This window comes from Lates calcarifer, linkage group LG4, assembly GCF_001640805.2.
Source record: "Lates calcarifer isolate ASB-BC8 linkage group LG4, TLL_Latcal_v3, whole genome shotgun sequence".
NCBI lineage: Eukaryota > Metazoa > Chordata > Actinopteri > Centropomidae > Lates > Lates calcarifer.
This window is the reverse complement of record NC_066836.1, coordinates 25,044,879-25,281,230: the sequence shown is the minus strand read 5'-3', so window position 1 is coordinate 25,281,230 and position 236,352 is coordinate 25,044,879. Positions and strand designations below refer to the sequence as shown.

Genomic DNA, 236,352 nt, shown 5'->3' with positions numbered 1-236,352 from the left:
TTTGCATTTCACACACACACACACACACGCACACACACACACATATACCATTCTATTAAAACTACAGGGATGCAGTATAGTAGACCCAGTGGAGAAGTAAGTATGGCTCTCGCATGTGTAGATGGTGTATATGGTCAAACTTTGCAGCTGTACACATAGAAAGGTTCATGTGGACCTTGTAGGCATGAACAGATAATAAAGCTCAACATTTAAGTAGAGTTAATATGTAACCATGGTTCTGTTTTATGTTCTAAGTCTGTATGACTACCTCATACTTATTTAGGCATTAGCATTAATGAAATGCATTTGCATTGTTCAAAACTCAGAGTTTCCCAAAGACCTTCAACCCCTTTGAGTCTCATTATCTTGAAATTGAGTTACTCCCATAGAATTCCTATATTCAGAACCTCTGTAACTAAGGGTCAGGTTATATTTGTTCAGAACTAAGACTGAAAAGCCATATATAATTTTATATAATTTCATTTTGTCTCACATCATTTCATATTGGCATGTATTATATATATATTATAGGGGCAACATATACCCTGTCAACGTATTTCTTTAGTTTCTTAGTTTAGTTATAATGCTAATGGTTCTAGTTATAATTGTCCAAACCTACTCAATCACTCCTTAGTGCTACAGTCACATAAGACCCTGAGGGATCCACTAACTGCTTATTGGTTCGTACATGTATATTCATGTACAAACATATAAAGAAAGAAGCTGCACACTTACCGTAGACTGCAAACACCTTGCCAGTGTTTGACAACACTTGTATATCTGTCACATAATGTGTGGGAGCTCTCTGAGAGAAAACAAACAGCATACAGGTGGATTCAAAGCTTTCAAGGGCTTCTTTATCTAGCACAAATGTTTGACTGCATTCAGCATGCTTATGTAACTTGGCCAGCCACCTCAAGGGCTCCAGTAGAAAGGCTAACAAGACTAATATACACCATATCTGTCAGTGATTGATGAGTTGTTCACACCAGGGACAGCCATTAACCCTCTGATGTTTGTCCACACTTTTAGGGAAAATATATCATCTGAACAAAAAAGACCTTCATAATCTGTTAGGGTAAGACTAATCACACTGGACACTTCTGAATGTGCCTCCAACTACTTCCAGTCATTTTAACTTATCTACTCACACCTGTAGGTGTTCAAAGCAAAGCTACCATCTGTTTTCATATCAGTTATAAAAATATCTTTATTGATACCCGTCATCTATTTGTAAAGCATGTCTGACCTGGCTGAAACTGAGGGTGTTTTCATATTAGGTATGAGGACTTTGTATTGTGCCTGAGTACCATCCACCCACTGGATATACACACTCCAATACAGTACAGTAAATGGTGATGTGCACCTTGTTGGTTTGTGATCTGCAAATAAACAAAGAAGAAGAAGAGTACGCTATACTGCACAGATAGGAGTCAATTTCACTTGTTTTCACATGTGATGTGAACCATACCTGAGATGTCAGGGCCAGCAAGGCTTTCTCTTTTCCCAATAACACTTTATGTATTAAATTGTTCCCAATAGTCTATTCTCTGCATCTCATAGCTTTCCTCCTGGTTTGTGCTGCTTCCAGTGCAGTCTGCTTATGTTGGAGCTTTTATCCAATCAGATTTCAGCCCCTGTGTTGCCAAGTTAAAGAAAATGTGCCATGGGCCCCTCAAGAATCAACAGTGCAGGCCACTGTAATGCAAAATAAATGATGATGATGTTACTTCACGGATCCTTTAACCAGATAATCATATTTTGAATTGGTGAGACCAGGGACCATCTAGTAGTTTTGGTGAGTAAAATACATTTTACCGATATTTTACTGTTTATGTCTTTGTCATTTTATTAGTTAATATTGATGATTCTGCTGGAAATGATGATATGGAACAGCTGTGGCTGCAGTGTTTAGAGACCTAATGAACTGTGTTAATTCTTAATTTTTAATAGAATTGCTTTGGTAACGGAATTTATTCTGGCTACATGACATGCCAAAGTTATTTTATACAGCGGCACCTGCGACCGCTGGTCCCCTGACGGGCACAGGGTACGAGGGCCCGTTCAATACTCCTGTTGTTGCTATTATATGTAAATATAAATATCTGCATGTAGGGTTAGGCCATGTTTCTGTATGCAAGCACCTGTTTTATTTATTTTGTAATACCTGTACTCTTATTTTGAAAATAAGCCACCTTCATTTCTCTCTTTCTCTCTTACTTGCATGTCATTAGTTTAGGAATTAGTTAAATGTACAATGTGCTAATATAGCTCTTGTGAGGTTTTGGTTTTTAGGGGGACACCAGATTTTGGCCCTTTGGGAGGAGTGATTCATAACCCTGGGTGGTTCTCTGGGGAGTGAGTGGGTTGATTGGGAACTTACAAGGTTAGGGTTAGAGGTTGATTTTCATTCTATGTAAAGCTTCTACAGACTAGACCTGCGGGTGAAATCTTGTCACAGCCTCTGATGCATTTCGTCCCAGTGGTCATCAATGGCACTGAGGAGCATTAACTTCATATTACCAGCTAAAAGTGCAATGTGTTAACCTAAAAAAATGTAGGGTGAAAAAAGGCAAGCAAACAGCCACCTGCTACAAGCTTTCTTCTATACTAGTGTGACTAACTTAGAGGATCTGGATGCAAACACCACACTAGAACTCTGAACACAGTGGTTTGGGGTCAGAGCCCTGTCAGGACCCTGTCAGGACGAAGAGGGGCCCTCTGGGTTCAAGTGAATCGTGAAAAGACCAAGTGACCAGAGACAATGGGGCTTAGTAACACATAGACGAACACAGTTTTGGACTAACTCCTTTCTATGTACCTCTTTTCATCTCAAACCTCTTTTACCCCAACACCAGGGTCAAGCATCAATGTGGAGGTTTAGTGCCTTGTCTGATGACCCATATCAAGACAGGTGGTTGTGATTGTCCAGTGAGCCAGTCAATCACTGATTGACATACAGGCCAATCACCACTCTGGTCTTTATCCAAGCCTAAATCAGAGATACCTGCAGAATGAGGACGGAGAGAGAGGGGACAGACAGGAACACCTAGCTAAGCCTATAGCAGGGCTCACCTGAGCCTCATCCAGGCCAATCAAAAAATGAGCTTTTAAGTCTAACTTTAAATGTGGTGCCTGCCTCCTGAATCTAAATTAGGAGCTGGTTCCACAGAAGAAGAGCCTGAAAAAAGAAAAGCCTTTATTTTGAAAGTGAAGTGATCTGTTGGTGTAATAGGGTACTGTGAGGTCTTCACGATAAAATGAAGCTTGGTCATTAAGGACTTTGAAAAAAGTTTTCAATTCTATTGGGATTTTACAGGGAGTCAATACAGAGTAAATACTTGTGCTTTTGAATCAACTGGAGGCTTTCACAGAGTTAGCATGTAGGACTACAGCTCTGCCTTCATGGTCTCAACCCTTGGCTTTGGCTGTCAGATAAAAACACAGCTGCTCTATCCAAAGTGTGATGACTGTCATCTCTCCTAAGTCAACCTAGTCCTCCCCAGAGAGTCTTCCAATTATCAACAAAGTCTGTATTGTGTGCTGGACACCACCTTGACAGCCTGCAGTTGAATGGTTGACATGTGGCTGTACATTTAGACAGCAGTTTTAAATACAATTTAATGTTGCAAGTCATAGCAAGTGGCCTGTTGATGACATTTCTATCCCTCACTCCTATGACGCCATTGAATTGTGCTGGTCTCCCTGCACGCTCCACCCAGATGCCACCACTCACCTGAACCAAATGGAATATTTCCAGGAGGTGAGAACACATCTCACACAGATACATTGCCTGTTCATATTTATATAAAAGGGAAACTCTGGAGAATGTATGTTCATATATAAACCTGGTTTTAGAGTCCTTAAAGGCTGCTGTTACCAGCTGGTGTGCTCATTTACAAATAATTTTCTTTTAATTTTTCCTTTTTCTTGTCCTTATTTTCAAAGACTAACTGTAGTACACTGTCAAGAAACCCAAGACAAGCAGGGCTGAGCTGTGGCTCTCTTGTTTTAAAATAAGACCAAGGGCCTGTACTATGAAGTGAGGTTGCTGGCTTATGGAGTTCTTTTTATACACACACACAAAATAACACACACAAACTAATCTATATTAACACAGACTCAATTGACTGACATCTTAATCACCGCTGTAGTACCATTTAACACTACTTTAGAGCAGAAGCTCCAGTTCTCTCCGTCTATGTTGAGCCCAATACCCTGTCACTGTGTTAAAAGTGGGAAAATACACTGTACAATGTAAAAAGTGTAAATTTATGCTTTGGCTGGCAATTTCATGTGTGTAGCTATGAAGATAGCTGAACTGATGGGACCAGCTGGACTGACTAGAAATGTATCTGTTCTGCGTGACATGTTGTGACAATACACAAACTGTGGTCTCACATTTGAAGGTTGGGAGCAGTACATCCACCACCCTGACCTCACCAACTGTTACTTTCTAAAGCTCTACATAAAGGACATATTACTTCCTGCGTTGGCAGTGAACATTGTCAAAAGGCATTTATTGTGACCTGCAGGACCCTCCATTATGAACATATAGGGCTGGCTCTGTATGAACATAGGGCACTGAGGGCTGAAAGAATATCCCTGGTGCTGTTCCTTGAGGTTTGAAGGGAAACCAGTAATAGGTTTTGTCCTTAGCCCTATCACCAATCAGCAGGACTCACTACTGGACAGGGGTTACTGAGAAGAGGAGGTTGAGATTGGAGGGTTTCCAGCAACAGTAAAGCTGATATGAAGAGTACAGTGTGTTTGTGCAAGCAAATTGCACTTACCCAAGATCCTGCAACTGTATATGTGCATGCATGACTGCCTATAAAATCATGGGAAACAAGCAATTCCAGAGCATATGGCAGGTTTTTAGAATAACTACAGATTAGTGAAAGTTCACCCTACCTCATGTCTCATTCTATATTTATACAGCCATCCATCAAGTACAATAGATGCCAACAGATTTGAGGCCAACAGGTGAGTGATGGAGAAACACTAAATGGCTTTATTGGATGTTATCAGCCTTTTCTATGGCAACATAGAGCTAGTTAATGATTCATATGCTTGTGCGTTGAGATGGCTGAAACACATGGTGAATGGATGAAGCTGTGTTGTAGCTTTGAACCTTTATGATGTGATATTGTTGGTTCCTGGCAAGCCAACAGCAAATACTGATAATGAGAAGGCCTTCTGCCAGAGCATTGACATGCTGCTTCTACTATTGTAATTTCAGTTTTTTCTTTTGCTCTCTTTCATTTTTTAAAAAATAGATTTTTTCAAAGAAAAAATACACTGATAGTAACAGGAAAAAGAGAGCAGTTGACTAGCTATTTCCATCACTGCAACTTTTCTGGTCAGTGACCTGCGTTTCAGGTGAAGAGTTCTCATAGAAGAATTAATTGGAGATCTGCTATGGTGTAATCTGTGAGTGTGGTGTACTTGTGTATTGTATTATCATGGAGGAAGAATGTTTGACACAGAAGTGATGACGAATTGTAAGACTCATGCACATGCATATATTTATGTGTGTGCTGCATGTATGCATACAAACATACAAACATTTCTACAATATTATTTCTGAAATGTTTTCCCGTTACAATATCTGCACATGGGAAGAACAGAATGATTAACATTAGGGAAAGCTTGTGGTTATATGGAAAGAAACTTAGTTTAAAGGAAAAGTTTATTAAAATGTATTAAAACAAGAGTGAAGTGCGAGTGAATTTTTCTTGTGGTTTATATCTATTTTTAATGAAGGATAATAACCTATTGCCATAATTCACTTTCAGTGTATGTCCCAAGTATGGTTAACCAGTAGTGCTTATTTCTAATTTTATTGCTGATTTTATCTTTATAGCTTTTATTGAAATTTTAGCTACTGTTCTGGGACATCTATAACGCCAGAGTTGGAGTAGATTTTACTTGCCTTCACATCCCCCATTCGCAAACACAAAAAGGCGCTGTTGAAAGACTAAAAGAGTCCACTTCAACACACAAGTGTCCTGACCTGACCTCTGTCTCTCACTAGGAGACTCTGTCCTCAGCACAAGTAAAACCTCAGCTTTGATGCACCAAAAATTATAATAATTAGGAAAAAACATGTCAATTGTTTAGTGGTGTAAAGTGATGATTGATAATTAGAGATCTCATTTTAGAACACCACATTTTTATTCAGCAATAAACTAAATGTTTAGCATTGAATGAAACATTAAAACATTTGAGGGAATCATTTTCAGTCAGTTTAATCTGTGTATCCAGTACACAGGTCCAGGATGTGAAAGTAGGAGGCAACCATTAGTGTAGCCCTGCCAAATGTCCAAAAAAAATATACCTCCCAATGATATATATATTTTATTGTGTTAACTAGCAACCACTGATGGTTAATAGTTAGCTGGGTTTAGCTTAGAATTATGACAAAGCTGGCAACCCATTGTACCAAATAGTTGTTGGTCAAGAAACAGTTTCAACTTTACTGCTTCGAAAGCCACAATGACCTTTTTCTATTTTATGTGTTATTATAAAGAGATTCAAGGTGTTAGGAGTATTTCTATTCTTTTTGATTGAGCTTGGCTAGCAGTCTCCATTTGCCTCCAGTGTTTGTAATAAATTTGCTAAACATTCAATTCAATTTTATTTATATAGCGCCATATCACAACAAAAGTCATCTCAAGGCACTTTTCATATAGAGCAGGTCTAGCCCATACTCTTTAGAATAGGTATTTACAGAGAGAGACCCAACAGTTCTCACATGAACAGCACTATGCTACAGGGGTGGGGGGTACACACAGCATAACACGGGTTCCATATAAAATGTAAGATGATGCCAATAATACACTAGTAGTAATGATAATAGCAATAATTAAAGTATTAACTGCTCATGTAGCACTAAACCTAATAGTAGTATAAGTAATTTCTAATATAGCAGCAGGTGTTGAGTGGAGTTGTAGGAGCAGCAGGAGACTTGTTATCACTGGTCAGACTCTACCTGCAGACATATCCTGGTCCTATCTCTGTGACTCTGGATAAGATTTCAAGCAGTTTTACACATGTTTGGATATTCATTTCCTCCAAATTTAACTACTGTTTGCCAGTGATTACTGCATTGTAAGCATCCATATCTGTATATGGCAGCTTGAATTTTAAAATCTCTGGTGTCCAGTGTCTGGTTGTTGAGCAGCTACCAGGAAAGCAGCTGAGATGCCAGAAAGTTGCCGGTTGAGATCATAAAATGGTCCAGCAGGTAAGCCCTTATAAAACTGTTGGTTCTGTGCTAAGCTAAGCTAACCAGCTGCTGGCGGTAGCTTCATATCTAATGGACAGAAATGACTTAAGTATTGATAAGCTCATCTAATTTTCCACCAGAAAGCAAATGCATATTTCCTAAAATGCTGAACTATTCCCATAAAGATCTCTCAGCCACCTCTTAGGGCAGAGTTCAGCAGTTATTTTTATACCCGATACATGTACATCAGAGCCCTATGAGATCAGATTTACTCCCACAGACCAAGATGGAAAATAGATATTACATTGAATTCCTAATTTAACAGGTCATGTGAGGAGACAATGGAGCTGAAAGTGAAAGTCAGGGCACCTCCAGGGCCTTACCCGGGCACTCCCTGACCCTATTTGTAAAACCGCTGTTTTAGAGTACCTCTTCAGAGGCACCTTTAAGAAAACCAAAACAAGGCTAACCATGAGAGTAGTCTATTAGGGGATAATAATAGCCATACTATAAAGAGAGGAAGTTGGTCGGTTGAATACAGAGAAAATATGAAGAGAGGAGAGGGCACTTTACCCTCACAGCTAGATGAATGGAAGTGGAATTCAAGAGTTAGCATACAACAACAATCAACACAATTTTAATAGGCAATTTAGGCATGGGTTACCAGTGAACATGATAAAAGACAGACTGGTTTAAGATGGTACTATTCTCACTGATAGAACGTCTGTATTTACAAAGTGATGGATGCATGGACTGTCACACAAATAGATGGAAGGACATGGGTGGACAGGCTGACTAACACATGGATAAATAGTAGGATGATTGTTAGTGGAGTTAATGGTATAGAGGCAGATGCTGGCAGACCCCCTTGCTATTGACCTCTTGCTAATAAAAATCGTCCCCCTTCAGGTGGGCAAGAAGTAATGGTTTTCCTTTTGAATGAGTGAGGTGCAACATTTATTAATGGCAGCAGAGTGACTAAGAGGTGGTTGCAGTGGATGAAGAACATACAAAGCTCACAACTGTCATCAGCATCCACAGACCTGTCTGTAGATAGGATAAGGAAACAAAAGTGCTTTGCTTGAGGTTAGGGAAAGTTAGAGAAAGAAAGATTTGATGTTTGCATACTTAAACAAGTGCTGTGAGTGCCTAAACATAACCATAAAAAAGTATAACTATGCTGTAGTCACTAAAAGTGGACATTGTACTGCAAGATTAGATAAAGAAAAAATAGAAAAATATTGATTATCTGTGAAAATCTTAATGAACACTGTATTTGTGACTTACCAAATACACAATCAACATTTCCTTATGTCAACAGAAAATGTTTATATAATGACACATAATGTGTCAGTTTTCCTTCAAAATGTATTTGCTGTTGCAAATTAGTTTCATATCAATAGAATTTCTAGGAGGCAGGGTTGCAGTGTGAAGCAAACGCTACAGCTAGAATAGAATATTCCTTTGTCTTTGAGTGTAACTAAAAAGACACTTTGCATAGCAATACTCATTGCATACCCATGAAGCACAGGTTAAACACAAACTGTGGCCTGAACAGACAATTATATTGATTAATTATTATTATTATTAATTAATTATTTCATGGAAATCCACTCATTAGCTGTTGAGATACTTTAATTCAATTTAGTCAAAATTGGTGGACCATCATCCATCCATCATTCTCATCCCTAGAGCCCTATCACTATCTTTTTGAAATTTCTGTGAACAGGTATGATAAGTACTACATCCAACAGTTTAACTGGCATAGAGTACCTCTGTTTATTAAATAGTAGCAATCACTTATTGTATAAGCAACTGCTTATACAACATTTTTCAGAGGACCTGTTTGGGTGACAACACCAAATTGCATTATGTCCATTTCTGACATAAGAAGGTTTCTGTTCTGCAAGGTGCAGAAAGACAAGCAGGTGCAGCCTTTTAGCTCTTGTCCATCTCTGCCTAGGTCTGCACACTGTATTGTGTTGAACCATTGTGTCCAGTCTTAATGATGGGCCCCTTTTGCCCCTATGCACAAACAGATACATGCATCTTCAATCTAGCCACTATATAACTTTTACAATGATGGCACTTAAAGACCTGTTCGATAATTCCTTCCCTGAGTTTAAATAGAAACCTGCTTTTTGAGCGTGCTTAAGTGGCACTTTCCTAAGAGTGTTAAGAGTAAACATGCACATCCCTCAAGATCTCTGTAATCACTAATCATTCTCTGGAGGACAATACAGATTTTAGTAATAGGTTCTATATTCAAATAAATGGTCAGTCTTTGCGGGGCCACAGAACAGGGCTTTGAGGCTACTAGAGCCCAAGGTGAATGGGAATATTGGTTTTTACCATAACAGGCTAAAGCACAAACATGTGATGATGATACATTATTGTGTCTTTGAACGTGCTATGGTAATCACAGTGAAGCAGGTGAGTAATATGGTATCATGGAGTGTAACTGTCTGACTTCACTTAAACATAATTATATGGACTACATTAGCCCACTATAGAAATCAAATACAGGTTTACGGTTTAAGAACAGATAAACAAAACTCATACAGAGATCAAAAAATATACATGACCATGAGAGTGATGAACCCACAGAGAATTATTACCTACTCTTCTGTTCCATTAATATGGTCTTTCTGTTCAGCTCTCATAGAGTCATATTTGGCTGCAGCTTTGTTAAAGCCACTGTACACTACTTGCATAGTGACATACAGTAGACACACACAGTTAGAGAGTAGCTGGTGAACATGGTGGAACATTTAGCAGTTGATGAGCCAGATATTTCCCTCAGGAGCTGGTGGTGACTGTGAACACAGCTAGAGTCACTATTTCTGTAAGCTGACCCACATCGACCTGTACATTTGTTACCATCTAATTAACACTCCACAACACTAGCTATGTAGGGAGATGATGCCCCCATTATCCCCCCTCAAAGCTCTGCTTGGTTGATTGTTCCACTTTGTCAGTGTACACAGGACCACACATTTGAATCACTCAACAACATGGGGCCAATGCACAGGACAATGCTGAAGTAGAGTAGGTATATGGTTGCCTTGTGTGTGTTCTTTGCACTTGTGCCCAAATGACTTAAATATGATAACATTTTATATAGAATATGTCTCCCACCAAAATGCCTGGTTTCTCTTGGTGGTGTCATCACTGTATTAAAACTGAATTAAAGCAATTAAACTGCCTTCTTCAGCAAAGAAAGGTTTTACATCTAGCACTAGCTGGATTATCACTCTCCTGATCAGATTTATACAAAATTACATTGTGGACACGTTAGACTATTAAAATTGGTATATGTTGTAGCTAGATACAGATTAAACTCCTATACTTCTGTGCTACTACAAAGTGAAGATTTGTTGCTGAATGTATATATGTGGGCACATACATAAAAGCAAATGAAAAAAAACTTTACAAAATCCTCAGATAGAAAGCATTTAACTGTTTTTTTTAAAGTTATTAATGCAGCTAACAGAGATGCAACAGATTTGCATTTTACTTCTTGAACATTTCTGCTTGTATTAGGTCATCTCTACTGTCTTTAGATTATTAGAACATTTATATAAATATATGTTCAGTATATTTATTGTGTCAAATAAGTTGGAAAAGATCATACAGGCATTTTGTTTTGGGTGAATACTTTCATTTCTAATCTGTCTGAAGGTAATATCTGACAGTTCATCTGACCTTAGACAGCTGAGTTCAGACTCTGGTAAAGAAACATGCCAGAGCCCAGTGTCAGTGTTAAAATGTCACCTTTGGGCCTTGTGACAGGAAGGTTAAAGTCTGCCTGTCTCTTAAATGCTTAATCAACAACACCTCGAAGCCTCTGATCACGGCATTAGTGCTATCACACAAAGAAAAAACACACAGGGGCTGCACACACATTCAGCTCCCACCACTATTGATTTTTAGTTAATGGACAACTGCTGGTTCAGCACAGAGTCAACAATGAAGTGCATTCATCAGGGTGCTCACACCAACACTTACCAAAATCAGGAATGAGGATGTACACTGGAGGATCTTAGAGCTGCAGAACAAGATTAAAGCATTAGCAATGCAAAACACATTGCTTAAAAAGTCATTCACTGTCATATTCGGCTAACTGCCTGTAGCCTGTATCTAGTATGGAGCGTTTTGTCATCAAACTGCGACACATCGTTATTTTCTGCTCTAAAACTCTAAATGAATAAGTTCCACTTGTTGACATTAGAATAGAGAGTATATTTAAGATGGGAAGTTAGGAAGCTTGTTCAATACACTTTTCCTATCTTAAATTAGGATATTAACCATATGTTGAACTGATGTTCATCTATAATTGCTTTTTTCCTAAATCAGGCCCTATCCCTAGTTACCATGGTTACCCAACAGTTAAGATAGAATCTGCACATTAGGACATTTTTATAATACAGTATCTGTTTGTGGTTAAGGAGAGGTCCTGGTCTGGTTTAATACAGAAAAAGTTCACAGCAACTTCAGACATTTAACTAAAATCATAACCTTTCACTAACATAAACCAATTAAGTGTTTTGTTGCCTAAACCACAGACTGAACTCTGGGTGCAAAACCCAAACTCTGGCATCACAGTCCTACACTTGGTTCTCCTACCATCCACCTCTCTGTGTGCAGTCCATACAGTAATGTGGCTTTTCATTTACACAAAAACTGTTGCCTCTGAGCATAATCCAGCTAGTGATTATGTTTGTCACCACAGTGTGACTGGAAAACAATGCTGTATTATATAAATGTAATTTCTTGGAGATAGAGTTGCTGTGATGGACACATCATCCTGTCATCCACCAAACCAATTTCCATACCCTTACTTTCTTACAGTACACAGTTTCTGCTGCTTCCACCCAAAATGTCAATCAAAAACCATTCCCATTTATACTTCAATGTTTGTTTGTTTGGATACTCCCAGGAGCTGAAAATTGTTAAAAAAAAAAAAAAAAAAAAGAGGAGAAAATTAAAATCCAACTCTTAGATGGAAATGCATGTTGAAAAAGTTCCTTAAACTAATCTGTAAATTCAGCTATACATTTCCCTTGTAAAACTCTATTGTCAAACTGATGCAAATTGAATTATATTTTCATTGATTCATTTATATGAATTGGCCTATTTAATGCTGAAAGTCATCATTCATTTGTGCATGCCTTTAATTTATTGTCTCAATCCCAACAATTTCTCTGACAAAAAGTAAGGATAATCAAAAATATTTATATACCACCAAAACAAAACAAAAACACATGAATTACAAACCATGTCCTGGCCCCAAAATACTGAAATACATATCTGTCATAAATTTCAAGAGAAACAAATTCACTTTGAGTGGTCAATATAAAAGCGCTATATAAGTACAGTCCATTTACTATAAAGCAGTCATCAATTGAGTGACACAACAACAGCAGCCAATCACAGATTATTTAAAAAGATCAACTTAGAAAGATGTACCAACCTGAAGGGTTAGCACAGGATGAAGGGGGATGTGACTAAACTGCACTTGAGAGCCACTGGTCAAACAATAGTCACTTGTAGTCAGAGTATTTATTTTATGGCAATATCCTGCACATAAAAAGCTGAGCTTCAGGCTTCAAGCCACAATTAGAAAAAAACTCCCAGGATGAATCCCCCTACAGATCAGGACAAAAAGATCATTAGTACGAACTAACAATTAGCATCAACAGTGGTAAAAAGGTGAGGACTGAAAAGAAGATCCAAATGACCCATCTCAAAACCATCCATTAAATGGTGCCCTCAATGAGGCTGACATGCAGCACAATACACTCAATGAACAGTTTATCAGGTCTACACAGTCTAATAAAACTGTCTTACAATTATTGGTTGATAAAACATTCATATGTTTCCTTGCATATGAAACATTTATAGCCATGTTTACATCCGTACATATCAATACATGTTGGATTATTGGATTTTTTAAAGCAACCAAGTTCTCCCACTCGCTGGTGGAAATTAAACCCTTGGTACCCACTAATCAAAAGATTACTCCATACCACTGCACATAGTCCAGCGTCCCATAGGGTACCTTTAATGATGCTGTCATTTGTTAGTTGGACTAAAAAACAGTTTCTTTGGAGAACACTAGCTGAGTGTTTTATCAGGTAGAAAAGCAGCATTTTGTGTGTTCTACAACCAATTACAGCCCAACCCAACCCAATCAAATCAAATCAAATCAAATCAAATCAAAACAAAATAACACAACACAACACAACACAACAAGCATGTTTTGTTTCTGGGACTGAGGTTCCAAATATTGCAGAGGGTGGCTGGGTGACTCTCTTTACATTTGGATCACAGAATTTGCAGGGAATGCATGTGACTTCTGTTACATTAGGACACAGAGTCAGTTAATGTAGAACTCAGTGAGTGTTATCAGTCAATGATTTGAAAATGTGGCAGCTGTAGGTTTGTAACTAAGTAGGCAGATGATGCTGTTCTCAGTCTATTGTCAGTGACAAACACCTACACATTTACTGTCTTGTTTCAATGCACAAACACATCAAGGACTGGACGAGCAGGAGGTCTGTCTTTCTTTCTTCGTCCATTTTACTCTGCTCTTTCTTCTCTGTCCTCTTAGACTGAGAGAGAGAACACAGGGTTTCACTCTGACAGGCTTGTTTCAGCCAGTCTAAAACACACAGTAGCAGAAAAACGCCCACTAACACTCCCAACCATGGCTAATGTGACAGCCCAGGCTGCTATTCATTCACTCACTCTCTCTCTCTCTCTCTCTCTCTCACTCTCCCTCACACACACACACACACACGAACACACACAGCCAACACCCCAGGGCACTCAAAGCCTTTTTAATACATGCTTTCACTCCAGTTGATAATGTGACAAGAAGGTGATGGGAATCCCTCCCACACCATAGCCTCTGCCTAGGATTATTCTCATCATTGGTTAGCCTACAGAGCACAGATATTCTGTAGCTGTGTTTATTTAACTGCAACTGCTTACTCTTGCATCATATTTGTGAGCTCTGCATACATGGTGGTATATCTTTATTGCCATAAAGACGATGAAATAAACATATGATATCATACCTAAACTTCTTTTTTTTTGGTACAGTATTTGCATTATCTTGTTTGAAATAAGCAAGTTAGGCATATTGTGGCTGATGAGTATGATTCAATTCAATTCAATTTTATTTTATTTACATAGTGCCAAATCACAACAAAAGTCATCTCAAGGCACAAAAAAGACTAAAGAGCAGGTCTAGACCATACTCTTTATAAGGTATTTACAGAGAGAGACCTAACAGTTCTCACCATGAGCAGCACTAGGCGACAATGGCAAGGAAAAACTTCCTTTTAAGAGGTAGAAACCTCGAGCAGAACCAGACTCAGGGTGGGTGGCCATCTGCCTCGACCGGTTGGGTTAAGAAATTATGATACTCCATTCCTCCTTCATATGTGCGTACAGAGCACAGTCACAGTGGTATATTCAATCTTCATGTAGAAAAGAAGCTTTTATACCAAATAAAACTATCATATTTTATATATAATATTTTAATACTAGTGAACACTGAAGGGATATGATTTAAAACTAACTCCCCAAAGTGTTATAAATGTTGTGAGGTAGATCTGTTAACCATTTTGGCAGTTGGTATACAAAAAAGCAATGTATTTTACTGTGTACAAAAATAAAGAAATACAGTCTACAGACACAACTGATTCTTTGGAACTTTATAGTGTCAACTTCAACTTTAAAAAAAAAACCTTGCCAGTAGTAAGTAAAAGTACTTTTACTTTTTCATAACTTTATTCTTTGTTTTCTGAGCTGTTGCGCCACTGAGTACAGTTTTTATCTTTTTTGTAGGGTTGATTGATGTAACAAATATGGCAATAGCCTGAATCAGTGACTCATAGAATATTTGGCTGCTTCACTTTGCAATCAATAGTTGCAATGAAACCAACAACCTCTGGCTTCATTCACTGTTAATATGTGTCTGCATATTCTATTGTACACAGCATACCGCTCGAGGGACAGAGGAAAATGTGTGTTTTTTTAATTTGAGTGAATTGGCTCTTTAAATGACTTGCCTTACAAAACACTTTGGATGCCTCTGAAAGCTCTACATCATGTCTGTGTGACAGTGCGCTGGCTGCCCTGGCAGACTGCTCCTGTCCTAATGGTCATTACAGCTCCATCTACAAGACTGCAGGCATATTGAAGCTTGGTAAATCAGATGTTCCGGGGTTGACCTCTACTGCCCTGACCTTCACCTGTTTCTCTGACCACAAGCTTTAAATCAGCCATCACACCCCATTCACAATGACCAAAGGTCCAGAAGAAAGGCCAGCATGCCCATTCACAATGCAGGACCATGGGCCATGAGAAAGGACAGCACTAGCCAGGTCAACCCAGGCTCTTTGTAATAGTTTTAGCTACTGGCACAGCAAGCACTTAAACCACATATACTGCTATTCACTGGGTGGAGCCTCAGAATGGTCGAAAAACACACAAAGGATTTAAAGAAACATACAAAGCAACGCCTCCTTAATCGGGATGTAGACTTAACATGTTGTGAATGACGTCTTTACTCATTCACATGTGATCTATTAATTTGTAGTCAAATACACAGCCATCTGTATGCTTTTTTTAAGACTAATTTTGCTGTATTCTTGCTCTTGGCAGAACATGAAAAACACACAGTGCCACCTGATTAAAATACCTAAAAAATAGGCATCAAACTGCAGCAGTGTTCACTGACTGCATGTACATTAAAATCAAGTGTAACATTGCACATACATCAAACACATACTGATTGTTTAGCCTGTCCAGTGTTACCAGTGGGTAACACTGGTTTCCAAACAGGGCATCAGAACTACAAGTTGATTAAAAAGAAAGATAATTTTAATTCAAAAACAAAACAAAAAGCGGCAAAAAACAACAACAAACAAAACAAAACAAAAAGCAACAAAAAAACAACAACAAACAAAACAAAACAAAACAAAAAAAAAAAAAAAAAAATTTATGTCACACAAAGTTATATTTCAAAAAAGATTGGGAACCATTACATTAAAATTAAGAGAATACCACCAGCAAAACAAAATTGTATTGTTAATGTCTTTACAACTTTTCATATTTTCACCACATAATTCTACAGCAGCCAAAACTGTAACTGTAAATAGGTCCGGGGTGGTTTATATTTGGTCCTCCAGTGCCAATACACGAGTGTGTCAATACTCAACAGCCGTAAATTTCAGTTGAATCAGTTAAATGTGGCTGTTGTGGCTCTGTGAGTCATGACAGCTTTGCATTTGCCCATTCTTTAGTAGAGATATGGGAAAATGAGGACTCACATATTGGTGCAATTCGTGCAATCCTACAGCTTTCCAAATAAATGTAATTTTTACATGAATCATTTCAAAAATTTGTCTCTAAGTCTGACTTACAGTAAAAACAGATTGTAGCCAGTTGGAACAGCCGTTAAGCTAACTAAGGGATCTATATACAGCTCAACTTGCTGGCTGACCCCCCATCATAACATTGCTTTGAGATGTCACACTCTATTTTGGGATATAGTTTTCACCTGGAGATAATTATCCAACACAACTGTAACCATTTCATTTCAGCCTCTATTATAATTTCACCTTATAGTGGGTCTAGGAATATAATTAGATGTTAGTTTTTATTACTGGTGGGACATGCATATTGTAATCGCTCACAGTGCTTTACATGATGTATTTGCTTCTCTTACCATTTGACAGCTGAGCATTCATGCAGTTGTCCCTTGTCTTTTCTTTGGTCAATTTTGGGGAGGTGAAATAAAATTCTCCAGGATGACAAGGTTGGTAAATGCCATAAGATCACTCCTTGTAGATACACTGCTGGAATTATTGTGATCCATGAATGCATATATTTCTGTCTGGAATCAAAATTTCCCTTAGCAGCAAAAGTTTTCTTTTTCAGTCGGCTGTGGAGTGCAGTGACTGCAGCATCACTTTTCTGAGGTATGTTGTCTTTCAGGATGGTCCTGTTGTCTTTCTGCCTGTTTGAGCAGATCCGTGTCTGTTTGCTCTGGTTTGGATAAATACAATCATCCACCACAGTGACTCTTTTTCATAATAGTCCATGGTATAATCTGTCATCGCATTTAACCTTTTCTTCAAAAGTATTCCTTGGTTTCTTTAGAAGACAGCATAACTGCAGAGAAAGTTAGCCTAACACATGTAAACACACTGAATATGTAGGTTCCAGGGTAAGATCAGCCAGCAAGTTGCCCTGGATAATGCATAGCATAATGGCCATTCCTAATGGCTTCAATCTGTGTTTACTGTGAAATGAATTACTGTTTGAAATTATTCATGTAAAAATCACATTTATTTGGGAAGCTTTAGGAGGCTCACAACAATAGACTATGTTTTACATAAGTCCTTGTTTACCTGTATCTTTACAATAGTCACATTTATGGGAAATATACCAGGTTGAAATATACTGCAACTATCTTGTGAATGTGATGAAATCGCTCACATATACACACAAACAATAGAAGACACTATCATATTTACCTCATGTAGAGTTGTGTGAGCATGCATCAGAATGAAGCATAAATATTCATTAATCTCTTTGTTGATGATGTGTCTCCTTATCCCACATCTGTGGTTCTACACATGATTGTGAATTGGTTTCTTCCACTTGGTTTTCATCATTTTGATACAAGCAGATCAAGGTTCACCAGGTGCAGGATCTACTCGTCTCATCTAGCTTTTCACTCAGCCAGTGAATATTCATACAACTGGGTCCATACTGATTCACTGAGACTTGAATTTGTCTTCTCAGGGGGAAACAAGTGCATTCACTGCAAATACACACACACACACACATGCACCAAAGTTTCTTCCTCTATCCTTACAAGGATTTGTTAAAGATAAAGCAGAGCACAGAAACTCTGTTGTGTTTTTATAGTGATTACACAATGGACCAGAGTTTAATAAAAAATTAAAAATGCACCCAAATCACAAATAGACCCATGCTCTCATTTAGTTTTAATGACATCCAGCTATGTAAATCAATTTAGATTTTTCTATGTTTCTGCTCTACTCCAGTGGAATTTCACTTAAGATGCCCATAGCATGAAATTATAATTTTCACAGTCGACATGCACCTTATTATGTAAATGTGCTGGTAATTTGATGTTCATCTCATGTCTAAATGTTTTCATACCTGCATGAATAACAATATAAACATCCAAGATGTAAAAGGGTATTATATGCAGTGAGAATCTCTGACACTCACAATATTCATTAATTAAGCTTTCAGTGGCACAGAAGGTTCTAAATGGAGATGTGGCCTGTGAGAGAATGTGAAACACAGCTTCTTAATGTCCATCAATCCAAACTCACTGCCAATCTCCAATGGCGGCCCCACTTTTCGTCACCCACCAGATGATTAGTGTTAGTAACACCTGTATTTTTCCTACTATGAAAAGTCAAGATATCTGCTGTGGAAAAGACCCATTCATTGGCCCAATGTATGCTCAGACTGATTAATACTGAGCATTGTCTAAACACATTTGAGGGCAGAAGTGTTTACAAGTGAGAGCAGTGACACTTAAAAGCAGGAGCCAACAGCCAAAAGGGGATATTGCTGTGTCATATTGTTGGAACCCTGAGTATGAGCAGTTGAGAGGGAACAATCATTCATGTTAGCCTCCAACATGAGATTAATTTATAATCCTTGTAATTCATACAAATCATTTATGAAATTCCCTGTTTTTGTTTCTCCTGGCAATGTTTCTGTACTGAGCTGCAGTGATGGGAGAGTAACACAAAGAAGGACTTTTGTAGTAAACTAGACTAACTTTGGAGGATACATGTCTACCCTAGACTGCTGAAGTCTAATATTAACTTCAGACAAACTAGTTTACACAGTAGAAAGACTGGATTTTGTCCCACATCGCTTATTTTAGAAAGTAGTTGTGAAGGGATTTCTTAATGGCACATATACTTTTAATCTTCATGTGCAACCCTGTATCCTAGAAATGAGGTTTATATATTATTAAATAGTCTAGTTTCATTGTGGTGCCAAACTGTAAACAAATCATATGACTGTCTTTTTAAAAAGTGTGAAATTGAGCTTTTATAACTTGGGTTTAAGAATTCAGTGCTTAGTTTGAAGCCAGTTATAATCAATACTGACATGACAGAAATCCTTTTTTCAAAAGCTAATCCTATTGTTAGAGCCTTAGTGCTATATTCCTCATATTAAATGTATCTATGCTGCCTGCCACCATTCAGACTTGGCAGTGTTTTCCTTGGGATTGTGATGAAGAGAGAAGAGCAAATATCACGGCTGTGTTTCCTCCTTAAGCCCCTGATGAGGAAGCTGAGACTCACACTCACATGAACAGCTGAGTTAACTGCAATAATCTGCTGGTCTGATATTGATTTAGTGATAATTGGTGTCTGGGCTGAATGAGCTTAGTTTACATGACTAGCACAGATAAGTTTGAAGGGGTGTTTAAGCAAGCCCCCCCAAATGTTCCCTGCCCCCAACAATATGGGAGCTCAGACCATAAACTGAGACTGCTACTGGATGCACAGAAGCCAACCTATTCATCTGAGCAGATTATGTTGTTGATGTTATGCTATGTGATGAGTGGGCATCAGAGGGAGCTGTGTGTGTCTTTTCTTATGTGTATATGTTATATACTGATTGACTTTCTTTGTTGTTGTTGCAGTCAGAAGAAATTTGTCTTTTATGTATGAGCATGCACTGAGATGTTTCTTAGTGCTCTGATTTGGCAGTAACTTTTAGGTCTTCTGTTAATCATAAAAGAGTGCCTCCCTCCAAATCCACATGCACTGAAAGACCTATCAATAGCTAAGCATACGTCCAACCATCTATCACTATGTCCATCCTGCCAGTGAACAGAGCTCTTTGACTCTCTCTGTGTGCATCGTCCATTCTGTGCTGAGGGCAGCAGTCAAGAAGAAGTCAACTGGGCCGACAGGGAGTGCGCTGGGCAGCAGTTGCCCTTGAAGAAGCAACCAATTTTCAGCCATTTACACACAGAATAATACAATGTGACCCTATGAACCAGCTGCCCACAACCATACCCTCCCCCTCCCTCCTACATATACCACCACAAGTTTTGGTAGCCTCATATTACCTCAGTCCATATATGCACACACAATCACACTCACCCACTATGACCCAACCATGTGATCCCAGGCCACCTTCAGCCAGATCCCAACCCACCCCATCCCCCTTGTCAGCTCACTGATCACTGCTGACACATCAGTAATTGAGCTGGGATAGATAAGGGCCAGCAGACAAGGCCTTGGGGTCCTGACACTGCTGAAAAGCCAAGAACAAACACTGTCACCATACAAGACCTGTGGGGCTCTGCTGCCTCTTGTTTTGCTGTTTCCCTTATTTCCCCTGTTACTCTGTCACTTGGTCCATCTGTTTAAACCCCATCAATACTCTGGTCTGAGTTGCAGTTGAGGTCAACATATAAAATTTCTCCAGTGATGGTATCCTGATGAGACATCCTATCTGCAGTGAAGCAGAGAAGGAAAAAAAGTTTCAAAGGTGATAATTTATCTACCAGTCTTACCTTTAATTAACCACAAACAAAAAGGAGAGGCATTAGTGTAGTTTTTGTAAGTGATACTTAAGTCTCAACTTTGTCATTTATCTTAAATTCTTATGTCTTCTAATCATTCTGTCTATATCCTTGATATTCACAACAACAGGTGTTCTTATCTTCCAAAAAGTTAGTGGAAAAGACAGACTGTAATGCCTATCTTGTAAATACAGTTATCATTCCCAGCTATGGCTGGTTGAACAAATCTGCTCAGTCACTGTTGATCTTTCTGACTCATCATTGCAGTAGTGTTCTTTCAGCTCCAGCGATTGACCAACCAGTGGGTAATGGGCAAGACAACAAGACAGGAATGAAATTTGAAGAAGTCTTTTATTATTTCTAACCATAAAAGTTAAATGAGTCCAGGAACAGTCACTCTAAAAGACTGAAGGAAACATGGCTGAAGGTGTGTGGCCTGGTGAGTGGCCGGGCCTCACGACCACCAGGCTGGATCCGGCTAGTCGGCTGGTGTGCTGACTCAGTGTGCTACACTCTGCTGCTGGCTCCCCGTACTGTGTACTGACACCTGCTGCACTCAGCTCCGTGTGGCGGCAAGGCACTGCTGCGACTTTTGCCGCCTTCCAGTCCAACCTGCCGTCCCAACCTTCTGCCACTGCCACAGAGGCGAACAAAGGGAGACTGAAGGAGAGTGTGGGTGGGGGTAGTTAAGATGGCTGAAAGTCACATCCAGCACACCTGTTTCCAATCAGCCCATCACCATGAAATCACTCCACAACACACCCTGCAAAGCCACACCCACACATACACCACAAATCCACCACTAGTGTCACACAAGATCCTATATTGATACAAGTCTACCCTGCTACACAGCTACCTGTTCTCTCAGGAAGAGGCTGATCAGCTCACACGTTCATTGTGTCTTTATTTCAGAATCAGAATCAGACTTTATTGCCAAGTAAGTTTGCACATACAAGGAATTTGTCTTGGTATATTGGTTATAGTAAAAGAAAAGACTATATTTACGAGGAACATAAATATACATAATTAAAAAAGTAAAGTGTAAAGTATAAAGTGTAAAGTGTAGAGTGCAAAAATGTTAGAAAGTGGCAGTGATTGTCCAGATGTACATTAATGTAACGCATAGATGTACGTTAATGTAACGTGTAGTGGGGGGTGGGGGGATTACAGTCTGTGGCAGTCTGTGTGTGTGTGTGTGTGTGTAGATCTTATTGAGGAGCCCAGTTGCAGAGGGGAAGAAACTCTTCTTGTGGCGTGAGGTCTTGGTTTTGGGAAACCGCAACCTCCTGCCAAAAGGGAGTGTCCTGAAGAGTTTGTGACCAGGATTGGAGGGATCGGCCATGATCTTTCCTGCCCACCTCAGGGTCCTGGAGGTGTACAGGTCCTGGAGAGAAGGCAGGTTGCACCGATCACCTTCTCAGCAGACCGGATGACACGCTGCAGTCTGCCTCTGTCCTTGGCAGTAGCAGCAGTGTACCAGATGGTGATGGAGGAGATGAGAATGGACTCAATGATGGAGGTGTATCATTGTCCTTGGCAGGTTGAACTTCTTCAGCTGCCACGGGAAGTACATCCTCTGCTGGGCCTTCTTGATCAGGGAGCTGATGTTTAGCTCCCACTTGGTCCTGGGTGATGAAGCAGGACTCCACCGTTCTGACTGGGGAGTCACACAGGATGATGGGGGAGGGTGAAGCTGTGTTCTTCCTGAAGTCTACAACTATCTCCACTGTCTTCACAGTGTTGAGCTCCAGGTTGTTCTCACTGCACCACATAACCAGCTGATCAATCTCCCTCCTGTAGGCGGACTCATCCCCACCAGAGATGAGCCCAATGAGGGTGGTGTCGTCAGCAAACTTCAGGAGTTTGACAGACTGGTGACTGGAGGTGCAGCTGTTGGTATACAGGGAGAAGAGTAGTGGGGAGAGAACACAGCCTTGAGGGGAACTGATGCTGATAGTCCGAGAGTCAGAGATGTGTTTTCCCAACTTCACATGCTGCCTCCCGTCCGACAGGAAGTCTGTGATCCACCTGCAGATGGAGTCAGGCACGCTCAGCTGGGAGAGCTTGTCCTCTAGCAGTGCTGGAATCATGGTGTTAAAGGCGGAGTTGAAGTCCACAAACAGGATCCTGGCGTAGGTTCCTGGAGAATCCAGGTGCTGCAGGAAGGAGTAGAGGACCATGTTGACTGCATCGTCTACAGACCTCTTGGCTCTGTAGGCAAACTGCAGGGGGTCCAGGAGTGGGTCGGTGATGGATTTGAGGTGGGACAGCACAAGGCGCTCAAATTACCACAGAGGTCAGGGTGACGGGTCTGTAGTCATTAAGTCCTGTGATCCTTGATTTTTTTGGGGACAGGGATGACAGTGGAGGCCTTGAAGCAGGCTGGCATATGGCATGTCTCCAGTGAGGTGTTAAAGACGTGAACACTGGAGACAGCTGATCAGCACAGTGCTTCAGGGTGGATGGAGAGACAGAGTCTGGCCCGGCTGCCTTGCGGGGTTTCTGTCTCTTAAAGAGTCTGCTGACATCTCTCTCCAGGATGGAGAGAGTTGTCGTAGTGGTGGGGGAGGAGGGGCCTCTAAGGTGTGAAGCTTTGGAGAGGCCCTGACCCCTGCTGTGCTGGGGGAGGGTGAGAGGCTGGTGTGGTGGGACTGGGAGATGGTGTCACGGGGGATGGTGTCAGGACTGTCGCACTGTCTTTCAAAGTGGCAGTAGAACTCATTCAGGCTGTTGGCCAGGCCTAAGTTGTTCATGGAGTGGGGGACTTTGGGCTTGCAGTTCGTGATCTGCCTGAGCCCTCTCCAGACAGAAGCAGAATCACCGGCTGAGAACTGGTGTTGTAGTTTCTCAGAGTACAGGCGTTTGGCTTCTTTCACTGCCTTGCTGAACCAGGCCAAACCACAAAAACAGCCAGACTACCATGGTGGCACTTACAAAGAAGTAAGTTAGTAACATTTAGAAGGCCTTAGATTGTTTGGACTCATTCCTACTGGTACTCTACAAACACAGAAGAGGAAAGCAAATGAACTCACAGGTGACAAATACAAAGCACAACCACAAATGTACACCACAAATGTGCACAAATGTAAAAGTATAGAAAGAAGAAAAGTACAAAATATACAAACAATAGGACAGAAAACAAAAACAATATATACCGCTCAACAACACTACATGCACCAGACTTCAAGCATCAGAACAATTACCAGAAAAGACTAAAATCTGATTCTTCATGTAGTACAAGTACAAGATAAATGATACACTACAAACATGGTAAATGTTTTGATGTCATACACTTTATTAGTTTTAAAGTCACTGCATTGCTTACATTCTTTTATGTTTAGCACAAAGGTTGCAAAAACCACATTTGTCTTCAATAGTTGATGGAGCCCAAGTTATTGTTATTACTACTACTACTACTAGTACTACTACTACTACTAATAATAATAACAATAATATAGGGGATAAGTTACATAATAAAATGGACCTATCTGGAGGAGATTCAAGACTTTTATGGACTTTGGGGAGCACAAGAGGTCTTGGGTAGTAATACACCCTGCCATCTTGGTTGTGGACACATACAATCAGTATCTCCTGTGTGTTGTCTAATGCATTACAGGACAGTTCATGATAATATTCTAAGTTATCCAATTGCTGTGGGGTTTCTTATATATATTATATATATTTCTTATATATATTTCTCTGTATCCATTACCACCACTGCTCCTCCTATGTCAGCTGGTTATATGATAACTGATTCATTCTTGACTCAGTGATGCACAGCCTGTTTTGGGGTGAGGGGTGTCTTGGATATATTCTTTACTATATTTTCTTGTTCTGATTTCTGAGGCTCCAAAGTATGATGACGGTGCTCCTTGGTACAGAACACCAAAGGTGAAAAAAGAGGGAAGTTAAAAAGCCTATATGATGGCTATTTCATGGTGCAATGCTTAAAAGTGTGGAATCAAATAAATATACTATTTTTATTCATTACTTTCAATGAAATCATTAATGAAATGCAATATACTGCTTATTGTTGCCATAGGTCAAAAAAGTAAGTTAGCTTCAATCTTTCATTTATAATTGTTTACAAAAAATGTAATACAGTTTGTCATTGGTGAAAAAATTTTCAATTATGAAAATAATAATGATCAACTGATAGAACTGATAGAGCTTGAGCTTGTTGTTGTTAAACTGTTGTTGTTGGTAAATAAGCAAAACAGTTTGAAGGCTCATGCAACCTCATATTATTTCACATTTTATAGACTGACTAATTAATTGGAATATTGAATAAACAGACTAATCAATTATGAAACTACTTCTGAGTCGTAGCAAATTAAACCAAAACATGTTATTGCTGCTCTGTGTTTTCCCATCAGCATTTAAGGTTCAAAAGCCAAAAAAAAAGTAAGGTTTTTTTTAAAAAAAGAGAGAGAACACGTTGTTAGCAGGACATACAAGCGTGATAAATTTCTGTTCGTCTTTTGTCAGTGAATACGTCTGGGCCCATATGCTGGACTACAAAGCTACGTGAAAGCAGCATTTAAAAAGCCAGGCCTACCACATTAAAGCCTATAACAATCTCTGTTCATGGTAAGTTATCACTCTCAATTAATCACCTCCCACAAAGGGATTTCTGATGTGTTCAAGCCCCCTGAAAGCTGCAGGTCAGGCTGAGGGCAGACTGACTCTCAGTTCCCCATTCTCCATCCCCTCGCTCTTCTTTCACTTTATCACATCTCTCAGCCGCTGCCAATTGAAGTGCCTTTACATTTTTCTTATTCCTCAAGCTTTCTGAAAGAATGAGAGAGTGAAGCATCAGACAATCCAAAATAAACACAGAGAGATAGATGTCATTGTGGAGATGTGGGGCTTTATGTGAAGCAAGAGCCTCTGTAATCTAACTGACTGACTAACTGACTGGCTGGCTGAGAGCCTTTCTGCCTGATTAAAACCCCTCCCTGGTCATTCCACTGTGTTCCACAGGCTGTGTTAGCCTATGAATAGTATTGTATTGTTAGGACTCTCCCCATTCCTGCACTACTGAATGGGTTTAACCACTGGTTTAGATTCAGTTACACGGTTTTGGTTGAAAGTGTCCCCCTCCCACCGCTTTGGACTCCATGGTTCCCTTGGCTGACCTGTTTAGAAGCTGCCGTGGAAATGTCATGTTGCCCCTCCCATGGGCTGGACCTGACATCCACTTTGATAGGTAACAAAAAATGACTTAGGATGGAAGTAACCAATGGCTCTTTTTTAAATGACAATGAATTGCCAATTTATAGTGGAACAGTGTGGGGATGGTGGACTTTGAAGTTGAGGATGTGATGATTCACTTCTTTACCATATATGGGACAAGCATTAAAGGGTATCAGTTGAAAGTTAAGTACCCCATACAACAGAAACACTTTCTGCATATACTGACATAATACATTAAGTAATATTTTCATATTAACCTTATTTTCTTTTTCCAAGTGTAAAATGGCTTAAGGGTTAAAGTTAACTACAAACACTGCATAGCTGCAGTGTCAGTTAAACCTTAATCTATACAGAGCACAAGACATGAAACCAAAAGGAAAGAAGGAGAATAAATACATGAATGTAAATCATGAAAAGATTTTTGATATAAATGGTAGAAGATTATTTTGTATGTAAAAAAACTCCAATAAGATGTTCTTTGGTCACCATAAAGCTAATGTGACAGGATTATTGCTTTTATGTAGCTGCTATACACTGCAAATTTAAAAACAAAACAAACAAAGAGTGAAAGTCTGGCAATAAGTAAAGTTATTCATGAGTAACTGGCACCGTAACATTAGGTAAAGTTAAAACATGATACAATATTGTGAAGTTCAAGAAACAATGGTCACAGGTCACACCACAAATATAGTATACAGCTGTTAATGTACATTTAGAGCTCTTCCATACTAAGGAAATTGTTGTCATTAAATAGAAATGAAATATAAAAACACAAATACCAACCACCAAAGGACATAAATGTATTATGATTTATATATATTTTTTTTAAATAATAAAACCATGATAACTTAGCATGACAATGTTGCTCTATTACAGAAATTTAGCATAGTTAGCATAAAGTTAGCATAAAAGGCCAGTTAAAACTTGGTAAAAGTTTATTACAAAAAAATAAAAAAGCATTCTACAGAAAACCTTTGTAGAATAGAATTTACAGATCTGTTTTCCCTGACCAATCTATGGTAACAGGCCATAGAGACTTACTCTCATTATTATTGACGAGAGTAAGTTAACTCTGTAATTGATCCAAGAGCTTGCACAGGCATATGATTACTGAGGGGTTACTAACTATACATATAACTTCACTCATGGTGCCATATTCTTCACAACAGTAACTGTAAACTACCAAAAACAGAAACATGCTAGAGTACCATTAAATTAACACTTTTTACGCATGATTTTACCAAATATGATTTGTAATTTGACAAAATTATCTATTTTGCACATCTTTGATTCTTAAGTTAAAGTTAAGATGATGGCAGCACATGACAAATGTTCAATATTTTCAATCGTTTTTAGCACCCAGTGGTAGGACCCTTTACCAACACCATTGCTCTGAGCTCCATATTTAAAGATGTTGAAGGAGAATGTGTAATGCTGCTGAATCCATCTCTTTCTCTTACTCACTCATTCACTGTTGTTTTTGTGTGCTTTTTACTTGATGCAAATGTTTGGATAGTGACCAAACTTACAAGTCTAATTTGCACACACAAGACAAATGTATGCTGCCCCAGTTACTGGATGACAGGATGCTTCTCTGTTGCAGTAACATATATATACATTATTATACAGATCAGTTAACTCTCTACTGTTTTCCTGGCTACTACTACTTGCTAGTGTTTGACTGGCAAATTGAAGAGTAACTTGTAGCTTTCGTGTTTCTGTGTACACAGAGGAATGCCAACAAGGCTTTTTAAAGGAATTTTCTCCCTCAGTAACAGCTCACAGACTCACACTGGGGGGGGGGGTCGTCATGATTAGAAGCTAAATCTAAGCCTCATCTAATCTATATACAGCCTCTGTGGAACTGCATTAGGGACTGAGGGCGCCCTGCAGTGTGGTTAGACTTCTCCAATACAAACTGTCAAGACAACAGCTTGGTTATTTGGTTTATACTTTAAAAACCACATGTTAAAAAAAAATAATGATAATATGTACACCAAAAATCCAAATTGCTGTGATGGACTGCTGATAAGTAGTCAGTATAAACAATGAATGAAACTTTACTTCAGGCCATTTCCCATCAGTTCCCTGGTGTGTTGGAATAGGACAAGCCTATAATCAATTAGCTGTTCTCTCTTCATGTTGCTGTCAATTAGCCTTGTCAGTGATTGGTGATATGACTGCTTTATTAGCTGAGCCAGCTGCCCTGCTCCTCTGCTTACTACATTACTTACAACTAGTAACCTAATAACAACACTTTCACTTGACATTTATAGAGACAGATGCCTCATGTTCCAACTCTCATCACGACATAATTGGGCCTAGGTAAAGGCAGCACTCATTTGACAGAGCTGAAAATAAGAGAACAATCCATGAGGAAATTGTGCTGCATGTAAGGTTACTTGTATAATGTCTTCTCTGGCTCTTCAAGGGCTTCAAGACTGAGAAAATACTTACCACTGTGACTTCATTAGTGTAATCACATCTTGGAGACTACAAATTCAAACAGGGCTGTGAAGTTTTTAAGATGTGGGTGTTTACCAGGTAGGGAGGATTTAATAAGAGAGATGCTATCAAGCTGAGACTGAAGATCACTGAAGCTCCCTTTTAAATATTCACTGGGGGCTTTTAGATTTAAGCTGATGCACAAGAGGCTGATGCACTAGGCAGAATGAAAGTTCCACATGATTGTGTCTGAGAGAATCATATTTGTTGTTTGTTTTAGCCTATTTGCTACAAGCACTACTATCATTTCCAAAGTATAGTTAAACTCAGTATTGGAAGATGCTGGAGTGTGTTTTGTTGAATTTGTTTCTGTTTAATTACTGCATGAAAATCAGATTGCAGAGTTTAAACTTAACTCAAATAATCGTAGTAATCATTTCACATCTGGCCCAGTTTCCAAAGACCCATGAGGGATCTGTTCACAATTTACACCCAATACCAAAATTCAGTGCTAATGGGAGAAGTAATGTGCACTTAATGTATCAAGGCAGAAATTTAGGGTGTGCAGGCTGGGGTGGTGCATAAACATGTAATGCATTCAATATCTATGCACACATTTTGTATAAAAAAATAAAAAATACTGGCATTAGACATAATCCAGGGTTTTGTAGAATTAGCTGACACTAACGCTCTTGTAAGATCATAGTGGCTTTTAATTAAGTCATAGCACCATTACTGTAATGTGATAGCACATTGCAGATTTCAAATGAATCTGCTCTTCAATTCTAGCTCTGCATCTTTAGCTGCTTAAACACTGTCACAATCCACAATTACTGCAGACACATTGTTCACAATTATAGTGTACCTTTCCTCTAAAAAGTTAAAAGTTTCTGCAAAGTCATTTTCACCTTTAGTAAAAAGAACAGCAAATGACTAGACACCAGTGATGTCAGGAAGTTGACATTCATGTTTCACATTGTGAAAAGGTGTAACAGCAAGCAAGCAATGTAAGTACAATATAAAAAATAAAAGTGTAAACTGGGTTTATTTTTACATTTTGGCTGCAGCTTGGAAAAATCACTGATGGCTTGACAACTCTACAGCTGCTTTGATATCAAGTGAACAAAATGGGAAAAATAATAATATACTTGTTTTCTAAAAGGTTTTGTGTGTCCCTCAGGCTGCTCTCACACATCAGTGGGTCTCCATGGATACTGACTTTAGGTATATTTTACAGCCTGTTGAAGCAGCTCAGGAGGGATTCCCACTTCACGTCTGCTTCTCCTTTCACAGCCATACTCTATTGGTCTGTAAGAACAACACATATAGTGTCGGCACCGAGGCTCGCTGTAAAAGTAATTGGTTTCATTGGAAAGTGGATAAATAGCAGTGGCTGGTTGTAGGGGGCTTCCTGCCGAGTTTGACCGCTCCTGGGTTAATCACAGTCCCTCTGAGGCTGGAAGCTTTCCCAGTCAGCACTGGCCACCAGCCACTGGAAGCTCTGACTTACAGCACAGCCAGCTGGGGTTCAGCTGCAGGGAGAGGAAGAGAGAACTGTTAGATAATTTTTATAACCTAATGATAATGACAAAATGTGTTATTCCTTGTGTTTCCCAGTCAAGGGATGGTACTAGTATAAGAGAGTGCCATCACTTGTGTGGGAAGTATGTTCCATGTATACTGTAAATTTTATTTCCATTTTTTATCTTAGGGCACTACACGTCAGAAGACACATTTGTACTTTTCCATTTTCACTGAAAGAGGTTTAACAATGCTGTTCATTCAGTGTACTTTTGCAATTGCAGTCAAGTCTAAAATTCTGTTATTATTCTTGTAGACTGACCCATTCAGTTTACCGTTAGTGTAAAATAATCCCACGGTTTACACACGTGCATCCCACTTCACGTCTGCCTCTCGTGAAGTTGTTATGCAGATACTTATGAACACGGTAAGACTGCAAGTGATCTGTGGTCAACTGATCAGGCACTCCACAGTGCGAATTCATAGAGTGGTGTGTCTCAGGTGATAGCACGGGTTGTCTTGAGGTTCGAGCCCCAGTCCTCCGGTCCTCTGTGAAAGTGATGACTGTGACACTGCTTTCATAAGCAGACCGATGCTTGAGGAATGCAAGACTGACCATCATTACCACATCGTTTTAGTTAAGGTTACATATTTTTTCAGTCATCTGAGCATTTCTCTTACTAATTACTCTGCAGATCATGCTACTTTTAGCAAGTAGCATGTAGCAAATGACTCATAAGCAGGAACGTTAATTCCTATTTTCACTTCTACTACCTATTTTTAGTAAAGAAAAATTGAATGCTTTAAGAAGGAACCCAGTTTTACCTCCACCGTTTTCATATTTCCATATCAAAACAATATTTATATATACAATATATACAAATTCTTGAACAATCCTAAATGAACTGCTGGTGTTTTCTCGTTCTTTAGATGACTCACACATACCTTTAAAATACTTTATGTACTCAGCTTCATAGACAAGTGCCACGGGAGAACTGCCACTTGCGAACTACAGCTTTGCTGCGTGGCTCCATATGGGGACTATATTTTTTACAGTTTCGTTTAACTATGTCGACTGCACTAACCGAGTAACGTTACTTTGCACCCTTCCCAATCTGAAAAAAGTAAGCTGCCATTTCAACACCATAAACTCGGTGTTTTCTGCATGCGGCTTTTGTTTTTGATTGATTTGACGTCCGCATAATGCTGACTTTCTCCATCCCATCGGCTGACTGAAACGGCCTTTTTGTGCCACTTGACTCCCTCTCTCACACACAGCTGCATTTGTCTTGCAAATCCATCCCCGCTGCGCCGCGTTCAGACGAGGAAAAGAGAGCAGTCGGACATCAGTGAAGTTCAAGCCAGTGAACAAGCGGAGAGGCTGTTCCATAGCAGCCTCTTTTGTCGATATCAAAACGGAGAGCTGGTGAAAAATGATGCATGCTTTTACACCTCTGAATCCTGGCAACTGACAGCGCCAGGGTTGGGGCTGGGGGGGGACCAAAAAAATAAAACCTTCCTTCCCCGGAGGCTGAAGTCAGTGTTGCACGCGAACAAAAGAGCCCCGGTCTAAACGGGTTGAGTGTCCTCTAGCGCACGACGGGGATCAGCAGCGCAGAATGTAGGAGATGGATGGTGACACACACGTACAAACGGCCGTGACTGAAATTAGCATATTAGTAATTTATCACTTTTTTGTGGAGTTATTCAGTGATTTTTTTTTAAGACATAATGAAGAAAATCGGTCATTTGTCAACGCGTGCGAGTTGCGCGCTGAGGTAGAGCTTTTCTACACATTTATTATGTGTGAATATGTGAGCATCACTGTTTGTCTGGAAAAATGCTATACGTGGTTACTTATTTATTTATTTACTGCTTTTTGTCTCCTGCATTGAAATCCACCCTGACATCAGCCCAGTCTGCTTCATTTCCATATCTTTTGAAAGGCGCTTCCTCGTGAATAGACTGTAATATTTCATGATGGGGCACGCAAAAGCTGTGCACAATGCCTCTCATATCCACCCTGCTTTCAACTGCAACAAAGATCATAGCAAGACGTCTTTGTGGCTAATTCAGTCAAAGGCGCATCTCCCATCCTCCGGCGCGGAGGTCAGGCCGCCGTGTTCAGTCCACCAGGGGGGTTTTCAGAGGCCAGAGGCAGCCAGCTGGCTCCGTCACAACGACACACACACGCGCGCGTTTTACCGATATAAACATTCAGCTATTTCTGAGGCCAGAATGCAAGTACAAGTTTGGACTCCGGTTGTTTTAAGGTGAGGTTGAAGACAACAGAGCTATGAATTTCACTGAGGCAAAGATGTCCAAAACTCAAAAACCTAAATAATGTATTAAAATATGAAAGTAATTTAGGCTTTGGTAGGATGTGATACAGAACCATATAATTATATAATATTAAAAAGAAGCCTCGTTTCCAACACAGTGTATCAGACTGACACATGTTGATTTCACTTCCAATAATACACACTACACCCGGCATCAGTGTATGATATTTTAATATATGTTGAAAATTTAATTCAACCTGTCGTGTGTTCCAGATTAGACATTTAGATCTTCCATATAAATGAGTTTTATCGTCACATTCTACTTTTTATTTCTTAAGTAGAACTGTTTGTAAGATCATCATGTTGAGAATCTGTCAGGGGGATGTGTGATGTCAGGCCGTACTAACGCAATGATGGCGGAAATGAAAAATAGCCCTTCTTAAGGCTGTCCACCGTCACTTCATATCTGAAACATCCCCTTAAAGCCGTGCATTGGACAGAGAACTGGTCCTGTTTGTTGATAGGGCACGTCGCATGTCTCTGGTGCTCTCATTGGGGAATGAGATGTAGCCAAGTGCACGCATTATACCAGTGCGCGGCAGACGCACCATTACGCAATAAGGCGAAACTGTAAACAGCATTAAGCTTTTACGCATGAATGCGCTGCAACCGAAATCAGAGTTAATAGGAAGAATGTCATTTTCATAGGAGGTACCCAGGTGGAATTTTAATTTGACACAATCATAGACATCTTCTTTCACTGGAATTCGCATGTCATTTGCACACTAACACTGACACATTACTTTGACAACACAGAACTTATCGTGAGGGGGCAGCAAAAATGACATTTCTCAGTTAATTTTACTCTAGTATTCTAAAAGAGTTCAAATGTAGTCCATACGCACTCACTTCAGGCCCAGTCTGTCCATGCGTTGCCATGAATTTTATTGCGCTAAAACAACAATCGTTTGGAACAAATCCAGTAAGTAACTCGTCTCTCACTTAAGTCAAAAATAGAAAATAATTTCCCCTTAAAATGTACGACAGTGCATGTCATAAAAAAAATAAAATCCTCGTCTAATTATTTACAGACTAATTCTGTTTTAGCCACACTGATTTTATCAGTGGCAGAAGCTGCTCGTGCGCTCCGGAGCCACTTGTTGTCGGCGCATAAAGTTGGAGCTTTTGAGAAGTTAAATATCCCGGAAAGAACACAAGTTAGTATCTCAAGGGCTTCACTGGGACAAAAGAACAGCGCCTTAGCACCATATGCTTAATGGCTACAGCCGTCCGGCCTTTAATAAAGGCAAAAAGTGGTCCTTTAAAAGTTGGAAAGGTTCCTTTATTTGAGTTAGATGGAGCACTTGCGCACAAAACCAGAAGCGCGCTTTGCCATTGACTCGCCCCCTTTCTCTTTCTTTCAGGAGTCTGAGGCGGCCACCGTCATCGCCCGTTTCACTCCAGCATAAGCTTTTCATCACCCGGCTTTGTTCTCCGTGAAAGTAATGCTGCGAATCAAAGAGATGACAATATTTTCCATCAGCTTGGAGACCCTGGACAAGAGCCCTCGAGCTTTGGCAAAAATCAGGGCCGGTTATTCATCCTGTCACTCCGCACCTGTGGTCCCGCATTCAAAGTATACAAACCTGTCCCTATTAACATTAATTATTCACAAACAACACAAAGGCTGAAATAGAGCAGGTTGAAGTCTGTTTATGGCTCCTAAACGTTTTATTCCTCTGAAGATGTGCCCAGAGCTTTTTTCTTTCCCTTACTCGCAACCGAGTGCCCGTCTCTCTTTCAGCCTTGAGTAGCCCTACAGATTGAATTTCACAATCGCAGCATCTGCTTAATCTTGCGGATGAAAATATGACACAAAACGTAGCTAACAGGGGATTTGTTAAATCCCGTTAATGAGTGATCAACGCGGGAAACAATGGTGCAGGATGGTGAGAGCCGTATGGTTCTGGGGACACCCGGGACAGTTTACTCTCTTGTGGAGAAAGCGCCAGGTGATGGCTAAAAAATCGCCGTTCCGAGGAGGAGAGCACACCAAACACCCCCTTTCTCTCCTTGAAAAAATAGAAGACATAAATTTAATTGGCTTATCAAGGCAAGGCGAAAAGACCTCGCTGTTAATTGGCTGCGGACGCACAAAACAAACGCAGGGACATGTTTAGCCTGGCTGGCCCGCGCTGCTCTTTCAGCCCGGTGTCACATCATTGAAAATGTGTTTTATTCTTGCAAAACGTCATGCTTTACAGTTGCCATATTGTGTCCTGGACAAAGGCTGATGGAACATTAAAGAAGTGGAAAACGGTGCCAACCCGTCTCGAAGACGCTGCAAGGGCCTCTCTTTGCTTGCTTTTAGGCAGCTGCTGTCCAGGGACTCAGGCGCAAGAACATGAAAAGAGACAACGTTTGAGCTACCAGGTGCATCCCTTGAGAACAGGACGGAGACTGATCTGTTCCAGCGGGAGAAGAAGGCGCTCATAAAGATGTGATTTAGATTGGAAGGTCACATCTTGAAAGAAAAGAGCGCACGGGAAGGTTGAATGATTCCAGCTACCGTCTCTCCCCACCACTCATCTCCTCCTGCTCCCTCCTCTGTCACTACGAACCTAGCAGGCACCTGTTGGTTACCAGCGGCTCACCGTAGCCACAGATCGACCACCCTACTATGCAAATCTGAGCGCCCGGCCGCCCGCATGGTGCTAGTGGAGCTGAGGCTCTGGCCACAGCCTGAGAGCTGGCACATTGCTGCCGTGCTGGACAGAAAAGCAGAGAGTCAAAGGTATCAATAATGACTCCAGGGGCCGTGTTTGGCAGCGAGATAATCTGAAAATCAAGCCGATTTGTGGCTCCTGTTAGGCGTCTCTCCCAGTGCGCTAACATACCAGTTTAAAGCGGATTTGACAGCATTAGAGGCGATTCAAACTCTTACTTTGCTCTCATTAATAAGTCTGAGCTGATTAATTAAAGCTTCACACCTTCGCTGATGTACTGGACCTTATGGTCTTTACTCTTCATTACTTGCTGATTTCCTTTTCAGCTATGGATGCAAACCATTACACATACTCACAGGCACTGATGCGTAAAAGTGCCAATCACTGCACTTTCATTCTATTGAGACATCAAATGACCTTGAGCAGCATGACTGAATCTCCTCAGATATCTGCAACGAAAACCAAAAAACAACAAATAACTCTGCGTGAGAGAGGGAAATGACTCACTGATATACTCCTATATCCTCCTATTTTATGAACAGAGTTAAAGCACCAAGTTTGATCATTTACTAAAGGATCAATGAAAACCTTCATGGCATATTTAAGAAGCATTTGAACTCTTTAAGTTGTAAAACTGTAAATGCAATAGAATCGGATATTTCAATTTGAATAGGATGTAATTTATTTGCTGTCACATATTGTGATGTGTGTTTTTTTTAAAGGAAACTAGATCCGGTGCAGACATCAAACTCTGCTCGCGCTAGAGCTACTTGAATACTTTAAGTATCAATAGCACATTATGCGTTCTGTGTTCAGTATTTTACTTCGAGGTGAGAATAATATTATTGCTGCAAAATGACAGCAGAAATAAAAGAAATAAAATTAGTAGCTTTCAGAGCTTTAAATCACTGATGGGTTAGTGTGTGATGAAAATTACAAGCCACTGCTGTAGCTGTTCCTAGTATTGTATTAACTTTTTATGTCTATCATTGATATCTTATTCTATAGTCTTTTATCATTAGCTAAACTGGTTGTTGGTGAACTGATGTCTTCAGCACTCCAGCAACAAAATGAATGTTATGCACATTTGTAGATACATTTGAGCTTTGGAACATTCCTTCATGTTCATATGGAGGTTATTAATATTGTTAATGAGTTTAAATAGCTGAATTTCAAACATACGACTTTAATCCATGAAAAGTGACTGCATTTGGAATTTAATTTTAGATCTATTTTCCTTTGTAAGTACTCAGACGACTTTAAGGACAATTGTTTTACCCTCTGAGAGTTGTAGAGTGAAGACGTTTTTCGGTACTCGTACACTCATACACATGCACATATACACAGTGACAGCAGTGTGGTTAGAGTAAAGTGCTCTGCTGTCTGTCGTGAACGGCGTTCTGTAGGTATGAAAGCTGCCTGTCTATATGGTGAATCAGCGGCCTTTGAGCCCAGCGCTTTTTCAACCAAATTACCGCTTGGCGTGGCCCATAATGTCCAGGCCTGCCGAGAACTAAAGGAAATAAAACCTGTCAGACAGTAAAATGGTCGTGTCCTTTTAAGCCTTGCCAAGCCCGTAACTGGAGTGACAAGATAGCCGGGAAAATTTCAGCCTGTCCCTTCCGCTTGGCTGCGACCGCACCAAAGGATGTTGAGAGGCGCTCTGCGCCCCGCACTCTAAAAACCATCAACGATACAAAAGAACTAAGGTACGAGGAACTACAATGCTACCACTGTTTTAATCCCCGGCTCTGCTGTGCACAATCAAAGTGGCAAAGTGGAACCGTCCCTCCTGCCAAAGAGATGAAGTTGCCCAGCATTGGCTCGCTAACATTTGACTTTCTAATGTCTGTAATAGGATTACATGCTCCTGACGCGCTGGTAATGAGAAGCGGACGGACTTTCAGGGGACCTGGAAAGATTGCTTTGCTGAGGAAAGAGAGAGGAGGGCGGGGGGGCTCCCAGAACCTTTAAATGAGGTTTAAAATAATTTAGCATTCTAAGAAACTGAAACACTCGAATTTTCATTCATCGAATAATAGTTCTGATACACAAGATAATACATGATAATATGAGATAACCCACCTGTTATACTGGAGATTTTTAGAATCCAAACTTTAATAATCCCAAGAACAGCCTTCCAGCCGTCGTTCCAGCCTTGTGTTTGCCGTATTTGGGCCCACATGGTTCATATATGCCGGAGTGTGTTGGTGGCGTGGGGGCGGCCGCAGAGGAGGCAGTGGGGACACATGTTGGAGGGATGCCGCTACCACGGGAAAATTTGTCCCGGCAGCACCTGGCAGCAAAGAGCATTCAACAACCTCCCACCATACTGCTGCACGCCCGCTTGCGCTTTAAACACCTTCAGCTGTTGTGGCTATACAGTGTCTTCTCATTAGCATCTCATTTGCATATTTATGTCACAGTATTGAGCTTCATTTGTCTGGGTTAACTCCTTCTAATTCTTACAAGGTTGCACCATGCACCATAACAATATATAAAATAGCACAATAAGATGCTTCACTCATTTCTATGTGTATTTCATAGACACGTATCATTTGAAGTCCCAAATTTACACTTATGAAAAACAAAATACATTTTTGATCTGATCTTCCCATGATGAGAATAAAAAGCTGGTTATATGATGACGAACTATAATGTGCGCCAAAATATGCAAGAGTTAATGTTGTGTTTAATTTCAGAAATAAGCAGAAAAAAAAAACATTTGCTTTCAGACGTCTTTCTTCAGAGACAGAAGTTTCAGTTACAAGGACGTGATGTCAAACCACTATTTCCACGGTCAATAATGAGCCTTCAAGCTCAACATGTGAAGAAGGAAGCTTGCTCTATTAACATTACCGAACCTATGACCAGATAATAACAACAACAATAATAATAATAATAATAATGATATGAGGGTGCTGCATCTTCCTCTCTCTCTCTCTCTCTCTCTCTCTCTCTCTCTGTATCTTTCTATCTATACGAAAAATATATAAAAGAAACGTGTTTTTTAGGAGTAGGTGCTTTTATTTGCAGATTGTGTATAAATATAATTCATTATACAATATAAAAATATTTTCTCTCTTCATTGCAGTTAAATTAAAACATATATTATCCCTTGTGAAAAATAAATACATGATTGCCAGTTGCCTGAATTACAAAAATGAAAAAAAAAATTATCAACATGATAAAACTATTTACAATATTGAAAACAATATCGGAAATTGTACAGTAAGCTCACATAATGTTCACATTTTCACAGTGCGCCTTTAAGTGCACATTAACATCGGTTAACACAACCCACTTCATGGTCCGCACATTTACAGAATGCGTTTTACAACAGAAGTCAGAGTGACTGTTTTTGTTTAGGCAACAAGGCTGAAAGGAGGCTCGTTTTCAATATCTGCGACGCCCGGTTTGTTGTGCAGTTTTCGGGGGTCTTCCGGTGTCCAGACTTTGGCGGTGCGGATGATGTTCTGCTCCCGGAGTTGTTTTTCATCCGACCAGGACAGAGAGTGACCGGCCAGCGGAGGCAGGCCGTAGTCCGGGTCACTGGGGGAGGGAGATCCTGGGCAGGGAGAAGAAGCACAAGAACATCAGCTTAATGTTAGTTCATCAACATCATTGACATTTTATTTTGTGTAAACAGGCTATACAGGCTCGCATAAACGATCCATCCTAATTACTGTATTCGTCCAAACTCTGGGTAAGAAATGTTTAGAAAGACAGCTGTGAAGCTCGCTGTCCATCAGTCAGCATCTTTTTCACCAAGCCTCATCATCATTAAAAAGTAGACTTTTAAATGGACTTACTTGTCCCCCTGTGACAGATTATGACCTTCTTAGGTTGCGCGTGCAACTCACTGCTAGAGTTTCTAATAGGCAGATCAGACTGCACGAGCTCGGCGAGGAAGTTGATGTAGCCGATGGCGAGGCGCAGAGTGTCCACCTTGGAAAGTCTTTTTTCGTAGGGCAGGGTCGGGATGTGGGAGCGAAGCCCCTCGAACGCGTCATTGATAGACTGCATCCTCCGCCGTTCCCTGACGTTGGCCGCCTGCCTGAGCTGCTGCATCTCCCTCTCAGACCTCATCCGCCTCCTGCGCTTCTGTAACGGCCCGCCGTGATGGCACGTCTGGGGGGATAGATCCGGAGTGCTGTCAGCGCAGCCGTATGAAAAGGTGGAGGATGAGGAAGAGAAGGACAAGTTGCCGATGTCGTAGTCTCCATCGTGAGGCGCTGCTCTGCTACCGCCGTCCCTGCTGTAATAATCTTGGAAGTGAGTGGTGAGGAAGTCGACGTCGTCATCCAAAAAGTCATCAGTGTCCAACTGTCCGTCTCTCGAGGACTGGTCGGTGAAAAACTCGTCATCGTCGAAATAAGGAGGGGAGGAGAAAGAGTCGAGTCCGGAGAAAGGGTCCAGCACACTGTCCATCTTTGTTGTTGCGGTAACAATGACACGTTGTTTCTTCTTTGATAAGCTTGCTGCTTTGCGTTCGCTGCTCACGATCAGCACTTAGTATTAGTTGAGAACGGCACGCGAGGGTTCTTTATAGCGACATCCATAGTCGCGTGCCGTTTGCCAGAAGGGCCAACCAATCACAGCTCGGTCCGCGAGGCGCACCTCGAGATAGTCCCCCGCAGAAAGCCACGCCCCCTGTCCTCCACTCAACATCTCTACTCAGGGCTGACACCGGCTGCTCTCCTGCAACACACTTACACACTAATGTTTTCTTTGGCAGGTTTAAACGAATCATTAGCCTGAGGATGCACCGTTATGACAGTGACTTTTTTATTTTGACTGAACAATGTGTAGCCCTCTCAAACAGGCCTGGGTTAGCTCCAGAACTTACGAATGATCTATTTTAAATGAGGATTTAACGCAGAAGCCTCGTAGTTGTCTGTCTACAACCAAGACAGTGCCTGAATTAAGTTGTGTGTGTGTGTTTTTTTTTTTTTTTTTTTTTTTTTTTTTTTTTTTGCTAAAAACAAACTGAAGCCTGGTAAAATCTAAAGACATTCAAGCTATCATAGTACTTCTTCACAGGTGACTTGCAGGATAAAACATTGCGGGACGTGATAATTACTCAAACCATAGAAACAGGTTTCGTTAATACAGTTTTTAACTGATAATTCGAACACAGGCCAGGCCTACCATTATGTGCTAGTCGTATATCTAAATTAATAATATTTTTATAGCCTGGGCTCTTTTGACATTATTTTGCAACCCTCAGTTTGGAAGGTCCATGACAGCTAAATAAAAAGCTACTATTTCTCTGATTAAAGCATCATGTATTGATGACAAAACAATCATGAACGTTTACTACAGTTTCATTGCGATGTATCATGATCATCATCATCATGATCTTCTTCTTATTATTATTAAAATGTTATATTTCCATTTATGCTATTTATTTCTAAATGATTATCTAGTTAAATGACGTTGAATATGTAAGCTGTATTTAAACAGAATCTTTGCAGGTCTTTGTGCAGAAGGTTCGCAGTAAAACAGAAAGAGCCAAAGGGCATAAAATAATATTAGGCGCTGCACAGTTCAAAGTGTCTGAATGTGTTTTCATCAAATAAATAAATAAATAAACGAAGCTTTCTTAGCTATCTTTTACTTCGAATTAATGTTTTCACAAAGAAATTTGATGGAACCAGCGAGCAACATTGCTAGAGTCGCATGTCCCGCTTTAAAAAAATCAATGGCTTTAGTTTCAGATTTAATTTACACGGGAAAAAACAATTCGAATGAACAGTTTTTCTTCTTAGCCTCTATAATGGAGCAGTTTATGACCTTATCTTTAATAGAGAAACCCCGATGTAAGGAGAAAGACAGGTTGTATTGTATGGCATTTCTAAGTCAGAGAAAAGAAAAGCCGTCAACATGTTGCTCTGAGTTGTTGCTCTTCCTCTATAACACTGCTGTTGCTGTTGTGTAGCAGTGCCCTCAGCTCGGTCATTTATTTAGCAGTAAGTGGGCAGCGCTGCTGCCGTAAATACATGCACCAGAAGAGCGGTCGATGCGCCACTTGTGCCAGCCAGTGCGGTTTTGACTGGGAGAACTGGTTGACAAATAAAAGCACAGTGGTGGGCCACGGGGCGCGCGCCTCTCTGACACCTCACGCGACAAATTAACGCTCTCCGGTACACCGAAAGGAGACTGCCCACCGGTTTGGGGTCTGTAAGTACGCATCTATTCAGGCCTTTCAGTGAAAGGACTCACTTTGTTCTGCAGAGAAAATGGACCCTTTGAGGACAGGCTGCGTGTGCGCGCACCGCGTGTGTGTGTGGATATTGGTGGTGAGATAGAAAGCTGCAACACGGGCCGTGGCCGTGGGAAGAAGGCCACTTGCGTCCTACCGCCAGTCAATGCAACATGTCGCTTTATAAATGAGGTTTGTGTTGCTGTCTACATAATGAAGCTATAGCTGGGAGACCGCATGCCTCAGAACTGACACACAATATACTCACATCCCGATACCAGCCAGGTGCTGAACATGAGCCCAAACACCGACAGGACCCTGCTGCAGGACTGAATCTGAAACTACCTCCACCATAAGAAAACATCACCGCCCATCAACATACATCACAGTCTCCCATCAACTTAATGTGAATGCGATTTGTGCTTGAAACGGGGAACCTGGACTTAAAAGGCAGAGCTGGTCCCCACAGCATATTTAATGTAGCATACTGACTGAGAATGATTCTGTCGTTTTCAGCGGTCATTTTGACCCAGCCTATGAAAAAGTTTTTTTTTAATTATTAGTATTATTGTTTTGGTTTTTCTTATTGATATGAAGACTCGACTGGTGACTAAAACCTGAGCTGTGACCAACATAATTCCCCACTGTTATCCTGATAAGATATTTATTTTCTTGTAGTAATTTAATGGAATAGTAGCTGATATCAGGGGCAGTCAGCCATTAAAAAACATTTTTACAGGATTAGGAGTTTAGATGTAAAGGGGAAAAACGAATGGACTTACGATAACAGTCTTTTATTCTTCTCCTTGGAGAAAATGTTTATGTCCTAATTAGTATTCTGTAATTTCCTGTTTGTGCTGCATCCACTTTCACAGGGTTTGTTCTACAGTTTCATTCTATTGGGGCGTCGTTCATACATGCATTAGATTGTATTTGGTTACCTTATAATACATGATAACACAAGGAAGGTCTTCTACATAAGTTAGGCTAAATATCATAAGACATGATTATATGTTTTTAAACTGAAAGGTAGCAATTTTGAAATAAAGCTGACAAACATTTACGGGCGAAGTTTGTACATTTACTAATCATAAGGAATACACTGTCTCTCAACGTTAACTTGTGAATTAATTTCTCCTGTTAACGAGCCTGAAGGTCCTGGTTTTACATTTGGAAAGACACTTTTTCCTCTTTCAAACTGAAAATGTTCGCGAATCTCTACCATAAAGTTTATTCTCTCTTTGCTGTCATTATGGAAACTACATAAGCATAGGATAATGTAAACAGAGAGTGCAGAATTACTTTAAACGTTCTCTCAGTCCGTATGTGCTTATGATGATATCATTATGTAGCATTTTCTTATCATCGTCTGTCTTACTTCACATTCAGGTCATTTTTGTTCACTAGGATTTCCTTTGGTCATCGCTTTGTCTCCTCATTTCAAGATCCCAAGGTGTCTAAATACACAAACGTCCTTCCTTGGGCTGCTTTCAGCTGGATTAGTAGGAGCCAAAGACGTACAGGTCTGTTTTTGTTCATCACCTCTTACAGGCTATTACAACTTTATCACTAAGGCAACAGTGTGTGTATGTGTATGTGTAATGCACTGACATGTTAGAAAAGTGTGTGTCCCCACCCCTCAGAGAACCAGATGATAATTCGAACCGTGCAGGTCTTTAATGCGCCGTGACCGCGCGCTCCATGTCGTCTCATTGATGAACGCGCTGTTACTCTGAACGGGCCGACCTGCGCGAGTGGCGCAAGTGTTTCGGTTCCCATGCAGCCCCTCGGTCTGCAGCCTGCAGCAGGCTGGACGGTGCATTAAAACCGGCCACACCGGTCACGGTGCACTCCAGGAGTGTTGGTGTCAGATGTGTAGAGGGGTTGCGACACACACACACACACACACACACACAGTTGCTGGCTGGTCGGATTAAACTGTAGTTCTTGAAGTCTGTATGTACCTCAAAAAATAAACAAAGAAATAAACACAATACAATAGATAATTCCTAATTACTATAGCAACATATAGACAACATAATTAACAACAAGGAGAAGATACTAATATTAGCGAGATGTATGCTGGTATGATAATTTTAGCCGACTTTTTATGAGTTATCTTACTCATTAATTTTAATATTCATGACATCATCTCGTATCTAGTATATATTACAAGTCAATCGCCAATCAAAAAGGGGAAACATAAAAAAGAAATACTTTCTTGCTAATACTTCCCCATTTACTTCTACAAATAACCATTAAAACATTAAAATTAATACACATATCTATGGAAAAGTGCTTTACCGTTTTAGGCTATGCTTTATTCAGTTAGGAATTTATAACTACTTTCCTAATAATTCAGGAATTTAAGATCAAGAAAGTAGTTGTACTATTTATAATAAAAATTTCCCTTAAAAGAAAAGTTCAGTTTAAATATTCTTTCTCTATACATTAATTATTTTAAACTTTATGCACATTATATTGCTTCATTAGATTGATTGATTTAGATTTTTGGATTGTTTAAATTATTTGCCTATACAGAAATCAATTCAGCTGAAAATATGTGTTTGAACACTATTAATTGCATAAGTACCAAATTACACAGTTCCTTTCAAGAAGTGATTATGAAACTCATAAATGAGACCCATAAAATATAAGCTATACATATAAAATAAAGTCTTATAATTTTACAGCATCACAAGAAGAATTTTAGTTTAACTGCAATTTCCATAGTTGTCCAATTCAACCAAAAAAAAAGTACAGTTTCAACCTATATAAATGTGATGTGGTTTTTAGTTTCCTCTGTGGTGCTGCCGCAGTGCTTATGAGAACCTTGCCTGTTGGGAACTGGAAAAAGGAAATCCAGAAAGTGAACTAAAGCAGACAAAATGTGTGGAATTAGAGTTTGAGCTAATCCTCCCCAAGAGTGATTCAGTGGTAATCCCTGTAATCTCTGGCTACAGGGGATTATCCATCTGGATGACTAAAACAAATTAAAAGGATTCACTCAACACTAATTTACAACTTGATTAGATGCATCTCCAACCTTCAGCATAACCTTTGCTTGTTGGTCATTTGAAGATAGCTGCATTTAAATAATTGGTCTTAATGTTTTATATTTTTTTTTATTGTCAGGGTTGTTTGATGCCAATGTGGAGTCAAGGAGCTTCCAAGGTGCCTAAAAGGGCTCCAGGTGACAAAGTTGTAAACATACATAACTGTATTTATACATGTAAAGTTTAGTTGATGAATGTTTCACTTGTAAAAACAAGACATGCTGCCATTAAAGGCACTGAAGTCATGTCCTCTGTAACATTTTGGCAGGTTTTTATTCTACCACAATATATCCCACATTTTTTAATAGCCAATTCAGATATTTTCAGACTTATCCAAGAATTTGAGTGTTTCCTAGCACAACACTAATTAAATGACATTATGAAGGGGAGATAATATTCTCTACCAAATCCACATACAGTGTAGAGATGGCTACAAAACAAAATTTAGACCATATTGTGTTGAGGTACAGTTTTCAGTTTGATGAATAGACAATGAAAAGGTTTGTGGATGGCTGAAAGTTTCTTAGGTGGGAAAGTCAAAGACAAACATTGCACTCTCATTCAGCACCCTGACTTCTGCACCTATAATTTTCACTAGGAGGATCTATGTTGCACTATTCCTGCTTAGACACTCTACACACAGGTGGTTTTAAGCTGTGCACACACATGACTGTCTTTCCTCCAGGGAGGACAGTCTCTCGTGGGTTGCTGTGTCCTCAGCAGCCTAATGACAGAGATAAAAGGAGGCTGCCATCACTCTTGAACTGATAACTGTTGGACTTTGACTGGAACACCAAACTCCACTCAACCAGAATCACTGTCTGAAACAGCATTTCTACACACCTGTTTACTGAACACTCACATAATCCTCAACACTCTCTGTTTCTGTCCCACACACTCAAAGAGACAGACATGCATTCAAACAGTGGCGAAAGCAGGTCACAGGATGTCAGTGCGCGAGCTGCCTTAGCACCAGGGTGGCCTGGGAATCCCGCCACATGCAGTCGGTAGGCGAACAGCATACTGACAGACGTGAGGAGGGCATTCGCTCTGCAGACAGACAAATTAAAGCACTCTCTGTGGAGGATAATGAGTGTCCACGGCCTGTTCATGTCAAGGGCACGACATCAGTGTTCCAGATCAACTTTACTAATGACATCACCCCTAGAGAGACTGCTATAGCACACAGCATGATGCGCTCAACTTAATGCTCATTTTGTGGATACATGAAAGGACATGAAATACACTATAAATGCCATTCATTTGCATGAAGAAAAAAATAGGCTCCTCCAAATATTGGAATGAAGGAGAAGTGAAGTAAACCATACCCTACCAAAACCACTGAAAACATGAAAAAATGCACATAATAATTAAGGAAAAATACAGAAAAAGTATTTGTCTTAGCATGTGTCAGAATGAGCATATGATTAAATGATTACAGATAATGACTGTCACGGTGGCTGAAATGAAATTATGTCTGATTAAAGCTGCAAGCAACATATATCGGGCCCCTCGTGCACAACTGGGGTACTTGCGGGACGCAGCCGCGTACACTGCACGAACAAGATTAATTTCCTGAGTGGAGTACAGGGTAGCAGACACATGCTGTATCACCTCTTGAGTCCACTGTGCAGCCCTACAAAATGCACCAAACATGCATTATGTTGCTCTGTATAAACTGAATACCAAACTATGACAATTTCATATAAACTGACACACGGGGCTTACTTCCTCTTGCCAGCAGTTGGCGCTATGACTATGAGTGATGTTGAGTGAAGTTTTGGACAGCTGGGCAATGTACATGTGAGTTACACCAACTTCCTGTTTTGTGCCAAAATATTAAAATTCACCACACCGCCACAGACACACTCGTCAACCAAAACTCAAAAGCTTTGAAATTTAACATCATCAGTGTATTTAGATTGCACTGAACAAATTTTAAGTTGATTTGATGAGGTGTCCAGGAGGGGTTCATTCAAGTATAACCCCTGAAAATGGCCAAAAATACACAAAAAAATAATATTCAAATCAAAATAGTGGACTTTTTTGTAAGTCTTGGGATGCTTGGGAAGTCTACAACATGTCATACATGTAGATGAAACATATAGCCAGCCATCTTTAGCCTCTAAAAATGTGACTCATTTGTACCTAGAAAAAAAGGTAAAATAAAAATAGCAATCACAATATGGAAATTAGAGGTTCATTGCCTTACTCAAGGACACCTTGACAGTAACCGCTGGAGGAAGGGGAGTCTATTTTCCCTCCCTCCAGTCAGACAGGAAATCTTGTGATACAGACTCACTATTACACCTCTTTAACCTCTAAACAAACACGGCCTCATGACGAGACCAAAACACCCCTCCCATTTCCTTTCCCCTACAAGAGGACAAGTATAAACACCACTGAAGTCTATATTATAATCCTCAAATGTTCTTGGTTTCTAGCTGGGTAGGGGGCTGGAGTCAGTCCGGTAGGGGAGGGGAGGGGGGGGTAATTAACTCATCTGCTGCTGGCTCTAATTGATTTGGGCGTTAATCTGGTGGCTCCAGACTAAGAGCCAGGCTAATATGTGAGGAGACTGGAGAGAGTCCAGCTCTGCCTGGGGGCTGCAAGGAGGATTGGAAAAGATTAACAGAGATTTCTGAGCGTCCTGCAAGAACAACTCAGCTGAACTGTTTGTCTGCTTGTCTGTTGGAGCAACTAGACTGGGTCAGGGTCTGAGGAAAGTACTTCATGCAAATGTGGATCCATACTGTACACTCAAGAGTATTGTTGACAGTGTTTTTGGGAACCTGTGGCGCATCCAGGGTCCTTGACTGGCTCCCAGGTGTCAGAGAGGGGGTTCTGGAATTGATAGGATATTTTACTAAGTTCTAAATGTCCTTGCCAGAATGGGCACTATAGCTCTTGGACTGAGTACAATGGTTAGTGTACAGGTTATTGTCGAGTACAGGTTGTTGTTGTTTCCCATAGCAAAGGGGATTTGAAAACTGTAACAGGGAGGCAGAGGGTGAGGAGGATACCATGTGAGACATGTGGCCAGTTGCAGACTTATATTCACAGTCTAGATCTGGTGAGTCAGACAAGTGTTGGTTGACTTGAAGTTTGAAAAGAAAAAATATCTGGGGTGTGGAGTTGGAAAGAACCTCTAGACCTCTGTAGCCTGCTCTTCATCTCTGCAGCAGGCTAAAGCATGGATTTATGCAGGTGTAACACACCCCTATCCAATCTCTGGTAGAACTGGTGGTGATTTAGCTGTTGTGAGTAACGTAGGTGCCAGATTTTGACAAGGAATAAAAAGTGTGGAATAAAAAAGACAATATTTCTGTTTCCGCTGTATCATTTTTCCATCATGAGTCTGACAGTGGTATAAGAATGAAATACTAAATCTGTGGAGAGCTCCTAAAACAGCGGTTTTATGAAAGAAAACAGAGTGTACATTAGTTTTTATAAACTCAGTGTCTTAGGGGGAAAATGGCACTGAGTGCAACAAATAGCATAGTGATGAACCCTTGAACCTAACTGAGATTGGTTCCTGCATTAAGATTTTTTTTTTTCACAAATTACAGTGAACAAGGCCTACAGTAATGAACACAGCTCAGCATGGACTTCTGATAATTGATAGTGAGGACACAATGGGACAAGAGGAATAATTACAGCAGGCAAAACCAGTTTCAGTATTAAGATAATAATTTCTCTTTAGCAGCTGGATGACATAATTATTACATGTAGTGATAAGAGATTCAAATCTCATCTAATACCAATGATTTTTTTCTCTAATTATCCCTGTATAAAAAACGACACACTGATCCCTCAGTCAGTATAATCCTGCAAGTTATTTATTCTTCAATACACTACCGCCATCATGTGGTTACAGGGAAGAACACACTCAGATTACGGTTGCAGGCTAATGGCTGCAACTCATCTCACAACTCTTACCAGCCTGAGTTTATACTGACATCTTGTCATCCACCTTTTCATAATCCATTGAGGAGGTTATGAACCCCCCCCCCCCCCCCACCACCACCACCACCACCACACACACACACACACACACAGAGGCTGCAGTTATCATTAAACCTTAAAGTGTGGGCAGGAACTAACAACATTTTGCTATTCCTACAGCTTAAAGAGAAAAAGAATTTGAATCATTAAAACAAATGATAGCAGGATTGTCTTCATTAAATTTCATGGCAATTTACCTATGAGATTATGACACATTTGGTCAAATTTGGTCTGAGGGGGCAGTAGAGGATATGGAAGTTGAGGGCTACCAATACGAAGATGAAATGATTACATCAAATAGAAATCTCAGTAGCTATTCACTGCACACAATACACTGTCTCAAATTTTCTAAATTTTGAAAATAATCCTCTGACAATTTTCAGTATAAACCCAATCATGCCATAATTATAATGACATTTTGAAATGAACATAATTTTCATATTAGTAGATAATGCAATGCTGACTCTGCTTTTTCATTTGAACTTGGATTTTGCCATTGTAATATCTTGCTCAGCCACCCCTTTTACTTTTTACTGTCAAAAAACAAAACATAACCACAGGTGGCTTTTTTTCATCATGTGTTAGTTACTGGTTGCAGACTAATCCACTATCAGATATTAGCACTCTCATTTCAGCATTCCCATCAGCAAGCTAAACAGTGGAATGGTATCCACTCTGACTGAGACATTTCAGCCATTTGAATAACTTTTGACTTTGACAGATGCCACAAAACAAGGTGGGAGAATGCACAAACTTTTTTTCTTTGCATTGTGTAAAACAGGCTGAACTGGCTCTGCTCTGTATTTTATATGTTGCAGGTACGTATAGACATCAATCATAGAAGAAGAGTTGATCATTAATTTTATTATGGATTTATCAATAGTTATGAACATATAATCATCTCTTTACAATACAACATAATATCAGCCCACGCCAAGAGAATCTCATAGTTTAAAAAATCAATAAATAAGAGCATAAATAAACCAAATACATATTCTCAACTTAGATATTGGTTCTTAAGTATTAATATTGTGTCTGCATGCATCATGAAACATCCTCAACATTTTCTGTACAAACACAAGAGATCGGTCGCAGGTACAGCTGGAGAGTTAATATACAGAATGATTCTATGAGGCTACTAGACCATACTGAGGAAAGGCCCAACATAGAAAACACAGACTCAGGAAGCACTTTATAGAGACCTCACACACACACACACGCACGCGCGCACACACACACACACACACACACACACACTGTGCATCTTCCATTATGGTAATGCAAACAAACTTTTTGACACATACTCTCTCTCTCTCTCCCTCTCACACACACCATGTCTGGGAGACCCTGATTTTTCTAGACCACATTTCCCATCTCTTCCTGAGGAAAAAAAAGGACACAAAGCCAACTCAAGCACACTACTGGTTGGAGTTACATGGCTTTTCAGCAGCATTCCAGTCCAGGACTGCCTTTACTTTTTTGAAAAACAAAATAATTCTGTAAAATTGAAATGGAATTTTACGTGTGTATACACAAAAGTTTGTAGTTTTGTAAAATGTCCTTAATATAGGTCTTTTTCTAACAATTTTCATTAGAAATTAACTTATTCATGTTTGTTGGTGCTATAAATATGATTTTATCAAAAGCAGACTGGGAGCAGTTGGGTCCCCTGCATCCCTTAAGGATAAGCGGTATAGATAATGGATGGATGGACGTTATAATTGTGTAAAAATAATGTTTGGCAGTAATTATGTATTACCAAAAATATATACATGTAAATAGAAAAAAAAATTGATGATTTTATGTCAATCTTGGCAGGCCTGGCACAAACCTTTTTCTTTTTATGTCTCAGACTTGTCAAAGTGACACCTTGTCAAAGTTTGCTCTTTCTTTTAGCTTTTAAATTAATTTATAATTTATAATCTTTTAAATTAGAACATTGAAGATTCACTATGTGGGTATTCTCCTTTTTCCATGGTTCACATTCACTGCTCCTCCCAAACAAATGGACAATAAGCTTGCTACTGGAACACTTAAAAATATTCAGTAAATGGTAAATACAAAAACAAACAAAAAAAAAAAAAAAAAAAAAAAAACACACATTCAGCATCTGTATGGCCCTTTCCTCTTGAAGAAGGGTATTTCACATTGAGTATGGCTCACTGTCATTGTCACTGTCATTATCATTTAAACACAGAGGTAATCAGATCCTGTACAAATTCACCCCCCCCCCATTCACACCCCCAAACACACACACACACACACACACACACACGTACATCAAACCTTTATAAAAGAAGAAAATAAATACAGAATGCATTCATCAACAACACACCACCACCACCACCACAACCATCATCATTATCATCATCTGTAGAATCATGTGAATCCTGCTTTTGACTTCTAGATTGTTGCTCTGGAGAAATGAATGGCAGTTATATCAGAGGTTGAAAAAGAACAAACTGGCACTAAGAAAATCATCTTGACCCCAAAGATGCTTTCTTTGTCACTGCTGAAACTATGTCTGGTTCAGCTGTGAAGCCCAGCTGTATAATGTGAAATGAGATGAATTTGGAATGTCTTCTTATGGCACGTCATTACTCTGATCAGAAAGTCCCAAAAAATGTAGCAGTGACAGGCAGCAGCTTGTCAGCAGTAACTGAGCGTTGATTCACATCTTTGACCAAATTCAGTCCTGCTGTTGGTGTGGTCACTGCAGGAGATGTGTCCACACTCAAAGTTGTTGTAAAGTAGTACTCCAGCAGTTTAGTATTACATAAAGTTGGGATGCTCATAAAACAGATTAAAAGAGAATGGTCAAAACTGAAGCAGCAGAAGCTGAGAGATCCTGATTTTTTTTTTTTTTTTTTTTTTTTTTTTTTTTTTTGTATGAGTTAAGCTTCTGAAATGTACCTGACATTTCCCATAATGCAAGTTGAAAATGTGTCTTTGTTAGATGCTTCCTATCAGATTCTACATCGCCAGTTTGTAACACAAGCTGCTTGTTATCAACTTGTAGTCTCCCTGGCCAAACTGATATAATTTTCTGAGACTTGAGGAAGCTCCTACAGAGACACAGAAGATATTATACAATAGTTTTCACAGGCTGAGTAGAACTCAAAAGATTAGTAAACTGACTCTCATGTACAAAGTCATTGCAGTTGCCCTTTAAAATGACAGTGGCAGAAAAGACAATAAGGATGGATTTATTTTGAAGATGCACAATCCAGAATATGATTCATAATTTACTTCTATTTATAGTAATTAAATTAATGCTGTGATACTAAACTATATTTGGTCAGCTGAGTTGACCATGGCAATGTTATGGTGGTAAGCCATAACATTGCCATACACTTAAACTGATTTATTTGTGCTGGATTGTCACATCATATAGAGAGTGAGAATACCAATAAAACACTGATTTTATTTATGCTATTATGTGCATCTAAGAGGCATAGTGTATATTACAGGTCTGTGAAGATTAGCAAGTTAAAGGTAAAAAATAAAATAAAATGAATATATAGATTAGTGGTATCATCGGTTGTGTGATATTCAATAAATTCTATTTTCAGGTATATATATATATATATATATATATATATATATATGTGTGTGTGTGTGTGTGTGTGTGTGTGTGTGTGTGTCATATCACATATCACATTGTAGTTTTTTTCACCAAGCCATATTGTCATTTCTGTTCTTGTCATTCTGGTGCACAAGACAATTACATAGTGCATGGACAGTGTAGTTAAGTATTTGCCCTACTTAGCTTGAGTCACACAAACACTTACCTGGTACATAAAAACTAAAGATCTACTAAAATATAATTATCAATTGCTACTTTATCCAGTTATTAACCTCTTGTCTTTGGATAATATATGTGTGTATCTTCTCTGAACAGAGCTGCTGATTGTTCCTCTAGATTTATGGCATGGCATTATAGCTAAGCAGCAGTTCTCACACTTTCAAATAGCATGCAAAGGAAATAATTCCCCTTGGGTACTATTCTTTTTAGAGTATAGATAGAATAGTACACAGAAAGCAGTAATTGTAAACCATCAGTACACAATGAGAAATTGACTTGTATTGCACCTCATAGGAGTTTTGTGTAACTGAGAGCCTGGCCACACTAACATTTTATATTTTCAACTAGATTGAATTCAGCTGAGGAGAATTATCACGAACAGTGCATGTAGCCGTGATCATAAAATGTACTTGTTCACTGTTTTCACATCAAATTCTGATATATGAAACATCACTTTAAACCAGTAGCAAAGATGAAATAACTTCTCTGACTTCTAAATAGGATGGTGCAGTCCAAAATGAAGGAGGCCATCTTTTTTAACTCAGCAGTTCTATAGAGTCCAAGGCTGGCATTTTAGTTGGTGAGATAACTAGCTTACTATCTTGACCGAGAGTGAACCTCTGCCACTGTCTGAAATGATAATACAATAACGTGAGAGAAAATCAACTTGTGACCAGGCTCTCTGTGAGCAAGGTTTAGTTATCTCTAAATAACATTTTGAGCTGCATATTATGTTCAAAACTGCCTCCCAGTGCCTCCCTTTACAGTTTTATGCTATATTAAAGCAAATTGATTGATTTAGTGATTAAGAGTAGGTAATAACATCAGTCCATCCATTAGACATCATCATATCACCCAGTGATTTCCTATCAGATTTTCTGTCAAAATTGGCCAAAGATGCAGTGTAGATTAAATGCTGTCAAGTCAGTCAATAATAAGTCAGTGTTGTCTAATTAGGACAACCTGTAGTACTGAAACAAAAATCAGCCATTTGTCATTTTGTTCAAGAACCTTTGAATAACCTCAAGATCCCTGGAAGCTCTTGTTTGGCAACTATTGGATTACTACCTATGTGTAGATTTCTAGCTCTTTGTGTCAGAAATTGTCTGATGGCTGTCTACACAAAGAGAAAGGCAGCTTCAATAGTTGTCAAAAAAAAGCTCCCACTAGTGTCACTACTAGTTTCCAGCTAGAATTCTACAACCTATTTTGACAAGGCATGCCTTAACATCTTGATTAAAAAAATGCACTTGAACATCTTAAAATTAGAAAGATCAATTCAGTTTTTTAATTGCACAACTTCCATGGGATTAATACTACACTGCATATTCGACTCCGTCTCATTCCATCTTATTAATTATAGGCCCTTGTGTTACATAATCTCAGATCACTTCCATAAAAGTCACTACTCCACCTCTATCTCCACTAAATATTGCTTACATGTAATGGTACCCTGTAAAAGACAAATCATCCTGAAATCCAAGAAGGAGAGGGTTCATAAAAATCAAACCAAAGAGGGAGAAAATGTATGGTCTGTGGCAATTTTACAAACACCCAATCAATCAATTTCCCATCATTATTAGGCATTGTTTGTTATTTTCCTCTATAACATTGTGTCTCTAATGCTATCAGCACTTTATAATTCATTTAATGGCTTTCTTTGTTACACAAGGGGGGTGGGGGGTGGGGTAAAAGAAAATTCTGTGTATTTACAACTTTGCCTGTATTTTTGTTGTTTTGGTCATCAAAACCTGAATAACCAAAATACAGACATGCAAACCAATGAACCACACAACAGTTTTGAAACAAATCTTCAGAAAGCTTGGTCAAACCTTATAGCTGTAAAACTAAAAAAAATTATGTCAACTGAAAAGAACAGCTTTCAAATATATGGAGATACATATAAACTGTCAAATAATAGAATTTTCCTTTAAAATCTTTGCCCATTTTTAAGTGGGTAAAATATCAATTGATCATTACATGAAGTTTCTCAGTTCCATAAATATCTGATGTAGTGTGGGGAAGGAGAGGAAGATGAAAGAAAAACAGTGATCATGGTGTTCTCTTCTCCAGAGGGAAGAGAAGGACACTGTTTTTATATTACAGCAAGCTGAAGCGTTCATACAGCCTCAGGACCTGAACAAATTACCTGTAAGGACTGATGTGTTCAGTAAACCATTGTGCATGTGAAGTATTTTCATATGACACAAGGTTATGAGAGTGAGATTACAACTGTGTGTGTGTGTGTGTGTGTGTGTGTGTGTGCTGGATTGTCCATCACCTCTGTACATATACATGTTTGTGTAACATCATAGGACCCACAGAGAAAACCTTCAACGTCTACCAAAAGTCAAAACAAGTCCTGCATGGTCTAGCCAATCTGTACGGCTGGCTGAAAAGACATGGCCACCACTTTGCAACATATTACACACAAAATGTAAAGGCAGATTGTTGGGTATACAAAATATATTTTAACCCTATTAGTATATCCATGTGCATCTGTTCTACACTGGAAAGCCAGGTGAAAAGCCTACAATCATAGGCTCTTCCTGGCTACATCCCACCATCTACCTGAGCTCTTTCAACAACTCTTGCTGTCTTTTGTAGTGTATACATACTGGACTGTACTAATGGGAAAAACTGCACAAAATTGTGGATAGCGTTTCTTCAAATGCATTCTTGATATTATGCATGGCTGTTCACGTGAAAAAAGAGATATGCACATGTGTGAAGAAAGAAAAGAGAGGTTGAAAATCTGATTCCTTTCACACCTCTGCACACCGGACCAGTCACTGTATGAATTGTTTTTGACTGTCTCTTGGAAAGATAGGTGCCAACACCTGGAACTTGGTGCATGTCATAGCACTGCACCAGAAAAGGAGCAAAAATTAGCATGTCCACCTGAGTGTGATGTTTCCATCACTGCTGATCATAGTTGACCTGATAAATACCCTAGACTATTGCAGAGTCATTTGACCCAGGAATGAATGCAGATTGTACATTTTCCCACTGGAGACAAAAGCCAGATGCTAGTGGGTGTTAGAGGGTTTTTCTTCCAGTATGAAAGGGGGCTTTCATCAACAACAAAAAGGTGCAATATTAGCAATGCACCTGAATTATCAAATAATAAAACATGATTTGTATTTGAAATCCACATTTCTAGAGGAGAACAAGTCAGAACTGCACTGGGCCATATTGTATGACTGCCTTTGATATCTGGAGGTTGTATTTGGGGGAGAATGGCTCAAATGAATATAGAGTTGGTCTGAAATGTTTATAATTAAAAGAAGAAAGCTTACTCTTCACTATACAACTAATTTGGTAAAACCTGATGAAGAAAAACTTAAGAAAAAATATGAATCCAATCATTATGAGATAAAATCTGATTAAATTATAAGGAATGCTTTTTTAAATGTGTTCTCTAAAGGCATTTACATGGGGACATCATCAGAAAACCTGACACCACTGTGAAAACTGATTAGATCAAGGTGTGTACGATGTCTGTGTATTTATGAATTGTGGCTCTGACAGGAAGTGGTGAGTTTGTGGTAAACTGTTTCAATTGGGACAGGTCAGAAGAGTGGTGGGGGATGTGCAATTATTTGGATATTTTACCTTGGTGTGGACAACCACACGTTTTTGTGTTTGTGTTGTCTATGGTGTGTGTGTCTTTGTGTGTGTATGTGCATATGTACACACTGACATGCCAACCCTGTGTATGTCCCTGGTAGTGTCCTCATAGCCTTGTCTGAGCCTCGGGGATGTAGATCTCAATGCTGTCAGCGCTCTCCGTTGCTGAGTTTTGTCGTACAGATGCGGCTCTCTTGGCGGCCATCAGGCGCTTCCTGGCCTCCTGCCGCTGTTTCTCTGAGCTCTCCAGTGAGCGGTCTCTGGCCAGAGGGGGGTGGTGGTGGGGGCCCTTGGGTGGCTTTTTGGGCACTGGAGGTGGGAGCCGCCTCTCCTGGTGGGAGAGGATGTAGGGGAGGGAGGGCAGAACATTTCAGGCAAAACACAGATGTGTGTGTGTGTGTGTGTGTGTGTGTGTGTGTGCCTGTACTGCTCACTGTAAGTGCCATCTTTAATGCAGTAGGCATATGGTTTAATGCATGCTTGTGCACATATTCAAATGTCAGTAAAGAGGAGGTAAGATCAATCAGACATTCTGTATAATACTTTTTTGATCTTTGATATTTTTGATCATACATTGATTGACACATACATTTGATCTACACACTAAAACTGTAACTACTTTACATGCATTTTTTTTTAGGATTCTTAACTTGTTCCCTACATTTGTTAATTCGCACATTTATTGTCTAACAGAACTGTTTCCATTTTCTATCGTTATTTAAACTTTATTTTGCTGTACAACATCTAGCTACACACACCTAGGTACAGCTAAAATTGTACCTACTGAACAAATATGTGCTGGTGTGTGACATGACTCTGTATGGACCTCCATGCATTCAGTGCAGGTATTTTAGCATTGGAATAGGTAATTTTAGCTCAGGCAGGGCCTGTCTTTGCACCTGTACATGGACATGGCACCAGTTTCACTAGTATGCAGATGACAACATGCTCTATCTTTTTACTGCTAAGACAAATGTCCTTCAAGGACATTGTTTATTGGGTATTAGTTTCATACTTTCATGTGTCTGTCAGTTATGACAACATTATACTGAGATCTGCTGAGATCTCAGAAGGCATCACTCCAAACAATATAGAGAGACAAAGGTATTCCAAGCCTATGTAAATTCAGTTCAGGGTGCTTCAGTTAGACTTGCTTAGCACACCAAGCTTTATTGGTGTTTTAACATAGATGGTTTTATTTACCTCCTAATTCCCTGCTCTTTTGCTGTTATGGGTGTAGTTTATGGACATCTGTCTTATTTCATATTCTGTGAAACTGAATATGCAAAATGTACTTGTGGAAAGGGAATATTAGCAGCACTGTTTCCAGTGCCTCTATCTTGGACACTGGCACCAACACACAAAACAAAAAATCACACATAATGAGGCAGTTGTAGGCGGCAGAGGGAAAGAAGGAAGGAAGGAAGGAAGGAAGGCATTAAGCATGGATATATGGATGGAAAGATGGACATGATGGATCTACGAAGGCCCAGAGGTGTCAAGGCCCTGTGGTGTTGGCATTGCAGTTATGCTGACTGATGCGTGGCTGTTTGCAAACGCCTTCACTGTCAACACAAAAAAGCACAAGAAAGAAAAGGACAACAATGAGAGCAAATGAGGAAGCCATCAGAGTCAATATTCTCAATGATGCAAAATCACAACACACACTACTTGAAGAGAGTAACAGACCAGGCAGAGGACATCTGATTTACAGATACACTTAAAGATATGCAGAGGGGAAAGTATGTCTGTTACCACTGAGATCAAGTTAGACAACCATGCTAGACAACCATCTTTCTTTGCTTCTGTCATGGTCACATATGTCGCACACACACACACACACACATACACAAACACAAACACAAACACACACACACACATATATATATATACAGTGGTGGAAAAAATTTTTGGACACCCTTAAAATTTTACATATTCTCAAATATTATCATGAAATATTTGGGGAAAAAATGTTTTGTGTTTCAGAAGGTGTGGCTGCATTAGACAGACACAAACAAATACAACTGATATTTTTTTTGTTTATTGTTTACAAGAAAAACTAACAAAACTAAATTCTTGACAGTTTCAATGTGTTAGTTCTCAACATTGTTGGTATCAAAGTCAACAAATAACAGAATGTGTTCAAACCTGAACAAAAAATAAACCATCACATCATCAAATTAATATTTAGTAGTCCTGCCATTAGCACGCAATAGAGCTCTTATCCTGGCTGGCATGTTCCCCACGAGCCTTTCACACTGTTGAGGGGTAATCTTGTCCCATTCTTCTTGAATTGCTGCTTTTAATTCTTCTAAATTCTTTGGTTTACGCTTTGAAACAGACCTTTTGATAATCCACCACAGATTTTCAATGGGTCTGTCCGGGGATTGAGCTGGCCACTCTAAGACCTAGATACAGTGCTCCTGCAGCCAAGTTCTACCTGCCCTGGATGTGTGGCAAGGGGCATTATCTTGTTGAACATCCAGTTTTGACCTCAACGGAACAGTGCACATGCAGAAGGGAGCATGTGGGTTTCGAGAATGGCACAATACTTGGCAGAGTTCAATGTGCCATCACAGACAGTGAGATGACGAACACCAGCAGCACTCATGCATCCCCAATCCATGATACTGCCTCCACCATGCTTGACAGTAGGTACTGTACATGCTGTCGGTAATGCTTCGCCTGGCCTTCTGCGTACCCTCACATTATCAGGAGGAGGATAAAGCTGGAAATTGGACTCATCTGTCCACAGAATCTTCTTCCAGTTCCTGGCTGTCCAGTTCTTGTGTGCTTGGGCCCAATGATGCCGGGCTAACCTCTGTCCCTCATTGATCAGGGGCTTCTTGACAGCCTTGTAGGACCTTAAGCCATGATCTAAAAGTCAGCCACGTACAGTGTGGGTGGAACACTGGACACCAGTTTGGTATGACCACTGCTGCTGAAGCTCCTGTGATGTCATTCAGTGGTTTTCCCTCCACGTGTGGATCAGGATGCGGTCATTTCTTGCTGAAGAAACCCTTGGACACCCAGATCTTGGCTTGTCTTCCAAGCTGTTGGTTCATCTGTATTTCTGCAGTGTATCCAACTGCTGAAGGACTGCATCTGCACTTCCTGGCTATCTGGCGGCAGCTGTACCCTTCCTGGCTGAGAATCTGTATCTTCAGGTGTGTTTCCTGCGTTAGGTTCCTTGTTTTATCCATTTTTGTCTCTGAAGAACTTTCAAATGTGCTGGCTTTATATAGACACGAAGCATGGCAACAAAAATCTCTCTTAGTGTTTTAATAAAAAGCACGACCTTCATTAGTGGATCACTGGTACCAAAATGTATTTTTATGGGACCAATCAATTTTAAGTTTTTAATGGCTTTTTTAGGATTTGTTTAGTATTTTGGCTGTGACTGTACTAAAAGAAATTGCACTTGAAGACCTAAGAATGATTCTTAATGCAATATTTCACAAATGCATGGGGTGTCCGAAAACTTTTTTCCACTACTGTATATATAGATACAAGCTATTCTAAACTGTGGCCATGTAAACCCAGACTGCCTCTGAATTCCCTGTTCTTTTGCATAATCAATTCACCATCAAACACCCAATAAATATAGAATAAGGAAACTGTGCAAAGATTTTATCATTCAGAATGGTTTATATCACCACTTCGATAACAAAAAAAAAAAGCTAGGTGAGGCCATAGATCTAGAAGTGCTTTTTTGTGCAGTCTATGTCTTTGACTGATTACACTGTGGCATCAGTGTGTTTCAAACTATATTCTTATTGGGTGATTTGTACAAGTGGGTTGTAGCAGCAGTCAGTGCACCCTATGAGAACTTGTTTGGTGACATTTTGATATAGGCTCTTTTTGGTCTCAAAAGCTCTAAATCAGTCATAGATGGCAGATCAAACTTTGACTAAAAAGTAATGGCTTTATGTTATTCAGAAAGAGGTGTGTGTGAGAGAGAGGCTTATAATAAGCAGGATGAAAAGTGTTCTCTCTTCCCTCTCAGGAATTTTTAAACATGTTGCTCTTGAAGCTTTAATTAATGACCATTGTGAGCATGAGGGACGCTCTGCTCGTCTTCTCCTCTGATACATTACACATCAATTTCATCATTTAATGTTATTTGAGAGTGAATTCTGCTGCTGTGAAATTGTGCTCACAAAGCATAAACCCTATAAATGACAGGATGATAAGATGGTGCTCTTATTTAATTCCTATTAGCTCACATGCTGTATGCAAATCAACTGACTGACATAAAAGGGACTTTGGGTGTTTGTTCAGACAAGAGACTGACATGTTAAACTGCTATCAGTTTCCATTTCCATTTTTATCTGCATCAGGTCTTGTTCACTCATGGTCACCTTTCAAATCTTCAAATGACTTCACAAGCACAAAACATACACCACCCAGCAGTCTGACAGAGCTATCAATAAGTCTGCAGGATAAATCTAATCTCACACATAATATTCAGTGCCCCCCTTAAGCCAATAATTTATATTTATATATATATATATATATATATATATATAATATATATATATATATGGATTCAGCATTATCTATCACATCTGCTATGGTCTGCTATGCAATGATATGATGATACAGTGTAGTCTCACAGGGCCCAATGCATATTGTATACAGAGGTACATACAGAGGTCCGGAGAAGACTGTGGAAGTATTGACTTGATTTTGGGAAAATAAATAAGTGATAAAACATTAAACCAAGTTTTGTAAACCAGAAAACTATAAATGAAGTCTAGACAGGATCACATCTGGCTCAATGAGACTACTGGCAACATGACACTTTGTGCAAAGCATATGATTTTGGACATAACTGAGGGATATTTCACATGTTGTTATGGTCACTGAACAAGTGACCTTCAAGGTAATTTGTTCAATGAGGTCTTCAATTCAGTTCGTGTGCTATAAATTCAGGTTGTCAGGCTCAAATAGATTTGGAAAAAAAATGTGGATATAAGAGTATAACAGGGTGCAGTGAAATATCCCTTTGTGTACCATAGATAGAAGTCATTTGTTGCCAATGGGACATCAATGAGTCACATGGAGTGAAAGAACTAACACATATTAAACCTGCCATTCAGATGATGGTGTTATCCCTGATCAACCAGTCAGCCTGCTGGCATACTAGGAACTTATGTGTTTATACCTTTCTCTCAGGGGGATCCAGGGGTCTCCAGTTGTTAGCCCTGAGCTGGTGAAGCTCATCAAACTTCAGGCTTATGTTCTCTATTGACAGCTGAAGCATATCCCAAAAACCAGCCAGGTCTGAGGCCACAGGACGAGGGTGGGCATTGGGGTTCTGTGATAGAGGAAAAGAAGGAACAGGTGGAGAAGTAGTATCAAAGATGATATTCAGTGAATAGTAAAATAATTTTTTTTAAAAATAAGCCACCTTCAAGTTTGTTTGCAGAGCAGCTCAGAATGTGTATAAATATAGAATAGAAAATAAAGAAACATGAAGATATGCTATACTGGTATATCACAGTAAGGTATGGTTCATCAAATTTATCTTATCAGTTAATAAAGGCTATTGCTCATTTTGAAACTCAGTGTATTTTACCATCTTTGGATAGGTAAAGACAGTAAAGAAAATGTAAGGTCAATAAGTTGTAACACTCCAAGAGCTTTTTAACCCTAATGGATACACAGGGTCCTGCAGTGAGGCTAAAACTGCATATACACAGTTTTCATCTATCAATGACAATATGGCTTTGGGAAATAGGTTTTACAGTCTTCAGTGAATGGAGATCATACAGACAAATCCTGCTGAAACTGGTTATGTCTTCAGTTGACAACATGGAGTGTTCCATAACAGCACTGTCGCTGACACATTCATTATTCACCTAAACTGTTCTTTCTTCACTGACACTTAGCGTTGTTTATCATTTTATACTGATATCTTATTACGTTCATTCATCAGTGCAATAAGTTTATTCTTTTTCTTTACAATATTCACAATAGCACATTCAAGTTCGCACTGATGGATCTGTAGTTACGTGTTACCCTTTACAAAACTCAACAAAAAATATTTGTCAAAATGTTATCATTTTATGTTATGATATCCATTATATTAAACATCACTCTGCATTACTGGTCTTCTGCTATTTGAGTTCTAAAAATGCAATTTTGCTTAGGAGTAATAGTCTCCTTGCAGTCTTTGAAATAATCATTCTGTATTCCTCCATTCTTAACTAAAACATTCAGTACAATATGCAGCCATGCTAGCAGCTCTTTGAATTTGTAATGAGGCATAGCAGTACTTTCACTTAAATGCTAACATGAGCATGTCAATAGCTGTATATAGAGATGGACAATGGGTCTCTACTTCCTCCTACTGTACAAAAATTAAATCAAACTATCTTCGATATGGGCACTGGTATTTTGCATTGGTGACATCATTTGGAGCCAGAGTCTGTGCAGTAGTGATCATGAGTATGAGTCACATCATACCCCCCATTTTATAGCAATACTTGAACATACACCAATGAAATATGCACTGTAAAATGACAGCAACCATCTTTGGGAAAAATTGATGTGGTGTGTACTTAGATTTTTGTACTTTGGGCTATCAAGTCCCATTGCTAACTTGTAGGGGCAGGGTTTATGACCTATACTGCAGCCAGCCATGAAGGGGCAATCAAGATATCTTCGCCTCACTTTTGGGGAGCTGTCATGTCATCCATCTTTATATACAGTCACTGGAGCATGCTAATATGCTGATGTTAGGCAGGTATAACACTCACCATTTCAAAACAAACTACAGCTGAGACTGATGGGAATGTCATTAATTTGCAAGTATCTGATCATAAACAATTGGACAAACAAATTTTGACCTGATGGCAGTGTTACAAGAAAAGTCAGAGGAGCAACACTGTTATCTGTAAATTTCTGAATATTTAGGGAAATGTAGTTTCATATATAAAGGCCAAAATCTGCATGTCAGAGTCATAGACAGGGATCAGGCCACTGAAAAACTAGGAAAGACAGATAATTAGGTTGAGGGGAAAGGTATAAAATAAAAAAAAAGAAATAAATGACAAGAGAAAAAAAATAAAGGAAATCAAAGGTAACTGAGTATTCCAGGGGATATGCAAATCTACACTAGGATTTAGTTTGCTCAAAAGCCTATAACCCAGAAAGTGAATGGTGAGGCATTATTGTAAATGAAGGATTCCATGTTCAGTGTGAGTAAAGGTGTTACAGGCTCACCAGGTTCTCCTCACACAGCTCCCTGAACTGTTGAAACTTCTGGGACATGAGAAGCTGAGCACTACCTACTGCACTCCTCATCTTCCCGAGGACTATAAGCACAGAAACAGAGTTTAAAAAGTGAGTAAACCCTTTTTTTATTCAGAACATAAGTTGTGATGATGCAGTTTATCTTAAGACACAAGACATACTGAGACTACTAAACAACATGTCTTTCTTACAAAGTAACAAAAATACTAGACATTATGAACACACATCGAAATACATACTATCCTCAGGTAGGTCATTCTCCTGCTGGTCCAGCTCCATCTGTCGACACCAGCCCTCCATGCGGTCGGTCTCGGCCTGCAGCAGTTTCAGAAACCAGCGCCCATCTCTCTGACATACTGAACGCTGCACCACCTGTCAATCAAACATTCAGACTTTAACAACATGTAGAGACACACCTCATTGCACAGGCAATTTGTATATTCATAATAATATATCACAGCAAATAATGTGGAAAAATCATGTACTGTATTTCTTAGAGTTAATATTGCATTACCTATTGTGATTCAGTATACTTAGATTTTCAAGATCAAAAGTTCCTGGAAGGACTGATCAATTGAGTATCTGTTTGATCCACAGTAATGTTGTGCAAATTAATGGACACTCAACACCCCCCAAATTTCATGTACAATTTTTTTGTTTTGGTTTATTATTTTGTGAACTCGTAAACTCATATATACATAAAAACATCACTGTTTTAGTAGGTTAATTTCTGGTTACAATGACTCACACAGGCACTTTGGCAAGCTTAGAGGCCCTTTGGAAAAGATGCAAGGGGGCATCTGCACCATTAAGTAGTCTTAGTTTACAGTATGCAGCCACGTTACACTTATGTGCTGCTGTGTCTGTATTTCCAGTTGAGCAAAAGTGGTGAAAAGATATATAAAAGTAGAAACACAGATGAATAATGAATGTGTGATAGTAACTGACAGTAATGCAAATAGGAGCTTTATAGCAGAGCTTTGCAAGGGATGTGAAAGAGTATGTTGTTTCAGATTCAGACAACTTTACTATTTACCAATTACCAATTCAGTTTTGAAATCCAAATCCAAATCCAAATCACAAGAAACGAAAAACACACACAAGTAAACCGACATAGTGGGCTGCATCATACATAAGCATTATAAATGTAAAATATATTGCGCATTTCAGAATATATATTGCACAAAAAGAAATACAAAACAGGAAATAAATAATAAATAAATAAAATAAATAAGGGCATAATTTAAAAGGACACTCATCGAAAAGAGCCACCTATTTTCACCTAGTAATTCCTTATGAGGAATGTACAGTACTGTGCATGTCTTAGGGCACTTAAGATGTTTTTACTCTTATCCTTCATCAGTAGCATCAGAGAGGTGTCTGATCAGTCCCAGTTTAATTCTGCAGCAGGACAATGAGTCCAAACACACAGTCAGCATCATAAAAAAACTATCGTCAGAGACAAGACGAGCAAGGAATCCTACAGTAGATGGTCTGACCCCCACAGAGCCCTGATCTCAACATCACAATGTCGGTAAAATACATTACTTAAATAAACAAAATACATTTTCTGTTCACAAAACCTTCATCAGCATGATTTGTGATAGTTTGAGAAGTTTTTTTTTTTTTTTTTCTGTGTGTGTGGGGTGGGGTGGGGTGGGGGTGGGGGTGATTTTACTGGCATGACAACATGTAGTACATTTTAGTAGTTGCAGAAAAGTTGTCTCACTCTGTGCTCACATGCTGCACTAGGGTTTAGCAGGTCTCTAGATCTGCTGAATAGTCTTTCATTTAGTTCTGTTAACGTCATGTCCCCTTGACTTAATCCCATATAAGTAATGAACCCATCTCATGACAGGATAGCAGTGTTAATATTATCTAAATGATTGTGGTCTCTTAATATGATACTGACACAGCTTAAAGATAATAATAAAGAATAAATGTGAACATAACTTTGCTTTACAAAAACTGCAGATGATACTTTTACTATGCATTTCAAGATGGCAGTGTGTGTAGATGCGGCAGCCAGTAGCTCCCTCATCAGTTGAGACTCCTCAACTCCACACTGCATCCTCTGCGCACCACTGTAAGCAAGCACATACCTCGGTTCTACATGTTACACATATTCTAGTGCTATACACTGCCCCATACATGGCACTGCATTTGTGAAATTTGCTTTTAACTGTTCTGCTATGTTGGCCTCCTAATTCACATGACCATACCATTAACTTTGATTTACCCTCATTGTTGCTACTACCATTCATTTTGTATATATTGCACATATCTCTTTGTCTATTTTGTGTATGTGAATATGTAAGTGTATGTCTTCCTTTTTTATTTGATATTTTCTTTTAGTGTTTTAAAATACTTTGTTCTATTTCAGTTAACAAGCCCTAGAGCAGAGGTGGGCAAACTACGGCTTGCGGGCCACATCCGTCCTGTTTTTTCCCATCTTTTTAATCCGGCCCGCTGAAGATTGGAACAGAATTGCCCAAATCAAATCATATCATATCATAATTATGACTGCATTCATTTGATCTTGTCCTGTAATGCCTGGCATTCCACCGGGTGGCGCATTAGGCACAGTGACACATTGATATGATTTTGCGGAGCCTGGGCTACTCTCTGTCATTACTCTGCTACTGCTCTGAACTCATCTGCAACGAGTGGGCCAAAGAAAAGAAAAGTCGACAGTGAGTGCAGAGTGTTTAATTAAGCAATATTAACCTAGAGGTTAATATTAATATTGCTTGTGCAGTAGGCTATTGATTTAGTTCGGTCAATTCCAAGACCACAATAAAGCATTAACATCAGCTCAGAGTTCACTCATCTGGGACTAGAAAATCATTTCTGTTGCTAGGTCATTACTGAGGGTCTGATTATTTGCCGTAGTGGTAAACTCGGTTCCATTACACATAGGAGTTCACTGACGTGACTGATTGTGTTCCAGTTAATAGTCAGACCCCATGTATTTCCATGGAAACGGGAAAAATACTCGCCAAAACCTTTTAATTATAATAATTAATTAATAATATAATTCAATAATTCAATAATTCAATTAATAATTCAACATGAACAGATTTTGATTATACCTTGTACTACTTTGTTGGTAATAGTTGTATAATCGCAATATTAAACTCAAGGATGTGCTTTAACATCATTTGAGCACGACAGTGATGCGGTCAGGACTGAGGCGCTTGCGCTTAGATGGACAACTAAATACTTTTTTACTGAAGTTCGGTCAAAGGCTGAATGTCTTATTTGCCAAGAAACTGTTGCGGTTTTAAAGGAATACAACATCAGCCATAACTTTTCCACCAAGCATGCTAATTATGCTAACAACCAGTCAACGCAAGAACGGACAGCTACCGCTCAGAGGTTGGCAGCTAGTTTGCAGGCTCAGCAAAACACCTTTATCCAACAAACTGCCATCCAAGAATCAAGCACGAAGTCAAGTTATTTATTGGCATTCAAATTAGCAAAGACTAGCAAACCTTTCTCCAAAGGGGAGTTTCTCAAAGAGTGACACTGATCACCAGGACTTGCTTACTTGCGTATGTCAACGAGTGTGGGAGCACAAACAGGAGATTACCTCATTTTTGGAGCTACTTGAGAAAGCTGTCGATTTTCCTGAGCTGAGTGACACAGATTGGCTTTGTGATTTAGCTTTTGCTGTAGACATACTGACACACATGAATGAGCTGAACGTGAAGCTACAAGGGAAAGACCAGTTTGTGCATGAAATGTACACAAACATCAGAGCCTTTCAAAACCAAGCTAGCTTTATTTTCAAAGCAACTGTCAAACAAGTCATTCGCTCATTTCCCCACACTGGCTATGCTGAAAGAGGCCCCTCGACATGTGAAAAAATATCACTGGATGACCTGCATGGAGAATTCTGCCATCGGTTCTCTGATTTTGGAAAAACTGACAAGTCACTTCAGCTGGTGTCATTTCCCTTCACACAAGACCCTGAAACAGCGCCACAGGACTTGCAGTTGGAACTGATTGATTTCCAATGTAACACGGTCTTAAAGGAGAAGTTCAGCTTTCTTAAACTGAATGAGTTTTGCGATTTAGTAAGCGCAGCCAAATTTCCAAACATCCAGAAGATGGCACAGAGGATGCTGGTGTTGTTTGGCTCTACATATGTGTGTGAACAGACTTTTACTGTGATGAACACCAACAAAGCACCCCACAGTTGAGTGATGAACACCTCAGATCTGTTCTGAGAATTGCCACAACAAAACTAACACCAGACTTCGATGCACTGGCAAAAAAGGGTGATAAACTACACTGTTCCCACTAAAAGTGAATGTAAGTATTAACACTGTAATGCCTTTTTTATGTTTATGTATTCATCTGGCGCTGGCCTGGTCCATCTGTCAAATTTTAAGAGTCAATGTGGCCCCTGAGCCAAAAAGTTTGCCCACCCCTGCCCTAGAGTGACATTCATCACAAGTGTCTCATATCTAGGATCCAGATGAGATCTATTTACACTTACACACACATATATGACAGACATGTGAAATTCTAGCACTGGGAATTTTAAAGACGGATTAAATTTGAGGGCATTGGGCATCAGAACATATACATGATGGATGTAAACAGACACTGACATTTCATCAGCTGATATAGTCGTTAAGGCAAATTTGTTAAAAAAAAAAAAACCCAAAAAACAGTTGCTTATTTATACATTCAGCCAACAATGCTCATGGATATTCTTTTGGTGTCATTTATCAGGACACCTGATGAATATTCAGTAGTCACTCTCTTTTAGCTTTGTTTTTGGTTTCTTCCAAATAAATACCTGTCTCTGTAGCTGATAAATGTTTCACCAGCTAGTCAGTGTCTGCTGTCTGAAAACAGCTGCCTGATGCTGCTGAAAACCAGGCTAAGGAAAGCTCTGATGCTGAATCAAATGCACAAACTACGCAACTCTAACTGCAAACACAACTTTAACTATAGCTTAACATTGTAAAGCATGGAAAATGTAATAATTCACTGGAATTAGTTAGTGTGTGACAACAACATTTCTGGCATGACGACTGTATATGTATGAAATTAATGCTGTCTTGAAGGCCTATGGGCCTGTTCTTATAATATCACTGAATAAACTCACATATACCTCCAGTATAGTAGAGCTGTTGAAGTTGACATCAAGTGGATCATCTGTTACACTGTCTATCCAAGGGTCTGGAGGGGGGAGGATCGATGGGTCGAAGCCCACATCCTCATAGTCATCAGAGGCACAGGCGTGGTAGTGGTTCCCTGAGCCCTGGATGCTGACGGTGGAGGTGGCGGCATCACGGGAGTATTGTCGAGAGATGGCACCAGATGACAGGACTTCCAAGTCAGTGTCCGGGGAGTCCAGAGGGGTGTCCAGCAAGTCGGGCATGTCCAGATCTGCCTGGATGGAATAATAAATAAATTAATTAATTACTAGCTGAATGAACAAGTCATTGTTTGAGTAATACCAACCCTAGGAATTACATTTCTATACAAACATAAACTGCAACAGTAAATGTGTTTTGTGGAGCTAGATAATATTTTCTATTAACATAATGATAAAATAATGTTAATTTGAATGTATCAATAAAATGTTCACAGACCACAGCGTTATTAAACTTTTTTATGTTTACGTCTCGCCACTCACAGCAATTGGTTACGAAAGATAGGAAAGGTCAGGGAAAAATTGTGGTCTGGTCTAATACATGAAAAGTTCACAGGCCTGTCATTCACCTTAAGTGCTTTTGTTGTCTAAACCACAGACAAGACTCTGGATGGAAACCTTGGTCTCTGATATGACAATTGTACATTTTGTGTGCCAATTCTATAACCTCCTGGTGATTCAGCTGCTGTTAATAAATGTGACACTGTATTCATTCAAAAATGTGTTGCCTCTGGACATAATACAGCCGGTGCTTACGTTTCCTATGAAATGCATTTGCTGTTTAATTTTGGTTGCACATCCATTTTCTATACCGCTTATCCGTTCAGGTTGGGTTGGAGCCTATCCCAGCTGACATTGGGAGGTGGGGTACACCCTGTACGGGCCGCCAGTTCATCGCAGGGCCAACATATATAGATAAACAACCATCCACACTCACATTCACACCTACAGGCAACTGAGCAGGGTAAAAGTGCAATGGTGTTGCCATGGGTCTCAGATCTGTGTGTCAGTGTGTTAAATAGGGGGAGATGAAGATTTTGATCACAACCAGGACATACATCATCACAACCTTTACATATTTCAGGGCTCTGTTCAAAGAAGTCATTTTCATGGATACACTGAAGATATTCTGCTTTATGTGCCTGTAAAGGCAGATAATCACACTGTCATTAGAGCACTAAAAGCTTGCTTGGCTACTGTGATAAAATTGAATGCCATAGTTTTCTATATTTAGTTGCTGGTCACTGGCCCTATTTGGCATTAAAATCAATTGGATCAGTGCCTCTTAACAACTATATGATCTCTCAAAGTTTGACTGTCAACTAACTTACTTAAGCAACATTATGTTACTTTTGACCCTGCCCTCTCCTTTGATCTGCACATTAGAGAAATAATTGAGAATGCTTTTTCCACTGAACATTGCTAAAAGCTAATCTTTTCTGTCCACAGCTGATAAAGAGAGACACCATTTTAGATAGGGTCTAATTCCTAACATTTTCTATTGACAGTTTAGAGGACTGTGTAGTCTTAGCAAAGGTGTGATCACTGTTGTAAGACTGTTGTAGTGTAAGAATATCATTTTAGTACAACACATAGTTTAATAAATCCTGCAGTGTTTGAATGCTTATTTTTGAGAGTTAACCACTGTATGAGCCATTTCATATAATTTGCTGTTTGATGGATAGGGTATTTCATTGAAGTCCCTGATGGTAGATACTCAAAAATGACTTTTTGTTTCTCTCTAGGCAGATGTTACATGTCCCCCCTATAGTGGTAATTCTCCAGTGTCCAAAATTGACCCATGGAAAACCTATCCCAACCTGATAAATTTCTAAATACATTTTTAAGAAATGACACCTGATCCAAAAAGGACCCAAGGATAGTCAGACCCACTTCTCAATAGACCTTGAGGTATTAGTCAATATTTTTAGTCAAAGTGAAGGTGTCCAACCCAAATGAGCTTACAAGACACTTCTTACATTACCCTTAGAGGCAAGAAAAATATTTTCAGGAATTGCTTGATTTGAAGATTATGATTATATTATGAAACATGTGACTGCCAACTGATTCTGGATTTCAAAATACAAATAATGACAAACAAGCCTATTTCCCACTGAATTTAATCAAAAATCAGTTGTGAGATATTTTTGTTAACTAGCAGTGGATAGACAAGAAATAAATATATTGTAGGTCCCTTTCTGGGCATAATGACTTGAGCAGACTGTAACAAAACTGCAGTAGTGGAGGCTCACCTGTACAGCTGCTGTAACACTGTTGGAGCGCTGGAACCTGCGATACCTGACCACCAGAAGAAAACAAACAGTAAAACAATTTTAATATTCATGATTAAATGATTTATTTGTCACATATGCATATTACTGAACAGTGTTGACGATAATTGCTCATGATCGTTATTTTACCACCACTTCTGCTTCCCTGTGACCCTGGGAGTTGTATTGTCAAGGTAATAGCTTCTGGTAGGGTCTCCACAAATAATTGGTTCCACATGAGGGGCCAGACTGATTCATAAATAAATCGCCAATGATGGAGATGCAGCACCTCACCCAGAACAGGAAACCCAGGGGGCCCTGCTTGGAGCCAGACCTGGAAGAGGAGCTCACCAGCAAGCACTTGGTGGCCTGGCCTTGACCCATGAGGCCTGCACGAGCTACATAGAGCTACGTGGAGCCGATGCCCTGTGAGCCCTCATGCCCAAATGGATAGGCATTGGGGTTGGGTGCACTGACAGTCAGGTGGCAGGCAAAGGCAAGGATCTGGTGTGCTGACTTCTCACATTATATACTGGTTCTAGGAATGTTGAACATCACTTCTCAGACAGAGAAGGAACCTGAGCTAATGTGGGAGATGGAGCAGTGCCATCTGCTCCATTGAGCTCACTGGGCTCACTTTTATTCAGTTAACACTCCTGGAGAGGGACTGGACTCTCTCCTTTTCTGGAATTGCCTGTGTGAAGTGTGAGATTACTTAGAAGCCTTAGAAGTTTTAGTTTCCACTGGAGATGAGAGGGTTGTCTCTATGTGGCTATGAGTCACTGAGTGAAAGGTTATAACTGTTGTTTGTGCCTATGCACCAAAGAGAAATGTGGAGTATTCAGCCTTCCTGGAAAGGGTATTGGCCCTCTATGGTTCTGTTGGAAGACATCAACAATTGTGTGGGAAATGATAGAAAAACCTCATGGTAGTAATTGGGAGGAATGGCCTGTCATATTTGAACCAGACTGGTGCCTTGTTTGTTGCTAGACGACCCAGTAAACCCAAATGTGTAGTGAGGGTGAACTGAGAACAAATGGCTAAGGCTCCCTGTCCTCGACATGTCAAGCCATATTTAAAGCAACCACTGTGGGGCAGCTACTTGGAGCTGTGGTAAGAAGATTTTTGGTGCCAATTTCTTATTTTTATATTCAGACTTATGTGTAGAGATGTTCCGAACATTCTTCCCGTTTCTTCTACATATGTTTTTTTACATGATTTTTATAGTATCTCATTACATTGCATTTTTTGTCTTCTTGTATTTTGTCTTTGGGGTGAACCAGAAGCTGTTACAGTTTTGTATGGGGTTTTACTGCTGTGTTTTTTCATGATTCTTTGTATGGGTTCATTTATCCCCCGGATTTATGGTAGGGTCACTATGTTTTTTTGTTTGTGTTTTTCTTCTGTCTTTTGTTTTTTGTTCTTTGTTTTTGACTTGCAATTTTTCTTTGTTCATTGCCCATTTTGGATATTGGCAGTGCGTAATTGCATGCTGTGTTGTTCCTCCCTCTGTCTGTCCTCTGTGATGATGATGCTGGCCCGTTTGTATAGTGTCCTGACTACTGACAGTTTGTGTGCTGTTGGATGCTCAGATGTCCAAAGAAGGTTCTGGTCTGTGTGTGTTGGTTTTCTGTATATTGTGATTTTAATGCTGCCGTCGTCTTTGTGGTAGATTTTTATGTCAAGAAAGGTTATGGTCCTGTTTATTTCCTCTTCATGTGGGAATTTAATGTTTCCAGTACTGTCAATGGTGTTCAGGTGGTCTGTGAGTTCTTGTGTGTGTCCATGTTTTATTTTTTCCAGTATGTTGTCTACAAAACTTTTCCAGTGAGTGGGTCTGCATGATGTGGGTGCTGTGTTGATGGCTCTGGTTTCCAGGTTCTCCATAAAAAAAAAAACTGCTCATTATTGCAGATAATGAATCTCCCATTGCAAAGGTTTCTTTTTGTCTGTATATTTCATTTCTAAATTGAAAGTGGGTGGATTTGGCAACGAACTGTAAGAGTTGTAATATGTCATCGACTGTAAGGTTTGTGAATTTTTTCAGTGTCCTGTCATTCTTGAGGCATTCCTGTACTATGTGTAAAGTGACGTCAATGGGAATTTTTTGTAAATAATGACACTACGTCATGAGAAATTAATATCTCATCTGGTTCTATTTTCATGCTATTGAGTTCATGTGCCAGCTGTTTTGAGTTCTTGCAGTAATGTTCTGTTAGTCCGAGGATGGGTTTGATAATTTCTGCTAGTGCTTTTGATAAATTGTAGGTGACCGATCTGATACCGTCTACTATGGGGCTTTATGGGGTGCCTTTCTTATGTATTTTAGGTGTGCCATATATTTAGAGAGTGATGCTTGCAGTGGGTATCAGGTGCTCATATACATTCTTTGTTATTTTTTGTTTCTAATAAGTCTTAGCAGGGTTAGGGTTAGTGTTTCATATGCTTCCGTGTCCATAACTACTGTTGTTCTGCCTTTATCTGCTGGTAATATGGTGATTGTTTTGTTCTTTTTTGCTTTTTGTTCATCTTTGGTGATGTTGCTTTTCAGTAATTAAGCTGATTTTAAGATTCCCTCTACCGCGCTTTATAATTCTGCTTTCTTTCCCTGGTCTTGTATTTTTTCGCATGCCAATTCTGTTGCTAGTATGTACTGTTCATATGGGATTTTAGTTTAATTCTTGGGTTTCTTTTCTGTTTCTGTGAGTGTGCATTTTAATAGGTTGCATATCCATTTCTCGTTAACTTCCCTCTTTGTTTGTTTGTTCTTGTGTTTCTTCAGTTTGTGTGTGTCAATTTTTTGTTATAGCGAATTCCTGTTCATATGCACATTTTAGGTGTGTGCATTTATTTCTTTTTTCCTCATTTAGTTTTACCTTGGTTCATAATATTTCGCATATGAAACATCTCTACCCCTTTGTCTGAATATAAAAAAAGAAATAGTTAGACCATCAAGCTAAAGAAAGAAGCCTTATCAGCTTGGTTGGATTTCCTGAAGTAGTGGAAAGGTATCATAAGGAAAGGAGGGCTGGAAGTGGGAGGAAATTGAAGCCATATAGAAGGACTTTAGTTGGCCTCAAGGAAAATCTGGTAACTCTGCTGGGCTTGGGCTGTGCTCAACAGATGAGGACAACTTCTGACCCTGACTATATTGTGGAGCAGTGGAAAAAAACACTTTGAGGAAGTCCTAAACCTGATCAACACATCCCCTGTGGAGTTGGAAGACTCAAAAGAATCCCATATCTCTGACAGAGATTTCTGAGGTAGGTAAACAGCTCTTCAGGGGCATCCTGATAGCCTAATGATTAAGGTGCACACCACACAACATTCACTTTGTTGCATATCATACTCCTCTCTCTGTCAATGTTCCTGTTTCTGAAAGTGAAAAAAACTCAGTAGCAGGCAGAGTTTACATTAGCTGGCATATGGTATCATGCATTGTTGTCTGGCAGATGAAATATCATTGACTAAATTGTCCATTGAAAAATATGTCAAATAAATCGCCTGGTTGTGTGATGAATAAAAATTGTTCACAACTGAAATGATAACTGGTATTTTACAACCTGGGCCTTATTTCTCCATATAAATGATTGACAAGGACAAAAATCTTTGGAATCTGTTAATTAGACCTACCTATTGATCAAGAAAATTGTTTGTTCATAACGTTTGTGCTTTGGCTGTTTAAAACATATGTTCAGTAGTTGTTCTACACGGCCGGAAATCTTCAATATTAATGGACAAAGTGGCTATCAAAAAAAATTCTAGTGTAAACTCTGGTGGCAGGGTGCCAGGTGTGGATGACATGCTGAAGGCTCTAGACATTGTTGGGCCATCTTGGACTCTTCAATGTTAGATGGAGGTAGGAAACAGCACCTGTGGACTGGAAAATGGGGGGGGTGTGGTTGCCAATTAAAAAAGGAGCACTGGAGAATGTGCTTCAACAATCACACTGCTCAGCCTCCCTGGGAAAACTTATGCCTATGTAAATAAAGCTGAATGCAGATATTTGCTAATCCTTTTGGACTTATATTGAATTAAAACAGCTCAAAGACAGCGTGTAGAACAAAGATTAAACATAATCTTTTACCCTTGCTTGAACCCTCCTACTCTCTGTTTTTGGAAATCATCGATGGCATGTCCTAAGGGCTAAAGAGGAAAAGTGCCACCCAGATTGTTACCAGCACAAGTTCAAAAGCCAACAACTCTAATGGTATGGAGTGTGTTAGTGCCAATGGCACCATTAATGCTAAAAGGGAAAATACAAGTTTCGGAGTGACACGTGCTGCCATCCAGATGTGCTGTGTTCTGCTCATTGGCAGGAAGTCAAACATATTCAGTGGATGTCCACAATAACTTGTCAATGATTCTGTTCCTGATCTTCATGTATTCAGGGAGAGGAGAGTTGGCTTCAGGAGACCATGACCTTCAGCACCCACAGTTTGGGGCGGTTTATAGCTGGTGTGAAGTGGGCTGAGAGTCAGGATCTCCAACAAAGTGAGTACAAAGTGGAACATGAGAGAACACGCTTGGGATTTTGTAAATCTCATCTGGTTTAGGAACAGATTGATTACATATCTAATCAAAGCTAGGATTTTTTAGGAGCTGGTTGTGGAGGATGTGGATGAGAAGAAGGATGTCTGGGCCATCTTACTTTGCTGATACACTCAGCAACAATTATTAGAGTTTATAGCAGAGGATAATCTTGGCAGATGAGTGTGTGGGTGTGTGTTTGTGAACAGAGAGAGAAACGACAGCCGAAAATGACTAAACTAGATTTCCAAATCTGCTAAAATCTAAGTCTGAAGGAAAACACACTAGATGTAACATAACTTAATTGACTGAATATATCATCTATCCATCCATTCATCCATTATCTATACCGTTTATCCATAACAGTTGTGGGGGCTGGAGCCTATCCTAGCTGACACTGGGCAAGAGGCAGGGTACACCCTGGACAGACTGCCAGTTCATTGCAGGTCCAACATATACTGTTGTGGCTAAACAGTGTTCCTCTGGTCAGATGTTACTGAGGTGCTAAAGTTATGGACTGGTCAGGGAAAGACCAAGTTGCCAGGGTAGTGTCAACATAGTCACATCATGCACCACATACATTTACAGGCAATTCAGAATTCTTACACACGCACACACACACACACACACACACACACACACACACACACACACTGACATAAATAATCAGGAAACTGCTTATATGGGCACCTGGCAAGTATTTCAGTACAGGCTATATTCATAAATAAATGTGTTTACCTTGCTTACCAAATGTCCAGCCTTATTCATATGTACTGTTAAATATATACTAAGTAAAAAGTTAGTGAAAGGAAAAGAAAAGATGACGTGTAAAGAAAAATGGGTGCCTCACCCTCTGTCATCCTCCACTTGCACCCCTACAGAAGTGAACTTGGATGGGTCTTCTGGATCTGGAACCTCCTCTGGTCCATCCACCTAAAATCAGATGGGATAAATCTCCAATAATCAAGACTAATTATAATATTGAGGTATTTGGTGAAACTTCCTTTGGTGTTTTCAGTCATCTTTTTATGTAAAGCAAATTTGTAAGCAGAAATCAATATGCAGAAATATGGATACACATTATGAGTAAATAACTACAGCTCATTATTTCCTTATCTGTGTCTCTCCACCTCCACTGCTATCTCATAAATACCTGAATGCCTATAGAGAGACATTTGCCCTTCCTTAGTGCTTCTTTCCTGTATTCATCCCGGTGGTCTTCAACAATTGGCCCCCTGCTCAGGATTGAGGGGGCTGGGGTACTGACTGTCATGGTGCTGTTACTGACATGCTGACTGGCTGGTCCATGGACCTACAAATGAACAATGAGAGCAGACGTAATGTACATTGTGAATAAAAGCAATAAAAATGTATTAATACAAATAATCGCTTCCCATAATTGGGATTTTTTTATGGCTATCATATCAAAGTTACAATCTACAAATGTTGACATATACATTAACAATAAAATAAATAAATAATCAAAAGAGAACTAGCCTGTGCATTAGCAGCTTCTATGGCAGCTGTCAAGGCCTTCATGCTGTCAATGCTTTCTGTTGAGTTACTGAGCCCTGATTGGATGGTCATGTCACCTCTGGGTCCCTCCTCTTCCATGTATGCATCCTGGTTGGTTTAAAAAAAACAAGCATGGGACATTGTTATCAAAGTGAGGTGTTATTATAACCATTAATATTCCACAGTATCACTTATGAAATTATAATTTTGGATGAAAACAAAGGAAGGATTTCAGCCTCATGACCAGGAGGAGCAGATAATAGTGTTGTGTTGAGATGAGTCATAGTTAGGGCACAAAATACATTGAGAAGACATAAGAGGGAATGTAGCAACTGACAAATGCACATGCACAGTATCGGTCAAAAGTTTGGATACACCTTCTCATTCAGTGTTTTTTCTTTATTTTAATTACTTTCTTCATTGTAGATTAATATTGAAAACATTCAAAACTATGAAGGAACACACATGGAATTATGTAGTGTTAAACAAACCAGAATATGTTTTTATTTTAGATTCTTCTAAGTAGCCACCTTTTGCTTTGGTGGCAGTTTGCAAACTTTTGGCATTCTCTCAGTCAGATTCATGAGATAGTCACCTGGAATGGTTTTCAATTAACAGGTGTGCCTTGTCAAGAGTTCAGAGGAATTTCTTGCCTTAGTAATGTGTTTGAGACAATCAGTTGTGTTGTGCAGAGGTGGGGTTGGTACACAGTTCTATACAGTGAATAGCCCTATTCAATTAATGTTCTAATCCATATTATGGCAAGAACCACTCAACTAAATAAAGAGAAATGACAGTCCATCATTAAGACATGAAGGTCATGGTCAATCTAGAAAATTTAAAAAACTTTGCCGCCCCAAGAAAGGAAGACCAAGAGTTACCTCTGCTACAGAGGATAAGTTCATTAGAGTTACCAGACTCGGAAACTGCAAATTAACAGCACCTCATATTACAGCCCACATAAATTCTCAAATTGCTGCAAAGAAGCCACTACTGAGGAAGAACGACAGAAGAGAATTGCTTGGGCCAAGAAACACAAGGAATGGACATTAAAGCAGTGTAAATCTGTACCTTGATCTGATGAGTCAAAGGTTTTTGGTTCCACCCACCATGTCTTTGTGAGACACAGAAAAGGTGAGTGGATGATTTCTACATGTGTGGTTCCCACCATAAAGGATGGAAGAGGTGTGATGGTGTAGGGTGCTTTGCTGGTAACATTGTCGGTGATTTATTCAAAATTTAAGGTACACTTAAGTAACATGGCTACCACAGCATTCTGCAGCAACATGCCACATTGTAACAGCTATTTGACCAAGAAGGAGAGTGACAGAGTTCTGCGTCAGATGACCTGGCCTCCACAATCACTCATCCTGAACCCAACTGAGATTGTTTGGGATGAGTTGGACCACAAAGTGAAGGCAAAGCAGCCAACAAGTGCTCAACACCTCTGGGAACTCCTTCAAGACTTTTGGAAAATCATTCCAGGTGACTACCTCATGAATCTGATTGAGAGAATGCCAAGAGTGTGTAAAGCAGCTGTCATCAAGGAAAAGGTTTTTAATTTACTACATAATTCCATATGTGTTCCTTCATAGTTTTGATGTCTTCAGCATTACTGTACAATGTAGAAAATAATAAATACACACACACATTATATATATATATATATATATATATATATATATATATATATATATATATACATCAGTAGCACAAAAGTTGTGAACCCTTTAGAATTTTCTGTATTTCTTCATAAATATGATCTAAAGTATCATCTGATTTTCACACAAGTCCTAAGAGTAGATGAAGAGAACCAAGTGAGACAAATGAGACAAAAATAGCATACTTGATCATTAATTTTTTCAGGAAAATGATCCAATATTACATATCTGTGAGTGGCATACGTATGTGAACCTTTGTTTTCAGGATCTGGTGTGACCCTCTTGTGCAGCAATAGAACTACTTGTGTGTTTAGGGTCATTGTCATTGCATGACCCACGTTGTCTTGAGATTCAATTCATGGACAGATGTCCTAGCATTTTCCTCTAGAATCATTGGTATACATTCAGCATTCATTGTTCCATCAATGACAGCAAGCTGTCCTGGCTCAGATGTAGCAAAACAGGCCCAAACTATGATGCTACCACCGCTATGTTTCACAAATGGGATAAGGCTCTTATGTTGGAATTCAGTGTTTTCCTTTCTCCAAACGTAATGCTTCTCATTTAAACCAAAAAGTTCTATTTTGGTTTCATCTGTACACAAAACATTTTTCCAATCGCTTTCTGGCTTGTCCATGTGATCTTTAGCTAACTGCAGACGCGCAGCAATGTTCTTTTTGGAGAGCAGTGGCTTTCTTCTTGCATCACTGTTGTTCAGTCTCCTCCAGATGGTGGACTCGTGAACATTAACATTAGCCAACGTGAGAGAGGCCTTTAGTTGCTAAGAAATTACCCTAGGTTCCTTTTTGACCTCATCAACTATTAAACACATTGCTCTTGTCGTGATCTTTGTTGGTCGACCACTCCTGGGGAGGGTAACAATGGTCTTGAACTTCCTCCATTTGTCTAATCTGTCTGACTGTGGATTGGTGGAGTCCAAACTCTTTAGAGATGGTTTTGTAACCAGCCTGATGAGTGTCAATAACTCTTTTTCTGAGCTCCACAGAAATTCCCTTTGTTCATGCCATGATACACCTCCTGATACACCTCAAACATGTTGTGAAGATCAACGTTTGCAGATCCCTGTTTTTTTTTTGTTTTTTTTTTGTTTTTTATAAAACAGGGCATCCAGTCACCCCTGATTGTTGCCAACTGATTGAAAACACCTGACTCTGTTTGCTTCAAATTAACAGCTAATCCTAGAGGTTCACATCACAAATATGTAATATTTGATCATTTTTCTCAGTAAATAAATGATCAAGCATAATATTTTGGACTCATTTGCTTAATTGGATTCTCTTAATCTACTTTTAGGACTTGCATGAGGACCGATGATGTTTTAGGTCATATATATGAAGAAATTCTAAAGAAATTCTAAGAAAATTCTAAAGGGTTCACAAACTTTCAAGCACCACTGTAAGAGAAATATTTATAAGAGATACATAAGAGAAAAAGAAAAGAAGTGAAAGGCTGGAGCACAAGGACTAAATACACTAGTAGGGAGAAGAAAATGAGAAGAAAATGAGACACAGGTGAAACCAGTGAGGGAGGTGCAGACAATCACAGTGGTGGGAAGCACACAAAGGCAGGAGGTGAGGATCTGAAACGAGAGGAGAAGTAAGTGACAGTGGGACATGACCTGAACAATAGTAAAGACTAATTTGTGTGTAGATTTTATATATTTATTTGTTCATTCATTCACCCATCTATTTATTTGATGGCCAAGACCTCTTGTATTTGTCTCTCTTAGCATCTACTTCACCATCATTTTCATAGTATTTGTGACTCCAGCTATAACAGAGATCCCGCTGTATTGCCTTTAAGAAGACCCCTAATTATACTGGCTTTGCTTATTTGCACTGGGCCAAACAAAGTCGGCACAGAACCACCCATATGTGTGTTTTTACATAGCATGCTGGCATTTCAGAATCCGAGGTAATAGCATCAGCATCTGTCCTGCAATGCCAACTCTCTCTTTTACCCAGATGTCAATTGCCCCCAGATTCAATGTTGTTACTTTTCATACAGAATGGCAAGGTGGAATAAAGGTGTAAAATTCCCACCTTGCATAGGTTATATTAGAGGGGAGAAATTACATTTCACCCATAGCAAATTAACTGGGAAACTGCTAAAAGCATTAAAAATTATGCAATACACGGAACATCAACTGGGCTAAAAAACTTTGAATATTTACTTTATTTTCCTTCAGAGTGGAAAATTATATGTGCTGCACAGCCTTTCTGACATCAGGCTCAGTGAATATAAAGTGAGGCAGTGTAATGTTTGCTGAACAGTGGCCACTGCAGCCACAAGTAAAAATGTTATGGTTGGCGCTAAGATGTAGCACAAGGACAGTCATAAAGTCATTAAGTCTGACCCAGTAATGTCAGTCACAAAGCTGCATATATCTTAAGTTTGCTAGTATTAGCTACCATAAGCTGCTGGTCATAGCATAAACAGTAGTTACTGAACATTACTTCAGTTCAATGAGAAGATGCATAGCCTCTAATGGGTTTCTCTGTTGGTTAACCCCTCTGGACTCACTGTCCAGTCAGCGTGTAACAACTGAACTCAGCGACATATGGCAAAATGGGGACTAGCTGAGCCTGTAGTTAGAGGGCTACATACAAACTTATAGAAGTGGAGTTGCTATTTCTATGTCATATGTGCTCTACCTTCTATCAGGTTTTACTATTGGTTAACACTGAAGGCAAAGGCTGTTAGGAATAAATGTACTCCCAGGGCAGGGTCCCAAGGTCTATCACAGGACAGACACATAGAGCCAACGTACAGGCAATTTAGAGTCACCAATTAACCTAATCTGCATGTCTTTGAACTGTGGGAGGAAGCCAGAGTACCCAGTGACAACCTACACAGGCACAGGGAGAATATGCAAACTCCACGCAGAAACGCTAGTTAGCCAGTGCTAACCACTGCACCTGAGGTCTGTCATAGCAAAAAATAAAAAAAAAAAAATCTCAGTCTCAAAGATTTCAAGGCCCCTTGCCTGTTTAGGTAAGCTGCAACTATTAAGTTGACAGATTGAACTAACGGATTGGTTCTGACCATGGAAGCCAGCATTCTGTCCCTCTTGGATGGAAGTGACATCTGACAGCTATATCACAAGTGCATCAAGTGGAGGAGCCAGACCCTCACAGCATCCCCAATGGTGGGGATGCCCTTGCTGCACTGTCAGCTAGTATGTTCTGTGCTCTACCACCAACAGCTTGACCAAGTATTCCACACCAATGTGGTATAAGTGAAAATGGGCTCCATAGGAGGGCAATACACCCTCGGTCTCTCTCTGGTGCACTGCTGGGCAGCAAGACCAGTAGTGAAACCATCCTAATAGTAGGGTAGTGGTGTCCATCCATTGTGTGGCCAAGGAGAAAAGGCCTGGGAGGTCATCAAGGAGGTAGTGGTGGGCTGGTGGGTCTTGCCAGCTGAGGCTACAAATGCAGTTGTTGTGGCCATCAGAGGCCACCAACACTGTACATGTCAGGCAGGTGTCCAGTGTAGACATCCTACAACACTGCAGAGTGAAAGAATCTTTGTAGGAGAAAAATTTGTCTTCAGATTGGCTGAGTGAAAAAGGCAGATGAGCAGTATATGCCCCGGGAATTTATAGGAGATCATGGTGCGTGGTTGCTACCTCCTGATTGGACAGTTAGTGCAGTGTCTCAGGGTGCTCATCCTTGAAGGGGTTAACCAGTAAAGAAGCCTGTTAGAGGGGGGGAGCACATACTGTGTTATTGCTTATGAATTGAGCTTCATGTTTAAAAAAGAGAGAGCCTGTTGTTGCTAATTTGACTTTAACCAAATGGACAGATGGACATCTGTCAACATTTGTCTTGTTATACTACCAAAAGGTTTTGGGTAGTTTCCTCGTGTTGGTAGAAAGGTTTTCTCGGAAAACCAAGTTGTCTTGGTGCCGGTACCTGTATCTCCAGAGCTGAAGTGGTGTTCTTCCTTCCTGTTCAAACAACCTTAACTACAGGGCGAAACTCACCACAATACAAAGAGTGTTCTTCAATATGTATAGTAGTGTTCTTCAAAATGGTGTTTCATTGTTTTGGAAACAGTGACAATAAAGATCTATTCTATTTATATGTGCTACATGTGAAAAACCCTTCAGGGTACTTTTACCCTTTCCTATAATGAATATCATTTCAGAGATAGACATTCTGATGTTCTGTGATTACATAAGGGGCACATAAATAGTCTCTGTGCAGTACCTGTGCAGACTCTGTGCTGCTCTGCGCTGTGATGGAGATGTAGGGCTTGGAGGCTGTGGAGCAGGTGGAGGTTCGGGGTGGCACTGGTGGAGGGGTTTTCTTATAGGTGGTGATGCAAGATGAAACTACAAGGAATGAGAAAGAGGGGGACGGGGATAAAATGTGTTATAGTTCTATAATGAATAAGTTAAACAAGATTTCCAGGTTCACAATTATTTCAGTCAGACACTTTGGATTAAAAAGGAAAGAGGTCTTAAAGTCAAGCATGACTTCATTAAGTATATAAACAAATGGGAACCCAACAGTCACATGTGTCAAACCCAAAACCAGGTGAGGGTTATTCAGAGATATTCTACAAGCACAGTAATTCCATGTGGTCAGACTATAACATTGGAGACAGTAGTTCATATCATATCTCAAACCAACAATAAATACTGTTTTCTTTTAACCATGACCAAGGTCTTTCCTGTAACCACTTAAGATAGATATATGCTGCAAAGAAGAAAAAAAAAACATTTTAAAAGACATTTCAACTCTCATGTCTCTTGCTGCTTAGTTAGACCAAGATAACAGTGCAGTCATTTATAATTTATAATTGGGAAATGCAAAGCATTCCTTTTATCTACTAAGACATGCAATGAATTTGCCTCATTCTTTACTGACAACATCAGCATCAGAGCCTCTTTAAGTAGTCAACACCTTTCTCTCTCTCTACTCTATTTCCCACAGGCCCTGGAAACTGCAGTTATTTAGCCACTTTTAGAAGGGAACAGATACCTTACTAATGATCAACTATATGCCCATATCAAGCCCACATTTCTAGTAAAATAATTTTTCAATGGCTTAACACCTTCTTGGACCCAAACGATTGATGTTTTCCAGTCAGCATTTCAACCCCACCACAACACTGAGACTACTTTTGTTAAGGTCCTGAATGACATCCGCTTAAACATGTTGGTGTTCTAAGTGTTGCACCTTAGAACAGACAGCACGTATGACAACAGAACACTGTCTCCAGCTCTCCCTCTCTCATGCACATACAAATATTAACAATCACTACTGAAGAGACCAAACGTTAAAAGTCTTTTGACTCTTTTCTGTAAAAAACATGCCCATAAGTCATCTGTGCAGCAGCCTATTATGACCCACAGTTGTGTCTTAGCACTTCCAGTTCCCTCCTCCCATAGTCAGAGGTTTTTTTAAAAATGTGTTTTTGGTTAGATGGCTGAAATAAGGTGTGTTGTTTTAACACACATTTTCATATTTTATTCTACAACATAAATACAACAGAAACACCCACATATGATTTTCACGTGTCTTAAAAAAGGTGGTTGGTGCTCCTATTACAAACTATTACAAACTTTCTAAGAAGAAAGGCTTTTGTAGAGGAGGTCAGCAGCTACACTAAATTACAAGTTGAAAGCTTATTGGTGGTGACGTTTAAGTTGTGACTGTGGTTTACTATGTATAAAGCCTAATATTAGCTTTTTACTTCTTTACTTGGTGATTGTATTTAGGATTCAAAAATCATGAAGATTGTCTTATTGAACAAAAGGTTTACGTTTAAGTATCTTAAACTTTTGTTGGTCACAGAGTAGAGTAATGTTAACTTTTGGGCTGGCCTACAAAAATACATCATCCCTGCACCACTCTATTGTGATGGGAACAAAGTAGATGACATATTACAAAAAGTAAATGTGGGATAGAGGTGGATGAATAGGTAAAAAAAGACAGGACTTTCACACAGGAGATCACTGTTTGATTCCAGTTGTTTCCAGTGTTAATGCTAAGATAACCACATCAATGCTCCAGCACTATGCATAGCACACAGACATGAGATTAATAGCCATCCAATCATCTCACTCTCGAAAACACAGCAATAAGTGAGTTTCCCAAAACTAGAAGAGACTAGCTGAGAACTATTCTAAACAAACAAATAAACAAACACAAATGTTATCTGAAGTTGGGAGGCACCAGTGAATGATGACCCAGAGTAACTCTCTCAGATGGTGTACTCAGCTGATCTGTAGTCTATAGCAGTATCTGCTTTCTCCTTTCAAACTGTACCTGCACATCTACTGCACCTGTAAAACGCCTCCTTCACTGAACAGAGATGAAAACATTGGTCCAAGTCTGTTTTTCAGACCTTTGGCAACCATTAAAATATCAACAGCAATATGGCGGTCTCACCTGGAATCTTCAGACGAGCTAATATTCCAGTTATTCCAACAATAACTCAATAACTGAATTCAACAATCAGCGTTATTGGTCTATGTTTTCTGTGGGGCCAAGTCTAGTGGTTGGTTGTAATTTGTTCCGATACCACATAGTCACAGCTGGTATTTTGCTTAGTTTTCATTGTGAGACACAATCTTTAACTGGGGGCATCATTCTAAAATTACAGGTTCTACAGTATCCCTCATAGGCTAATTATTCTCTTATATAAGCATGTATGGTTGCAGTTTAACCAGTGTGCTTCATTTGCACTCACTGAAAAAGTTACATTAACATTCCCTGCAGACAAACACATTGAACGGACAAAGTAGCCTATTAAAAATGCACATTTAAATGTGGAATAGATGCAGTTTGCTGTTTTTATTTGTTCTTTCAAATGGTGCTCAAAGACTTCAGCAAATCTTCATGCAGAAAGATGCTTATAGTAATATCAGAGCACAAGAAACAGAAAAAGAAATAAGAGCATTAACAGTGGTAACAGTCTGTGTAGTACACCCCACCTCCTCCTTAATTTTATAATAAATGCAATCAAATGTAATCTCTGGCTGGATTATACTGAGTGAATGAAACAATATATTTATCTACCACACCAAGCTGGTTGCAGGGAACAGGGCCGGTTTTTGCTATGGGCAATGTGGGCGACCGCCCAGGGCACAATCTATGTGAGGGTGCACGAGCACCCTCAAAAAAACAAAACAAAACAAAACAAAAACTAAACTCAAAACAAAGCTCGCCAGTTTTCTAGACTACCGCTCATTTCCATGTCAGGTTAGTAGAGTGGGTGCTGGGGCGCCCTCATTTTCACGTCAACTTGCTGCTGAGAGTCATACAGGTTGTGTGTCATGTGACTCCAAACTCCGGTTGATTGACGGGTGAACAGAGGGTGTTGGCAAAAGGTAATGCGAAAGGTCATATGATGTCGAGTCTTAAATGAAGATCATGGATCAAAGTAAAATTTCATTTTAATGAAACAATCAGTATGAACCTTTTTATGTTAGTAGTAAACATGATCCTATGTTACCTTCAAAACCAATTTAGTGTTGCAAATAAGTCATATATAAGTCTAATAGAAGGTAATAGGAGATGGATGATGCACTATAATCACCAGAAGCCCCACAGATGAATCAAGTCATCATTGCCCACATCTGTCTTCAGCCTATTCCATAACTGTGTCTGTAATACTGAGAAACAAACTCTGAGTGCTGGCTCTAAGGTCTCAAGGTTAAACATGGAGTATGAGGATAATCCTCACTGAGGAAGGTTTTTACCCTGTAAATTTGAATTTGCACGGAGAAGCCTCCACCCTGTCTCACTTAAATCAGTCTTCCACAGTCATGAACCCATATCTTCTCCCTGTGCTCATCTCCAGGAAGAGCTGGCTTGTCACAATTCAAGTGTTTCAGCAAAATATTCAGGTTGTTTATGGACAGGGTCAGGGCAGCTCATCACTTGTTTTCTTATGCATCAGCAGAATGCTAAAGATTCACTGACACCTCTTTTGAAAGAGGGATCTTTTGTCTCTTGCTCTTGGAAATCAGTTCCTTTGACTGACATGTAATGTGATGCTTGGCTGTTTGAGTGTCTGTTAAAGGACATTCGCTGACTTTTTATAGTTCGTCTGAAAGGTGAACTTCACTGATACCTCAATGTGTGTTTCCTGGTATTGGGAAGTGCTACTACAACTTTAGTGTGTACAGAGCGAGTTGTGTTGTTGTGTTGAAGTCTGATAAATGTCCTCAGGTGATGTCATTAGAGTCAGCATGGGTTGGACCCAAAAACTACAAGTTTGAAAAGTAAAAATAATCTAAGTAGATAGCTAAGTTTTTTTCTCTTTTAAACTGTCCATAAAGAGAAGAATTTCACAGTGTAGAGCTTCAAGTCTGCAGCAAGCAAATTTAGCAGTGTCAGTATATTGGTATAAGAGAACCTCAATCAATTAGAAATTGTTAAAAGTACACCTTTCAATGACATGTTATCAAAGCAGCGCTGTACTGCAGCAGAAAGAAAAAGTGAATGGTTTAACTAGCAGAACACAGGGAGCCACAGTTACTGAACACTGTCATTGCAACAAAGGAGGATACTGGACAAAGACTTGCAGAGTGAGAGAATTTACCTAATATCTACTGAACTGTATAGGCAGTTATGACTAAATATGCCAAAGGCCAGTAAATCTGCGCAGTTACTAGGATGTAACAAGCATAGTCACCTATTCCCAAATGTTGCAAATGTAATAAAAATGACATATTGTACATTTTACATTATCCACACACATTAAGAAAGAATTAAACAATTTACTTATTGCATTTACAATTATTGTAAATATCCCTCCCAAGTCCTTCTGAATCAATAAACCATGTAAATTACTGTTTATTACATGTTTACTAGTCAATAGTCAATAAACTGTAGTGAGGTTCCTACATTACTGGGCCACAATTGTTATCAATGTCCAGTTACTAAACAAATTTTAACATAAAGGAGCCTATATCCTATATTACTTAAGTTCAACTATCTTGAGAAATCTTCTTTATAATCTAAGAAATGAGGACTTGCCTGCAGAACAGTTCAGATTCTTGAAGAAGACAAAAATTTGATTCTCATGTGATACGATAACATATGACTTAGGATGATAAATTCTTATGGAGACATCTTTTATGTTTAGTAATTATCAAACAATACTTGAATATAATGAAATGTAGGCCATTCTCATAAATAATAAGGTGAACAGTAGGACAAATGACATTTACACTGATGATTTTATTGGAACCTGTGTTATGCTATGTTCTGCTCTCGCTATCCCCCACCCCCAATTCTTAACCCAACCGGTCGAGGCAGATGGCCGCCCACCCTGAGTCTGGTTCTGCTCGAAGTTTCTGCCTCTTAAAAGGAAGTTTTTCTTTGCCACTGTCACCTAGTGCTGCTCATGGTGGGAACTGTTGGGTCTCTCTCTGTAAATACCTATTCTAAAGAGTACGGTCTGGACCTGCTCTATATAAAAAGTGCCTTGAGATGACTTTTGTTGTGATATGGCGCTATATAATTAAAACTGAATAGAATTGAATTGAATTGCCTTTTTTGATGCTTCATTTGGCTGCAAAGAGTGCATATTTCATATGTTAGTATCATATATCATATAATGTGTTCGCTTGTTATGGCTTTTGTTCATTTTATCTCTGTATTTTAAATATGTTTTGCACTTTTCTTTCAGTGTTTGCCAATTTCTTCTCAGGATTTAATATTAAGTTGAGGGCATTTCCCTAACAATTTACAGGCAAGTGTGGGTGTTGCATCCCCTAAAGGTGCTCAACATTTCAAATCAACTGTGATTTATAAAGGGAGGGTGTAGGATGTGTGTGCACTGTGTTATAAATCTGAATATTTATGTGCATAAGCACTCTCTGTTTCATTCGTATGTCACTTTTTGACATGAATCCTATGCGCATCTTCGTAAACAAAGCCCCAGATCTTGAAACCTTTGCACAATTTCATCTTCAGGAATTGAGTTGAGCAACTTCTAGCTGTTGCTTGACCATTTTTTTAGTTGAAATCCATGTTTCTCCAGCATGCTCCTCAAGTCAGAGCAAAAGGTGATTGCTGTGTCTTCATCAATAGTTGACATAAGACAGTCGTCTTACATTCATCATTCAGGTTTTTCCTGACTGTTTTAGCAGCTTCTCCAAAATTCAACATCAAAATTATTTCTGAGGGGCAAAGTTTGCAATACTTGATGGAGATGTGCCAAAGATGACCAACATCTTGTTCCCATCAACATAGTTCCCATCAGGCCATCAGAGAAACCTTAAGAGATGCATGTTTCATTTGACTTTGACATGTCTCCACCTCCATGTCAGCACAGCTGCACAGTCTCTTGCAGATTCATGAGACTCACTATGCTTGTAAGTGCAGACTGTTGTTCACTTGCAGTGAGCAATCAAAAGTTGTGAAAAGTACATATAAAATCATATGCAATTTTGACCTCAGTGCACCTGTACGTTCTCGTTCTAACGTGTCATAACATGTTCTAACATGAACCCTTAAATGCATGTTGCAACGCAAAAATAAACATCATAACTTAAACCGTTTTTTCCAACTGTCCTTTTTCCACAAAGTTTTTGAAGCCCCCTCGTACCACGCTCATCCCTCAGCTGACTTTTCTGTAAGTTCAGAGCGCATTGCTCTGTGATAGCTCTGTTGTAACTAACTTTTTTGTCAATGGAAGGCAATCACTGCATTAATCATCCACAAATTTATAGGATTGAGACACCATATTAATGACGTAGGGATCATTCTTGGACTTTTCGATGTCTACTTGTCCATACACAGGTCAAATTGGAGGCTTCTCTTTTCCTCTCCGAAGCCTGTGTCTATGAGAACTTTTGACTTCCACACGAGATGAACTTTTTTCACATGTAAGACAAGCATGACCTTTATAGCACTGTACTGTAATATCTGTAATTAATATTAATTTATGCAAAAAGTTTTTCTTCTTCAGACTTGCATCAGTCTCCCAGTGGGGCCTTCTACATTGGGTATCTGTAACACCTCCAGTTCCCACCTCACTCACCTCACCACTGCTCAGATACATGTATCTCCAACTTGGCCAAGTGCCATCAGCTTAACTGGCCTGCATGACCACCAGCATCAATGTCAGGTCAATGTCAGCTGTTGTGCCACTTTCATCTGTGGGTAAGTAGCCATTACTAGCCAGCAGTAAGATTTAATGCACTCTATAAGCAGTCCAATTTGAATGAATTCTTCATAGAATGCTAACAAATGCTACACTGATGTCTATTGCTGAGGGAGGGTTGCATGGGTATACTATATACTTTCCACCAACTCTGGACATTAAAACCAATGAAGCAGAACTCAAAGGCTGGTTAATAGCAACCAAAAGGAGACAGAAAGGAGGAATACCCCCAGGGCCCCTGTTGTCCAGACTCTTCACAGTCCCAAAATCTCACTGTAAGCAATTACTCTGCATTTATATTAATCAACATAATTTGAAATAGAGAACGCTCCATTTAGACCAGAGGTCCTATGTTACAACTGACTTTTAATACTAGTATTTCACATTTCAGTTGATATTATGCTCAACTGAGCACATTCTCAAGTGAATTAACATTTAATCAACTTATAAATAAATTACATAGGGGCACAGTGCTGCTCCCTTTTTGCCATGGGGCTTGCTGGTGGATTAATTTGGCCCTGCCAACCACAATAAGAAAATCCTAAAACACAGCACACACTCAATTGCATGTTTATTATGTACACTTAATTACAAGTAATGTATACTTAGTCAGCCCTCACCGATAGAGGTGGATGGCCTAACTGAAATATCTACCAGTAAAATACAGCATTCATTGAATTACTGCAGAGCTGTTGAATTAGACTGTAATAGTTTTAACTGGGTAAAAAAAAATGTAGTATAAATATACATACTAAAACTATACAGAAGATAATTGTGGCCTTTTGCCTTTTTCTAACAGTGTGCAGTGGAGAGACTGAAGGACAAAAGGACAAAGGGCAGGTGTGAACCACATGCAACTGAGAGAAAGCATTCCAAAAAGGCTTTTTAGAGCATATTATATGAAGTCTAATCTCTTCTTTTCTTATGTGAAAATGAATAAAGTTGTGCCCTCAGCAGCAGAATGGAGAACACAGAGAGGGCTGATGGGAAAGTTGGATCTGTGGGGAAGCAGAGAGAGAGGAGGTGATTATTTGTGCTTACACAGCTCATCAGCCTGCTCTGCTTCTTAATTCAGACTGGCCTCATTTAATTTGCATTTTACTATTGAAACTTTTGACTCTCATCTTTCCATTTGTTTTTTTAATCCTGCCTTTTTTTAATGTATCTTTTCTGTTAGAGCCTTCTCCTGCATAGCCTCTATTCATCTTTCTGCTCTCTACAGCTGATCTCTCTCCTTAAGCACAAATGTCACTATGCTTCAGATGTCTTCAGCTCTGTCCAAGTCAGGAACATCAAATGAAACAGCAGGACACTATTCCTTAAAATACATGATGAAACAATCTGCTTCAAGTTTGGCCTCAGAGAAAACCTGTGTGAGACCTGGTCTCTCAACTAGATGTATACTGAGGATTCAGTTTCAGAGCTTTCTTCCACCCACCAATGTCTTAAACCTTTCTCACTATTTAGTAATTTTGAAGATTAACTTGCGAATGCTCCCAGGTTTTATCTATCTAATATTTTTGCCTGCCATTACCGGGCTTACAGTATGTAAAAATAAAATGACACAACAAATAATGTATGCCAGATGTGTAGAGAACATGTGAGAATCTGCAGGCAGGTCTTTATTTATTTATTTTTTTAACTCCAGACTAACTATTAGCACATCAAGGAGATGTATGCTATGCTCAAAGGTCAAATGGCCAGTTCCATTCAAATGGACACAAAGCAAGGGTATAGGAATAAACAACCAAATTATCATAAGAAAAAAAGACTTCATCTCTCTATGTAATATTTGAGTGTTACTTTTGTAAATAGAAATAACATGAAAAGAACTATGCTCATCAACAGAGCTTGGACTCTTACAGACCTACATATTCAAACTTCTTTTCCCCCTCTTTCTTTCTCTCTCGCCTTTGTCATAAATCACGCCATATGGCAGTCTTAACTGACAACTGGCATTTCCCTCTTTCTGAAATCATATGAGATAACTGTCCAACTATTCTGTAACCAAAATCATTTTATCAAGGAAATGTTTCCAGGTAATTTTGGTGTAAATCTCCCATCTCTTCATTATCTCTCATCTCTACATACAAAGGCTGGAACCATACTGCCATCTATTGACAATGTTTAATTCAGGATCATTCATACAATAAACTATTAGGTTTATTGTAGGTAGTTTGGATTGTTATATTTGATTTACCCATTCCCATTTGATTTACCTGTTACCCGACTAAGATGAAGAAAGAAATAATAACAAGCCCTAATTCACACAGACTGCCATTGCCACACCTTCAAACACTTGACATGATACCCCAGGGATAAAACTGTGTAGTTTATCACTATGAAGTTTTTTCTGGCTTTTAGTCATTTTTGTTTTTCATCTTTGTTATTTGTCCTTGTGTCTAGTTGTTCTTTACCCACATACTCTTCAAGTAACTTTTCTTTGTCGATGTGTGCAACAGATTTCTTCTGTTTTACAAGACAAGTCAACAACATATTAAGCCAGAATAAGAGAAGTGCATGAGTATATGTTTATAACTGTTTCATTATTATCATGTTGTCATCGTGAAGATTTTTGTGTCATTTAGCCAACGTCAAGTTTTTCTAACTCTCATCCAACTGAAACCACAAATAAACAAAGCCAGGTTATACATCTGCAAAGAAACATTTAATCAAGAGCTCAGTGGAGCACCCAAAGAATAGGTAGATCCTCCAGACCTCCAAGACTGAACAGCTGAGACACACTGATAGAACCATTGACTGGCAATCACAAAATGCCCCAGGGAGCACCCCCCAAAGACTGCTGTGTGGAGGTTGCAAGCTTCAGAAATCACTGCTCTGGGTTCCGACCAAGAAAGTCTCCAGCAATAATAACACCGCCTGAGTAAGCTAAGCACTTCATTTCCTGCTTAAATTTCATTCATAGTCATCTCAAGATACATTAGTAATTATTACTGTAATTATTACTTCTATTGACTTTCACCATATCAACTTACTCATTTCACCAGCAGTTAGTTAACTTTGTTAATAATTTTAATAATAAAAGACTAAAAATGTAAAGATGTATCTTTACAACTTCCTGTTTCTTGAAAGTGGAGAACAAGGATCCCCTGAATTGATTGATAGACTGATTGGATTTGCTGTAACAATATTAATATCAAGGTTACTGATTTTCTAATGCTAAAACTGTCATACAGCCAAAAGACTAAAAATTGAAGTACTGTAAGATTCTGAAACTTCAAACCTACTTCACAAACATAACCTCATATATATCATTGATAAGATAAAACTGCTCATTAATACAAGGCAAGTGACATTTACCTGAAATAAGTCAAATAGTCATAGTCAGTACTGGGTAATCAGATCCATACTCAAAAGAAATCAGACAAAGGATGAATTTATTTAGTCAGAAAAAGGGGTTTTTCAGTGCAAAAATGCAGTGCAGTGTTTTTGTTGTTTCCCCAGTTTCAGTCTCTGTCCTAACCTAACCAGATGATGGCTGTAGCTTCAAATTTAGTGCTCAGACATGAAAGTTGTATCAGTCTGAACATCTAACTTTTAAAAAAAATAGTACAGAGGTAGTCATGGGAAAGTAGTCATGCTGGGAAGTGGGTGTACAAACCAGGGGATAGAGGCATCAGAGACTACAGTTCACAGTTCGCATCCTGTGTGTGGTTAATATTGGCAACAAAATGCTTTGCTTAATAATGGGGTGGGGAATGATCATGGTACAGTAACATATTCAAAAAGTAAAAATGTTCCATCTCATATCACTGTTGCTATAGCTCCAGATGTGATCTGGCTGATCTGATCTTCTTCCCTAATCCACATAAATAAATTCAGATACACATCATATTTTAATACCAGGTGGAGATGGGGTGCTTGTACCATTCCAACCCCAGATTTAACTGGATTTCCAAAAGCCACTGTGGCAAACTCCCTTTAAAATCTTGCAAAAATGTCTCTCTGACTTATTGTTAAAATACACCTAGGAAAATAAAAAATAAGACTCTTGACAAAGTTCATCATTAGTCATCATCTGGTGGATTATCTTTTCAGAAAGAGAATGTTTTTTCTTGTGTTTTATTGCCCTGTTAATTAGAGCTCCTGTTTGGTCAAATATACCATACTGTAGATGAGTCAACAATTAAAAATGCAGAAGCAAGTCCCGAGGTGATAATACAATTGTACAATAGGCCCAAGTGGATAATTCAGTTCAGTGGACAGTGGAGCAACATTTACAAGCACAATCTCCAGTCATGTGGAAATGGAGCTGACCATCAACTCCATTGTGTGAAGAATGTTTGAGTGCGGATTAGGGAATAATACATATATACACATTTGTGTATGTGCTTATCTGTGTGTGTGTGTGTGTGTGTGTGTGTGTGTGTGTGTGTGTGTGTGTTCATGGATCCAACGATATAAGAATTCCCAGAGGAGCAGCAAATGTAGGTCATCTCCAGTTGAGCACTTTGAAAATAGAAAAAAAAAAAAAAAGACAATCCTAATACCAAACAGCCGACACAAAGTCCCCTGTGGCATCCACTCTGGCATGTTCTCATCTGAATACCATAGATGAAGACAGCCTTTTTTGGCTTTTACAAGATTATCTTTGTGAGATATCTGGTTCATTGTTACAGTGCACAGCAGAGTGCAGAGTGCAGTTATGCACATAACTGCAACCCCAAGCATTTCATAATTCTTTCTCCATGTGCACAATGTTGTATTGGACTGTAAATTCTATCAAATTGCCTCTAAGCATACAGCAGTACTGTGGCTGATCTACATCATCACTATCACTACACGTTAACCACTGAACTACGCCATTCAAAAACATTTCTCATATCTATCTATCTATCTATCTATCTATCTAGACACAAGCAAGTGGGGAAAAAAATAATGACTGGCTTCTTCACCAAAGCAAGCAGAGTTATCTACTCATGTAATCTACAGAACTGCAGTCCAGCTGAAGAAGAAGAGTGAGTCTTTTTTTTTTTCTTTCAACAACTGGCCAATGTCAACCAGTCTTACCCATGGGGAATGGGATGAGCTTGGGAGCTGCTTCTTTTGCAGCATGGTGCTTGTTAATGATAAGCCAGTGATGTATCAACAAAACAATTATGATAAAAGCAACATGAAAGACGTGAGATTTATTTGATTAAGGACAGAAAAAATGTTTCTCCATGTTAAGAAGAGGTTGAGGTGGATGGTTGGTTCAACAAATACCGGACTTTCATACAGAAGACCACTGTTCGTGTCTTGTGTGAAACTGATAGTGAGTGTTGTTTCTTATATCCATGACCATTCCACAAAATTAACCCTGTGTTTGGAATTGTAACCAAAATGATGAGGTTCTCTAACCTTCAGGAAGGCCTGATTTTGACTGAAACGACAATCTTTTCATAAACCTAACCAAACTGAGACCATTCCATAAGCTTAATCATTGTTCTCAATACAACACAGGCAGAAATTAGGTTCTTTTTCTGTTTTTTATAGTTTCCCAACATTGTATGGCTAAAAGTAACATCGTGGTCAGTGCAATGCTACTGAATGTAGTGCTGACACAAATGGATGACAAATGAAAGTAAAACCCAACATTCAGTGTGCTAGTAAGATGTTGTTCCACTTCACGCCTCCAGAACTTAACTGGTATTGTCACAGAACCAGTGTGAAAACTCTACTGGAGGGAACAGTATTCTTACATGACATAGTCACTGGTGTTTTGATGGTGGTGGTAGAGAGTACTGTGTAACATGTCATCCCAAGTCTCCCATAAGTATTCAGTTGGGTTGAGGTTTGACTGTGAAGGCTATAGTATATGATTCATATCTTTTTCACACTCCATTCAGTATGCCCTGTGACTAGTTGATGGAGGTACTGTCATCGCTCCTATTAGGCTAGAGATGTCCCTCACAATGTCACAGAGCTACCAGACTCCTCCACTATACATAGCAAACATTCAGGCCTGTACTTCTGGTGTACACCACACATGCACTCATCTGACAATATCATTTTTTTCACCTTTTTGCAGAGCAGTGCCTATGGTTTTTGCACCACTGAACTGCCATATATGCATTCACCACTAACAGCGATTTAAGCACAAAATGCTTAAAACCTGCTCATTAACATAGTCTCCAAATTAAAAGGCCCGTCTACTCCTTGTAGACATCTCTAAGTTAAAAGAAAAAAAATACACATAAAACACATTCAGACTGAATGCTAATTCCTGCCCTCAACAGCCTTACCTGTACTGCTCTGGATGGTCCTGACAGTTGTGGCAGATGTGCGTGGAGGGGAGGATGGCAGCAGTAGCAGTGGTCGCCCTCCTTCTCCTTCCTCCTCCCCAGCACAGCCCTGGTCAATCGCTCTCACATAGCTGTGACTCCGCATCCGGAAGCATCCTGGCATTGGCAGGGTGTCCATGGTGTCCATGCTGTCCATGGCAGCCTCCATGGCCTGGGACTGCATCTCACTGTAGACCTGCTCACACACCTGCTCAATCTGCCCATTCACCTCTACCTCGCTCAGCTGGAGGACGAGAAGAAAGGACATCAGAGGAGGAGCAAGTAGAGAGAGAATCAGAGACAAACATGGGAAAGAATGAGGGTAAGCACTAGGGGAAAATTGCAAACTATTGCCATTCCAAGCATTATACAGTTTTTTAAAAAGCACACTAATGTTAGTCATAGATTAAACTGCAAGAGGTACTTCTGGCATGCAGGTCAAAAGGGCACTAATGAGGGCTTGCTTGCTGGCAGCTGCTGATTTCTTGGTGGGACCAATCCCATGTATGCTGGCTCTGTGCTCTTGGTCTGTAAAAGCCCTTTTTAAGGCTTTCCAAATGTTTCAAATAAGTTTTGATGCTTGTGGATTGTCACTGTAGACGGATGCTGTGGTACTGGAGGTGGAGCCTGCTGTTATCATGGGATCAGGGTCAATGTGCCAGCAGGGAGGGGGGCAGTCACGGCTATTATGGTGAGGTTACAAACCACCATCACATGGCAGGGCTGCCATCACAGGAGTGAGGCTTGCTGCTGCTGCTTTTGCTTCGCTGGAGCTGGGCTGGGGTTGTTACAGTGAGCACTAGTTTCTCGTAACATGGATGGCACCACATCCCTATGGAAACTGCAGATGTAGTGCCACACAGGGCCTCTGCTGCTGGGTGCCAGGGATATTATGTCTGAAGGAGTACTGCAAAAGCCTTTTACCTAATGCTCATGCTAGCATCTCAGTTTACTTAAGTGCATCAGATGGGAAATGAACTGTTTCCTCCCCACACCCAGCTGGTATGCTTAACCCTTGCACTATAGAGGCACTGCTTCACTTTCATCAGATCACTGATCACCATGTATGTATGTCTGTGGGAAGGACAGAACAATTATTAGCTTAATGGGGACTAATGAGGACTTTTAACTTTTCTGTTTGTTGAAATTTCAATGGTTGCTTTGAGTTCTCCTTGTAAAACTACTGGTTTGTGGGTTAATGGTTTTAACAGGTCAAAAGGTCCAGAAAGCAACCCTACACAGCCAATAAGCTTGTTGGGTCATAAAAATGTCTGACTGCCCTTATCTGAAAGTTGATTTCAGGCTTCTGTAGTGAAGCAATGCCTCTCAGTATTTGGTATTGAATGAAGGTATTCATGCTGTGCCAGCTGTGCGCAAAGTAAGCAAGATTTGTGGAGAGATCTGAGTGTGATCTCCTGCTATCCAGCTGGTCTGTGCACTTAACATCAGGATTGATTTACAGTTAATTGCAGGTAAGAGATCGAGAGATGACGAGAGGCCTGTACTGCAAAAGCTCAACAAGAACTGATAGCAGATAACAGATCAGTTCTTGATGAGCTTTTGCAGTACAGGTCTCTTGTCAAAAGATAAAATATGAAAAATGATGAAAAATTAAAAATTAAAGATAGCAATGGAGATAGTATTAAAGATGTAGCAATTTTGTCTGTGTGCATGATCATTTGACAACTAAAGCAATGAAAATTTGCATCTATGACAGAGGTGGTCTGAGCAGGTTTTAACACAAACACAATTTTGTGCCAAAATGAGCATTACAATATAACATGAACAGAGCCTCAGCTGCGCCTCTCCTCCTACTTTGGCACAAACTTATTCATTTGGTGCCAGGAAATTACTAAACAGGCGCAAACGCAAAAAAAAAAAAAAAAAAAAAAAAAAAATAGACCTGTGCCCAAGGAAAACAGCATTTAGACTGTGTTCACTGTGTGTGTTTTCAAAACACGATCTTTCTCAAATAAGGTTTTTTGACTATAGCATTAGATCTATTCTCTTTAAATTTTATGTAAATTAGACACATTCTTGACATCTATCTCTTTAGCACATGGAACACTGCAACATCACAATTTTATCCCTCCATTCTTCTTATTGTCCAATCATGAACCTACTTTTCAAAATTTACAAATTGTAATAGAATCAATCTCAAGACAATAACATATTGTGACAAACTGTCTAATGGGGGTTTTATGGTTAGGTCCATGCAGAGGAGGACATCAAACAATTAATAGAGAATTCAGTATGGTGATGGTAATTAGGGACAGATTCAGGATGAGTAATACAAATGGAGGTTCAAGGTTAAGATGGGACAAATGAAGGCTTCATTTCAGCCTGGAATAGAAGCATACACAGTGACCTGCCAGGAGGAAGTTCAAATTCTTGGCATAGTAGGGAGGAGCCATTGACAGCTGCTGCAGTGGGGTTGTTTAGGGAGGTAACATATATTCCAAGGTTACCAAAGTGGTGCCAACACAGTTTTCATTTAAAGAGTACATTACCTTAAAACATGAATGACCAGTACTTATATTTTGATCATGGCCATATAGCAAGGTAATCACCACTGAAATGTAAAGGTAAGAAAAATAACTGCAGAAACTACCACAGTGATCTGTGTTGTTTTTTCAATAACAATGCAGTTTTTCATGAATTATCCCCTATGTCAGTCAAAAAATGTGCTGCGCTGTCATCTTTTTTGGTGTCATTCTCTATTTTTCTTATTGTCCATTAATACCATGAAAAAGACACAACACATTGTGTATCAGTACTTTCAGACTCCCCTACCCTTTCTGTGGCTCTCAGTCCTAATCCCATTGGTTCCTACTGAAGATATAGGACATAAGACTGAAGACATTCTGGAGACCTTGTATAATGTTCCCTAAAAGTCAAAAGGTGTTTAAAGTCCTGAACATTGGGAACATTCCATTACAAGGCCATATCCTTTACATAAGTTGGGACATTCTATGAACAATTTGGGATTGTACAAGATGACATCTTTTATACACAAAATGTTCAGGGAATGTGCAATTTCTAGCTGGGTAGTTTCACTAAAAAAATAAATAAATAAAATGTTCAGCATTTACTGCTGGATACATCATTTTCAGCAAAAGTTATTAAAACTGTATTAAAAAATGCATCAGATTTTGATACACAAACAATATGTTTTAGAACGATTCTGTTTTGGTTTGGATCTACACATAGGAAATGTTAAGAAGAAAGAAGAAAAATATAGAATATTACCAGATGTATCGTTTAAGAAAGCACATGTAATGTGAAACATGGATTTGTAGTTGGAAACATGACTGTCATTCTCAGTATAGGCTGTACTGCACAGACATGCTGGTGGTGCACTGAGCACACACCTGGGGCCAGAGAGTAGTTGAAAACATTTTCAAACCTGGGCTGTTTTTCAACCTGAACAATATGGTGTCTAAAAATTTGTGATAGGCAGCAGTATAGCAATATCTCTGTACACTGTGGTCTACACATACTTGTTCCTTGAATTTACCCAAGATCCTGCCTCAAAAACAGATCCGTACCGCATCACCACACAACTGTCGTGACTGAAAATAAGTCTTCAGACTCATGGATCTGTTGCTCAAATTGAATCCTATTTCATCTTATCATTACCTGAAATAACATACCCCCATACACAGAGTTTTCTTTTTAAATACAGGACTGTTTTCTGGCTGAACATCTGCCCAGTAGTGTACTTTAGTTAACTCAGTGTACAATTACAAGGGGGGTTTCAAAAAGTTTGTGGAAAAAGTACATAGCTAAAAATCATATGCAGGGATTTTGATCTCAACACACTTGTACGTTCTCATACTATCGTGCCATAACATGTTCTAACATGAACCCTTAAATGCATGTTGCAACGCAAAAATAAACATCATAACTTAAACCATTTTTCCCAACTGTCCTTTTTCCAAGAACTTTTTGACGGCCCCTCATATAAATAACAGTATATATTTTAATAAGTTTTCTGTTGGAAAAAATATGAATCTGAAAGGCAGTGAGAGAGAAAACAAACTGGTCATAGTGTACAACATGTCATGCCCAAGCTCTCAATAGGTTGTATGTGCCTGGAAAGGTGCAAATCAGCAACAACAATAAATAAAAGAAATGTAACAACTTTAAGTAAAAGTACCTTGTATGGAGTTATACTTTTCTATCTTTATTCAAGAACATGGTTTTTAAGTTTGTGAGCATTATTTCTTTATTACAATAGTTTTTGTAATGCTTGCCTTAAAAATCTCCTCCCTCTCTCAAAAGGTAACTCAAGCTCAAATTTGCTCTGTTCCTGCTCAAAAACTGTTTGCTTGCAGTGCTTGCAGTCAAATGTCTCCTTGCGTTCAGGCTACCTCTGCATGCTTGCAAAACCTCTCCTCTTGCATTTTCTGCTCTCATTTGTGGATTTTTATGACATTAACCTGAGATGACCCTGTCAAAATTCCCCAACCAATAGAATTCCACCTATGATGTTGACCAATGAAATCATCATTGCCGCGTTATGGGCGTGCTCGCTTTACTTCTTAAAGCATCCCATGCGGGCAGTAACTGTTAACCAACTGACTGCAGGGCAGAGATGTATTATTAGATCTAGATCTATTAGGTCTCTACATCCATGGGTACGTCTAAGAGCTGTGACCTGCCATTAATGTATTTTCAGTTCATCAAAATTAATCTTAACATCTTGCCAGAAAATGTAATTTTATTCAGTGTTTGGTTGTACAGACACTCAAAGGAGACTGAGGTTCATTTTTCTGGTGAGTGCTTTTTATTTTAAGCCTGTTTTTCGCAAGCCAAAATTTGCATTCCATATAATTTCACAATTAATATGAATTACGGATGCACCTTGCTAACCAAGGTGACACTAGTGCTAGTGTTAGCTGAAAGCTTAGCATTTGCTTTGCTAATAGCACCTGGCCCCACTGGGCTGGTAACCTGTTAAACATAGATGTAAATGTATTACTCTCATGTACTGTGCTTCATTAATGTAAGTCAATAAAACTGTCCATCAAGACGTTGTGATAGTTTAGGTTAGCGTAATGTTTAGGAAACTTCAATGGATAAAACAGTACCATCAAGGTTGCCAACTCTCACACTTCTGGCATGTGACACGTGTTAACTCTCAATCTCACGTTGTCTCACACTGTCCAAAAAGTTCTTGCGCCAAAACCAGATGAACCAGCACCTGTATTTTGGTTGGTTATCCACCATGTTGATAGACAGCCACTCAAGCTCACAGGTGGATCGCAGAAAGCGTTCAAGCAAACCAGTCACACTCCCATCTAATCTGGCTGAAGGAAACTGACTATGACAGATATCAAATGTGTATTAATTAATTAACAAACCCAGAATGTGCATTTAGAATTGCTTAAGTTATGTAAAGAGCAAACTAGAGAGAACTAGTTTACATTAGCTGTCTAATGTCAAGTGCACAGCAGAGAGAAGAATGAAAGCAACATGTTGCCATGCTACTTGTTTTTTCTAGCTACTATGAATGTTTTCAAGAATGACTTATTTACTTTGTTATTCCAGATGACGAGTTTATTGAGATACTTTATGAAGGCAAAAGGGAAAGAAAGAGATGAGGGACCGGCATTAGCAAACAGTTCAGCAGAAGACAGGGACAGAGGCAGCAGGGATGAGAATGAGAGAAAATGGAAATGATGAGACACAAGTGCAGTGTTCAGAAATGAGATTATCACAGGTAACTTGGCTAGCTTACATACATGTATGTGGCCATAACACTGTTCACAAACCAGTGAGCCTGGCTGATCTCTCTTGGATTTGCACCAGCCTTCCACCTGCATCTTGTGTTGACAGAAGATGATCTTAATGTCTGGAAATTGCAGGTGGAGGTGGTTCATGTAGGTGTCGGGTGTAGCTGTCTCCAATGATCCAGACCATAGCTGGATAGCAAAAAAACACTGTAATGGTGAGAGATGTGTCATATTGTAGGCTATAGAGAAAAAGGAAACAAGAAACAGCATTTGATCAACACCACAATACCCTCAGTTTAGAAGTACAAACAGTCTGTTGTACTGCTTTAACAGTACATGGCAATAGAAAAGTAACCAATACTCACCTCTGTGGCACTGTGTACATATTGCCTGATGGTTCCCAGTGTTCAGTGATGTTACTTATTCTAACAGAGAAAGGCTCATTTTAATAGTTTTGACACCGGTCATCAGCATTGCATTGCTGTGACTGTTAATACTCTTTAAGTTGGGTAAGATAACATTAACTTGCACACTGTAACTCCAGCTATTTTTTTACCCTTTAATTATAGAAGCTAATGTTTGACATCTATTTTGTTATCTGTTGCTAGCAACAGTGTTTGCATAATTAAGAGTAACTACCACTCAAAAGTCAAGTATATTATGATAGATGTATGTCCATGACACAAATATGACTTTACGAATTAAATCTGAAGTATCAGTAAAATCAAACACTTACCTGAGGTCCGTGACTTGAGTTACCCACTGAACCTGGTCAAACAGTTACCGTCCATATCGGACGCTGTAAGAACTAAAGCAAGCGTGCCTGAAAGAGGGCAGTGACGATTTCATTGGTTAACGTCATAGGTGAAATTCTGTCATTTGGGTAATTTTGACAGGGTCATCTCAGGTTAATGTCACAAAATTCAGAGGTAGCCTGAACACAAGAAGAAATCTGAGTGCAAGCAAAGAGTTTTTGAGCAAGAGCAGAGCAAATTTGAGCTAGAGTAGTGACTTTTTGAGAGAGGGAAGAGATTTTTTTAAGGCAAGCATTACCAAAACTGAACATGAAATAAAGAAATAATTTCTTGAATAAAGATTCAGGTAAATTACATTATATTAATATAGCACCAAATCACAACAACAGTCATCGGTCTCGACCATACTCTTTGAAATATGGTGTTTACACAGAGAGACCCAACAAATCCAAGTCAGGAAGATAGGAAAGTAGCTCCACACAAGGACTTCGTTGTCAATCCAGTGTAAACCACCAACCTCAAATTCCATCTCACAGCAGAGCGCATGAAAATGATCTCAAACACTATCATGACCATTCAAGTCTTTGTGTGTCTGTGGTGAAATGATTGGATGGGGCATACCATAAATATAAAGGCAGCGGTGTTGGCAACCAACCTGACTGATGGTGCTCATGGCCCTCATGTAGCTTTCATTGCGTGAGCGGTATTGGGGTGAGGACAGCAGCGATTTGGGGTCGAGGAGGGTTTTGGGGTCCAGGGTATCCAGGCTTCTATTTATTGAAACCTCACTCACCGCACGCAGGTAACTGTGGCTCCTAATCTGCAGTTTGGGAGAGTGTTCCGTCGAAATCCTGACATAGGGACAACAGAAATGTAGGGTTAGACACACGGTAATCTCTGAGTTTAGTCAACATTGTAATACTCTACTAAGTTAGAGCAGTGGTCACTACCCATAATTCAACTGCACAGACATGGTGTTCAGTGACTCATCCAGATGCATAGAGTCATTATCAACTGCAGTAACAACCATAGCTGTTCAGGCAGAGTATCTGTTGTGACAAATTTGTGGCATACAAGTAACTCATGGTGTGGTTTGCAAGTCGTTTTCTTTAGCTTTGATACAGTGGCAACAGTGGTTCATTCACTGGATGGTTTTGTCAGTTTGTCAAAACTGCAGAACAAGCAGGACAATTTTATTTGCATAAATACTAGAGTTCTTTTGTTTTTGTTTTTTTTAAGATGGTACCTGTCAGTTACAAAAATGGAGCCTGCTTGTGAGGCCCAGTCCAATCTGAAGCTCCTAGGACATAAAAGGCCCAGCCTTCAGAATTTGTGTATTGAAGTAGTTATAACAAACAACTTTCATTTCAGTCCTTTAGTATAGAAATTCCCTTAACTAATTACTAATAGTTTCAAAATTTTTCAATCCTAAACATTACTGTTTAGGGTTGAAAAAATTTACATCTATGTTTTACTTGCAATTTAGTGAAGGGTTTTTTTGTTTGTTTGTTTTATATGTAAAAGTCTTCATGATAACGTTACTTTAAACATTAAGTAGTCACCAAAGTGAACAGAAGTTATGACAGAATGATAATTGAAATAGGAACACATTTTCAACTTAGTTGTAAAAAACTAAAATTACATTTGGTTTTTATGGTCATAAGTTATCAGTCACTGCATGTTGAGCTGAGTTTCTAAACTCGAGCAAACTCTTCAAGCAAATGATCATCTTTAGCCACATGTGTGCTGGTGAGGCAGGTCCATACATGAACAGAGTAGAAGAGAGTGAAGCTGTGTGCATGACACAGTTAGGAGGAGACAACAGAAAGCCTAAGTCCCTCAAATACTCATTGTAATTACTCTCACTATTCAGAGAGCTGTGAAGGCTTAATTAGACAAAAGTCATATTTCTGGCTTCCTGCAGTAGACCAGACTGAAGTTTACACCTCTCTCAGGGGCAGACTTTAGTGACAAGTTCTTAATAACACGTAAAGATCACAGTGGAAATAAACATGGTTGTATTTCAGCCTATGTGGTAGCCTGCGTTCCTTGACTTCTTGTACCTTGGTTTCTCAAACAATAAACAAATCTTTGTCTGCTTACACTATATCAGAACCAAAGTGCTCTTGAACTGGCTACTAATAGCCAATAGTTTGATCCATTTAAAATCTGTTCACATTTAAAAACAAATTTGGATATAATATATATAAAATATCAAGACAACGAAAATGAAATCTTACTGGAGTGTGGTCATCTCAGTCAGTGATGGCTGTGTGGCTTTTAGGTAGCTGGCCCGGCGTGCCTGGATCTTGGGGGAGGGTTTGGGACTCCCGTCAGAGTCTCCGCTGTCATCCTCAGCCATGGCTTTGACATAACTGCCGCTCCTCATCCTCCGACAGGGGATGTCATCCTCCTTCCCCAGAGGAGAGAAGCCACTCCATTCATCTTGAGGTACCTGATGTCCAGTCAGAGAGGACAGAGAAACAGTGTCAGGAGGATCCACTCGACTGCTGTCTGAGTCCCAGCCACCAAACTGGCTACCTAAACTGTCCTGATGGTACATAGAATCTATAAAAACACAAGCTCACATGCAGCGCAATATAAGCACAATACAGAGCAAGATCTAGCATCCACTGATGGCTGGCATTTTTTCTTGATCCATCACTCTCACACACATGCATCCATACACAGCTCCCACACCGCTGTGGTACAGTCTGTTGGCTAATTAGCATGGAACAATATGTGTATGGGTCTGCTTGAGTCCATCTGAAATTTCTCTCTGGCTAATTCGTACATCTGCTTTCCAGGGGTCAGTTCAGTTCATCAACACAGAACTGTGTCCATACATGAGCATAGGAGAGTGTGTGATGTTTTTATGTACATGCGTATGTGTGTGTGTGTGAGAGAGAGAGAGATAAATTAATGAACTGAACAAAAATACAAATTCACATAAAGATAAAGCACCCTAATGTTTTCAAAGTGGTTTCCCATATATAAATGGAGGAACAGAGATAATGTCTTTCATTTTTCAGAAGGGACTTAAAGAGTCGGTCAACGCAAATCATCATGTCATGTCATGTCATGTCATCTGTCCAGTTAGATAGTTTTGGTTAGTCCAGCTTTTGAGATATCTGTCTCTTAGTTTTCTGCCTTTGCTGCGATACAGTGGAGGTGAGTGGAATTTAGTCTGTGCTGCTAACTGCACTAAAAAATTAGTTAAACTGCTTCTGCTGATTCTGTTCATAGTGAGGTTTGTGGAGTATCAAAGTATCAAAGACTGGCTTACAGAATGTGACAGGAAGGGAGCCCACTTAAAGCTTAAAACAATGTATTACAACAAAATGTATCACAGATAAACAAAAGGGTGTGGAAATCAGCTATTTTAACTAAACAATGCATGAGTGATGTGGCTGTGAAGCAAAAGATGATACAAAGTGAATGTCAGCAGTTGGAAGCAAAAAGTGAGCACATGGGCCACAGTTTTTATAGTCTGGAAGGCACATGTGACCTACATCATCAACATGTCAACCAATTGCCTGCTGAGGTTGTCCCACATCACACCAAGACATTGTTTCTCAAAGTCAAGTTGCAGCTGACTTTTTCAGATTAAATCTTTCACTGCTTTTAGTACCACAAACAAAAGTGCATTCAGTTCTACTGTATTAGAGTAACTGCACAACTGTGAGAGTGAGAAATTAGGCCCTCTAAAGAATTAACCAAGGGCACCTAATGAACAGCCAGAGAGCCAGAGTCACATGTACCTCAAATGTACCCAACAGCTTCACTTTCACAGTGCTGGACTTTCAGCTCTAGTTATGGACTGTTGACCAATTTTTGATATTCAGGACTGTGACAGAGAGGAATGTGTATTTGTTTGTATTTGGTAAATTTCCTGAGTTAGAGGAAACTTGACAGGCAGGTGCAGACTGAAATTGACATCAAAAAGGGCAAGTTACTTCAGTGATTGATTACAAAATAATGTACCATTGGCTAGTAACTAGTTAATTTGCATTTTGTTTCCTCACATTAATAATTCTATCTAAAAGACTGGTAATAATGTGTAAATATTTTATGTTATATGTAGAAATGCTATTTTAAAACCTTGAAATAAAAACATTATTTCTACTACAACTATTAGAGAATAACACTGTAACTATACAGTATAGCACAAATACTATATAGTGTGAGTCAGTATTTCTCCCTGTCTGAAGGGGAACAGATAATACAGAAAGTACATCACATGACAGGAAACAATAAAGAAAAACAGCAATAAAACCTATAACATGTCCACTGTGAGAGGGGTCTATGGTTATGGCTGTAACAATCTATAATGTAAAGGAGAAAAAGAATAAAGAAGCTTTTAATAAATCATTCTTAAATTTATGAGTAAGTCTGAGGCCTACAGTCCAAGGACAGTTAGTTGGTAACTATTTTCTTAAAATAGCTGTTTTCTCTGAGTTTGATATGGGAACCAAAAACAAGTCTACCAGAGATATAAGATACTTTACAAATGTAAATGTCCCTACAATAATATATAATATACTGGTGTGTCACTGATTTGTTATAATCACCATACTGTAGGTACATATCAGCCATATGACCCATGAAATGCAGGTGGAACTAATAGTAATGATGCTTCATTCCATTTAGCTGCACCACTAAGCCATGAACCACATCAGAAGCCTGGAACTAGCACATTGGAATTTGAATACAGAGATAATTGACATTACTGTTGTAGTAACACCTGTGTGTGACAAGTCCAAATGTCAAGTGAGACATTTTTAACACTTTAAACATCCACTTTTTGAGTAAGTAAATTATGTTTACTCTTTAACTTGAGAAAACCAAACCCTGACACCTTTTAACCTCTGATATTTCAGAAGCCTATACATACATAGGCTCACATACATGTGAGACTGCTGGGTTTTATCAAGGTTTCTGAACTGAATATTTAACTGTTAATAGTATGTTAAGTTGTGACTGGGCTCAATGATGTCAACATCTGTAGGTTATAGTGCATGTTTGGTATATATGCAAACCACTGTAGCTCATTACTTTTAATTAGACACACCTTATTAGTGTGCTTGTGCCAGCTGGAGCAATTCCAGCACCGTGTGTCAAACTTGTGAGCATTTACTGCCTTCAGACTGAACGCCAGAGTGCGAGAATTTGACAGACAATAACAGAGACAGACAGCAGGAGAACTGCACTGCTACTCTGACTAATTATATATGAATCACTGAGGGAAAGAGGCTGAACAGATCTGCTGGGCTAAATGTCTCTCTTTCTACTCTCTCACTCTCTCTCTCTCTGTATGTGGATGTGTACGTGTGTGTGTGTGTGTGTGTGTGTGTGTGTGTGTGTGTGACGTCAAAGAGACTCAAATGAGCAGTTTGGCTATAAAAAGAGAATGCGGGGAAAGGACCAGCTGCAGCAGCATCAGCAGCGCCTCTCACCCACGCACAGGCCTCACTTCCACTGCAGCTCAACACTCATTCTACTGTAATGGCTGAGGAACAGTGGAACACTGCTTTTTATGGTTTACACAGTCATTAGCGCAGATACTCTGTAAGAGATTTGATGTATTACTGAACTTTAAAAAAACTAATACTCTATCTGTCTGTCCATGTTTTAAGACATAAGTCACTGTGCATGTGACATTCACAGTGATTCAGTATATCCACAGCATCTACTGTGTCTTTCACTCTACAGCCTGTGCATTGTTTCCTTGGCAACACTTGGCTGTTTTGATAGCTTAAGGCAGCAGCATTGGAAATAACAGGTACTGTATCCATGTAGCCAGCAGCTGTGCTGTTGAGATGTTGAAGATAATAATTTGCAGACTGAACATATACAGCCAAGGGGAATGGGGACAGCTTTAATGTGTTTTCTTGACACGACTGATAGAAGTTCTGACGTGCTGCATGTAGTTTGCAACAATCAAAGAGAACTTGATTGTTTGAAAATGAAATGTATTTCAGTTGTCCTGAAATTCATGCTTCACATTTTTGTATGTTTATTTTTTTGCCTCACATTAAACTAAAACATTCTTTCTTTCTGAGAGTGCTTCAGTGATGTTTACTAAAATCAGATTCACTTGTTGTCGAATATGCAATTCAAACAACATCCTTACAAAATCATGATCTATGTTGTAATCAAACTAAACTCACTGGGGTTTTTCACATGTCCTAGCACAACAGCAAACCTTTGGGGAGAAGATCTGACACACAGTAACTTTGATTATTTCTCAATGTTGGTTTCTTTTAATCACAATCACCATGGTTCCCTTATCTTAACTAATTAGTTGTCATAGTCTAACTGTAAGTGAACCTAAAAGACTATGTAACCTTTAGACAGTAGTAACTGTGGCATCAAATTAAAATTATGGGACAATGTTCAAAGCCAAAACATTATGGAACAGAAGGACAAGGATAACAGATGTGCTATGGCTTTGTTCACAACATTCACACAAGTGAGGAATGACTCATATCTTAGAATTACAGAGCTTTTGTTATTTTTGCAACATAATCTCTGTCACATGTGTACATAAACCAGATTCCGTGTCTATTAATAAAAACTAGGGTTAGGTGAATATACTGTAAATTTGTTGACTGCCACAGATTTTGACATATTTAGAATGTATTAGTGCTCCCTTTTATTAGCTGAGGCAATGAACACAAAACTGTCTAAAACACTGCCTTTAAAAGGTGGTATATGCCCACTCTTAATACATAGTGCAGATATTCAGAACTGAACAAAAACTGCATGCTTTTACTCAACGTCAAACTCATGACATGATTGCAGTATTTTTTAATAAATGTCTGTATCACAGCTAATAAATGAGTCACTCTGCTGCTTGTTGAGACTGACAGGAGGCAAAGAGACAGAGCAGAGAGTGAATGTAAAATACTAAGTTAGAGCCACTAAATGATCTCTTTGTCTCCTGCCCACACAGGTCTACTCCTGTCCCATCAGCTGAGGTCAAAATAGCCCCAGATTGTGCCTCTCATGTATTAGGTTTCCGAGGTAACCTTCAGTTTCTCTAGAAGATCATTAACTAGCAATGTTTGAAAAACCCAGAAAGGGTTAAAAATTTGTTTTGTCATTAAGTGGACAGAACATAAGTGTCTTAAATGAACTTGTGTTTTTTTCAAAGATCACTGCTTAATTATCTTTTCTAATAATGGTTACCTCTGTTACATGCTTGAGAGGCACAAACTGGGGCTAGGGCCAGAAATCAGAAACTGCAACACTGTTAAAAGAAATAAAGATGTTTCTGCTCAGGGTCACTATTAAGTGGTGTCATACATTCTCAAATAAAAGTTAATGTTGAAATAATGACAAACAAACAAATAAAAGCCCATCCTTAATAAAGGACATTTAAAAAAGCTTACCTGTGTTATAATGGCTCAAATTGTGAAGTCACAATGTAGATTTCCACAACACTAATTTCATCAGCACAACAAAGCATTCATTCTCACCACTCTGTCCCTCTGTTTACTGTTGTTGCTGTATTCTTTATTCATTTATCATTCTTTGGGCCACTGGAAGGCTTTAATGATGGAACATCTGTGCAGGATGTGTTGAGGTTTCTTGACAGGAATTTAATGCCAATCAAGAAAGTAGACCCAAAGAAAGTAGCCACAGAGTGGTGAGTATGACAAAACTCATTGTCCTGATCATACACCATACTGAATTCATCAAGACACCAAGGTAAACATGATTGTGTGTTCAAGTACTGAGCAGCATCAAAACCAGGAAAAGAAGGGAGCAGATCAGTAAGACTAGAAAAAACCAGTATACATAGTCTGATAATTCTGATGTATGTCATAAATGTGAATTGTATAACAGAATCCCTAACCATACACACACACACACACACACACACACACACATGCACGCACAAGCAAGTGCAAGATCATCCCACAAAGCACAGTACAGATAACAAAAAAAAAAAAAAAAAACACACAAAACAAGAGCAGTGGGTGCTGGGGAGGCCATTTAACTTTCACAACTACCAGTTACAACACACTGAAACAAGCTGAAGTACACCCCTCATTTGACTTCTCAGTATTTCTCAGATATAGGATTTATTTGGGGTGACCATCAGAAGAGAATTTGTTTGCACTGTCCAAAATCAGTGAAGGAATGCAGCTCAAACTGTGGCAGTCCTGTGGACTGCATATCTTTCCTACAGTCTCTCCTGCAACCCAGGGCCTGAACCCAAGGCCTGGGTTTCAGTAGCATTTTATGAAATATTAATCCAGAATTGCACGTGTCATATCCCCACTTCAGCTTTCAAAGATTCAGTTGAGACTCATAATAACATTTTCGTCACTGAGAAGGCAGAAACATGTTTCAAGGAGCAGCCTAATCAAAAAAGCTAAAATATGGCTGCATGCTTCAGTGCTTGACTGGCACTCACAGACGGTATCGGCATATAGTAGTTATTTGGCATAAACATGCAAATCTACTGATGTGGTTCTTTAAACCTTTACAATTTTGTCATGTAATCACTGTTAAAAGTATATTCAATCTGACAGTTCACCCAATTTAAGTATCATTATAAAAGGAAGGCTAAAAAGCTTACCAAAAAGTAGTAAAGTCAAACCCTGTGAATATTTTAATTGTGTTGAACTGGGTACCTGTTTGATTTCTTGTATAGTATGCAGTTAAACACCTCCCCAATGCTTAGGAACAGCACTTCAAAGAACAGCACAGCACAGCACAGCACAACGCCAAGTCATCAAGACAAAGACACTGAGGAGAGGCATGATAACTGGCAGAGAGGCAGGAAGGGAAGCAGTACTAAATTAAAAATGAGGTCTACAAACAGGAAAGGATGTTGTTCTTCATGAGTTCATGTTATTACCTAGCATTCAGAGAGTAAGGCTGCTACTGGCTCTGCACTTACTTCTCTCTTCAACTCAAAAGGAGGACAGAGGAGGAAGAGGAGAAGGAAGAGGGAGGCTCTCCAAACCAAGAGGAAGTAAAGGAGGTGGAGGTGGGTTGGTGGGTGGCAGGGGGTTGGGTTGATAGGAAGTGTGGGGGTGAGTTGGGTGAGTGGAGGAAAGGCAGGAGGAGAGGAGTGGTGGAGAAGGGGAGGAGGTAGCAGTGGGGTTCTTTGGAGATTAGTGTAAAAGACTGATAGGGAGCAATGTTCCCTCTAAGGCTGTGGACGCACTACAACTTGACTCTGTGTAAATACTGTACAGGTAATCTATTGACATTAGACTGGGGTGGAGCACAAATTAGCCCTTAGCAATTCCAGGATGAGTGTAGATTTTGCTCATTTCATTAGTGTACCCTTGAACACTAACCCTTTTCAGTCCTGTTATTAAGTAAAATAAAAAAGTAATTATCTACTCTTAACTGAATTGATGGAGGGGGAAGCTGTTATGTTGATATATACAATGGGATTTTGCTCTACTGTTTCTATCATGGTCACTATCCCTTGATATACTATATCTTACTATATTATACCATGGCTGAGCGTGACTGCTCTATGACAATACTGGAATAGCAAGATTTTTTGCATCAATGCAATGAAAACCTCACCATTTGTCAGTTATTGCACTAGATTTACCAGAATTTCCGTCTGGTTACTCAACTGAACTTACAAAACTCTTACAGTATAATGTTATCCAGTATACAGTGCATTTGAAAATTTTGGAAATTTTTCATATATATATTTTTTTCCTTCATCAATCTACAATCAATACCCCATAATGACAAAGCCAAAAAGAATTTTAGAAATGTCTGCAAATTTATAAAAAAGGAAAAACTGAAATATCACACAAATATTCAGACTCTTTGCTATGACACTTGAAATTTAGCTCAGATTCCTTACAGATTACTTCTTCTTCGAGATGTTTCTACACCCCGACTGGAGTCCACCTGTGGTAGAGTCAATTGATTGGACAAGATATGGAAAGGCACACATTTGTCTACATAAGGTCTCACAGCTGATAATGTATATCAGAGCAAAAACAAAGCCATGAGGTTGAAGGAACTGCCTGAGACAGGACTGTGTCAAAGCGCAGATCTGGAAAAGGCTGGCATCCTGTTTGGTTTCCTCCAGACATGATGCTTAGAATTGAGGCCAAAGAGTTCAGTCTTGTTTTTCACAGACAGAGAGTCCTTTAAGTGATTTTTTTGCAAGGCTATTGTGTGTCTATCATTGAGGAGAGGCTTCTGTCTGGCGACTCTGACATTAAGCCCAGATCAGTATGTGTGTTACAGGGATGGTTGTCCTTCTGGAAATTTCTCCAGAGTGACCATCAGTTTCTTGGTCACCTCTCTTACCACAGCCCTTCTGCCATGATTGCTCAGTTAGGCCAAGCAGCAAACTCTAGGAAGAGTACTGGTTGTTCCAGGCTTCTTCCATTTAAGAATTATGGAGGCCACTATGCTCTTTTCTGTGGGCACTTCCTTCAACCTCATGACTTGGTTTTACCTCTGAAATGCATCGTCAGCTGTGAGACCTTATATAGACAGGTGTATTCCTGTCTCATCAATGTTAAGGTGTAGAAACATTTTTTTTCCCCAGAAACATTTAGAAACAATTTTTCATTTTTTGTAAATTCCAAACATTTCTAAAATCTTGTTAACAAAAATGTGAAAAAATTTAAAAAGTTTCCAAATGCACTGTCACAACTGAAATGATTCCATAGCCCTCATCCTTAGTTCCAGGTGTTAGAAATGTGGTAGATGGAAACCAGCCAATAGCAGAGGGTCACTCCAGTACCTGTTTTTCACCAAAACAGTTTTCGTTTTGGTGTTTGCTTTGGTTTCTATTTGCAAGCCTTTTCTAAATTCATTTTTCTTTTCTTTTGTACATAAGTACATTTTGCTATCTAAAATCAGAAGAAAATACCCAACCAAACAACTACCCAGTCTGTTGGGTACTGTGTAAAATGTCTCATTATTGTTTTGCTTTGATTTGTCTCTTGTCGTCAGTGGTGGTAGTTAGTGAAAAACAATGGGTCTTATGCTCTGTATTAAAGGAATCAGATTAGAACCAAAAGATAATAAAACCCCTAAATAAATGTAAATGTCGCGCACAAACTAATAACACGTCACATTGAAAAACTGTTAAAATCGTGTGTAAATCTATGTATCTCATATTCACCAAATATGAGATACATAGGAGGTAAACTTAAATTCTTGATTTTCACCAGCAGATTTTTTTCATCCTTTCTTTTTTCTCACGCAACAATCAAAAAAATAATCAGCACATTAATCAATGATAAAAGTAGCTGTTGACTACAGCCCTTCTGCTAATTAAAATACTATCAGCAAATGATTATTTTAAATCAAGTTAAATTTAAATACATCAAATTATCTAAATAAATTAATGAAACATTTCCAAAATCTAAGGACTGACAGGTGGTCTGTCTGAACACAAAAGGGGATAGTTAGGACCATACTGACAGTGAAAATATATCTATTCAAAAATACTATCAGAATGGCTCTGAGCTGTCTGTAAGTTCATGAATTGAAGATTGAATCATGCTTAAAGCCCTCATATTACCAGCTCTAGTGTGTCACCAGCCTTAGTCAGTGATATCCAGTCATGATTTCCAGTCATGTAAATCTGCAGTTATCATTCCAACCAAACACCAAATTTAGAGAAGACTGTGGACATCCACTGGCATGGTCTGGCATGGTCATCATGTGAAGGTTTATTTACTAAAATTGTTGATTTAGAAAAGCATGAACTACTGCTACAGCCCTAAGAAGCCTTGACTATAGCCCCCACCATGCAAATCTTATTTAGATAGCCACTTGTAAAACTATCATGCAAAAGATGATGCTGCTAGTTTTTAGTGAATATGGAACCATGAGAAGGTGCACTCTGAAAAAAGCTCAGATCTTGCAGTTGCTACACTGTAGACCCATCCCCTTGTCATGGCATCCATCCAGAAGTACTCATACAGAACACAGCATAAGAAATTTAATGATAAAACTAATTTTATTGTTATTTCTCTTCCATATCCATATTGACAGCTGGTTCTTTCAGTCTACTATAAGCTAACTATACCAAATGACAGAATAGTAAACTTGATCTGGTTTCTTTGCCCAGTGCATCTTGTCCTCTTCTTGGGGCTTCTGTTGGATTTGACCAAATGTTAGGTGGGTGTTTCTAGATTAGGATATATTGAGTTTTCTCAGTGTCCCATTGCTAAAATTGTTACAGCACTCTGGATGTTCAGCTGCCAAGTCCCAGAAAAAAGCACAGCACACTTTTACTCACTCTGCTCACTGGCTTTACACCTCTAACAGCTTTAGCTAATGCAACAAAGTTTGAGGCTGTGTTTCAAATCACTCCCTAGTTTGGTACATAGTGAGTCACAATACAGGGGAGTGGGTTTCTGGCTGATGGCACAAAATAATCTTTTGAGAGAGCAAGAAGTTGAATTTTTATTTGGCAACAGAGGGTGATAATTCTCACTGTATATTTCAGATCATTCTGGGAATTTCTGAAATTATTTTGGCATTGAGACTTTGAAACTTTGAGAGATCATTCCTGAGTGAGTGACAACTAGTACTCGTGACTCATGAGACCAAACTTAACTGAATGTGCCAAGACAGTGGCTGTGCACATTCTGGAACACATGGCTGACTTTGAATGTCAACTGGATCCCGCTCACTGGTTTTCCCATCTCTAACTAATGCAGACCTTCTGCATTGAAGTCAGTAGTGTTTGGTAGGACTGAGAACCTGAAATCTCACAGGACAGGACACCACAAGAAACATTGGTGAGAAAAGTAAGTCGTGGAGAAAAGGGACTCAACAGAGGGGAGAAGGGTGAATCGACTGGTTTTGAAAGGGAGTCAGGGAGGAATTATTTACCTGTAAGAAATGGCAAGAGCGCTCCTGCTGCTGACTGCCCTTAGATTTGACTAGAGCTCTATCTAGGTTTAGGTTACCGGATCCTGCGCTGGCTCGTAGCTGGTTGTGGCTGCTGCTGTTGGTGTAGACCTCTCGGGCCCTGCTCACCGTTAGGCTCGATGACCATGCCCCTTTCTTCACAAGGGGCCCGTCCACAAGACCAAGTGGCAGCAAGGGGCTACTTCCTCCACCGATACCGCCACCGCTGTTATTGCTGCTACCACTAACTGGCACACATGCCGACGACGCTGCATACTTCACATCGTTGTTGCTCCTGGAGGCTTTGAGTGCAGAGTGGTGGTGTGTGTGGCCATGGTGTGCGTGGGTGTGTGTGTGCTCGTTCAGTGTGCCATAAGGGTCCATCATGAAGTACTGCTGGGACTGTGAGGAGGAGAGACTGGGGAGGGGAGTCTGGGGAAACTTGTCGGGATTGTTGCCAGGGTATCGGCCCATTGTCATGGCGATGGGCGAGGGGGAAATGGAGGGTGAGGGTGAGGGTGGAGGTTGGTGGTGGTGAGGGTGGTAGAGACACAGCTCCCGTTCCAGGTTGTCATCTGAGCTCCAATACCCAGAGCCCGGAGCAGATGCTGAGCCGTGGAGCTGGTGGTGGTGGTGGTGGTGGCTTCGATGCTTGGGCTCCGCTGATCGACAGCGCTCACGGCTCTTGCTGCGCTTCCGGTGGCGCACTCCCACTGGTGGAGTTTCACCTTCTGGGCTGGCCCTTGAACCACCACCACCACCTCCTCCACCACCACCACCACCATTAACGCTCCCATTATTGGCCCCCTTGGAGGACTGTGTGTGGTGTGGGCCCTCCAATGAATGTGACTTGGTGAAGAGTTTCTGGACTGAGTGGACCAGGTGGCGAATTCTCCCTGGGCTGTCATTGTTGTTGTTGGCCCCCATCCCCCCACTGTGGGCCAGCACTCCTCGTTTGTACTGCAGTGTATGGTAGCCATCTCTGGAAAATGGTGGCTGACGCTCAAACGGGTCCGCAAAGTTTGCTGGTACCCGGGTGGGCGTTTTACCTCCATAGCCTCCTCCAGCTCCTCCTCCTCCTCCTCCCCCTCCTCCTCCACCTAGATATGGTACCATGGCCATACACTCATCCTTTACCTCAGGATGGTGAGATGAGGAGGTGGAGTGGCACCTCCTTGGGAAGGTTCCATATGGGACGATGCTGTTGCTGTCAGAGGGGTATGAGGTACGCTGAGCATTGTAGTAGGGCAGTTCAGCTGGATGTGGCATGGGGATGGGCACAGGCATTTCCATCTGACTGATCAAATATGGCTTGCGGTCAACATGGTGACCCAGTGGATCATATGATGGTTCATAGGAGACCACGTGATGGTGACTCCGACTACTGGACAGGCCCTTCATTATGGGGGAAAGATGGGTGGATGGAAAGAGGAATGGTATGTATGAGAGATGCCAGGCAGGCCCGTGATCAGCAAAGGGCTGCAGAAGACTGTCCCTGAGAGGAGAGCTGTAGACTCTAGAAGATAGGGAGAGAGAGGAGCAAGACAAACAGTTAATGCAAGGCAACAAATCCAGCATAAACAAACAAATCATACCATGGGAATGGCATAGGATCTAATGTATCAGGATGCAACCCATTGGGTTTAATCAAATTATATGTGTTGCTGATGCCAAGAGCTTTCAGCTTTTAAGCTTTTGATCAGTATAGTATATACCGCATGGCCCTGTGTTAATGGGACCAAAGGTCTCTGCCTTCTTTCAGAATTTGATCATCTTTGTTCTCACAGTGAAAAGCATCCCAATACTGCAATCTATTAAAGATGCACAATCATTTGGAAATTGGACAAAACTATATTTTATATTAAACTATATGTTCTAAAAAGACATGTTTGTGTCACATCAACAAGTTCAGATTTATTTTTACAAACTTTAACTTAGCACTATCAGTCCAACTACCCATGTAACCATGTATCTTATGCAAGACTTGAGGGACTAGAGCCAATCCCAGAATACATTCAGAGGCTGTTAGAGAGGCTGTTAAACAGACTGTCACACATAACAACCTACTGGCACTATAGAGTGTTCTGTTCACCTGGCCTACATGTCTTTATGCTTCAGGAGGAAACCAGAATACCCTGAGTGAACCCATACAGGCACACCGAGTACATGCAAACTTCATACAGAGAGACCTGGGTATTCAAACACAGTGCTTAACCCCTCAGACACCATTTTTGTGTGCTACATGACATTACCAACAGAAAAATGCACAGTGGTTCCATCTGGCAGGTTAAGACTGGCTTTTGGAATGGACATAGTTGTATAATTTGTACAACTTGCAAATACTATTTAGTTTTTCTTTTATTTTTTGTTGTTGTTTTCAGATAGAAAATAGGAGTGCTTGCAACATCCAGTCTGTTTGAGAACCACGGCAAATGCTGCTGAGTGACTCTCATTTCAAAAGCTTCAATTTTCCGTATCTCCTGTTGTAACTGAGTGGCTGCACATACCACTTTCTTGCTCTCTGTGCTTTTCTATTTTAATGTTTTTGTGCTAAGTACAGAAAACAAAACAGACCTTCTTCCTCATGCATATCGTGGATATCGCAATTTTTGATTTCTAGTGCACATGCACTGAATACAACAGTCTACTGCACTTGTGTAGAATGCATTCTCCAAACAGAACTCAAGTGGAGTATAAATGAAAACAACTACACATCCATGCTGCTGTTAACTTGCATGTTTACTTGAGCTAAATCCAATACAACACAAGACAAAGCAACAATTATTTTGTTAATATTCAAAAGAGCTTGTTTGGGTAAACATGCTCTCAAAACAAGTATCTGAATTCACTTAAGAATGATGAAGTGGAATTTGTTATGAAGAGATTAGCATGTCATGAGCAATGTATGAGTACAGTGGTGATGTCCTGTGACTCTGGAACAGCAGACCAAACTATGTACTTAAATACATGTACTAAACATGGTGAGGACACACACCACAACAATGACTTCATTTTTCAAACACTGTAGAGCATCAGTGTTTCTATTGGCCAACTGACCCACATGGTCAAAGCTAAATAAAGGTGAACCCTGAACTGAAAGTCAGTTGGAGCTGACTTGAGATGGATGAAGCATAAGAAGTGCATGCCTGAATGTGTTTGTTGTTTGAGCAGAATGGAAGATGGAGCGAACATTTGTAGGGTAAAAGTGTAATGTGACCATACCTACAAGCCACACACTTGGGGTAACAACTTGGGGTTGCTTGGGGTAACAACACAAACAAACAAACAAACAAGCAAACAACAAACACCAAACCTGATAATCATTGGACCAAATCTAAAATGTAGGAGACTGATTCAGGGACCAGTACTGGCCAGTGAAACAGTTCTGTCCAAGCAGATGTTGCTTCATTCCACCAATCAATATACAAACACTGGCGACATAGGGATGACAGGGATAAAGTGGAAGTCTTTTTCCCAGTTCAAAGCCTGTCTTTTTAATTTATACTCAGTGTACTAGGCAAACACATCCATTTAGCCTGCACTTATAGGTGCAGGTAACAGTACTGTAAGAAGTGCCCCCCCCCTTACCTTATATAACAATGAATTCACATCTCAGAAGACAATGAGGAAAAGGCTCCAGGGATCAGACTGCTCACAAGGCAGTTTTGTTACAGCCATGCAGGGCCATGTTGTTGGTGTGTGTGCTACATGCATGGTTGTTTGTGTACTTGCACTCATGCATTTGTGGTGGTGTTGTGAAATAGGTGAATTGTGTGTGTGTGTGTGTGTGTGTGAGTGTGTGTGTGTGTGTGAGACAGTTTCCTCTGTCCTACTTGGCCCATGACACAACTGCTTAACAGAACCTGACAGCTCCACTGGTAGAAGGGCTGCTAACAAGCTACAGTAACTCTCAGTGAGCTGGGATAAGCCACACACTCACACACACACTGAGATCAGTAGAAGCCCCACTGTTCCTAAAATTTTACAGATATCACATGCAGTATTTTGCATCCTTGTCTGAAAACTTGTTGTGAACATTAAATCACCATTTTACTGATGATGTGCAGCAAAATAAATAACTAATATAGTCCCTCTGTGTGTTTCAATATATAACTGTATAATATCATTTTATCAGGGGCTATGGGATATGCCTAAAGTTAGACAATTTTAATTTCAACTTAAAGTTCAAGTGAATTATTGCCATAATAAATGTTTAACAAATGTTTTTGAAGTTTTAGAAATACCAGTAGCATGTTTCTATATTTCTTGACCGGGAACAGCAATTTGGGGGGGGTGTTACTTATATGTCTGTTTGTTACTGTTAAAGCCACGTCTTAAAGTCAGTCAAAAGAGATGTGCTGTCCCACAGACGACCCTTCTTGTCTTGTCCTTCTAGTTCACAAAAATCACAAAGAAATGTGGAATCAGAAACCACCCAATGACTGCAATGCAATGCAATGTGAAATGCAAAGAAATAAAGTACAACTTAAAGTACAACTTTGCCTGTTGTTTCAGTCAAGAAAATCATTCTTTCATTTGTAATTTTTTTTTCCGAGCTTAAAATCGGACAAATGTTCCAGGGGCGTGGCCTCAATATGCTATAACTCTGCTGTTCTTTTATTGTTTCATATCCTCCCAGGAAATCTAGAAAGTAACCACAGAACTCTGATGCTATTGATGCTATAAGCACTCAGGCAGTAACTGTGAGTGGAAACTATAATTATTTCCACTGTTTTCATTATAAAACCTCAATGACACCTGACCATGGATAACTAGTAAGTTAAGTTGACTACTCTGGCATTTATTGTGAGTGAACACTAGCAAGCTTGTGAACTTGTTTGTTAGCTTGTTAGCTACATCCCCAGCTAAATCTGGAAACTCTGTTTAACACTACTTTCAGGCTGTTGTGGTAAAGATCTTCAACCACACTGAAATGTCTAATCAGTGCAAAAAATCCCTTCTTAGTCATTTTTCATTTAGCAAGAAAAAAACCTCCTGATGAAAGGCAACATGCTGAATAGAATGACAGAGTCTCAGGTCGTTAAACCTCCATTCAGGCCTATTCTGCTCTCCATTATCACCTGCACTGTATTTTATTACTCACACCGACTTTGTAGCTGCTCTCTGTTACATATTTTTCTGTTTCTGCTATTTGTCAGACAACTGAAAGAGCAAAAACAGAATCTATACAGAGATCCAGAAAATAAACAATGCTTTACATGTGTCTCTACCAGACTTATGTGATGAATAGGGTAAATTAACCATCATTAGTTTCTCCTCTTTGGGTGTGTCCTTTATTTTGAAAATACTCCTGGAATCAACACTGGATGTCTGCTTCATGGATAATTGTGGGTAGGAAGTCCTGAATTACTATGTCTCATTGGAAAGACTTTGTACTCACAGCACTGTGTCTAAAAATAAAACTTCACTGAATCAAGGGAGGAAGTGATTCACATCAAATGATGTGTTAGTGAAGTCAGACATTACTGTACAAGGGCCCAAATAACAGGGGTTTAAATAAGCAGTGTTTCTTTTTTTCTTCTGCTTCTTTTTTTTAACATCTTGAGTCATTCTGAATGGAAGTGTTGTCACTACTTCTTAAGGACACATAGAAAAGGTAACCTTGAGGTGGAGGTTTACCCTAAATGGCACTGGTCACTACTGAGCATATTAGCAAAGTACATCTGAGTAAATCTCCTACAGGAAACTCTGTTTTGTGGGGATGCTAAGTGTGAAAAATGTTACTTACAACCACAAATCTTAGGCCTGCAACTAATTTCACTATCAACTAATCTGCTCAAATCTAATATTTTTTTCAATGTGAAAAATACCAATCATTGTCATGTCCAAGTTGATATTGCTTGAAATTAAGCCTGTGGATATTCTCATTCATCCAGGTCATAGTTATCTCAAGGAAATTTAAATCGAACGCAACTCGTACGCATCTGACTGGGACTGGTCCAAGGCTGTTGGACCAGTCCGCCAGTCCTGGTCAGACGCGTACAGGAACTGATGAAGCCTCTTGGATGAGAGGTGAAACATCTTCCCAGGCTGCAACTAAGACTAGTTGCATTCAATTTAAATTTCCTTGAGATTGCTTGAAATTGCTTGTTTTCTCTGAGCAAACCAAAGCCAACCAAACCCAGTTTACAATTACATTAATCAAAACTCAACAATGTAAATCTAGATGACAATACAACTTTCAGATTTTGTTTTCAAGAAACCTAATGCTTATATCTAATTCCACAATGCACATGATTATCTGCAGCTTGGAGTAGACTTTTATGTTACTGACATCTGCAAGACTAGACACCCAACACATACTTATTATTATTTTCATCAACATGCATGAAGATTTTTTTTTCTTGACAGTTAGAAAGGAGCCCACAGTGAGCAATTGTTTAAATACAGAGGACATCATAATTAATAACAGGAGATCATGATTCAACTTGTATTGGCAAAAACATGGATTCTTGTAAAATAAAATTTGCCTTGCTTATTTATGCTAAAGAACCACATTTAACAGCTGCAAAGGGAAAGATCAACAATTTGGGAAATACATTTGTTTTTTTATTGAGAGAGCGTCATTGGGACATGGTTAGCTGATCTTACAATAGTGAGTAAGCACGGGAAAACAGTTCTGTCCAAGTGAAAAAGTACACATACTTAAACCTTGTATCATATTTGTTTAATCAGTGCAAAGATCAAAACCTATTCTATAGCCAGAGACTCTACATAGGAGTGCTGGACAGATGGATAAATTGGTGTTCCTCAAAAAATAATCTCAGCACATAAATTGCCACTAAACAAACAGTGATTTAAAAAAATCCAGATTAGCCAAACAACAGCCAGGTAATAGACTGGTAATCTAGCCAGGGTGAACCCTGCCTCCCACCCAGTGTCAGCTGAGATTTACTCCAGCCCCCCTCACAACCCTCAGAAGATAAGCAGTATAGATGATGGCTGGATGGAGGGATGGAACAAGATACATTATGTTAATCAGTAAGCTTTAGAGGTGCTGGTAAGGTGTATTACTGAACCTTAGAAAAGGCCAGGCTAGTTGTTTCCCTCTTCTCCAGACTCCAGCTCTGTGCTGAACACACAGACATCAGAATGATAATGCACTCTAAGAAAATGTTGGATAACTCATTTTGGGCAGCAACTGGATCAAGTCAAATGATTAGAATCCTTAAAAACCACACAGTCTACGATTTTTATCTCTAGTCATCACCAACCAGCCCAGACTAGAACTGATTTGGTCCAACTTGCTTTAATCAGTCAGATAAGAAAAGAGAAGTTATGTGAGAAGAGAAGAGAGGCAGATGTAAAGGAGCAGGCGGAAACAAACTCTACAAGATTATATAGAAGGGATAAAAAACAGATGAGAGATTGACAGCTGAACTCCCCCCCTCCCCACCCATCTTTTACCACCACCTCCTGCTGCATTTTTCAAAGAGCCATATGCGCCAGGCAGGCTGGGTTGCTGCTGTGTGTGTAGGAGGAAGGAGAAATGAAAATAGGGCTGAGATCAAGTTATTTTAGGCTAAATGGAAGCTGGCGAACAAAAAGCCTTTGAGTCACCCTCTGAGGGTGGATACCAGCACCGGAGGCAGACAGGATACTTATTTAATATAGCCCAATGGGCATTTACTTCTATACCAGGGCACGCACACAAGGGATATACCTCAATATCAAATTCAGTTAAGTACTAATTTTGTATCTTTCACAAGAATGTGTTTAGTGAATAGTAGTAGTTTAGTTCAGGGTTATTTTTGGTGGGAGGGCTTACAGTGCTCTTACAGCACCACCAACCACATCAGCAATTTCTGTATTGACATTCCAGTCTGGACAATCAACACTGTCTCATAGAAATTATATTTCTGTACAACTAATTTGCAACTTCCATAGAGTGATAATTCCACCAGGACAGTTGTGGCAGTAAGACAGCTATAGTATCTGTTAACCTGGATATATTTCATGAGCTCCTGACTGTACAGCTCATATAATAAATGCAACTAAGAAGCCAGTGCTTGTATTTAGCAAACTACTATAAGTGGCAATTTGAACTTGAAAAGATACAAGTAAAAATATTTAACATGTACTCCTGCTCACAAATTTAAGAATAAAAGTTATTTATTAAATTCATTGGGACTTAACAGTACTACAGAAGTATCTGAAGTTTGTTCCAAGCAGATCCTAGATGACTGAAAAGGTGAGTGAGCACCTACTAATAGGTTTTATATTTACTGCACAAAATATCATTGGTCATGATAGGTAGCTGAAATTCTGAATCAGCCAGTTTCATTCAATTATTTGTGTTTGAACATTTGATAGGATGTTACACCACTTCTTTATTTGTATTTATCAACATGAAGGCTGGCATTGATTGTGCTTGCAAATTAAATATGTTTTTGCAAGGGTAAATACTTGTGACTAAACATGTGATCACTTGACAGTTTCTTTACATTTTACACCTATTTTTCACTACCAGTAGAAGTAAGTAGCTTGACAAGTATGGCTTACTGCCAACACTCTTTTTATGTCCTCAGAGCATTCTTAAGTCAAATTCTTATGGGTTTAATGGACATTTAGAATTATAGTTTGTAAGTGTTAAAATAAGTCACAGCTACAATGGACTAGATGAAAACAATCTAGCTCTTTTTATTTATTAATAATAATGTTTCCTACAGCAGCAGACAGCTGGCTGCTTACTCAAAAAGTGAAAAAAGCTCTGTGAGAAAGCTTGAATAATGCCAATGTTGACTACCTGTCCAGTACCAACCAGCTGAATGGAGAACATAATGGAACATTTAGCAGCTAGAGATGCTAACATTTTGCTGGTGGAGACCAAACCACAGTGTAAAGGAGGGTGAATAATGAAAAAGAAAGGATTAAGGAAAATATCAGAGGTGTTATTTTGCTTCATCATGGAAAAAACACAAACTTTATTGTTGCTGTATTGTCTTACAAATCATATGCTCATACAAATAGTGTTGCACATTACTAAATGAAAGTTATGTTTAAGTTATGTTCCCTTTCATTTCAGTCTGAAAATCTATAGAGACCAAAAGCTGGTTTGAACTATGTTATCCATTACAAGCCTGTGAATATTCTCATTCATTCAGGTCATAGTTATCTCAAGGAAGTTTTAATCGAAAGCAAGTGGACTTAGTTGTAGTCTAGGAAGACGTTTCACCTCTCATCCAAGAGGCTTCATCAGTTCGTGTTCGTATCTGACCAGGCTGGGACTGGTCCAACTGATTTTTGGTGTACCAAACCAAAAACAACCTAACTGGAACCGAAGCTGAACAGCTAAGGTTAAAAGTGTCAGCAGCGTTGTCTGAAGCAAAGGTCCCACCCTCCAACCTCACCATTGAGGAGAGGAAAGCATTAACGACACTGAGCAAAGACCAAAACATCACAATCCTTCGAGCAGACAAGGGTAGATGCACAGTTGTACTCAATACAACTGATTACCATGCTAAGATCGCTGCACTACTCAATGACTCCAACACATATGAAACTCTGAAACGAGACCCCACCAGTGGGTACAAAAAGAAGGTTATAGAATATCTACAACAATTACAAAAAAAGAAGGCATTATTAACAAAGCACAATATTTCCGACTTTGTTCACAAGACTCAATTCCCTGCTTATTTGGACTCCCCAAGATCCATAAGGAAGGGGCCCCACTCAGGCCCATTGTCAGCAGCATAAACTCGGTCACTTACAACATCGCCAAACATAGCCAAGATCCCAGCACCCTTGGTGGGCAACACCCCACACCACATCCATAACTCCATAGACTTTGTGAACAAAGTCAGCGACTTAAAAATGGATACAGATGAAACCATGAAACCTGTGACGTGACTTCCCTGTTCACATGCATCCCAACCAGGGAGGCGTTGTCCACAGTAAGAGAGAGACTTACACAGGACAACTCCCTCCAAACCCAAACAAACCTCAAACAAACGAACCAAAACACATTTGCCAACTTCTGGAAATGTGCCTGAACACCACGTATTTCCAGTTCAATAGCAAATTTTACAGACAAAAACACGGCTATGCCATGGCTTCACCAGTATCCCCCATTGTGGCAAACCTATACATGGAGGAGGTAGAGTGCAAGGCTTTGAACTCCTTTGAAGGAACAACACCCAGCCATTGGTTCAGGTATGTGGATGACACATGGGTTAAAATCAAAACCAAAGAGGTGCGAGCTTTTTCCAAACACATTTACTCAATGGACAGGAACATCAAGTTCACCAGAGAAGATGTCAAGGACAATAGTTTGCCTTTCTTAGATTGTGACGTCCATATAGAAAAGGACAGAAGCCTCCACATTGGGTATACAGAAAACCCACACACACAGACCAATATCTCCTTTTTGACTCACACCATCCTCTGGAACACAAGATTGGGGTTATCAGAACTTTGCAACACAGAGCTGATAACGTACCCACAAGCTCACAGGCCCAAGGGGAAGAACACAAGCACCTGAGAGATGCCCTCAAAACTTGTGGTTACCCCCGTTGGACCTTTTTGAAAACTGCAGCTGGTTCCAGAAAGAGAACCAACAACGTGGTAGTGAAAGAAAAACAAAACAAGAGAAACAACATAGTCATCCCATATGTGTCCGGAGTATCTGAAAAACTTTTCAATAAAGACAGTATCCCTGTGTATTTCAAACCCGGCAACACACTCAGACAGAGACTGGTACATCCTAAGGACAGAACACCACACACCCACAAAAGCAATCTGGTGTATGCAGTCCAATGCAATGAGGAATGCGAAGACCTCTACATTGGTAAAACAAAACAACCACTACACAAACACATGGCCCAACACAGGAGAGCGAACTCCTCTGGACTCTGCTGTCTATTTACATCTAAAGGAGAAAACCCACTCCTTTGAGGACAACAAGGTCCACATCTTGGACAGAGAGGACAGATGGTTTGAAAGAGGAGTAAAAAAAAGCCATCTATGTAAAAGTAGAGAAACCATCTCTCAACAGAGGAGGAGGTCTAAGACACCACCTATCTCCAATTTACAATGCCGCCCTTTCATCCCTTCCCAGGAGACTCAACGATTTGGCCTCTAAGAAAAACAACAATTCACAAATGGCCTCATGTGACTCCAACGACTGTCGTTATAACACAATGGTGCACTAACGAAGTCGAAACTAATGTTTTCTACTAACGACTGTCACGACTGTCATTGACACATAGAGCGCAAAGGATCCATGACATCATCGGTCTTGTGAAAGCCCCCACAGAAGTTAAATACCTGGGTTTCCACACCAAAAAACAGTTGGACCAGTCCGAGCCTGGTCAGATGCAAGCATGAACTGATGAAGCCTCTTGGATGAGAGGTGAAACGTCTTCCTAGACTACAACTAAGTCCAGTTGCTTTCGATTAAAACTTCCTTGAGTTATCCATTACAGCATATTACATTAGTAGTCAGTTTTTATTTGTGTGTTGTCACTGGGTGGTCAAAGTAAATTACCACTCATTTTTAAGTCCAGTACTGATGGTGTGCTAATGTACTGGTGAGAAGCTGGTGAGAGAATTAAGAGTTGGCTGCTGAACAGTGTTCAGTTCTACTGTGGCAAGATCAAATCCACAAGAAATCCATCTGCTAATTGAAGCCAACATCTGTTTAACAGCAGAATAATTATTGAATATAATTATTCAATTACTGTTCAATGCATTCATGTGACAATAATAGGAGTTGCAATGACCTAAAAAATGCTTCTACTTAAAAAAAGCAACAATTAAAAATACTTACATCACAAACACAGGGAGAGAGAGAGAAAGCAAGAGAGAGAGTCCAGATTAAAAAAAACATCTCAGTGTGATTCAGGCTATAATTGTGCAAGATGGGGCTTAATAAAAGGTATAATGGTCTGTTATAATAGACTACACTTAGAGGACTGCTATAGTCAACTGTTCAGACAATACTGTGCAGGTGGAGGAAGATCAATACAAAATGGGGCCCCTGGCAAAGCCACTGAAAAGAGCACAGGGGGACCGTGATACAATATATTGAAAATGCTGATTTTCTCCTTTTCGTCTGATACTCTTTCCCAAAAAACTTTCCTCGACAGCTATTTGTCTTTTGTTATCTCATTGTTTTGTCAGTGTCTATCTTAGTGCTTGTCATTATCCTGAGAATACTGGCCCTCTAGCCAATGAGGACCTATGATTGACCTATATCATAGCCATATTTGACATATGCGATGAGCAACGGTGGCAAAGCGAATGCAAACAGACCTAATAAAACTGAAGGCTCTTGTTTTCACTGGTCCACACAACCATGCTTAGTGTAATGACTGAATATTCTGCCTAGTGTCAGTTTTCATGCATAACTACATGTGACTGACAGCTGGGGAAAAATCTCTACTTAGAAAAAATTTTCTGATATCAATTAATTCATTAAAAAAATCATAAATACACTGCTGAATACCTATAGAGAGAAAAGTAAGATTTAAGATATAAGAAAAGAGAAAAAATATTGATGCTAGGGAAAATATCATAAGACTATTTCAAAATACTAGAGTGATATTAGAAATTTCATAGAAGAATGTTAAGTGTGTTAAACTCAAAACAAACTTACAGACACTGAACCTACCAGAGCTACTGTTAAGTTATCACAAGACTAGTTATGCTTGAAATGATAAACTCAGTCAATCAGTGCTTTTGTTTAAATATTTCAGTATTAATGTTTGATGCAGTCCTGCTAAATAATACATCTTTAGTGTTGCCTTAATGACGCTGAAATATAATGATCAATCAACAAATTAACCAGTTCCATTTTTAGTCAAATTGTGAATGCAACTATGCACGTAGAAATGGAGTTGATTAAGGCAAAGAAACACTAATGTTAAGATGTGTTACTCCTCAGATGACCTTTGGTTATGTTGTTTGTGCAGAGGCTGATGGACCTCAGTGGTGAACTGAAATGTTCCAAATAACCTTCTGTTAAATTGTGTGACGAGGTTGGTGACATCAACAAAGAACAATCCACACAGCTCAGTTTTTTCAATTAACTCACCAGTTTTTTTAATTATTACCATCAAGTTTACACATACTGCTGCTGCTCTTTCTGCCAGAACATACGACACCACTATGATACTTGAGGACTAGAAGCCTCTGTAGTGCTTGGAGGGGCACTTTTGTTTTGTGGAAACTGCAGCCCACAAACTGCTGGAAGTAACATCTACCCAGTTTATCTAAGAATTGTTTTACAGTGAATATCAAATCATTCAAATATTTTGTCACATCATGCTGTTTTAGTTTGAAATGACTTTGTCATCTTCAGGGTTTCCCACTTCAGCTACAGCTAACATTTGACTATCCACTGGGAGGGAAAAACATTAAAACAACACGTCACACATGTACATTCTGAAGTGTGTGTGTGTGTGTGTGTGTGTGTGCGCATCTCTTTTCCAGAAATATTTCTCTCTCTCACTTGTTTCTCCTTCTGTCTCTTCTTGCCTTAAAAAGAGAAGGGATGTGTCACCATGGTAACTACAGCAGTATGTGAAACAGACATGAGTGAACAGAAATATAAAATGGAAAACATTCATCATACTATATGTGCTGTCAGTACCATAGATACCACCGCTCATGAACAGCAAAGGCATGAGGCTTTCCTAATGCAGTCTGGTTGTGTTCGAGTTTGAGCCATGATATTTGATGCCAAACATGTAGATGGATGTCAATTAAACTCCATTTTTGAAAGGCAACTGAACTTCCCAAAAAGAAATTTCACATATTATGTTTTCTGGTATTTCCAATTTCACCCCCCACAAGCAATTTATTTTTTATTCTTGCAGGTCTGAGTACAGAGTCCATTTCCTTTATGCTTTGCATTCTGGGTGTACAATGGTGTACATCCATTCATTCTTTCATTCAACCTCTATTTATACAAGATAGTCCAATGAAAGTCACTCTCCTGTATGTACAGACAATACAGTAAAGTTGCATCAATGAATCTCATGATAAGGATCACAGAGCACTTTGATACAAAACATGTGTACAGTGTATACAGTGACAAATGTTTGTCCAGGCTGGAGAGACTGTTTGAATCCAGCCCACACCTTCTGACACAACAGATCAGTAGACGTTACTACATGATGTTGAACTGAATATAGCAAACCATATGGAAAAGTCATGTTACTCACAATAAGATGACCAGGAGGGTGGCATGTAACGTAACAGTAAAATAACAATAATACAAATAATACAAATACACCTCAGTCAAGTGGGGTTACTACTGCATCCTCAGCATGTCTAATTCTCTTGGCTCTGGTTGAGCAATATCTTTATGTGGAAGCTTCTCAGGACCAACTGTGTCATGCATGATATGCAGGGAACATCAACAAACAGCTGTAAGTCAAACCTTTATCAGCCTCTTATTTTCTTTTACTTAAAGATACATTTTGAGAGAGTAAACAAGATTAAACTCTGCTAAGAGAAAATCAAGCCCCAGAAGCGAGAAGAAAGTAACAACAATTTTCATCCAGTACCAAACTTAGCCCAAATTATTAGATGTCTGGACAGGATAGCCAGTGACCCGATATTCATGAATACATTCACTGCTGGCTTTTTATGATGGCAAAATAATTTTTGTGAATTGCCATATTTGGCTATTGGCTGACCACTATACTACACTAGCAGAAACCACATCACCACTTTATTTTAGTCAAGCAAAAGCATCACACATAGGGAGAAAGCTGCTTCCACTTGTTTTCCTTTTGTTCAGTAAACTACAACACTGGGGTCTGTTTCATCAAATCTGCAACATGCAAGTAGCCATTTGCAACACACCATAATTTTGACAGTTCCACTAATCCAGACAAACACAATCCTTGTGATTCCTGCATGTGCATGAGAGAGCCCTGTTGGACTTACAAATGTATCTACAATTTGTTAGAGACGTTTGTGAAGAGTAATGCTGCCACTATTTGCTGTGCATCTGTGTGTAAGCACTGTTTCCTCTTGTGAAATAGGAGTGTGATTCACCACTTTCACTAAAAGTAGAGGTACTGATAAACCCCAACACCAGGGAATATACAGCTGAGATCACACCCATAAACTGTAAACCAATCAATAGTGTTCCTATCAAACACTTTATGGTCGTTAATCTCTAAAACTGTTCTTGCTCTCACTGCAGCCAATCAGCATCATATTTCTCTGCTGCTTGTATTGTTACACAGCACTGTTATAGACAAGGATATGAACACCAATACCTCCTGAATGAGATCAGATCAACCCCGTCTCTCAAACTGACTGGATAAACTTCAATATTTTGATTAACTGATTGAACCCAGTTGAAAAAAGCCAGGGTCAGTTCACAATTGGTAGTAAAAGCATCTCACCCTGTATTCATTGGAATGATTGGGGAAAGAATTTTGGTCTGACTGCACCCTCAGTTTAAACACTTCACTAAATGAATCACTGCTAATCACTGTTAACTCATCTAACACACAAATGTCTTCAAAAACCCTTTACTGTGAGAACCTCCACAGGTAAGCTTCATAACAAACAAGGGACATAACAAACCCACTTAACCTTCAACTTAGGCAGACTTAGTGTGACTGACAGTGGATTCACTGGAAGGGTGCTCTTGATGAAGATCAACTTGATTAAGACTGTTTGAGTAACAACTATAACATCCATTATTTGTCTTTGTGTGTGACTTGTGTCAAACTGAATGGAGGACAGAATCTCTGTCTCTAAAGTGGCTGTAACCTGCTGTAGTTGAGGACAGTGGGTGCTGAGTGAATCCTCTTCAGCTGCTCTCAGATATTTATATCACTGAATTTCTCACAAGGTCTGAACATGGAACGTGCAAAACATTATGAATGCTGATGCTTTATATGAAAAGGGCATGCCAAGGTGAGCTGAGTCCATGGAGAAGCCATGGTTGCTTAGTGCTTTTACTGTGGGTTACAGAAGGCTTACAGCATTATGCAACATTTCCATTAAAAATACACTGAGCCTCAATCAGTGGCTCTCAGTCTGAAACTTCAGGTCCCAGTACCATACTGGTCAATCTAGTTGCCCAATCAGGGACTGGTTTCTCTTAGCTGGAAATATAATCACAAGCTGGGGCTTCTGAGACAAAAACACCTCTAATTGGGATGTAGGTTTTCCTTGGCTGGCCAAAATTAAATTTCATTGTCAGTGGGTTGGTGGGAAATCTTCACCTGAGAACTGACAAGCTGAAAATTAAGCAGCGACTCAGCTCTCCAGAAAAATATCTTTTCTGTCTTTTAGTCTACAGCCACACTACTGGATCTGTAAGGCTGAGGTTAAGCTGTTTACAGTGTTTACAATGTTCATCATCTCACTTCCAGATGTTAGTATGTTAGCATATGCTAAGCACAAATACAAATGCTGTGTCCCAAACCCATACTCCATACTGATTAAGCAGGTTGTTAGTATGTAAAATATAGTATGTCATAGGTAAATAAAATATACTCAAATGACACAGCATACATACTAAATACAGTTCATTTTTGAGTGTGCTGTTAATATTATTCTCCTGCAAAGCAATGCACAAATTTAATGGGGGATCTACTCACAGATAGAAAATATTAAAATAAATTGCAGCAGGTGGTGTCATTCCTGTGACATTTCAAAATCACAGCTTGAATTTCACACAAAAATATATAATTTTATATAAAATGGTAAAGTATGATTTGTTACCCTAACCCTAACCTAACCCTAACCCAAATTTGGGTTTGCTGACACTGAACAGCTGTCTATGGCTGACATGAGGCATCATGTTTATATGTAAGTGCCCAGTTGGACAGGTCAGAATTTCCTGAAAAAGCCAGTTTCCTAGTTGTAATAACAACTCTGATGTTATACACTAATTACAAGCTGGAAACTTAGCACTGGTCTCACAACAAGACAAGTTCTGTGTGGAGTTTGCATGTTCTCCCTGTGCCTGTGTGGGTTTTCTCCAGGTACTCCAGCTTCCTTCCACAGTCCAAACACATGCAGGTTAAATTACTTGGTGACTGGGTGAATTGCCTGTATGTGTTAATATGAGTGTGAATGGTTGTTTGTCTCTATTTGCTCAGCCCTGTGTTAGATTGGCACCCTGTCTGCCTCTTGCCCAATGTCAGCTGGGATTGGCTCCATCCCCCCCAGGATAAATATAGATAATGAACTTGGCATCAGCATACCTGCTTCCATTCATAAGACCTTTTGTTAGAATGCCCTTTATTGTCATTATACTAAAAGTACAACAAAATTGGAGAGCTTCTCCTTTACAGTGCAAACATAGAAATATACAGAAACTATATATATATATATATATATATATATATATAAAGATATACAAAACAGTGCAACTCTATATACAATAAGGTATAGTGTGAATGAATGTATTGCAAGTTTCTCATACCAACTCTGAACAGGGAGAAGATTGGTTTCCAGTAACCCTTGCTACTATAACTAAATGCAACATAAGTTCAAGTTAGCTACCTAACTGTTCTTGTTACATTAGTCAGTCGTATAGAAAAGGGAATAAGTGACCACATGGAGTTGTAGAAAAGTGTCATGAGCTTTGCACAAAAATTCCACATCAGGCAAGTTTTTTAAGGAAGTGTGTTTGCTGGGATTTTTGCCTTGCCATGGTGTTATCATTAAATGTCAACTGACTGCTCCAACTCAGTGCTCATGTACTGTGTGTTTTAAGCTATCTCTGAATTCTGTAAGAACAGAGTGTTAATGCTGGGGGATTAGTTTGTCCCTCTTGCTTCTCAGATTCTTCGAGAGTTTCTTCCCAGAGAGGAGCTGTTACTGCCAAACCCAATTGTAGAACCATTTGCTATAAACAGCAGATTCCTTGACGTAAGTATTTCTAACTGTATTTTACTTCTGAACCGAAAAAAGTCGTGAAGATTTCCTCCAGTTGGATAGATTTTATGAAGAAACAAAACAGCCATTAAAAATCCCATAGAGAGAGGGAGCAGGAGAGCCTAAGCAATGCTGGAGGCTATCAACAACTCCCTCTCCATCCCTCCCTCTCTTCCCTTTTCTGCCATCATCCCATCCGTACGACCCCCAGTCGACTAGAGATGTACGTCAGAATCTGCGTGGAAATGATTTTTTTTTCTCTTTCTTTTCGCCCACTGACTGTTATGATTCAGCTCAGCCTTTAGAGCAAGGCTGAGAAGAGAAGAGCGTGGGCTTAACCTGCTTCCCCCTCTCTCTCTCTATCACAGTACCTGCTTTCTTTCTGCACAGAGCTGCAGAACTGCTCTATTTTACTCAGAAATTAAATCCTGGGTTTGTGCATGCCAATGAAGCCTACAATAGACAGACAGATAGAAGAGAACAGCTCAGTGGTGGGATGTGTGAAGGAGGTGGGGACCGAAATGACCAGCTGACTGTGAAAGAAGCGTGAATCATATCTTTAACACCTATCTTCTCCTGTCATATTCTTCACAAACTATGGTAGACTGATTACTTTACACTGCATATCCTGGGGCTATATTTACAGTATTCCTGCATTAATGCATAATTCACACTACCTTAAGTTGTGTGTCTCATATGAATTAAGGAGATAACCACCAACAAAATTTTTGAATCCACATGTATGTTCTGGTCACAGAGGACTAATTGTAAGCTGGCACTGGCCTATGTAATAACTGTGTCTTGGAACAGAAAGAATGCAGACTCACAGTGATTCACAGTGCCCTCCTAACTAACATGCCAAAATGGCTTGGTCCAATAGGTTACACTCTAGTTGACTGGATCAACTGTCAAGGATGTCCAATAGATGTTATAGCCATGCTCTGAAATACTGTTATCACAAAGAACTGACACAAAAAGTGGTCATTTTATTTCTCTTTAAGACACACTGATGTAACAATATTGGGTAATGTATTTGGGTGTTTTAGTGTTCTCCAATGTATATAACTGCAAACAAGAGAGCAGCCAGCAGACTGACGGGAGCTAACCTTATTCCAGGTTACATTTGCGCCTGAAAAAAGGCCAACAAAAAACCCACGTCCAGCAGCTGCTAAGTACAGCTAATTATGCTAGTCCGTGCTGCTATGTACTTCCTCTACCACAGACTCCAAGGAGAGCTCCGGGGGATTCTGGCTCACTGGACACGCGGTGCTTTGTTTATACTTGGTATTCACACATGGAAATTCACAGGAAATGAATGTGAATCTTTTTCCCTATATTATTCGACACCAATTTTCTGTTGGGTAAGACTGAAAAAAATGACATTGGAAAAGGTTAACGTCCACCCTGCAAAACATGGCAAATTTATCTCTGCTGTGTCATACTACTGAATTTGCTGGCTGTAGGTTCATGTGCTCCCACTCTCCCTCTTAATCATGATGGAGAAGGAGATGAAAAATGGAGCTGTGCTTCTGGTTTTCTAGACAGAAAATCAAATGTATCTAGTTTTGAAGTGTACTTTGTAAATCCTTCATGAATGTAGCAACACTGAGATGAAATGTCAAATAGAGAGTTAGACAGTGAGTTTAGGACTCACCTCCTTTAGATCCCCATTACCACTGAGTTGTTGCTAACTAGAAGGCATCGACATCTCTATATAACTGGCCTCATATTAACTCCAGTTGTCTAGGAAAAGACACAATGTGCACACACACATTGACGCACAAACACAGACAGACAGATACACAGTTATGTGTGTTATATGTTTGAAATATTGGTTTTCATTAGATCCGGTGGGCTTCATCTAATAGATATCAAGTCCTCCAGAAATCCTCTGGGAGCCATTTGATTGGTTATGACTTTAAAAACTGTCATCAATCTATACAAAGTCTCTGTAGAGCCCTATCAACTCATCTTGACAACAGAAAAAAATTAGTTGCCAACCCATATTACTGTTACTAAAAATTAATAATATGAGGTGTGGTTGAGTTAATGCAATTAAAACTACTTGGTTAGTTAGAAAAGATTATGGTCAAGGTCAAGGTTAGGCAGAGATTCCTTTTAGGGTAACACATGGGCATAGGAAGCACTGAAAATGTGGGTGGGACAGTCAGTCCTCCCCCAGAAAATGGTAGTAATCTAAAGTAGTCATTTCCTATGCCTTTTAACCAGTGGTTTGAGACTTTTCTCTGGCTATAATAACATGAAAAAATATGGGTGCATTTTGTAAATTACATATTTGAAGATATTAAAGACATAAAGAAACTGATTGATGAGTTATCTTTAATAATAACTACTCATTGTTTATTTATATTTGAGGGCCTCTTGATGCTTGCATGGAGTTGCAATTTTAAACCAGCCAGTAAAATGGAGAGGTTAACTGTGCTGGTAGGTTTAATCAGCATTGTGTTTGACATTCATATAACATACTGCAGTTTCCATGGTTTTTAAACATGGTGTTTACAGATAATGCAGTAACAGGTTTTTTAGCTGTATTTTCATTATCTGCTAAAAAAAAATTAGCACATTTTCCTTTTAGCAGAAGTGATAAAGAATTACTAGTATTTTCAATCTACCACCATCTTCATTCAAGTGAAAATACATTTTCTCTCTAAACCTTATTCATTTGGTTTTCATTCAACACTTACTGTACCTCTCAGTGTTTAGGGCATGGCTGCAGCAGCCTAGCTGACATCTGATCACTGCTGTTGGATTCTGATATTGGTCAATGGCACAACTAAACAAAATATGAATATAACACATTACAGAGTTTGAAAGTCAGAAGCTGGGTGCCACTCATTAACTCTATTTACCAATATTCAATACACCATCTCTAAACAAGGCAAAAATATCACACCTCATCAGTATTACAACCATACCAATTAATAAACTCCCCAAGCACTGTATTGGGAACACCTCTGCACCTACATATTCACGTAATTATATAATTAACCAATTATGTGGTGGCAGTGCAATGACTACAATCATGCAGATACAGGTCAGGAGCTTCAGTCAATGTTCACATCAAACATCAGAATGGAGAGAAATCTGATCTCAGTGACTTTGATCATGGCATGATTGTTGGTGGTGTTGGTTTCATTATGTCTGAAACTGCTGATCTCCTGGGATTCTCAATTTTCTCCAGAGTTTATTCAGAATGGTGCTAGTGGACATAAACACTTTGTTGATGAGAGGGGTCAGAGAATAACGGCAAGACTGGCTGGAGCTGACAGAGAGGCTATGGTAACGCAGATAAGCACTGCAGACTGCAGAGGACAAAGGCTCACCAAAATTGGGCAAACTAAAGACTGGAAAAATGTAACCTTGTCACACTGCGGTGAGGTTTGTCTCGTCTTGGGATTTTGGTCTTGTCATTTCCTGTTTTATTTTGAAGGATTTACTCTCCTCTCGTTTCAGAGCACTTGCCCTTCCTCATGTGTCACCTGTGTGTCCTGATTACTCATTGTCTCCACCTGTTTCCCATTACCTCTGCATGTTTAAATAGTCTGTGTCTCCTTTGTCTTGTGCCAGAGTGTCTCTGTCCATTCACCCAACTCACCTCCAGCCTTGAATCCACAGCCACAGTGTTGCCTCCAGTAAGCCATTGTTCCTCTGTAAGAGTGATTTTTTTTTGTTTGTAAATTTTGATATCTCAGTTTCTTGCCTTAGCCTTAGAGTACTTTCATAGTTGTTTGTTTTCCTCCTTTTGGAGCGATTTTGTTTTACTCGTTTATGTTCATAGCTTATCTTAGGTCCCGTTTTTTGTTAAATCCTTTCATAGCCTTTGTTTGCCTCCTCTGTGAGTGATTTTTGATTTATTCTAACTTTATTAGCCACCGTTCATTTGTTTTTTCCTCCTTTTGAGAGTGACTTTTTGTTTTTGTTATCTTATCTGCCCTAGGAAAATTTTATAGCCTCTGTTTCTTTGTCACTCAAGTGAGAGAACTTTGGTTGTTAATAAAGTCTGTTTTATTAACGTCATCTCTGCGTCTGAGTCCTGCCTTTAGTCTCGGCCTGACAGTACACTCTGGCCAGTATGGACTCAGCAGGAGACTGGCCAGCTGACAGTGGCGCTGCGTGCGCAGGAAGTACGCCTCTCCCAGCAGGAGGAGTTTCAGACGGCGATGGCCTCGCAACTAGGCCAGCTGTCATCCCAAGTGTGGGACTTGATCGACCACCTGCAACAGACTACCAGCCCATCCACAGCACCTGTACCTCCAGATACCGCAGCGGCTGCAGTTCAGGCCGTCCCCTTCACCAGGGCAGGAATTAAATTGGCGCCCCCAGAACGTTTCTCTGGGGAACCAGGGCAATGCAAAGCTTTCCTGATTGACTGCTCTATACATTTTGAACATTCCCCCCATGCTTTCACCACAGACAGGTCCAAGATAGCCTTTATGGTCTCCCATCTGGCAGGCAGAGCTAGAGCTTGGGCCATGGCAGAGTGGGCTTGAGAGTCCCCACTTTGCAGCTCCCTCAAGGACTTTAAGGCAGCACTTATGAGAACTTTTGACCCTGTGTCCACAGATAGGGAAAAGGCTAGGGAGCTGAGCGGGCTGACACAGGGCAGTCGCTTGGTTTGTGATTATGCCATCCACTTCCGCACCCTGGCGGCGGAGAGTGGGTGGAACCCCACAGCTTTAAATGACGTGTTCCTGAAGGGTCTGACGGCTTCCATACAGGAACTGCTGGTTCCCTTGGACCTACCTCCGGACCTGGACTCCCTCATCGCCCTCGCCATCCGGACTGACAACCGAATCCGCGAACTCAAGCAGCAATGGGGAAGCAGGCCATCATCAGGGAGAACACCCCGCACACTTGCACCTGACTGGCTGGAGTCCCGTCGCACTCCCTCTGTGCAACGTCCTCCTTTCCCCACGGCTGGGGAGGAGGAGCCCATGCAGCTCGGCAGGGCCCGGCTGACGCAAGAGGAGCGACGACGAAGGCAGCAGGAGAGCCGGTGCTTTTACTGCGGGGAGTCAGACCACCTCGTCGCTACCTGTCCTACTAAAAGGCCCAAGGTGGTGAGTCAACTCACGGATTCTAACCATGTTCCGCGTACTCTCACGCCCATCAAGGTAAAGCATCATGACCTCCCAATTTCACTTGGGGTACTTATTGATTCAGGGGCTGATGAAAGTCTCATGGACTGGGATCTTGCCCAAAAGCTCAAGTTGAACACTGAACAATTATCCAAGCCATTAAAGGCCAGTGCCCTGGATGGGACCTTAATATTCAATGTGACTCACAAGACTGAACTGATCAAAGTTATTGTAGATGATCACCATGAACTCATGCATTTTCATTTGTTTCGTTCCCACCAGCACTCACTCATTCTAGGCTTCCCGTGGTTAAAAGAACATAACCCCCACAAACTGGAGAACAGGGGAAATCTTGGGATGGGGGAAGGACTGTGCGAACCACTGTGGGTTCAACTTGTTTCAGGGAGAAAATATGACAACTATTAACCATGTCTCTCTCAATGTTACCACAGACCCTGAGACCTCTGACCTGAGATCCATACCCTCCTGCTACCACCATCTCCGGGAGGTTTTTAGTAAGACCAAGGCCATGTCACTCCCTTCTCACAGACCGTACGACTGTGCCATAGACTTGATCCCTGGTTCCACCATCCCCAAGGGTCGTTTGTACTCTATCTCCGGTCCGGAGAAAGCGGCCATGACAGAGTACATAGAGACCTCACTGAAGGCGGGGCTTATTCGCCCCTCCTCATCAGCTGCCGGGGCCGGGTTTTTCTTTGTGGCTAAGAAGGACGGGTCTCTAAGGCCCTGTATCGATTACAGCCCTCTTAACGATATTACCATTAAAAACCGATATCATTACCTCTCATGTCATCTGTCTTTGATCAGCTCCAGCAGGCCAAGATTTTCACCAAACTAGCTCTCCGAAACGCTTACCACCTAGTCAGGATCAGAGAGAAGGGTTTAGTGGAAGACAGGATTCAACACACCTAGTGGTCACTATGAATATTTGGTCATGCCATTCGCTCCTGCTGTCTTTCAGGCCATGATCAATGACATCCTGAGAGACTTCCTAGACCGTTTTGTGTACGTCTACTTAGATGACATTCTCATATACTCGCCTGACCTAGAAACCCACAAAAAACACGTAGCCACTGTCCTAGAACGACTACTATAACACAAACTCTATGTTAAAGCAGAAAAGAGCTAGTTTCACGGCAACACCATCTCCTTCCTGGGTTTCATAGTAGCCCCTGGGAGGGTGCAGATGGATCCGGCAAAAGTCAGCGCTGTGGTTAATTGGCCCACGCCTGATAGCCACAAGAAGGTTCAGCAGTTCCTCGGATTTTCTAACTTTTACAGGCGGTTTATCAGAGGCTTCAGCGCAATAGCAGCCCCACTTCATGCTCTAATCTCCTCGAAGGTGCAGTTTTCCTGGTCCCCAGAAGCAGAGGCCGCCTTCCAAGACCTCAAGACCCGCTTCACCACGGCGCCGATCCTCACTATGCCAGACCACCAACGGCAGTTTGTGGTTGAAGTGGATGCCTCCAACGAAGGGATCGGGGCGGTCCTCTCTCAGCGGTCAGAGCAGGATGGGAAGATGCATCCCTGTGCCTTCCTGTCGCGGCGGCTGTCCCGGGCAGAGCAGAACTATGATGTCGATAATCGAGAGCTGCTAGCGGTCAAGGTGGCCCTGGAGGAATGGAGGCACTGGTTGGAGGGAGCTGAACACCCATTTATCGTCTGGACTGACACAAGAACCTAGAGTATATATGTAAAGCCAAGAGACTAAATTCTCGTCAGGCCCGGTGGGCGCTGTTCTTTAACCGTTTTGCCTTTACTCTTTCTTACAGGCCGGGGTCCCGGAACGTCAAGCCAGACGCCCTGTCACGACTCTACAACCCTGAGCCTGTTGCCAAGGAACCAGAGCCTATCCTTCCACTGACCTGTGTGGTAGGAGCAGTTACTTGGCAGATAGAAAATGAGGTTAAGCAAGCAAATGGTGAGGCTCCTCCACCTAGTGGGTGCCCTGAGAATCGATTGTTTGTCCCTGTTGATCTGCGCCCACAGGTGATTCACTGGGCCCACACATCGCTGCTCTCCTGTCATCCGGGAGTTCAACGGACTATGTTCGCCATCTCCCGGAGGTTCTGGTGGCCATCCATGGACCCGCAGGTCCGGGAGTACGTCGAGGCATGTTTGGTCTGTGCCAGGAATAAGATGTCCTCCAGGTCACGCGTAGGACTACTGCAGCCGCTTCCCATCCCCTCCAGGACCGTGGGCCGACATATCCATGGACTTTGTCACAGGGCTCCCGGTCTCCCAAGGTAACACCACCTGTCCTCACTGTGGTGGACAGGTTTTCTAAGATGGTCAGATTCATAACTTTGCCTAAACTGCCTTCAGCCAAGGAAACGGCTGAAATTATGATTGACCATGTCTTCAAAGTTCACGGTTTTCCCAAGGACATCGTCTCCGACCGGGGGCCCCAGTTCGTGTCGTGCTTCTGGAGGGAATTCTGTCAGCTCATCGGAGCTAAGGCCAGCCTGACTTCAGGTTACCACCCGGAGGCCAACGGCCAGACCAAACGCCTCAATCAACAGCTGGAAACTGGCCTTCGGTGTCTAGTGTCCCAGAATCCCTCAACATTGAGCAAACACCTGGTCTGGGTTGAGTATGCCCACAACTCTTTGCCCACCTCAGCCACAGGTTTCTCACCCTTCAAGTGTGTTTACAGCTACGAGCCCCCTGTTTTCGCAGACCAGGAACCCAAAGTGTCAGTGCCCTCCGCCCACTCCATGATCCGCCGGTGCCGACGCATCTGGTCAGCCGCCCGGCAGGTTCTCATCCGCCAGGGAGATCAGGTCAAAAAGGCGGCAGACAGCAGGAGACGGCCCACCCCCACCTACCGGCCAGGCCAGAGAGTGTGGCTCTCGGCCAAGAACCTCCACCTCAGAGTCCCTTCCAGGAAGCTGGCACCGCGCTTCGTGGGTCCGTTTCCCATCACCAAGATCATCGGTCCTGCAGCTGTTCGCCTTCGCCTGCCCCGATCCCTCCGCGTCCACCCCACTTTTCATGTAAGTCAAGGTGAGCCCCATGGTCCCGACCCCCCCGCCCCCTCCTCCAGAGGTGGTTGATGGAGGCCCCATCTACAAAGTCAAGAGGCTGCTGGCAGTACGCAGCCAGGGCCGGGGCAAACAATACTTGGTGGACTGGAGGGACTGGGAAGGATTTACTCTCCTCTCGTTTCAGAGCACTTGTCCTTCCTCATGTGTCACCTGTGTGTCCTGATTACTCATTGTCTCCACCTGTTTCCCATTACCTCTGCAGTGTTTAAATAGTCTGTGTCTCCTTTGTCTTGTGCCAGAGTGTCTCTGTCCATTCACCCAACTCACCTCCAGCCTTGAATCCACAGCCACAGTGTTGCCTCCAATAAGCCATTGTTCCTCTGTAAGAGTGATTTTTTTTTTTTTTTTTTTGTAAATTTTGATATCTCAGTTTCTTGCCTTAGCCTTAGAGTACTTTCATAGTTGTTTGTTTTCCTCCTGTTGGAGCGTTTTTTGTTATATCCTTTCATAGCCTTTTGTTTGCCTCCTCTGGAGTGATTTTTGATTTGTTCTAACTTTATTAGCCACCGTTCATTTGTTTTTTCCTCCTTTTGAGAGTGACTTTTTGTTTTTGTTATCTTATCCGCCCTAGGAAAATTTTATAGCCTCTGTTTCTTTGTCACTCAAGTGAGAGAACTTTGGTTGTTAAAGTCTGTTTTATTAACGTCATCTCTGAGTCCTGCCTTTAGTCTTGGCCTGACAAACCTGATCTGATGAGTCTGGATTTCTGCTAGGGCAAGTCATAATTTGGTGTCAACAGCAAGAATCCATGGACCCAACCTACTTTGCGTCAACAGTCCAGGTTCGTGGTGGAGGTGTAATAGTCTGGGGAATGTTTTTTTTTTTTCTGAGTATTGTTGTTGCCCAGGTGCTTCCCTGTATGGTCACATCCTCTAATGGCTACTTGATTACATGATAATGCACCATGTCACAAAGCAAATGTCGTCAAAAACTGGTTTCATAAACATGATATTGTGTTAAGTGTACAGTACAGTCACCAGGAGAACAGGAGATTGGCAGCATGAGTGTGCTGCAATCAAAATCATTTCAGTTCATCCAAACTTATGGTGGTCATGTGTAATAACACCTGTTTCTGTACTGTTGTAGAAAGGAGGAATTGTTGGCTCTCTCTTTGTAAATTTTATATTCTAAAGAGTACAGTCTAGACCTGCTCTATATGTACAGTGTCCTGTAATGTCTGTTGTGAATTGGCCAATAAGCATTGACTTGACTTGAGCTCTGTAAGGCTGTAATTAGACACACCAATGCTTTGTGCTAAATGCTAATGTCATAATACTAAAATGCTCACAATGACAGCTAAGTGAAAGTCACCACAGAGATGGCTGTCGATGCCATTCCTCAGCTCTTCATCAGTGTGGCTCTTCATAAAATGAATCCACCTCCTCTTAATGCTTTTGAAAAGGTAAATAAGGCAATGACAAGCTGTTGTGCAAACTCCAGCATCCAGGGAAGATGCATTTGTAGGGCAACAGCATAGCTACCTAGCAAAATCTGTAGTGACTTGCAGCCAAGCGGGAGAAGCACTGATGCTAACGCAGTGCTGTTATTTATAATGGTCACAGTGTTAGGGGCAGGTTTATGCTGAGTGGTGGCTCCCGTGTGTCATCGGGCCACCATTTCAGATCGGCCCATAAGATCCTGAGAATGAAACTGATGGAAAACTGTGAAACGGTCTACCTCCACAATGCTGTAATACAGAGTTTACAGACTTTACACATGATTTCAGGAACTATTTTCTAACATAAATCACGTGTTTAGAGACAAATGTCTGAATTTGCTTTACATGGACTTCAAAGCTCTTCTCCATTTTTCACCAGCCATGGTGGTGGCTGCTTGGTGTACACACACATACACATCAACAGCAGGTGCTTAAGTGTCTACAAATAACCAGTTCCTGGTTCCTCTGTTTCAGATTAATTTGTTAACTATCTCAAATTTGTCCCACAGCTGATGATAGAAAATGACACCCAGGGGCCCTATTAAGATTTTTTTTCTCTGGTGGAAACCTGATGAAGTTGTTGCCTGGTAACAACCTCATTAGAAACGTGCAGCTTTTGCAGTCCCAGAGTTTGAATGGCAGATGTGTGTTTAGCTTATCTTAGCCTACACTCTGTGTAATAAAGTAATCAGAGAACTACTGCACTTCAAACAGCCGACAATACACAAGCTACACCACATACAACCTATTTACATAGATAGGCAGACAGATAGATAGATAGATATACTGTATTGATCCCGTGAGGGAAATTCTTATGTTACAGCAGCAGAGACAGCAACAATAGGTAACAATTTACATATGAAAGCCATGCTTTGCTATTTTAAATACCATATATATATAATATAAAATGTGTTTTCTTAAGCTTTTATTTACTGCAGCACAGGGTAAAAATATGACCTACAGTTTGACTATAAAACATCCAATCCGTTGAATTTACCACAGGCAGACTCAATGTGCAGAAACATCTAAAAGCTAAGAAATGGAAGGCACCTGAGCTAAATTTCATAGCAAAGGGTCTGAATACTTCAAATCAATGTGATAGTTCAGTTTTTCCTTCTTAATAAATGTATAAACATTTAGTTTTTGTGTTGTCATTATGGGGTATTGATTGTTGATTGATGAGGGGAAAAAAGGTATATGTCATTACATTGACCAAATCTAACCAAGACAAAAAGAAAAATATTTATAATGGTGTTGTGGTCCAGCTGTGTTAGTCTTTTATTGTAGTCCACATTAAACATATGCTGTTGTCGTAAAACTACATTTCTGTGTAATTGTGCATGGCAGTGACCTTGGTGCCACGCTGAATTTGTTTTTGTCTTTTGTGTCTGAGGCTTGTTGATGGTGTAGCAGAGAGGAATCTGCTTCAGACAGTGAACAGGGGGTTTTGTCTTATTTATGAGGGAGTAGGGGGCTGCTGCATTTTTGGGAGCTAATCATCTCAGTGGTTTAATATGATAATCCATTAAACCATTTTAATCCTTGCCCTCAGCCAAAACATCAACACAAAATACATTCAAAGATCCAGCTCAAATGCCTGAAACACAAAACAGCCAAAACACTGTCAACTTTTAACTTAAAAGGGGTCATTACCATGTAGATATTAAAAAGCTACACAAAACCAGCATGAGAAGGACTTCAGTATGCAAGTTATGTAAGATCCTACACTTTTTTTCTGTCATGGTTCTATTTTGAGGCTTTAATGAAACCTTGCTGAGAGATGCACACAACAACTATCAAATATTATTGAGCATTACAGCTCATTTCTGCAGGTCATTTTCTGTGGTGAATATTCCAGAGCCTGTAATGTTTAGTAAGTGACTTGATGCTATTATTGTCTTTTTTTACATTGATAATTACATTCAAAATAAGACTGGGTATCAAACCTCAGTATTCCACTGGTGCTGTCCAAAGTGACCAGATTCTGAAGACCTTGAGTCTGAGATCACAGACCATGAAAAACTGCACAGTTCCAGAAGCTTCAGTCTTCTTCATGTATTCTTTGATAGTTCAATCTTTTTAATGGAGAAAATGTGTTTATATTGTTAAATGTAAAAAAACAACACAATGTTGTGGCATTTTATAAGCAGGTGATCTCTGGTGGCTGAGATAATGACAGGAGCAAAAGTGATATTGGTGGGGTCGTACAAAGTGCCACAACATCCACATAGGGAGAGGCTGCGTTTACAATATTTCTTGCACAGATCTCCTCCCATTGCAGACACAGCAATTTTCATGGCTTTCATGGAACACAGACCTCTTCAAACTCAGAAAACAGCTTTCATCGAAGTGTGACAGGATAGGTCAAGATCTAACTGTTAGTAGTGTAATGTGTTTTTCTAAACATCAAAATGGAAAGCTTTCTCTCACAGATCCCAAGTTTAACAGAATCAGAATATCTGTCACATGTACAATGAAATTAAAAATGCCATCCAGTTGATGCATCACACCTAAAACAGAACATAAAATGAATTAAATAGAAACAATAAATAAAATAGATAAAAACAAGCACAAACACACACACACCATACATTCTGTTCTTGTTGCACAGTTATTGCACTTCAGGTTATGTTTTTGGCTGTTATTGCTGTTGGGTAAAAACTGTTCTTGAATCTGTTTGTCCCAGTTTTAATTGATCTGTACCACACACATATACAGTATGCTAGGATGCTCTCTATGGAGCACCGATAAAAGGAAACCAGCAGTCTCTGTAAGTCCACCACCCTCTCCACACAGTTCCTGCTGATGATCAGTGGTGGAATGTCCATTTTCTTCTTCCTGTAGTCTATTATAAGCTCCTTGGTCTTTGAGGTGTTGAGGAGCAGGTTGTTTTCTCTGCACCACGCTATCAGCTGCTCCACCCTGTCTCTATAGGCGGACTCATCCCCCCCAGAGATGAGCCCCACCACTGTGGTGTCATCTGCAAACTTGACGCTGGTGTTGCTGTGGTGGGCGAGGGTACAGTATGTGTAGAGGGTGTAGAGCAGGGGCTCAGCACACAGAGGGGAGCTGGTACTGAGGCTGAGAGCCGTCGATGTATGATGGCCCACTCTGACCCTCTGGCTGCAACCAGACAGGAAGCTGTTGATCCACATACAGGTGGAGGTGAAGTCCCAGGTCCCTCAGTTTGTCCACCAGTTTGTGAGGGAGGATGATGTTGGATGCAGAGCTCTAGTCTACAAAGAGCAGCTGCACGTAGCTCCCCTGCTGCTCCAGGTGGGACAGTGCAGCATGGAGGGCTGTGGCTATAGCATCTTCTGTGGATCTATTTGCTCTACAAGCAAACTGGTGGGGGTCAAAACTTTGGGGGAGGAGTGATATGATATGACCTCTGATCCAGTTTTTCAAAGCACTTCATCACCATTGGAGTGAGTGCAACTGGCCAATAGTCGTTAAGGTTGGAAATGTGGGGATTCTTGGGCAGGGGGATTATGGTGGAGGACTTCAGGCAGTGGGACAGTGGACTGGCTGAAAATTCTGGTAAAGACTCCAGCCAACTGGTCTGTGTAGTCCCTCAGCACACGTCCAGAGATGGCGTCGGGTCCAGCAGCCTTCCTTGGGTTGACAGCCCACAGTGTGTGCCTCACCTCATGCTCCTCTACAGTGAGGGTGAAGCTGCTGTGGACCGTATGGTGTAGTGTGGCTGCCTCTGGTGGCTCCACCTGGAAGCGGGCAAAGAAGAGATTCAGCTCCTCTGCCAGAGGCATCCACCTTCAGCAGCTCCGAAGTTGATCCTATAGTTGGTGAGATGCTGGATTCCCTGCCACACCCAGCAGCTATTGTTGCAGGTGGTCTTCAATCCCTTTGACTCTGACTTGGCCTCTCTGATACCTCTCTTCAGGTTAGTTCAGGCTGTGCTGTAGGGAATCTTGTCATCCAGGACTTGTGGTTGGGGTAGACCCGGATGTGTCTGTCCACTGTGACACTGTGTCTATGCAGTTCTTCATGTAACACAGGACAGATCGGACTGCCTTCCTGTGTACCTGATTATTGCTGATAATAAAGAACCTGATCTGCCATCTTTGTCTGAGTCCTGCATTTGAAATTCTGCTCTGCTGTGTGCTTGATATAAATAGTCTGTGTGACAAATAAAATTTGTTGACAACTGAAAGGATAACTCTGATCTTGAAACCTGGACCCATATCAATGTTTGACAGGGACATTATTGATCAGTATAGCAACTGTTACCAGACTCCCTTTAAAAGGGAGCAGAACACAGGAGTTGCTGGAATACCACTGTCCATGTCTGTTAATTAGTATGTGTTACTGTGTGACTTTGAGTGGTGGAAGAAGTATTCTGAAGTAAATGTGCCACACATAAACTAGCAAACTAACAGATCGAGGCAGTGGTGTTTCAGCAGCTCCTGTGTTGACTGTTTTTGTCAATGGAGTGTGGTGAGATAAAAAAAAAAAAAAAAAATGTGTTTCTGGTGAATAAAAAAGCCTATCTCTGTAGGAATCCTGTCCATAATGCTGTCAGATAATTGTGATAACAATCTGAGCCTGTCAGTGACAAAACAAACCACTTTGGCAAGCTACTTTGAAGTGGACGTGTGCACCGTTTGTTTACACTGCATAAGTTGTTCACGGTTCACTCTTCCTGATCAATACTGCACCGATTCCAAAGATGTTTGGCCTTATTAATTGTTTACACCCAAAAACATGATCCAGAGTCAAAAATAACAGAGCTATCCCTTTTAATATATAAACTTTTATTATTCAAAAGTTTGTTTTACCTCAGCTGTTTCATTCACTCTGGTCATGTGACTCGGCTCGACTGGCATAACATTTAGCATGACTCCAACATGTCTAAGCAGACATTCCTCAGAGTTTAGTCATATATATATATATAAACCAATAAAGACTTTTTCAATGTTTTACAGGAGACATGATAGCCATAACAAGAGACACTGAGTCATTGGGATTACATAACACCACAAACCTCAAAGCACTGAAATTTAAAGACTGGATAAGGAGGGCATTGGAGCTGTCACTCTTATTCATACTCAAAACTATTGTTGAACTTGAAATTAATATTCAATCTATAATCACCTCCATCTTCCAAAATTCACAGTGTATAAATGGGCCTGTCTTAGGTGCCAGTAGAGTATATGAAACATACAGTCTGACCCAGTTTCCCAGTTTCCCATAGATAACAAAAAAAAATGTTCTCTTAACCAACACTAAAAGGTAAAGCAGGGAAACATTTTGGATTTAACACCTTAGATAGAAAAAATAAATGTTAGCTGTTAGCTTGTCACTAAGGCATGGTGAGGTAACAGAAGCACCAACAATGAACAGGTCAACATCTATTTAATGATGTTACAACTGAGCTGTGCTGTTTTCACATTTTCATTCACTTGATTTTTTGAAAAAGTTAAAAGCCTTGGCATTGTACAAAACACAGCTCTATCACAGTTCCTTGGAACAGACAGAACAATAAGTGCAACCCTGCTGGACTTTCAATGTCAACTTTACTGCACCTTGGAAAAGAGATCTACTGAAATGTATTTTACAATGGTAAAAAAATAAAATAAAAAAATACAAACTCCAGGATAGCTCTGTGACATTTTCAAATGTGAATTCAAAGCTTCATTAGAGATTATTTATCACCGCAGATCTTACACCAGAACTTGGCTTGAATGAATAGATGCCATTTCCCTTTTTCTGTTGTAGGCCAGCTGAGTGAATCAAGCTTACTGAAAAGTTTATCCTAAACCGCATTCTGATAAAATACACAAGCCTGTGTTTCCCTCCCTTTGCAGCTCAGTCTCTTTGCTGGAAACATTCCTCCTGAAGCTCCCTGTTCTCATTATCCACAGCCACATGGCAGTCATGCGAAAGCTCTGTAATCAGATCCGAAGTTACACAATGTGTCAACAAAGTAGGCAAGCAGACGTTCTACAGGACTTATACAGCAGGTCACCATGCCAGCTCATGTGAAAAAGCTACATTCTGCCACCTGACAAATAAGCATGTCTTCTTGACTCCCCTTCCACAAACAGATAATAAAAGATTTTTAATGCAACACTCACTGTTTGCATAGTTTTAATACATTTATTTATTGTGAGGAACTGTGAGTCTGATTTGTTTCTGAGTGTTCCTGTAATCATCCAGAGAGCCCACTGTCAATCCAACATGTCCTCTGAGAGGTATTAGTATGCTGCATGCTGAGAAGGCAAAATCTTTCAACTCTGTCAGCTGTCTGACAGCTCCTGAGGAGATTAACACTTTCTCTGTGTCCTGTTTGTCAAAAACATCAGCAATCTCAACATACAGAGATGCTCCATTCTTATGGAACCAATTTTACTTTTTCTTTCACTTCAATAAATTCTTAGCAACATCTAATCACCTGCTTTTCTTCATGTGTGAAGTGATGAGTGTGTACTTGTAATGTTGGCTTCTAGTAGAGACAGAATATCGTTGGATCATACAGGAAATCAATAAAAGCAAGATGAAGCTTTAGAGCTCCATGTTTAATCACATATTAATTTGTTTTGAATGGTATAATGAATAAAATAAATAAAAATAAAAAAAATCTTTTCTCCTAGTACCGATTAATAAGTTAGTTAAGTAAGTTATAAAGGGTGCCATGGCTGCGGTCGAATAGTCCTTCATTTAAGAAGGTTCCTAAATGAGTGAAATGACCCGGAAGTATCTGCAGTGGCATCCATGATAAAAGGTGATCGAATTCTCTAAATGTTAAAGGAAGGAGCTTCAGTGCTTCCTTCCTTTATGAAAGGAAAGGAGAGAATACCATACCACAGTTCCTTGCAGCAGCAACATTTAAAGGCCCTTAAAAAAAAAAATTCTGTACTTAAAAAAACCTATAAAAATGGTCAAAGTGCCCATAACAGGAAACTATAGATTTCTGTCTGAATATAATTTACTCTGGACCCGTCACACAATTCTTTTTTCATTGTTATTTTTTTAGGCTTAACTTTCTCATTGTATATTCCTTTCATGTTATTATTAGTGTTGGACAGGAAATCTTATTGAATTGTAGCCTACACCACTGAGTCTGTCACTGTGCATCTTCCATGTGTTAGACTAGTTTTTTTTAAATCAACTTTATAAGTGCAGTCAGATTCTCTAAATACTGCAGTTCTCTTTTCCTAATTCCTTATCAGTCCACCTTTGTGTCTTTCCTTGATCTCATGACGTTTTCCATTGAGGTCAAGGAGATGTGGTTAGGATTTTTTGAGTATTCGACACAGCAGTCTGTATGGTATGTTCTGCTTCAAGAATACTTTCTGCTTGTTTATTTTATACTGATGTTACTCGACAGCTCTGTGTGTTCACTTTGCTGTTGCTGTTTTGTATCTGCAGGTGCAGACCAAGTGGAACTAATGGCATGGGACACGAGCGATGTGTCCATGCATATAGCAGCGGGTCAGTCCAGAGTGAGATCTCCTTGCACTCTACACCTCTGTTTTGTGGTTTTTCCATTTTTCTTTTCTTTGTTTTATATCCACATAGCACATTTTCACTCAGCCACTTGGTTTGTCTCCCATTTTTGTTGCAGAGAGTCAGGCTGTAACATAGCAAACTGTCGCCATATAAATGGGAGCATTACGGCCTATTGTTATGCATTCTAACGCTCACTCAAATTCTGTGTGACAAAGTTTAGCTTGCTTGAGTCAGTCACCACCCATTCATTCAGAGCTTGACCTACTGCTGCTTCCTCTTCAAAATGCGCAGTAATTGCTTTAAGACAGTCTGCTTTAACTGAGTACTGCGTGCACACACACACCCCTCAGTGAGTGTATCTTAGAGGAAAAGTTTCAGCCCCCCTCCATATCCTCTGCCTGCTACTGGTTCAGTTTTCCCTGTGGGACCAACAGTCTCTCAGTCACTTCACTCAGGTGCAGCGGAACTCTTTTTAACACAAACACAATACATCAGCACAATTCTCACCTGCTTGTTAACAGTGTCCTCATTCCAAGCCATGCATGTATGAATATGGTTTCCTTACAGAAACATACCAGCTCATTTCCTGTTGACTTGTTTTACATAGCCAGCCTTAATGTGGATGTAATAATAATCCAGCTTATTGTGTTGAGGGTATCCTCACATATTTCCACTGGTGCACAGATACTGTTAGTAACTGAGACAGACTGCTCTTCACATGGGATATTCCTCTTTTCTCTAAGGTTAGTGGGAAACACAGCACTACCTACAAATAGGGAATCCTCTCTCCCTCCCTCTCTCTCTCTCTCTCTCTCTCTCTCACACATACACACACACACACACACACTCATGCACACACAAAAAGTGCACTATCATCCATCAAAGTCATTCCATCTGGCCGGGCTATCCCCACGATTCAATCTGCCCCACTTTCTATAGTAGGCACTTTTCCAATAGCTCAGTTCAAAGCAGGTTTAGCTCATTGTTTACCCTACACACAAACACACACACACACACACACCAAAGCATTTGAGATTATGAATTGTGTAATTCAGTTACAGTCATCTAGGTGTTACACAGGACATTAAAAAGACGTTCTAGAATTATAGTAATTCAGAATTTCAAACAATGTCCTTTAGGATTATTTCTGCACTTGCCATGTTACATGTGTGAGATAAAATCTTGATACAATGTAATAGATGTACCTATATGCATGTATTATCCACATGAGAAACCTGACTCCATCGAGTGCTGACTTTCTTATCATGCACTGAACACATGAACTTTACTTCTATAGAACCTTTCAAAACCCAGGTTACAAGGTACTGCACACAATACTGTTCTGTACTTTATAGTACTATATAATATGTAAAATATATTTTTTTTAAAATTAAAAAGATCAACATACATTAAAAGGTACTTCAAGAGTTGATAGAGAAAAAATAAAATAAGAGTATGAGCAATAACAACAATAGTGTGGTTGGGTTTTTAAAAGCTTTTTAAACCAATGTACTGACTTAGTTGTTCTGATAGTGAAGGGGAGTTTGTTCCACAGTGTTGGGGCTAAAAAGGTAAAAAAAAAAAAAAACATTGTCCCCCCTTTCCATAACATATGGGGAGCCAGTGTAATTCAGCCACAATATGAAGTGGTGTGTTTTGCACCACCTGTAACTAGGGTTACTGACTCCATCATTAAGGCAAGTGCATAATGAATTGCAGTAGTCTAGGCAGTAGGAAATGAGGATGTGACTATGCTTTCAGCTAGGTATTTGGTTAACATTGGTTTGACAGTTTGTAAATAGCAAGATTAGACAAGATTCTGAATGTGCTGGTTGAAATTTAGATACTGATCAAAACTTTAAGTTTCTAGCTGAGTGCTTTACATTAGATGCTAGTGGTCCAAGGTGGGTTGGAAATATGATCAGGACCAATAACCAGGACTTCAGTCTTATCTGTGTTCAGTTGTAGGAAGTTAGAAGCCATTCAGTCTTTAATGGCAGCAGGCAGATGCAGAGAGACTATGTTGTTGTGGTTTTCAGGGCTAAATGAGACATACAACTGGGAGTCATCAGCAAAGCAATGGTAGGATCCAGGGGTGAAATGATGGTTAACATGGCCAAGAAGCAACAGGTACAAACTGAACAGGATAGCACTGATCCTTGTGTGACACAATATGACATAACAGCAGTTGATGAACTAAAGCTGTCAGCAGTGACTTTGAATACTCAGATTTGTAAAATAAAAACCAGTCAAGAATAGTTCTGATAAATAATGATACAGCACACAGGGATACCATGTTTTTGAACATCAGTACTTCAAAACTGGGGGGAATTCTCCACTAAGGGCACAGTTAAAATATTTTTTTATAAAATAATCCTCCTCCCTCACCACCTAGGGAAGTTGAGGAACGTATAGTTGGGGAAACATAATTGCAAAAAAGCACTTACACTGATCAGCCATAAAATTATGACCACTGGTGGATGAAGTGAATAAAATTGATCATCTCGTTATAACGCAATGTTCTGCTGAGGAACCTTTGGTCCTGACAATCATTTGGATGTTACTTTGTCACGTACCACCCACCTAAATATTGTCACAAACCAAGCACTCACCCCTCCAATGGCAACAACACTCCCCAATATCAGGGGCCTCTGCCAGCAGGATAATGTTCCCACCACACCACAAAGTCACCCGACATTTATTATGGTGAAAGTAAAATAAGTAACTTACTCATCAGGCAGGGTATTGGCTCTCCCAGGTGACTGCTGGGTCTCCAGCACATCGGGATTCAGGAGAACACTAAAATCAGGATAGCTGTTGTTCCCAGTGGTTTCAAAATGTCCCAGTCATAACAGCAAAAACACTCTTTGGACACATTGTCATTTGTTACAACTATGCAACCAACTGCTATCTGTTTGCTACAGAGTCCGGCGTTCTGGTTAAAGCAGTGTCCCCTCTTCTTGCCCTTTGCTCTGCTCCTCTGCTCACCTCAGCACGACTTCCTCAGCAGGCTCAAGACAAGACAATACTACAGCTGTTCTGTAGAAGTCGTTTTCTTGTCTGAGCTCCTCATTGCCATGTTCTGTTAACAGCGTCACTGCTTCACAGACTTACTTCTTTGCTAACTGAGATTTCCAGCTGTCATCATCCAGTGAGAGCTCACATCTTTGAAGTAGGGAAATGGTGTATTTATGTGCTATTAGGTAGTTAAAACTGTCCTCCACTCTCAGGTCAACAAACATTAAAAACAACATCATACGTAAAAACATTTCATACATCAGTCAATACAATTACCTGTCCATGACAAGTTTGTACAACACTCTTGTATCAGCTATTTGTATTCCCTGTTTAGTTTTCTAACATCACAGCTCTGTCATCTGAGCTTCACTTCAGCACATGAATGCACCACCAGGAAGAATTCATAGATCACTCTGCAGTCTAACCACTATTAACACTCCAAAAGGAAGGAAATTTAAGAGTGCAGACGTGTCACATTCTATATTAATTTAGAAAAGCACACACCTCTGTATATGGTCTAACAGCTGACAATGCATTTCAGAGCAAAAACCAAGAAATGAGCTCAGAGCCAGAATGTGTTGAGGAATAGATATGGGAAAGTCTACAAAAAGATTTCTGCTGCAAGTTTCCAGGAGCACAGTCTCTTCACAGCCTCATTCATTCATTCATTCATTCATTATCTATATCCATCTTATCCATTAAGGGTCACGGGGGGCTGGAGCCTATCCCAGCTGACACTGGGTGAGAGGTGGGGTACACCCTGGACAGATTGCTGGTCCTTGAACTGAGGCCAGACACCAAAGTTACATAGTGCAATTACAGGCATTCTGGGTGCAGAGCGGGAAAGACAGAGGCTCCATTCTCATCACAAGTCAGTGCACCATCAATATGATTTTGAAGCTGTTTTTAAGGTGAAATAGTTACATAATGTTGCTTTAACTATAAAAGGAGCCTCAGTGCAAGACTTGGAAAACAGATTCCTACAAAGAGGTTACAAATGGGTGAAGGTGTGAATTGGTGAGATAGGCCTGTAACCATTTTGCCACAGTGAAGGTGTTTTAACACAACATGGACATAAATACTCGACTGTTAAAACGTGAACCATTCTAGATTAACACTTTTAACATTTTGTCACCTTAAGGCCTAAATGAGGAAATTAAAATTTGCCCCCTTTACATACATAACTTAAAGTGAATGTTGCTTTTAACATTAGTTAAATAAACTTAAATTACCTGTAAACTTTAATTATTTGTGTGGTCTCCCTCATTTTTTTGTCCTGAATTTAAGCCAGTTCGTGACAGTAACGATCTAATGTGTACTTGGTTTGCAAAACTAGCGTGTTACGTTACTCATTTCAACAAGAAAGTAATTATAGTACATTGCGTTACTTTGTATTATGTTACCCCCGACACTGTTGGTCCCTGGCTGATAATACTGCATTTTTTCCTGAGGGATAAATAGTGGGGTCACTTTAGTGTTTTTTTCCTGTGCCCAATGATGAGCCACAAGCCCTGATGCAGGTTAGGGACACTCAATGGAGTATCGTCCACAAAATACATTTTCTGTCAGTTTTAGTTGTAGTATGTACATATATGCTTTTTTAATTTTGTACACAGATAAATAAATATTTTCTTACATCTATGACTAATTGTATGTTTTTCATGGGGTACCGTGCCGCTGATGTGAGCCGTCCAGTCCTTGTACAACCAAAGTGAGAGCTGTGTACGCATTCTTGGCACAAAGTCAAACATGTTTCCGGTGGGTGTTGGACTCCAGCAAGGTTGTCCCTTGTCTCTGGTCCTGTTTGTAGTATTCATGGACAGGATCTCAAGGCGCAGCCAAGGTGAGGAGTGTGTCACATTGCATCTCTGCTTCAAGATATAGGTGGCGGAAATGGGTTTCCTCCAGAGGGTAGCTGGGCTCAGCCTTTTAGATAGGGTGAGGAGTGTGGACATTCAGAGGGAGCTCAGAGTAGAGCCCGTGCTCCTTCACGTTAAAAGGAGCCAGTTGAAGTGGTTCAGGCACTTGGTTAGGATGCCTCCTTGGAGGCTTCCTTTAGAGGTTTTCCAGGCACACGCAACTCGGAGGAGACCCCAGGGCAGACCCAGAATGTGCTGGAGGGACTATATATCTCTTCTGGCCTGGGAACGCCTTGGAATTCCCCAGGAAGAGCTGGACAACATGGCCAGGGAGAGGGACGTCTGGAATGCCCTGCTCAGCCTGTTACCACCACGACCCAACTCTCACCACCTGAGGAAACTGACTGACTGACTATTAAAACTTAGCACTGCATAAATGCATGTGTGATTTATGCTTGCTCTATGTCCTATTAAAGACTATGTTTATGTGACCTCATCTTATGACCAGTATCATAAGCTTTAAGATGACACTGTGCTTTGTCTTTTCATCTGATGTCAAGCACTGATGCTTGAGACATCACAAGGTTTTTGGAATAAATAAGTGAAAATCTGATTCCTGCAAGCTACTTGTTTGCTTTTATTAACAACATTAGAGGCTATCAAGGCCTTCCCAGTAGGCAGAAATACTTGTCTTTAAATGCTGTGACTCCACTGATTCTGATGCTGAGAACATGAAGAAATTAAATCATTAAAAAAGTAAATCTATCAAAAGAGAAAGACAGGAGCAAGAGAGAGAACAATCAGAGGGAAATTGAAACTGTTATGGGTCAGCACAGTGGGCAAGGAACCTGCCCACCAACCAGGACTTTTATGTGTGGAGTTTGCATGTTCTCCCTTTGCCTGTGTGTTTCCTTCGGGTACTCCAGTTTCTTCCCACAGGCCAAAGACATGTAGGTTAGGTCAACTTAAAACTCTAAATTGCCCGTTGGTAGAAATGTGAGTATGAATAGTTGTTTGTCTCTATGTGCCAGCCCTGTGATAGACCGGTGACCTCTACAGGATGTACAAAGCCTCTCCTCCGATGCCATATTGGCTCCAACCCCCTCAATATCCTCAAAGTGTATAGCTGATTGATTGATATTAGTAATGATGGTGTTTTATGATGGCCCCTCTGCTTGGTTCACTTTGCTGTTGCTGTGCTTTCTATCTCCAGAGCTGCAGACCAAGTGGGGTACTGATTAGTGGTATGGGATACACCTGGGCCCAGTGTGTCTCATGCATATAAGACAGTACAGTAGTCAGTCCAGGCCACCTGACCTCCTTGCACATTAGTCCTCTGCTTTGTGGTTTTTCCTTCTTTTTGTTTGTTTTCCATCCAACATCCACACAGCTTGTCCAGGATGTTTTTTGGCCTTTCTGATATTCCTGGTAACTTGGAATAGTGCAGTTTTCCACTGTTTTTCTCATAGCCTTTGTGGGTGGAGTTGGTAATTAGTGGAACTTGTCTCTGGTGTGTTAGTACCGCATGTTTGTAGTGGATGGGTAAGTGACACAAGGTGCTACAGGGAGACACTTTTTGGTTGGGTATAATTTGTTTAAGTAAATTTGCATTGTTATTATTGTGGAGGTTTTTTTGTCTGTCTGTTGGCTAGAAGCTTGTTGAGGAGTGTCTGTTTGCCATCAGATAGTAGGAACTCTAGAAAGTTGTGACACAGGTAGATACGGGCGGTCAAGTGCATATTTTGTTTCTTTGGAGCTGATTCCCTGGTTAGGTTGTAAAGCGGGGACCTCTTTGGAATTAATTTGGGGGGAAATTTTGTACTGTGGTAGCGAACGTGGTTAGAGCAATAGTCCCAGGGGCACATCCGTGGGTAAGGAGGGGTCACCAGTTTTCTGGTTGCCTGACTGTCCCATCGGGCTGGTAGTGCATAAGTACCCACCACAACTAGCTACCTGAAGACTAGGGGGGAGGTTATTTAGTTTCTGGCTATGTAGTCAGAGGGGCTGCATCCCTGTGTTAGTGTGTAATTGTGTGCATTATTGGTTCTGACGTGTGTACTTCTGTTTTGCTCTCCTCTTGGTTGAGCCTTTAAGTTTACTTATGGCAGGAGTTGAGGATTTTTTGAAAGCTCCATCAGAGGAGTTTATGGAGTACTGTAGTCAAGAGCAGCTGGTGAAAATTGCAGACCATTTTGGAATGGATGTTGGTGACAAGCGTATGAAGAATGTGAAATCAATTTTGAAGGCTAATTTATTTCAGGATGGAGTTTTCAAAGTTGACACACAACGTATCTTGTCTGCTTCTGGTGTTGTTGATTTAAATCTTGGTTTAACCTTTGAGCAGCAAAAAGAACTGCTGTTGTTACAGATCGAGCATGGTAAGCTCCAGTAGCAAGTTGAAAAGGAGAAGTGGGCTGTGGAGAGAATTAAGTATGAGACAGAACGTAAAGCGCTTGAGTTGGAACAGTATAAGCAAAGTTTGGTTCATAATGGTAAGATTATAGCTGACTCAGATTTGATGTTGCTCCTGTATCGTCAGAATTGACATCACAGTTTGATGTGGCTACCAATCTGCGGTTGCTTCCTAAGTTTTCTGAGAGTGAGCTGGACGTTTTATTTTTGTTGTTTGAGAGGGTAGCTGACAATAGGAAATGCCCTGATTCAGTGCATAGATTGTTGTTGCAATGTGTGCAAGGCTCAGGAGGCTTACTGCTCCCTTCCTGTGAGTGAAAGCCAAAATTACTCTTTGGTACTAACTCATAGGCTTTCAACACAGCTGCCTTAACCAGAGGCTTATAGGCAAAGGTTCAGAAGGTGGGAAAGGTCAGCTAACCAGACACACATGGAGTTTGTAAGGGAGTTGGTAACTCATTTCAATCAGTGGTTACAGCTCTGGAAGTCAAAACATTTGAGGACTTGTGCAATTTAATGGTTCTGGAGCAGTTTAAAAATTCTCTCCCAAATAATGTTGCCACATACATTAGTGAGCATGAAGTCAAAACTGCTGCCGAGGCTGCTGTTCTCGCAGATGAATATGTCTTGACACATAAGATTATTTTTGAGTCCCAGACCTGTGATACTGGTGTTAAGATGCATTCTGCAACGTGGCCAGAGGACCAGACTGGTAGGTTAGAAGGGCTGTTAGGGAACAGTCTGATGTTGATGTGTGAAAAGGGGCACTGGAAAGCTGAATGTCCTGCTATACGAACTAAGAACATGCATAAGGGGGAGATGCTTGTGAAATCACAGGCTGTATCCATTAGACCTGTTCCAGGCCCTGCTCTGTCTTGTGGCCAGACAGATGTGAAAGCAAACAGTCAGGCTAAGATTTCAGACTATCTTCTATTTGTGTCAGATGGATTTGTGTCATTGACAAAGAGTTCTGTAAGAGTACCGGTTAAAATTTTGAGGGGTACTAGGTCTATGGAGTCATTTGTTTCGGCTTCAGCATTGCCATTTTCTCAGAGTAATTCCAGTGATTTTCTCTCTGTCTGTGGTATGGGTCCGCAGCTGTCATTCTGGGAAATGGTCTGGCTGGCAGTTGTGTCTGGTCTGGTGTTCCTTCACCTGGGACTCCAACCGCTTCCTTCTGTTCAGTTATATCCTGGGGTGTTAATAGGATACACCCGGGCCAGTGTGTTCATGCCATATAAGCCAGTGCAGTCGTCAGTCTAGGCTGCCTGACCACCTTGCACCTTAGTCCTCTGCTTTGTGGTTTTTCCTTCTTTTTGTTTGTTTTCCATGCAATATCCACACAGCACATTTTTCACTCAGCCACTCTCTACACTACTGACTATACAGATCTCTCCCTTCTCCACTTTTGCATTTGTTTTGTTATAAATAAATTGTTTTGTTATTTAGTATACCAGAGTGTCTCCCGTTTTTGTTGTAGTCCAAGAACCGGGCTGTGACAGTTTAAACAAATAAAAAGCATCATTAAAAATTCATTTTAAGTCAGTAGCACTGGAAAGAAAACCATCACATACACTCAGCAAGAACTCTATTAGGAACTACAATACTGGGTATTGCCTAACTCTTTCCACTCTCAAAACAGCCTCAGTTCTGATGTTTCATAAGAATATGGTAAACTGTGGCCATAGAGGGATGCACAATGGTCAGCTAAACACCACCAGCAGCCTGGATTGTAGACCCAAGGGAGGTTGAGTAGATGGATTCATACTGCTGACCCCAGATTTTGGCCCTACTATTTGTGTGCCTCAGCAGAAATCCAAATTGATCAGACCAGGCTATGGTTTTCCAGTCTTCAACTTCCCAGTGAGGTTGGTGAGCCTGTGCCCATTGCAGTTTCAGATTTCTGAAGAGTGGAGCATGATGTGGTCCACTGCTGCTGTAGTCTATCCACCTCAGTGTTGTATGTGTTGTACATTGTGGCTGACACTGGGTTGATAGTGGGTGATGTGTAATGGACATACACTGAACACCAGAGATGGCATTAAGGAGGTCTACAGACACCCAAAATTATGAGCATTCTATAACATTCTATAACCAGCTATTAGCAGAAAATGTATAATCAGCTCAAAAGTCAAATGGCCAGTTACAAAAGAACAACTCAAATGGATGCAAGGCCAACATTAAAATAAACAACCAAATTCTTAATTTTGTGACAGTAAGACTACATCTCTATATTTGATATCTGACTGTTACTTTTATCAACACATCAGCACAGTAACTAGTGCCTAGTGTGAATATGAAAACCCTGCAGCCTGCACATCTACCCAAGAATGTCTAATCATTCACCTGAAATTCACCATAGGGAGGTTGCCAACTTCACACACCACATTCTGGATTCTGGCCAAGAAAGTTGTCATTGCTGAAGGTCGACTAAACTTTTCATTGTGAAATAAGTGTTATCTTGAAATTTAATTCATAGGCATCCCAGAATTCATTAGTAATATTATCATACAGTACATAACTAACCAGGAATGTGTGCTTGCATAGCATAATGTTAGTATAATGTAATGATATTACACTGCATTACAGCACAAGATGAGCCAGGCTCAATGCATCCTTAATGCTGAATGCATCCTTATGGAGAAAAAACACATCAGACTCACAACTGACAATCTGAATGCATCCTTATGGAGAAAAAACACATCAGACTCACAACTGACAATTGACACAATTTTTAAGGACCCGGATTGGGACTGAAGCATCACCAATAACCACAATATTTCCCAATTAAAATGTATCCATTTGGTGCTGAATTAATACTACCGTAATTTCCAGGACTATTGAGCACACCTGACTATAAGCCGCACCCACTAAATTAAAAAAAAAAAAAAAGTACATATACAGGCCGCACTTGTTTATAAGCCGCAGGTGTCTAAATGTTTTTGCGGCATGAAGCTCGTTAGCCCGTAAAAATCTATAATTAGCCACGTCATTGTTTAAACTGCAAGTTTCAAAGCGTGTGAAAAAAGTAGCAGCTTATAGTCCGGAAATTACGGTACTCAAAATGGCTGATTTTGTCCATTGGCTGTATTGAGAAAGATATAAGGGTGCTAATGCCAAAGTCATACAAATGATATGAACTGTATTGGTGAAGAACCGTAGCTTTAATACTTACTATAGAAACTAAAGTGTAACAGAGAGCAGGGCAGCACAGAGGCTCAGGGAGACTCTGGGCAGAGAAGGCAAGGTCCATCTTCTGTATGAAGGCAGGAATATAAAATGCAAAAATGCTTCTACTGGACTACACAGCTAGAGGTAATGTATAATTTATCACAATACACCAAAATACTCTTACTTAAGTTTAGACATAGGTGGCACAGGAGAGGTGAGGGAAGGTAGCAACCATGAAGCGTCTTCAGTACAAGAAGAATAATTTAGGAACAATTCACCAACAGTAAGGACTACATTTTACCATGTTACTGATATTTCTCCCTCTAATTAGAAGAGGTAGATTAATTTAATTAATTTAAGCTTATTCTTCAATAACAACAATATCCATTTATTCTTCAGGTGTTACCACAAACTGAAAAAGCCACAGAAAAGCTTACAGTGGTGCTTACCAACTGTGATTATCAATGCATCTTGATGCATCCTTTTTTATACAGGATTTTTTTCTCAGTGTGACCACTTGGTACTTTCAAAGCAAAGTACTTGTAATGATCCATAATAATGTTAAAAATGCTTTCTTCAGTGATTCCATGACTTTGATTTTGGTCTCGTTGCAGAGTGTCAGGATTACTGTCAGTAAAATATCTCTGGGACATTGTATCTTGGCTCCAAAGTGTGCAACACAGCGTGAAAGCCCGATAGAGACAGACATGACCAATAACAACATTACTGGATTTGGGATTTGTGCCAGGAGAGTTATTACAAATGTAACTTAGCCATAGTTGGTTAAATCTACATTACTCTCACCTTTTCTCTCTCTCCCTCTCGCCTCAACCAGGTATCACCACTGTCTCCATAACACTGCAGCGGTGGCAATAATTTTCCTGTGACGGGCCACCATTGTAAAATGTATATGGCAGAAACACTGTAGATGTGAAGTTGGCGTCTTGTTCATAGCTCACTTATGATATCCTGCTGCACCACGGAGTGTTTCTCTTGTCCTGAGTGCTGCCACTGTCGGCCCATTTTAACTTGCCATAAAATTGGTAGCTTCTGCCTCAGCTGTGTGCATTCCCGCAATGCATCTAAGAATGTATTTTTTCCCCAACCCCTAGAGGGAAGTATCACCTGTGCCATAAGAGCCAGTATCACTGTAAGCAAGGGTAAGTATTGACCTGTCTAACAATGCAAAGCCATTACAGGTTGACTGAAGTCTTTATTTCTTAACCTCTGAAGCAGATAGAAACAATATGAAAGCCATTTGTGAGGATAAACCTTTTGCTTTTATTGTATTTCTTGTATTACCTACAGTTCATCAACATTCTACTAATGGAGAAATCTCTATCTGTCCTTCGAGTTTCTAAACAACCACTCATCTGATCAACACCAAACGTGTTGCATATATTGCTGCAGACCCAAGAAAACCCAAAAAATGAAGAAATAATAAAGAAAAAATGAACACAGATGAATAGTAGTGAAACTTACAAATATTCAGCCACAGATTTAAAACCACCTGCCTAATACTGGTGCATGTACACAGGACCTCTGGGGGTGTCCCGTGGTGTCTGGCACATGGAGATTGGCAGTGGATCCTTTAGGTCCTGTGGGGTGCGGGGTGGGCCCTTCATGGATCTGGCTTGTTCAAGTGCATCCCACAGATGCTCAATCAGATTGGAATCTGGATAGTTTGAGGGCCAAGTCGATACCTTAGACTAGGGCTGAACAATTTATCGAAACTGAACCATAATCGTGATTTGAACTAACACGATTTGCAATCCACAAACACTGTGATTATTTTGACAAAATTATATCGCAAATCAAATCGCAATATCTGTCAGAAAAATTGCAATTTGATTTTTTCTCAAAATTTGTCGTTCCATGGACCATTTCTGAGCAGTTTTTGGTGGACACATTATCTTGCAGGGAGAAGCTGCTACTGCTGGGGAGTGCTATTGCCATGGGAAGGTATCATTTGTGCCCTGCAATAGGTGATCTATCCAGGGTGTACCCCGCCTCTCAACTGTATTTAGATGGGTGGTTATCAGAGTAAAATCCAGATGAATGGCAGGACCCAAGGTTTCCTGGGATAACATTGCACTGTAACAAAATGTCACTAGGTTTAATGTTGTGGCTAAAATGTGTGGTACATTCTTTGTGATCAATTCCTCACCATTTAGAAAAGGGTGAGAAAAACAGACAATTGTTTTGTTATATGACTGGTGATAGAAGCTCAATGCGCTCTGGTGGATGACCAGAATCCACTTGGAGATTTTTGTGGGAAATTATAATTTGGATACCTTAACTGGTGCATGGGAATGGAGCTGATGGCTCTGTATGTAACAGACATAGTTGAGCTCAGCCCTCATAAACTCACCTCCTTCAGGAGTAAACGCGAGATTGAGTGGAAGTTTAGGAGGAAATAGGGGACATACGATTCTCCTTAGCAAGTGGCCACTATTCCTTTAATGTATTGTCTGAGATTATTATGATTTATTATTATGATTATGATTTGGCAGTTTTCCTTGTTGGTTCTCCAGGGCTCAGGCTCCAGGCCTGAGGCAGTTGGTGGAGTCTTTGAAACAGCTTATCATCTACAGAATTGCAACATGTCTGTTTTAACTATGCAAATGGATATACAGGACAGGAAGGTATTATAGATGTATGATAGGAGAAGAGTATTTGAGGTGTTGTCCTGTTCCTGAAGCTCAGATAAAACTAGCTTCAGCCTCCAGCAACTGTCTTCTGCTCTAAGAAAGGACACTTCCTGAATGTAGAGAACATCACAAACATGACACGAGCCAGTAGTTCTGCCAGATGACACTCATTTGAAGCAAATGGGAAATAATTTGCCAGTCCTCCTTAATGTAATGTACCACCATTGTTACACAAGACTCCTCTGTGACTGAAGTCCAGGAATCACGTTATCACTAACGTCACAACAGCGTCACATCAATTCTTGTCTGGGCTGAGTCCACTATTTACAGTGGCAGGCATTAGCTTCTCAGGATGAAAACAGCTAACGCGGCTACATCTCATGTATATCGCCAACAGGAGTTAATTTTGAACTTAAGAACTTAATTGTCCAACCAAGGCTGGAAAAACTGGCCACATCTTTACTGCGATGCATTGTAGAAATGATTATTTTCAACACCACTAGTTATGAGAGACACCTATGTTTAACAAGTTAAAATGTCTGCTGTGCAAAAAGGTCTTCATCTTAAGTTTAATCACATGTGCCCACACAGCAGTTTGGGAACAACTGCAGGATGGGTTGAGGTGTAAAGAATAAAGGGTAAAAAAAAAAAAAAGAATCACACAGAGGTTCACACTCTTTTAAGGAGATCAGTTTTCAGAAAAAAAAACATATTTTTGTCAACAAGTGTCTTTTTTTGATACTATCACTGGGAGTAACTCAAGTAAGATATATTCAAATCCAACATGTAGGAGCTTTAAGGTGCTGAAAAGAGGACAACATGGGTGTGTACCACAGATAACATGTAAATAACACACATAGACAACTAAACTTTCCAAAGGAACACAACCTCATTATTGTTCTGCTGGGTGAGCAAGCCATTTCACACATTGTAGGCAACCTGGAATGCCCCCATGTAAACCTCAACACTTTAGACATTTAAGGCATTTCACACCATCACTAAATGCTGCCTATTCCAACCAGTCTGACTCATTAACCACCATATGGACTTGGGCTGAACACAGCCCTCTCAGTTAGTGACAGTTTATGTTCTCTGTGAAAATGAATTTCCATTTAACTTCATGTCTTAGTTTTCAACATATCTGTAGTACTGGTACTGGTACATAAACAGTTTTCAAAACTTTGCACAGTGAGGAAACCACAAGCCTACAACACCATTACAAAATAATTCAATGAGTACATAAACATCACACACTGAGTCAAACTAACAGTGGAGGAGTAACAGGCTGTTCAGACAGAAATTGTCACGTCATATTTTAAGTGTCAAGTCACTCATTGTGTTCACACGAGATGTGTTGTCTAGGCAGTGCATCAAAACCAAGAGCTGTGAAAGTACCAACAGGAATTCTCTCAGACACCATGAGTGACTCATCCACTAACTAATGCACTGAAATAGTTTGAAGAAGGTCAGAGACAAATGGTTCTCTCAAACAGCACCTGAGAAAGCAGCAAAAAGCAACCAAAGAGCTTTAACACTGAGCAGATTATTCAGCACAACTATTTCCTCTGAACTTTCTCCTTTGTGCAATTGTCTTTAAAAGTATGGTGAATGGTGATTGTGATCTTCTTTCATGATGTCACAGGCTGCCCCTGAGTGCAGCTATGGAGTTATACAGGTAATGTGTGGGAAACATTACAAGACTACCTGTTCTGTTCAACAACAATCAACATTTGGTGTATACTGATTTGGGCAAAGTTGTCTATTGCCATCGCCATTTTTAAGAACCATGATGTTTTTGTATGCTTTGCCCCATCAACTAGAGTTTAGGTGAAAAGCAGAGCCAGAATATTTTTGGAGGCTGGGGTGTCAGACGTGAGCAAAGAATTAGACTTGTGCTTATTAACTACCACTGAAGCAACTGCTGATGTCTCAAGAAGATAAATTATCTATTGATTTATTCATGTCATGTATAATAATCCAAATAAGTCAGCACTACTAACGCACTAGTAACAGCAGAGAGCTACACAGCTAGCTACACTGAAAGTTAGGAATTTTAGGTTTATTGATCAATATAATTGAATCAATAGAGGCACAAACACTTTAAGTGATGTAATATAAGACTGTTCTGCCTAATGAATAGCTTAACACTGTGTTGTGAGGGAAGATGGGGAATGGGGAAAAAGGCTGCAGTTGGTGTTTGACTCTTTCTAGGAAAAACAACAACAATACATAGCACTTACACTCCATCATGGGTCATGATCCCATTACATGTCCTTTTTACATATACTAGCTGCCATGTGGGATAGCTGTCAAAACACTGCATCGTTTGTATTACATTCAGGATTTTGCAACTCTTTTTACAAATATAAACCAGTGTGTTACTGCTGTTATTCACATGTGGTCTGTAACAGGCTGGAATATGAACCAAGTTTCAGTCAGTTGCAGTCACTTGTCCTTTGAAAACTGGGTGTGCAGGTGATTTGTCACCAAATTGTCAGATTTAAGGGTTGCTCTATACCACCTTAACCATATTCTGAAGGGTCAGATCACCCAAAATACAAAAAGACATATTTTGCAGTTACCCCTAAGATTGTTTGGATTTAATGTGATGAGGTATTGAGATTACTCATGGCTCCACGATACAATCAAAGTAAAAGGTAGTTTAACTATGTCGTTCAAATTACTGAAAAAATGTGGTCCTCAACTTACTGATTGATTTATTGATTAATCTGTTGATCATTGATTGATTTGGCTGTTTATACATCTGAGCTCATATTAAAAGTGAAGTGAAAAAGCCTCATCCATACAACAGCAACTAACCAAAAGCTATTCAATTTGCAATCATATAAACAAAGAAATGCAATAATCCTAATATGTAAGGGGCTGGAACCAGAGAATTGTTGCCATATTTGTAGGGCTGTGCCAGACTCAGATTTGGCTGTTCAATATAAAGATCTGAGTATTTGTTCCTTTTTTTTCATGAAGCTGGTATACATCATAGCTCAGTTATTAAATTCTACTGCACAGTGGAGTGTCTCTCCTGCCGGACTGCTGACAGAATTGTCAGCCAGGGTTAACTCTGCATTACATGCCTGATGGGCTGGCAAGCAGAACTTGCCATGACATGACAAGTTTGTAAATTTTTAATTTTTAATTATTACTAACAAACTGCTCCTCCCCAAAAAGTGAAACACTGTGGGGGAACACTGTGCTCTCTTAATTACTGAAATGATAAAGCGGTTGCAAACACTGACAGAACTAAATTTCTGTCAATTGTCTCAGCAGCACAAAAAAGCCCTTAAAAAACAAATTCCCTGGAAAAAGTAATTGTCAAACAAAATATTCCACAGACCTCACTATAGCCATGTTTAATCAAAGATTTGTTATGTAAATAAAGAGTCACATTAGGAAATTTTGATGCAAACTGCAAAATTAGAGAAGACTTTCTTATTTGTGCATTAAAGTTTTTACCTTCACCAGAGGTAGGGATTTGCCTTTTTTTAAAAAGGAGCTAATGCACTAAATGAGAGTTGGAAACTAACCTAACCCTTACAGAAGGTTCTAACATAGCAAACATTAAACTCACACCTTAACGTAACCTGTACCACCACCTTCTGACAACATTATGCATTCTAGTTTATTGACTCCAAGTTGTTGAAAACATGCCTAGTTTTCTTTTTTGCGAGATTTCAAGTTTGCTTCAACTTTCTTTGACAACAATAACATTTTTTTTTTTTTTTGGGGGGGGGGGTGTTCCTGTCTAGTGTGATTCTGTTATGTCATTTTAATCACTCAATCAATTTGATAAGAATTTTACTTTAATGAGCACCACAAATACAGAAATACTCCAAGCCTCTCTGCTACGTGATTAATCATTTCATATATAATATATTTAATTAATGGGTAAGAATACAATATACTATCAAAAATAAAGCCCCACAAAAGATATGGGCCTAATAGGGGCGCCACTACAGTTTGATCCATCCTGTAAGAAAGAAATTAAAGTGATGTACTACTGCATAAATGTATTACTATAAGGATTCAGCTTTCCGTGTGGGAATTCAATTTAAAAAAGACTTATTCAGAGCTGACACTCTGCCCACACTCTTACCATTACCAGTTGGTCTTCTTGAATTAGAAACACGCGGGATTTGCATGTCCTCTCATCCTCAGCCACAGGCGACAACTGACGCTAGCTCACAACTTCTCACCGAGGCGGAAGATTCAGCGCGCACATCCCCACCGAAAATGACTGCACCATACAGCACTGATGGGACCACAGCAGCCTTTATATTTCATCTTGAACTATGCTATTTATGAGTTTCTGCTTCCTCCATAGAAACCCTCCATCCAGCGGTAGAGCCGTCTGCTTATGCACATTCAATCCGACAGTATCAAGGACGCATACAGCGTGTGCTGGGGACCCCCCGTTACGGTGTCGGTTTGACATGAGGTGAATGTCACATCACATTTCCGACCATTCACGGTGCAGCTTTAAAGCCACCGATTCAAACCGTGCATCTCAGGTGAACTGGCAGTGTAGAAACTTTGACTCGTATCGAAATGAAAAGCGCGTTGTCTGTAAACTCAAGTCTCTGATGATTTTTCTGAGGAGTCAATCGAAGATTTTTCGCCATATTTTCTGAGGCATTACGTTACACTGGGAAAATTACCGAGGCCAGATGAAATTGCCAGAAATCTGAAAGGCGACAGCAGAGCGAAGATGGCACGTCTCAAGGCTGCTGCTGAGGCTTCCCTCAACGGCAGTGCAGCTGAGAGCAACATGGATGTGAACACAGGGTCGTTAATGATGGCTGTCACATTAGAAAACACACCATTTCAAAGAGCCATTTCATCACCGGTGGTCCCTCTAATCGATGCGAATCATTCGTTAACCGGCAGCGTAAGCTGTTGAATCTTGAGCCCGTCACGCACTCGAACCTGAATCTATCAGCACACGGTTTTAAAAGCCAGCTTACCTGTAGTGGCTCTTCACACCATCGCTGAACGAAGGCACCGGCTGCTTAATCCAAAAGCACGTCCGTTTCTGGAAGCGTAGCTTTGACTATACAGAGTCACTGGTGGAATGTGTGTGCGCGCGCGCGCGTGTGTGTGTGTGTGTGTGAGAGAGAGTATGTGAGCGTGAGTGAGAATGTGGGGGCAGCAAGTGGCGCAAGCCTGCGGTGCGTGAAACTGCGGCAAGTTAACCAAAGTTAGTCAGGATAACACCGGAAAACGGGTCATTTCGCTCTAAAGAATAAAAGCACACCGCCGTTCCTTGTGCTACAAAGACAAACATTTACATTTTATATGAAACTGAACCTATGGCTTAAAAATTTAGGAACAGGCCTTTTAGATTTTAGCATTCTTTCTTCATTTTTTGACTGATTAGTTATCCAACATCAGGCTTCCAGCCAGGGGAGAACACGTATTAGATTAGTGTCATGTAAACTAGGCCTACGTTAATATGTTGACATCTAATGCAGATTTAGTTCTCTGAAGTATAAAATCACCATACAGCATATCTAGCCATCAACATGAACAAGAAGTGTGGATACACAAGATTAGATACTGTAGATATGAATGATGTAAGCCTATTCATTATCATTAATTTTACTACAGTATTGATCAAACCCGGAGAGATTACCCCAGAGATCCCCTATCCCCTCTGCTCTTTATTATTTATTGAAGAACCATGTTGCTTTATGTAGGCCTACCTATCAGGAACAGTGTGTGCAGCAGGCAACACACAGCAGCTTCATTAGATTGTACCTTGAAACCAACCATACCCTACCCCAGTGTTACTTGTTCCAGGTTTGTTTTGGCAGTTAGTTTATTATGATTTCATTAAACTGAAATCTGGGGAGTCAACCATGTAAGGACAATATTGAGTAAAGTAATTAAGTAATAGTAATAAAATCAATCTGCATTTGCACACTTGGCATCTAGGGTCAAGCACAATTGATAGCTCAGCCTTGTCCAAAAAAGACTATTTATTTCTGACTATCAGATTATGCTCAATAAGAACTTTATTTTGAAGCAACAACGGAAGTATGGTTTTGCGAATGTGGTGCACTTCATTCTGGTCAATTCATACAATTGCAGGGAGAGAACATTTCTTTGACATGTCACTTCTAAGACCAGAATGGAATACTATTGCTTCATTCCAGTTGATGTGTTCATGTGCATGCATACTGCAAAAGCAGAAATCATAATTTAAAAAATAACGCAAACCTTTAAAAATTACCAAAACACAGTTTGTTTGTTTTTGTTGTTGTTGCATTGCATTAATTCATGCTTATCATAATTTCCAGGGAATTCAGAATTTGTGCCTCCTAAATCTCAAGACTGTTCTACCTGTATTCATAACTGAATTAGGCATCTTCCATGATTTATGTATTAATACATTTAACTAATTTTCTTTTTCATTCTTGACCTTGGGATAGGTAAGGTCCACCTACTAGATCTTCAGAGCTTTTAACCATGTCATGCTCCTCCTCTTCCATCAGAAAATGGAGTGTGAGATGTGGTTGGAAGAGATGATAAAACCAGTAAGTGGATCTCTGAATTAATTTTTATTTATTTATTCTTGCATTTATTTATTTTTTTTAGTTTGCAATCATGGAACATTCATACAGGATGTATAGTGCCTATCCTATGATGACAGCAGGGTTGGTAAATGTTGTGGTGTATTTAGTGCAGGGAGTGCTAATGATTAAACAGTTCACAGAGTAATCAGCACCTCATTATGTGGAGCATGAGTCACCTGAAGCCAGAAGTGGAGCTGTGAATGCCACCTGAAAAGTGAAAAAGGAAGAGAGAGGGAATAGGGAGTGGGGGGGGGGGGGTGTGTCCTCTGAAGGACATGGTAGATCCTTCACAGGACCTGAAGCCCAGACTGAACCTGAGGCTCCTCATCAAATGCGATGGTTGAGCCTCTCAGACATTAAATTAACTTTCAAGCCAAGTTTCAAGCAAGTTTCCTTAAACCTCTTCAAATCCCCTCAGTTTTTTGGACAACAAAAGGTTCCAAAAATGTGCTGGCATCTGTGTTTCAGTGGCTCTTAGGCCATGTAAATCTGGAGTACAAGTTTCAAGTCATAATTTAGAGTTACTGGGGCACCCAGGTAACTAATCAGAGAACATACCATTAATGTCATCCCCTATCTCACTTGCCTTTCCTGTCACTCTCTATTGTCCATCCATCCATTATCTATACTGCTTCCCTGTTACGGGTCGCAGGGGGGCTGGAGCCTATCCCAGCTGACTTTGGGCGAGAGGCAAGGTACACTCTGTACAGATTGCCAGTCCATCACACAGACAAACGACTATTCACACTCACATTCACACCTACGGGCAATTTAGAGTCACCAATTAACCTAAGCCTCACGTCTGTGGATGGTGGGAGAACATGCAAACTCCACACAAGAAAAGCCCCAGGCTTGAGCCCAGAACCTTCTTGCTGTGAGGCAACAGTGCTAACCATTGTACCACCACGTCTCCCACTCTCTTCTGTCTCTACCCCATAAAGCACATGAACCCACAAGTCATATATCAGACTATGAAACAGGCTGTCAAATCCATACATGAGTTTAGATTTCAGTCTTGAATATAACACTATTTCAGCTACTAGGTGTGCTCCAGGTGACAAGGTTAACAACTATGACAAGCTACCCCAAGTGTTCAGGATTGAGACAAAGACAAAAATTATCATATTGATAAATATAGACAAAAATGTTTAATACCACCACACAATTATGATAAAATCCAACTCATTTTACATAATAACAGAGTTTATTGTATTTTTTTCCAACAGTTTATTTCACAACACTATTTTCTCAGTGACTGTTTTATTTCATTATGCCTGCTATGTGATTGACTGTCCATTTATTCAGACAACTAAGTGATAGCCATTACAATAAAAACAACCTAAAATCTTATTGTATAAAGAAGCTGGATAATGTTATTGGATTTTTTGACAACTTAATGATACATTAATTTATTTTGGACACTTTGCATCACTGTATTCTTCCTCCTGTAACAGGAATGTCACATTTTTGTTTCCTAACTCCTCATGAAATCAGTCAGTTTGTCTGTTGCCAGTAGCTTCTTCAGATGGTAACAAGTCATACCAAATCACACACATATGGATGTTCACCTGTACAAACACATATGCTCAGTCTCATGTATTTGAGTTTGTCGCATGCTTGTAAAAGAATTTCACATCATGTTGTAAACTCTGCTCATCCAGTAAGGCATCAAATGGGTTTTACTGAAATCTTCTCATAAGCCATGTACCATCTGAGTGAGGCATGAATGTGGGTGAGAGCTAACAGGCACCCAGAGCAAACAGAGTGCACACACACACAACAAATGGCAGGTTTAACTAAAGTCTGTCATGGCACTTCAGTAGAGAGGCATGGGAAGCAGGTGAGGGGAGATGACTTGGGCAGGTGATCCAGGAGAACGAGAGGTTCCAGAAGCATGAAGACAACAGCATGAGGGTGAGTGCACGGGAAGCTGAGGCAGGGCAGAGATCGGTGGAGCAGGCGATCTGTGCATAAAAAACAAAGGTTCAGGATCCACTAGAATTAAGCAAACACAAGAAATAAACACTAGATGGATGCACTTTTCGCTAGAAAAGGCAAGTGGAACTCTCTGGTGTCGAGTGGAGGGAGAGCAAGGTATAAATACTGAGTGGTGATGAGCTGAATAGATAGATAGATACAATATGTATATATATGAAAATAAATACAGAAGAATAAAGTTAAATTTAAGAATTAAAATTTACAAGTAGAAAAGTAACCAACCACATTGAAGGATGGTAGTGCAAAAATAAAAACAAAAAGCTTCAACAGATGATGTATGTACAGACAAGGTGCAAGGTGCCAGGTAGCAGCATTTTTATTGTAGTGAAGTTCAGAAAAAACTGAGTCTGTAATACTGAGTCTGTATATGTGGTTGCTGAGTGTAATGGTCATAAGCCATCAGTCAATTGGTTGTTGGTCCACTTCCACTTCCCCGGGTGCTGTGTCCTGTGTCCTCCCTCTGCCCACCCACCACCACCCACTGTGGATTTGTACAGTTTGATGGTGTGAGGGACAAAGGAGTTCTTCAGTCTGTTGGTGTTGCACCTCGGGAGCAGCAGCCTGTCACTGAACAAGCTTCTCTGGTTGTGATGACAGTGTGCAGAGGATGGCTAGCATTGTCCAGAATGGCCAGCAGTTTGTTCATTGTTCTCTTCTCTGCCACTGTCACCAAAGAGTCCAGCTTCATACTGACCACAGAAACGGCCCACCTGATCAGGAGTTTCCTGCAGATGTTGAATGAACACAGTCTCCTCAGGAAGTAGAGCCTGCTCTGACCCTTCCTGTAGAGGTGGTCAATGTCGTTGGACTGCGTTGGCTCTCGGCGGGACGTAGACGCAGTTGGCAATGATATGACTGAACTCCCTCTGTAGATAGTATGGCCGAAGGCTAACAGCTAACAGCTCTAAGTCCCGGCAACATAAAACCACCTTCACTGAGACATGTCCTGGGTTACACCATCGATTGTTAATATATATAATTAGTCCCCCACCTTTGCTCTTGCCACAAGCTTTAGTGTCTCTGTCGACTCTCACTAAGGTGAATCCCGGCAGGTCCACGTTAGCGTCCGGTGTGCAACAGGTAAGCCACATCTCTGTGAAGATAATCAGACTGCACTCTTGAAGGATGCACTGGTTTGTGACCACAGGCAGCTTGTCCATCTTATTTGTCAGGACGCTGACATTTCTGATTGTTCGCATAGTCCTTGCTTTAGCACCAGCCTTGCAATTCAGTTCAATTCAATTAAATTTTATTTATATAGCACCGAATCACAACAAAAGTCATCTCAAGACATTTTTCATATAGAGCAGGTCTAGACCATACTCTTTAGAATAGGTATTTACAGAGAGAGACCCAACAAATCCCACCATGAGCAGCACTAGGCGACAGTGGCAAAGAAAAACTTCCTTTTAAGAGGCAGAAACCTCGAGCAGGACCAGACTCAGGGTGGGCGGCCATCTGCCTCAACTGGTTGGGTTAAGAAGGAGGGTAGAGAATAGCAAGAGAAGAACATAGCATAATGCAGATTCCATGTAAAAAAATGTAAGGTGATACTAATAATACAGTAGTAGTAATGATAGTAGTGAAGTGTTAACTGCTAATGTAGTAATAAAACTAATAGCAGTATAAGTCATTTCTAATTCTAGCAGCAGGTGTTGAGTGGAGTTGTAGGAGCAGCAGGAGACTTGTCATCACAGATCAGACAGCTCCAGAGGTAGAAATACCTGCAGAAAGAGACAGAGGAGGAGAGAGAGATGGAAGAGCACAATACTACAGGAAAGGGAAGATATTGAGTTAGTAACATGTTTATGGGATATGAATCCATACTGTGGAGAGAGAGAGAGAGAGAGAGAGAAGCTCAGCCCATCATGGGAGATCTCCCTGGCAGTCTAGGCCTATAGCAGCATAACTAAGGGATGATTCAAGCCTGAGCCAACCTTGAATCATCCCACCTCCTCCGCTGTAGAGGAGCCTGAAACTTCCTGATAACTGAAGGCTCTGCCTCCCATTCTACTCTTGGAAACTCTGGGAACCACCAGTAAACCAGCATTCTGGGAGCGCAGAGTCCTAGTGGGATTGTAGGGGACTATGAGATCTTTAAGGTAAGATGGAGCCTGACCATTAAGGGCTTTGTAAGTGAGGAGGAGGATTTTGAATTCTACTCTGGATTTGACTGGGAGCCTGTAGAGAGGCTAACACAGGAGAAATATGGTCTCTTTTCCTAGTTCCTGTCAGTAATCGTGCTGCAGCATTTTGAATCAGCTGCAGAGTCTTTAGAGACTTGTTGGGACAGCCTGATAATAATGAATTGCAGTAGTCCAGCCTGGAAGTAACAAATGCATGGACTAGTTTTTCTGCATCTTTTTGAGACAAATGTCTAATTTTGGTGATATTACGCAGGTGAAAGAAGGCAGTCCTAGAAGTTTGTTTTATATGTGAGTTAAAGGACATATCCTGATCAAAGATGACTCCCAGATTCTTTACAGTGGAGCTGAAAGCCAGGACAATGCCGTCTAATGGAACTACATCATTAGAAAATGTATTTCTGACGTGTTCGGGACCAAGTACAATGACTTCAGTTTTATCTGAGTTCAGTAATAAAAAATTGCTTCAAGTTTTAAAGTCCCTAAGACAAGCCTGGAGTTTGGCTAGCTGATAGGTTTTGTTAGGCTTCATTGACAGATAAAGCACTGACCCTTGTGAACTCCATGTCTAACTTTTGTGTACATGGAGGAGTTGCAAGATGGCGCCATACTAGCGGCAGCTTGTTGTAGTAGCTCCGTGTAGTTCTGTTAGTTTTTTGTATTTTTATTGCGTCTTTCGTGCGTTTTTTATCTTTATTTTTACACTGTCCTGTGCATCATCGCTATGTACAACGGTAAGATGCTTTTGCAAAGGATTGGACACTTTCTACTCATTTTCATTGCACTTGGGTCTCTTCGGCTCACTGGGAGCCATGCCTGCAACACCGCCGGCATTGTTTACACTTGCGACCAGCTGATGGCCCTGAAGTACCCAACTCTTTTGGCCGGAGAGAGACCCACCATACCTGAGGAGCTAAAAGCAGCGTGTGACACCATCCATGCTGTGACTGCTGGATTACAAACAAAACACCCCGGGGCCTTCATCATCATCACAGGTGACTTTAACCATGTTTCTCTGTCATCCACACTCCCAACCTTCCGCCAGTTTGTTACATGCACCACCCGTGAAAATAAGACTTTGGACCTGCTGTACGCAGATGTTAAGGATGCGTACAGCTCCACTGCCCTGCCACCACTGGGCAGGTCAGACCACAACCTAGTCCTGCTCTCACCATTATACAAGCCTGTGGTTCAGCAGCAGCCGGTCACAGTGAGGACAGTGAGGAAATGGTCTCCTGAGGTCATGGAAACACTGCGTTGAGCGCTGGAGGCCACAGACTGGGATGCTCTGTATGAACCACATGGTGAAGACATTCATGGCCTGACTTACTGTGTCTCTGAGTACATAGGGTTCTGCATCAACAACACCATTCCCACTAAAGAGGTCCACTGCTACCCAAACAACAAACCGTGGGTAATCAGCGACCTGAAGATCATTCTCAATGAGAAGAAGAGGGCCTTTAGATCGCGGGACAGAGCAGAACTCAAGTGGGTACAAAGGGAGCTAAAACGCAGCATCAGGGAGAGCAGGGACACCTACAGAAGAAAACTGGAGCACAAACTAGAGGAGAACAACACCAGGGACGTCTGGAGTGGGATGAGAGAGATCACCGGCTTCCAGAGAAGAGGTGGGAGTGCAGCTGAGGGGGATGAACAACGTGCTAATGAGTTGAACATGTTTTTCAGTAGGTTCAACTCCAACACCTCCACCCCCGGCAGCCCCTCTACTGCTTCTCAAAGCAACAACCCCCCACGCCCTTCCCCCCTTCTGACATCCACCATGGACCTTTTCACACCTCCCGCTTTAGGACATCCTCACAGCCCCCTCAGCTCCCCTCCACCTCCGGCTGCAGACACCTCTTTGCACCAACCTCAACACCTCCACCCTTCATCCCACTGCTGACACCCATCTCGGACCCTGCCATATCCCCCACCCCCCAGTCTGGACTCCACATCACATTGAGCCAGGTGAGGAGAGAGCTGGAGAGGTTCAAACAGAGGAAAGCTGCCGGACCAGACTGCATCAGCCCTTGCGTGTTGAAGGCATGTTCCAGCCAGCTTTGTGGAGTTCTCCAGCACCTCTTTAACCTGAGCCTACACCTTCAGAGAGTGCCAGTGCTCTGGAAAACATCCTGCCTGGTCCCAGTGCCCAAAAAAGGACGTCCTGCTGCACTGGAGGATTACTGGCCAGTGACACTGACCTCTCACATCATGAAAGTCATAGGAGAGACTGGTCCTGGCACACCTCAGACCACTGGTGTACCCATCGCAAGACCCTCTGCAGTTCGCATATCAGCCCCATGTTGGTCGATGGTGGGCCGATGTACCTGGGGTTAAATTTACGGGACTCAGTCCTGAGAGGAAGATCACGGGTGAATAGCCAGACCTTCTGGCCGGGTTGATACTGGGGAGCCGGAGAGCGGTGACGGTCAGCCAACCTCTGGTTCTGAGCCACTGTCCAGGTGAGAGCTGCTCAGGCTTCACGCCAGACTTGGCAGGCGCGCTGGAGGTGCCTGCGACCATAAATGGAGACATACCTGTGGCAGAGCAGACCAGGGAGTTGTGAGTGTATTCAATCCAGGGAAGGTGGGTAGACCAGGAAGCCAGGTGATGAGAGGCAACGCAGCGAAGGGCTGCTTCCAGGTCTTGATTTGCCCGCTCAGTCTGGCCATTAGTCTGGGGATGGTATCCGGAGGAGAGACTGGCAGATGCCCCCACAGGCTGGCAAAAAGCCTGCCAAACTCTGGAGGAGAACTGAGGCCCTCTGTCTGAAACAATGTCCTGGGGGATTCCATGAAGTCTGAACACATGCTGAATGAGCAAATTAGCAGTCTCTAGGGCAGAGGGGAGTTTGGACAGAGGGATTAAGTGCACCGACTTGGTGAATCAGTCAACAATAGTGAGGATAATGTTGTTACCTTCAGATGGTGGCAGTCCAGTGACAAAGTCTACGGCAATGTGAGACCAGGGCCGATGAGGAATAGGAAGAGGGCGCAGGAGACCAGCAGGAACATGATTAGAAGACTTGTTCCGGGCACAGACTGAGCAGGCAGAGACAAACTCCTTGGTGTCAGCGGGCATGGAGGGCCACCAGAAACGCTGCCGAAGCAAAGCCAGGGTCCGATGAAAACCCAGGATGGCATGCCACCTTGGAGGAGTGTCCCCACTGGAGCACAGGGGAACGGACAGGTGGTGGCACAAACAGGCGGTTGGGTGGAACACCCTCAGGGACAGGAAGGCCCGTCAAGGCCTCCTGGACTAGCTGCTCGATCTCCCACCTGGCAGCTCCCCCCACACAGGAGGATGGCAGGATGGTGTCCTCCGCAGGTTCTTCAACAGGGGGAGAGAACTGACGAGAGAGGGTATCAGGCTTGGCATTCCTGGAGCCTGGCCAGTAGGTGAGGGTGAAGTTAAATCGGCCCAGGAACAAAGCCCACCGAGCCTGATGGGAGTTGAGCCTGCGGGCAGAATGGAGATAAGACAGGTTTTTGTGGTCAGTCCAAACAACAAAAGGGTGAGTAGAGCCCTCCAGCCAGTGCCTCCACTGCCAGCAACTCATGGTTCCCCACATCGTAGTTCCTCTCCACAGGTGTTAGGCGGTGAGAGAAGAATGCACAGGGGTGAAGTTTCTGGTCAGAGGTCGATTGTTGGGACAGAACCGCCCCGACACCAGAGTCCGAAGCATCGACCTCTACCACAAACTGGACAGAGGGATCAGGGTGACACAACACAGGCGCAGAGGAAAACAAACTCTTCAACTTGACAAAAGCGGCCTCAGCCGCAGAAGACCAAATTTTACAGAGGTTAACTTAGTTAAAGGGGCAGCTACTCTACTGTAATCGCAGATGAATCTGTGGTAGAAATTGGCAAACCCAAGAAACCTCTGTAGCTGCTTCCTATCAGTGGGTGTGGGCCATTCAACCACTGCCTTAATCTTGGCAGGGTCAGACCTGATTTGCCCCTTTTCCACCACAAAACCCAGAAAACTGACTGAGGAAACATGAAACTCACACTTCTCAGCTTTAACGAAAAATCGGTTTTCCAAAAGTCTCTGCAGAACTAACCTGACATGTTGCACATGTTATTGAAGGGAGCGGGAGAAAATCAAAATGTCATCTAGATAAACAAAAACAAACCGATTGAGCATATCACGGAGGACATCATTAATGAGACACTGAAAAATGGCAGGTGCATTAGTTAACCCAAAAGGCATGACTAGGTACTCAAAATGTCCAAGGGGAGTGTTGAAACCAGTCTTCCATTCGCCCCCCTCCTTAATCCTCACCAAGTGGTACGCATTGCATAGGTCCAACTTGGTAAAGATGGTGGCCTGGTGGAGGGGAACGAAAGCAGAGTCAATCAGGGGAAGAGGGTACTTGTTCTTAATAGTGATCTTGTTCAGGCCCCGGTAGTCAACACAGGGCCGTAGAGTCTTGTCCTTCTCCACAAAAAAGAATCCCGCTCCCAAGGGCGAGGAGGAAGGGCGGATAAGGCCAGCCGCCAGAGAGTCAGAAATGTAAGTCTCCATAGCCTCCCTTTCAGGCTTGGAGAGGTTGTAGAGCTTGCTGGTGGGATAGGGGGCACCAAGGAGCAGATCAATACTACAGTCATACGGCCTACGGAGGAGGTAGGGATAGAGCCCGGTCCTTGTTGAACACCTCCTGGAGGTCGTGATACTGCTGGGGAACTGAAGAAAGATCTACAGGTTTAGGGGGATCCGGAGCAGAGATGGTGGTGGGGATGGCCGAGTGCAGACAGTGGGAATGACAAAATAAACTCCAATTAGTGATGGATAAAGAGGACCAGTCAATGTGTGGGTTGTGGAGCTTGAGCCAGGGGAGACCTAATACCAGAAAGGAAGATGAAGAGGGAATAATGAATAAAGAAATAATTTCCCAATGATTACCAGTGAGAAGCAGGGACACTGGGACTGTACGGAGAGTGACACAGGCCAGGAGGTGACCATCAAGGGCAAGCTGAAGTACGGCTCACCAATGCCCCCCTAGCGGTTAGTGAGCCAAATCTTTTGGCCGTACGGGACAGTGCGCGAGGACGTGACCATCACCACCACAGTAGATGCACAGTCTCTGGAGGAAGTGGCGTTGGCGTTCAGCGGGGGTGAGTCTCATCCTCCCCAACTGCATAGGCTCCTCTGCAGGGGGAGGATGAGGCAGCCGAGGAAGATGCACAGGTAGAAGGTGGCTCTGGAGGGGGACAAGGTTCCATGGGACCAGAGGGTCGAGGGGACTTAGATCGAAAGGAAGGGGCCCTAAAGCTCGCTGCTCTTTCCCTGCATCTCTCACTAAGGTGATTGTCAAGTCGGATGGCCAAAGAAATTAATTCCTCTAGAGAGGAGGTCTCATCCCTGAGCAGCAAGTTCATCTTCAAGTTCCTCGCTAAGCCCACGCAGGAAAACCCCCTGTAAGGCCCGCTCATCCCACTCACTCTTAGCAGCAAGAATGCGGAAATCTACTGAATATGCCGCAACAGAAAGAGATCCCTGACGTAAGGATAGAAGCCTGTTACTGGCTTCCTTATCCTGAAGTGGGTGGTCAAAAACTCTACGGAACTTGCTGCAGAATGAATGAAAAGATTGCCAAACAGGTGAGTTAGTGTTAGCCGTGGCTACGGCCCATGCTGACACCTTCCCAGTCAGTAAACTACTAATAAAAGCAATTTTTGACTTATCGGTAGAGTAGGTTAAGGGCTAGCTGGTCAAAAACTAGAGAGCACTGGTGGAGAAACTGACTGCATGACCCTACTTCTCCTGAATACCTGTCTGGAGTGGGGATAAAAGGCTCACGAGGATGGCTGGGCAGGGTAGGAGAGGCAGCGGGAGCCGGAGGATGAACCGGTGGAGCCGGAGAAGGGACTTGAGCCGCCAGAGAGGAAAGCTGCGTGGAGACCTGGTTCAGACGGGCGTCAAGCTGAGTCATGCTGGAGGCCAAGTGGAGCAGCTTGTCCATAATATTCTTCAGAGCATTTTCATGTTGTCCAACACGTGCTCCTTGAGAAGTGAGAGCTTGCTTCACCCTCTCAATCTCTGCGGGGTCCAGGACTGGCCAGAGTATTCTGTTATGTACTCTAAGACTAGGACCCCAAAGCAGAGAAGTACACACTGGAGAGTTCGAACAGATAACTCTTTTAATAAAGCACCGACCAAAAACAGGAACAAAAGGCAGACAGGCGAGGCAGGTAGCTGGCAGACACGAGGAAGTCAAAAAGCCTTGGAGAACAGGAGAAGCTTGCCACAGGAAACGCTGGAAGCCACGGAGAACAGGAGAATCTGCCACAAGTTACGCTGGAGAACTTGCACGCGGAGAAGGAGCAAGGAATACTCCGGCAAAGAGCAGGAGTGAAGGCCGGACTTATAAAGGAGGAGGGAAATGGGCTGAGTGGAAACAGGTGTGCATGAACAGCCAACAGGAGGAGACAGCCACACCCCCTGCCACACACAAGCCCTGGAACAGAACAGAAAAAGGGGAGGGGGAACAAAGAGAAAACACAAAAAGAAAAACACAACACAAAGACAAACTAAGCCAAACCATAATAATAGTTGTATAATCGCAATATTATACTCAAGGGTGTGCTTTAACGTCATTTGAGCACTTCAGTGATGCTTGCGGACCGCATCAGTGTCGTGCTCAAATGACGTTAAAGCACACCCTCCTGGTTAATATTGCTTAATTCTGACATGCCATTGTTTTCAAAGCCAGCAGTTCTTCTCTGGTGCAGACAAGAGAGCCGGCTCTTGGTTGTGGCAATAAGACTTGCATATCGACAGGGTAAAACGAAAAAGACGCTATACCCGCGCTAAAATGAGCAGGAATAGTGAAAAAGTAGAGGAAAAAATAAGGAAAAAACAAGAGAGTAAGAAAAACAACACAGTGCCGTAGAGTGACTGGAAAGGCTGACGTCTCTCACAGCACTGGAAGTAACGAACACAGGTGTGCCAATCCTCCATCAGCCACGCCCCGGCTCTGCAACAAAACACAGACACACATACACACACAGGGGAGTGGACCAGGGGAAGGCAGAACACAGACATGAAAAACTAGGAACTTAGGAGGTCACAGTCGAGAGACTATAATGAAAGACTATAATAAGACTATAATAATGAAATAAAATGACATGAAAAGAACAAACCAAACTGACTTCAATAAGGACCAAACTGAGCACAAAGGGTAACATAAACATCACATAAAACATCTGTGAGGAACAATATTTCAGTAACATAAAAAAGACCCAAGACAAGAGCTAAAACATCAACTGTGATGTGAATACAGAGGTCAAAGGTCATGGAACAGGAGTCAGAGGATGACTAAAGAAAAATCAACTCAGTTTTTATTTGTATAATGCCAAATCACAGTGAACAGGAAGAGACCAGGAACAACTGTACACACCATTTTATAATGAGAACAGCAATGATATCAGCACATACTACTATTAGTAGTAGTAGTACACCAGAGAGCATATCTGAAGAAAGATGAAATCTCCACCCATATAGAACTATCTGCTCTGGAGGAATGCTGATGTGGGTGAAATTTCTGGGAAAAGCAGAGCTGCTCCTGATCAAATGAGATACCCAAAGTCCTGTGTAGTCTTCAGTTTCCCGGGGAGCCTCAACATTCTGGTCCACAATAGGTGAAAAGGACAGGAGGCCAAGATACATGATTATTTTATATCTACTCAGTTCCTGGTGTAGTACATCTGTTATAGCCATGATGTATCCATGTCATAGCTGTCTCTTGTTGAGCCACAAGATGGCAGCATATAACTAATGTATTGACTGACTTTGTTGGTCCATTCCTGCAACATACTTAAGAGAGTTTTTTAGAATCATTAAAATGGGGCATCAGATGTTCACGTGTTATTACTATTATTATCATACATACATGTACACAAATAATGTCTATAAATGATGCTCGGTTGGATATTGACAAGGCAAGCTTATAAATATAGCACCTTTCAAAAACAAGAAAATTTGATATGCTTCATGTTACACATTTACAAGAGACAAGAGAAACACAAATGTAAATAAGTTTTTAAAGAGTCAAATAGATAGGGGATAGAAATGTCTACTGGTGTCTGATGTAAGTAAGTAAGTAAAGCTTTATTTACATAGCACTTTTAAAAACCAGGTTAGGAAGTGCCTCACAGACCAAAAAGCAATTGCATAAACAAAATACAACAAATAAAAGCAAAACATGCTGCAGTGTTGCTTGAGACATCCAGGTACTAATTTTATTAAGACAAGAATGTAAAATGGAGAGATTTGAAAGTTCACCAGGTTTCACAAACACAGGCAGCTGGACATCATCAGCATAGCAATGATATGAGATAGAGCCAAACTGACAAATAATATGTTCTAAGGGAAGCTTTCCTTTTTGGAAATCCACACAATCTAAGCCTTTAGAATTAAGGCTAACTTTGAGACTGGTCTATAGTTCTCAGTCTGGATCAAGATCTGTTTTTTCAAAAGAGTTGAATAGTAAGATTACTTGGGGCACAGGTGGAGGAAAGGGAATTATTGATAGTGGTGAGTAAAGGATGGCAAATTATGCTTATAAAACTTCCTTGAAGACCTTAGAAGGCAAAATATCAAGAGAGCTTGATATTTTGTGCTGGGGCACCCTGGACCTGGAGCTGAGCCTGAGTCTGTCTCCATAACATTTATGCACCCAGTGTCAAGACAGTGGAAAGACTGAAACCAGGGCTTTCTTATTCAGAGCATTTTAGTTTATGTTGACCTTTAGTTTTGAAACTTTGCCCATATTTGACATGGGCATCCAACATGACATAAACGAGAGAGACTTGCAAAAAGCATTATGTATTCCCATTAAAGAGTATCAGGAAGAGTTTCTCAGTGAGAGAAAAATATGTTGATTTGGGCAGTTAATTTTTCAAGCCGTCCTGAGTACCATTTCCTCACCTAAATTTGTTGACAAATCTGTATCATGAATGACACATACTGTTACCTGCTAGCAATTCCTGCTCTGTTACCATGGATACTGTCTACTAGACAACTGAATATTGAGGAAAATGTTTACATTTTGATTGGTCTGATGCTTAGGCTGTATTGAAAAGAACATCTTTTACATGACATTCAAATGTATTTATAGATGATAATCCACAGCAGACATCGGAGGAACTCTTACTGGATAGAGTAAGTCGTGCTGGTTCCCCCAGTGGCCTCTGTGTATAATATGTACTTCCTGTGTGGTTTATCCGGTTTGACTTATAAACTTATATTCTCTCTCTTTTTTTAAAACTGGGTACCATGTAACCATTAAACCATTAAAATAGTACTCTATCATGTATGTGTAAACTGTGACACCTTTTTAACAGGGAACATATGAATAATAATCACTGAAAAATTTAGGAGTGGGGATTAGGGGATGAGTTGGTGGGTTGGACAGTTCTGCTTTATGGCCTTGCAGAGAGTCGCAGGGACGCAGATCCCATGGAGCATATAGCTTTCGTAAAGCAGCACAGATCAGATCAACGACGGCTGCAAGAGGCAAAAGGAAAATGTCGACTTCTGGATATTGCGATAAAATACGCCGCGATCCTAAACACTGATACCGTAACACAGCTGAGAGCATCGCGGAGAGCTGGGATTGATGTGATGCATGTGTATTAGTGATGTGCGCGCATCAGAGAGTAATCTGTCTCCGCTGGGAGAGGAGAGACGCGAGGATAAAAAATCACAAGCGCATCTCCTCAACAGCGCGCCTCCTGAAAAGGCAGGTGGATGTCAGGGTGGCAAAGGACAGGAGAAGAGAGTTCCAGGGGTGAAGGGCGCCACCATCGCATCTCAGGATGGCCGCATTGCTCTCCTGATTGACAGGCTCGCTGAAGGACCGGCAAGCCAAGCCCACCGGTGTGAGGACTGAGGGAACCTATATAAAGCCCAGCAGCGGCATCAGCGGGTGTCTATCACCAGATCGTCGTCGACCGCCTCCTCTGCCTCTTCTTGACCTACAAACGAATTTGGATTAGTAATCATTCTTTTGTGTTATCAGGATAGCATAACGTAGGAGCAGCCATGTCTCATGGATGGGGATACGGACCAACTAACGGTGAGCACCTCACAGCATCCAACCGGGTTTGATGTACTGGATGTTCAGGTTTCTGTGTAACAGGTTAAGAACATGCTGCTACGCTCTGAACTGAGTTTTGTATTAATGCAAGCAGTATATTGCAGTCACCAGTCTGCCATTTATCAAAAGCAATTAAATAAATTGAAGCATGTAGTTGTCTCTGTAAGTGGCTTACTTAGGTACAACTTCACAGTTGGGTGAGAAGTTAACTGAACATGTCAAGTTTAACCTCTTCAACTGCATTAAATATAGAAACACTGTTTTATTTACTCTACTTTTTCAGAACTTGCTGGCTGTAGCTCAGTTAGTGGTTACTCTATAGGCTGCACTTGCAAACTGTGTAGACTATTGGTAGAGTTTGAAGAACTTACCCACACAATTAAAAGTCTGTCACTACACAACTATCTAACACTACACAAATGCTACAAACACGTGAATGAATCAGTGTATTTCTGTTAATTTTACTGCTTACTGAATTGATTATGTGTTGTAATTATTTACTTGAGTACCATGTGAAGGATCTGAAAATGTATTGTATGGACTACAACACAAGTAAGGACAACATAATTATTTCCCTTGCTATCAGTAGTGAAATGTAAGGTACATTTAGGAGGTGTTAGTATTTTACGTGAGTACTTCCATTTTCAGGTGCTTTTTTGATGATACTTCTTATTTTCAGTTTTTATGCTATGTTTTTGCTACTTCTAAGTAAATGATCTGAAGATCACACGATTTTTGAATGTGGAACCTTCACTATTAAAGTACTATTATTTTTTCCTATGGCATCATGTGACGGACGAGTACGTCTTTTTACTACCTGATAACACAAGGATCATAACAGAAGTGTTTCTTATTTAAAAATCTAGTGGAATTACTTTACAGGTCAAATCATCTAGATGGCATGGTAATGACAACTTAGTGGCTCACATACAAAACACAACAGATTGGGAAAAAACTGAATGTGGTATTAACAAATATACATGTATTTGTAGGACCTGACAAATGGGGGGAAGATTTTCCTGTAGCCAACGGGCCCAGACAGTCTCCGATCAACATTGTCCCTAAAGAGGCCCAGTATGACTCCTCGCTGAAAGCTCTGAAACTCAAGTATGACCCCTCCAATTCCAAGGGCATTCTCAACAATGGACATTCCTTCCAGGTGGATTTCGTGGATGACACAGACAGTTCCAGTAAGCACAGTGCAGCCTATAGTGTTAGGGCATAAAGCCACAATGAAGACTTTTATTCATTTAATTATGCACACCTGTAATTTTAGTTGCCCTTGTAGTTATATATTTTATGCAGTTGTCCAACCCCAATAGCAGAAAAAATGTAACTTTATCTAGCTGTCTTGCTCATGCCTCCACCCCTGCTGTATGCACTGTGGCAGATAAGAGCAACTGATGATGTCAGCACACAGTTAACCCTGATCTACCTTATTTTATTATCTAGAGGTCAACAGGACATCTGCACCACCTCACCCTGCTGCCCTGTATACCCCTGTATAGTAAACATTTGTCCAGCCATGCAAATAATGAAAAGTATATCAGTATGAATTAAATAAATTACTTAGGACTTGAATTTCTTATTATCTATGAAACATAAAGAAACAGAATAAAATGTACATCGTGTGTTCTTATCATAACACCAAATATTGCTCCAGTCATAACCCTTAGCAACAGTGGTGTTTTCTGGGAATAAACAGAAGAAAAACATAGGTTAGCATGAGCGACCAGAATAACCACCATAGCAGGACAGACAAAGACAGGTGCAGAGACCTCAAGTGAAATCAATTAAGGTAACAGTGATTAGTGTCACACTTTCATAAGTGGAGTCTCATAAGAAAGATTAAATCAGAATAATCATAACTGAAGCAACAGTGCTGAAATATCCTGATTACCTGATATAGACACGCTCAAAAATCTGATTCTACACTGTGTCTTTAATAGACCCTCCCGACTGGTAAATGCTCACATCTTTCAAACTCCACACTTTCTGTACCAGCAATTAGTTTGTAGTCTCCAAGTCCCTCCAAGCTGATGACATCACTATGGCATCTTTGTGGATATTTTCTCAGACTTGAAAATAACTCTTCCAGAGACAACAGGCCACATTATTTGTTGTGTTTTCAAAGGCTGAAAAGGACTAACCATGATTTTTACTGACAACTGACCTTGATGTGTAAAATTCAGTGGAGGCCCCTTTTAAAAGAACAGAATCTCCTTATTTCTATGAAATAAGTTTTCAAAAAAAGTCTGGCTGAACATGTTTGTTTGTCTTCTATAATTAAAATGAATGCAATATACCATTTGAATTGATTCCTTTGAAGGAACACAACAACAAAAGTTATACAGTAGAAAAAAAGAATGTACATTTGAATAAATCTAAAATAAGCATTAGAATACATCAGAAACAAATGGAAACAGTAAAAACATAAGTTCCTAACATATTATTATTGCCTGGTAATGTGCAGATTACAGACTTTACTTATTAGTTGATATTAAATCTTCATCTTTCCATCTCTAAATATTCTGTTGTTTTCTTCTGTGCAGCCCTGACTGGAGGCCCTATTTCTGGAACTTACCGTCTGAAACAGTTTCATTTCCACTGGGGAGCGAGTGATGATAGAGGCTCCGAGCACACTGTCAATGGCATCAAGTTCCCCTGTGAGGTACTGAGGCTACTGGAGCTTTTGGACTTACCTGAATAGGGATAAAAGGATGCTTATAGCAAACCAAGAGTAGTAACAGATAGCAGTGACAAATTCTCAGTCCATGTTTTGGATCTTTCATAATTGCACATAAAGATATGCTGAACACAACACAGATTTGAAAACAACACTGTCACACACCATTTAAATCTTCAGTGCTGAAACACACTTGTATTATGTGATGTGATCTCTGTGGTTTACTATAACAGAAATTGGTTGTCTCTGTAGACCACTGTGTCATTATTTGTATAATATCCACATTATTGCTCATGTTAATGTTAGATAAGATGACACACTGTCTGTAGTCTGTGCCTTAAATGTCAAACTTTGCCTATTTTTCTTGTGAGCTTCACCTGGTGCACTGGAACACTAAGTACCCTAACTTTGGAGAGGCAGCCAGCCAGCCTGATGGACTTGCTGTGGTTGGGGTCTTTCTCAAGGTGAGTCATCAGTGAATCAGTGATTCAGTCACTTCACTGCAGACTGGGGTTGGGCCAGTATTCATGCCCTACAAGGGGCTAGGTAAGACAAAGGCCAAATAATGAACTAAAAAAGTATTGCAAATTAAAGTGTGTGTGTGTGTGTGTGTGTGTGTGTGTGTGTGTGTGTGTGTGTGTGTGCGTGCGTGTGTGTGCGTGTGCTGTGTTTCAGATTGGTGCTGCCAACCCCAGACTTCAGAAAGTTCTGGATGCCTTGGATGCTATTAAGACCAAGGTAAAAACAACTGTCACAAAATCACAAAACATGCCATCTGAGAAAAGCAATTTGTAAGCTCAGGAAACTAACGATTTCATTGTCATCGTCATCCCTTCCTTTTTCCACTGCTCTCTCCCTCTGTCCTTTTTCCATGACACCTACAGGGAAAGCAGACCACCTTTACAAACTTTGACGCAAAGACTCTTCTTCCTCCGAGTCTGGATTATTGGACCTATGATGGCTCTCTGACCACGCCCCCCCTGTTGGAGAGCGTCACCTGGATCGTCCTCAAGGAGCCAATCAGTGTCAGCTCTGTACAAGTAATTAACTTGCTTTACATACTTACTCCCCTCACTGACATAAAATCAAAATCATTAAGAGAAAACACACACACACCAGACAAAGGTCCTGCACATAAATTGGGAACAAAGAAATAGGTAACTAATTGAACTGAAAGCAGGGTATCTCTAGCTTCGTACTATGAGAGGCCAACAGTTACATATTTGAAGGGTTTGCTCATTACCGAGGTGATGGACCTCAGTAATGAGCAAATCCTCTAAGCACACAGTATGCAGGTAAGTATGAGAGCAGTTATAGCAGATGCTTGTTTCGATCATATATTCTTAAAATCAAAAATATCACAAGCCTCCAGATACAGGCATATACTGTTGGAATGTGTTCCAATTTCTGTGTATAAAGTAATAAAGCTAGAAATCTGAGCAATTTCTGTCCCTAACTTGCGGATGGATTTTTGTGTCATAAGAAAAATATGACAACCAAAGCTTCAACTAAAGTCAAAGGCTAGAGTCAAAGGCTAGAACAGCAGATTTTAAAAGCCTTGGACAATTTTGCATTTTGAAGAAAGATGGTTTGGTCTGTGCTGTGTAACAGGACAAAGTAACAAATACATGTGGTATTGAACTTTGATTTTGGGGCCAAACATAACAATGCTGAACTGAAGCCATCACTGGATTACACACTAGATATAATGTAAATATAGCTAGGAAGGTCATAAGGGTACATATGCACGTGCTTCACTGCAAGCATCTAGTACATGTGCCTGTGTGAATGAATGCACACATAATAGCCTGTATGTATTTGTGGCCGTTCTAAATAAAGACATTTTCTTGGCAGTCTACCTGCTAGTATATGGATTGGACATGCTGCTTCAGTACCACATGTCAGTCATGTAGTCTGGTGAGGCCGCACCTAAATTCTGCATTGGAAGCTGAACATTTTCAGCTTAAAATGAGAAAATAAAAGGTGAGAAGTATTACACCTCAGGGAGTCTAAGAAATCAAAAGAAACAGCTAGCAATACTTTTTGAAACAGTATTTTCACTTTAGACTTTGATTTGGCAATCATCTCATATAGTTTGTGTATGGTTTAATGTTGGCCTGAACATTGTGAAGGTCAACAGTGTAAGATGCCTTATCATGCTTCAGCGCAGGGCGGGTCTGAGCCTTGAGCACCTTGTGTTTCTCTTAGATTACACTGACTGCCTGTATCTCCAGGGGGCAGTTTGCAGTCTATATCTTTACAAAATTAGCGCTACCACACTCTAACTTCATGTGACATAAAGCCCACATGGAGGAGGTACAGGTGACTGTCAGAGGAATGATATAGAACTGCAAGCATTGCTTACTGGGCCTACTAACGGAAATTAAATCCAAGCTCACCAGCTAGCTAAAGACTAAACCAGCATTGTGGCATAAACAACAACTCCTGTGAGAACCATTTAGTCATTTTACACACACACACACACACAGAGCCAGGGCCCACCCACCATTCCAGCTAACAAGTACCTTAAGTTCCAGTAGGCTGTTTGTATAGTTAGACAGTTTCAGTAACAGGAAGGCTGTGTTTTGCACCAACATGTGCAACATGAGAGATAACCACCGTAGCAGGAGGGTGTGAGATTGTTGCCCTGTATGACACTGGATAGAAGATAAAGTGGAGCAACTGAGCCACCTGACTGTGTCAAATTCCACTAGCTAATCATCTAACATGATCCAGGTGGTCACAGTTTCCTTCAGGCCCAGAGTCAGGAGTGCATAAGCAGACTGAAAGCTACTGTACTGGAGTCCTGTTTTCAACTGAGAATAATGGGAATGTTTCATCATTCTGGTTCCTATGCAACACACACTTAGTGTCCCATTTGCATTTGAGAAATTATTCTATAGGCAGAGAAAATATTTATTATTGGCAGGTGTTGGATAAAGTTGTATATATGGAATGTCCAAACAGTAATTTGGTCTTTATGGCCTATTTTGTTAATACAGGTCATGCACATATTGCGTATAAAAACTGCTTTTTGTGCATGAACTAGGTTGTATGTGTCCATTTGGATTTGAAAGGTCAGTTATCTGGACTCCTTTCTAACTGTGATGTAACAGACAAGACTGTGAAGTACATTTCATAAGTTGAACCCCCAACTGTGGTACTAGCCACTGAGCCGTATAAATAGCAGAACACTGGCTGATTGTAGGACACAGGCTGTACCCCAAAAACACACCAGGAGAGCCTCTCATTGGATAGCTGCTTACCCAGCTACACCACAGGGACCCATGCAGCAGCTCTCTCTTCTAGTGACTGTCAAAGCTCCACCAGACTCTCTGCCTTTCCAGCAGAAACAAAAATTGTGGACTGTAGCTGCCTGCTACATATCTGTGATGTGACACTGATAACCATATTTCTGAAAGTTAAACCCCACTTAAGCGACTAACTAGATTTATCATTAGTTACATTATTTGTCAATATATATCATCTCATCAATATGCACCTAAATGTGTCTCTAATTAGTACATGAGAAGAATATTAATATGGAGGATCCAATCCCTGAAATAAACTCACTCTTTCAAACTGAACACAGTCAGAATTCAGTTTTGGTGGTGGCTCAACCAGTTTGTTTAAATTAGAGAATGAATTGTGCCCTTAAATTTTAGATAACCAAATCACAATACGAAGCTAAAAATGTGACCAGCTATACTATAATGATTCACTGAAAAGTGGTACGGGGCTCTTCTTGTCCATCGTCCACATCATTCAAATCATCCAATATTATAGCTCCCAAAAGAAGTTCCAAGGGCTATATTCTGATTGAGGGGGCATACTCACAGAGATTCAAACCACTCCATTAAAGAGCAGTCTCAGTGGAGTAGGGAAACAGGGGAACAGAGAATATCAAGAGAGTTTGTAGATGTCATGTGGCCTGGTGGCCAGCATGAACCAGAATGGCCTTCAGAGTAACCCCCCACCTTGTGCAAAGACAAGTGTTGGGATTTTGTACATTGCACATGGCAAATGAAAGTGGAGGCCTGAGACCTGTCTCTCTGGGTCAACACCCAGGACCCACTCCTGACTGCACAATTTCAGCCCAGTTGTAACATGATGTTGTTCTGCCTGACAAATTTCCACCGTTGAGCCCAAATATGTCAGGAATGACAACCCTGTAATGTGATATAATCAGAGAAGCGTGATGTGGAATCAACATTGAAAAGTCTAGATATTTTGGCACTTTTCTGTGAGATCTCCTACAACATGTTACATCACATTGACTAATAGGATGAGCGAGCGCTCGCTAGTGTAAACATGCTATTAGAACCATTAGAGGTATATTGCCACCCTTATGTTGGTTTGGCAGGCTTGACATGCAAGGACATGAATGATGATTGGCAGGGGTGAAAGTTGTAGTGTGGTCTCCTAACCAAGATGTGGCAAGAAATTATGGCACTATGATTGTAAAATCTGACAATTTGAACTTTTCCTTCAACACTTTCCACCTTACCCCTGTCACTTGGTAATCATACAGCTTTGTCTCTCCTTTCTCATTAGATGGCCAAGTTCCGTAGCCTCCTCTTCACTGGGGAAGGAGAAGCTCCATGCTGCATGGCGGACAACTACCGACCTCCTCAGCCTCTGAAGGGTCGTCAGGTCCGCGCCTCCTTTAAATAAACCCTGCTTCATCTTCATAGCTCTTACTTACATTGTTCTCCATGTGCAGTCTTTACTAACCTTACATTAGCCATAACAACATCAAAATGGAAATTATAATAACAATCCATTTGCTCACACTTACTGTGACATAGACTACCTGGATGTATCTTAAATAAAATTCCTTTAAAAGTGATTTTAATCTTTAACACAAGAGTGCACACATACAATGTCCCACCTGTAAAGTATTAAATAAATATTTTCCACTTCATACACTGAGATAGTGTACACAGGCAAAAGTAGACTAAGAATGTGGATAAACTCTGGCCCTTGAACTCCTCATGTTGTCTCTAACACATTGTGCACCCTATATTCTCTGGCCAGTCTACAACTAATAATCCAAATTATTTTCATATTTCTAGTGTCTGCTTTATCAGAGGTCAAATGTATCCAAATTTGAATTCTGAATAGTATAAAGAATAATTTCTGTGTTATTATAGGAAATCTGAAAATTTTTAAGCATTTCAAGTAACAGTAACATAGTTTTTATTTAGCATTAATGCAATGAAGTCTAAAAAGACAGACAGCTTAAGTGACTGTTTATTGTGGGACTGTATACTATATACTACAATTGAAAAATACATTTAGCCCATTCTTGGTGGATTTAGCCCCAAATTACATGCAGTGATATCTATCAAATATAATATAATCTATCTAATAATAAGAAGAACAATGGTAATAATTCCTCCATCAAAAAACATAAATAATATGCTTTGCCTTGTTTGAAAATGAAAGCCGTATCAATTTCCTGAAGCCCTTTTTGTGGTATGAATTTGATTGTGCTGTGAATTGTACTGCAGACAGCCACAGCTCAGATTGTTAAAGTTAGTTTTTCATTATTATTTTATTGATGCTTCATTTTGTCATTCTGAGACAAAGTGATCACACCAGCAGTGACAGAAACTGAGTTTGGATTGACATTTTTCAATGGTGACTATACAGTTTTGCACTATAGCCACCACCCATGAACTGGTGCTTATACAAGCAGATTTTTAGACTTGTGATCACCTGCTATGGAATGCTACAGTATGTTGTGACAGTTCTGAGGCTCTATAGTGTCACACCATTTTTATAACTATGACAACTGATCTACCTATCACCGCAGTGCATTAAATATTGTCTTTAAAACTTATATAAGATAGAGCTGTTATGTTGGAAAGAAATTGAAAGATACATCTATGACTATAAAATGCAAGTTACAGTATCAACATATTATTATACTATTATATTACATTAATTATTATATACTTTGTCAGCAATATCTATAGTCATTACTCCATCTAACTGAACTGAGATCAATGGCAGGTATACATTAGAGACCAGAGCAATGTTAATTTTTAGCTTTTATATCAATGTTATTTAAAATGTCATTTTCAAAGTTTAGCTTTCTCTGTGGCTAACGTGAAACAGCTGTAACGCTTTCATTATTTTTTATCAATATAAACTTTCATTTCAAACTCTGTCTCAGTTTCTCCTTTTTTCACATCTCACTGGAATTTTGTATAGATATTTATGCTTTGCCCTGACTTTTTGTCTAGCTCAACCATAAGGTAGTCGTTTTTGTTTCATTTGTGAAAATTCTCCACTACCTTTGGACGGATGGTCATGACATTTGATACAGATAACTATGCATATACAAAATGCATATATCATAGTCAGTAAAAAAAATGAAGCCTTCTGACTTTGCCGATTCTCTGACTTTTCCTCTAGCACCACCACAAGGTGGATATTTGTGGCTTGATTGAAACATCTCGACAACTGTTGGATGGATTGCCATGTAAGAGTATCCATGGTTATTTATTGCAGTTGCTTTGGTGATGCTCTTCCTCTAGTGCCATCATCAGGTCAAAATTGCATCATTTATCCAATATATTGGTTTATGATTAAATACCTAAATTATTGATATTATGCCTCAGCTGTACTTTGTGTGTGGTGACAATTAGCAAATGTCATTATGCTATTATGGTTAACTCATCAGTGCATGGACATGGGGGGACCTCTGGGAATGTCCTGCGGTGTTCCTCCTCCTATCAGACCCCTCAGGTGGCATGGGTTGCAGTGTGGGGCCTCCATGTATCTGGCTTGTCCTAGCACATCCCATAGATGTTCAATCAGACAGTCTAGAGGCCAGGTCAATGTCTTGATCTCTTTGCAGTGTTCCTTGAGCCATTTCTGAGCAGTTTTTGGAGTGTGGTTGGCTAAGCCCCTGCCACTAGGCAACAGTGTTTAGGTGGGTGGTAAGTGTCAAGTAACATCCAGATGAATGCTAGAACCCAAGGCTTCCCAGTAGAACATTACACAGTGATGTGACGATCAGTGGTTTTCAATGTTGTGACTGATCAGTGTACATGTGACATGATTTGGCTGGTTGGATAATTACATTATTAAATAAGAAAGTATATGGTGTGCTCATGTGTATAGAGGTAGTTTATCTTTGAATATGCCCATAATGTTTTATGTTGGCTGTTGGTTTACAACATTGTAATGAGGGGGATGGAATGCTGTGTTTGGGATTTAATCAAATAATGAATGCATTTCACTGTAGGTCATAATGCATACATTCAGACCTTAATATTATATTAAGATTCTATCATGTATTATAAAACAGTGCTGCTGTAAGGGGGTGTGGTGTTGGCAGGTGATGGCCTTATGTAACTGTTTGGCTGTTGGTGTCTCTACCAGAACTCCTTTGTTAGAGTCCTCATCATCACAATGGCCATGTAACAGCTACTGTCCCTCTCTCAATAATTGTCTCTTTCATTGTCGCAGCTATGTTTACTCTTTACTCTTTACTTAGCCCTCACAGTTTTGTTTTCTTATAATAAATTTCCTTGTGTTTGGTACATCCTCAGTGTGCTGTGAAGTTGTGTGTTCTGTTTGTAGGTGGTTCCTGTAGCTACGAGTGTGTCGCCTAACACATTGTGATAGGTGAGTTAACACCAGCTGACAATGCTGTCAGCAGCCAGGCAGGAGAGACACTCTGCATTGGATTTCATAAATTAGCAGGGCCATATACAGTCCAGCCATGTACTGTGGTCCTGTCTAGTCTTGTTTAGATTAGATTAGATAGATACTGTATTAATCCGCACGGGAAATTCATAGTTCCAGCAGCATCAACAAGACAAGATAAAAGGTCGAATGCATGCAATATATACTGGGAATAATAATAAAAACACTACTGATAAAAAACACAGTGAAGAAACTTCAAGTCCAGTGCAAAGTCCAGTGCAAACAGAACGCCATATTTAAGGTGCGTGGTGTACAGTGTGTGTGTATGTATGTAGTGTGTAGTCCGTCAGAGCAGATGACATTAATGCCCACCCCCCTCATGGAATTAAAGAGCTGCATGGTGTGGGGGAGGAACGATCTCCTCCATCTGACAGCAGCCTGTCACTGAAGCTGCTCCTCTGTCAGGAGATGATGCTGCGCAGTGGATGTAGTGGATTGTCCATGATCAACAGGAGCCTGCTCAGCATCCGTCGCTCTGCCACAGATGTCAGGCTGTTAAGTTCCGTGCCCACAACAGAGCCCGCCTTCCTCACTAGTTTGTCCAGATGTAAGGCGTCCCTCCTCTTGATGCTTCCCCCCAGCACACCAGTGCGGAGAGGAGGGCGCTCGCCACAGTCTGGTAAAACATCTGCAGCAGCTTCCTGCAGATGTTGAATGACGCCAGCCTTCTGAGGAAGTACAGTCGGCTCGGTCCTCTCCTGCACAGAGCATCCGTGTTTGTAGTCCAGTTTATCATCCAGCAGCACTCCAGGTATTTGTACATCTGTCCACACAGTCACCTTTAATGCACACACATTCCAGGTGAGGCCTGGGCCTCCTGAAGTCCACCACCATCTCCCTGGTATCTGACTGTACTGAAATCGGGTAGCTCCACGTTAGCATCTGGGATGCTAGACGTGAGCCATGTTTCAGAGAAGCACAACAGACTGCACACTCTGTAGGTCTTGATGTTTTTCACCAGTGCAGCCAGTTCATCGATCTTATTTGGTAGTGAGTTCACATTTCCCATAATCGCAGAAGGTGCTGTAGGCTTAAATCGCCACTTCTTCGCTAGATGCTTAGCCTTTAGCTTCGTGCCGGCTCTGCAACCACGATAATGTAAATGGCTTTCGATAAAAACTCTATATAAATGCAGCTTTGGTGACATTACACCATCAGCAAAAGTTAGTCAATCACCTGTAATTATGAATTTTAATAAATAATTAATCATTAATTACAATGATTCATCAAGTGTGCAGTTATACATATATTAATAAGTTGTTTATAAATGCATTTTGGTCCAGAAATCCCAGAGCCCTTTTCCAAAAGGTGGTGGGCGGAGACTATATTTGAGAGGTTGTCCTACCAAATGAAGATTTAATATGATTTACACAATCTATCAGCCCCAAAGCTGATGTGATTAATGGCTTACAACTGATGCATAAAGCATTAGTAAATGATTCATTAACCATTTATAAAGCCATTAATTTCACAATAAAAGGCATTGAAATGTGGTACAAATATATTTTTCCACAATGAATCTGTTACAGCTATGAAGTTACTAAAATGTATCTAACACTCTTACAAATGTCAGTCTGTAGCACAGCTCTTTACTTTAAACTACAGGTCTCCAGTGTGCTTGACAGGTATTCTAGGATGGTGGTTGAAAAAAGTGTTGATTATCTTAAAAATGTGACCTCAGTTAAATTCATTTAGATTTAATGTATTTCACAAACTTCCTTAAAAAATAAACCAGCTCAGAGCTGGCTTCTTTAAGCCTGATTAATCCTGTCAAAGATATAAATGATATTTTCAGGCCAGACCTGATAGCCTAATACAGGGTTTCCCAACCAGCGTGCCGCGGTACATAAGTGCGTGAAATCATCAGGTGTGCTGTGGAAGATCATATCCATATCCAATTTCACCTGATTGGTACTCTTAGCAAGCAGCGTGTAGTGACAGGCAGAACAATTACATGCTCTTCCACTAGAAGCAGTATTGCGCTAAATACAAAAGTACATAGTCATGCTGCGAGTGAGACAACGCTCAAAAAGGTTACCCCCTAATAGTCCATATGCGCCCATGTGATACCCCCTAATAGTTAGGGGGTATCACATGGGCGCGTATGCCCTGAGCAGCGAGATCCATTCCTTTGCTCTCCTCCTCCTGTGTGTCTGAAATTAAAGATATTTTTATCACATTATTTGATTTCATTTTAACACACACAGTAGATGACCATGTCAATATTCAAACCCAGGTCCTTCATGCTTTTAGGTGATCCTACTGTTCACCATGCTGATAATGTGTTTATTCACTGTCAACATGTGTGGGTGAGGTCTGCTCTCTGTTATCATCCTACAGCCACAAACAGTTTGAGGACAGTTTCTCAGAACCTGCTAACACAGAACTGCTATCAGACACAGACAGAGACACAGAGACTCTGACTTTAATTATCCTTTATTGAGACGTGTTGCTTGAAAGACAACAGAAAGATGCCTAATTAGAAACACCAGTGCTAGTGGTGCACACAAACTCTCTTGTTCAGAATATTATACCTTATCTTCACCAGATGAGATCGATAAAGTAACTATGGGATGATGCATAATCATCATCATTATAATCAATAATGATACATAACACATAGGTCCAACGGTAAATTTTACAATAACAGAAGCAAACCAGTCACCTGCTGATTCAAATTATGACCTGTTGAGATTTTTGACAGCTGTGGGAAATTTGATTCCATGTCTGTTACTGTAATGTTGGTGTTGAAGGTAAAATAGGTTGAAGGATGACACCTTTATGAAACAATGATGTGTGAAACTGATAAAATAAATAAACATATCAGCATGGAAATGGATTTAGATTTGAGCCACAGAGTACTTTTTTGAATTACCCCTGACATCTGGGTTTCAGCTGATTTTTCCAAAATATCTGGTATTACATTTATTCATACATATTAACTGTGTCAGAAAAGTGCAGTGCATCTAGTGGGGACTGATTAGATGTCTTACTCTTGTCCGATGCCTCTCAAGCTGCAATATCACTCTGCATGAAATAAAAATTACCCCCCAAAAAAGTGTGTTACTGCACCATATTAACTGCTACTAAAGAGGCACTCCAGAGATTATACACCTCAGTTTACTCATCATGGTTAAGCTTCCTCAAGTCTGGGAAAATGACTACTCTATAATGTTTCCTTGCTCCATACTCCAAATTTGGAATGTCCATTTTGTCTGTGGGAAAAGCCCGTCACACCTATTGGCCTTTGTGAAACTCTGTCTGTAGACCGATCAGCCATAACATTATGACCACTGATGGATGAAGTGAATAATATCAATCATCTCGTTACAACACAGTGTTCTGCTGAGGAACCTTTGGTCCTGACATTCATTTGGATGTTACTTTGTCACGTACCACCCACCTAAATATTGTTAAATCTTGATCTGTGATTTATTTCGAATAGAGAGGGTTCTGCTAACTTGTATGTTTGGAAATATTATTCCCCTGTTTATGTCCTGTTATGACTTTTTCTGGAAAAAAAACAGTAAAAAAAATAGTATAGCATTTTTTCAACTTAATTGTCAATCAATCTCAATTTCTTTTTGTTCCCCAACAGTGGCTTATACACCGATCAGCTGCATCATTAACACCAATGACCAGTTTGAATTTTTTGGCTGATTGGAATACATACTATGGGCAAAATTACAAAAAATATTTAAACTATTTCATCTGAACTTAATGGTCCATCCTCTCTCCAGTCTTTCGTGTCCTTGTCCACTGTCTATTGTCTGACTAATCTGGAAAGGATATTAATGAGCAGACAGAACTGGCAGCAGTACCACAGAGCTACAAAATTGGATAACAATGCCATGTCCACTTCAAAGGCAAACTGAAGAGGTTGTAAGTTTGTGTGTGTGTGTGTGTGTGTGTGTGTGTGTTGTGTGTAGTGTGGCTGTCAGGATATAAAAGGGGCTCTGATGAATCTGAATGGGCCCTGCTTCACAGACTGGCCACTGTTTTAGAAAGGCAGACAAATACAGACAGAGGGAGGAGAGAGAAACAGAATTCTCACTGAAAATGGTTTTATGAATTTAAAGGTTGTGTTGTTATTGTAAATATGTTTTTGTTAATCTGCTGCACTACAGATTCTGTTCTGCTTTGATGGAGAGATGCATGACTAATCCTCTGTGTTAACTCCAAATATTACATAATGAAAGGATTCCCTCACCAACTCCCTCTCTCTGCCTCTACAACCACCCCTCCCCCTGCTCCACAGTAACATACAATGCCACTCTCTCCACGGCTGAGTGACAACAGTAACCATGACAACTGCATGTTCATATCATAAAATATGGAAAAGGGAGGTGTAGACAGATTTTCATTGGAACCATTTTTGTGTTGACTTGAGTGATGTGTTGTTCTGTAAACAGAAGTATGGCTCATCTTTGATTATTCTGCTGTGGTTTTAAGCCTTAAAATATTTCTATATGAGAATTTCTGCATGTGAACAAATGTACAGTAATGGGTTTGGTAAAGCATTTCTTAATTATAGAAATATCAACATTCCCCTGTTCAGAGGATCTGCTTTTGCTCAGAGTGAAGAGGTGAAGGTTGATGGAATTTTGACTATATGAACGCTGTACTACAAATAATATAATAATTATAATACATAGTTATAATATACAATAACACATATATAATAAATATATGTCAAATATTTGTCTAAAAAGCTAAGATTTCTGTGCTGTTAGTCTGAGAGAAAAAAACATCAAATTTGTTCAGTGTTCTGTCTGAATGGTTGCTTTCCATCGTCCATTCCTTGTATGTGCAAACTTACTGGGCAATAAAGTCTGATTCTGATTCGGTTGTGTTGTTTACCCCAAATTCTGAACCGACCATCTGAATGTCGTTGCAGAAATCAAGACTCATCAGACCAGACAATGTTTTCCCTATCTTCTTTTGTCCAATTTTGGTGAGCCTGGGTAAATTGTACACTGTAAATTCTAACACTGTTGGGTTTACTTAAAAAAAATTAGGAAACCTTGATTACTTTGAGTAAAAGTAAGTAAACAAACTTAATTGTGTGAAGTACTGTGAAATTATTACAGTTAAGTAAGCTGTACTTTTTTTGAAGTTGTGAGCACTTAATGTATCTCAGTATAGTTAAATTTAAATCAGGTTGTTAAAACTCAAAAACTTTGAGTCAAATTAACTTAATATTTTCTGCCAAAACAAGTGGGCATTACTTGAAATTTGTAATACGCTACACTTAGGGTATCTTAGTGTAATCCACTTCTATAAGGTTGACAGAAACTTAATAAAGATAAGTCACATGAAATTAATATAATGTGTCAAGTAAGTGAGTAGTACTTAATTTTAGATAAATTCACTTAACATACCTTAGTTTATCTAACTTAAAAAAATAAGACTCACAAAATGGCATTATGAAAACCAAAATGTATTTTGTCTGCATTTGTAAACAACAGAATGAGTGAGACTTAAGAGTGAGAATGAGTGTGTGTGAGGTGTGCTGATTGGTCTGGGTGTAAGCTAACAGAAGGCTCTCGATTCACACTCAACACTTTCCTGAATGTCTCAGAGCAACAAACAGACCTGGCAACATTTAGTCTGTAAAAGTTTAAAACCTGAATAAAACCTCGACTGAACTTGTACATATATCTTCCAAGCAGCAGCAAATCAGCGCTTAGCAATTTAACAACTCTGACATATATTCAACCTGTGTTGCAGATGTACGCTACATTTTAATATCATTTTAACATACTTAACATAACATACTTTATGTTCATTTTCAACAGTTTTTACTCACTGGACATTACTTAACACCTGCACTGAATGCAGGATCATGTGACCTAGATGTCTTCTGCTGCATTTAGATATTTGTGATATAGATATCACAAATGTGAAAAACAGTGAACAAATACAAAAAGCATACATCTCAGTACATACTTTGCTTTACTTTTGGTCTTTAACTTTTTCTTTTTCTTTTCTTTTTTTTTTTTTGTTTTTACTGTTGGTCCCTCAAGTACAGGAGGTACTCCCTTTCTGCAATTATGAGGGAGCAGTAACTGTGCACTCATAATACTGAGCCAGATGAGTATGAAACAAAATAAGACAGATCCAAAAAACAAACAACAACAAAACTGCTATTCTTTTGACAGTCATTGTAAGAATTCATATTTTTTGTGAGAGGGGTCATTCTCACTGTGTTCTGTACCTCTGTACCTATTTTCTTAATTATTGAGAATACAATATGGAGACCTCTGCAGCACCACAAGTAAAAGTAAAAATAAAATAATCTATAATTTTTGGTTTAATTGTTCAGGCCCATCATGCTCACTTTCATTCACAAACCACAAAATAGCCAACCAGTATGGCTATCACCAGCCGCAACATTCATTCAATTTAATTCAATTTTATTTATATAGCGCCATATCACAACAAAAGACAGGACATGGGTTCCGATAAAATGTAAGGTGATGGCAGTAATACAGCAGTAGTAATGATAGTAGTGATAATTAAAGTATTAACTGCTAACATAGCAATACAACGAATAGCAGTATAAGTCATTTCTAATTCTAGCAGCAGGTGTTGAGTGGAGTTATAGGAGCAGCAGGAGACTTGTCATCACAGATCAGACTCTACAGCTCCAGAGGCAGAAATACCTGCAGAAAGAGACAGAAGAGGAGACAGAGACGGAAGAGCACAATACTACAGGAAAGGGAAAATATTGAGTTAGTAACATGTTTATGGGATATGTATCCATACTGTGGAGAGAGAGAGAGAGAGGAGAGAGAGAGAGAGAGAAGCTCAGTGCATCATGGGAGATCTCCCAGCAGTCTAGGCCTATAGCAGCATAACTGAGGGATGGTTCAAGCCTGAGCCAACCCTAACTATAAGCTTTATCAAAGAGGAAAGTCTTAAGCCGACTCTTAAAGGTACAGAGGGTGTCTGTCTCCCGGACCAAAACTGGGAGAAGGTTCCACAGTAGAGGAGCCTGAAACTTCCTGATAACTGAAGGCTCTGCCTCCCATTTGACTCTTGGAAACTCTGGGAACCACCAGTAAAAAAGCATTCTGGGAGTGCAGAGTCCTAGTGGGATTGTAGGGGACTATGAGATCTTTAAGGTAAGATGGAGCCTGACTATTAAGGGCTTTGTAAGTGAGGAGGAGGATTTTGAATTCTTATCTGGATTTGACTGGGAGCCAATGTAGAGAGGCTAACACAGGAGAAATATGGTCTCTTTTCCTAGTTCCTGTCAGTAATCGTGCTGCAGCATTTTGGATCAGCTGCAGAGTCTTTAGAGACTTGTTGGGGCAGCCTGATAATAATGAATTACAGTATTCCAGCCTGGAAATAACAAATGCATGGACTAGTTTTTCTGCATCTTTTTGAGACAGAAAATGTCTAATTATGATGATATTACGCAGGTGAAAGAAGGCAGTCCTAGAAGTTTGTTTTATATGTGAGTTAAAGGACATATTCTGATCAAAGATGACTCCCAGATTCTTTACAGTGGAGCTGGGAGCCAGGACAATGCTGTCTAGTGGAACTACATCATTAGAAAATTTATTTCTGATGTGTTCAGGACCAGGTACAATGACTTCAGTTTTATCTGAGTTTAGTAATAAAAAATTGCTTGTCATCCAGGTTTTAATGTCCCTAAGACAAGCCTGGAGTTTGGCTAGCTGATTGGTTTCGTTAGGCTCCATTGACAGATAAAGCTGTGTATCATCTGCATAACAATGGAAATTTATAGAGTGTTTCCTGATAATATTGCCCAAGGAAAGCATATACAGAGTGAAGAGGATTGGTCCAAGCACTGACCCTTGTGGAATTCCATGTCTAACTTTTGTGTACATGTACATTTGACACTATCCTGCCAGGCTAAGTGGGATTCTTCCAGTTTGGTGGAACACCACACTCTTTCAAGCCTACGTGCTGTTTGTTTCAGTGAACGGGTTTGGGAGTTGAACCATGGAGCTTGCCTCTTTCTCTTTATTGTTCTCATTTTTAGGGGGGCACTGGAATCCAGAGTTGTACGTCGTGAGTCTGCAACACTGTCTACAAGATGATCAAGCTGGGAGGGAGTAGCTTCTGCTAAATTAAGATGAGGCACTGGACCTAAGTTAGTGGGAATCATTTCCTTGAATTTAGCTACTGCATTATCGGAAATATTTCTAGTCAGGATGTTTTTTGCTGATAATATATAATCCAGCAATATGAATTCAAAATTGATTAAAAAGTGGTCTGATAGAACAGGATTCTGTGGGAAGACTGTTACATGTTCAATATCAATACCATAAGCTAAAACAAGATCGAGAGTGTGACTGAAACAGTGAGTGGGTTTATTTACACACTGAGAGAAGCCAATGCAGTCTAGTAATGAGGAAAAAGCAGAGCTAAGGCTGTCATTGTTGGCATCAACATGAATATTGAAGTCGCCTACGATAATAACTTTATCTGTTTTAAGAACCAAACTCGACAGGAACTCTGAAAATTCAGACAAGAAATCAGAGTATGGGCCAGGAGGACTGGTACACTACAACAAATAGAATTGGCTTTAATGTTTTCCACTTTGGGTGGGACAGACTAAGAACAAGGCTTTTAAATGAGTTATAATTAAGTTTAGGTTTAGGGTTAATTAGTAAAGTGGAAATGAAAATGGCTGCGACTCCACCTCCACGGCCGGTGTCTCAGGCAATGTGAGTGTTAATATAACTGGGGGGTGGGGGGGGTGGATTCATTGAGGCTAACATACTCATCCTGACACAGCCAGGTTTCAGTCAGACAGAATAGATCAAGATGGTGATCTGATATCAAATCATTAACTAGTACAGCTTTGGATGAGAGAGATCTGATATTGAGTAATCCATGTTTAATTATTTTATTTTGCTGTACATTTGAATTGGCTGTGTTGATTTTTATTAGATTATTGTGATCTTCAATTAAGTTAATTTAAATGGTCGGGGGGCAGACACAGTCTCTATGGGTAATGGAGGGTGACTGCTCTAAAGGAGGCTCAAGAAGCATTTAAGACTGCAGCTCTGTCTCCTGGCCTGAACTCTGGATTGTCAGGGCTTTGGACTTCCTAATAAACTCTGTCAGATTTCTAGATATGAGAGACGCTCCATCAAAAGTCGGATGAATGCCGTCTCTCCTAACCAGACCAGGTCTCCCCCAGAAACTCTTCCAATGGTCTACAAAGCCCACCTCATTTTCTGGACACCACCTCGACAGCCATATCATATCATCACTGCTCAGATTGGGCAAGGAACCAGAGAAAACTACGGTGTCTTGACATGGTCTTTGCAAATGTACACACCAAATGAATATTAACTTTTGTGACCTCTGAGTGGTGTAGTCGGGTGTCATTAGCGCTGACGTGAATAACAATTTTATTGTATCTACACTTATCCTTAGTCAGCAGCTTTAAATAAGACTCAATGTCGCCCGCTCTGGCCCCGGGAATACATTTAACTATGGTCGCTGGAGTCGCTATCTTCACGTTCCGCAGAATGGAGTAGCCAGTCACCAGAGTTGGCTCCTTAGCGGGTGTGTCGCTGAGCGGGGAGTATCTGTTTGAAACATGAACTGGGTGGGGTGGCATGGACAGTCTGAACCGGTAGAGGAGCTGAAATAGTAGAGAGCATAGCAGTCAGGATGCCTCCGAAGGAGCAGGCAAACAGGCTTCCAACAAAGGTGGACTCAGCCAGGAGTCAAAACTTCAGAAAGACAGATCTCCAGGGCCCAGTTTTTCAAAAGGTTTAATCCAGATAAAATTGATCCGGATTTGGTAATCCTTTTTTTTGCTATCCATGAGCACATAATCCATTTTACTTTTGAGCCGGTTTTTCAAAGCAACATCGGATTGGATCAATCTGATCCAGATAGAAACTTTTCAGGATCACCAAATCTGGATAACCAGCACTCAGATAGGATAGGAAATCACAATGTAGAACTATAGATATGTAATGAGCAACAAGTAGAATAGCCAGTGTGCGGTCAATACAAGTTTATTTTTATTTGAATCGAAAACACACACACACACACAAAAAAAACACCCTCTTCCGGCAGTCCGCTCATCTGAGACCTACAACAAATAAATAAAACATTACTCACAAACACTCTACATTGAGGATATTTAGAACAAGTTTCAAATATAGATGTATTGAATTCAATAAAAAGGCTTAATGTCAACTACTCAACAATAATTTCAGAGTTCTTCATCTGATGTGGAGAGACCAGCTTGTCTGAGCTTGGCCTTTAGGAGGCAGATCTTAAGTCTGGCCTTGGTTTGCTGTAGTTTAGTGAGAGACAGAAGTGCAGAAGTGCCTTGTAATCATCATCTTTGTTTGATGAAGCAAACAGGATGTGCAACAAGGATCACAATAGTTAGACACATTTGTCCATGCCATTGCTTTTTTTATTCTGTTTTATCATTGCATGCATCACTAAAAAATAATCTAAAAACAAAAATATCTTTGATTGTGATGAATACACATTAATTAATGACAGAATTAAATATATTATTTGTGGTCAATATTGACAGCTGTTTGGGGATTATTTTATGAGGCGAAACTCTTTCTACTTTGCTGTAGGCCTATACTGAAAGGCTGAATACATTATAGCCTACCTAATCACTGTAGGCTGATGGATGAACAAATCAAATTAAAACCTTATGAATAAATAGGGTATCTTGTAGGCTATACTGCATGACCCAAATATAGTATTATTTGATACAGTTTTAAAGTTTCATTATATTTTGGGCCTGAAATCTACGCTGAATCCACCCTTCTGATGGGATCAGTATAATCCAGAGTTTTTGGATCAAAGTGATCCCAATTATCCGATTATGTAATCCATTTTTTCTTTTGAAAAACCCGTTTTCAAGATTTGATCCAATCCGTTATCCAAAATCCGAGTGGATTACTTTTGAAAAACCGGGCCCAGGGCATGGCAGGCTGAGCAAAGGTGAGGAACTGGGATCTGGTGAGGAGGAGAGACAAAGTTAGCCAGTTCAGGGAGAGAGTCTCAAAAAGGCTTGGAGTCATGCGCTGGAATACCATGCAGGCAAACGGAGGATCGGATGAAGACTGGAGTGAAGGACCCGGGTATAAATACTGCAGTAGGCAGGTGAGGTAATTAGCCAGATTGAAGACAGGAGTGCTTGAGTGAGTGGAGGGAAACTCGGGTAGGAGGGAAAACTGGATGGCCACGCCCTGGGAAACAAACACAGACAGGGGAAGACACAAGGAAGGGAAACACACTGACACAAGAGGGGAGAGAGGCATACTGCCAAATCCTAACAGTGGTGTGTCCTCAGTCATGATTCTAAGAACCCCAACAGGCACCTGAGTGAAGTCAGCTGCTGTGTTTGAATCCTGCATTCAAAATAAAAAATAAATGAATTTAGGCAGGATGTTATGACCCACTGTTATAGTGTGTTCACTAATCAAAGTGAATAGTTGTTTAGTGTTGTGACAATATGTTTGGCTTGCAAAGTGTGAAAACATGCTGTAATACCTAACTTGACCTGAGTTTTAGCAAAGTTTACTATTCTGTCTGAGACCGTGTTGTGTCATGCTGTTATGCCCATTGCAGGACTTGAAGCAACTAAAGACTTGTGAGACTGGAAAGTTCTGAGGAAAATCTGAGAACTAAACCTGAGGTCTCATGATGTCATAAAATAAGTGCTGTGTGATGGTATTATGATCATGATTATAAATATACTTACTGAGCAGCTGAGGAAGAATTCACTGGAATTATCTCCAAGATACAGGGGAAGACACTGTAGGACAGCAGGCAGTGTGCTCAGGTTACAACATTGAATTCCAAGTGCTTGAGGTAGTTAAATAATTACTTGTACTATAGTAGTGTGAGTAGTAGAATAATATTACATATATTATTCTTATTATTATTATTATTACAGCTGCTACTACTACCTCTACTATAACAGTACAAGTTATTATTTAAAGGTACATTAGGTACATTGACTTTAATTATCAGTACCTGTTGTTTTGAGATCCGTAATGTAACGTTAATGTAATGTAACGTTATGAGTTGTTTTCAAGGCAAATGCATAGCCGAAGCTACTTTCCAGATGGGCAGGGTGCACGTTTGGCGCAGCTTCTCCAGTTCCGGCTATGCATTTGCCTTGAAAACAACTCTGTCTAATAATGATTATTATTTCATAGCGTGGTGAACGTGCAAGTCACAACCTGTCCATCAATTTTGTTTCAATAGTTTTCAAATTTGTGCAATAAAACAGACAGTAGTGTCTATGAAAATCTCCTTATGCAGACAAAATGTATTACATCACTATAACCAGCATTTTTGAATTTCTGAATGAAAGCAGTACCCACCTGGACTTTCTTCTGTGTTCATTTTTCATTTACCAGGTTCTCATACCACTGCGTGAAATAAAACAAACTGGGTTAAGTCACTAGCCAGAGCAAGGTGTCAGAATTCAACAAAATACTGTAATTATTCAGTGGAGTCTAATTATATATTATCTAGAGGTCTTCAACATCTGTGTCCATAATTTCATTTGAAGGTGTTACAGTGCTTTTCCCCATAACCCAAGTTAACAGAAGCTGAAATTTAACACGCCAGCTGCTGCAGCACTTCACTGGGACTGTACTCCCTTTTCTTTACTGGGTCAGGTCTGACTGCTGTAAGGGGCAGGGGCATGTACAGTTGAGTCAGAGAAGAGGATCTCAGTTTGAATGTTGTGTCTACAAACTACAAACAAACTAATGTCACACACAGCTTCTGGAATGACTTTAGCCAAGGTTTAAACCCCAGCACGAGCATGAGTGCACCTGACACTGACTTCTGGTGCCTGTAAGTGAAGCACGGAGCCGCTCCCTCCACAGCCTTAAATTAACTGGTTAAGAAAACAGCTAAATTAGCAGCGCGCGCTAATCCAGCAGCTAACAGACATAGGGACACATGGAGCAACAGGTGGAGATATGCTGCAGATTTACAACACACTGGGGCTCGTTTCAGGTCGTTTAGACCGAGTCAAAGCACTTTTATTCAGATTCACTCACGTTGAACTGCTGCTAAATTTTTAACGTCTGCTCTGTGTACACGTGCGCACGTACACACACAATCTAACATGCCAATGCCTCAGAAAGTCGAAGAGCTGGAGTTGCAGGCTGGTTTCTTCGAACAACTGTCATTCACTCACTCCCTGAGTTGGCCTTGTGCTTAAAGTAGTAGATGCGCGCCAACCGGAAATGGGCATGTGCATTGGAGCACACAGTTCTGTAACTTAGATCTCATACCGCAAACTAAGCTACACACTCAGTTAAATCAAGTACATAGAATTAAATGAAATAAGTATGTGGATCAAAAGTACAGAAAACTCAGTGTGAGCAAGTAAACTTTAAAAACTAGTATAAATTAAGTTAAATGCACCGTTTTATCTTTAGTCAGGACAATGTTTGCATTTACAGTGTAGACTCAATTTCCAAGGTTCAATATTCAGAAGTTGAACCTTGGTTCAGAGATGACCTTGGTTCTAATAAGAGGTTATATGAGATACTTTTTGCTTGATATTTTCACTTTTTCAGGCCAGTCCCTGTAAACCCTAAAGAAGGTTATACAGGAAAATCCCATTGGATCAGTAGTTTCTGAAGTACTCAGACCAGCCTGTCTGGCACCAACAACCATGACACATTCAAAGTCACTTAAATCATTTTTCTTTGAACCTAAGAAGCTATCTTGACCATGTCTGCATGTTTGAATGCACTAAGTTGCTGCCATGTGATTGGCTGATTAGATATTTGATTATATATCCCATCTGGCCTAGGAATGCCCGGGGATCCCAGGGCAGAGAGAGCTGAGATGTACCTGTGGATAAGGGCATCTGGGAAACCTTATCAGTACAGGAAATGGTACTGTCACAGCCCAGGTAGTACTGGTAAAATGATTTGGGATATGTCAGCTTGTTTGGCCTGTTTGAAAAACCGCAACTCAAACCTTAATAACAAAAAATATGACCCATGCAGTGCACAAACAAAGTCTGCGATGAACAAGTATCATGTAACATGACACGGGACCAATGACTGCATCAGCACATATTTATGGGTTATGGTTCACAGGTTATACTGACTGGTCTGGCTTTCATACTACTTCATAGGCTACTGTATGTCAGTTTGCAAAACGATATGGTTAAATACAGTTAACCATATCATACAGTTAAATACATTTTTTTTCCTAATATACAGCTTTTGTGAGTGCAACAGTTCAGTAAGTCCTACTAGCCTTTGGCCACAGGAAAGTGCCATCTTTGAGCAGTATCCTTTTTCCTTCCATCAGAGTTATAGTCACATTTTGACAATCAAGAAGCCTCCAGGACTCCAAGTGCTCTCCTCAGTATTCTGGGATGTAAGTGCAATTTGGCATGTATGGGAAATTGCAAGGGCAGTGAGTCTGTATGAGAGCTTGTATCAGCAGCTGAGGCAAGTTGAGTTATGTATCATGGTTTGTACGGGTTGGGAGAACTGAGCAGTCTCAGCAACGAGCATATGCAGCTACAGCAAGCACCAAGTGGAGAGTCAGTCACCATCCACACTGCTTAAGCAACCTTTGTCACTCGGTATTTAAGCAATTTTGTAACTGTATTTAAGGTTGTATATACTTCCATTTATACAGCTGGAAATTCGTTTGGTGATATATGATATGATGATGACTTTAATTGAGAGGTACTGCCTGAGTTTTTATGCTTCCATTGGTCATTCCATTGAAAAAAAAGGGTCAAACTTAGCATCATTGACCAATACATTCTCCCACTTGGCAGCATTGTAAGGAAACATAGCACATTCTATCATTTATATGCTGATCACACACAGCTGAATGTATCATTGTTCTGAAATGTATCCCATAAGCAAACTGGATCAATGATATCAAGAGCTGGATGTTATCAATGAGACAGAAATACTAATTTTAAAATATATTGACTTTTAGATTCACTGTCTCTAAAATACAGTGAGTAAGCCAAGAACCTTGGAGTCATTCTAGAAGTCAGAGTTAACTTTGAAAGTCATGTCAGACAGCTTTCTATCAGGTAAAGGACAAACTGGTCCATGCACTCATGTCAGGCAGATATGATTACTGCAATGTCCTCCTCACTATACTATCAAACCAGGCAATCTCAAGGCTGCAACTCCTTCAGTCCTTACACAAACACACACATACAAACATATTATTTCAGTTCTTAAATTTCTTCATTGGCTCCCAGTGCAACAAACTTTATCTGGTAGTCCATAAAGCTCTTAATGGTTTGGTTCGCCAATATATTACTGACCTGCTCACGCACCATAGTGCGGTAGTTGCTTGTGGTAGTCATGTGGTACCATGTGGTAGTTGGTCATGTGGTAGTTGCTTTCTAACTAACCCAGATTTTTTTTTTTTTAATTTAACCTTTATTTAACAAGGAAGCCCCTTGAGACTACAGTCTCTTTTTCGAGGGAGACCTGGCCAAGAAGGCACACATTCCAGTTTCACAGGAGATACAACAATAAACCATGACAGAGGAATAAAAGATAAAAGAAGATCCAGCCTAAGGATAGCAATTCCACTCTTCAGACACAGTTTTTTATCAGCGTTTTGAATTTATCCAATGTATTCTGAAGATTAGTCTATGACCAAGGTGTGGCAAAGGAAAAGGCTGTCCTATCAAGTTCTGTAAAGATCCTGGAATAAAATCCCAGATGACCTGAGACCTCACTATTGTTAAGACTTAAAACCCTCTGATTTTCTCAGGTGTATGACTAGTTGACTAGCTGTTTTTGCCAGTTTGTGAGTTGTCTGTTTTGTTTTTAATTTTGTGTGTGTGTGTGTGTGTGTGTGTGTGTGTGTGTGTGCTGAGTGAAGCAATTTTTCAGCATCAGTAGTTTGGACATGCTAATACATTTTTTTTTTTCAAAGCAAATTTTTGTATAAAACACAAGGGTTAGATTGATGGAGGACAAATAAAAAACTGTGTCTGTTTTTTTCAGATGATATGCATAGCAGGCAGACTTATGATCTAAGCAGCAGTCTGCCTGCTAGTCTCTGCAGCATCTGCTTTTGTCAGTGGCTGCTTTGACTCCCCTCCTTGTCTCTCTCCAGCTGTCTGTGGCTTTGATTAAATCCAAAAAAAAAAAAAAAAAAAAAAACATGTGCACACACACATGCTAACATGCAAAAATAGCTCTGTTACTCTATGCTGAAAAATGTGTTTGATCAGCACACACACACACACACAATTAAACAAATATTTCAGCAACCTATTTTTTTGGTTTGGCTTTTTATGTGAATGAACTATGAACTATAAAGAACATCCAGCAGGTGCTGCGATATGTCCCTCTTTCCTTTTGGTGCATACTGTATCTTGTCAGTCACTGCAGCACAGTTGTAGCACTGGGTGGCTGTATCTCAGGTGGCAGATTGGTTGTCCATTAATTGTAGGTTTGGTGGTTCAGTCCCACTATCTGCATGGACAAAGAGGAGGGAAACAATCCTTTGTTTATCACAATGCAAGTTGAACCACAGTAATGCTCTTACTTGCAGGCTGTCTCCTTTACCTTTTACCTTTGCAGTCCTTAACCCAAACTGTATACAGTACAGCCATTTTTGTCATTTTGTGCTTCCTCAGCTGCACTCGTAGTTCCATCTGCTGCTATAAGTGCCATGTATGTAAATTTTTAATGTATGGAAAATAAGAAAGCACATTCATAAATGATTTTCCCAGGAGGCAGGATGGGTCGGTCCATTATGTATCTGCCAGCCTTTCTAAGCTGACATGTCAGTGTAAGATATTAACATTTTATCAACATGCCATGGCTCCTTAGACCTATTCTGAGACAGACACATGAACTGAGAAGAGGACAGCCTGTGTGATAAACACTGATTTACACTGCTTTTACTCCTGCTCAATGCTTTGGATGTTTTTCATGCAGGTTAATGTCTGCTAAATTCATATTTGGTATATGTGGATATGTCAACGTACAAGTGATGGTTAACAGTATAACCACCACTTGAAAGCAGCATATGAGAGATATCTAACTGCAGGTAACCATAGCAACAATATATGTGCTTCAAACCACAAGACTGACCTAACCATGGATGACTAAGACACAGCTTTCCTATGTGGTGAGTGACAATGGTACAAATGTGATAATGCACACCAATGTGTCAATACAGTATATAAATAATAATAATAATAATAATAATAATAATAATAACTGACTTTGTGAAGGAGAAGCCATTATGTTTTTTGGCACAGATGTGATAGGTAGGAAAAGATGTGCAATACACCACATTTAGCCCTGCTCCAGGATGGATCCAAATAACCAGTCATTTATGCCTTTTTCTAACCACTCTTCCATCTTGGTGAAAGTGAGGTCCAAGCTCATGTCAAAAGACACTGGACTGTAAATATCAATAGATTTATTACATTTACATTTTAGAATAAATGTGTTAGCCAGTGGTGAGTTAATGTCACCAGGTGATGACTTTATTATTTGTCCTCCAGCAATGTTCCTTCTTGTTGACAAGGTTGAAATTTTGTCCTGATGGTGACACCAACAGAAATCTGACCACTATATTTTAAAGGTGACCTTTTATTATGTGCAGTGTTATACTCTAGCAAAGGTCAAACTCAAGTTATAATCTGTTTCTCTCCAGATATGTTTACAGTGCCAATATTGACACTTGGGTAACACAGCAAACAAATCTACTAGATCCGCAAAATTCCAAGACTGTACAATGATTTGCATGAAGGGAAAGTCAAAGTGAAAGTACCTCAAGGCTCTTGTGTGCACAACTACAGTGTTAAGGTAACTTTCTGGAGCATTAGTAATCCAATTTAAAAGATGTTAATGAATTAGAACCCATGTTTTTTACTCTAGACACATATAATCCATGGTACACATGGAAGCTTCTATGAATGACAGATTAGATAAATCCAGAGATAATTAGTAATAGATTAATTACCACCTGCAAAACTCTTTGACTCAAATGAAGGTTTGTGAAAGTGGAAACAATAGAATAAAAGAATTGTGCTGACTTCAGAGTAATTCTTGGTATTCCATTATTTATTAAAGTTGAATAATTAAATAAATTAAATGTGCAACTAAATCATGCATTAGAAAACACCAAATGCTGAGCCAGTCAGAGCTCCTGGGTTGCATTTAATTTATCACAAAAGGGAGAAATGTTGAGATGGAAAATGATTTGGCATACAGCTTAATAAATGAAGTGATTCTTGAAGCCTTTTTAAAAAACATTTTTAAAATCAATCAGAAAAATAATTCATTCATCCATTCATTATCTTATCCTTAAGGGTCATTGGGGGCTGGAGCCTATCCCAGTTGACATGGGTGAGAGACGGGGCTTAGCCTGGACTGATCTCTAGTCCATCACAGTTAATCAGAGAATAATAATTTAAATTATTTATTGATGATTTAATTTATGTTTATGCATGTGTTTATTAATAGATTGTAAAGACTGTGCAGATATAATCCAAACAAATACCTGTCAGATGAACAGTGGAAACAACACCTTGTTGTCTGACTGGACTTTGGCTCCATCTAGTGTTCTGATAGTATAATGACATTCAGTACTGCAGGAGGCCTCAGTGTTGCTGATAGGCTTCAAAACCTTCAAATCAGCTGATGCTGCACACACTTGTCTGATCAGCAGCTACTTAAACTCAGGTGTGTCTGTTGATCAGTTTTAATCACTTTGCTTGTTGCTCTGTGTTTTCCACATCAAGTTTGAGGAAGTTCTCAACAAGGTAAGATGACTCTGCTTTTAATACAAATAACATGGAAGATGCACATGACACATTTGAATGATTTTTGGGTGGTGGCAGTAGTGCTATAAATTTTTAAAAATTAAATCTTAATAGCTGTAAATTTTAATTAAAAGTTGAATTGAATGAATTAAAATCAATCTCCTTGTGAGTGCGTCAGTTCAGGTTTTCTTGAATCTTGATGTGGATGTGATTTTTTTTTTTTTTTAATTTAATTTAATTTTTTTTTTTATTTACTGTCATTCCTCACTTTACATTAGAGCTTCAAAATGTGACTTTGGGCATATGACACTAACTTAAAGTACTGAAAGAATGCAAGATCTACTTTTTAAAAAAACAACAACTTGAATTTACTTGCATATTAACTCGTATTAAGTGCGACTAAGTACATAAGAGATTAAACTCTGCTTGTTGTATGAAGTTTCAACTGCAAAACTTTAACCTTGTCATGAAAAGCCATGAGGACATTTTGACTTTTCATAGCTGGTAAAGCACAGGAATGAGGCTTTTTTTTTTTTTTTTTTTTTTTTTTTTTTTTTAACTAAATTGTCTAAATAAATGAGAAACAAATTGAACTCCAGTGCTGTTTTTAGACCTATTGTTTTTCCTTCTCTTATGAGGGATGCAACAAAAGCAATCTTACCTTATGCTGGGATTAAACACAGGTTAGCTGCTTAATGTCATGTCCTTGTCTCAACCGTAATTTTTCTTTCTCTCCTGAGTCATGAGTAGTTTATAATATACTCAGTGTTACCAGTGCAGTGAATTTAATTCATGTTTTTGTTGAGCTCCTTTTGGATTAGTTTCAATTGGAGGTCTAGAAATGGTCACCATTTTTCTCTTCTAGTCAACAGATCCTATGTGCAGATCAAAACCTCTGGTGTGTGTGTGTGTGTTCTCACATAATCTGTGCTTTAGAGCTCCACTGTTCATTTACAGTACGTGCGTAGTTACTGTTCATAAAGAGTAAAGAGTGGAGCTGAGCTGGAGCTCAAATGTTGGACCATTGGAGTTGGGTGTTAATATTTCAAGCAGCTTCCATTCTGCAGTTAAAATGTACATGATGTTTTATGCTCCTTTCCAGATGTTGATTGTGGAGTGGTTAACTCATTCTGCTGTGTGTTTTTTTGTTTGTTTTTTTTTTCCCTCCTCCTTGTGGATGTACAACTGTCTAATGGATCTTCTTTCTCAACCACCCCATGTAGGTTGAATATGACTCTTCCAGGACCAAACCTACGCTCTGGTGCTAACAGCTGTGTACCAAACTCTGGGCAGCAGGGTCCAGGACTACACAACAATCAAGACCCAGGATTTTCATCTGACCTCCCACACCAGGTTTTTGCCCATCCTGTCTTCTACATCCAGGCTCCACCTCCACCCACTTTCCTCCACTACCACTGGCCCATGCCCTTTTCCTTTAACCCTGGCTTCCCAGGCATGGGTGAGTTGTTAATTTTTCTTTTTTTTTCTTTTCTTTTCTTTTCTTTTTATGGAATAGCTTTTAATTTAGGTTGTAGACTTTCAAGTAATTTCCATGTTGCATTACAATTACCATATCCATACTATAGAGAGATATAGAGATATAGAGATATAGAGATATAGAGATAGAGATATAGAGATATAGAGATATAGAGATATAGAGATATAGAGATATAGAGATAGAGATATAGAGATATAGAGATATAGAGATAGAGATATAGAGATAGAGATATAGAGATAGAGATATAGAGATAGATATAGAGATAGATAGATAGATAAATAAATAAATAAATAAAGTGTGTGTGTGTGTGTGTAAAAAAAATAAATAAATAAAATAAAGCCCTAACCCTTTTTCACCTCTCAGGCTATGGTGTGGTCATGCCCCCAGCTCCTGCCCCCTTCATAGAGGCTCCAGCCTACATTCTGCCCCATCCTCCCGTCCAAGCAGTTGACTACAGACGCTTGCTGCAGCCCCAGGTCCATGCTCCCACTGCACCCTACCAGAACCCAAACCAGACCTTCAGAATTCGACCACCTCATACTGGACCTGTTAGAGAAACTGTGAACTCTGAGGTCCAAACAGAACCCACACACAGAGGTGTAGGTGGTTATGGTGGGTTTGCCAGGTCAGATTCTGGGCATGGAACTGCCTCAAGCTCTCCATCTTCAAGCTCCAGTTCCCAAAAACAAAGCTCTGCTGAAGTTGAGAACTATACCTTACCAAAGAGTAACACAGAAAACTTCCAGGTTAACAGAACCAGTACAAGTAACTCAGTCAAACATGGCTTTAGCATCCTACATCATACTGAAAAGAAGACTGCACTGTCACATGTCAGAGCAACCCAGGAAACACAGAAGAGCTGTAAGGACAATGTTGGTCAGGATGATGATGATCTCACTCGCAGAAATAGTCACTGTAATATATGGTCGGTGAGCACTCCAGATAGTATTGTTCCTGTGTGTAGTTCTTCGCAACAAGAGAATGCGGTTTTCAAAGAGAGGCGTGAATCTATTCCTGACATTCTTATGAGTTGGGGAGGTGGCACACAACAGGCAACAATGATGAAATTGCCAGACAAGGTACAGCCTCATAATGACCACCAGCTGCTGTCTTCTGAAACTGAGTTAGGGAATGAAAAGTCTGCTTATGAGATTCCAAGTGAGGCCCAGAATGATCCAGGGGTGGCTGATAATGCTGATGCTAATGATGATGCAGAGGGTAAATTAAGCTGTAAGCACAGTGAAATTCTTTGTAAGATCCTCAAACTTCCTTTTGCTCCTTATGATCTCTCTGATTCTAGAGCAAGTAATGAGCTTGTGGAATTGATTGGCTCTGTAGGGCATTGTCTATCTTTCAGAGATGAACTGTTGCAGTCACTTAATAAATCTCATAAACTCTCTGAAAAGCAAGAAAATGGCAGTGAGACCAAGCCACATGAGGACACTGCAGAAACCATTCCCTATCAGCTTCCTTTAAATAGCTGTAAAATTAATGAGTCTGTTTGGTCTGTGGAGTCTCTCGCCCCTTTTATCCCCTCTAAGGAGTGGCTGCTGCAGAATGGCATGGTTGAGACTGAGGTAATTGTTGAGATGACAGAGGAAGCTGAAAATTGTGGACACTCAACCCAAAATGACCTAATTGTCAAAGCTAGTAAGAAGAGGGAGACTCGCAGGTTTTCCTCTTCTGACTCTGTTCCAATGTCAGACAGCTGGCTCACTTTCAGTACCCCAGCTGAGAAGCTATGTCAACCAGAGAAGCCAGAACTGAAGAGTGAAATGTATGCCTCTGAAATGACAGGACCAAAGCAAGGCCAGAGCATGGCTCCTTCAGAGAAGGATCCCTTAGTTTCCTCGACTCGCATGCAGAGTAAGATAATTGTATCTTCCCCCACTGTAGAGGAGGGGGTGGATGAAAATAGGTCTTCTGAACCAGAGGCTAATCAAAGCCCAAACCAGGAATCTCTTATTGGAAATGAAAAGCAGGAGAAAAGTCGCTGTCCTCCTGAGCAGGAAGCAACTCTCCTCTTGAGCTCTGCAGCAGGAGAGGAAATCTCACCTGCAGGCCACCTGGCTGTCGAAAACAGAGTGGACACTGAGGTGAAGAATTGGGCATGTGGGAAGGAAGAAGTCAGTCAGCTGATAAATGAGAAGCTGTTTCCCCCAGTAGCTGACGAGAGGATGGTTGAAGTGTCTCCATCAAAGGGACATTTAGTGGATTGTGGCATCCAGTGCACTGAATTACAGGGGCTGAAGTGTTTTTGTGAAGAGTTGAAGGGCGGCATGGGACCAAACAGAAGGCATCCCTATAAATATTCAGGTGATCTCCACCTTAATTCAGTGATGAATCTTTTAGCTGTGCCCCCTGTATAAGGTGTAATGGTTTAATTGCTGTTTCTCTCATCAGGTATGAAGAAAGCAAACAATGATAAGACTGAAGGATTCTGCATGAATGGACAGCAGAAGAGGCATAATCAGCGGTGGAACAGAGGTTCAGGTAATGCATGCAATCTAGAATGAACATAAGTAATACAGCACACTATCAGAACTTCAAATTTCAGTTTGGTTTATGACCAAAAACCTGCAAGAACCAGATTCTGAGAATGCAATTTAAAAAAAAAAAAAAAAAATATATATATATATATATATATATATATATATATATATATATACATACTCAATATAAAATGTGTACTTTTTCTGTGTAATTTGGTTTGGTTCGATAAGATTAGATGACCGTGACCTAACAGACTTTGATTCAAATGTTGCTTAATTCCGATTACTACACACAAGTGCATAAGACAAGCACAGAAAACACAAAAATGCAGATGTGAAATGTCCAAAACTGTTCAGGCTTATAAAATAGTCTTAATCTAGGTACCTGAGCGAACAAAATTTCTGGGCCTTTTAACAGCATCACCTTAATGTCTACAGGACCACACAGCAGCCAGCAAGAAGCCTACTATGGATACTCTGGCAAACCTGGGAAATCTAAAGGTAAGAATTACAGCTTGAACCTCGCTGGTCTTCACAGTGTGTGATGGTGATCAAACATTGCAGGTTGCTAATTAAAAAATTGAGGTTGAAGTGACTCTTTGCTGTCGGTAAGAACAGTTTTCATATTTGGGGGCAGAACAAAAATCCACACAGGTCAAATGAATTCTGAATTGCTAAAAGAGAGGTCAAATATTAACCCAGATTCTGGGTTATTGAGTCACCCCAGTTTGACTACAGGACCCATTTTTCTGTCTAGACATCTTCATGTCACAATACCAGAAAAACATAAATTCAGCCTCGATGGATGGTCCAGTGCAACTTGACTTTGCCAGTCACATGTTTGTGTTAACACACAGGTGCATTGCTGTCTGCAAGTGTCTTTTTTTTTTTTTTTTTTTTTTTTTTTTGAAACCAGATGAGGCCAGTCTTTCATTAACAGACTTTTATTTAGGGAGGTACTACCAAATTTCATTACCCTGTACAAAGGCCTCTACTTTTCCACTCACTAATTAACATGCTTAATGTATGAGTGACTTGTCTTTGTTGCCCCTTACAGGTGGAAATGGAAGGAATCCCCGGCACTGAGCACTGACCAGTCTACAAGACAATACCTGATTTAGTTTTTTTTGTTTTTTTTAAAGAATTAATTTAATATTAGAATTTAAAATTCTATTTTTCCAATAAAAGTTTTCTATATCAGTATTTAAAAAAAAAAATACATGGCTTAATCTCTTTACATCACATTTTGGCTGAGTTTATAACCCTTTCACTTAATGTACAAAATAAATTGTTTCTAGGTTCCCTTTCTGCCAGTTTTTCCTGAGGATTCCTGCTTGTACTTTTTAAACCAGGGCAAGTCCATCTTGCACAGTTACAGAATATGCAAATGCACCCTGACGCAGAGTGATCATTTCACAGCTGTTGTGTTTGTTCTCTTCAAAAAAACTGGAAGGGATAGGATAGAAGGTAAGGCAGTAAGCAAGGTGAACTAATAAAACAGTCTATATACAGTATCTAAAGGGACATGAAGACATATAATTAATTAAGCATATTTACAGAACTTGATTATCAATGGCTATAAAATCATAAAAACATTATGTATAGATGGGTTGGTAGATTGCAGGGAAAATGTCAACTGATTGGTTTGATAAGGTTGGAAATGTGGAGGGCAGCAATGTTGTACAATGATCCAAAGTAAATGTAAAGCAGAGGCTGTAAAGCACAGGCTTAGCATAGGCTGGATGCAGTATAGGCTAATGGCAGTGAAAAAGTGGTCTCACAATCTGATGCACTCATTTCCTTCAAAATGACACACCGTGGGCTGAGACCAAACCAAATCATATCAGGGGTCATAGGTCATCACCCAGCCGAGCAATCTCGTCCAGCAGGAAGTCAATGTCCTCTTGTTGTGTAGCAGGATTGGAGAACACACACCTGAAGAAATTGACTCTGGCTCCCAAAGGCTGATAGCCAATCAGAACAGAGCCCTTCTCCATCATCCTGCCTTTGATTCGAGGAGCCACCTACAGAGTATCAAAAATTGAAGATCACCATCAATATGAAACGTTGCTTTCTTTCACAGCCCTTTTTGCCCCATTGTTAATATTTAGTATGAAATTAGTCTGTAGCAGTGGTTGCAGTATTGTAAATGTGGGGCCTGTCCGTTACTGAACGAGCCCAAAGGAAGCACTGTACTGTTCTGTACTGACCTGATGGAGTTTTGTATCTCTGTCAGGTCCAGGTGGCAGGCCTCTTAGACTAGGAGGGATGTACCAGAAACACACATTGCTGTGCTCTGGCTGTGGAAGAGGCAGAGGGCAAACATGCCCAGTAAGAATTGATTGGTGATACAGATAGATAAAGAAATATAAAGAAAGAAAGAAATAAGAAAATAGATTAAGAAAGATTAAGATTAAGAAAAACAAATAACTAAAAGCTGTATGCAAAAGTTTAGCTCCCAGTTTGATATGAAAAAAGTAAATAGAATCCCTGCAGCATCCAGAATTTGCTGATACTTAGTGGAATCATTCTTCCCCCTATCCATCAGTTTCCTGTGTCACTGGCTGCCACACAACTCTAAAGCAGAATATTTCCACAGCCATGCTAACAGTTGGCAAGGTGGTCTTTTCATCAAACACTGTTAATTCTTGGTGACTGTGGCCAAAGAGCTCAGCTTAAACTCTGAGCATCTGTCCATAGCACTTCCTAAACCACTTTGACATGTCCAGATATTGCTGTGCAAACTTCAGACTCTGACTTCTGTGTTGAGGTGGCAGGTAAGGTTTCCCTAGTTTGTACATCAATACTGCACAGTGGATACCACATATGCCAGCTGAACTTTCTGCAGCTCCTCTGCAGTTATACAGGGGTTTGGCTTTGCTTTTCTGCCCAGCAGATGTTTTATGATGTTCTATCAAAAGATTTTCTTGGTCCTCCAGATCTTTTTGTGAGTTGCATACAATTTACCAACCTCATCAATTATCATTTAATGGCAATTCCTTCCAAGTTTTAATGAGTCAGTTAAGCCCTGATAAGTTCATGAAGTTGAATATTGTAGGGTGCTAAAACTTTTGAACATGCCACAATTACTGTTTATTTCTTTTTTTCTATTTGCAAGTTCATGAAATAAAACAATTTAAGTGACAGTAGACAGCTTTCCCCCTCCAGTGTTTCTAAGTGGTATTAATGTTGGTGCAGCTGTTGCAAAGAAGAATATTGTTAAGTTTCACCACTGCTCATCAGGAAACATGTTGTTTGTTTAGATTATCAAATAGACAGTGAATTATCTGTTTGCTTCTGGCTGCTCTGTTTTTGCTTTGTCATTATGGAATATTGAGTGTATTGTGTTTTAAGATAATTAAATCTATAATTAATAAACATGTAGTCAGTGATGGCATTGCAACAACGGTCATATGTAACCTAGACATAAGATACACCCTGGGTTTGAATAAGATTGATCTTTTAACCCTTTAACAACCGCTGCCATGTCAGCAACCACTTCAAAGTGATATAGCTTATCTTTATTGGATGATTTTGTCTTATGTAATCTCAGTCCATCCACCAAATTACTATGCACCCTGGAGACCCCTTCGAGGCCTGTGACACAATTAGGACACTGTGTCAAAATGATTTCTTTCGAAATAAACCAATAACTTGAACATGGTACATGTGATCAGAAAGATTATTTTTTTCTTTGGAAACCAGTCTTACTTTGTTTTTAAAGACCAGTTCAAAGTCTGTCCTTCTCTGCAGCTGATCGTACAGATACTCAGCATTCTCTAAGCACTTGTTGACCTGAGATCCAAAGCCCTCTGAGCCCTGAAAGAGTGACAGAGACAACGAGAAATAGATACATTCTTTCTTTATAGATTAGTAATGTAACATGTTGTCTGATGGCCTGATCTGATAGATTCCTTTAAACTGATAAGCAAAATACATTATAAACATCTTAAACAAAGGAAAGTCTGTGACATTAACAGAAGGGTTCTTCCCTCTTGTGCTTCAAAGTTTAGAATGAGTCTGAGGTGCCATGTCAGAATGAGAGAGAAGAGTCATGCTGGAATCACACTGATAGTGTACATGAATACCTTTGCCTTCCACATGAGCCAGAATTTGAAGACATCGATGTGTCGGCCACACTGGATACTCTTATCACCAGTATCATAGCTCACATCATAGGGTTTGTCTGTCTGGAAAAGGTACTTAGCCCCCAACTCATTACACTCCTGTAAGAGACCCTGCAGAGGACATGGAAGAGACATTGAACATTATAGAAAGACACAGCCTCCCAGAAAGTGGCTTTGCTGAGTGAATGAGTCATGAAAAAAACTTAAATGTTTACATCTATTTAAACCTTCAAATAGAGGAACAGAATCATTATTTAAGTTATCTCTTCAGGTACAGCTTCCTCATACACATCAGCAGGTTCAAGATGTTATGTCCTTGAAAATACAGACTGAACCAAAAATTGTAAGATGGCTTTTTGAAGACTGGTTTTCTTTGTGATAAATCGTATTCTTGCTATGTAATGCAAATGAAATGCTGCAGTACATGATGACACATTTTCATTTCTTGCCATCTAAAGCACGAGTACCACTTTTTAGGGTCAATTTAAACTCAACACTGTCCTGTTGCGTGTGTGTTCCAATGAGTTGGATACAAAACATAGAAAACTGTGGTTAAATATTGAAAAAATCCTGAGGCATGAGACAGGATGTTTTGTCAAAACCAAAAATTTTCCCAAAGCTTATCCTACCAGAGGTTAGGACACAGAACATCAGCCCCACAGTACTATATGCTAACTATCCACTCCATCTACCCTCCTGTGACTTCTGTTCAGTTTAGGAATGTCACACTTCCTGGACTGAACAAAATATAGATTATGTGTGTAGGCTACTGCAGCATACATTAGTTACACAGTGAACTTGGGTCAACTAGGAGTCTTTACTTCAATAATTACATACAACAGTTGTTGAGACATTTTATTTTTGGACAACAAATGTCAACTTTATTGTGGCACTCGGGAGGGTTCAGAGGACCATTAAAGTCATTAGCTTCTATTCTCTAGGCACCATAAATGTCTGTACATAATAGATGTCTGTACAACATCTATCACATACTCACTGAGAAATTTCAGGTGCTGGACCATTCGAGTGACAGATGGCATTGCTGTCCCTGAAGTCAGCTGGCATGCTGCCATAAAAACATTCAGTGGATACCCTCCAAAGATAGCTATCCATTTTGTAATATACATTCATACTAGGGGATAGTCTCTTACTCTCTTCTTAATCAGAATGGCAGAGCACTGCAGAGGGACACCCATCATCTTGTGAGGATTCCATGTCACAGACCAGGCTCTGGAAAGAAAAATCCAACAACAGTTAAGTACTGACTGACACTGGCAACCTTAGACCCTGCAGTGCATGTGGGGCCTTAAACAAAGGAACTTTTTCCTTCCTCTCTCATAGGATACACCACAACCTTCCTGAAGTAGCATATATAAAATTATGCACACATTAATGCACATACAAAACTTGAGATGAGCTGCAATAAGACTGACATTGTGGAAAATAACCAGGCAAGGCTTTATAGAGAGGAATCAGGTCAGGTTGGAAGGTATTGTCTTTACTACTTTCATTAGTCAAGTTCATTTCAAAGTGAGTTGTAGGCTTACAGAGGTTCTGTAGTGGTCTCCCACATGAGTTCCCAAAGAAAATGCTGTGTGATGTGGTCAGGTTGTGTGTTGATGCAGTTACCGTTCAATGCCCTGCAGTTTCTTTCTGTGTCTGTCTGACATCAGCAGGCCTCCGCCCCATGCTGCCTGCGGGGACAGAATCAAACTCAGCCACGAAGTACTCACAGAACATAGTGATTCATTCAAGTCCTACACATTCTGGATGTATCACAACATGCATGTAAATGTAACACTGGTTACAGGATCCACTCAGGTGTTTGTGACATACACATGCAGCATGTCTTTATAATGTGTCGACACCATTTTGCATTGTGTGACTGTGTGATCTGACTGCCTTTGAAGTTTTGTTTTCTTGCCAATATCCCACTGGATGTCTGAAACTGTCTCTTAACAATAACTGAACTACTGAGAAAACTTTAGTGCCAAATAAAACCAGTGACCAGTGCATGGCAATTATGACATACATTAACTTCTATGGTATTGTATGGTTAAGTGTGCTACTATGTTTTAGAGAGCTAGCCAAAACCAAAACCTCTGGATGAGTGAGGTTTTACAGTTAAAGTATAAACAATTAAGAAGCAGACTATCAACTGGCTCTGTTAACTCTGGTTTTTCCAATCCAACAGCAACTGTGTTCATTTGAAAGAGGCACAGTCATTAATTACACCTATAAAAATATCCTGTGCTCTTAAAGTACCTTGAGATGATATAGGTCATAATTTGGCACTAAATAAACTGTCCTTGAGAGGTCTAGCTGGGTGACAGACAAGGATGAATATGATATGAAGCTACAAAGATGAATAATACTTGAAGACAGTTCAGCAGCAAGGTTGACAGCTTGAAAGTGTCCTTGGAAAAAAACTGTAAAAACTGAGCTTAAGAAGTCAACCCTAGCCCCAAACTCACTAATAAATGTAATCCTGATGTGCCTGTCATGATGGGCCTGCTATGTAATGTTGATGAAGACTTGCTTGAATAAAAGAGTTGTCGGGAATGTGGTCCTGTAAAAGAAAGTGCTGGACGCTGAGCCTGCGAGCAAGAGGACCAGGCACAGGGCTGTGAATGCTGCCTTTGGTTTGGTGGAGGACAAGGTGTACTAAACAAAAGTTTGGCCCTAAATCAGATGTTAAATTTGATTTATCTAAAAGCCAAAAATATTAAGTGTCATAGCTGAGAGCTGCTGTTCTCCCTCTGATCATTAAGCACACTCTGGACCTGGCTTGTAAGAATTTATGGCATCTTGCAAGCCCATGTAGGCTGGACATAGCTAAATGAATGACACAATAATAAAAAGAGAGAGAGAGAGAGAGAGAGAGAGAGAGAGAGAGAGATCTGGAGCACCTTACATCAACATGCATCCACAGTGTGTGTCTATGGCAGATGTCTGCAATGGCATTGAGAGGATCAAAGGCGCCGTACACAGTGGTCCCTGCTGTCGCATTCACATAGAATGGAACCAAACCCTGGAGAGAGAGAACTGATATTGGCTTCATCATATGTATGTACTGCACAGCATGTTACAGCACTTGGTAAGGTGTGACAATATACATAGATACAACAAAGTTTACTGAAATGTGGTAAGAAGAATTTGGTGAGCAATCATAAAGATAATGTCTTAATATTGTGAGATGAAGGACCTTTTCTTCAGCTGTAACAATGCAAGACTCAAGTTCAGCAGGAATCATTTTCCCTCTTAAAGGACCAAAAGAGAAGAAGACAGAGGTTCAGTAAACAGTAAATAACTGCTGTTCCATCAATACACACTGTACATATTTGACATGCTGTTGACACCAGCCTGGTTTCTACACGCCCTCGGAAAGACTCTTAGACCCAATACAGACCCAATACACACACAGACACATATAAAGCTGTAACAGGTGAGCAAACATTTCTTTTGTCATGCATCACATTGACTATTAACAAACACATGTGTACTCAGTGAGTGTCTTACCCACCTTTCATCACATTTCACCATGACCACATTCTCACTGCCCATCCCCAACACGGCTGCAGATTTCTTTACTGAATAGTGACTCTGAAAGGGTGAAAAGACAGCCTTTCATCTTCATTTGTCTCTCCTGACTGACACTTTTCATACTGCTGAAAGAAATGGCTGCATTGTTTGTTGTTCTAGGAAGAAGTTCCCAGGTGCATGTGTCAAGTGAAACTGAATACAGAGAGTATCAGTGCATACTGCACAGGAGTCAGGCTGGTATGTTCAGAGCTACAAAGTGAACCCTGAGTGACGAGTGTTTTGTTAAACTTATTATTAAATAAGTTAAATTATTTCCAAGCTCAAGAATGAACTTTTTGATTTATAAATTGAAATAACCATAAGTCATAAACATCAGACCACATGTAGGCGGGCATTTGACTGATAAGTCAGCAAATTTCTTCTGAGAAAAAAAAAATCACAATAACAACTAAAGGAAATCAACAATGAATACAAAGGTCTCCTGTCAATCTTTATGAAACACATGTCCAAGAACTATCCTCATTAAGACATTAGGTGTAAGAGTCAATCCAAACAGCTTCTCTCTCAAGCAACAGTCTGTCTCTGTTCCCTCCACACTGTAGCATTTGACCAGACTTCATATCTGTGCTGCAAATGGCACTTTTACTATTTAGTATTTTTGGAGCATAAACTCAAACAAGCTCAGACTGGGAAATATTTTATGACAAAAAAATGCAGGAAAACAAAATGCAAGACCTTCTTGGGCATCGCTGAATAGAATGTGTCGGTGTTTGGATATAACAGGACTTGGCACTACTAGCACTCTAAAGACCTAACTCATTAGAATCTTTTTTACAACCTCTTTCCTGAAACCATTCACTAAGTGCTTTGTATGAAAGTTAAAGGACCCATGGGTATAACAGATGTGTTTTGCTTCTGAAAAATATTATAAACTGACAATAGGGCAGGCTTTTTGTTAGTGACATGATAGTGTTGAAATGTATCAGAATGCAGACACTGAATAACTGCAAGCAAAGGGACTGTCTGTAACGTCTGTAGTGTCCAATTTGGGCATCCATTGATTATTGAAAATCAAAGAGATTTACTTTACAAGAGCTTAAGATATGAAGTGAGAGGAGTTTTGTATTTGTTTTGACGTTCTGCCTCTAATGCATGGTATAGACGAAGAGTTGAGCATGTACCTTTATATTCATGAAATCTTTTATATTTAACATTTGTACGTGTGTGTGCGTGTGTGTGTGTGTGTGTGTGTGTGTGTGTATTTTATTATTATATCTATTACATTTTATCAAAGAGTGAAAAAAGTGAGGACTACTACCTACAGTCTACTCTAACAGTGTGTGAGGTGTGTGATTACATGCTCTGAAGTGAAGAGGGCCAGTCGAGGGAGAGCTCCCATCCCTCTGGTCTTCACTTCTGGGTAGAAGTGATATCTGGCCACCAGGATGCTGTACAGGTTAGATATTGTGCCTCCTTCAGAAAAACGAAGAAGAGAAAGGAGTAGTTACTACTGGCCCTGTTTGTTTGATGCTGAGTCTCAATTCCATACTACTATTATAATACTATAAAGAATACACTATAAACTGTATGTAGATGTGTTGCAGCATAGATTCTAAAGCAGAACTTTAATAACAACTGTTACTACTGTCTACTTAGTGAAATGGTTGCTGTTTATTGTTGTTTAGATGGAACATTCCCAGGACTTTTTAAGCAAATACAACATACAAGATTACATAGCAACTGAACCTTTGACATTCAGTGTTACTTTTAACTGCTTTAATCAAAATACCAGTTCATCCGTTTACTCACTTCTGCAATACCCTCCTTGCATGTCTTACCTGGACAGAAGATTCCATCTCCCTCATCATCAGACCATCCCACAATGCTTTGCATCTTCTTCAGCAGAACCTCTTCCATGAGGATGAAAACAGGAGACACCTCATATGTAAACCTGAAAAAGACATACATTGAAATGTTATATTTTATTATAAAGACAGACTTCATGTTATAACTACACTGGTCTCTTGCAAACACCTCATATTTATCTTTCTGAGCTGTAGATGAAATGAAATTAAGAAATAAAGATCTTTATTGTAAAAACATTTCTCACAAAACATTCAACAGTCAGGAATGACTGTGTACTACTGCAGTTTTTTAAGAGCACCCTTAATTACTCCAGCACCAACTCATTCTACCAGTCAAGGGGTCAAATTAACTGCTGTTTGACTTGAGAAAGGCTGGGGAGCAACACCTCACAGTGTGTTTTATAGAAGGGATGAACATCACTTGAAGATGTACTGAAATCTTTCAGGAAAGTAAAAGTACATCTACCACCATGAAGAAATTCTCCATTACAAGTAAATGTCCTGCATTTCATCATCATCTTCATTATTGGATTGTTAACACTGATGCAAAAATGCATGACAAGCATAGCTGCTTGAGTTTGAGCTGGTTTTAAGTACTTTATACTGTTAACAGTTATGAAGTCAGTCAAAAAAAAAACCTCAGTTATAATGAGAAACTTGTTTTCACAAAATCCAATTTCACTCAAAAACATGTGTTACAACATATCACTTTATCTTATTACTCTCAAGAGCATCTATTTTCTTGTTATAACATGATACATTGGTGTTTGTTCTAACAATAATATTCCATTTGGTGCTAAGGGACAGTTCCAGTTGTTTTGCAGTCCAGTAAATCCTGTGTTCTTCTAACTTACCTTACCTATAGCTATTACATAATTGATGCAAGCAGTGCCATCATTTTTATACTGGTTTATGTTAGTTCCTTAATTCTGTAATGTGAATTGTGGTCCACTTGTGGAGTGATCTGTGAATCCCTCCTGGTGGTGCATTCACACACTAAAGTGAAAGTCTTCATTCATCCTCCATTCATGTTAAGAAACTCAACAGAGAATACTAATACTAATACTAATGTACCACAAGTGCCTGAAAAACTTGTCATAATTTTGACCTCAGAGTGGAGGACAGTCTCAGCTACACAAGAGTACATGAATATACCATAACTCTACTTGGAACTTAGATGTGAGCAAATTCACAGTAAAGTTGACAAAGTTGTGCATTCCACCTACCTAGTATGTTTTGGTCAGAAATAGAATCGGTACAATCAGAACTACTTGCGTCATATATTCACTACTTGAGTACTAATGTGAATATATGACCTGAATGTTTCATTCTGAAAGTTTAGAGAACAAGATATTACAAAAGCTATATATGACTGGTACTAAGGTCAGGTGTGGGAAGATAGTAGTCATTTGGTTTAAACACAAAATCACTGCTATTGTCCTTTAAAATGAAAAGGTCCATCATTCCATGAATATAGAAACTGTAACTGAGAGCAGTCATATAACATGAATGATAAGCATTTAGCATGATGATGTAGACATGTGAGTGTTGTACGTATCAAGGCTGAGGGTTGCTTTTGCTCAGTTCGTGCACTGTGAATTCTAATAAGTTCAGTTGACTTTTTAAAAAATGAGGAAACTGGAAAAGTAGGTAAACAAACTTAACTATGCCAAGTTGTGTGAAAGACATATCTTAAGAATTAGCATGTGTTATCTAAGTAAGCTGAACTTTTTACTAGACGTGAGCACTTAATGTATGTTCCATAAAATGGAAATACTTGAGTAAAGAATAAGTTCCTCAAACTTGAGTAAATGTACTTTGTTATTTTCCACAACTGGTGATGAGATCTTACATGTTAGCGTTGGCTGTAGAGGTCAGCCACTCGCCAGCTAAACCAATCACATCCAGACCTGAAGATAGCTGGTTGAAGAAACGGGGATGGCCTGAAAATACAAAGGTCACAGAGGTCATAGGTCAAGAAAGTAATTACTTAAAGAGAGGTATAGACATAGCTGTTGCAAGGAGGGAGTGGTGTGGCAAAACAGGGCTTATGTCTTTTAAGAGCTTGCTGTCTTTTTGTAACTCACTATATTCACTAATGAATACACCAATCTAGATGACAATATAGATTGTTTATCGGTAGCCACGGATACAACCCATAGGAGTGCACCAGTGGCAGGTGTATTGGACTTTTGTCGTCACGGTAACAATAATAAACACACAGCTAAGGTGCCCAATATTCTTTGGGCTCTGTGCCTCAGCACATTAAATTTGAGATAAAATAATGGATACTGCATTATGGTGAGTCCATCTCCTTTATTCATGATACACAACATGACAGGGTTTCTTACAGTGCAGTGTCAAACATGACTACAAAAGAATTGTTCTATTCTTTGGCCTCACATGAAAGTGATTAAATGAGTTTAATGTAGATACTGCTGTTGTGCATAATGTTACTGGCTGAATGCAGGACAATTTAAGTTGTAGATAATGCTGTTGGATGTGTTTAGTACTGCTTTCTGCTGTTTTAGCTCTGTGTAATGCTGTCATGAGACTGTCCTCCTATAGGTAGTTTGTGCAGTCCATAGTTATATTTTATTGTTAAGAGACATGCAGCTTGTCATGTGAGACCGCATCAGTCATTTAAACAAATGCCCTAAATGACATGTTTACGTTCAAGTGACAGCACCCTGTAGTGGCTATAGTATTTAAGATGGAAGCAAAGGAGAAAGTCAGGTGAAGTGTCAGCCAGGTCCAGGAAGGAAGTTGGGGTGGATGAATGGGCCAACAAACACTGGACATCAACACAGGAGACTGTTGATAACTCTCTGTTTCAAACCAGCAGTCAACAATATTTGTTTTCTTTGTTTTATGACTGTTACCATTGTAAGCACAGCCAGTGAAGGTTCTCTAACCTTAACAAACTACTGAATTTAACCCAAATCATGCTCTTTCTCTAAACCTATCCAAGGTGTCTTTCTGTCTTACCATATCATTGTCACACCACAAAAAGGTTATGTTTCAACATTGCTTTGTAAATTTATCTATGCCACTGTAGGGGCACTAACTCAGGTATTCCTTGTATGTTTAGTATCAGAGGGTAGAGACAAATCACCTATATGGTCATTTAGGCTGGAGGACTTTTTAGCTGTTGTAATGACTTACATTGTCCATGTCAACAACTTAAACACACATACACACACACACTAGTTGTTAATGTATATTTACTATTTTTTGTTGTTATGTTTGATCTCCATTTAATGCAGGCAATGCAAATGCAATATATCTCAATGAAATTTTGCCACACAGTGAAACCTGAATGGCAACAATATGCATGATGAACCATGGTTCATGTGTATGTATGTGAATGACCAGATTATGTGAATGACCAGAGCCTACCATGTCAAGTTTGCACAGAGCCTTGCACCCCTCCCCAGATGAGTCAGGACAGAGCAATAATTATCAAACTGTCAATAATAAAATTCAGTTATTGGGAAGATTTAGATTTTGTACAAGTGTAATTCTTCTGTGTCATTGGCTGCAGCTGGAAATAAGTTAGAGTAAGTAAGATGTACAGACACACAAACACACACACACACAAATACACACACACACACACACACACCTGTACTGACACCATACTTGAGTGTGTCTCTACAGTCCACAAGTATCTGCTCCAGAGTTTCTGGTTGGTCTGACAGGTCGAGACTGAAGCCCTCCAGTCCCTCCTTCAGCTGGTGAGGATGGTGGAAGTCCAGGACCTACAAAATAGGGAACAGTACTTTGTGTCTCATTTATTAGTGGGTGGTGGGTAGTACAGTGGTTACCATTGTCACATCACAGCAAGGAGGTTCAGGATTTCTGTATGGTGTTTGCATGTTCTCCCCTGTGCCTGTATGAGTGTCCTCCAGATTCTCTGGTTTCCACCCTCAGCACATATGCAGGTAAGGTTAACTGGTGACTCTAAATTTCCAGTAGGTGTAAATGTGAGCATGAATGGCTGTTTGCCCCTGTATGTCAGATAGACTAGTAAACAGACCAGGGTGCACCCTGCTTCTGGCCAAGAGTCAGCTGGGATAGGCTCTAGTGACCCTCAAGGATAAGGGGGTATAGTTAATTGATTTATTAATGAACATGTGCATAAACATTCAAAATACACACATACTCATTTACTGAAGCTATATCCAAAATCATTCACTATATCGTACCCCATAGACCAAAGTTTAATGACTACTTTAGTCAGTGTTAAGTTGATTATTAGCAAGCAATTGTCATTAATTAGTTCAAGTAATCAAATTCATAATATATCAAGTGTCATTAATCATGAGAATCAAGAAATAACTTGGTCTGCTAACTGGGCCACACCACTTTACCTGTGCGTCTACCTCATTGAGCTGCTGCACGCAGCTTTTTAACATTAAAAACAATGCAGTGTCACAACCACATTGGGCTCTCATTCACCTGCTCCTCAGTATTCCCCTTGTGCCCAGTGCACACCGGTCCTTAAGATAAAGAGTGCTGGGTACTCTCCATTGCTCTCCAGCATTAGGTGAAGGAGAGCCCATGTGATTGTGACACAGTTTGTCCTGTTAAAAAGCTGCATGGGGGCTGCAGCAGTCCAGTGAGGTAGATGGGTGAAGCACAGGTGAAGCTGGGTGGCCCACTTTTCAGACCAGGTCATCTCTTTCCAGAATAATTTACATCTTCATGATTACTAACTAATTAATGTATTTTGTTTTCAGTCAATGTAATTACACAAACTATATAATGACTAATATTGTCTTGATAGCTAATAATCAGTTGGTAATTGAAGCAGGTGCAGTGCACCTCATGCTTTGAGGAGAAAAGACTGTTGGGCTGGCTCTCACTTATTACATGATCTATTTGCTTATCATTTCCTGTCCACCAGATAGACTGGAAATGTTTGAATGTAACTAAGAAGTGTGCTGAGAAAGATTCAAACACTGTTGATTCCAACAGTTGAATACCTTGGAGGTCCTCTGACTTGACTTGCAGATATAACCCAACAAGGTGTTAACCAGCTCTTGCAGAAACCCCCTGGTCATCTCCTCACCACCTGAAGCTGGGAGCAGGTCTGTGCACACACACACAGATACACACATGCATAAATATTTGTAGCTATCACGAACCATACAGAGCTGACAGGAAATAAGTGATTTTACTCACACACTACTGACCCAGATAAAACAAAAGCAGCATTCTACCTATTTTGTTGTCAATAAATTCACTGAAATGTTGCACCTCTATCCCCTAGGAATTAAATTAAACCATTCAGAATATCACAGATATTAATGAAGTTAATGTGAGGAGGACATTGTTTCCCCACTATATCAACATTGACTGCCACATATTAATTTTCTGTTTTCTATTTCAGTGGACCAGAAGTAGCAAGACAGAGTACCCATAACCTGAACAGTTTGACCAGTGTGATTAGTTATCCAGTTAATTTATTTTGAATATTGCCAGGCTTCAACCAGTGCTGCTGTCCATTTAATGTTGCACAAAAGTAAATGTTGCCAAACACTATTCCTACTAACTCCAAACCCCTCAACCTTTACTAGTTATTGAACGTCATTTTGGTTGTAGTTATTCAATTAATTACTGAAGCTCCAAACTAATACTATATTTTTGAGACTGAATCAGTGAATAGACTATCATTTCCCTTTTAAGGGTGGTACACCATTGTGAATTTAATGTAAATTGAATCCTATTATTTAATGTCATTATTATTTCTAGTAGCCAAAAACTGATGCTTCACTAACATAATGCCCTAAAGCCTATAGGAACAGAACTGCTAGAGAACAGGAGAGGCCAGAACCCATTAACATGCTTATTATGACCAATTTCCAGCTTGACAGGCGTGATTAAGATGAACTTTGTACACACACCCAAAACCAAACATGCTGCCCATCAGTGACATAAGCCTCCAGTGTTGACTCCTGGCCTCTTACCTTTGCTGTAGATGCTGCTAAAGTCAGCAGGCGTCTGTCTTCTATCTTTAACTGTTGCTGAGTCCTCCTGCTGTTTGTCCCTTCCAGCTGATTTATCAATGATTTTGTCTGAAAGTCCAAAAGATACAGTGTGTGTTGGTTAGCAAATGAGCTAAGTAATGCCTGCAGTAACATTCATATGTGATTAGAGTGTTTCAGTATAGGCTGAATATGAATCAGAAAGACAGCAGGAGTGCAGTCTTTTCCTCTTTGCCTCTAGTGAGAGACCCCTCAGTTTGAATAGTTTAACATAATGTTAACCAGTCAGCTGCAAGATGTAGCCATTTTTCTCTCTGTTTGATCCAAGGGAATACATAAAGCTCACCTTAACCTGTAACTGAGATGTGCTCAAGTTCTAGACCATGTAAGTGAAGCACATCAGTAAATTATAAGTTGACAGTCATGTTAGCTCCTCAGTCTATGAGCATTTTTGCTGTAGACAAACAACAATAAAGTGAAAGAACTTTATGTATGACACTAGCAGCTCACGTGTCTTTGTTTTAATTTGAAAGTTTCAGATTATAGTTCTATGTATGTGATTGACACCAGTGTGTATCACTGGCTGCCTCATAATGGCTATAAGTTCTTGATAATGAAGGGGCTGGCCAAGAAAGACAGATGCCTCCCTTGAAAACAGTGCATGAACTCCTAGAGACCAATCACTCCTTAGCTGTGCAAATGAGAAGAAGTTGAGAAAATCAGACTTAGATAATGTTATTTTGTTATCCTCCTCCTCTCCTTCATCTTTGTCCTCCTGTCCATTCGTCTATCTTTTCCATTCCCATAAATGAGATACTTTAGTAATGCCATGAGGGATTTTTTTATTTGGTACAAATGTTCACTTGGACTCAAGAATGAAATGAATAGATTTTGGTAAAGGTCAAAGTTCAAGGTCACCGTGACCTCACCCCCAAAATATATTTTTGGCCTCATGAACACTATATCTCAGGAACATCTGGAAGGAATCCCTTCACATTTAACACAAATGTGACCTCCAGTACATGTTTTTGACCTCTGCATGTGATATCTCAAGACCACTTCCAAGGAATCCCTACAAATTCAAATGTTCATTTGGAACACAGTTTATGTTTGGAATATTTGATGTCTCCCTCTCACTTCCATCTCCTGGTACTCATTAACTGCCCCTCATTCTGTCCTTTCTCAACTGACATTTTTCTCTCTTTTCCCTTCTCTGCTTGTCGTCCTGCCACACTGTCTGCCATGCATAATTTGCATAATTTTTTAAAAGATTTTGCATGGATACATATCAGACCAATAAACTTGTTCTACACCTTAGCTTCTGTGTAATACTGTGAGAGCTGACCTCTGGCCCATTTTACATAATGGCCCATTTTAGCTCACCCTATGTATTTATCTCATGTGCATTCAAATGTGGCCAAACAAGCATTGCTGATTCACAGTTTATCACAGGCAGACAGTCCATAGTATGACTCAGGGATACCTGTAAAAGTTCTGAACAACTCATCAGGGAACAGGTGAGTTTGTGGGCAGGGAAGAGTTCAGTCACCATCACTCTTTTAAATAATGTTTAAACTATTATCTTAAACTGGATGAAGGATTTTTGTCATTGGAGTTCTGGTTCTTTAGTAATTAGAAACAAGCTGAACATAAACCTCTCTTGCAACCCCTCTGGACACCCTGTCCGCCCAACAGCATCACAGAGAAGCACTGATTTGTAACAAAAAACAGCTTTATTCGGTGTTTTTTTGTTGTTGTTGTTTTGAGAGGCTCCCAGTAAAAGCCTTCTGAACAATGAATACTGAAGGAATCCCACAATAAAAACATGCTGAACATGTAGGAACACAACACGCTAACAAATAGCTCAAAGATGTTTGGAGTATAATGATATAAAACATAGGAAATCACATTAGAGGAGCAAGAACAAGCATGTTGTCATAAATTTGGGAATTTGATAGCCACAGTATGTGCAAGACTCAAACTTACAACACTTCATTTAAACAATATAGAAAAAAAAAAATTAGATTCCATCTGCCAACATCATTCACCTGTCACTTGTGCCACTCCCTGAAAAGCACAGATAAAGCCAATCTTATTGCTAAGTGTGCAATCATTTGAGAGAAGTCTTGCTGACATACTGTACAGTCATATGGACACTTTCACCATAACTCAAGAAATAAGTGTAACCTGATCTATCTATCTATCTGTTTATCTATCTATCCATCTATCTATCTATCTATCCTCTTTTTTCTCTCTGTCAAGGGCACATCAAGGACATCAGTGGTCAGGAAATTGATGTCTGAAACATTTTGCATATTATTCAAATAGATAAAAGTACAGTGTTTTGATGGACAACCATCAGTACTGCTTAGTAATATAGTAAGTGTATTGAAAATTTTATTATAATTATTATTATTGATTCACATATTAAGAGCAGGTCATTAAATGTGAGATGATATAAATTCCTCATGTTTTCAGTTAAGTGATGCTTATACTTGTTTTAAAATCAATTATAATAGATGATATTTTGGGAGGTCATGGCGCAGAGATATTTTACTATCAGTGTTTAAGAGAATTTACAGCCACTGATGGGATCCTGCATGACCACAGTATTGAGAGATTTTTGTTAGTTTTCTCACTGGTTTGAAGTAGGTGAGGCTTATTTGGAAATAAGCTGATAGTTCCATAGTTCCCTATGACTTCAGTGCCAGGACTATGATGATGATGGGGCAATAAGAAGTCCCTCAACACACTGACCATTTTCTTCATGAGTCATTCCAGGTTAAGAAAAGTCATTTTCTTGGAAGCATCTGATTCACAAGTTAAAATTCTTTGATCAGTTATGGAAAACTACCATCTAAGCATACTAGCGTTAACCAGCGTGTCTCTGGAGAGCATTCTAACTTACACCACGGAAGCGTGATGCTAGCTGATGAAGAGGGCTAATTAGTTTTAATGGATTTAGATTAGATTAGATTACATTAGATAGATACTTTATTAATGATTCATTTATTTATGGTGACATAATGACTGATGAGAGGTAACTCAGTTAGATGAATCACTTTACTTTAGACTGCACAGTAAAGTGATCAGTAATGTTTGTGTCAGCAGTGAGTTCAGAGTTAATGAAGTGAGTGATCTGGTATGTCAAGTTAAAAATAAGAAGTAGTTCATATTTATGAATCATCTTGTTCTCAGGTAATTATACTTCACAATCCTTATAAACGACTCATCAACAATCTTTGTGAATTGTTGTCAGTCGTTCCTTTGTGTCCAGTTTTGTCTATTGTTTGTTGTGTTACTGCTGGATAATATTTCACATTTACACTGTAGGCTACTCATGAATAGGCACCATCATCAAATTACACTTACCTGGCAGCTGTAAGAAATCCATATCGATGCAAATCAATGTTCGTTATTCACAGAGAAGTTTGGCTCAGTCCCACTGTTGATCCCAAACAAGAAATTTGGCAGAATTCTGTATGTAGATAAATCTGTCAGCCTGGGAGTGTTGTTAGAAGTCTGTGATAGTAATTCATACAGTCTGACACATACTGACACTGTGGTGTCAGGCTGCTGCATTTAAAGAGCATCAGGTAAAGGGAGGTGTGGTCAGCAGCCAGCTGCTCTTTGGCTGCCACTGAATAGCAGACTGTAAAGACACCTGCATGTTGCTTTAGTTATGTAACATGGTGTCATGTGGTGATACCAGTTATGCTCCAAAATGATCACAGTGATAAAGAAAAAACATCTCACCTGGCTCCAGTGGCATTTCCTAATGCATCAAGTTTTGGTTTATTTGAACAGTATC

General features: G+C 40.1%; 5 protein-coding genes and 1 long non-coding RNA gene across 10 annotated transcripts; 2 read left to right on the top strand and 4 right to left on the bottom strand.

Moving 5' to 3' along the window:
• Positions 1-29,179: 29,179 nt before the first annotated feature.
• LOC108896750 (uncharacterized) lies at positions 29,180-37,356 on the bottom strand. Of its 2 annotated transcripts, XR_007813089.1 has the most exons (3): positions 37,102-37,356; positions 35,373-35,465; positions 29,180-30,019 (listed from the first exon to the last, which is right to left on the bottom strand). It is a non-coding gene; the product is annotated as an uncharacterized LOC108896750 (long non-coding RNA). The 2 variants fall into 2 exon arrangements; XR_001963164.2 differs by lacking the exon at positions 35,373-35,465.
• Positions 37,357-38,028: 672 nt separating this feature from the next.
• ptf1a (pancreas associated transcription factor 1a) lies at positions 38,029-39,548 on the bottom strand. The gene is made up of 2 exons (XM_018695991.2): positions 38,829-39,548; positions 38,029-38,584 (listed from the first exon to the last, which is right to left on the bottom strand). The coding sequence occupies exons 1-2, from the start codon at positions 39,445-39,447 to the stop codon at positions 38,382-38,384; spliced, it is 822 nt and encodes a 273-aa protein (XP_018551507.1). The 5' UTR covers positions 39,448-39,548; the 3' UTR covers positions 38,029-38,381.
• Positions 39,549-49,126: 9,578 nt separating this feature from the next.
• LOC108896752 (disks large-associated protein 1) lies at positions 49,127-168,194 on the bottom strand. Of its 4 annotated transcripts, none has more exons than XM_018695992.2 (15): positions 167,973-168,194; positions 114,913-116,446; positions 104,298-104,512; positions 102,713-102,908; positions 95,526-95,808; positions 82,362-82,486; positions 76,448-76,573; positions 76,104-76,262; positions 75,801-75,883; positions 70,403-70,448; positions 68,100-68,387; positions 63,217-63,349; positions 62,948-63,039; positions 60,885-61,037; positions 49,127-56,048 (listed from the first exon to the last, which is right to left on the bottom strand). In XM_018695992.2, exons 2-15 carry the CDS (start codon positions 116,329-116,331, stop codon positions 55,824-55,826), a joined length of 3,543 nt encoding a protein of 1,180 aa, XP_018551508.1. In that variant the 5' UTR covers positions 116,332-116,446; positions 167,973-168,194; the 3' UTR covers positions 49,127-55,823. The 4 variants fall into 4 exon arrangements, with proteins under 4 accessions (XP_018551508.1, XP_018551509.1, XP_018551511.1 ...); XM_018695993.2 differs by having other exon boundaries at positions 68,106-68,387; XM_018695995.2 differs by having other exon boundaries at positions 115,060-116,446.
• Positions 168,195-183,378: 15,184 nt separating this feature from the next.
• On the top strand, positions 183,379-192,689 carry cahz (carbonic anhydrase). The gene is made up of 7 exons (XM_018696001.2): positions 183,379-183,807; positions 184,821-185,018; positions 186,381-186,499; positions 186,886-186,978; positions 187,190-187,252; positions 187,399-187,554; positions 191,069-192,689. Exons 1-7 carry the CDS (start codon positions 183,774-183,776, stop codon positions 191,186-191,188), a joined length of 783 nt encoding a protein of 260 aa, XP_018551517.1. The 5' UTR covers positions 183,379-183,773; the 3' UTR covers positions 191,189-192,689.
• A 20,260-nt stretch (positions 192,690-212,949) lies between these two features.
• LOC108896761 (uncharacterized) lies at positions 212,950-218,254 on the top strand. Its single transcript, XM_018696003.2, has 6 exons — positions 212,950-213,026; positions 214,250-214,485; positions 214,888-216,840; positions 216,928-217,017; positions 217,455-217,517; positions 218,074-218,254. The coding sequence occupies exons 2-6, from the start codon at positions 214,257-214,259 to the stop codon at positions 218,100-218,102; spliced, it is 2,364 nt and encodes a 787-aa protein (XP_018551519.1). The 5' UTR covers positions 212,950-213,026; positions 214,250-214,256; the 3' UTR covers positions 218,103-218,254.
• A 608-nt stretch (positions 218,255-218,862) lies between these two features.
• gad3 (glutamate decarboxylase 3) lies at positions 218,863-235,935 on the bottom strand. The gene is made up of 16 exons (XM_018695990.2): positions 235,914-235,935; positions 232,524-232,631; positions 231,540-231,646; positions 230,177-230,312; positions 228,404-228,494; positions 226,525-226,637; positions 226,044-226,159; positions 224,667-224,746; positions 224,349-224,403; positions 224,058-224,174; positions 222,773-222,837; positions 222,295-222,373; positions 221,105-221,254; positions 220,728-220,835; positions 219,227-219,316; positions 218,863-219,040 (listed from the first exon to the last, which is right to left on the bottom strand). Exons 1-16 carry the CDS (start codon positions 235,933-235,935, stop codon positions 218,867-218,869), a joined length of 1,611 nt encoding a protein of 536 aa, XP_018551506.1. The 3' UTR covers positions 218,863-218,866.
• Positions 235,936-236,352: the final 417 nt, after the last annotated feature.

Bases quoted from the DNA above. Each gene is read 5' to 3' on its own strand.
- ptf1a (XM_018695991.2), bottom strand. From the start codon at position 39,447: ATGGACAGTGTGCTGGACCCTTTCTCCGGACTCGACTCTTTCTCCTCC. The intron at 38,585-38,828 runs GTAAGTCCATTT...CTCCCTGCCCAG, and splicing joins AATCTGTCACAGGGGGACAA to GATCTCCCTCCCCCAGTGAC.
- LOC108896752 (XM_018695992.2), bottom strand. From the start codon at position 116,331: ATGAAGGGCCTGTCCAGTAGTCGGAGTCACCATCACGTGGTCTCCTAT. The intron at 95,809-102,712 runs GTTGGTTGCCAA...CTCGTCCTCCAG, and splicing joins CCATGAGCACCATCAGTCAG to CTGAGCGAGGTAGAGGTGAA. The intron at 61,038-62,947 runs GTGAGCCTGTAA...CCTCTATCACAG, and splicing joins AGCTGTGTGAGGAGAACCTG to AACCCCAATGCCCACCCTCG.
- cahz (XM_018696001.2), top strand. From the start codon at position 183,774: ATGTCTCATGGATGGGGATACGGACCAACTAACG. The intron at 185,019-186,380 runs GTAAGCACAGTG...TCTTCTGTGCAG, and splicing joins GGATGACACAGACAGTTCCA to CCCTGACTGGAGGCCCTATT. The intron at 187,555-191,068 runs GTAATTAACTTG...CTTTCTCATTAG, and splicing joins TCAGTGTCAGCTCTGTACAA to ATGGCCAAGTTCCGTAGCCT.
- LOC108896761 (XM_018696003.2), top strand. From the start codon at position 214,257: ATGACTCTTCCAGGACCAAACCTACGCTCTGGTGCTAACAGCTGTGTA. The intron at 217,018-217,454 runs GTAATGCATGCA...TAATGTCTACAG, and splicing joins GCGGTGGAACAGAGGTTCAG to GACCACACAGCAGCCAGCAA. The intron at 217,518-218,073 runs GTAAGAATTACA...TGCCCCTTACAG, and splicing joins CAAACCTGGGAAATCTAAAG to GTGGAAATGGAAGGAATCCC.
- gad3 (XM_018695990.2), bottom strand. From the start codon at position 235,935: ATGGATTTCTTACAGCTGCCAG. The intron at 232,632-235,913 runs GTAAGTGTAATT...TTGGACTTTCAG, and splicing joins GGATTTCTTACAGCTGCCAG to ACAAAATCATTGATAAATCA. The intron at 228,495-230,176 runs GTGTGTGTGTGT...TTGTATTTTCAG, and splicing joins CAAGTATGGTGTCAGTACAG to GCCATCCCCGTTTCTTCAAC.